The 285,476-nt window shown below is 52.3% G+C and overlaps 4 protein-coding genes across 16 annotated transcripts in view; 2 read left to right on the top strand and 2 right to left on the bottom strand.

The window, feature by feature from the left end:
* Positions 1–66,039: 66,039 nt before the first annotated feature.
* On the bottom strand, positions 66,040–137,956 carry SETD3 (SET domain containing 3, actin N3(tau)-histidine methyltransferase). 3 transcript variants are annotated; one of them, XM_081228159.1, is made up of 14 exons: positions 137,845–137,956; positions 125,180–125,289; positions 122,572–122,664; positions 120,277–120,425; positions 118,220–118,292; positions 117,658–117,914; positions 79,661–79,719; positions 78,678–78,792; positions 73,915–73,989; positions 72,709–72,875; positions 71,746–71,831; positions 68,292–68,452; positions 67,378–67,562; positions 66,040–67,224 (listed from the first exon to the last, which is right to left on the bottom strand). In XM_081228159.1, exons 2-14 carry the CDS (start codon positions 125,280–125,282, stop codon positions 66,957–66,959), a joined length of 1,791 nt encoding a protein of 596 aa, XP_081084285.1. In that variant the 5' UTR covers positions 125,283–125,289; positions 137,845–137,956; the 3' UTR covers positions 66,040–66,956. The 3 variants fall into 3 exon arrangements, with proteins under 3 accessions (XP_081084285.1, XP_081084284.1, XP_081084283.1); XM_081228158.1 differs by having other exon boundaries at positions 66,040–67,562; positions 71,746–71,825; XM_081228157.1 differs by having other exon boundaries at positions 66,040–67,562.
* Positions 137,957–138,283: 327 nt separating this feature from the next.
* Positions 138,284–157,865, top strand: CCNK (cyclin K). 3 transcript variants are annotated; one of them, XM_081228170.1, is made up of 11 exons: positions 138,284–138,620; positions 142,901–143,149; positions 143,627–143,708; positions 145,235–145,366; positions 149,160–149,265; positions 149,766–149,823; positions 150,795–150,964; positions 151,316–151,587; positions 152,296–152,329; positions 155,135–155,206; positions 156,509–157,865. In XM_081228170.1, exons 2-11 carry the CDS (start codon positions 142,953–142,955, stop codon positions 157,132–157,134), a joined length of 1,749 nt encoding a protein of 582 aa, XP_081084296.1. In that variant the 5' UTR covers positions 138,284–138,620; positions 142,901–142,952; the 3' UTR covers positions 157,135–157,865. The 3 variants fall into 3 exon arrangements, with proteins under 3 accessions (XP_081084296.1, XP_081084295.1, XP_081084297.1); XM_081228169.1 differs by having other exon boundaries at positions 138,285–138,556; XM_081228171.1 differs by lacking the exon at positions 138,284–138,620 and adding an exon at positions 138,665–138,798.
* A 435-nt stretch (positions 157,866–158,300) lies between these two features.
* On the bottom strand, positions 158,301–240,602 carry CCDC85C (coiled-coil domain containing 85C). 2 transcript variants are annotated; one of them, XM_081228175.1, is made up of 6 exons: positions 239,664–240,602; positions 179,080–179,153; positions 168,243–168,347; positions 163,391–163,486; positions 162,445–162,543; positions 158,301–161,527 (listed from the first exon to the last, which is right to left on the bottom strand). In XM_081228175.1, exons 1-6 carry the CDS (start codon positions 240,466–240,468, stop codon positions 161,438–161,440), a joined length of 1,269 nt encoding a protein of 422 aa, XP_081084301.1. In that variant the 5' UTR covers positions 240,469–240,602; the 3' UTR covers positions 158,301–161,437. The 2 variants fall into 2 exon arrangements, with proteins under 2 accessions (XP_081084301.1, XP_081084300.1); XM_081228174.1 differs by having other exon boundaries at positions 168,243–168,350.
* Positions 240,603–271,081: 30,479 nt separating this feature from the next.
* HHIPL1 (HHIP like 1) overlaps positions 271,082–285,476 on the top strand; it is a 30,516-nt gene continuing 16,121 nt past the window's right edge. For all 8 annotated transcript variants that reach the window (XR_014015389.1, XR_014015390.1, XR_014015391.1 and 5 more), the window contains exons 1-5: positions 271,082–271,386; positions 278,333–278,979; positions 281,771–281,914; positions 284,475–284,803; positions 285,107–285,233. Coding sequence is in view for 2 of the 8 variants with exons in the window: in XM_081228890.1 (XP_081085016.1) it covers positions 271,105–271,386; positions 278,333–278,979; positions 281,771–281,914; positions 284,475–284,803; positions 285,107–285,233 (1,529 nt within the window). In the remaining 6 variants the exon portion in view is untranslated. The remainder of the gene's footprint in view (positions 271,387–278,332; positions 278,980–281,770; positions 281,915–284,474; positions 284,804–285,106; positions 285,234–285,476) is intronic.

Genomic DNA, 285,476 nt, shown 5'->3' on the forward strand with positions numbered 1-285,476 from the left:
TGAGGACTTCGAAATCATTCAGGGTGTTTACCTGGCAGGTTCAAGGGCCTAGCGCCCCATGATCAGAGTTCCCCATTCTGGCTCCCCGCATGTTAAGACTGGGCCCTGGGGACAAGGCAGTTTTTACAGTGATCTGGAAACACAGTGGCCCTGCTGGGGAGGCACCATGAATGGGGGCTCCGATTTGTCCACCTCAGCTGTGCACCTTCCCCACTCTAAGACTGACACAGAACACAGGCCTGGCCAGACCATAATTTGAGTCCAAGCTCCTCGTGTATTAGTTGTGTGACCCAGGGCAAGTTACCTAACTTCTCTGAGCCTCAGATTCACCATCTGTAAAATAGGGATAATAGTGAAGATGAAATGATGTACATAAAGTCTCTGTACAGCAGAGACTGAATGCTAGCTATTATTATTGTTATTGCTATTATTCAGTCTGGAGGATTAGGGGGCTGGTTCCCGGGAGTCTATTTGCCTGAAGGGCAGAGAAGCCTCCTGGGAATGAACTCCGGCCCTGGAGAGGTGAGTGTGAGCACAGGATGGTGGGTCCCTCTCACTCTCGCCCTGGGAACCTATGGCTGCACCCAAGAGGTGCAGAGCCTTGCCCACACCTGTGGGATGTTGGGGGGACAGTCGGCCTCTGGGGTCCAGCAGTGCAGGTGGCCCAGGCTCTGGCAACCACACAAGGCAGTGTCTTAGGGTCCCCTGGCGGAGTGGGGGCAGAGCCAGAGAGGAGCAGAATGGCAGGCACCTGAGGGAACTCCTGGAAACTTCTAGGAACCTTCCTGGGGGGCTTCACTTCCTGCTACAGCAGGTAGAGCAGAATCACGGAAATACGGTCTGACCCCTAAATCCTAACTCTGTGCTCCCTGATGTTATGGAATGGGAAACATTTGTTTTTCTTTATTAGAGGAGAAAAGGTGAACTGGGAAATTCAATGTGAGCTCCCATGAGGACAATGCAACCACCTCCCACCCTCTGTGTTCCTAAGGCTGTCTCAACGATGCCCTTTCTCCAGACAGACCTACAGAGAACGGTGTCATCTGTTTACCCAACAAGTATTTACTGATTGCCCTGCCCTCGCTGGACCCTGGTGATTCTATGTTGAACAAGGCAGAGCCCCGGCCCTGCCCGCAGGAGCTGACTGTCCGTCAGGGGCCAGCTGCCAGGAACTAAAGGAGCACAGCCTTGGAATCAACCACACAGGCTCGAGTTCAGACGTCAGCTCCGCCACTCCCTGTGCCGTGACTCTGCGTGACCATCTGTGAAATGGGCATGCAAGCCTGACTCCACCAGTTTCCTAGAAGTTCATCAAAAGAAATGTTTTTTTATGAAGTTTTAGGAAAGTAAAACTAAACAACATACCATTTCTAATCCTCATATAGGAAAAACTATGTAATTTTCTTTTTCAATTTTGAACTATTCAGGAGTGCATTCCCCTGGGCAGGGAGAACAGAGACCCCAGATAGAAGCAAGTTATCAAAAATGTTCTGGTTCTCATGTTGAGAGGTGGGTCCTTGGGGTTTATTATTTATATACTTAAAATAAAAACACACTGGGCCAGTCACGAGTATCTGGCATAAACCAAGGACCACAATGATCAGGTCCTGTGTTCCCAAGGTCCTCACAAGGGTTAAAACGAAAGGACATGGTGCCCGTAGGAAGCCTGGCTCATAGGAGACACTTAATAAATGCCTCCTCCCCGTCTTTCTTCCTGGAAGATGACATTTCCCTTGCTTTTAAAAAGCAGCTTTATGCCATTCCAGCAAATTTTAGAAGAAACAAAGAGCACATCTCCCGCGTGAAAAATCAGTCTGTTTCCTCCTTGAAGCAGCTCCGAGAGCCTCTCAGACATCACACAGTCAGGCGACAGGCGTCTGCTGTGACGGCCTGTGCCGGGTCCATCCAGTGCCTTGGAAGTCCGCAGAGAGGCCACCTGTGCCTGGCAGCACAGAGGCATGTGGCACTGTCCACAGGGAACAGCTGCAGCTCCAGGGGTGAGGGTGATAGGAGCTTTGAGCTCACTGTCCCCAAAGCTGCACTGCCAGTCAGGACTCTCCAGGCAGAGCCAATAGGATGTACGTATTTATATAAAGAGATTTATTATAAGGTATTGTTTCTCATGATTATGGAGACAGGCAAGTTGGCTGTCAGCATGCTGGAGATGCAAGGAGAGCTGACGTTTCAGCTGGAATTCACAGGCAGGAAAAACTTGATGTCCCAGCTCAAGAGCAGTCAGGCAGGAAGAGTTCCCTCTTACGCGGGGGAGGGTGAGACTTTTGTTCTATTCAGTCCTTCAACTGATGGAGTGAGGCCCACCCACATTGGGAAGGGCAATCTGCTTTACTTTTACTTTTTTTGCAGTGATCCTTTTTTTTTTTTTTTTTTTTTTTTTGGCGGTACGCGGGCCTCTCACCGCTGTGGCCTCTCCTGTTGCGGAGCACAGGCTCCGGACGCGCAGGCTCAGCGGCCATGGCTCACAGGCCCAGCCGCTCCGCGGCATGTGGGATCCTCCCAGACCGGGGCACGAACCCGTGTCCCCTGCATCGGCAGGCAGACTCTCAACCACTGCGCCACCAGGGAAGCCCCGATCTGTCTTTTTTTTAATTTTTATTTTATACTGGACTATAGTTGATTTACAATGTTGTATTAGTTTCAGGTGTACAGCAAAGTGATTTAGTTATACATATACATATATCGATTCTTTTACAAATTCTTTTCCCATTTAGGTCATTACAGAATATTGAGCAGAGTTCCCTGTGCTATACAGTAGATCCTTGTTGGTTATCTATTTTAGATATAGTAGTGTGTATATGTCAATCCCAAATTCCCAATTTAGCCCTCCCCACCCCACCTTTCCCCTTTGGTAACCATAATTTTTGTTTTCTACATCAGTGTTTTTAAATGTTACCCTCACCCTAAAACATCCTCACAGGAATACTCAGAATCATGTTGACCAAATGTCTTGGGCACCCCATGGCCCAGGCAAATTAACACATTAAACCAGTCAGAGGAGGCCTCAGCACCAGAGAACCTGCTTACTTAGACCCTTAGACCAGGCTTTACCGAACTGCACTTTGGCCTTTTCCTCTAATTTAAGACAATGCAGGAAGCTGCTGGGAAGTTTCCTGGTGAGTTGGCACCTTGCGGATTCGGGCAGCCCCATCACCCCATCTCCTCAGGGTTCACTTTGCCAGACTTAGTGGATAAAAATGCAGCATGCTCAGTTAAATGTGAATTTCAGAACACTTGAAACAATTGTTTTAGTGTAAGTATGTCCCAGGTACTACTTACACAACTTCATCTTATTTTCCTACTATTGTTTTTCCTTTATTCTGATTCCCTTGCTTCCTTCAGGTTTGCGAGATGAACAGAGAGGCTAGGTTTGGGGCCGGGTGCCCTGCCCTGCCCTGTGTTCTGCATGAATCTCCCTCAGAGTGGCCCTACTGTGTGTGCAGGACCCCTGTGTGGCTTCCCACGTCCCCCGTCCTGCCAAAGAACTGTCTCTCTCTCTCTTTGATCACTTGGTGCCAACTCTTGGATCAGAGCACGTTTACTGAGTAATGTCATCTATGTCCACAGCACAGGGCTCATGGCTCCTGTTTCCCAGAGACCTGAGTTGCTCCAAGTCACTCCTCCCAGGGTGTCTGTGTGGCCCCAGAGGTGTCTGAAGATGCTTAAGCCCAGCGTGTGAAGAGCCTGAGACAGAAATGCTTGTACCATGGCCACGCAGCCGGCAAGATGCTTCTGCTTAGGGGACAGACCTACAAACCTCAGACACCTTCAGACAGGCTTGCCGAGCCTGGGTCTGATCACCCATAAGAGTGTCTGCCCTGCGAGGTGGGAGAACCGGTTGCACCCTGTCTTCCACACAAAGTTACTGTGAGATCTTGAACGATCCGCTTCACCCTTCAAGCTCGTTTCCTCATCGCCAGAGTCCTGCTTGTCAATCTAAAGTTTGTTCTTCTACCCAAAATCCTGTGACTCTCTTTATAGACAGAGCACATAAGCTGGCTGGTGTCAAGGTGAGCGGGGTAGAGAGGCTCACCCAGCCTTCAAGCTGCCCCAGAATAAACACTCATCCATTTGTTCAACAAACAGCGAAGGTTTGCTCATTGATAGAGCTTGGAACGTACTCCCCAAATGCTTGAAATGCTCACAAATGCTGACTTCCAGGGTGCCAACTCAGCGGTGAAAATACTGGAAAGAATGGTGTGGTCTTCCAAGATCAGACGTTGGCCAAGGCTGTCTGGCTAACGCTGAAAGGAGCTAGTTGTCTTGACATTGGCTGGAGCCCACATTTTGCCATTTTATGTGCAGTGTTCTTAGAGGGAAAGACCGAAGAAGGAGGGATGGAGGCAGAGATGCAGAGGATCGAAGGCAGAGAGATGGATGGTGATGGAGAACGGTCCGGTCCTCCCCTGTCTCTTCCTGTACAACACAGGACACGAAGTGAATCCTTGCTGGACGGGCAGTGAATGGGTCAACCACCAACTCCTCCACCTGCTGTGAAGCTCAACGTCATCTTGCTGCTGCCGAGTCTTCCTCCCAAATGACAGATTATAATCAGGTTCCCCATAAGAACAGCTTAGAAGATCTTCAGACCCTCCACCGTAGTAATAAAAGTCATTCAAGCCGTAAAGAACCATTAAACTTCAAACTAATAAGTTATCCTACACCCAATATATTAGTCCACGTTGTGTAGATGGGGAAACTGAGGCTCAGAGAGGGAAAGTGACTCGCCAGTATTGCACAGGCAGGAGGGGTGGCTGACAGAGGATCCCCACCCCCACTCTGGTCACTGAACCAACTGAAGAGATCTTAAAGGCACTCTGTGGCCCCATCACAGGACCCCTGCCCCCCAACCCACCAAGACACCAGCTTCAACGTTGCAGAAAGCAATGGCAGCATCTCGGCAGTCAGAAAAGCCCTGTCCACCTGCCCCTGCTTTGGGCCACGTGGGGGCTTTTACATTTGCAGGATGGTGAGCGTCTCCACACCAGTAATTATCGATCCTATGGCTCCAAAAAACAACATCAATTTCAAAGGGACTCTGCCTCCAGTTTTTAGACAGTTGGGTAATGGAGAGATTCTACGCTGAGACCACGCATACATCAAGATGGCTTCGGCGGCGTCTGGAATCCAGGCTGCACATGGAGCCCAGCTAACCGCCCCCCCGCCCCCCCGCCGTCAAGCCCTAACACGCTGCCAGCATTTCCCCAGCTCTCCATGCTTGATAAAGGGACGGCCCAAGAGACAGAAGAGATGAATTCCAGGAATTTGGTCTTTCAACACCCAAGGAGCTGGAGCCTGGGGCAAGAAATTCCGTCCTGCCTCTTCAAGTGGCTTCAGTGCTTCTGGGACAAGACAGCGCAGTGCCTTCTCTTAATCTGTTCTCATTCACTCATCCATCCACTAAGAGGCAGTGAGCACCTACTGTGTGCCGGGCCAGGGGCCACGGGAGCCCCAGAACTGTGTAGCTGTACTTCCCCACCCCACCCCGTGCTCAAGACCCTGTGTCCACTCTCAGGGCACCCATCACCCCATCATGCCCCTGCCTTTGACCTGTCTGAACCCCTCACCAGACCATGACACTCACGGGCAGAGACTAATACAGAATAAGGTCTTTGCTGATGACCAAGTCAAGATGAGGTCATGAGAGTGGACCCTAATCCAATATAACTGTGTTCTTTAAAAAGGGGAAATTCGGACACACACACACACACACACACACACACACACACACACACGCAGGTGAAGCCACTTGAAGATGAAAGCAAAAATTTGAGTGATGGGGCTTCCCTGGTGGCGCAGTGGTTGAGAGTCTGCCTGCCGATGCAGGGGACACGGGTTCGTGCCCTGGTCCGGGTGGATCCCACATGCCACAGAGCAGCTGGGCCCGTGAGCCATGGCTGATGAGCCTGCGCGTCCAGAGCCTGTGCTCCGCAACGGGAGAGGCCACAACAGTGAGAGGCCCGTGTACCGTAAAAAAAAAAAAAATTAGAGTAATGGGTCTACAAGCCAAGGAATGCCAAAGACCACCAGAAGCTCCGGGTGTGGCCCAGAACAGATCCTCCCTCCCAGCCTCAGAAGGGACCAGCCCAGCCGACACCTTGACCTTGGACTCTGGCCTCAGGAACTGTGGGATGATACATTTCTGTTATTTAAGCTGCTCTGTGTGTGGTTCTTTGTTATGGCAGCCTTGGCAAATGATTACAGATTCTGATAGGAATTTGGTGGGAATCAGTGTGGACAGCAGTGAGGCAGGCACTGGCCTCCTGCTTCCCAGGAAGAAGGGTGACCCATCTACACAGCAGACCTCCTCTAACACCTGCCGTGTTTCCTCAGCGGCCCCTGCAAGGCAGACGCTGGAACCGCCCTCTACTTTGAGGTGAGGATACAGGTCAGAAGCTGGCCTGCTGGGGGGGAGGTGGGATCTGAACCCAGGCCCTCTGGCTCCAGAGCCCCCTTCCTAAACAGCTTGCCCCCTGTTTGCCAGGCAGGTGTGTGTCGGTAGCCCCTCTTATCAGCTGTGCTATTTAAGCAAATGACTCACCTCTCTGGGCCTCAGTATCCCCACCTACAAACTTGAGCCACCAACACCTTCCTGGGGAGGTGGAGAGGGAAGGAGCTGGGTGAGGGATGCGCCCAGGACTGAGCCTGCAGAGGTGACCTCCCTAGGGAGTCAATAGGACAAGGACACTGCACCGAGAGTGTTCTCAGACAAGGCTGAGAGTGCTCAGGGCCACCTGAGAGGGACAGAGGGGGGAGCAAACAGGGTGGGGCAGGGTCAGAGCAGCCACCTGCAGAGGTGTGGCCACACCTGGCAGGAGGGCTGCCTTTTTCACAGACACTGCTGCCCACACCCTGAGTCTCATTTCCAGGAGGCCTCTTTGCAAGCCCATGGGAAAGCCCAAGTCTTCCATTCCCTTGCCAGTGCTTGGCCCTGTGCCCTCTGACCTCGAAGTGCTGGGTATTCCTGGTGCCTGGGCCCCTTTGGAGGACTGAAGTGCCCGTTGCCCCTCCCCCGATTCACCCCTGGACTTTGCAGCTGATGGCCATCTCCCTGGCCCTCTGGCATGTCCAGAGACAGCTTGGCGGGGGCGCAGGGGGGGGACAAGCACAGAGGCCCACCTTGGACCACCTCCCCACCCCGCTGCTTCCCACATTGGGGTCACTACCTCTTCCAGCACCTTGCCGTCCCAACCTTAAGCCCCACTGGAAAGGAGCCCACCCCCCAGTGCTTCGGGGTGTCCTTCCAAAATACGCGTCTAGCAGGGTGCGCACCCACGCCACCAGTGACTACCCAAGGCCCTCGGGAGAGAGGCCAGAGCCCCCGCCTGGCTCTCAGTCTCCGTCACCACCGCTGATGGGGACCCGCCAATCACGCGTGAGCGCCTGATGCCCCCAAGCACTCCTAGGACCTCCCCTCCCCCACAGCCTTTGCACCTGCGGTTTCTTCTGCCCAGGACACTCTTCCTGTCCTCCTCCACCTGCGGTAGCCCTGCACTTACTTCATTCATTCAACACCCCTGGATGCTGTGCAGGCTCCCCCAGAGCCCCAGGGGGGCTCCCACCTTCCCACCCACTCTACTCTGCACCCCATGGAGGTCAGCTTGAGTTCCCTAAACTGTGTCAAAGAGCAAATGCCTCTCCTGCTCAAGAACCATCGATGGCTCCCACTGCCTTCTCCCTACCTGAGTCTGCTGCCCACCATCCCGCCACGCCCAAGCATGTCCCAAGCTTGCTCTATGCCCTCCTTGGGGCTGGATGCACATGGGTTTCCATTTCTGTTCCCCTGTGACCTTGGATGTGTCACTTGCTCACTGAACAGCTGTCCCCCGCTGTCAATGGGAAGGTTCAACTATTTGAGTCTCTAAGCTCCCTTATGGCTCTGAGGTCGCGATGCCGACAGAAAAGCACGTTGTGAATGTCCCTTCACAGGGCACCACGCACTCGGGAAAGGGTCTCTCCAACTGCCTGCAGCCAGCAAGTGCTGGTGCTCAGGAGGGGCCTGTGCTCGTGACCCTGCTGTGGGACCTGCAGAAACTGCTAACCTTTGGAGTCTCTGAGAGGATTAAAATAGGAAACCGTCTCTGCCTCCCACACGGGGTAGACAGTTTTCACAGTTCACACACGGCACTTTGGCTCAGAGAACCTCGGCTGCCGTTCCAGCATTTTCAGACGCGACGACCAAGACTTGAAAATGGATAAAAAAGGAAAGGTGAGTGGTGATGCCGGCAGGATGTCTGCTCACCAGCGGCCCCACCTGTCCACCAGAACACGTCCTCTTGGTTCTGAACAGGTCTGAGATGGGACATGCACACACACACACACGGGTGAACATGCACACAAACGTGCTCACAAAGAAATGCATGTAAACACACAAACTCACAAACATCCACAAACCCCCACACAGCCAAACACACACATACACCCTCTCCCACGCACAGGCACATCTACCAACCACACACATGACAGGTGTCCTGGGTGCCTGCACCCATGCGCGTGTACACACCCCCTCCCTCCTCGGAGTCATGTCCATTCCCCCGGACCCCGCCCTCCTGATTCCGGCCCACCTCTAAGCGAATCTATGGGGTGACACACAAAGGCACCAACACACCTACACCCACGCACCTTCTCTGCTACCTAAGATGCACACACAGCACGCAGATGTGGCCACGTGAACATCTCCTCAGGGTGGGCGCTCTGTGGAGAGGACGGGGCTCAGGCTTCAGGGCTCCTCGCTTGCAGGGGCCTTCGAGGGTCTGGCACAAGCGGAGGGTGGGTGGGAATGGGCAGCAGCAGAAGTCAAGGCTGGGCGCCAGGCCAGGGCAAGGCTGTTTGGCAGCCATCCCGTGAGGAGAAGGAGGAATTCAGATGCCCTGCACTCAGGCACAGAGCCGGTCCTGGGCGGGCCCTGGAGGGCACTGACCCCCATCATTCTACCAACGAAGAAACTGAAGCCCAGTGTTGGGAAAGATGCCCCCAGGCTGGCCATCTTTCCACACCCAGTGTCCTCGCCTCTGGGGCCCAGAAGCGGTGGCCCTTCCTCTTAGCTGCCGGCCTGGTGACAGGAAGGACTTCAGGGCGTGACCTCGGTCCACTCGAAACGCCGTTCTCCTGGAAGTGTCCTCTGTTCAGTGGACAAATCTTGATGGAGCCCTCCTCTGCGCCAGGCCCCCAGGGTGTGGAAATGAAAGACGCCTTCTAGAAGCTGGAGGCCTGGGATCAGCCTGAGCGAGGGAGGCCGCCCTGGTAGAGCAGAGCCAGGAGCCGGGGCGGGAGAGGCAGTCAGGAGGGGGACACTGCAGGGGACGGGACAGGAGGGCACACAGGAGCTACAAGTGGTTTGGCAGGGCTGGAGCCCTGAAGGGGTGGAGCGGGTGCTGGCACTTGTCGTCGGCTTGCCTGAGTGCAGGGTGGGCTCCTGGCACGCGCAGCAAGTCTTCTGGAGCTCCTGGCTCCAAGAACCCAGAGGAGGAACTTCCCCCAGTTCCTAGCTAACAGTTTGCTTTCTGGGCAACCTTTACCATCTCCGAGTTACGTGCTCGGAGGAGATTTCAGGGTGTCACGCTGACATTTCAACTCCTCCAAGCTGGTTGTCACCTCTATGTTTTATTTCCATGCAGCATAGAAGAGGGTGGTGTCTGGCCAGCCATGGAGCCCAAGAAGTGGGTCTGGCCTTTTCTTGGGGAACATTTGAAAGGCTCTTGGAAGAACCCTGAATGCATATGGGAGGGGGCTGCCGGGCCCACTGGAAAAACTCCAGAGCAGGAGAGATGAGAGTTCCAGACACCATGGGGACTTGCTGAGCCTCCAATCTAAGGAAAGCACCTCCTGGCGGGCTCCCCCGTGACCAAAGGGTCGAGGTGGACAGGGCTGTAAGTCTGTGAAAGGTGACTGCCTGTCAGAAGCAGTGGACTTAGGGGCCAGCGGGCAGGACCTGAGCTTTGGTCCTGGCCCCCCTCTTTCTAGCTGTGGGATGCTTGTCTGCTTGACAAGGGCTCTGAGCTTCAGTCTCAGTACCTCCAAAACTGGGATAATAATAAATAGCTTCCAGGGGTCCTGTGCTCTGTAAAATGTCCATGTTTTGTAAAGTGGAAAAAACCATCTGTACATGAAGGATGATCATTTTCCTCAATGACAAACAGGATGGAAGGATGGACCTGAATCCCTGTGTCACCACCAGAAGCAGAGCCGCCCACTAAAGGAGTCTGCTTGCCCAGGGCCGATGGAGGCGGGACCACTGCCATCTTCATGAAGCCACTGGATTTGGTGGGGGGCACGTTTGTTAGCACAGCTCAACCCTCACCCTGACTCACACACGCTCCTTTGCTGTTCACCCTCACCGGATGGTGCTTCATCCTCTAAGCATCGTTTCACCTGTAATGTGATTGCCAAGGGACCAGCGGACTAGGCAGCCTGTAGGTCACCTGGGGAAACTGTGAAAGGAGCAGAAACCAGCCTGGAGGGGGCTGTGGGTGGAGCATGAGAAAATGGAGTGAACATAACAATTCTTACAAGAAGTCTTCATTGGTGGGTCATGCAGAGTCAAGGTTTTTTTTAAAAAAGATCTTGAGCTTATTTAAATATTGATGGGAAGGAAGGAACCAGATGTGGGGAGGGGCCAAGGTGAACGTATAGGAGAGGGGTAATTAATTGATTGCATAAGGTCCCTGAGAAGGGGAGGAGATAAGATTTGATGCACAGGTGGAGGAATCAGACTTATGTAGGAGAGTAGACACATCTCAGGGAGCTGCTATGGATATTTAATAATATAAACCATGTCAAGTCCTCAGCAAGGTGGGCTGCACATAGTAAAAACTATTCTGTGTGAAATATATTATTTGAGAATGAGAATAAATGTTCATTTGGATCAAATGCCTTTCAGACGTCTATTGAGATAATCATATATCTTTTCTTATATAACCCATTGATACAACTTCTTATACTAATAGATTTTCCTTAACATTAAACCATTCTTACTTTCCCAGAACAAAGTCTACTGGACTTGGATGAATAATTAACATGCTGTTGAATTTGACTTGTGAAGATTTTATTTAGAATTTCACATCTGCTTTCACAAGTGAGACTGGTCGATCATTTCATTTTGAGGTTACCTTTGATAGATTTTTGGTGACAAGATTATTTTAACTTTGCAAGATCATTTGGGTAAATTTTCATCTTTTTATTGAAATACAGTTTATTTACAGTGTTGTGTTAATTTATTGTCTACAGCAAAATGATCCAGTTTTATATATATATATATATATTCTTTTTTATTCTTTTCCATTATGGTTTATCATAGAATATTGAATATAGTTCCCTGTGCTATATAGTAGGACTTTGTCGTTTACCCATGCTACATATAATACTTTGCATCTGCTAACCCCAAATTCCCACTCCAGCACTCTCACACACACACCCCTTTGGCAACCACAAGTCTGTTCTCTATGTCTGTGAGTCTGTTTCTGTTTCATAAAAGTTCATTTATGTCATATTTTAGATTCCACATATAAATGATATCAATTTTGGTCTTTTCTATGCTTTGGAAAAGTTACTCATCTGTTCCGTAAATATCCTAAACAACTTCCATATAAAACTACCTAGCCCACAACCTTCTTCTGAAAGGATTTTTATAAAACCTTCAATGTCGACTTATCATTATTAACATTTTTGAACTTTTTGATATCTTCTCAAAAATTTTTGTAAGTTGCAGTACTCCAGATAATTGCTTATTTTCACTGAAATATTCATATAATTATGTATATTATTCTTTTTGTAAACCACCCCTCTGAAGTTCCATCCTCTTTGTCCTATTGTTTGTATTTTGTACCTTGTTATTTAATTAAAGTCACCAGATTACTGAAGTTTATTTTTTCAAATTGACTCACATTTATAGGCCAGCTCTGTTTTTTACTGCATTAAGTTTGGATTGACATATATACACTAATATGTATAAAATGGATAACTACTAAGAACCTGCTGTATAAAAAAATAAATAAAATAAAATTTTTAAAAAAAGTTTGGCTTCATCTTTTTTGTTTTATTGGGGTTGCTTTTCCCTCCTTTCCTAATTTATTGAATCGAATGCTTAAATCATACACATTTTAGCTCTCTTTTTGGATAAATAATTCATTTAATAACTATGACTCTGCCTGGGAGAATAGCTTTATTCTTATTAGGTAGAGAGTTCTTATTTTCATTACTTTCAAAATATTCTGTAAATGTATTTTATCCCTCTATGTTCCCATTGTTATTAAAAATACTTTTTAAAAAGAAATCATTATTGATGGTTTAATTTTGTTTTGATCAGAAAATGTGATCTGTGAAGTTTATGTTTTGGGGAACATGGTAAGATTTTTATGACCTAGCATATGCTCGACCTGGTCAATGTCCCACAGATGCTGGAAAATAAAGTGATTTCTTTACTTGTGTGTGATTTTACTTGTGTGTGAAAAGGTAGACACTTTATTGATATTATCATTTGGACAGTCTTTGCCTTTTATTAAAACATTTAACATTTACAGCCTTCTTTCTGTCATCTTATTTTATGCTTTCTGTTTCTTAGTTCCCTTATTATTCTTTGTTTTCTATTTCTTGCTATCTATATAAAGTGATGCTCACATTTACCCCTCCCTGTGGAGAAGGAGGGAGGGATGAGGGAGGAAATGTTTAGGCGTGGTGATTTGCTCACAATCTCAGGTGAGGTGGCGGCTACACTGTTGCACACCTATGCCAAAATGTATGAAATTGTACATCTGAAATATATGCATTGATGTCTGTTATACCTTAATAAAGCTGTTTTTTAAAATGCCTGCCACATTGCTCCAAAAGATCTGAATACTTACCCGAGATCAACCCATGGACCTCAGGCTCCCTCCCCGGCAGTGGTCCAGCTTTGTGCAAACATTACATGTGTATAGATCTTCCTCTTTCTTACAAATGTGAAAAACCCTTCTACCATGGTTTTTTTCATCTGATATATTTTGGTGCAAATTTTTAATGCTATTCGTGGTCTCCTTTAAGATAATCAAAGGCTTATAGGCTTATATCAAGTTTATAGGCTTATATCAAATCAGGCTTATATCAAGAACAAATGTAAGAACACTGTAATACGGCTTGACGGATCACTATGTATTTTTAGTAATTCATCCTGCTTTCCTTCCTTCCTGCCTGTCCCCAAGTCTTTGTTGTTTCAACTGGGGGTTACAGATGCAGCTTTTTAAAAAGAAACATTTTTTTTTAATTTTATAAATCTTTTTTTCATGATTTTTTTTTGCATTCTATTGTGTTGCCCAGTTTACAGCAGCATTTATACATACACTTGTATGTTTAGTTGGTTTCCATGCTTCTTTTTTTTTTTTTAATTTATTTATTTAGTTGCACTGGGCCTTAGTTGTGGCATGTGGGATGTAGTTCCCTGACCAGGGATCAAACCCTGGCCCCCTGCATTGGAAGTGCAGATTCTTAGTCACTGGACCACCAGGGAAGTTCCTGGTTTCCATGTTCTTGCCAGCCCTTTTATGCTACTGGTTTCCATTCTTGAGATCTTCATTTGGACTCATCTGTCAGTTGGCTATCCACCATTGGATAGTTTTTTTTTTGTTTTTTGTTTTTTGTTTTTTGTTTTTGCGTTGGATAGTTTTTTAAGGTAACATGAGCTGTATCTCTCCCAGTCTCTGCCCGTCCAAGAATATTTGCCTGTAGGCTTCGCTCATGAACAGCACTTGGCTGGGGACATAACTTTTGGTCCACAAATTTTTCCCCTCAAAATCCTGAAGAGAGCATTTAGTTTCTTCTAGTGTTTAGTATTCAGAGGAGAGATCTGGAATGAGCCTGTTTGTTCTTTCTTGGTAGGTAACCTGTTTCTTTAATACCTCTCTGCTTAGTAAAGAATACTTGGGAAATGCAAAGAAAAATAACTGATTGTCTATAATCACACCAGACATAGAGAAGATTGTTAATACTTTGCTGTTTGTCTTTTTGATCTTTTTTCCCCTATATCAGATACAGGGAGTTCCCTGGTGGCCTAGTGGTTAGGATTCCGGGCTTCCACTGCTATGGCTCGGGTTTGATCCCTGGTTAGAGAACTGAGCTCCTGCAAGCTGCACAGCACAGCCAATATATATATATACAATCATACATACACACCTGAACTGAGAACAAGACCTACAAATAAAAATGTATCAGAAATGTTTGGTTGAAATTTTTCAGCTCTTTGGAAGAGAATTAGTAAGTGAATCTTCTCTGAATGCCATTTTTATTAACAGAAAATCACTTTCTCCTTGAGCTCATACACTTAATTTTAAACAAATATTTAAAGTCTACCTATGGGGATGGGGGCACATATTAATTACTAACCTGTATGTGCTGATCATATGCCTCACCATCATTACGTGTGGGGGCACCAGCATCCACTCGGGGTTGAAGGTGGAAACCTGGGCACCCCCATCTCCCGTCCCTCACACCCACCACGTCTGACCAGTGGGAAGCCCTGTCCTGCCCAGTCGGCCTCCTTGCTGTCTCCGCCTCTCCTTTCCTGCTGCCCCTGCCCTAGTTGAGGTGGCCCCATCTCTCATAGGGACCATTTTGCTCCCGGCACGCTCACTCCAGGTGTATCACACAAATCCCAGCTCCCTGATACTTCACCGGAGCCCCTGGGTCTTTGCATTTCACATGCTCTTCCATCTTCCAGAATGTTCTTACATTCCATAACCATCTCCTCCCCATCACCTCCTCTCTGGAGTCCTAGTTATCCCCAAAGAGTATTCCTCTGCCATCTCAGTTCAGCATTATCTCTATACTTTGACCAAAGACCACCTCCTCCAGGAAGTCTTCCCTGACTCCCTCTGAACTTCCCAGCACTTTCTCCATCCTACCCAGAAATACTTGTTACTTTGGAAGATGATTTTTAAAGTTGTTTTCATTATACATTCCCATCCAAAACTCGGTGTGTGTGAGCTTTCTGGGACAAAGGTTCTCTGGTAGGAAAAAAAAACATTGAATGAGCTTGGAAATTTTATGGAAAGTCTAGGATAGGTGGTTGCTAAATTGTTCTTCCTCCTCTAAGACAAAATATAACAAAATAGGGCCAGACCTGCTTAACCATTCACAACCCTTTGAGCCTCAAGTTTTCCATCTGGGAAGTGGGGATAGTAATGTTGTCATTGGGAGTACTTGGTAGGAGAAAGAAGAACAGGAGATAATGGGGTTATAATGAATGAAACGGGCTTTGAAAATTACAAACTCTGTCAGTGCTAGATAATAAACCCCTTGTGATCAGCTCCAAGAGTGTCTCCTCTTTGTGTCCCCTCCGTCCCCCATGTCCCTGTTATGGAACACTAAAAATCCCCTCCACCCGGCCTGAGAATTTCCATCATCACCATGTAACCATTTTCCCCTCTTATGGAAAACAGATGGGATTAAAAGATTGTATCTATTGTCTCTTGTTCTTAAGCAAGGTACACAAGGATCTGTGTGTCCCCTTACAGAAGACAGGCTCTATCACTGCCACAGGGAAGGGAACATGTGAGGTCTGCAAATACCCTCAGAGTTCCTCTCTGTTTAGAAATCAAGCTTTCTTGGTGTATCAGTAAGGATCGTGTTCAGCCACATGCGACTGAAGATCCAAAATAACAGCGACTTGAACACAAGAGGAATTTATTTCTCTTTCACACTAAAGAGATCCAGAAGTAGGAAATACAGAACTGATATGAGGGACACAGGGCCATCAAGAACCTTGGTTCTGGGCTTCCCTGGTGGCGCAGTGGTTGAGAGTCCGCCTGCCGATGCAGGGGACGCGGGTTCGTGCCCCGGTCCGGGAAGATCCCACATGCCACGGAGCGGCTGGGCCCGTGAGCCATGGCTGCTGCGCCTGCGTGTCCGGAGCCTGTGCTCCGCAATGAGAGAGGCCACAACAGTGAGAGGCCCGCATACCACAAAAAAAAAAAAAAAAAAAAAAGAACCTTGGTTACGCTGCTCCACCTTCACTAAAGTGTGACCCTCGTGATCTAAACTGGCTGCTAGAGTTCCAGCTATCACATCCATGTTCCAGACAGCAGGACAAAGGAAGGATCAAAGGTGGGCATGCTCCTAACTTTTTAAGATGAATTCCTGGAAGTCCCACAGGACACTACTCTTTGTATTCCGCTTGGCCATAAATTACTCACTTGGCTACAAGGGAAGCTGGGATGGATAGCTATGTGCGAGGTAAAAATCAAAGCACTGAGATGGCCCCGTGGAAGGTTAGCTAGTAGAAGATTCCAGGGACTCCTGAAAGGAGAAAGCATGGTAAGGAACAAGAGATCTTACCAGGTGACTTGGGTTTCTTGGGGGAGGGGAAGGGGTGGGGGGGAGTGCAGAGCTTGTTGCTGGAACACGATCTGATCAGCCACCCTGGCACAAAAAAGAGCATCTGGAAAGCCATACCTGGGAGTCCCAGCCAATCTATGTTGGGACCATCATTCTCTAGTGGCTGTGATGAAGACCCCCAGCCTCAGGGGGGATTGTCTGAGTCAGATTCAGTTGTGACACAAGGACCAAAGCCTTTGCTGAGTCCCTTCCTGGAGTATTTGGATCATCACCAAAGGCGACTTTAGAAAGGGAAGCACGACCTTTCACTCCAAGACCCACAGGGATGATGAGCTCTGAGTCTGATTAATTTGAGTAGTAAAAGAGCTGTGTGTTAATTTTGTATCTCAAGTGCTAAATGAGAAAGACTCAGTTGTACTTGGAAATGTGGAACTTGGTCTCAGTGTTCATGGGACCTGAGCTCCTTTTCTACTGGGGAATCCTCAGGTATAAAAGCAGGAGGGTGGGCTTCCCTGGTGGCGCAGTGGTTGAGAGTCCGCCTGCCGATGCAGGGGAAACGGGTTCGTGTCCCGGACCGGGAAGGTCCCACATGCCGCGGAGCGGCTGGGCCCGTGAGCCATGGCCGCTGAGCCTGCGCGTCCGGAGCCTGTGCTCTGCAACGGGAGGGGCCACAACAGTGAGAGGCCCGCGTACAGCAAAAAAAAAAAAAAGAAAAGCAGGAGGGTGTGATGGGGGAAACTGGGATAGCTTTCGTGTGTGACTCCATTAGCCTCACACTTTTGTCTTAGACAAACAGAGAGCCGGTGCCATAAAGTACGGAGCCCAGAAGGGCACTTACAGGTCACATGCACACACACACACTCACACACACATAGCCTTCCTTCTCAGATGAGGAACAAAGCCAGAGAGGGAAAGATGTGGCCAAGGTGGCCCAGGATGGAATCCGTTGTCAGAAGGTAACCCGAGAGGGAGGTAACCATGAGAAGACTGCCCAAAAGCCACAAATGTGGGGAAATTAACTGACTGCCATTTGACCTGGAAGGTGGCAGAGGTAATTCTTCCCAAAGACAAATAAGCCAGTCCCCAAGGAAGCGGGGCCCATCGAGGGACTCTCTGATGACCATCACACCACGGGGCTTGCTCCAACCCCTGGAGCCCAGTTCAGAATTCAGCAGCAAATGGGAAAATCTGCAGAGATGCAACATGGCCACCCAGCTTCCCAAGCAGAGGGGCGTGACCAAGTGGGACCACATGTGACTACGGGGCAAATCAATCAGTGCTGAAAAAGTGCCAAGTCAGGTGCCCCAAAGTCCTCCATCTCTGCCCTGAGGGGCCAGACAAGCAGCTAGGCATGTGCACTGATGGGAAGAAATGTGAAGATCGAAGCATAATGCTTTGCCAGCTGTCAGACACTAGAGCACCATGCACAGGTGGGCATTTTTCAATTTGTATTTTTAGTTAATTAGATGGAGAATCAAGAGATGCCTGTCTTGCGATCTTGGGTGAGGCCCTTCTTTCTGGCCTCTGTTCCTTGTTGCTCCAGTGAGAGGCTGGTCCACTGCAAGAGCCCAAAAGCTCCTGCACTCGGGTGTCATCTCCTCTGTGAACCAGGTACAGTCTCACCTGAGCCTCAAACACCTGAGGAGGTAGATGGGGCTAGCGCTGGACTCCTACGTGCTCGGACTCCAAAGCCTGCACTGAGCATAGTGCTGGGCTGACGTGGCCCACTCCCCATCTCCAGTCCTGCAAGGGCGGTGGGAGAGGGCGTGCTTGTATTACAGTACTTAGGACTGCCCACTACGCTATTACATTTGTGTTTTATTTGTCTCTAAGTGCCACGTTGATGAGAAAACATCCGTCTTGTGTATCCTGGCTTTAGGTCGTTTAGGTGTCCATCTTGGCTTGCTTGAATTGCAAGCCATTTTAGGTAGATGGAAAGGAGCGAATCCTATGCTATCTGCCCATCTTGACTCCATCACCCTATCCAGGCAGCGTATTTTTTTTTAACCCCTGAGGGCTATCCTCAGGGGTCTTTGGTATAGAGCAAACAAAGACATGGTAAAATACTGTGGAATTTTGCCAGGGTTTCAAACATTGGGAACTGCCCCATGGTATTTGATGGGGTTCTAGGCAATGTTTTGGGTAATGTTTGTGGGGGGTCCCAGAAATCCTGATGGAGTTCCAGGAGGGCTGGTTGGGGACCACCGGTCATTTCACAAGTTCGGGGAGAGATCCCACGGGCTGGGAACTGGGTTGGAAAGCCACGAAGATCAAGTTTAAGAATGTGGTAGATGCAAAGGGCTCGGCATGCCAAGATTCAGAGTTGGCCAAGCCCAGGCCAGAGACCCAAGGGAAGAGCAGAATCAGTCCACGCGAAGGATCTAAGAGGAGGTAGGGCCCGCATGAGAGCCTTTCCAGAAGACAATGAAGAAAGAGGTCCTGCCTTTGGGCTCTAACAGGCCAGGCCAGAGAAGCCAGGTCCCACGTTCCAGGTGGGCACAGTTGGACAGAAGTCCCCAAAGGTGATCAGAGACCACGACAGGGAGTGACATTTAGAAAATGTACGTGGATCTGGATGGTTAAGTTCATAAGAGGGAAAACATGTTTCAGGACACCCCTGAGCCATGAATCCCCTAATACTTTCCCTTTATGCTTATTCTTTCAACTCCCAACCCCACTGTGATTCAGGGACCCACCACTGCCCTCCTCCTGCCTCTTTCTGCCCCAGGACTCAGCCCTGTGCACAGAGGCCTCACGTATCAGGCTGGCTGGCATCACCAAGACCCCCATGACAGTAATCGTGGGACCAGAACATTATTCCATATTCCAAAGTTGAAACTCAGTTGAACCCATGTTTCCAGCCTCACCAACAAGCTAAAAGAGCACATAACTTTTTTTAGGGGACCTCCATCAGGCTGGCTACATCAGCACCCATTAGCAGTTTTATGCATCTTTGGTTAGAAACCCCAGGAGCAAATCAAATATCACCTTAACATTTTATTGTATTTAGTAGACATTTTTTTCCCAAAACATGGGTTTCCTGGTATGGTTGGGGTAGGTTAAGCCAAAAGGAAACGACTGGCCTTTGTCTGTGGCCTAACCCCTTACTGAACCCTCGTTCAAGGTGGGGAAGCTTGGTGAGAGCTCCACCAATATATTCGTTTAATGAACAAACGCGGGGCCCATGTGCCACTGTTTCCTATTCCTACCTTCTAATGAAAGCCCACAGCCCCCCCACAAAGTCTACACACTACACACACGCATACCCACCAGCTCAGGTATTTGGGGGACTCCCTCTGGAGGGTCTTAGGCAGCCTTATGCACAAGAGCAGTAGCTGTGGGACAGTCATGGGGTGGACCCACCTTTCCCCTCTGGTTCCAGCCCTTCCACCACATATCCCCGCCCCCCGCCTGATATCAGCACCCCAGAAAGACACCCACTGCTCCTGCAGGTCGCGCTGCATTTCCTGGGCACCGCTGTCTGCTACTGCCCCCCACGGTCCCCCCCCCATCCCCCGCTGGGACCCTGAAGGCCAGGAGCATGCAAGATTCTCCAGGCTTCTCAGAGAGTTCTGGATGGAGGCAGAAGAAGGACTCTCTCCTGGGGTGAGGCTCGTGGACCCAGGCCTCATCTTCATTGCCTGTTATTCCGATGACTAAAGTCTGGGTGAGGGAAGTTGATATTTTCACTAGGTTACTCACCAACAACGCGCCAGCGGAAATTAACAACGGCCATCTGAGCGGCATCCATTCGTGCACTGAACGGGCATCTTTTGACCAACACCGTGCTAGGTGTTTCAGGTTGGTGAATTAGACTCACAAGGAATCAAACACATCAATAAATAATTCAGAAGAGTACATTATTTTAAAGCAGAGGTTGGCAAACTTTTTCTGCAAATGGCCAGAGAGGAACTATCTGGGGCTTTGTGGGTCATGCGGTCTCTGTCACAACTACTCGACTCTGCTGCTGTGCGCAGCGTGCCAGCAGCCAAAGCGAATGGGTGTGTGTTTCCATAAAACTTTATTTATAAACATAGGCAGCGGGCTGGATTCAGCCCTCAGGCTATGGTTTAGAGTAACGTGAGCTGCTACCATACATTGATTTCTGGTCCGTGGGCAGCTCCCCTCTAAGTTTTGATTCAGACCCTCAGAGTTTGGTGAATACCTGGCCTTCTCCACAGACAGATGACAAGGAAATTACCAGACGTATTTATAAGGCACAGAGGTGCTGATTAAGTCTGGAAAGGACTGAGGTTTTTGTTTGTTTGTTTTTACATCTTTATTGGAGTATATTTGCTTTACAATGGTGTGTTAGTTTCTGCTTTATAACAAAGTGAATCAGTTATACATATACATATATCCCCATATCTCCTCCCTCTTGCGTCTCCCTCCCACCCTCCCTATCCCACCCCTCTAGGTGGTCACAAAGCACCCAGCTGATCTCCCTGGGCTATGCGGCTGCTTCCCACTAGCTCTCTATTTTACGTTTGGCAGTGTATATATGTCCATGCCACTCTCTCATTTTGTCACAGAGGTTTCAAAAGAGTCACCGAAGTCACTCAGCCACCAGAGGGTGAAGAGTGTTCGTTCTTCTCTTAGAACAGGAGGAAGAGGAGTGAAGCGGGGATGCGGCAGAGGGGAGGGCTGGCCCTGAGCAAGGGGGCTCTGCAGGCAATGCTCAAGAGCCCAGGCTTCATCTTTAAGACACCAGAGAACCAGAAGGGGAGCGAGATGATTAGGTGTGGATCACAGGTTATCCCTGTGGTCAGCAGAGGGCGGCTTAGAGAGGAGCATGACGGGAGGCCAGGGAATCAAAGAGCTCTTCAGCAGTGCTGAGGACCAGGAAGCAGAGCGTCTAGATCATCTTAGGAGGCAACTCCACAAAATTCCTGGATGGGGTTGTAGGTGGGCAGGTTTCCTGGTTGGGTGAGTGGGTGGGTGGTAGAGCCTTCGCGGTGATCAGAAAGCCAAGAGGAGCAGATCTGGGGGGAGGGGATGAGATTTGTGGACATGCTGAATTGTCGGTGTCGGGGGATGTCCAGGTGATGAGAATGCTGGGCCCGGCGGGCTGCCGGCCAAGGTCCTGGAAATCATTTCACAAACCGAACCAGCAGGGCGTGAAGCCACCAGCCAACACTTGTGCCGAGGAGCTGTCTGGAGAGAGACGGGCTGGGTGCAGTGCGGGGGACGGGTCACGATTTACACCGGAGAATATTGATTTCAAACAGGTGGAAAATACGAGCCGTCGAGGGTAGACAGGAAAAAGACCTCGACACCCATTCATCAGGGGCTGCGGATCAAGGAGACCAGATGTTGCTGCACAAAATATGCAAAGAATTTCATAATTTATCCCCCAGACAAGAAGAGACTGTTAAGGTCAGGGCAGGCAGCCTAGAGTTGCTGGTCGGCCGGGAACTCTCCGGCAGGGTTGGGGTGGTGAGTGTGACCACGCGTTACCAATGGACGCCAGGTGGTGTCAGACACACACGTTCATAAACACCTGCACTGAGGGCAAAGATGCCTCCACGGACAAGCTGCAACATCTGCATCCAAGTGTCCCAAAGCTGGGCTCCTGGAGGGAGCCTGGATGACCCGGGCATTCTGAATACCCCTCCTCTGGCGCACTTGTGACCTGAAAACCCAGTGTCACTACTGTCCTCCTCTGGGGGCCAGGCCCATCCGTGTTGTTGAGTCCTCACCACCGCCCAGGCTGTAGGGTTCGCTCCTGCCATTTGTGGGGGGAGGTTGGGGGGGGCCCAAGGGGCGGAGAAGGAAGGAATTTGCCCAGTTCCTACTGCTGGAACCAACACAGCACATTTCCACACAAGTTTTGGAGTTAGGACTGAGGATCAAATGAATTCTTTTTCCAAAATGTTTGAAGAATGAATGTCTGGTCAGTTAAAACCCACTTGAACTCCCAAACCCAAGTTCCTTCTTTTAAGCTGAACTGTTTCCCTAGGTACATGTGATGGTGTATAAGAGGCATGTGGGTGTTTTACACATGTAGCATTGCTCGTTATTTCCTTCTGAATAAGATACAAACCAGAGTTATGGCCTCTACCATCAGCCACAGCAAAGTCTCATGTCCTGCAAAAACAAGGCCTCTCAGCTGGTGGGGCCTGGATTCAAACTGAGCCTGTGACGCGCAGGAGGAGACACCAAGGAGTGTGAGCTGAGAATCCCCAGTGGCCCAAATTCTCAGCAACACGTCCGAAGAATCCTACACCAAGACCACGTGGGATTTTCCCTGGGAGTCATGGATGGTTCAACATACACAAATCAATGTGATATACCACATTAATAGAATGAAAGATAAAAATCATGTGATCATCTCAATAGATGAGGAAAAAGCATTTGACAAAAAGCAACATCCTTTCATGATAAAAATCCTCAACAAACTGCGTAGAGAAGAAACATACATACGCATAATAAAGGCCATCAATGACAAGTGCACAGCTAACATCATACTCAACAGTGAAAGTTTGAAAGCTTTTCCCCTAAGATCAGGAATAAGACAAGGGTGCTCACTCTCACCACTACTATTCAACATGGCCCTGGAAGTCCTAGCCAGAGCAATTAGGCAAGAAAAAGAAATAAAATGCATCTAAATCAGAAAGGAAGAAGTAAAATTGTCATTATTTGCAGATGATGTGGTCTTAAATATAGAAAATCCTAAAGACTCCTCAACAACTGTTAGGCTCAAAAAAACTGTTAGAACTAATCTACAAATTCAGTAAAGTTGCAGGATGTAAAATCAACATACAGAAATCAGTTGCATTTCTATACACTAACAAAACATCTGAAAAAGAAAATTTAAAACTCTCCCATTCACTACAGCATCAAAAACAATAAAATACTCAGGAGCAAATTTAACCAGAGACATGAAAGATCTGTACAAAGCTACAAGGCTTTGATGAAAGAAAGTGAAGAAGGCACAAACAAGTGGAAAGATATCCCGGGTGCATGGATTGGAAGAATTTATATTGTTAAAATGTCCATTACTACCCAAAGCCATCTATGGATTCAATGCAATCCCTATCAAAATTCCAACTGGCTCATATTGCTCTTTGAAGGGGACCTCATTAAAAGTCATCAGCCCATCACAGCCCCTCGCCTGTCCTCCAAGTGACACTACTGGTCTACTCAGCCCATCAAGAGCTCTGTGGGGACACGGTCTGAATCACACTGCCCAGGTGAGGAGATGCCGACAGCAGTGGGGTCTGCGCTCGAGCCCCCAAAAGCAACAATGACAAGAGCCTAAGAGCTTGTCGAGGAAAGGGACCTGGGAATGACCATCTATGGGCCAGAAATTCCCCTGGAGGGAAGGGTCACTGCTCTTCCATGGCCACCTCTGGGTCTGGCAGGCATAGGTGGCAGTGGCAGGGGCGAGGGGGCCAGAGGAACAGGAGGATGGAGGGACTCCGAGGAGGAAGGAGGCTCCCAGGGGCCAGGCGTCCGTAGGAAGAGCAGATTCCAGGTGGGGAGATGCAGACCTCTGGGCAGCGGAGGGTCTGGGGGTGGCTGACTCGGGGATTTTCAGGGAGGAGAAGCCCTGGCCAAGTTGTGTGTGGGGCCTGGTCCCCTCCCTTCAGGCTCATCACCTCCTTTGCTGGGTGCCCACGGCCCCTGGGCATCCTCTCCCATAACCCTGACTTCAGGGTACCATGTCATCGCCCATTTTCTGTCTCCCTCCAGGCTGGACCCTCCATGTGTTCCCACCATTACCGAGAAGGAACAGATGGGCTCTTCCAGAAGCTGGAGGGGCAGGGGGTCGGAATGGGGCTACATGGACGAGGAGGCGGAATGAGGTGGGCTTCCTCCTCTGCCCCCGACAGGCCCCCTAAGTCCCAAGCTAGCGGCTGGGCCCCAGTGAGGGAGCCAGCAGACAGCAGCGTCCTGCCTACCGGGAGCAGTGACTCAGCCACCATCTGTTATTTAATGAGAAGATGACAAGCCAATTGGCGTGTTTCCCCTGCTTCTCTTTAATATGGCAAATCGAGAAATGTGACTTTCTTGATCTATATTTTAATGATTCTGACTCGCTCACTCTTACTTCTCTTAATTCAGCAGTAAATAAAGCTGTGATTTGCCCAGGAATCCCTACTGGGGTTTCTTCTGATTTTGCTTCAGGGGTTTGGGTCTTTTGGGGGGAGTAGGAGGGTTTTGCCAGGTTACACCCTTCCTGACTCTGCCACTGGAAGGGGCCGAGTTCAACCCCAGGGTCTGCTCCTTGAATCAGAAAGAAATGGGGCCCAGGAAAGCCCCCCCAACCCAGCCCACTTGAGAGAGGCCAGGCCACCGTAGCGGGTGACAAGCTGGCCTTGCCATGCAGATGAAGTCTGAGGCTGTACTGTCCCAGGTGGGTTCTGCAGCCAACCCAGCACGACCCTGGGTGGGTCCTTCTCCCCTCAAGCCTTGGGTTCTCAGGCTGTAGGAGGGAGGCCCGGCTGATCCCAGAGGTCCTGCGATTCGGCGGTGCAGGTCGGGGTTCTTCCGGACAGATTTCCTGGTGGTTTGGATGAGCAGCACGTTCTTGCTTTCACTGCTCACTCCTTATGTGACCTCAGGCAAGTTCCCCACGTGGGGACTGAGCCTTCCACTCTGGGCTGTGCCCGGGGAAGGGTGGCAGAACCCACACTCCTCTCAGAGCCCAGAGGAACGCATGCAGCCTCCCCTGGGAGAAGGAAGCGCCCGGGGAGGGCAGCTGGGTCCATTAGCAACATGCTCCTCCTGGCTGGCAGGAGGGGGCTCAGGTCTGTGATGGGAGAGGCCCCTCCTCTCCCCAGGCCCCCGCTCTCTTTGATCCCCTAACCTCTCTGGAGTTTTGTAGTAGCTTCAAGCTCAGCAGGCCACCCACCTAGTGAGGACATGGGTTCGGGAGGGTGACAAACCAGGGTTTGGATCTGTTTGTCGGCTGTGTGACCCTGGGCCAGAGACCCCTCTGAGACTCAGTTTCCCTATCTGTTCAGCAGGGCTGAAAAGACCACTCACCACTGGCAGAAATAACATGAAAAGTCAGGGGGGCTAGTGTGTCTAGGGGAGGGACTGCTGAGTTCGCCCCGTTGGTGACAAGTCCGGCCAGAGTGCCCAGGTGCCGTGCCCCTGTGCTCCCAGCAGAAGCCACCAGAGCCCTCCCTGGACGGAGGGCCCTGGGGTGGGGGGCAGGGGCCCGGGGGGCTGAGATCTGGCCACGTGCTGTGCCTCAGTCCAAGAGCCACGCTCACGTGACCATCGGCAGCGGATTGATGAAATTAAGCACAGATGGCTACTTTGTTGTTGTTCTTTGAACTGACAGCTGCTGGTATAAAAATAAATTAAATTAAATTTCACATAAGTCAGACTTTTTTGTATTTTTTTTAAAATGATCTAAGTTTTTTTGTGTGGTTGTCATTAAATTGTTTTCTTTCTTCTTAACATACGGAGGCAGAGAAAACTCCAGGGCGGCAGAAACAAGAATGAGAAGGCGAATGCCCCAGGGCGACCCCCGGATTTGGAGAAAAGTCCCATCCTACCTTCCCACAGCCCCACCTCCCTTTCCCCAAGGTTTTTGAAAGACCACAGAGCTGCAGGGTTAAAAAAAAAAAAAAAAGTCTTGACTCCTTTGTCCCAAGCGGCATGGGCCAGGGGGTCAAATGGTGCGAATTTGAAGCCAGGCTCGGCCACCAGTCCCCGTGCCCTTGAGAAGTCGTTGGGCTGCTCCACGCCCCTGTCCCCACCTGTAAAGGAAGAGAAGTGACAATGCCTCCCCAGGAGGTACCTAAGTGCTCAGAATTCTTGGCTTGTCATCACCTGCATGACCTGGGAAAATAGAGAATCCTCACGCGGAAGGATTATTATGAAGGTTAAATGCAAGAGGAAATATGGAAAGAAGCCCCCAGCAACCCCTGTCCCCCGGCAGCCTCTCAAAACCACCCCCGTGGCTGGCCTCACCCACCCACTCAACCCCTCTCCTGCCTCCCTTCCCCGTACCCTGTGCTCTGGGTCCACGGTGGGCACAGCCGCTCGACACACAGGAGAAGGAGTGGGCGGCCCTCTATCCCCCGGCCCTGGCGTCTCCATCACCCTCCCTACAGCTATGTCCTTGGACAGCCCACCTACTGGCCACAGCCAAGTGGTCCAGCGGGGAGCACCTGGCCCAGGCAGGCCAATCAGAGCCCTTCCCTGAGGTTTTTGTAACGAGAGAGAGAGGTTGATCTTGTATACGGTGGTGAGCTGTGAACCTTTGGAGAAGGTGGTCTGGAGAGAGAGAATGAGGCTAGTCCACAAAGAGAGGTAGAGATGAGAGACGGGGAGAAAACCCCCAGGGCCTTTCATTCCCTGCATTTTCCTGCATCTCTGCTGCATCCTCACCCTTCCCACAATTCAGCTGTTCACCTCGGCTGTGGACTTCTTTCCGCCTAAGCTGGCTCCAGCTTGGTGGCCGTCACTGTAACCAGAATGTCCTATTAGTCCCTCCCAGACCAGTGCAGGAGAAAGTATGCACTACTGACAAGAGCCGTAGGGAGAACCCACAAAGGGTCGTGGGAGGGGTGAGATAGAAAGCGGTGGGCACCCTGGAAGAGAGAGACCAATGCTGACAGGGAGTCTGAAAGCTTTCTGGAAGGAGGTGGTACTAGCAGTGAGATGGGAGAAACAGGGCTGCTCTGGACATGTGGAGAGGCGGAGGGGGCCTTCCACGCAGTGGGAAGTGTGGGCCATGGCACAGAGGTGGGAGAGACAGGCACGTGTTACATACGTGGTCAAACAGTGGGAAAAAACACTAGGGAAGTGAGCAGGGTCAGAACATAAAAGGTCTAAATTCTAAGGGATAAATGTCTGTCTACAGTCGGGAATCGCGAGAACACACATACCCCCCACAGGCTGCCCTTACCTCTCAGGCCCCTGGCAGACACTTCTCATTGATCCAAGCATTCCTCCTTACTGAGCTGGGACATGGCATCCGAATCCTTCTTTTTTTTGGCTGCGCTGGGTCTTCGTTGCTGCACGCGGGCTTTCTCTAGTTGCAGCGAGTGGAGGCTACTCTTCATTGCGGTGCGCAGGCTTCTCATTGTGGTGGTTTCTCTTTGTTGCATAGCACGGGCTCTAGGCACACGGGCTTCAGTAGTTGTGGCGCGCAGGCTCAGTAGTTGTGGCTCACAAGCTTAGTTGCTCTGCGGCATGTGGGATCTTCCCAGACCAGGGCTCGAACCCATGTCCCCTGCATTGGCAGGCGGATTCTTAGCCACTACGCCACCAGGGAAGCCCCAGAATCCTTCTTAAGGATTAATGCTCCGGGCCGATGGGAGGTGGCACGTAGGGTAAAATGTATTTGCCCCCTGTGTTGCCCTCGATGGGGAGGCTACTACTCTGCCTCCAGGGGGTGACTTGGTCCTGTCTGCTGTTAGCAGGGGTAGTGACAAGCCAGTCACTACTGGCTTTGGACAAGACCCTGTCCTTTCTTAGATCTCCAATGGCTGTTCGTCAAACAAGGGAAATGGACAAGACCAGTGGCTTTCGCGTCTGTTTGTTTTAAGCTGTGGAAACCTTTACTCAAATTCCACAGCCTCCCACCACAAGTATCACTAAAAATCATGCTCATCCAGGGAGAGGTGACAGAATGACTTTGGTTACGAACAGCTCCCTGATCTGAGGGCCGAGGTGCCTGAGCCTTCTCCCCCGAGGGTGGGCAGAAAGGAATAAATCAGGACTCCCGGGTTCCCAGGGCAGGAAAGACGGAAGGGCAGTGGAGAAAGGGATGTGGTCCCACGAATAGCCCCAGCCAGCCTGATTCTGATGAGCACCAGGGGCTGTGGGTCCCCTGGACCATGGCCGCCTGTGGGTTGAAGGGCTGAGCCCCAAATGCTGTGGCCCATGCTTGGCCTGGGAAGCGGGGCTCAGGTCCTCTCCCTTGGGCAGCAGTGGCCCTGCATCCTCAGCAGATGGACAGGATGGTTCTGGACAGCCCAGACCACCCCAGGAAGGAGCGTGGCGCTCAGAGCCAGAGACTGTCCAACTGGGCCGAGAAAGAGGACTGGCACCCCATTCAGGACGCCTGAGTATCAGACTCCAGGGACTCGGGGAAAAGGAGAGCGAAGTCCAAGGGCAGGCCTCAGACATCCCATTGATGCCATTTTGTTTCACTAGAAGAATGACACAACGCGGCCACGTTTGCATTGGAGTTGGTGGAGCAGTTCTTACTAGTTTTATGCAAAACAGGAAATAAATTGCTCTTATTAGAGAAGGATGAAAGACCGTTCCTGAATCTCCCTCCTGCCTGCCTGCCTGCCCCCATAAGGTGGTCTCCTGAGACCCAGAGAATTTTTGAGAGCTCTCCCCACACCCATCTGCACACTCCAAATTCCATTTTCAGGGGGCCCTGGAAAGAGCCCTGGATTAGAAGTCAGAAAACCAGGGTTCCTGGTCCCCACTCTGCTGAGTAATGACTAAGTAGCCTTGCAATGGTGACATCTGATAGAACCTTCTGCAAGGTCAAAAATACCCCATACTGCAGTGTCCAGTATGCTAGTCCCTGGCCACTTGTGCTTACTAAGCACATGGAATGTGGCTAACACAACCGAGGAAAGAACATTTTACACTTCACTGCGTTTTAACTTAAATAGCCACATACGGCTACCACATGGGCAACCCAGCTTCAAATTCTGAGCCTCTGTTTTCCAATCTATAAAATGGGCCTATGAATCCCTACCTCTCAGGGGATTTGAGGGATGAAATGCGATAAATGGATAGGAAGGAACTTCATGAACTAAAAACTGGTGAAGAAATGCAAAGGATGCCACTCAGCAGCCCGTGGTTCACTTCTTTCTCCCTAACTAATAATCCCGGTGACGTACTGGGCACTGGGTGTGAGAGTGCAGTGCAGCTTGAAAGAGACTCTGAAGTTCAGTCACCTGCCATGATTGTGCCAAGTGCAACGAGGGATAAGGACAGTCTAGTCCATAAGTGGCGATGATGTGGGTTCGTGTTCCTTGGAGAACAGCCACTTATGATCAGTCCAGATGTCCTAGGTACCCATCTTGGGCCGGGCCTTTTCCCGCCCCAGGACATTAGCCCAACCCCAAAGCTCCCGGATGCGACCACTGGTGTCAACTCCTCAGGCCTCTGCTGCTGCCCAGCATCTGGGTAACTCGATGAAGGACAGGGCTCTCCCATTCTGGTGACAATACATTACTCAGCAGGAACTGTGCCCAAGGGGTCCCCTCCCACAGGGGTCTGAAAAATCAATGCGGTTGTTTTTCTTTTTCTGTCTGTGGGGAAGAGGAGGCAGAGTGTAAAACAGAGTTCTGCTAACTCTCTTGTTTGTTTGTTTGTTTTTGCGGTACGCGGGCCTCTCACTGCTGTGGCCTCTCCCGTTGCGGAGCACAGGCTCCAGACGCGCAGGCTCAGCGGCCATGGCTCACGGGCCCAGCCGCTCCGCAGCACGTGGGATCTTCCCGGACCGGGGCACGAACCCGCGTCCCCTGCATCGGCAGGCGGACTCTCAACCACTGCGCCACCAGGGAAGCCCCCTGCTAACTCTCTTTTGATCCCAGGTTGAGCATGACATTTCCCTTCTCTTGACTTGGTTTCCCAATCTGTAAAAAAACAGAAGTTGGACCCGGTGACCTTTTTGGTAGGTGACAGGTGGGACTTTTTCCAATTCATTAAAAGAAACCTGTATAACAACACCAACAAGAATGCGGATGATAAACAGCTGTAGCAACTACCGTTTGGGGAATGTTTGCTTGTTGCCAGACACTAGGCTAATAGCTTTACACTAATGTTTGCATTCCCATCAGTGAGGTAGGGATGATTACCCAGCTCTTGTAGACGATGAAGCCAAGGCTCAGAGAGGTGAAGCGGCTTTTGCCCAAACTCACAAAGCCCACCAGTGGCAGGGCCAGCATGGCAAGTCCAAGCCACTCGATTGCACAACTCTCCTTTGATTCTCCTTCTCACATCGGGTCAAAGTCCCCATCCTCCCCGCCTCATGGGGATCAGGAGACCCGAGAGCATCTCGTGCCTGGAGCCCAAACATCAGACCCAAAGGCATCATCTGATCCCATCCCCTCAGTCAGAAGGTGGGGGCCCAGAGGAGCCTTGAGGAGGGAAGGGATTGACCTAGGTCCCATGGCCAGGGAGTAGCGGTTCATCAGTTTGAGAGCCAGCACAGGGAGGATGGGACAAAGGGTGTCACTTGCAACCAGCTCCTTGCTGATCTGGACAGGCCAGCCATGTGGAAGGAACCCCTGGAATTCGGACAGACCATCCTAGGAGAAATTTCCACCTTTCTGCTGCTCTAAGCTCCTCGGTTCTCTGAGTCTGTCTCCGCATCTGACAGTGGGGGACCCCTGCTCCCTCCTGATGAGGGACAGTGGATGCACTCAGGGACAGTGGATGCACTCAGGCACAGGGGAGCAGCTCCAGGCACAGCACTGGTACTCAGGGGGTGCTGTAGCCCAAGGACCAAATCCAAGGACTCAGAGGTCCTGGCCAGGAGAGGCCACCATGACGCCAAAAAGTCAGGCCCTTGGGAAAGGACTGGACCTGGACCAGCCCCTCCCTCTGTGGGAGGGAGTTAGTCCTCAAGGCTGAGTCCCCAGCCACACAGCCAGGAGGGCCTGGCAGCTGCCTGTCCCAGTAGCACCAAGAGAAGAGGGTTTCAAGTAAATTAAAAACAAGCATGTGTGTTTCTCCTTTGCCCATCTGTGGCAGTTTCTCGAAGCACTCTTGGAGGGGGGAAGGAACAAGGCGGAAGTAGAATGGCTCTTGGAGAAGCTGGAAAAATTAGCAATTAGGAGGGAAAATTGTAATGAGAAAATGAGCCTTAATAAGGCAAACACAATACTGCAACGGCTTTTTTCTTGCTCTCTCATGAAAACAAGCGGTGACTTCATGTCTGGGTTTCTCTGCTTTCCTGAGGCAGAGCCAACTGGGAAAGAGCCGGAGAAACAAATGTCTCCATTGTCCCTAGACAGTGTCCCTGGCATCCAGGAAAGAGACGGCCTGCTGAACTACGATGAGCAGGAGAGTCTCACCTGCGCCTTTTGTGGAACTCCTGCTCTGCCCTTGGTAACACACACTGCATACACATACTCCATTAGTCAGGATAGGCTAGGACCTGCTGCAGTAACAACCCGAACTCTCAATGACTTAACACACAAAATGTACATCTCAGTCACAATATATATATCTGGAGGGTCCACTCTGCTACACTTTTGCATGGCTGTTCTGGAGGCGGGGGATACAGTGAATCTTTCCAGCTCTCAGTGGCTCTTACAGTCTTCACCTGGAAGTGACGCTCATCACACTCATATTTCATTAGCCCAAGTAAGTCACAAAGTAAGTAAGCCAAAGTAAGGGACTCTCATCGCTTGTACTCATATTTCATTAGCCAAAGTAAGGGACTCTCATCACTTGTACTCGTATTTCATTAGCCAAAGTAAGTCACCCGACTTCAGAGAGGCAGGGACCTGCATTCCTAATGTGTACCCCATGCAGGATCTGGAAAATCTGTGACCAGCCCTAATGACTACCACACATTGTGACTAACCCTCTCCAAGGTAGGTAGACTGTAGCTATTAATGCTACCACCCTCACTTCACAGGTGAGAAGACTGCACCTCCGAGAGCAGACATGACTAGTCCTTTCACTCATTTGAGCATCCATCCAACCTTGATCACTTGCAATTTCATTCGACCACTAAATAAGTCTCGACTTCTGGATAGAATTTCCTACAGTGCTTTCAACATTCAGCCAACATTTCTTGAGAGCGAGCGCTGTGCCTGGCAGTGAGGATACTGGAGTGAATAAAATACACACATGCTCTGCCCTCATGGAGCTCACGTTCTAGGGGGAGACACAGACAAACAAGAAAGCAAGTGAATAAACAAGAAAATGGCATTATAGAGCCTAAGAAGGACAATACTAGAACTGTGAAATGAGCATGCTGAATGAATGAGTACACTCGTGAGTAAATGAATGCTTTCCACCCTTATCCCTCAAGACCCAACTCAAGGGCCAGCCAGGCAGCAGAGAGCAGGGCTTTGGAATCAGAAGCTGAGTTGCAGATTTCAGCGTCATCATTTTCTAGAGATATGATCTTGGGTAAATTACTTAACCCTGCGGTCTTCAGTTTCCCCATCTTTATAAAGACAAGAAAGCTTACCATTGAGGGCTTAGGAAGAGTTTATATAAGCTGTCCAGCACAGTAAATGTGCTCTAATTAGTTTCACCCACAGCACATAGATCAGGCAAACGGAAAGAGACCCTAGAAGTCATTCCCTTGCAAAGAAAACTGTGAGCCCGACACTGGGCTAGGGCTGGGCTCTGCTTCTGCCTGGGCCGGCTTTCCAGCCTGCAAGGGGACACTCATCACTTGGGTTGTTTGGGTTATCCATGGCCCTCAGCTCTGATATCCCTGGGCCTAAGAATTAATATCTTTAAGGGCCAGCAGACAGACACCCTTAATACAGAAACAGCTGCGTCTTTTATAAATATTGACGCGGATCAATATCGCTGGGCCTTGGTATAAATAACTTCAACAGTCTGTCTGTGGACACTGGAATTCACTAGTGGTGACACGACTTAAACCTGTACCCAGCCGGCTGCCACCGCACGGGCCTCTCGTCACCTCCAAAGGCCTGGTCTGGGAAGCTCCTAGTTCTCACCTGGGGGCGTTGGCACCACCTAGGAGCTCGGTTCCAGGGCACTGGCAGCGCTCCCAAGCTGCGAGGGAAGGCAGGGAGCAGCGCCCACGCACCGCGCTGCAGGAACACGCAAACAGAGGGCAGAAGCCGGGTGTGGGCCAGGGCTGAGCATTTATAGCGCCCCCGTGAGAGGCTCTGATGGCTCAAGTTGCCACACTCCTGTATGGGGCGTTCCTATTGGGCAGAGTTCACGCCTGCCACCACCCACCTGAGTTTGTCTTTGGCTCCTCCCCCAAGCCCTGGCCCAATCAGCTACGCAGGCGGGTATCTGGCGCTGTCCTCCAGAGGGCAGGGGCGTGCCTGCTCCAAGAACCCGCAGCCAGGAGAGCTCGGTCACCTCGGCGGTTGCCGCCCCGAGTAGCACAGTCATCTTGGACGAGTCACTTCCTCTCTCATCTGCAGATTGGGTCCAGTGAAGTCCTCTAGTAGCCCTGCTCATATTACCTTACACAGGAACTGGCTCCTGGCCAGTTCCTGCCACATCCGGAAGAGGTCAGTCCAGCTGCCACATGCAGGGGAACTCGAGGACACGAGTGGAAGGGAGAGAAGGGGAAGGCGACCCCTGGAAGGCGGCCTGAAGCCCCCTGCCCTTTATATACACAGCGTGCAGACAGCACCTGCGACACGTAGTCTGGCCCCTCCACAACCATTTCCTCTCCATCTAATTTCTCAAGCACCGGGCCAGCTAGCGAGGCACCGGCACCATTCCTCCTGTGGACGGAAGGCCCCTCTCTGCCAAGGAGTTACAGGCGCAGCGCATTAATGCTCGGAGTGGCTGAGCGTTTCCGGCCCTCCCGTGGCCAAGCCCATCCCTTCCAGCCCAGGAGGACCGGAGCGGGAGAAACAGCTGGCCTCCCTGTGCAGTGTGAGTTAATGGGAGTTGTAATTTCTCCAGTGCCTCTGTCTAGAAATGGGAGTGATGTGCATAATTTATGGAGGTCTGGGTCTGCGCAGCCGGGCTGTGCACCGCTTGCTCACAATTGGACAGATGTGGGAGAAGGGAAAAGTTTCCGGAGGGGGCCTGCCCAGAGCTGCTGCCCTGGCCTGGCTCTTCAGCCCTGTATAGGAATGTGAGTACCTGGGGGCTGGAGAGAAGACCTAGAACTAAGCATTTATCCGAGCCCCAGTTTCCTGGGGCAGGGGGTGAAGGGGGAACCCACCCATTTCATTATTGGTGGTGGCTTTTATAGCGCTGAGTCACAGCCCAGCCGAGGAGGGGGCATTTGAGCAGCCTTGGGAGTCCTCTCATTTGCCTTCCAGCCTGATTCCAAGCTGGGTATTTGTTTCTTTTCCAACCTCCCCCCACCCTGCAACCCCTCTAGAATATCAGCTCTATGAGGGCCGGAGTCTTTGTTTTGTTGACTGCTGTTGACTCAACATCTAGAATAGGGCCTGGTCTGTAGTATGTACTCAAAAAATATTTGTTGAATGACTGAGTGAGCTCAGGATCTCAGCAGGAATCAGGGAGACAGTGTGGTAGATTTGAAAGAGACAGATATGAGTTTGAATCCTAATTCTGTCGCTGATTTGCTGTGTGACCTTGAATAGTGTAAGCCTCTTTTTAAAACTCTGTACCAGGGCTTCCCTGGTGGTGCAGTGGTAGAGAGTCCGCCTGCCGATGCAGGGGACGTGGGTGCGTGCCCCGGTCCGGGAAGATCCCACATGCCGTGGAGCAGCTGGGCCTGTGAGCCATGGCTGCTGAGCCTGTGCGTCCGGAGCCTGTGCTTCCGCTGCAGGAGAGGCCCGCGTACCGCAAAAAAAAAAAAAAAAAAAAAAAAAAAAAAACCTCTGTACCACTGTTTCCTCCTCTGAAAAAATGGGGATAATGGGATTATTCTCTTGGGGCATCTCTTGCCCCTAATGGGGCATCTCTGGCTGGGAAGAGGGGCCAGTCAAGCAACAGGCAGGCTTGGCAGGGCAGTTATGAGGCCCACCACAGAGTCAACACAGCGCTCAGGAATCCATTCCATAGACCAAAGCTTCCCAATTGGAGGAGATTTTTTTTTACCCCAGCGGACATTTGACAATGTCTGGCGACATTTTTGGTTGTCACACTGGAGGAATGCTGGCATCTAATGGATTGAGGCCAGGGATGCCGCTCAGTACCCTACAGTGCACAGGACAGACCCCCCCCCCAAAAGGATTATCCAACCCAAAATGTCAACAGTGCTGAGGTTGAGAAACCCAGGTCTAGACCAATGAGAGCATTCAGAGCCTCAGAGACCCCAGAGTCCCCATCTGTAAAATGGGAGCAGGACAAGGCGATCACAACGTGGGCAGACTTCCACCGAGTCAGAGCCTTCCAAGCCCCCAAACCCACAATGTGCCCAGAGGGAGCCAGGAACAATGGGGGCCCCCCTGGGGGAGGTGTGCTCCCCTGAGTACCTGAGGGAGCAGGGGGCTCCAGGGTCTCTCTCCACCCACATAAATCTGCCCAGGAAGGTGAGAGCAGTGACAGCCCTAATTGAGGCCAAGAAGCTGTGTCGAAAGATCAAAGAACTTTCCAGGATTTCTTCCTTAATTGTATCTTTAAGGGCACCTGCCTTCACCCCTGCCAGGTGCTCCATAGACCACGTTTTCAGAGGCGGGGTCTGCCCCCAAAGGCTCAGCTCCGGAAGGGGCTGGTGAGCTCTGCACAGTGTGACTGGGAGCTCAGATTGCAAAACCACCTCCAAGGTTCCAGAACTGCCCGCCAGGACTCTAGAATTCTGGAACTGGATGCTGTGGCATTTTGACACTAGATCTGCAATCAAGGACTCAAGAGGGCAAAGGCTTAGGAAGACGTGTGCCCTGATTCTGGAAGCATGGGTTCTAGTATTCGACCTCTTGCTTAGGGACCCCATTCACACTGACCTCAGGGGAACCCAAACATCACAGAGAACCAGGGTGTTGGGCTGCACCCCACAGACCTGCAAGGCCTGTACTTGCCCAGCCTCAGGACCAAAGAAAAAGCCCGTCAACAACAGGGACATGAGCGGTTTAACGCATGGGGGATGTTACACATCTGAATCGAGGTCCTGGGGCGACACCCCACCAGGTGTGGCAGACTGCGGGCAGGACGTGGTGGCAGTCTTGGCTCCTGGGCGGAGGAGAAGGTTACCAGTTATAGGGGAAGCTGATGTCAGGTTGGCTCATTGGTTATCAGGGAAACTGTCAGGGCGGCACGCCCCTCACCACCCCTTTGACAAGCTATCCTGGTGGAGATGTTGTGATCTAAAGATTAGAACAGTCACTAGCTGGGGCGGAGGCGAGAACATAGGAAGGGTGGTCCTGTGAGTAGGGTGTAGGGGAAGCAAGCGCTGGTCAAGCAGGGGATGTACAGCGACCAAGAGCCCAGCCAACTTGGGCAGCCTCATCATACACAGGGTTTCCAACCTGATGGTTTGGCATGTTTGTAGTCACGAGGCTGACACGGTGCTGAAACCACAGGGCGTCCTGAGTTCCAGGTTTTCCTGCTGGAGGTCAACTCCCTGCAGGGACTGAGGGAAGAGCGTCTGTGACCCGGAGAAGTCTGCACGGCCCCGGCACACTGGGCCAGCTCCCCCGGCAGTGGATTCTGTGGGGCTCCACCAGCGGGGACGCAGCTGAGCCGGTTCGTCTAGGAGTCTGGTTGGAAAGAGCCCAGGTGCCCAGTAATACATTCCCCCCAAATGGGGACACCCATCAGGTGACAGAGGCAGCCCACACCTCCACCTGGGTCAGGCTGGGACGACAGCCACATGTGTCCCAGCAACAAGGTGCAGGGTGCCTCTCAGAGCCTGGCAGCTTCCCCAGCCCACAGGGGCCTTTTGAGAGACAGCCGCTCGGCCGGCCCCGACAGGCTCAGTGCCTCTGTCCAACAGGCTGAATATTCCATGCGCTTGAATAATGCAGGCCGCCACACCACAGCAAATTAACTGGGGCTGCTAGAAAACTGCAGAGAGAAGGGGTGGTGGGATGGGTCCCGATGTTTTATTCCAGCCCGTGGCTGTTTTGAGCTACAGGAGCTCCTCGCGCAGCTAGGGATGTGGCCTGACACGTGGGGCGGGGGCGGGGACAGAGGCATGGAGGGGCACCGTACCACGCCGAACCTCTGTGGTGTTTGAGGCATCAGTGAGTTGGAAGGAAAAGGGGGGTGGAGCTGGGTTAATCCAGTCTCAGATCCCAGCTCCACGACTTACTAGCCGTGGGCCCCTACCCAAGTCACGTGACCTTGTTGAGCCTCAGTTTCCAAATCTGTGAATGGGAGGTATTGCCTTGGAGCATTAAGTGAGGCTCCATGGGGAAGAGGAAAGTGCAAACTGGAGATTTCAGCGTGCATTAATTCTCCCCACCCTGTACCTCCTCCATCACCACCATCATCACCGTCATCCTCATCCTCATTGTGACAGTCTTCATCCACAAGCCAGAACAGCAGGAGCTGCATTCCTGCCTTGCTTTCCCCATACCCAGTGTGCTGTGGAATTTTCCTGACTGCTTCGGAGAATGTGTTTGGCGAAGAAATTTGGGGGATGGAAAAGAGGACCCAACAAAAGACAGTTAAAATGTCTAACCCCGGAAGGCGACAGAAAGATGAAGACAGGGACCTCCCTGGTGGCGCAGTGGTTAAGAATCCACCTGCCAATGCAGGGGACAGGGGTTCGAGCCCTCGTCTGGGAAGATGCCACATGCCACAGAGCAACTAAGCCCGTGCGTCACAACTACTGAGCCTGCGCTCTAGAGCCCGCGAGCCACAACTTCTGAGCCCGTGTGCCACAACTACTGAAGCCCGTGCACCTAGAGCCCCATGCTCTGCAACAAGAGAAGCCATGGCAATGAGAAGCCCACGCACCGCAACAAAGAGTAGCCCCCGCTCACCGCAACTAGAGAAAGCCCACGCACAGCAACGAAGACCCAACGCAACCAAGATAAGTTAATTAATTAATTAATTATTTTTTAAAATGAAGACAGCCTCTAAACCCTGAAGCCCAGTTCTCTTGTAAAAAGAAAAAAAAATGTTTTTAAAATGCAAAAAAAAAGAGTATGTGTCCCTTATAACAATCCAAACAATAAAAGCATATTTAAAAGCCTAATAGCCTCTCCTACTCCAGTCCAATCCCGTAAGATAACCAATGTTAACAGAATGAATTAATACAAATTAACCTCTGTTTCCATTGTTACTCTATGTATCGGTTCCCTAGGGCTGCCATAACAAAGTACCACAAACTTAGTGGCTTAAACAGCAGAAAATTATTATCTCACAACAATCTAATGTCACTAGAGATTTGGAATCGAGGTATCTGCAGGGCCACGCCCCCTCTAAAGGTGCCAGGGAAGGATTCGTTCCAGTCCTCTCTCTTATCCTCTGGTAATTCCTTGGCTTGTGACAGTGTAACCCCAATCTTCACTTGGTATTCTCCCTGTCTGTGCATGCCTGTGTCCAAATTTCCCCTTTTTATTTTTTTTTAATTTCATTAGACTTTATTTTTTTAGAGCAGTTTTAGGTTCACACCAAAACTGAGCAGAAGGTACAGAGATTTCCCATCTACTCTGTAAATACACATCCTCCTCCACTTTACCATCCCGCAGCAGAATGGGACATTTGTTACCAATTGAACTTACATCGACACATCATTTTTTCTCAAAGTCCACGATTTACATTAAAGTTCACTTTTGGTGTTGTTCCCCCTTTTACTTTATAAGGATTCCAGTCATATTGGATTAGCGGCCCACCCTACTCCAGTATGACATCTTAACTGATTACATCTGCAGCAACCTTATTTCCAAACAAGGTCTCATTCTGAGGTACTCCGAGTTAAGACTTAAATGTATGAATGGCGGGTGGGGGGGTGAGAGGGGGGATGGGGCCGGGGGCAGGGTCACAGTTCGATTCATAACACTCTGCAACTTTCTTTTTTCACTTAAGCACTAATAAAAATCTTTCCAGGTCATTGTTCCAACTTACTCTTTTTTTTTTATTTTAAACTATTTTTTAAGTCTTTATTGAATTTGTTACAATACTGCTTCTGTTTTATGTTTTAGTTTTTTGGCTGTGAGGCATGTGGGATCTTAGCTCCCCGACCAGGGATTGAACCTGCACCCACTGCACTGGAAGGGTGAATTCTTAACCACTGGACCGCCAGGGAAGTCCCCATTCCAACTTATTCTTTAAAAACACACACACACAGAAACACAGCTTTATTGAGACATAATTCACATACCATACAATTGACCCATTTAAGGCATATAATTCAACAGGTTTTAGTATATTCACAGATATGCATAATCATCATCATAGTTAATTTTAGAATATTTTCATCACCTCAAAAGGAAACTCCATACCATTTAGCTATAGTTCACCCCCTTACAATTCACCCCTTTATTCCCCCATCCTTCCCAGCCCTAAGCAATCTACTTTTTGTGTCTACAGATTTTCCTATTCTGGGCAGTTTATATAAATGGAATCATATACTATTAATTGGCTTCTTTTACTTAGCATAATATTTTCAAGGTTCATCCATGTCATAGCAATTGTTAGTACTTCATTCCTTTCTGTGGCCAAATAATATTCCATTGTGTGGACATACCATATTTTGTTATCCATTCAACAGCTGATAGACGTTTGGGTTGTTTCCACCTTTTGGCTATTATGAATAATGATGCAATAAACATCATGTAGGTAAACATCTTTGTGCAAGTTTTTGTATGGACATACATTTTCATTCTTCTTGGCCATATATCTAGGAGTAGCATCACTGGATCATATGGTAACTCTATGTTTAATCATTTAAAGAACTGCCAGACTGTTTTTAAACATGGCTACACCATTTTACATTCCCAACAGCTATGTATGATGGTTCCAATTTCTCTATATCTTCATCACTTGCTATTATCTGACTTTTTAATCTAGCCATCCTAGTGGGTGTGAAATGGTATCTCATTGTAGTGTGATTTGCATTTCCCCAATGATGAATGATGTTGATCATCTTTTCAGCTGCTTATTGGCTATTTGCATATTTTCTTTGGAGAAATGTCTATTCAAGTGATTGGCCCATTTGTAAATTGGATTCTTTGCCTTTTATTTTTGAGTTATATGATATCTTTATATATTCTAGATATAGATCCCTTTCAGATAAATGATTTGAAGATGTTTTCTCCCATTCTGTAGTGGGTTGTCTTTTCACTTTATTGATAATGTTCTTTGAAGCACAAAAATTTTCAATTCTGAGGAAGTCCAATTGAACTGTTCTTTCCTTTGTTGGTCATGCTTTTGGTGTCATATCTAAGAATCCACTGACAAAACTGAGAGCATTAAGATTTACCCTTGTATTTTCTTCTAAGAGTTTTATAAGCTTTGGTTTGGGTTAGTTAGGTTCATTGAGACATTTTGAGTTAATTTTTTTATATGGTGTAAGGTCAACCTTATGCTTTTGCATGTGACTGTCTAGTTGTCCCAGCACCACTCATTGAAAAGACTGTTCTTTCCCCCATTGAATGGTCTTGGCACCATTTTTTGTCTTTTATCTTTTCTGTAAAAAAAAAAAAAAATCAGTTCATCATGGATAAAGAAGATGTGGTACATATGTACAATGGAATACTACTCGGCCATAAAAAAGAATGAAATTTTGCCATTTGCAGCAACATGGATGGACTTGGAGGGCATTATGCTAAGTGAAATAAGTCAAACAGAGAAAGACAAATACTGTATGATATCACTTATATGTGGAATCTAAAAAATACAACTAGTGAATATAACAAAAATGAAGCAGACTCACAATATAGAGAACAAACTAGTGTGTACCAGTGGGGAGAGGGAAGGAGAGAGGGGCAATATAGGGGTGGGGGAGTGGGAGGTACAAATAAGCTACAAGGATATATTGTACAACATGGGGAACATAGCCAATATTTTATAATAACTATAAATGGAGTGTAACCTTTAAAAATTGTGAATCACTGTATTGTACACCTGTATATTACATAATATTGTACTTGTACATCAACTGTACTTTAATAAAAAAATTTTAATCAATTTACCATAGACACAGGGGTTTATCTCTAGATTCTCAGTTCTATTCCACTGATCTATATGTCTATCCTTATGCCCATACCTCACAGTCTTCGTTGCACTTGCTTTGTACTAAGTTTTGAAATCAGAACTGTGAGTCCTCCAACTTTGTTTCTCTTTTTGCACAATTGTTTTAGCCATTCTGGGTCCCTTGCAATTTCATATGAATTTTAGAATCATCTTGGTAATTTCTACAAAGAAATCAACTGGGATTCTGATAAGGATTGCATTTAATCTATAGATAATTTAGAGAGTATAGCCATCTTCACAATACTAAGTCTTACAATCTATGAATATGGGATGTTTTTCCACTTATTTAGACCTTCTTTAAATTCTTCCAACAATGTTTCATAGTTTCAGAGTGTAAGTTTTGTGCTACTTTTGTTAAGTTTATTCCTCGGTATTTTATTCTTTTGATGCTATCATAAATAGACTATTCCTAATATTGTTCAGATATTTCAAAAAATAGTTTTGTTGCCACTGTGAATGTGATGGTTTTTCCATTTCCATTTTTGTTTATTGTTAGTGTAAAGAAAAGCTACTTTGTTGTTGCTTATTTATCTAGTATCCAGCCACCTTAGCCTTTTTTTGTTGTTGAATTGCTTGAATTTTATATATACATAATTTATAACCTGAAAATAAAGACAATTGTATCACTTCTTTTTACATATTTAGATCGTCTTTGTTCATTTTCTAGAACAGTGCATTAGCCAGGACGGTGCTGAATAACAGCGGTGGTAACAGGCATCCTCTCTTAGTCCTAGTTTTAATGACAGTGGCTTTAGAATTTCTGTTTGCTTCTCAGTTTGGGTAAAAGGTCTTTACATGTTTAAGTAGTTTTCTTATATTGCATCTTACTTAGGAGAGTGTAGTAGTTAAAAGTGTGTGTTCTGGAGTCACTGTAGGTCTGAATCATAAGTTACTTACTAGATTTGTAACCTTAAAGAACTGACCCAACCTGTCTGTGTCCTCAGCTATAAAGTGGGGATAATAACAGTTCTGAGTTTATGCGCTTGTTGTAATGATTCATTATTCTTCTGATTTCCAGGACAGGAAATGAGAACTCTGATTTTGGTCTAGATTCTCTTAGTAACTTAACTGTTTTCCTCTGCCTGGAATTTTGAGAGCTTTAAAAAAGTTCCCCCTAGAATTTAGGAATTTCAGCAGACGAATCCTGCCTGAAACTTGGTGTGCCCTTTTGATCTGAAAATGTTTGAGAGTCTATTGAGGGGGCGGGGGAAAAAGGCAGTGACCTCAGACTTCTATACCTGGTCGTGATCATTCATATCATTGATATACGAGTGCCAAATTTTTTAAGATTTTACATTCTAGCCAATGACAGTATCAATTATTGACCACTATTTGGAACACTGGGAACTTTGCTGGTGGGAGTCAAAATTACCAAAGCCACTTTTACATTATGCAATAAAGTTGAAGAAAAGAACACCCCATGACCCAGCAGTTCTACCCCAGGGAATATACCTCAGAGAATTCTGGCCCATGAACACCATGAGACTGGCCTTGTAAAAGCAGCACTGTCATGAGAGCAAAACAAAGCAAAAACAAAAACAAAACTCTGTAAACCACCCAAATTTCATCAGCAGAAGAATGAATCCATACATTGTGGTCTATTCATAGGACAGAATGCTACACAGTGGCGAAAAAGCATAAACTGCTGTGTGCACAGTGTATATAATCTCAGTACCATCATGTGGAGGAAAAAATGCAGAGGGTAGAAAGATACACACAAAATGACTCAATTACATGAAGCTCAAAAACATGCAAAACTAAACAGTGTCATGTTTAGGGCCACATACACATAAAACAATAAAGCACAACAGGAGAATGATAAATGGATAGAAATTAGGGCATGTGATTGCTCTGAGGGAAGGTGGGCAGGGGGTGGGACCTGGGAGAGTGCACAGAGGACCTCGGAGTCGATGTACAGTCTTGTTTCTTAAGCTGGGTGCTGGGCACCCCAGGGTTCCTGTGCAGTTACTCTTTATACCTCATGCATTTTCACAAATGCTCTTTTGTGAGGCCTGCTATTGAACTAAGCAAACATTTCACAGAGAATGTGGTTTAGGAGGAGCTTGGGGCCTGCTGTGAAAGGGAATAGAGACAGGAGAAGGTGGCTGGAGGGACACATGGGGTCAGGGTGGCGGTGTCCCCAGGGTGGGGTTGGTAGGAATGGTCTGCCAGGTACATTGTTTGTATAGAATTTAAAACATAATAAAACTGACTGAAAGTCGGTCTGCTTTTTATTATCACCATGTGCCTGCAATTCTATACAGTGTCAGTGATAAATAACTGTCCCTGAAAAAAAAACCTCCTCCTGGTCTGACTCATAAACAATAGCTGCAGTTACTGTTGAGTTTTAATGATTTTTAAAGTTTTTTTTTTTTTTTTTGCGGTATGCAGGCCTCTCACTGTTGTGGCCTCTTCCGTTGCGGAGCACAGGCTCCGGACGTGCAGGCTCAGCGGCCATGGCTCACAGGCCCAGCCGCTCCGCAGCATGTGGGATCTTCCTGGACTGGGGCACGAACCCACGTCCCCTGCATCAGCAGGCGGACTCTCAACCACTGCGCCACCAGGGAAGCCCTAAAGTATTTTTATGACTTACTTTAATAAACATTGAGAGCTACATGGAAATAAATTCCATCGGCCCTTGAAACATGCAGCTACCCCCAGGCTGGCCAAATGGTATTCTCCTGGTCCCCATCCCCACGGACAGGATACACCCCTAGGCCTACCTGCAGCCCCAGTCTTCCACCTGGCCCTTGCCCTGGGCACCCCTCTGTATGGCACACAGTACACCCAAGCAGACCTTGACATGACCTCATGCTGAGGGGCCTCATGGCCAGCTGCCCTTCCCCTCAACTCAGGCCACTCCGTTCCCCCCAGTTCCTGCCCACACTACTGTGTTCTCCCTGCACTGCCCCATTCCCAGTGCTGCCGGGAAAACCGACCCATCCTGCAAAGCTGACCTTAGAGGCTGTCGTCTCCAGACAGCAGCCAGTGGCTCTTTCCTCTGGATCCCACACCCTACTCCCCAGGCAGGAGTTTTTTGCCTGGCCCTCGGGTCACCCTCACTCCTGGCACCTGGACACCCCCGGCAGGTGCTCAGTGAGCATTTGATGATGGTGAGTGATGCTGGGATCAGTCCTTCTGGGCCAGAATTCTGTATCCCAGGGACGTCCCCACAGACCCTCTGGAGGGGGCCCCGGTGGCCCTGCATGACCCAAGCCACACACTAGGCGCTGGGACCCCAGGGCCAGAGCTAGCCTCGGTGGACCAGAGAGCCCGTTCGTGAGTGTGCACATTCTCTGGGCCATATCACAATGCTAAGAATTAATATTTTTGCTCCATTTTAATCCCCCCAATAGATCCATAAATTCAACGCAATTCCAATCAAAACCTGATCAAGATTTTAATGGGATTTGACAAGCTGATTCTAATAATCAGATGGAAGAGTAAATGTTCAAGAATAGCCAAGATAGCTTGAAAAAAGAAAAAACAGAGGGGAATTTTGCCTGACAAGATGTCAAAGTATATTATAAAGTAATTTTAATAAATATAATACGATATTAGCACATGAATAGATAAATAGATACTTGGAACAAAAATAGAAGATCAAGAAAACAGACCCATGTGTATACTGGAATTTAGTATATGAAGAAAAGTGGCATTTCAAATCAGTGGGGAAAAGGTGGATTAGTCAATAAATATTGGAACAATTTAAAATTAAATTTCCTCTTCATGCCATTAACCAAAATTAATGGAATAAAGATATAATTTTTTAAACCCTGCAAGAATAATAGAAGAAAAACTACATAAAATGTATTTATGAACTTGAGGAACCTTAAACAAGATTTAAAGAAAAGCAAGTTTCATAAATTTCACTAGGAATTTAAAAGTCTGTATGAAGAAAGATAATGTAAAGTTAAAAGAGGAGTGGCAGATAAGGAGAAAATATTTACAACATATATAACAAACTAAGGATTAGTATTCAAAATATACAAAGAATTCCTTTAATAAGGAAATAGGAAAAGGATATGAATGGATAAGATGCAGAACAGAAATTATAAAGGGTTAAGACACATGTTAAAAGATGCTCAACTTATTAGTAAAAAAAGGGAATGCAAATTAATTTGACATTTTTTTCCCATTAGTTTGGCAAATATTTAAATGTGTCAACATCAGGTGCAGGGAGATAGGTCCTCTCATACACTGCTGGTGAGGTTACAAATGGATAAAGTCACTCTGGAGACTAATATGGCAATATCTATTAAAATTTCATATGCAGCCTGCCTGCCTTGTTTTCTTCTTGAATATTCAGACCAAAAGCCATTAGACAAAGCTGGGCAGGGTGGGTGTCCACACCAGAGGAAGGAAGGGTGTAGCAGCCCAGCATGGGTGTCGAGACTGAATGGGTCCAAGAGGGCAAGATTTGCCATGTTGAGGGCCAGTGATGTGGGGACTCAAAGGCCCCACAGGGATGAGAGGGGGTCGGGGCAGGTGAGCACAAGGTATCAGAGCCAAAGCAGGGAGAAAGGTAAGGAGGGTTCCTGTACACAAGGGTGAAGGTGGTGGCAATGGGAGATTGAAAACCTACTGGAGGATTGATCCCATAAGCAATTATTTTGAGGATAATGGGAGCCTGGAGTCTCAGTGTTGGGGAAGGGAGCTACAAACATGGAAGGTAGAAAACTAGGATGGGGCTTCCCTCGTGGCACAGTGGTTGAGAGTCCGCCTGCCGATGCAGGGGAGACGGGTTCGTGCCCCAGTCCGGGAAGATCCCACGTGCCGCGGAGCGGCTGGGTCCGTGAGCCATGGCCGCTGAGCCTGCGCATCCAGAGCCTGTGCTTTGCAACGGGAGAGGCCACAACAGTGAGAGGCCCGCGTACCGCAAAAAAAAAAAAAAAAAAAAAAAAAAACTAGGATGAACTCTGTGGTGCTGGAATGGAATTGGAGGTATGAATTATATAAAGAGATAGAGAAATGTAGAGGTAAATGAGTGTGTACACATGTGTGTGTTTAGCTCTGTCCAGTGAGAGAGCCTGGCAACCGACACCCCCAGTAGTAATGAGCACTCCTCCTGTCCAGATCTTGGCTGCTAACACCACTCTCCACTAAACAGAAACAGGGCATGATCCATTGAGCCGGGGCTGGGGCAGAGAAAGAACAAGATATGTCTGGAAGATCTCGTGACAGGAGGTAAGGAGGTGCTGAAAGAATGTTGAGGACCAGGGCCAGCTTGAAAGGCTAACCCACTGGCCAAATCAGGACCAAGTTCAATATCAAAATAAATAATGGTAAAAAGTATAAATGGGGCTTCCCTGGTGGTGCAGTGGTTGAGAGTCCGCCTGACAATGCAGGGGACGCGGGTTCGTGCCCCGGTCCGGGAGGATCCCACATGCCGCGGAGCGGCTGGGTCTGTGAGCCATGGCCACTGAGCCTGCGCGTCCGGAGCCTGTGCTCCGCAACGGGAGAGACCACAACAGTGAGAGGCCCGCATACCGCAAAAAAAAAAAAGAAAAAAAAAAAAGTATAAATGATAATAATGACGGAAAGGGCTATTTACATATCACACACATACAAATGTAATACTCCTGCACGCACACACTCACACACAGGAGATAATTAATTACTGAGAAAGTAACTCCACAGTTGGTAAATATGGCAGAAACGACCACTATCAAATGAACAAAGTCACCCTAGTTGGCTCTGGGACAAATAGAAATCTTGTCCCACATCCTAGGATGCAGGGAGCAGAACGCGGCCTCGCTTCCGTAGGGTTGCTGAGAAGGTGCGGAACCTGAATCCACATGTGACAAACCCCAGCTGAGGGGCATTCTAGGAAAGAACAGGCCTGGGGTCCTCGGAAGAGTCAAGGTTGGGAAAGTCAAGGACCTCTCCAGATGAAGACAATTAAAGGGGTGAGACAACTAAAGGTGAGGTGTTATCTGGGATCCTTTCACTATAAAAGACGTTCTGGGACCTCTGGTGAAACTTAGATGGGGTCTGAGCATCGGATGGTCGTAATGCATCAGCGTCAATTTCCTGCCTTGGTGGTTGTAAGGTGATTAGGTGGAGAATGTCCTTGTCTGTAGGAAATACGCGCTAAGGTATTTTGCTTTGATTTGTTGCTTTTTTGCAGGAAGTGGGGCTGGTGTTGATAGGGCATTGTGTGGGCACCTTCAAATAGTGTTCAGGAAAAGAAAGTTCTCTACACTACCCTTGCTTTACCTGAGCCTTTGTGGGTGTAGCTGAGGGAAGAGCCTTCACTGCACTATGAGCTCCAGAAGGGGTGACTGGGTCTGTCTCAATCACCAGCGAGGTGCTGGCACGTAGTAGGCACTTTATAGGGGTCTTTAAAGGGGAAGCTTGGGAATCACAAAGCCAACCTGCTTATCGGAGAAGGGCTGCTCCTAGGACTGTGTTCATCTCTTGATTCCTTAAAGAATAGGTTGGCTTTGTGATTTGGGCCAAAATCCTGTAACTCAGCTTCAATTTTCTTATTGGCGAAATGGAAATAGTAATAAAGGAATTGGACTGGACAGTCCGTTGCAGGTATGTGGAGAGAATCTGAGGTCCCAGTGACGGTCAGGCAGTCCGGCACCCCAAACTGGGCCCCTGGACCACACCCTTCCTACCCTTCAGAGCCCTGGTCCATGCTGGCTCTTGTTTCCCAGAGCCCTGTGATCAGCCAGCCCTGGAGCTGGATGCCTGTGAACCAGGATAAATTGGACATGGGCCTGCCTTCAGTCTGGTGGGTGTGGCAGGCACATAAACAACCATGACACAATGGGGCACAGGCCTTGGGGACCCCTGGGGAAGAACAAGAGACTGACAGCCACCCTGGATTTGAAAAGCAAAACCCCCAGCCTCGGCCCATCCATCCAGGTCATCCTGGCGCCTAGCACAGCGCCAGGTGCGTGGGGATGGGCATAAGTGACAAATCATTCCAGCCTCAGTCACAGAGTCTCTGCTCTGTGCAGCCCACATAAAGTATTTGATGTAATCCAGAAAACAGCCACATGAAATAGGTGCCACTACTGCTCCATTTTATAGATGGAGAAGTTGAGGCAGGGGGTTAGCTCACTTGCCCAGGCAGCTATGAAGTGAACAGACGATCCTGTTCTTCCATATCATTTCCCAGCGAACGGGCGCACAGAGCAGCACACGTGCCAGGGAAGTCCTCCCCGGGGTGATGTTGTCCTCCTCGAGGGAGACGGTCCTCGCCGGGCCGCTGGCGGTGCCAGCATCCGTGCACCCAAGAAGGCTCTGATGAACACCTCGGTTATCCCCGGAGGACTTACATTTTTTTTTATTAAAAATGTCACAGGAAGTCCACTCAAACGTTTGAAGCCACTGCTAAGCGTGCACACGTTTCACGTTAATTAAAGCGAAAGATGACAGCCTCCAGGAAAAGGAGTAATTTTCTTCTCTCGGAGAAACGACCTTTCAGGAGAGCTTGTTCTTCAGTTCCGGCTGGTCATTACCAGAAATTACTGAGTATTTTCAATAAAGCTGAGGTGACCAGCTCTGTTTGCAGCGTTCCGCCTCCTGATAAGAGAAGGGGCTTCCTTCCCGGGGGTCCCTCACCCTCGGCCAAGCCTCGAATGATGGATGTCCTTGGCGAACAAAGGATGAACCCTGCTTGGAATGCAGCTCTCTGCCCCCATCGCCTCCCCGGGGGCCCCTGCAGCCCCCAGGGGACAAGTTCTCAGCTGCCCAGCGACGTGACCTCCTGCTCCGTGACCTCCTGTGGTCTTGCCGTCCACCTCATCTCAGTCCCCCAGCCATGGCCACCACCTGACCTTCGTCACCCCTCCACACAGCAGCCCCAGCTTGCCCCCTCCGGCCACCCCCTCCTGCCCTCCAGCGCCCCCCGCTGCACCCTCACTCCGCAGCTCTGGGGCTCAGGAGACCCCGTCCCTTCATCAGCCTCACCTCTCAGGTGCCCACCTGTCTTCTCACCCGACCGTGCGCCTCACCACCTTGTCCCTTTGCCTTCGAACCCCAAAGCGCAGCAGGGGTTTTGCCAAATGGATTAAACTTCATGCTTCATGCCCGCGCCGAAGCAGCCAGCGATGGCCGGAGAAAAGCATGCCTCAGTGCCGGAAGGTGCTCTTGGAAGCCGTGCCTGGCGGCCGGCTCCGCCCCCCCCCCCCCCGCCCGCAGAACTACCTTCCCTCACCTTCTCATCGTTCCCCAGATGCTCACTCCTGCTGCCCGCACCCCTAAAGAGAGTCTGTCTGTCTGGATAATCACTGTCTTCGTCTCCCCTCCCCCAGCTCTCCCAGGTGTGCCCACACGCTGCCTCCCCCATCCACCACGGAGCTTCCAGTGGTCGCTCAACTGGCAGAGGGGCTGCCAGTGTTCCCCATGGCTGACGGCTCTTCCTGGGACGCCCCTCGTCTCTGCCTGCGGGCACTGCAGGGTACACCGGGCCCAAGGCGCCAGCTTCTGGGCCCCAGGATCCCTTACCAGGACTGTACACAGGTGCACATGATACTTTCGGAGAGAGTGAAGGTCCCAGCGGACATTCAGGAAGCTCAAGAGCCCTGTCCCCGCAAAGCCAACCTGGCTGGAACCCCGTGGATGCAGGAGCCTAGGCTGGTCCTCTGGGGCCTGCCTGCTTCCCCACCCACATGAGCCATCAGAGCAGGGGCAGGATGTTCAGCCGTGAGCCCGCGCCATCCATCACCCCACCTCTCCAGGCGGATGCAGCCTGGACCAAGTACCGTTTTGGACCTAAGTCTGCAAAACCAGGACAAAGGCAGTCACCCAGCGGTCTCAGGCCTTTCCCACACCTCCACACGTCTATCTGCGGCTCCACCTCTGGGTGCTGTCATCCATCTCCCTCCAGCTGGCTGGGTCGCCAGCAGGCACCTTGAATGCCATTTGGCAAAAATCAGACTCCTGACCCCCCTCCCCCCAGCTCTGTGTCCTTCTCATCCCAGTAAATGGCTTCCACCCACCCACCCAGTGGCTTGGCTGGAACCAGGTACCAACCCCCACTCCCTGCTTTCCCTCCCAGCCAATTCCTCATCTTGTCACCCCGCTCGACTCGCCCCCCTTGCCCCGGCCATGATGGCTTTTCTGTGCCTTAAACCACACACACACACACACACACACACCCCAGGCTCCTTCCCACCCCAGGGAACTTGCTGTAGCCCCTTGTGGGTCATGCCGCCCAAGAGGCCTTCCCCGACCGCCCAGTAAAGAGCTTTCCCTCCTCAGCCACCTGCCCACCTACCAACCTGCTTTCCTTTCTTGTAGGTACTTGTCAGCCTCTGGAATCATCTTAGCTATGCCCTGGATTCTCCCTCCAGAACGGGAGCCCCCCGAGGGCCCAGGCCCTCTCCTCCCTCCCCTCATGCGGGACCCACATGGTCCAGGAGCCGCGAAAGCTGGGAGCTTAACTTGGCCGGAGACTTAAGTCCTGTATTCCTGTCCCAGCTCATCTCTCTGACCTGCTTTCCTCATCCACAAGATGGACAAACCCCTGCACCCGCCTATCTTGGGGCCACGGTGAAGGTCAGATGGGATTGCAAGTCGCCCCTGGATGAGAGGGTGTGAAGGTTCCCCACGTGAACAGGCCTCACCCGGCTCGCCTCCCGCTGAGCAGTTCCCTGAAAGCCAAGAAGTGCCCAATTGACACCCACATCGTGCTCTATAGGCCTGTTTATTTCTTGAAACATTCGTGTGTCTGTCCCATTGTTGGAGGGGCTTCACCGGTCCCCAAGCTACCTGTGCACACCATTCATTTCAGTCCTGTGGACTCAGACTAATAAATGCTGAGCCTCTTTACTGTGATGGAGACTAAGCTGCTTTTGAATTGCGGATTTCTTTTTGCAAGATAAATAGCTGGTGGAAAAGTAATGCCACATAACAATATAGTCAAGGAAGAGAGTGTTTTAATATAGCTAGATACAGCGTGTGGGTAGTAAAAAATAGCTTAGTTTTTTAAAAATATTTATTTATTTATCTATCTTTGGCTGTGTCGGGCCTTAGTTGCAGCACGTGGGCTTCTCTGTAGTTGTGGCACGCTCGGGCTCAGTTGCCCCACGGAATGTGGGATCCTAATTCCCCAGTCAGAGATCAAACCCGCATCTGCTGCATTGCAAGGTGGATTCTTAACCACTGGACCACCAGGGAAGTCCTGCTTGGTTTGTTTTTAAATAAGGGAAAAGAGAGGTGAAAAGTTTCATCCTTGCAGTAGAACCTCCGGGGCCCACACAGGAAATGCACAGCCCTGGAAGGAATTCTGCAGGCTGGTGACAGCGTGGTCGGAAGAGGCTGGGACCAGAGTCCAAAGGCCGAGTTCAAGTCGCATCTTCCTCTCCCATCAGGTGGGAGGGAATGAGTTTGGCCTCTGAGGCCTCAGTTTTCCTCCTCCAGAAAATGGGGGTAAAAAAATCCACCTTCTTCCTGGGCGTGGAGATTTAGTAACATCCTTCAAGGGCTCAGGGGTGAAGGGATCCTGGCAATTTGGTGGAGAAATAAGACATGCTTTCAAGTCTCAAGGATTCCGGGAGGCAGTGGGAGCACCATTATGTCTTTACACCTCACTGGAAGAAATGAGCGTCCTCAGAGCTGGCACTGGAGTACGTGTGACCGGGGGTTTAGAAATAGGGACGTCTCAACGCTGAATTTGAAGAGCCTTTGACCTTGAGGCGCTCACAGTTTAGTGGTGGAGGTGGCCATAGAAACAAATCATTAAAGTCCTGCTGAGAAGGCCAAGGGGAGGGGCTGCAGGGAGGACCTCCCGCTTTTGCGAGGTGCCGTCCAAGCCATGTCCTGCAGGAAAAGGGTCTCCCTTGCTTCTTGGATATTTCTATTTGAGGTCGGAGGGGCCTCTCCTAAGCTGCCAGAGGCTTTGAGCCGAGGGCAGGCTGCTCAGTGGGCAGCCCCACTTGGCCTCTCCCTGGCTGTACCCTTGGTGGGTCACAGTGCTCTCTGCGCCCAGTTCCTTGTCTGGAAAAAAGGCGGTAATCACAGCCTTTAGTGTCAATGTGGGTGCAAGGGCACAGGCTCTGCAGCCAGCCTGCCCGGGTCCCAGTCACATGTTCATGCATGCACACTCACACACGTACACACACACACACACTCTCATATGCAGGCACACGTGTGCACTAACCTCGCTGGGCCTCAGCTTCCTAGGCTGTCAAGCGAGGTGGCCCTGGAACCTCAGAAGGGACGGCGTTTGGCACATGGGAAGCACACAATGCATGAGCAGCACTTGGTGATCCATCCCATTATTTCTTCCTCCTGTCCCTGCCAGTTACCCTTGGGTGGGGGGGGTCAGTGGGGGGACTCAGGCGGCCTCAGAGGGAGACCATAATCCAGCACCCGTGCAACACCCACGTCCTGGTGATAGTGGGGGGCAGGCTTGGCGCCCCAGGCGAGTGTTCATTTCCACGAGGTGGGGGAGGGCACAGGTGGGCAGCAGGCATGCAGAGCCAGGAAAGGAGGGGTTTGCCAGGCAGATGGTGTCAGGAAGGGCATTCCAGGTTGCTCCAGGCCAGGGGGACGCAGGGCCGGGGCCTTGGAGGAAGCCATCGGTGACGTGGCGAGGTGACCCTCCCTCCCTGGCTGGCTGGAAACGGTGGGCTAGCACCTGGAAAGCCCAGCAGACAGACCAGTGCTCTGTGCATGTGGTCCCCTTCCCCTGGAGATGAACACCAGTATGTGCTGCTACTGGCTGAGCTTAATTGCCCGAAAAACCCTGTCCTGTTTCCTGTGTTTGGGCTACCAGTCTCTCAGCATTTCATTTCAAAAACAAAAAAGCACCACTTGGACCCTTACATGCTGCTACAGATTTGTCTGCAGTTCTTGCTGTACTTTTAAAAAAGAAATTAAAAAAAAATTTTTGACGCTCTCTGCGCAGGCTCGCAGCTGATTTTTCCTGCAGCCCTGAGAATGCAGCGGCCAGCCCTGGGCACAGTCCTTAGAGCTTCCCTTGGGCTCTCTCACTGAGATTCTGTCCATGTGGGCGGGACTGGGACCCTGATGCACGTGAGGAGTGGCAGGGCAGGGTTCAGGCCCAGGCAGTCGTAACCAGAACACAGGGCTTTGTTCTGTATTTTTGAACTAATTTTAGACTTACAGAAAAGCTATCAAAACAGTGCAGAGGGCTTCCCTGGTGGCGCAGTGGTTGAGAGTCCGCCTGCCGATGCAGGGGACACGGGTTTGTGCCCCGGTCTGGGAAGATCCCACATGCCGTGGAGCGGCTGGGCCCGTGAGCCATGGCCGCTGAGCCTGCGCGTCCGGAGCCTGTGCTCCGCAACGGGAGAGGCCACAGCAGTGAGAGGCCTGCGTACCGCAAAAAAAAAAAAAAAAAAAAAAAAAACAGTGCAGAGTTTCCATATAGCCCTCACACAGCTTCCCCTCAAGTTCATGTCTTGCATGACCAGAGAGCAGTGAGCCAGCCCAGGCAATGAACTTCATACACAGCTCCTAACTAAACCTCAGACCTTACTCAGATGTCACCAGGTTTCCCACGAGTGTCCTTTCCCATTCCAGTGTCCCGTCTAAGATCCCACGTCACTTACTTGTCCTGGCTCCCTCATCCCCTCCAACCTGTGACAGTCCCTCAATCTTTCCTTGTCTTTCATGATCCCGGCACTTTTGAAGTGTACCGATCAGTGATTTTGTAGAATGACCCTCAGTTTGGGCTTGTGTGATGTTTTGTCAGGATTGGACCGAGGTTGTGCATTTGGGGCAAGAATCCCACAGAGGTGATTCTGGGTCCTGCTCGGTCCTCATATCAGGGGTTCATGGTGTCCGTGTCTCTTCATTGGTGACGTTGACCTTGATCACTTGTTTAAGGTGGTGTCTGCCAGGCTTCTCCACAGTCAAGTTCCTATCTTTCCTTTCTAATTAATACATGTCTTGAGGGAGGTACTCTGAGACCTTGCAAATTCTGTTTCTTCTCAAACGTTCACCCATTAATTTTAATATCCATCGGTGGATCTTGTCCACAACAATTATTAGTGTGATGTTTGCCAAAAGGTCACTTTCTATTTTCTTCTTTTCTTTGTATTAATAAACAGGAATTTGACTGTAAGGAAGAACTGTCCCTTCTCTCCATTTATTTATTGAATTGATTGTTTATATCAGTATGGACTCGTGGGCAATTGTTGTAATCTATGTATTATAATCCAACACTACCATTATTTATTTTATTGCACAAATTGTTCCAATTTAGCCATTGGGAGCCTCTTCATTTTGACTCCTGAGTTCTCTCAACAAGACCCCATCTTTTTTTATCACCTCCTAACTCCTTGACACCACAAGATGCCCGATACGAGCTCATTTTGTATTTTCCCTGCTCCAGTCCTGAGACCGTTTCTCCCAGGAGTCTTTATTGGAGGATGGTGCTTAGAAACCAAGACAAGGTACTAAGGGTGCTGTTACTGGGGCATCATTGCTTCCAGGCCCACTCAGTGGACACAACTGGGAAACACATGTGCTTTACATGCGCTAAACCACACCCACACACATCCGTGATTCTGGGTCTCCCTGTCTTATACACATTAAAGACCGTGAGCTCATACTGATCACAGGGATTATTTTAGCTTCCCTCTTTTCCTTCTTTGTAACTTCTTTCTCCAACAGGAAGAAACCCAACGCTTATTATCTACAATATAATGATTCTTTGTTCAATTCTCATGGCTGTAGAGGGTAGTTTCAGAATTGCTGACCCGTTCCCCTTCAAGAAATGCACTTACTGACGAGGTTTGTGTGCAGCTCTTGCCCCTGTGCCCTTATAGCAACCAGTCAAGACACTGATTTCCAAAGTTGCTTATATTAGTTCCTTCCCCACACCATTCAGCGTGGTTGTGCTATTCATTTGTAATATGGCTTGGTTCATTTTGGGGGGGTTATTTCATTTGGGGTTTGCTTGGTTTATTCTGGGGGGAATGTGAAGGACAAATGAAGGTCTGGGGAACATTGCAGAGGTCCTGAGTCATAGCTGGACCAAAGGAAAGACTCAGAGCCTGGCCATCCGAGCCCCCTCCCTGCCCTCTGGCCCCATTCCCCACTCCTTTTCACCCACTCCATGTAACTCACCTCTTTAGTATCTGTTTTTCTTCCTGTATCTATTTTACACAAATGAGTGTATTTCCCTAGACCTCCTTTTCCACATGAAGGATGCCACGCCTCAGAAACTCTCTCGGGCTTTGCTTTCGTCACTTCACCGCGTGTCCTAGAAACCACTCCATGTCAGTTCACGGAGATCTTCCTCCTCCACTGTGTGGAGGTTCCAGAGTTGATTCAACCCCTCTCGTGTCTATGAACTTTTGAGCAGTTTCCAGTATTTTGCGATAACAACCAACATTGTAGTGCACAACCTTGTGTGTGTCTATTTTTGTATGTTGCAGGTGTGTCTTCAAGACAGATTCCTAGAAGTGGGATTGCTGCGCTGACAAGTAAGTGCGTATGTAATTCTGCTTGGTTTTGCCAAGTTTCCCTTCAAAGGTGTTGTACTAATTTGCAGGAGTGCAAATGCAAAAGTGCATGAGAGGACCTGTTCTCTCACAGGCTCACCTACAGAATAAGTGGCCGTGTTTTAATTTTTTTTAGTCCCATAGGGGGAAAATGGTACGTCAGTGTTGCTTTAAATTGCATTTCTCCATGATGAATGAATTTGGACACTTTCTGTGTGCTCGAGGACTTTGTGTGTGAATTGTCTGTTCATGTCTTTTTTCCCATTTTTCTCTCAATTTTTAAAACTTCTTTATATAATAGAAATATTAGTCCTTTGGTAAATGTTGTAAATATCTTCTTCCAGTTTACTGGGAGGGAACATCTTTTGACTTTGTTTATGGTGGGCTTTTTAATGCAGTTTTTTTAAATTGTGGGAAATTTCCTACACTGTTGGTGGGAATGTAAATTGATACAGCCACTATGGAGAACGGTATGGAGGTTCCTTAAAAAACTAAAAATAGAACTACCATAGGATCCAGCAATCCCACTCCTGGGCATAATTCGAAAAGATACATGCAGCACTATTTACAATAGCCAGGACATGGAAACAACCTAAATGTCCATCAACAGAGGAATGGATAAAGAAGATGTGGTACCTATATACAATAGAATACTACTTAGCCATAAAAAAGAACGAAATAATGCCATTTGCAGCAACATGGATGGACCTAGAGATTATCATGCTAAGTGAAGTAAGTCGTACAGAGAAAGACAAATATCATATGACATCACTCATATGTGGAATCTAATTTTTAAAAAAAATGATACAAATGAACTTATTTACAAAACAGAAACAGACTTACAGATATCGAAAACAAATTTATGGGGACCAAAGGAGACACGTTGTGGGGAGGGATAAATCAGGAGCTTGGGATTAACACACACACACTACCGTATATAAGATAAATAACCAACAAGGACCTACTGTACAGCACAGGGAACTCTATTCAATATTCTGTGATAACTTATATGAGAAAAGAATCTGGAAAAGAATGAATATATGTATCTATATATAACTGAATCACTTTGCTGTATACCTGAAACTAACACAACTTTGTAACTCAACTATAATCCAATAAAATTTTTTAAAACAATTATATAGTCAAATCCATCCATCTTGTGTTGCCACTGGGTTTTGAGGGAAAGTTAGAGAGTCTTTACCTGCCCCTGAGTGCAGTCCTTTAAAGTGGGGAGGGGGGCTGATGGGGGTGGGCAAGGGCAGGAGCAGGTAGGGGAAGGTGGAAGGGTCTGCTGGAAATAGAAGACAGGCCAGTTTACTGTGGAGCTTGAAAGGATTACAGAGGGACTCACTTACACAGGTGGCTCCCCAAACACTTCAGATTCTGGTAGATCTGCCAAAATTGAGCTGACCACCCATGCTTCATGAAGACATAGATTTATTCCACAGTGAGGTACAAGGTCAGGGTCCCGTGCCCACCCCGAGCATACATGGAGGGAGGGCGGGGAAGGGGACCATCTGGGCTTGTAGATTCAGTGCTGGCATTTTACCACGCTCTTTCACTGCTGACCCATTGTCCAGGTGGAGAAACTGGAGTTCGGTTAAATAACCCCGTCAAGTGGTGGAAGGGCTGGACTGAGTCCACAGGTGGAAGCCCACAGGTGGAAGTGTGAGTCCACAGGGCTCACACTTGTCACTGAAGCCTTCTGGCTTTGCAGAGGTGGAGAGGGGGCTTTTTGCTCCCCCAGGAGACCTGCTCCCAATCCCCAGAGCAGTTTTTGCTTAATGGCATCTCCAGCCCACAGGCTATGGCCCAAGCAGTCCTGGGCTCGCCTCTCCCCAACAGGCACCTCCCTCAGATCTGCTTTCCTCCTGGACCTCCTGGCTGGACCCCTTCACCTTCCCTGGGGTTCACTGCTGCAGACACTTGAGCAGCTCCCTACTCCAGCCTGGTCCCCCCAGTGCACTGTGTAGGGCCCCACAGGGATCCCCCCAAAATTCAGAAGGCCCCTCCCTAGGGAGAAAAGCCCCGTTTCTTTTGCTTGGCGTGGGGGTGCAGGATGCTCTGTGACCGGCCTTCAGCCTTCCAAGGGGTCTCCTCCTCCACTTCAGCCCCACCCCTGGCTCCAGCCCGCCAGCGTCAGAACAGCCAGGCATCATCAGCTGCCTTCCTGTCCACTGGGGAAAGTGCTGCTGTCTGCTGGGGCCAGGCTCCCACACCACCTCCCTGGAGGCCACCCCTGTGTCGCTCTGATGTACCCAGACCAGCCCTGATTCCTTCCAGTCTGAGGGTCTGCCCACCCACCCTGTAGGTATTGGGCAAATCGTAGATACAATAAAATCTCTGGAGAAGTCTGTTGTGGAAAAGGAAGAGGAGACATGGGGTAGAAAGAATGCGGTGGAACAGGCACGACAGGAGGGAGCAGGATGCGGGGCGGACAGGTGGGCAAGAGGATGAGCCCCGAGGGGGGCATCCTACAGCCTGTGGGGCAGGTGACTCGCGAGTGGAGGAGGTCAACAGGGAAAAAATGCAGGCCAGAGTCACCTTCCCTACAGTTTCCTGGCAAAGACACGACAGCCTATTTTAACCAAGCCCCACGAAGGGCCCAGAGCATCAGGTGTGCTCGGATTTAATGCAGGTTTGCAGCCTGCAGGGGTATTTCGGGATTGGCAGACGCTGCTCCGTTCGCCTGCTTTTTCTTTCCGTTGGTGTCCCCGCGCAGGTGGCACTCCCTGCGCAGCACGCGTCCCCGAGGACAGGCTGCTACCAGTTCTGTAAAGCGAGTGGTGTCTTTGCCTCCCGACCACAATTCTTTGGGAGAGTGATCTATCCTTCTTAAGAGTATGCGATCACCCTGTGAGTTCCTATCCGTCCATCTGTCCACTGTGCCCACAGGCATAACGTTGTGGAATTGCTGGGAATAAAGCATTATAGTGATAGTCACCATTCTAACAATTTCCCAAATTATATTTTGTCGAAGACTATTTTTTGCTGTTTACAGTTTCCAGCCCTCTTGCTGAGCCAACTGCCTTGGACTTCCTTTCTCTTGGGCCTCTTCTGGGCACCTACACTGTGCAAGGAGCCGCGGGCACGGAGAGCTGTAAACGGGGCCTCGCGTATCAATTGCAAAGTGAAATCCCATGGGCGAGGGCGCTACAATGTGCCGTGGACGTGCAGGGCCTCAGCCACAGTTTAAGGATGGAGAAGCTGGATGGCGGGGAGACGTCCAGGGCCAGAGGGCACCCGCAGACAAGGCAGGGTCCTGGATCCGTGCACATCGTTGGTATTTGCTGGATAAACAGATGTAATTGTGGGTCTTACATATTCCTTAACGTTGAGCACATCTGTACTGAGAAGCGTTTATTTATACAACACAACAGGAGCACCAACAAACCCCAAATACACATAATGCGAAAAAAAATCCACCTCTCGGATCAAGTTCTTGGCTCGGTCTGCGAATGTACCTGCTAGAACTTGGCTTGGGTTCCCCCGGCGGCTTCCTGGAGGGCGGTTCGTCCCAGCTGGCACTGCCACCAGGGGGCGCAAACGGAGCAGGGGAAAGGAGATTGCCCAGGTAGGAGCTCCTATAAAGCCTGCGGGGAGGTGGGACCCAGGGCCAGAGGGAGGGGTGTGGGTTCGGTTTGGATGAGGGTGATAAGGGAGGTTTGGCTTGTCTCGTTTTGGTGGCAGAGGAGGTCCTGGTGGACTTTCTCTGCTGTTTCCCATGCCATGAAGAGATGATAGAATTCCCCTCCTCGTGGACCCCGATCTGGGAGGGCTGCCCGCGGTGGTGGTGCAGGGACTGGGCTGGCAGGCTCCCCATTACTCAGCTTCACCCTTGGCCTCTGGTCCCTGGTGGCTGAACTGCCTTGATTGCTCTGATTGCCCGTCTGCCTGTGGGTCGTTTCAGGGATGCAACCTGGAGGGTGACACCTTCGTTCCTAACTCATGTTGCACCTCATTGCGAGTTTGCAGAAAGCACTTATTTTTAAATGTGCAGATCCTGTAGTGGAAGCCTGAAGTCTACATAATTGAATGACTAGAATCCTGAGATGATTTAACAAGCGCATATACTCATATTATCCTACTAACTGCACACATTATTGGGGCTTAATTTTTCTATTTCCTCAGCTTGTAATCTACTTTCCTCCCCATCACATACACAGCAATTCTATTCTTCCAGTAACAGCTGTTTTATAATCATCACCCTGACAGCAGAACTACATCCTTGTATTCATTTAATAACTGTTTATCCTCTATCTTCCCATTTTCAAAAAGGAGTAACTTGAGTGCTCCAGAAATTGGAAAAAAAATTGAAATTTGACCTTTATTAACTGGGTTAATTGTCAAAATCTCTGCTTGTAAAAAAAAATTAATGACTAAAAAGTGTAACTTTTAGAGTTTCAAAGATTAGGTTAATGTCCAAGGAAATATAAACTCTGACCTTTTTGACACATGTCATAAGTAACATCTATCCTAATAAATTGCTACCTGTGAGCAATTATAACATTTTTCCTGTATCCAGTCATGCAATTTAATTGCTGCTGGAAATTCTGGCTTCCTTAGAGATAGCCTGCAGAATTATTTGATGCCTACAGGCGTCATTTTATATTTGTTTCAGGGGAGAGTATTTGTTCGTTTGGATTTCTAGACACTGAAATGTCGTGGACAGAGAGCCTAGCTGCTTTGGCCAAAAGCAACGTGGGCGGTAAACTTATCACAGGAATGACAGGGAAACAGGCGACAAGCTTCTATGCCCAGATGTGGTGTGTCACTGAGGCTGGATCCTCTCCTATTTTTTTTTTTTTGCGGTACGTGGGCCTCTCACTGTTGTGGCCTCTCCCATTGCGGAGCAGAGGCTCCGGACACGCAGGCTCAGCGGCCATGGCTCACGGGCCCAGCCGCTCCGCGGCATGTGGGATCTTCCCAGACCGGGGCACGAACCCGTGTCCCCTGCATCGGCAGGCGGACTCTCAACCACTGCGCCACCAGGGAAGCCCCTCATTTCCTTTTTAATTGTCTGTTTGAGATAGACTGCAGTAGGTGTGGCCTAGTCAAACCCCACGGGATTAACAGGTGTTGTTTTTTTGTTTTTTTTTTTTAATGTCATCATTCTGGGATGGGTGTTTGCGGACTAGTTTGGGGAAACGGGGCTAATCCCCACCATTCACGCTCTCACGTACCAGTCTCATAACGGGTTTCTGTTTCAGCAAAGGAAGCAGGGATTTCACGGTCATTTATCTGGAGTCACCCCAGAGCTATGATGCTGGGGTTCCCCTCTTATCATTCCACCCTCATTTGGAAGATCCCAGAATGTTAGGAAATCTGGAAATGTAGTATCTGTAAACATGAAGAAGATTCTAGTTCCCTGAGGCATGTGTTCAAAGCACTTAAGTTGTGAAAAGAAATCAGACTTAAATTCTGTATTATTTGGTAATAGAAATGAACCTTTTGGGGAGGGGGGGATATGGAATAAAAACTAGTCTAAGAGAGAATTACAGGTAATCTACCATTCTGTAGACTGTGGAATTAAAAGCCCTGGACAGTCTCTTTTCTGTTAGGGATAGAAAAAAAGGAATGTGCCTCAAGATGTAGTTTGGGTGTAACTTCCCTGGGAGGCCCCCTGCAGCCTCCAGACATGGGCTGGGTGCCAGGCCTGCTGCTCCTGGGGCTCCTTGTGGGCGAGTGGCTGGGGGCACACTGTTTGCACCTCCAGCACTGATCAGATACTCCAACAACTGTTGGGTGAATCTACGGGGGTCACTGAATCAAAGCTTATTAAGGAAGAGGAAGTGGGATGAGAGCCTGTGGCCACCCGTGTCTCCCTTTCCCGGCAGCTCAACACGGCACCTGGACCTGTGTTTTGTCATCTGGAAAACAGGGCTTCTGCCACCTGCCCCTGCCCCCGGGGTGCCGTGCGCGATAGCAGCACACCAAGGCTGTTTGGACCCCTGTGGGGAAGAACCCACACCCTGAAGGTCTGAAGTCCTTGCCGTCTGAGCCTCCAAGAAGTCTGACCTGGAAAACTGCTGGGTCCCGTGGGGGCCCTTGCTCACCCTTGCTCGACCGCCGGTCCACTCATGTCGCAGGGCTGAGGACCTGGGAGAAGAGACAGCCGCTCCTGTCACCGCAAAGGATGAGCGGAAGGCCAAGTGCTACCTGGCTCCTGGCACTCTGAGAGCTCTACCCAGTTAACTTACGCGGAATGGCCCGGCCCGTTCCCTGAAACACTCGGTAGCTTTTGCTAATGGCGCCGGCGCATGAGTCACCAGCTCCCAGAGCATCTCAACAGGCAGCAAACACGCACACCACGAGCACCCTCAGCACCCAAGTCTGGCAAAAATAACCCTGTAAAGGCTCTTCTGTAAAACACCACCTTTGTACAGCTGCTGGTAGAGCTGGTGGTGTCAGTGTGTCTGTTATAGCACCTGCTTCCTAAGGGGGGGAGGACGGATGTGAGGGGGGAGGGGGGTTATTCCCGCGCCCTTGGTTTGATCCAGCCAGGGCAGAAGAGCGGGATTTTAATGTCAGCCTGAAGCTTCTCCGCAGGAGCGTATAAATCACAGCCGCCGAGGTGGAGGTCTCCCACTGCTGGGGGTGCTCCACCAGTGAGGAAACCTTTTCAGAGCGCGCACTCGGTGCCAGGTCCCGCACGAGGCACCAGGAAATGAAAGATGAGCCACAGAGGCACCAGCTCTCACATCGCACCGGCTGGGTGAAGTCTGCCCTCAGCCATGCCGAGCACCTTCTCCGTTGCCTGAAGCTGAAGAATACGAGTTTTGAGAAAATCTTATGTGCACACGTATACATATACACACACACAGTTGTGTAAATGTATACATATAAAATATATGTATGGACACACACACAGGTATGCCTGAGTCGTACGAGGGCGTTAGGAGAATGAATAAACCTAGGAGTTGGCACTGAAATGAGTGTGACAATCTGGGCTAACTTTCCTAACCCCCCAGTCAGGCTAAGGCGTCCATGAACACAGGTTTCTCTGCCGTTTTATCTCGTTTCTACAGGAAATACCAATGGTCTTTTCAAGCAGCTGGCCATTGCTACATTTTTCCATCTAAAGAAGTTCATTCATTACAAGGTAGCTGAAACTCTGCAGGAGCTCTCCTTGGGGTCCCTGGGCACCAGCCAGTTCAGGAGCCTCCTGCAGGATTCCTCAGGGGGACCTCAACTTCCTACCCCCCACCTCCAGCCTGGCACTGCCCTGTCCCCACTCCACTGCTCACAGACGAACCCCTGAAAGCCCAGGTGCCACTTCCTCCAGCGCTTCTTTTCCCGAGTTCCAGAGTGCACAGACCACCCCATCTCCAGAAGCGTGGCATGCTCTGCCCAGGGTTACGGTTATTTGTTCAAACAGTTGCCTCACCACCTGCGGGGGCAGCAAGGGCTTCTTAGGAATCTGAATTACACAGAACCTGACATTACACCAGGAACACAACTGTTGCTCAGTCCAGGTCTATCTCAGGGGACAGATGCCAGCAGCCTGCCTGCAGAGCAGGGATGATTTTGCTGCCCCCCAGCCCCCCCACCCAGTCCCACTAACACTTCCTGCCTCCCAGGAGTGGCTCAGACTTGGAAAAGAGTAATGACTCACATTTACTGAACGCTTAACACGCGGCAGACACTGTGCCAGAAGCTTTTATACCCGTTACCTCATCTGGTACTCCCAGACCCTCTAGAGGTAGGAGGCACAAGACGCACTAAAGGTGGGTACAAACACATCCAAGGACTGTCCCCAGGTCCCAGGAGAGAAGCGGGGCTGGGTCAGGACCCCAGAGCCATGTGGCCTGGGACTTGCACTCTCAGCCACCATGGAGAGCCTCCCCATCCTCTGCATAAAGATAAATAAAATCAAAGTGCCCCAGACACTTAGAATACCCTCTTCCCATGGCCGGCGGTCTGTTCACGTCCATGTCCACGTCCAGGGCAGCCTGCATTGTTAGGAAGCGCCCCTCCCTCTGCGGGGATCTGCCTCCCAGCCCACTGGCCCTGGCTGTGCCTTCTGCAGAGACAGAGTGAGTCCCCTCCCTCCTTCCCGTGACAGTTCTTCAAATACCCAGGGCCAGCACTGCAGCTTCATTTAAATAACAAATTCGCCAGTGCATCTAAATACAATTTGTTACTCAAATTCAATTTACACACAGAATTTTAGGAATACACTATATAAGGTGCTGCGAATTAAAATAGTAGGGTGACCCCTAATGAGGTTATTGGATTCTACTGTATACTTACCTGAAATTGACATTTAAATAAAAGTGAGCCAGATTCTTGGGTCAGGTTATCGCTACATCCTATTAATAAACATGTTCATTTTGCCAGGTCGGTAATAATGTGAACATGGCACGGTATATCACATAAAAAGCTTCTCACCGTAGCCATGGTTACAGCCAACACTCCAAGATCTGGGCTTCCTGAAACTCACCCCCAAGACCAACCACCACTAACCATGATTCCCCATTTTCTTTACAGCCAGTGCTATTTTAGTTCTGAACTCAAGTTGTAGGCACTTTCTTTGGGTTTTGTTTTGTTTTGTTTTTTAATTCTTTCACTCCAACATGTACGCTTTAACCATCAAAAACATAGTGATGATTTACAGAAAACGAATTCCCTCATTTTTAAGTGAAAGTTTAATTTAGCATAACCCTGCATATTGGGAACCTGGGTATATTATAGCTTTAATGTCTTACCTCACCTCTCCAAAAAATTAAATACATCTTCTAGTGAGCCTATTCTAGAAACTATTGGGGGAAATCACCCATCAACTGCCAGACTGAGTGGAAAAACGGGGTGATTTTTCTAGGCTCGTGATATCTAATTGCTAACTGTTTACACAAATAACACAGAGCTAACGAAACAGAAGCAGAAGCTGGCATTTTTCCAATGACTAGCCTGAGCAGCCTCTTATCCAAAAGCATTAAGAAGAAAGTAAACTTTAAAATGATTTGAGAGAAAGGTCTATTTTCATGACAGATGGCAGTGAGGGTTCTTCAATGCCAATTTAATCACTTTTCCTCAGTTTTCAAATGCTTCAGTTGTGACTCCAAGTGTCTGTGCAGCAGCGCTGCATCCCTCATGGGCGCAGAGGGCTGATGACATGCATTGTGGTCTCGCTGACCCGCTGGAGTCCTGCAAAGGTTTCTATCCGACCTAGGAAATCATGTTGTTCAACACGCTCTGTCTTCCAACATCGAAAGTGTTCTATGAGCACCCTTTTTGTCACAGTCTCCTTGATTGGAGCGTAACCTATAAAATCGTTTTTTGGTCCAATAACCTTAACAAAGAGACCCTGTGGATGGGGAATTCATGAACAGAACAGTGTCCGAATTTTTAAGCAGGGACCACTGATAATTTAGTACCATTCCCTCACCTCCCAAGTAAATAAGGGAACTGAGGCCCGAGCGTGGGGTCCCCGCACCCTCCAGTGGTGCCGTGAGGACCAGGGCTTGTCCTGACCCCCGTCCAGCTCCACCTGAACTCGAATCTTCTCCAGGGAGTATTTTGAAAACTATTCTATCTCATGAAGCTACTTTACATCTGAACTGTGTTTGTGTGTGTGTGCATATGTGTGTGTGTGTGTGTGTGTGTGTGTATGTATGTATATATATATATTTTTTTTCCCCAAAGGACATATATTTAACATGAGACTTGAAAGCTGTCATCCAATGAGAAAGTCATCTACAGACAAATCAGTCATGAGCATTCTTCATCTCTTCTGGGGCTCCTGTTCCAGAGAGAAAACTCCTTGAGTACCACCGTGCTTCTGCCTTTTGGAAATTAGTACGTAGGTTTCCCAGACTACTTCATATCTTTGGTCAAGTATCTCAGGTACAGGGCTGACAGGAGAGCTGATGTCACTGGCATCCTCTTCTGAGGCAGTTCGGACTGTGTTCACATTAACAACATAGGAAGTTACAGGCACCGACCTAACATAAAGATGAAACCTGTCTCTAGCGTCCAAGGCAGCAGGTACACGTGACATGCGGAGCCCTGGGAGGTGGGGTGTCCTTGGTAGAGAATAAAGCAAGTTATCGGCAGAGCTGTGTCTTCTCCAAGGAGAAACACCGAGAGCACCTTGAAGACTACCTGTGTGCAGCGATGTTTACCGAGACGGTCGGGGGAATAATTCACATAGCCTTCTCCAAAATAAGCGATGTACTTAATAGTTAGGACATCACAGATGATGTGAACATTTGTAGTTAAGGAAGACTGGCAATCCGTAACCTGAAGGCTGGTGGCTTTCTGGGGATGGATCCCACCTCACCCCCAGGACACCACCCCGAGCCTCTACTTCCCCTGAAAGTAAGAACTCCTCTTCCTGTGTTCCTGGTGTCACCGGCCCTCCCTGAGCACCCCCTGCAGGCTAGGGAGGGGCTGAGCAAGCGCCTCTCATCCATCTCTAAGTCCCCAGCGGGGAGCAACACACAGCACGGGTCAGGTTCGAAACCTGCCCCGTGACTAAGCAGGATGGTTTGCATAAAAGCTCGATTCAAGGGGCCTGTCGCACTCCAAAGAAAAGGAATAGACAAAAATATTAATTACGTTTTCCTTTTAATAAGGCTTTTTACTCAAAAGTGTAGCTTTGAAAATCTCTAGCTTGTTGTGACAACCAGAGAAGCCAGGAGCGGCCTTGCCTTGAACATGGTGCCCTCGCAAGCTCTCTGGCACCAGGGCTGGAGGGCAAATGCACCACTTTACAATCAGAGCCAACATTTAAAATTAGGAGGAGGATGCATGTCCTACTTGGATTCAAGGAGAAAGGACAAGTTCTCAATACAGTAAAACAAAACACAAAAAGTAAACAAATCTTTAGAAATCACTAGATATCTGTGTGTGTGTCTGTGTGTGTGTGTCTGTGTGTGTTTATATAATTAGGATTATCATCAACATTTAAAACTATTAAAAATAAGGTTGCCACCTTACCTTTTCTTTTGGTACTGGGGTGTTATTTTTTTTAGGAAAAAAATTTTTTTTTTTTGCCCAGCCTCTCAAGTTTCCTAACCTCAAGCCTGTTTTCCGCTGTGCAGCCAAATGCCCCACCTTCGCACTGCACCCACAGAGCACCGCCGTCAAGCACCGCTGGCAGGAGGCAGGGCAGGCTTTGATTCTGGTGGTCAAGATGACAGGCCCACAAAAGCACAGCTGACAGAGGAACTGAATTCTTCCCCAGGAAGAAAATACATTTGCCCGCAATGGGGCTGCAAAATCTTCCGAGGCACCTTTTCCCCTCTGTGCTCTGCTTGATAACTTGTTTGTTTGGCCAAGAAGCAAGATGGCAATCTTAATCTGAAAGGGAAGCTAGATTTTTTAAATAACTTAAAAAAATCATTTTTATAGAAAGCAGCAAACACATATTTTCCTCTCTGCAGGAAGAAAACCGTGAACAAGGAAACACAGCGATGTGAACGGGGCCGTTCATACACTTCTGCTAAACTGGGTCCCCCGACAGACTCAGCGCTGCTTTCCAACTTCCTCGGCGCTGTCGGAAGAAGATTCTTGGGCGTCTCCGGTCGCTCTTTTACTTCCCTCTTGATTTAAACTTTCCTTCTCTGACCTGGTCCCGTTGGGTATAGAGTTTTCGCCGTTGACCAGCCCGTGCTCTGCAGCCTTTGCCCTGCGGACAGCCTCAGTGAGGGTCAAGGCCTGCTGTGCGCCGGCCTCCCCGTCCGGGTCCCTGAGGCCCAGGGGCGGCCGCGAGTCCGCCACGCCCTCCAGCAGCCTCGGGTTACTCTCCTGGTACTTGGGGAGCGGGGCGCGCCCCTCCAGCAGCCCCGGGTTACTCTCCTCGTAGTTGGGGAGCGGGGCGCGCCCCTCCAGCAGCCCCGGGTTACTCTCCTGGTACTTGGGGAGCGGGGCGCGCCCCTCCAGCAGCCCCGGGTTACTCTCCTCGTACTTGGGGAGCGGGACGCGCCCCTCCAGCTGCCTGCGGCAGTGCTCTCGGCTCGTGGCCGCGCTCCTGACGGCTCTTTCCAAAATCTCTTTCTCACCTAAGCGCAACTTGATGGCCATCGTGGCACGAACGGAGAGGGCATGGTGTTTCAAGAAGGACTCATCTTCCTGGAAAAGGAAACAGAGCAGAATTAACTACAGCAAGTCTAAACCATCTAAAACGATAGCGCCAGAAGGCAGATCAGTTGCTGCCGGGGAGCTGCCGGGGACGAAAGCATGAGAGAAATTGGGGGCGGGGGGCGGGGCGTGGTGGTGACAGAAGGTTCTGGAACTTGACTGTGGAGGTGGCTACAGGACTGCACGCTTAAACCCAAGCGTACACTTCAGAAGTGTGGATTTTACTCTGTGTAAATTATACCTAAGTAAATGATTATAGAACAAAAAAGAAGAGCCTAAATCAAATGGTGCACGGACACTACACTGACAGAAGTTCACTTATGTCTAAAACCCTTCCGTCTTGAGCCCTGATGGAGCCCAGGGCTCGGCACTTGGCTGAAGGATGGCTGAATGACAGGTACTTGAAGTCAGTGACCCAAGAGTCAACTCTGAAAGCATGGATGAAGACTTGTGTTTGTCTGTATCATATGAATTAGAAATTACGGAAAAATGTTAAATAATGTAAAAAATTTATATTCTAATCAACACTGCCTCAGTGTGACTCTTTTGGTAGGGGTGAACATGCAAAATAGAAAAATATTAATAAGTTTAATGAAAAATGTCAAATACACAATGATTTTGCTAAAGCATGACAGTAATTTACATTTAAGAAAGAATCTCTTATTAAACATCTTTTAAAACATGACAAAGCACAAATCCTCTCTTAATCAACAGAATTACCTCAATGGTTGTTTTATATGTTTTTAAAAGAAGTGAGGCTCGATCTTCAAGAAATGTCCACAGTTTGACCTCATTGTCCCAGCTAACAGGATACTCAGAGTTCCCCAAGGTGAAGATTCTGTCAATGGCATTATCTCCCAGCAAATGTTCTTTCAATTCTTCTACAAGAACACAAATAGCCATCTGTTAAGGGAAACAGCACTACTTCTCATTTTAACCAGCAGCCCACCTCACAAAACATCTTTCCCAACAACGCCATCTTCCTGTGGTGAAGAGTTCTCCCTGATCAATCAGCCAGGCCATGGCTAGACTCTTCAGAGCAGAGCCAGAGCTGTTTCAGGGAGAAAAGAGGGGAGGTCTTCCTGATTTGGAATCCAGATCAAGCCTCGCTGGGCCAACCCTCCACCTTTTTCATTGTTTTTAAGAGGAATCCCGAGAGCCTTTAGACGGTATCAGAAGATACTTCTTAAAGACCATCTGTAGTGACACATGCCTTATTTTGACAACACCCTTCTTGCAAACTCTGAGCCCAGTCACAGCAACTGGGTCAAAAAGACATGTAGGTGAGCAATGTAAACAGTGAAAACAGACAACAGCACAACAACCCAGTGATCCTTCTAGACTGAAATCTGATGGACGCTAATTCCAGTAGTTGACCTGACAAAGCTATTTGTCTCGTCTTACAACAAGTAAACCACAAACTGAAACCCAAAAATGGACTAGAAAAATCTTAGTTTATGAAATACGTGTCTATATCCCTCACTTGTCAGGAATTTCAAAAGGAGTTACAAATAAACACAAGTGCACATCTCAACTACCTTCAAATATATGTAAGAAGAGGAAAGAATTCAGCAACTGCTCTGAGCATTTTACCTCCTGGCACATTATCTTCAAAAGACCAAAACATGCCGATCCTATTCACGCTCAAGAAATACAACCGTGCTTCTTATGTAATTATGAGACAGTATCTCTTTCAGAGCACAATGCCCTACAGCTGTCACTATTTACAATTCAAATGGAAGAACTTCTGCTGCCAGCAAACCAAACTTTTATTAGTATTAGTGAGAGTGATTCAAAGAATGCATCAATTGTCTTGACAAGACAAATTGTCTATGACTAAAGAGAAACTAAAGAGTCTCAACGGACCTAAGATGATTCAAAAGCAGGTTACTGTTTTGTTTTTTTTTAAGAAAATAGAAGTTAATCTAATATTCAGAAAAGAAATTTCTTAAGTTGCATTTGTTAGCAAAAGGTCATGATGAAATTCAGGATTTTTAGATTTTTGGTCCTTCAGTTTATAGTCTTTGCATAAAGCAATGAAGATTTTTTAAATGCTTTCTAAGTGGAAGAAGTTTCTTTTTAGACGCCCCCAATACTAAGGTTACAATTTTTGTTTTCTTCCTCAACCTACCCGAGTTGTACCCTTTAATTAACATTGGGAAGGTGAGGGGCTGAAGCAGAGTCTTCTCTCTGCTGCTCTTAACAGTGATACTGCACTGGCTTCACACGCCTGGAGAAATAAAACCTACGAAAGGCCATCAACCTGCCTGGAACACTCAGGAAACGAACCACAGGCTCCGGGAGCAGGTTTCTTTCCCCTCTCCCCTCTCGCTGACAAACCCTTCCTGGATTTCCTGGATTCCCTGCCCACCGCAAGAGTGTGGTTTGGTGGCCCCCAGCCTGGCCCCTGCAGACCCTGCAGCACTAGAATCTCTTCTGTGGGCTATGGGCCTTGCAAACCCGCAGGAGCCCCGTGGGGGCCTGGGGTACAGGCTCTGAGGCGGCAGAGCTGGGTCCCAAGTCAGGGTCATCGCCGGCCAGCTGAGTGGCCAAGTTACTCTCCTCTTTGCGTGGGAGCTTCTACGTCAGTCAAGTGGGAAGCCCCATCTCCCTCCAGCAAGGCTGATGAGGATGAACAAAGCCTGCACCACACTCAGCATCGTGCCTGGCACGGAGAGGGGGCTCCCAAATTATAGGGATTAGCATCGTCGTCATCTCTCATCAGGATATGAACTGTGACGTTCAACCTTGTAACCCTATATTACACGCAAGAAAAGCCCACGGTTAACCCTTAACTCGTGTTCACTGAATTGAACTGAGGAACCAGTGCCAAAGCACAAAATCACCAAAGGCTCCCACCTGAGTGACCGGGAGTCTAGAGCCGTGTGGCTGCGAGCGAGGGACAAGGACCGCCTAACACCGCTCTGGGCTCTGCAGTTGGTTGTCTGTGTTTCAGGACTCAGTTTCTTCTACTTCTAATGTCAAGCCAGGACCTGGGCGGCACCTCTCTGGCTGCAGACGTGGAGGGAGGGAGCCAGACAGCAGAGCCCAGCAGACTCCCTCCACGGCCGTCATTTCCGCTCCGGCCCCGGCTGCCCTTGCTCTAGCACTCGGACAGCTTCCTTCAGAAGAACACTTGTCTGTCTCTTCAATCAGGTGGCACGCACTCACTGTCCCTCATTCCCACCCAATCCGCTGTGCACAGGATCCAGGGTAGTTTACAACAACAGCAAACTCACACACAATTAAAAATGGAACCTCACAACCAGGGGATTTGGAGGAGTATATTTTCAGATGAAAAGTGAAAACATAACCGCAACAGATCACATTTCAGTGCCAGAGATCCCAAATGGCTTGTCTTAAGGAAACATAAAAGTAATGCTCAATGCATATATTTAACTCTTTTTGTGCCTGAAATAAGAGGCTGTAGACAGGAATATTTTGCAGTTTAAACAGGTTCTGTTTGCAGTGTTATTTACTCCAACTGGATGCCTGGCACTGAAAGGCCGGCTGGCGATTTCGGATTCACACTACAGAGCTGGTTAACAAATGAAGTCCTCTGGCCCACGTGGGTCATGGCCAACCACCCGACCTCAGTGTCGAATGACCATTCACCGTGAGTACAGTTAGGCTCTGTCGTCCTGGGTAATAGGCACATCAAAAACTCCCATCTACAAATGTCGAATTTTGATATAGGTAGACAATCCAAGATGTATTAAGTTTTCTTCCAATGCAGTAGAGAATTATTTGTTTATTACAAGCGTATACTGACAACACACTGAGGATTTAATAAAATACTTCCAGGATAAAACAGATCAATTTCTTCTTTCTCCAATATTACCTCTTCCCCCCAAAGTGCTTTAATTTTGTGTGTGTGTGTGTGTGTGTGTGTGGTACGCAGGCCTCTCACTGTTGTGGCCTCTCCCGTTGCGGACGCACAGGCTCAGCGGCCATGGCTCACGGGCCCAGCCACTCTGTGGCATGTGGGATCTTCCCGGACCGGGGCACGAACCCATGTCCCCTGCATCGGCAGGCGGACTCTCAACCACTGCGCCACCGGGGAAGACCACAATTTTCAGCAATTTTATCTTTAATCTGAGTCCCTCTGCCTCACACTTCATGAATTAAAAAAAAAGAAAAAAACTCAACATTTTTTTTTTCTGAAATGGTTTACCTTCGGTCATGCAGAAGACTCGGAGAAAAGCCAGAAGTTGGGCAGAGATGGGTGGCTCCGTAAAATGCAATGCAAAGACACTGGAGCTGACGAGAGGAAGAAGAGAGATCAGCCCCTGCTGCAGTGGCCTCCTCGCCCCACAGTGAAATCTCTGAATCTGAACTCCATGTGGTCCTCAGGGAGCCTGGGTCAGCATGAGGGACCCCACCTCCTCACCAGAACTCTAAAAACAGAATTTTCAGCCCTGGTGAAATGCAGAAGGCCTGGGCTGGCCGAGGAGGATGGCGGTAACCATCACTGCCAGCACTTCTTAGTCTAATAGCCTTCATCTCGGGTGCATACAACACATCAGGAGAATTAAGCATACCCATGGTTCCTAAAAAAGGTTAACAATAATTTATGTTGAGTTCACATTTTAATCATTAATCAAATATTGACAAGTTCAATAAAAAAAGGTCTAGATAATCCATTTTCATTAAGAATGGTTCTCTCCATTCCCCGGAGAACTAATAAATCATAATTCTTGTCCTTATCATTTTGCACCTCAAATGCCAGAAAATCTTAAGATTTGATTTAACCAGAAATTCTTGAAATCACTGAGTATCATGACTTCATTACAGAAACTAATGGTGGCAAAGAATTTAATGAAACCAATTGATCCAGGTCATTAACCTTTTCAAGGTGAAAGGCATTAATGACATGGAGGCACTTATTTAACTGAATGAGGATTTCAGGCCCCATCCCCTGGAACTGGCTGTGGACGCTTCCAACGACAATTATGTTGATCTGAAAACGCTGGTAAATCACCATGCATCTCAACGGTCTAAATTTGCAGTATAATAGGGATAAAGGGATTAAGACAAACTACAGTAGAGAAGTTTTATTAACACACCAGTTAAACACCGTGAGAATGGAAATATTTCAAGTACGACAGTAAAGAGCTGATAGGTTTTTTCTACGTACGTTGGGATGCCAGCGCGAGCCAGGACCTCGGCCTTCATGGCGTACAGCCTGTCACTTTTACTCACTCCAAGCTTTATTTTCACTCTGTCGTGTGAATTATTGTCAAAGAAAAAACCACTGTGGATCACAAACTCTGCATTTGACCGAGTGCCATAAAAAATGTAAATCTGAGATGCAGTAAAGAAAAAATAAAGGGATATAAAAGAAACTTAACATCCATTCTCAGTACAGAGCAGGGCAAAGGATCAGTTCTCATATATTTAATGCGACTTCACACTAAGGAGACAAACAGTTCTGAGGTGACCCTGCTCTGAATATCATGTGCCGCCAGGCGGGGACCGGCGGGCTGAGGAGAGCACACGCTGACCTGGCACCCAGAGGAGCCGGACCTCGTCGTCCCAGCCTTTCTCATACCCCCTCACACTCCCAGGAACAGTGAGACTGCTGCTTTACGACTGCACTTTAAAATTCACCGTGGTCTTTTCTACCTCTCCTTTAACTACAAGAGCGTCTCCTGGAACCAGGGTTTAAGGCAGTGTCTGTCAGAAATCCACTTCTAGATGCTGCGGCAATTCTGCACACAGCAGGAGGGTTTATGAACTGTCTCCGGGCGCTTTGTTAGGCTAGTGTTTTTCACTTTGTCCCAGCTCGAACGTCAGTGGTCTGTGTCAGTTCTGTCTTTTCGTGTTCCCTGCTTGGTCGCAGGACTGCCAGGCAGAGTGCAGGTGTCCATTCGTTCACATGTTCAAACTTACTGAAAGGCTCAACCCCACCCCAAATATTACTTAAAACTTCACAGATTAAAGTACAAGAAGACAGCTCTTGTGGTTCCTGATTCCCTTATGGTTTTGCCGCTTAAATAAACTGCCTCCTTTTAAAGAAGGTTCTAATCAACAGAAAAAGATTCGAAAACAATGCAGTTTATACAATCGAAACATCTGTTCTACTGTCGTAACACCGATCTATTTTCAGTTGACGGTGTTACACACAGTAGGTGGGCTGTGCAAATAACTGCGTTCACATCTTTCTCCCCGGTGGACCCAAAGGTCCCATTCAAAGCACAGCATGTTTATTTCGGCTTTGGGTCTCAATATGTATTCCGGAAAACAAGCCTTAAACACAAATCTCAAAATTTTCTGCCCAAGTTAAATACTTTCTAAAAACGATCAACACAGTTTGAGGTGAGGGACTCCGCGCGGAACCCACCTGCTCTCCGGCCCGGAAGTCCTGCAGGGCTACACACTCACAGCGGTCGTCCTCCAGGTTGTAGCCGGTGGTGATCTGTACACGGGAGGAAGGATGACAGGACAGCGTCTAAGTGCTCTCGCTCAGGAGGGCCTCTTTTCGGCAATTAGAGGATAAAAGACACGCAAAGCTACTTAAAGGGGTGCATTCTGCTTGCTTCATCAAACTGAGCAAAGAACTGCTTGGTTATTTTCATTAATTCTACTCACACCAGAAATCCTTATGGAAGACCCGGTACCTGCAGTGAAGGACATACTCTTCAGAAAATGTATTGTACAGGTTATCCCTTGCTGGCCTCAACCAAACATAATCATTCATTACAAAGTTACAGGCTTTGAGCTCATCCCCGCCCCCCCCATCTCCACCCACCCACCTACCCACAGGACCTGCACTCCCGCAAGGAGGGAAGCGGGATCTCTAGAGAACTCGAACTGACTTGCAAACAGCATCTTTAGTATTTGGCCATTAAGAACACAAGGCGGGTTCCCCACTGGATAAAGAGTCATGGAGAAAGAAAAGCTCTGTTTCCGAATTATGTACGTATTTTACTCCGGAACTAGAGAAATTAAAACTCTCAGGTAAGCCAAGGAAAAATGAAACAACTTAGTTGTACCCTATTCACTCTCCTTATGCTGAAAGCTATACTGTGAGAGTTTCTAAACCCCCAAATCCACTAACCACACTGCAAATCCGCATCTCTTCCTAATCTCTCCTGTCAAGGGGTGTGGGAGGGGGGCAGGCGATGTCGTGGTCTCGGCACTGCAAAATTCTCTGGGCCTCAACTGGTCAGCATTTTACCTTCCGAGTCACCCTTTGCATTTTGTTTGTCCTGCCGTCCCCTGGCTCTTCTCACCCAGCTCATCACGTGCAAGACCCTTCCAACTGGTCTCAAATTCCAGGACTGTCCCTCCCGCATCCCGTGTGGCATACGTGTTTGACCTCCTGTTTAAAACTTTTCAGTGGTTCTCCACTTTGCCTTGCGGAAAACATCCAAATTTTTGAGCAGGCCAATTTACAAGGAGGCCCACACCTCCCTGCGGTCTCTGGACACGCCACTCGCCTGCCACTCCGGGCGCTGTCCCCGCTCCCTCGTGCCTGCAACCACTTTCAGCTCCTGCTTTGCCTGAGCCCTGGCTTCTCTGGAGATGCCCCCCTTCATCCCACCCTCCCAAGCCTCTCCCACCCAACATTAGGGTATTTATATCTGCGTACCCACCACCAGCCAGACCTGCAGCCTAGCCCTTTCCACCTTGGCGCCTGGAGCTTAGCTCACCGGGCCCAACACCTGACTCTGCCCTTGCCCTTGAGAATATTTGCTTGATGCAGGGAAAAGAATAAGCTCTCCAATTTATTTTAAAAGCTCCTTCTCAGAAGTCTGTTCCTCAGAGCAGCCCCCCAATCTCTTAGATTGTCTGTAAATGCTCATTAATTACTTCAATCTCCTCACTTTATCCTGGAGAATCAAAATTCAAGACGGCTACAAGTGCTACTTTGCTATTCAAGGTATCAACAGCTCAAAAGATTACTTTTGAGTCCAGGGAATGGCATTTGGGGGATGGAAGGGCAGATAACACTCCGCTTTAAACCCAGTACCCCCAGAACCAAGACCAATGAGAAATATGAAAGCAACGAGGGCTAACTGAAGGCAGGTGTTCTGGCTCATTTTCACTCACAGAACAGCTTAAACACTTGATAAAAAAAATCAGCTCCATGAAGTTCCTGCCCAACATCAAAATCACTTTTCTGACCCCCAAACATGACCTTGATGATAAGGTACAGAGTGGGGACTGCCCATGATCCCCCCAGCCCTAGAAGGCTGGCATTCCATGGTGCAGGCAGTACCCGGGGGCCTGACAGGAGCACGCACAGGCAGAAGGAAGTCAGGGGAAGCAGGAGGGAAGGGGGAGGGCCAGCAGTCCACAAGGGGAGCACGCAGAAACACAGGAGACAGACGGTGGAGGACAGGAAGGGAGGCCCGTGGGCGGGGAGGCGTGGCCATCCTATGCGCGGTGCTCAGGATGGCCCGGCCTGGGGAAGCTGCAGGAACAGTCAGCACAGAGGCCCTCGGTGGGCATGTAGGGCCCAGACAGACTGGGGTGTAGCGGGGACAGGCTGAGCAGGGGGTCCCGTCTGCTACTGTAAACACCTGGGCTTTCACCTTGAGACTGGAAGCCTCATGCACATCTAAATGTTTCAGATCTTCAACACTCAAACAGAAAGGCCTCGAAAAAGAGCCCCCTGCAATTCTGCTTGAATCTTCCAAAACCCTTTCATCCTGGTTGGTAGAGTCACGTATCCAAATACAAGGGCTGATCGTTCCAACACGCTTTACCTGTTGGAACTAACACAGCGGCCGAAGCCCACTTACAGGTATCCTTCTCTGTATAAGCTGAACAACCTCGCAAAAGGGAAAGCAGATATGTCCCCGTTAGTTCTGAACAACCCACGCAGAATTTAGACACGTTATGCCTCACAGTCCAACACGCCGCCTTATAAACTTGCCTACGTTTGTTTCTCGGAGTGGCTAGGAAATAGGTCACGTTCGCTGGAGTCTCCAGCCCGGCCTAGGTATTCATCCAGCCTCTTACTTTCTCGTGCTTTTCCTCGCTGCTGCTGGTTTGGAATCACTGTCACAGGCTTGATTCCTCCATTTCTACCCCCGTAACCAGGTTTGGGGACGCTGTTAGAAGCACGCAGCGTTGCTGGGTTACAAATTTCTATCAGCTCCCTCAGTGGTAGTCAGATCAGACAGACGACTGTCAGGACAGACACACACACAAAAGAAATCTACTGTCTGAAACGCTGAGCCTTCCTTTCAAGTACCTTATTTTAAAAGAGATTAACTGTTAATATGTATGACATACAACTTCATAGTGCTAAAAGAGATTCTGAAATCCTACCAGACAAAATTTCCCATCAGGTGTTATTTTGACGATGGGAAACCGTCCAACAAAGGTGTAGTAGAGTTAAGTGTGCGGAGAAGATAACCGCTGTAAGAAAAAGCACTAACATCTTGTATAAACCTTCTCAAGGTTAGCAATGTTTCTGCCAGGACTGTAGTGGCTGGGACTTGATGAACAGTATTAGAAAAGAGACAGCATTAGTAGTTGTCTTCAATTCGTTATTTTTATTTTGAGATAAAAACTTTTTTTTTTTTTACTTTTAGGGGGGAAAAGAGTGAGTAGTTTACATGAAAACCACACAAAACCAGTGTGTATGTGAGTATGTGAAGGTGCAAATGCACAGCAAAAGAATGGGAGAGACGTGCAGAAAGCCAGTAACCAGCTAACCAGGAAGCGTTGAGTGGACCAGCCACGGGGCTGCCGGGGCCCGGGACTGGTAGGGGACCTCCGAGTTTCACTGCAGAGGCTTCTGTTTTCTTTAATTGGTTTTCTTTGTTTACAGTAAAGTATGTACTTGTTAAATTTTAGAAAGAAAAAAATAAACCCCAATGATCAATCAAGTTTGGGAACCAATGACCTAATCCAAAAGAAGAAAAAGAAAAATGTCATTGTCAAATATTAAAAGCTATTTGAAAAATTTTTAAACTTCAATGTTATAATCATTTAAAATAGCTCTGAAAGAAAACAAAAAGAACAAAATATAAAAGTGTATTCATTAATGAAAATAAATGATAAAATATGCTAATACTCCTCAAAATGGCTAGTTAAATTAAGCATATCTAAATTAAGGCAAAAATATAATTATAAAAGTATAGTTATTCTTTCTCTCCAATTTAAGAGTGTGCTTGTGGCTAGACCTTCCCCGGTTAGCACTAGGGTTCCTCTCTTAAGTGTCTGGCACACGTGGCATGTGTTCTGGCCATTTTGTGGAATTAGATGTGAAATACTCATCTATAGCACCAGTCTATTTATAATACTGCTAATAATAACAAAGAAAGCTGACACTGAGAAAAGATGAACAAAAACTAACCAAACCAGTATACGATTATAATATTTAAAAATTCAAAACGTTCTGAAGTTGATCATATTTCCAACTAGTAATATCAGGAAATCTTTCTCAGCACAGAGAGCACAGAAACCTGCTCTGAGGCTCAGAACCTGAAGAATGCTGAGAGACAGAGGCAGCCTCCTCTATGCGTCAGGATTAACAATCCTCACAGCATCTCCCTGTTTTCCCAACGTCTGATGATGCCAACTGACTCCTGCATCCAAGGCCAAGAGCCAAACGCCGAAGTGCACCTCCTCCCACCCCACGGCCAGGGACACCAGGACTGGCTCCTGAACAAAAGCAGGTTAATCAACGGGGCCAAAGATGTGTCCGCATAGCAGGTGAAGGGAGAGCGGGCAGGAAAGAATCAGAGAAACTTAAGTAACTGATAATACAGTCAGCAAAGAGAGAAAACAAGCAACACAAAAGGAAAACCCAGAAGGAGAAAGGACTTTTTTTCAATAAATTGGTATTTTATAAAGAATAAGAAAAAAGAAACTTTCATTTAAGTCTGTCGTCCAATAAGATAAGAAAATGTATGTCTAGGCTGGAATCGTGGCTTAGCAAAGAAATGCAGTTCATTGTGGCTTCTGAAAGTGATATAAGACTCACGTTTTCAGGATTAAGTAAACACAGCGAGAAAAAAACGCCAGCCTCTACTCATGGGGGGCGAGGTTTGGCGTTGTTTGCTCCTCTTGGAGGGGGCAGTAGGGGACAGTGACTTGTAGGCAGAACTTCGCCGATTAATGAACACGACCCGAGGAGGTCCTTACCAGGCCGTTGGTGTGATTGCACATGTCCCACAGAGGAATCAGCGCCAGGGTCACCCGGGAACCATCCTCCGTGGGAATCTGGTTTTGTCGAGTCATAACGGAAGAGACCGCCCACCTGTTAACAATCAGAAAAGAGGCGAATTACGGCCGGCCCATCTGAAAGCCCACGGCAGTCACAACGCAACCAAAACTGAGGTGTGCCTGACCTCTCACGAATTTTCAAAACCCTTTCCTAAGTCGCAAAGGTGATGTTCATCATCATTTAAAATTAAGTCTAGGGTAAAGAGAAGAGGAGGGGGGATATGGAAGGAAAAGGGAGCCAGGGGAAATCTAGGAGTGAGAGATTAAGGGAGGAGGTTCCCGGGAGAAAGAGGCCTGGAAGGAGGGCCTAGAACAGAGCCAGCCAGGCCTCAGCGGGTCCCGGTCCGCGTTGCTGCGGAGAGACCCCACCCCGCTTTTACCCAAACGCTGACTCTGTACCTATTTTGAGCCTCAGTGAAAAGCAAACACTGTAACTCCTTTCTGATTGGAAATCCTCTAAGAACTCCACAAAATGTGGACTGCTATTTTTTTTTTACTATGTTGTGCACTGCATTAAATCTTTTTGTTAAAAAAAAGTCCCTACTTTAAAGCGCTAAAACAGTCTGTTTCAAAGAAAAAAAATCCTCACCCCACGCTAATGTTAATCTTGAGCATCACTTGGCTACATCAACTAAGCCCCAGCAGTACAGGTTAATGGCAATTTCCACAGGGCTATTAAAACGCTGCTCCCTGCCCCGGGGTCCAGTGTAACTTCCGGAGAGACAATCTCTTTTTTAAGGCTTTAAATGGTCATGCAAGTCACTTCTTACCCAAGCCCTTCGCACTTCTGAGATCCCAATTTCACTCAGAAACCACCCTCCAACACATGCCTCGCACATACGTACACCACACCCCACACACACCCCAACACACACACACACACACACACCCCTCACACCAACCTGTAGTCCTCATAAGTGAAAGAATCCTTCAAGGGCAGTTTGTGGGCATGAGGATGGGTCTGGGAATTAGAAGTTTTAGAAAGCAGAGGTGAAAAGAGAAAAAGGGAAAACAGAAATCAGTCAGCAAAATTTCATTATTTAGCTGCCTAACAGATCCTAACAAGAGCCAAATGAAGCAGGAGGCATCCAGCCGCGCTACTGAGGGATCATCGTGCTATTATGCTCTCATACATCACTGTCAACTTAATTTGTTGTGCCCAGCAGCCGCCATAAATCTGCTGCTTCATATTTCGATACCAGGACCCACAGACACGGCACAGAAATAAAATTTAAGGTGGACTGAGTTTACAAAAGGTAGGCACACCCACACCATGAGTCTCTCTACACGGAAACCCGGAGTCTCCATGTCAGGTGTCTGTCCCGGACCCCCTCTGCATGTCTTGACATTATGTGCTGTACAGCCCTCATGAATCGTCCAAGTCTCTTCTTATATCAATAAAAGGAACAATTAAAGGCACTCTAATAAATTGAAACTTCTTTCATTTATCTCTGACTTAAAATCATTTGGAAGGAAATCAACTTTTTAGTGCAAATGAATCATACAACACGGCAGATGCAGCTCAAATACAGAAAATCAAGAAAAACACAGTTCTGTGAAATTATGAATTAAATTTTACAAACAAATGTAATAAAGATAAAATCGAGGTCGGCATATGTAAATTTCACTCCTTTTCTTTTTTGTCTCTGGACAAAAGAACATTTGATAAAAATAACCAAAACTTCACACTTTAGAGAAAATTGTACACATCTCACATCCTCTCTCTCCACAATACTCCCCCCACCTTGGGTCTTTCGAGCACTTAAAAAACTGTGTCTCAACTAAGAAATTCAAAGCTGTAACAGTATAATTTTAATCTTCGGTTTCCATTACAGACTGATAGACAGATCGCAGTAAGTGATCAAATGAACAAATGGTTATTTCTGAGATACCAGTGCGATTCGGCTGCACTGTCTCTGCAGCACTGTAAATGCACGGAGCCCCGTGTAGTGTGCAGTTTTTACTTTTGACGCATTACCACCACAAGTGCGTGGTAATTTATCATCGCTCACTGCACTGTACTAGCTGGCACCGTATGCAGGACAGTAGGGGATGAGGTAAAAGTGGCTCGAACCGTAAATCAATTAGAAAACAAAAGCTTGTGCTCGGCACGCAATTTTAGGCAAATTATATATTACAAAAGGCTGCCAATTGGGTGCTAGCTCCCAGGTGCCTGCTTCTCCCCTCTGATCCTAAACCCGGTTTTAACCCTTTGGAAGAAAAGTCAACATATGGAAATACAGTCACATAATATGTAAATGTTCTGACAATAAAAATGAAATTAAAGAAGATATAATTTAGGTCAAAATATAAAATAACCTATCGCTCAGGGGCATTCTCTAGCTGCATTATTCTAGCTGGGAAGATTAGAAAAAACTATCTCTGGTTTAAAAAAAAAAACCCAATACCATGGTCAAGCAAAGCAAAGATTCAAGGAGAAGCTTCTTATTGCCTCTTCTTTGTAATGAATGAAATGCAAGCCTGTGTTCTAAGAGTCCTAAAGAAGCTTTCCATTTAATTATGGAACTTGACCATAAGGGTGCTCAGGTTTTTCCTCATAAAAGTACAAATTCCGCAGATAAGAAGTGCCCCTCCACCCAAAACTAATTTGATGATAAGTACCATAGAAATTTTTCAGAACTTTAAAGAAAAGAAATTCCATTGCTAAAATTTCCTTTCACTTATAATAAAATGAAGCTTCACATAGTCTGACCTACTGGGAATGTTGCACATCCCATCTCTTCTCAAACTCTAGGAGGTGGGAAAGCATTGTTGCTTTTGTTATTTTAAAATGTTTTAAATTCATTTAAACTGTGGAATGCCCTGTGGTATTTTGAAAGCTGGTAAATTCCAATGCTAACCCCCCTGAGTATTAAAAATTCGACCCCTCCCCCTCAAAAAGTTTGACTTACTGAATAGGAGAAGAGATGACAATTTTCAAAATTAGAATGTCAAAACGACTTGTGGAAGAATGTTCCAAACACTCAAAGATCTTTAAATAGCTTTGGACTCTGCGAAGAAAACTCTTCAAACAAGGGCAGCCTCCCCAAGGACCAAAAAGATGGAAAATTAACTCTCCAGAATGTCTCCCTTCCTATTATTTATATACATTTCTTACCAAAAATACAAGTTTATGTTCACAGGCCTGATGAAGTCATAAAGAAAATGCAAGGGAAAAAAAATACACGAATGCTTTCTTCAGGTTAATTTTGAAGATTATTTTGGCTATAGAGTTATGTAATATTTGCAGAATCTGTTAGAAATAGTTGTTCTTATCTGCTTGAAAAATAAGGTGTGCCCACTGTACGTAATTCTGGTTTTAAAAAAAAGTTATTCTACCACAGACACATGCACTTAACAGTTATACTGAAGTGGAATTTGAGGCTATAGATAAAGGCAAGTATCTTCCATTTCAGCATGGCCCTCACTGCTGTGACACCAGCGCCACCTACTGGCCTCATGGTGGAATCGGTTACAGCTGCAGAGTTCTTGAATTATTTCCCAGGGCAAGGCCCCCAGAGCAACTTATCCTAAGCCAAAACTGGGTTTTTTATCCAGAATGGCTACTGGCTCAGCTTTACTCAAGAGAAATTTGGTTTCTAAAAAAAAAAAACAAAACAAGATACCAACCTACCTCTTTAAATTATTATGTAATAGTTTTACAAGGCCCTTGAAACATTCAAATATTGAAGTGATTTTCACATGAAAAGCATTTAACTTTAAAAATAAGTATTTTCACATACCCTGAAAAAATAAACAAGAATAAGAAATATGTCTATTCCAAACACTATTTAAGCTCTGGACAGAATTTTTTTTTTTTAACACATCAAGCCTTAAGGTTTAAAAATACATTTTCCAAAAATTATAATATTAACCTGAAGTTACTTGAAAGCTCCTAAAAATGTTCTTAGATGAAAGTCATTAAGTTCACACTTTATGGGGAGGATAACTGAACACTCCTCACTTTATAGAGCAAAATCTTGTAAGGGTTTTGTTTATCTCCAATAGAAGACATTCCTAACCTGTACTTTAAAAATAAAACTGTAAATGAAAGCAGAAAACTTACTCATTGTGGCTAATTAGTTTTAGTTGAGATAGCTGTTTCCAAGATCTAGCTACACATGGGATGAGTGAGGGTCTGTCTGGCAGCAGAGAAAGACGACAGTGATGGGGTCTCTCAGGTACCAGGGCCCAAAAGGAGCAGGCCATAGGGTCCACCAAGCATTAACTTCCTCCCCACTCCCCACCCACCCCATAAACACAGGTTTAGAAACAAGCCCAGATTTTTTAAGTGATCGATATTTTCACTTTCTTGTGCATTATAAATATTCGAAGTTGGAGATATGAACAGTTCCTGTAGCTCATAATCAGACTTGAAGCCCTACAGAGCTTACTTTTAAAAGAGGATTCTTGTTTCCTTAAGTCAAGCCTGGCAACCCAGGGAAGCTCTCTCCGATTCCCTCTTCTATCACAGGAGGTGTTCCAGATGAGACACAGTAATATTGTACCTAGTACAAAATAATCACTCTGTTTGGGGAAGATTAATATCTAAAATCGTTTGTTTGGCTTCAATAAAAAGAAGTAATATTGCTAAATATGTAAGTATGACATTTTGAAGAATTTACCATATTGCATGGGTCTGGTAGCTATGCTTAAGGAAATTAAAAACCACCACAGTCAGCATATTTGATCCTTATTAAAGTTCTGTCTTGAACTATCACTCACATAAAACAAAAATAAACCAAGAAGAAATTTAAATAAAACCTATGGATTTACAAGAGTTTGAAAAAATGAACAATATTCTGGCTTTTAAAAATTGATTTAGCATGCAGCTTCTCTTTATAGTCCCTTGATAAAAATGAAATCTCCCTAACAAACACTTAATAAAACCTGTCAATATCTCGGGAAAGAAAAATGACACAAATGCATTAAGTATTAAATACCCTTGGAAAAAGTCACATATTCCATGAATTTTTGATGTACTATCTTGACATTAATGTAAAACCTTGATATTTATAATTGACAGATATTTAATAAAGTATAAAGAAGATGACTGCTGTGTAGCATGCAAATTTTTCGGGTTGATCAGAAATGAAAGATACAGACATGTACTTAAACTAAATAAACAGTTAATATGTGCTACACGAATCAGCTGCAGTCTTATTTTAAGCTCACACAACAAATCTTGGTGGAGAAGCAAAATAAGCAGAATTCATTATTATGTGAATTCCTAATTCAGAAACATCTAGTATGTGAAACAGCTTTGAAACAGCTCTGCACAGGAACAAAATACATTTGAGTTAAAGTTGTTTCTTGTTTTTAACATTTAACAGTAAACATTTCAAAAAATAAAATAAAGACAAGCACTTTCATAAATATATGGAGAGGTATTTCCCAAAACAATTCTTTAAAAAAAACACATTTAACCTAAAAGATTCAAAACCCTCTAAGGAAATTAAACAAAAAAAGATTAAAACACACAAATGGCCTCTAGGACACAAACACTTCTCAAAATCAGATCCTTACTTTTCTAAAGAATACTCATTTCTAACCTTGACCAGTTTTTATACGGAAACTGAGTTGAATACATTTAATAATCACCTTCAATGAGGCATTTAAATATATTAAAAGGAAAGTAGCTCAGTTCATAAAAATGACTCCTAAATACTGTATTTTAAAGAATTTATAACCTGCTGTAATATATAATCAATTGTTAACTTGAAAAATATGTATGGTAGTTCAGTGACCTATTAATGGCTCTACAGTATCAGGAATGACAAACCATAATTTAGAAGTTGTACTTATTTTGTTCCGATAAAAAAACATAGTAGCAGGCAATTTGAACTTCCTAACTAAAACATGTCAAAGATTGTATCTGGCACATGTATGAAAAGGCAGGGGGCAGGCGAGGGGCCGAAGGAAAATCTACACTTAGAACACTGAGGTTCCCCCTCCCGCTCCAAAAATAGGCTAACTAGCAGCAGCATGTCAGGCAGCAACTTCTAGTCGGTCCTCAACCCTCCTGCTCGTATTTCGTTTTCTAACTGGATATAACACAGTTTAACTGAATGACAAATTGCAAAATATCTTTTGAATCTAGAACTTAGTTTTGATGACCATAAATCAGAATCAAAGCACGGTTCACGCGTTTGGCTCTTGAGGGAAAAAAATCAATTTTAAAGACTTTTATTTTTAAACACAGATTACACCCAACTCTTCAGGGAATTTTTCATCATAAAGTTCTTTGAATTCACTCAATATGATCAAATAAATACATCAATACACATTAAATTTAAACTGTCTGCTTTTCCCTTATACTTGTATTTAATTTTTATAGCAAATAGGTATTACCTTATAATACAAAAATTTTAATTAAGTAAATGAGATTAGTAGAGAAATATCAATGCTGTTCAACAAATTTATAAAATTACTTTAGGATGGAAGAATTGGTTTTTTCATTGGAACACTGAAATCTATAATCTACATCCAGTTTAGATTAAATTGAAATCTACTGAAACACTGAAAAAGATATGCCTGTTTAAAAACTTTATTGGTTACCATTTGTATTCCCTGAAGAGGGGCAATCAGCCACGAATCAAGTTTAGTCATAATCGATCTACATTTTTGACTGTCAATCATCTGTTCACTCAACAAATATTCATTGACTCAGAAAAAAGCTGAAGAGGTTAGGACTAGAAATTCAACAAATACTGCATTTACTGACTATCTTGGATGCTCTGCAAGGTGCTGTGCAACAGGAGGACACAGTCACCATCCTCAGGGGGGTCCTGCCTGGCAGCAGATAAGTGACTTTAAAAAGAAAGGTGGGCTTCCCTGGTGGCGCAGTGGTTGAGGGTCCGCCTGCCGATGCAGGGGACACGGGTTGGGTTCGTGCCCCGGTCCAGGAAGATCCCACATGCCGCGGAGCGGCTGGGCCCGTGAGCCATGGCTGCTGAGCCTGCGCGTCCGGAGCCTGTGCTCCGCAACGGGAGAGGCCACAGCAGTGACAGGCCCGCGTACCGCAAAAAAAAAAAAAAAAAGAAAGGTGATGCCAGAGTTTACAGCCCAGACCCTCCTTCTCCAACCACCAGGTTTCTCTGCTCTGTGTCCTCCCAGCCCCGGGCCCTTCTTTCCCACCGTGCGCGCGCGCGTGTGTGCACGTGCGTGCGTGTGCGTGTGTACACGCACACAGGCACATTCAGTGCACGTTTCTCTGCCCGAGGAGGTGAGCGGGGCAGGGACCACGTCCTTTTGGACCACTAGGGAACCCCCAGTGCCTCGCACGATGCCTCATTCAGAGAAACGCTCTCCTCCACAGTGAGAGGGAAACGCTCCCCCTGCCCTCTGCCCTGGGCAGCAGCGAAGGGAGAGCCGGGACCTGGGGGCTAGGAGATTTCCTCTCAGTGGACCCGTCATGGCCAAAGGGACAGGTGGGACAGAGGAGCGGCGACTCCGAAGGTGGCGAGATGCCGCGCCAGGGCGAGCAGGCGATATGGCGGTGACCAGACCCCGCCCCGGGGTCACGTGCTTGCCACGCTCCTCCCCTGCAGCACGGCACACAGGCACTGCCCACGGGCTTCCCGAGAAACAGATCTGGGCTTCCCCTTCTTCTGTCTGCCCTCTCATGAATAGGGTATTTTCCCACCATCTAGGGTCAAAGAATCTTCTCTCTTTTTTCCCCCCAAATCTATCTTCAAGCACATCTGAGAAAGCTCTACTCTAAGAATCCAATAAGGGGCAAAATGGACCAAGCCCAGCAGTTCCCTGTCCCAAATGTCCCTCCACCGTGACACTCCAACTCACCCCAACAGCGGTGCACCTTAACAGAGACAGCCTCATCCTCCCTGGTCACCTCAGATCACCTGACCCCGAGCCTCCGTCTCCTCATCTGAAAAGGGGGTCAGAGAGCAGCCTCTATCTTTTCTCTAAGCTCTTAAATCTTTTGTTTCTTGGCCTTTGACACTCCCCCACCCCAAATATCTCAATCTGCTGATTAACTTGAGGACTCCAAACCATGATCGAATCTCTCTTCTGGTCTGCAAAAAGATAACAACTCCAGCAAGCGAGCAACTCCTCAACTTATCACCAAAGAAACTAGAAATAAACAGAATGGTAAAAAGCAGTTTTCATTTTTAGAAGGATGCATTTGCATCAGAAAAGCAGGCTAGAATTATTTATCATCAGCTTCATAGAATTTTATTTTTCATTTCGGCTACTTTAGATTTCAACAGTTCAGGAGAGAGACTTTGGACTCTGGTTAAATTAATCAAGCTAGCATGATTAGGGGCACCAGTCATTCATAAGAGGAGAGGATTCTGACCACCATCATGAAGCCCATCTCCTTGATAGGGAGACTGACATTCAGAGATGCATACAAACCTTGTCCCAGAAAACGAATTACCATGGCTTGGTACACAGGAAAGCTCTCTGTATCTCTAGGAGACAGAGACACAGAGACAGAGACAGAGAGAGACTGAGAAACTGAGAGGGAAGGAGGAAGGGAGGGATTAACAGTCACCATTTACTAAGCAGTCTGCGCAAGGAACTCTTGCGAACTTTACGTGTATTACATAATTTAATCATCCTGCTTCCTGTGAAATAGGCACTATTAGTAGACCCATTCTGTTGCTGCAAAAACTGAGGGACAGAGAAATTAACAGCATATCCAAGGTTATTACCCAGTTAATAAATGATGGGGCTGGGATAATAACCAGGCAAAAGTTTTCTGGAGCTTATTGAAAGGCAAAGGATAATTAGTTGTCCCGCTTTTATAAATTAAGGTTAAGTTCTGATATGGTAAACACGTTTTTTTCCTGTTGAAATTCTAGGAAAATGCTTGGTAAATATTGCTCTCATTTAAAATTCAGCACAGAGATATTTTAAAGGACATTACAAAGCTTAGAGGCAGGCAACATTACCAAAACTAAGAATGTTTATGTCTGTTATTTCCAAACCACCAGAAAGGATCCATATTTAGTTAAAGTCACTATCTCTAGTCATAAAATCTCAGACCCAGGTGGTAACTTAGAGATCATCTAGCCCAATTCCCCTGTTATTCTGGACATGAAGAACCCTGGTCCCAGAAAACACTTATGTACCAAATACATGTAGATAGGTACACTCTTTTCCTTTAATACATTTTAAAACATAGAGGTCATATTTGGAATTCACTTTCTGGTATTTTCTTTACTAGAATTATGCCACATTGGTGTCCCAACAACTTCCAATATTACATTATCTGGAACGCCTATCATTTTCATGATAACGCTGAACAGCCTCTAAGACACCCCACAGCTTTATCAATCATTAAACCAGTATTACCTCCAAGGGCTTACACGGGTACCATCTCTTTGGCTACTTGCAACTCTCCTAGTTGTCAAGTGGTTAGAGAAATGAACTTCGGCGCCTTAAATGTCCTGCCTTTAAGCCTAAAGGAAGTTGAAGTCACGAGTAGCTTGTAAGCCGATGAACCCAGGGGTGCACCACGGAACCTGAAAACCCGCATATTTCAGACTTGGGGTTCTGATAAAGATGGGCCAAATTCTGACGTAATACATCAATCCCAAGGACTCAGGAGGGTTCCCACAACTGAGCAAGCCTCTGAAACCCTCACAGGCTCAGGCACATCATATGGATCCACACATCACATATGCTACTTGGTCACCAGCTGCTATGAGTTTACTTTGGTAAATCCAAAGGATAACAAAATCCAGGGTAAAGGTCCCTGCTGCACACAGCCAGCTGCTGGTCACAAGGGAGGTGGGTAAGAGCGGGTGGCTGAGACCACAGCACCAAGGTTCAGTGCGTCTTCGCGACCCCCGCAGGTGCCGGGGTCCACAGGGACGTGTACGCGCCCAGTGGTGAGGGCGCTGGTGCCCCCGCCATCGCAGACTACTCCTGTACCTTCCTTTTCTGTATTCCTGATGCTTAAACTGTGCTAAAAGGTACCAAAGAGAAAATCCCCAACACTACTTCTCTGGGTCCCCGTCAGGAGAGCACAACTACAAATATTCCAACCAAGGAGGAGAGGTACAGAGGCCACTGAACAAGAGGTAACCACACTTCTCTTGCTCCATGGCTGGGTACACAGGAAGGCTCTCTGCATCTCCAGGAGAGAGACAGACAGAAAGACAGAGAGAGACAGAGGGAGGGAGGGAGGTATGAACAATATAAAGTCACTGATAAAGAGCTATTGCTCAGAAAAGTGTAGAAAACCTTTTTTGTACCCCCTGAAAAGGGAACTTTCAAACCTATCACCCTGAGATTTGATAAATAAAAAAATGTTTTAACATTTTTGGTAAAAATGCCCCCATTAAAACTACAATGAGCTGAATTACAGGGCTATAATTTATTAGAGGCACAACAGAATGTTATTACAGTAAGTCAAGACAACTCACTTGACTAACCAAATGTAATTTAAAATGTCCCTGCCTTTGGGTAAAGTAGCTGAGAGCTTGCTTTCTGATTAAGCAAAATTATTTTATATTCAGCTTCAGTTGATAAAAAAATTTCCCTCTCTCCTTTTGAGTCCAGAAAAGGTACCATAACTCTTTCGAGCATTGTTCTACCAAAAGATAAAAATTTAAAAACCAGGCTATTTCCCTACTGGCATCAAAATTTCTTAGGGAAAAGAAGTCATAAAAAAAATTCTTCTGTAAAGTTAGAGTCTACCTTGAAACAGAACCAGGTATAAAATCAAGAAGAGGAAAAGGGCCGATCAAATCGTGCAGGACTGTACCAGGCTCTGCCCAGCTTCCATCTCTGCAGACAAGCCCAAGTGAGAGCCCAGCAGGACAAGCGAGACAATGCAAGTCTACTTCTTTTTCCACAAAAAATATGCTTTGCCTTATATTTCCTTAATTAGATGCTTTACTGATCAATAGTTATGAGATGGATTTCACTCTCGTTTTTATCAGAGAAAATACTGTCTCACTTTCTAAGAATAGTACCATTTTGTTGGAGCAGTCAATATCTGGATACAAATTTTCAGTGAAAGAACAGTTTAATCAGTGCATAGCTTTTAAGCATTACCTATAAAACAGGCAATTATCAAATTGTTCACCTGGAACCGAAAACAAGAAATCCAATATATTAACTTAAGTCACCTTTCGATATAAGATGACTTTTGATTACAGTCATAGATGAGAGAAGATTTTAGAACTGGGTTTTGAAAACCAGGTCTAACTCCTAACCCAGAGTCCCAAAAGTTGGGGAGCACTTCTATTCGGGGGGGGGCAGGAATGGCAGTGAGAGAAGCCCGGGGAAGAGCGAGCTTGAAGGGTCAGCAGGAACGTCAGGGAGGTCGAGGAGACAGGGCAGTGGGACAGCCACGGGATCGGACAACTGGTGGCCCAGGGACCCATCAGGGGGCATGTCACTGGTGAGGCAGTGGGAGGGCCTAGACCACAGGGGCTCGAAGAACTCTCAAGCATGGAATATTCTTGGTACATGCTGTGGTTAAAGACAGAAGGGGACAGGACGTTATCTCAAAGGCACAGGGATGTTCTGTAAACCCAAGGGCTAAAGCCGGGCAGGAAGGAAAGGATGAGAAAGATGGGGATGGAGAGACGGCGCCCAGAGCAATGTCACAGAGCTCTGGGCATGGGCCACTGGGCTCACCTTAGCTGCTGGCCAGGACTCCTTCTCAGAGGGACTGAGGGAAGCAAAGACACAAAGAAACTGAGATGGAGACAACAAGAAATAGAAGAAATTCCTGTCATCTGGTCAGAGTTTTCTCTTGGTAAACTGGGAACGGGCGAGCCTGGGGGGCAGCTCAGGGCTGCAGAGACTCTGAAACAACACCCGGGGGATGAGACAGTCAGCGAGGTGTGATAAGGCATCTCTCCGGCCAGGCTACAGTCTGACCCGGCTCGGAGTTAACTGTCACCTGGACACTCCTGCCGATGCTCTGGGGCCCGGGAGCAGAGGCTGAGACGGGATGGTGCAGAGGCTGCGGGTCTGCTATAAAGGGCAGCACAGCCACCTGCTTCATGACAGACACGAGAGAAGAGAGTTTAGATTTAGTCTCAAGCTACTCAGGCTGGGGAAGGCGGTACACAGAGAACCTCTTTCTAAACACTTAATGAATCTGCTGCAAAAAGAAAAAAAACCTGTTTTCCCATCTGCACTTCCAGACACATATAATAAAGTGACATTTTCCAACATAGGTTTTTCTAGATCATTAGCTTTGTCAATTAAGACTCTATCCTCGGCAAAATGGCCATTGTTTTTTCTAGTCATCTTCTAATTTCTAAAAAAAAAAAAAAGTTGCAAAACCTGGAAGTAATCTTATATATCCCCGAAAAAAACGTGATGTGGAAAAGTTTCCCCCAATTTTCACAACTATAATTTGATATTACTTTCCAGATCAGAAAGATTTACCTCCCTTCCACTGATTCACTATGCCAACCCTAAGATGGTTTGATATCCCTCTTCCTTCAAACCTTCAGATGCCCTCCAGTGACCTCTGCGTTTCTAACACAGAAGTCTGCAAAATACCAGCCGGTGCTTGACCTTACACCATATTAAACTGCTCTTGAGTTGATCCACTCATTCATTCACTCATTTACCCACTCCCTTAGATTCAACAAATATTACAGAGTGCCCGCTCTCGAGTGAAATGCTGTGCCAGGGAATGGGGAACGAGTAAGCACGACAGCTCTGGCCCCTGCCCTCCTCCCAGAGCTTCCTGTCTGCCGGGTGGCGGGTACTAGACACAGTCATGGTCGGGATGAGAGTGGCTGAGGGGAAGAGTGCAGAGCAGGGGGAAGTGATCCAGCCCGGCAGGCGGCGGGTGGCAGGTGGATCCAGGGAGGGAGAAGGGACGGGCAGAGGGAGCCCTGGGCTCTCCCTCTGAACCCGTCAAACGCAAGGAGCTGATAAACACAGATGGGCTCCAGTTTGCTGTTCCTGCTGTGGGTCAGGCCCCGTGGGGGACGATGAGTAAGACGGGTTCAGAGTAATGACACCATTGCAGGGCATCCAGGAGGGCAAAACATGACGTGTTACACCAGAACACATGCCGTGTGCTGGAATCACAGAGAAGGGGCCGCAGACGTTGTTGGCAACAGAGAGGTCAGGCAGCGACTCAGGGAGGAGGGGCCACGTGAGTCAGGTCTCCAGGTGGGGAGGGAGGAAGTGCCCCAGACCGTACCAGGAACATCGGTGCAGGAGGAGGAGGGGCTGAGGCGTGCTGGGTGGAAAAGCTCGTGTAGGGAAGCAGCAGGGAAAGGCTGGTGGGCACGCGAGGGCCCTGCAGGGGAGGGCGCAGTGCACAGGGCAGCAGCTCTGGAGGGGCCCTATTGGCCAAGCTGCCTCACGCGTAAAGGGAAGACAGGGCCCACCCCCTAGGTTTGCTGGCACTTGAGAGGCATCAGTAAGTTAGTAGCCCTGCAGAGGAAGGGACTTAAATTCAGGAGACAATGGTAAATTAATGGAAATGATGAAGAAGGTCTTCTTTAGGGAAAGTAATGTACCAAAGGATGGATCAAAACAGAGAGCAGAGGAAGTGGAGAGTGTGGGGAGGGGGCTGGTGAACCTGATAAAAACATTGGGTCTAAGGTGGCAAAGCCTCGGCCAACCACCAGTGAGAACTGAGTCCCCAAGGAGCAGAATCCTGCCACCAGTCAGGAGATGGTGTGCAGACGCTGGTCCTGCCCCAGTCGAGCCCTCAGATGAGAGCACACACTGACTGCAGCCTGTGAAACACACTGGAACACAGGATCCGGTGAGGCTATGCCTGGATTCCTGGATTCCCATACCACCCATGAGAGAATAAGGGTGCATCGTTTTAAGCCTCTAAAAAACAGACAACTATGGGCCTGGGAGTACTTCTCAAGAAACTTCACACAAGCACATACATACCTTATCGGTCAGGATGGGCTAGGAGCTGCTGTAGTAACAAGTGTCTTCAGTAAATGTTAGCACCTTTCTGCCTTTTAGGAAAGGGGAAATGAACATATTTACTGGAAAAAAAGGAAGAAGATGCACAGGATGGGGAGTAAGTGACAGAACAAAGACACGTGGGCATTATGTTACCAAGAGCACAGCTAAAAGGGTTGGCCTGGACAAGGAGAGAAAGGTGAAGAAAAAAGAGGATGGTGACGGTAGAGGGAAATTCTGAGAAGGAGACAAGCCACAGAAACTAAAGGTGGACAAAACACCTCAATTCTCTTCCTATTGGAGGCAGGAGATTGTGCTTAGAATGAGGGGCATTTGGTCTGCTTTACGATCATCATTAGTGTGGGGATACAGTTTCTTGTCCCCTTTGCCCCACTTGTGCTCAGCACTCACTCAGTCACCTGAAAACTAATACTTTATTTCAATCCTAAATTTACAGCTTTTGGAGACATCCCAGTTCTTTGAAACATATGCTATGTACTCTGAACAAAGACACTGGCTAGTTAAGATGTGATAAACAGTTGCTTTTACACTGGCAGTCTCACAGAGGATCAAATCCAATATAGAAACCCATCTGAGTCTCTTTAATTTCCAAAGTTACTTATGAAAATCAGGCAACGTGAAGGCCTCCATAAGGCCCACCTCATAAGCTTATGGATTTATTTTGGTCTCTTCAATTCCATACACCTGTTTTTATTCTGTAAAACAGATGAAAACTGTGATGCATAAAGGGAATTGTAAGACATTCTGGACAGGCTCCAACAGCAAGCTCTTTGCTCTTCCAAAGTCCTACAGTCCAGGACACTGCTGTCTGGGTGCACTGCATCCAGGCCTCAGTCCAGACCTACGGACACCAAGAGTGGAGCTCAGGAAGTGCCATTTTTAACAAGTTTGCAGGTCTTATCCTCACTTGAGTTGAATCTAGGAACTGGGTATATTGCCAGCTGCCACCAAGGAGGAGGTAGTGAAGATCTTTGCTATCTGATTAAACCCCTCCCCATGCCTTGCAGGTACATATGCACACACAGATGAATGGTGGCAAAATGCAGTCTGGGAGAAGCTAAATTTCACACTAGGGTTTCTGGCCCCATCTTTGTCCGGATCTGCCCACTTGAGGTTCCGGGTCATTGAAACTCTGCCAAATAGAATATATAAAACTTTAATTTTCCTCCTCAAGCTATTGTATTTTCTAATATTTTCTACTGTACATAGGTATGGTTTCCAATTTTAAAATAATTTCACTTAAAAAAAAAGAAAAAAGTCAAAAAGGCCGCTGACAGCAAGGCCAACGACTCAGCCATATTACTTTTTCCTCTAAAGGTCTCCAACTCCAGCCATATTACTTAGTTTCTCAGGATCTCTAACACAGTTTTGGACCTGACCTGCAAATAACTGATAATTAAAATTTATTCAACATATATTTATCATGTGCCAAACATCAGGCTAGGAGCTGTGGAAACAAAATTGAAGAAAGTCTGTTCTCAGCCCTTCAGGGGCTCAAAATGGCCCCATTAAATAGAAATTAGTGAAATTAAGCAGGCGACTCATTAATGAACAATTAAACTTCTCAATCTGCTGAGCAGTGAAGATGCAGGTAAATTCAGTGCCGCTGGCTCACGTATCACTGTCCTCCCCGCGATAGAACCTCCGTGCCCATCACCCCACCTAACTTCCTAGTGCTGAGGACCACAGTCTCTATGTCAGGAACTCATCAGCCTGCTTCCAGAGGACTGGCCACTGTGTGCAGAAAAGGGTCTGACTGAGGCAGGTGCTCAATGTCGTTATCACCCAAATCAACTCTACAGTAACAATAAAATAATAAGTAACATTTATCGAGTACCTACTGTGTGCCACGCACATAAAATGTCCTAGGCATTTTATAGTATTAACCAATTTAAACCTCGCAGGAACCCTGTGAGATAGGTACCACCATCACCCCCATTTCACAGATAAAGAAACTAGGCCCCAGAAGAAACGTGCCCCACGTCACCCAGCTAGGAAGTGGAGGAGTTTCCAAATCCATTCATCTAACTTCAGGTGCTGCCTCTATATAAATATAACACATAACATGGTAAGAAATTAAAAAAAAAGATTGGGTGGGCCCACAAAGTGGGCACCCCGCATTTCTGTGAAGATTTGTACTTCACAAAATGCTCTTACGCTTCTCATTCAATCCTCCAGGACCAACATGCGGCAGTGACTGGCGCCTCCAGTGCCAGATGTGGAAACTGAGGCTCGGTGACCTGCCATCTCTAGGCTATTTGGAGGCAGGGCGGTGACTCAAACCAGCTGTTGATTCCAAATCAGCGCCTTCTGGCACAACCATTCACACAAATGCAGAAAAAGGGGAACTCGTGTTGCCCTAAAATAGCAACATGTATTTTTACGGATTTTAAAGCAAGATCTAAGCATCTAACCCTAGAACCACTGATCCCCTTGCCAGGGTCAGTTTCGACAGCTGAACAATTACCATCCCACAACGTATGCTGAACAAGGTGATATTTTCTCCATCTGACCACTCAGAAGCCGTAAATTCTTATATAAAATTAGATTTTAATATAAGAATACTCTGAATGTACCGGACATGACCATTAAACACAGGGAAAATTTCTCGTAACAACGCTTCGGCCCTTGCCATCCTCTTGAAGAACAGCTGTCCACGTGGTTTAAGGCACCACTTCTGAAAGGTATTCTCTCCTTCTCCTACCGATCCTAAAACATCACAACCTATTTTACTAGGATTTGAATACTTAAGTGGTCAGGTTTGTGGAAGACCTGACAAGTAGACATACAACTGAACTACAATGGAAAAACTACCAAATTCCCTCCTCTCTGGCAAATGTCTAATCATGACACTTATATGCAAAGAACCAGATTACAGTCTAATTAAAACAGCACACTTCCGAGTCAATATATTTTATGAATTGCATCTTTCGTGTGGGCATTTTCATTATGGTTGTAACCTGAAAGTTAAAAGACCACAAGAACAAAAACTCTAAATCAAGTCCTTAATAAGCAAGTTGGAAGGGGAAAAAAATCTTCAGTTTCTGCACATGCCAGGCCATTTACTTCATGCTTCAAACATTGCCTTTAGACCAGCAAACACTGAAACTTTAGCTCTAGATGTTTAAATGCTCCATATAAAGCTCCTGATAATTAATGTACTGAGTTTTGTTTTAAATAAAAGGCTAGGGGCACAGATGTGGAAGAATCAAGATTTTTCTCAATTTCTTCTCATTCCATATGCATGAATTAAAGAGAGACGGCTCATAGACTTAAATGTGAAAGGTGAAGCAGTAGAACTTCCAGAAGCAAACGTACAAGAACATCTTCACAATCCTGTGCTAGACCAAGCTTTCCCCACCTCAGCACTCCTGACATTTCGGGCCAGATGATTCTTTGTTGTGGGGAATGTCCCGGGCGTTGCAGGCTTGGCGGCATCCCTGGCCCAGTTGTGAGAGCCAAAAATGTCTCTGTCCTCCTAGGGGCAGACCGCTCTTGGTTGAGAGCCCCTGGGTTAGGCAAAGAATTCGTTAAAAGGACACAAAAAACCACCATCTTTAAAAAATAAGACTGATAGATCGGACTTCATTAAAATTAAGAACTTCTACTCATCAAATGATACATTAAGAAAGCAACTAGGCAAGCCACACACTGGGAGGAGATAGTCAAAACATGTCTTATAAAGGGCACGTAATCAGAGGAAAACGCCAAATCACAAACAGGCAACAGGGCAGGGCGGGTGGGGGGAAGCTACTGCTTAACATTTACAGAGTCTCTGTTTAAGGTGACGAAAAGGTTTTGACGGAGGTCATGGTTGCACAACACGATGGATGTAATTGACACACTGAATTGTACGCTTCAAAGTGGTCAAAATGGCAAATTTTATGTTACATATATCGTGCCTCAGTTTAAAAACTTAGTAACATAATATACTACTCTCCCCCAAAATACACACTGGACTTCAAAGATTTACTGCAAAAAAGGTGAAATATATCATAAATCACTTTATACTGACTGTATTTTGAAAGGATAATCTTTTGGCTATATTGGGTTAAATAAAGTATATTATTATAATTTTGTTTTAAATGAGTAAAAGATTCCAACAGGCACTGCCCTGAAGGAGATACCCAAGTAATTAATAAGCAGGTGAAAACACGCTCAGCACCGTTAGTCGCTGGGGAATGGAAGTCGGGACTACATGCATGCCCACAGGACGGCCCTGCAGCCCAGGCTGGGAGGGAGCTGAGCAACCAGAACGTTCGAGCACTTCTCCCGCCACCAAATGGGTTTAGTCGCTCAAAAAATGGTTCATCGACGTCTACTGAGGTTGGGTGGTCACATATATGACCACCCAATACCCCAGTAAGTCTTCTTCCAAGAACACCCAGAAGAAAGGAATGCATAGGTCCACAAGAAGACATATACAGGATTACTTACAGCAGCTTCGTTTACAACAGCCAAAAAGTGGGAACCACCAAAATGTCCATCCATAAGAGAATGGATAAATGTGGTACATTCACACACCGGAAAACTATGCAGCAACAATAAGGGAATAAACTGCCGCTACACCCAGCAACCTGGATGGATCTCACAGACATTACACTGAGCAAAGGAAGGCAGGTGCAAGCGAGTGCACGCTGTGCAACCCTAATGACAAGAAGCTCGTGAGCAGGCAAGACTGACCCATGGTGACAGAATTGGAATAGTGGGTCACCTCTGGAAAAGGGTGGGTGGACACAGCCTGGGAAAGGAGACTGGGGAGCTTCCTGGGATGGTAAAAATGTTCCATATCTTGATTTTGATGTAGTTACTTAGTATAAAGACTAATCTATACTTAATGCATGGGTGCTTTAGTGTATAAATTAAATCTCCATTTAAAAAGTCAACAGAACATTTCCCAAACTGTTCATCTTTGCCACAGAAGGTACTACCACAGAGAGCTACTAGATGGCCCTACCTCTTTTTTCTATCATATATTTATTCCATTGATATTGACCATTCTAAATAACTGACGTCGCAAAGGCCTATTTGTTATATATGGTATAATCCATCAATAGATACATACTATTTTTACCTTTTTCCATTACTTGCCATGTACAACGTGTGGAGAGACTGAAGATAAATCTTATTATAAAAAAGTTTATAATGTTTGATGTTTGGAAGCGATTACTGACCTTTACTGCCTTTAAAGTGTAGCTATATTTTATTGTGATAACTCAAATCACTTGTATCTTTCCTGCCTCTAAAGCTCTCTTAGCAGCTTTTCCCTAGAATTTTGGTAACTGACCCTATACCAACAAGCAAGAGCCTTCTATTGCCATAAACTGTTATTTGCCTGCTTTACTGCCATTTAGCTTTCCCCCACTAGACTGAGGAGAGAGCAGGGCTGAGTTCTGCACCCACAGGGCCGTGACTGTAGCAGCCACACCGTGGTTCTCTGAACTGGGAGGAACCCTGGCTGGCCAGCCAGCTCACGTCACACCTCATCCACGATTTGCCTCTTCAGGACCCCCGAAGGGCAGGGACGGGTAGCTTCTTTTTTAAGAACAGTGAGAGAGAGGCATGGACATATATACGCTACCAAACGTAAGGTAGATAGCTAGTGGGAAGCAGCCGCATGGCACAGGGAGATCAGCTCAGTGCTTTGTGACCGCCTGGAGGGGTGGGATAGGGAGGGTGGGAGGGAGGGAGACGCAAGAGGGAAGAGATATGGGGACATATGTATATGTATAACTGATTCACTTTGTTACAAAGCAGAAACTAATAAAAAAAAAGAATAAAAAAAACATGCATTTGTAAAATGCTCTATTACCTAAAAACAGCTTCCCTTCACTTCTCACCTGCCCCACCCTCCTGTAGGGGACACAGGGCAGGTTTCCCTTTCTTAATAAGTGAGGCTGAGAGAGTGTGAGTGACTGGTCCACGGTCACAAAATGAGCTACTCTCAGAGAACAGGGCTCCAGGGCTCTGAGGTCCAGTCACCAGTCCTCCTGCTATGCCCACTGCCTTCCCAGTGATTCCTGCTCAGTCGTATCCTTCTAGTGCGGCCAAGAGCTTTGTGAATCGAGACAGGCTTAGCCTACATAGGGAGTCTCCTTGGTTCTTCACCACCCAGAAATTTGACCAGCACGCCTCCTAGGTCTTTTCACCATCCTGACAAAAGTGCTAGGCAGGACAGGCCCAGGGAGAGAGCCTGACGCCACCTGCCATCTCTCCGGCCACACTGAGAGTCACTCTCTGTTCCTCTGCTAAGGCACCAGGATGAGTGTCTTGCTGAAATTAAGCACCTCCTTTAAATCAAAAAGAAAAACAGTAGGTGAAGCTGGCTTGGAAAGATTTTTTCGTAATGCAGGTTTGATCCAGTCCATGGCTATGTTCTTATGTGCTTTTCATTCCTAGAGCAGCCTGTCCAGGAAGCTAGTGCTACCCACACACTCGAAAGAAAATCCAGAATTGCGTCCAAAAGTGTTGACACCGTGGGTCGGTCACCACCTACTCTCGGCCTCACCCGAGAGTTGTATTTCTTACCCAGTAACTGGTTACCAAGCCCTCGCTGCGTGCCAGCACTCACTGGGCTGGGTGCCCGATCCACGCAGGCCAACCCCTGCCTCTGTGGTGCTTCCGCTTTAGCAGGACTCGTGAGTACATGTCCACCGCTTAAAGCGTTGTAACTGCTTATGCTGAAATACAAACCAGATTAGTTACTGAGCCGTGGGCAGCCCATAAATGCTTACAGAGTGAGCGACCAGCTCCCTTGGTTACAGGGTGAAGTCAGCATGATACTGGAGATCCGGAAGGTACAGCAGACTCAGGGAGGAATCTAAGTTCTTTTGTACCAGTAACTGGGTATGAGTTCAAGTCCTGGAACAGACAGACCAGCAAATAGGCCTCTGTTTTGTCAAACGGGAATGACAGCCAGACCCGGGAGGGTGGTTGTGAGGACTCAGTGTGCTTAATGAGTATCTGGGCACCAAATGAAGCGCTACTGCAGCGCTCGTCCTGCTTCCCCGCCCCCGTGCAGCCTGTCTCTCCACCCTCACTTCCTCTGCCCCGTGCACACCACGCCCCAGCTGCACTGAGTGGCCAGCCTGTGCCCTTTGCCCACTCCCCCCCAGTAAACCCCGGACCTTCCTCAGGGTCAGTTACCTCACCCGCCTCTGAGGAGCCTCTCCTGACTCCCCAGTCTCTCTGCTCTCCCCTTGCCTCTGGGCTAGCGCCCCCTACCCCTCGCTCTTCTCTCACGGGACGAGATTTGGTTTTCCGCTAGACGGAGAGCTCCTGGAGGCCAGAAACCACGTCTGCAGCCCCAGCACCTACCAGTGCTCCGCACACATCAGTGGTGCTGGGTGACAGGGGCGGACTGCCAGAGAGAAAAGGCCTAGGCGCAGCGGGACTTCTACGTGATTCTGCGACGTGCGGGGGGGTGTGTGTGACGCGGACAGAAGTGACCCCTGCCAGCAGACCTTTCTCGGTTTGGGAATAATACTCCGAGGTCCCCCATACACCCTGGTCCAACGCTTCACCCCCTCGAGGAAGCTCCACTTCACATCTACATTAGCAGTAACGGAAACACTGCCCTTGTCACGCCGCCGCCCACGTTCAGGTGACGAAATGCCAGCATTGAGACCCAGCGGCTGTCTCTAGGAGGTCCCTCTGCTTAGCGTACTGACCTGTTAACAGGAAGCTGCTGTCCTTCTGCTTCTAGAAACCACAGCCACTAGACTGAGGAGGAGACCACACAAGAGCAAGGACCTCCAAGCTGATGGTAGCAGTTCTGATGTAAACGCCACCAAATAAAGACTGGCTTATTAATTTTAAATGATTTCACAGCATTTAAGGAAAAAACATGAGGCTGACACAAAGATTTCAGAACTCATTAGAGACAGTCTTGAAATCACTGATATATTTAAATTGAACGCTGCTCGTCTGACAGCTTTTCGTTCAGACGCGCTATTGTGCGTCTGTCACTATGGTTAAGGTTGGTTGAGCACTTCCATTAAAACCTTCACCTTCATGAGCTTATAATTTCACAATAAAGATTTGCTCCAGGCTTGACTTTTGAATACAAAAGATTTCTGCTTGAAATATCTATTCCAAAGTACAAAATAAACCTGTCTGGACTGAAAACTCAGATACAAAGATTACTTTCGGTGTCTTGCATTCAAACAAGTTAGAATAAGCTAGAAATTTAGGATCAGAAGTTTCCTTTCTAAACCATAAAGGTTAGAAATAGAGAAAGGCTGGTAAAGTCAGCTTAGGAATAAGGGGGGACTAGTAAACTTAAAACCAGTTTATTCCAGAAACCTCAAGGTCATCCTAAACTAACTCTCTCCCAAACTCCTCTCATCCAGTTTGTCAGCAGATACGGCCAATCCAACCTTCAAATACTTCTCAAATTCCTCAGGCTAACTGGTCTTCTGGCCTCCCTGCCATGAGGTTATCTTAAAGCAAGCAAACAAACCCAGGCCAACCTGATCACTCTGCTGCCCAGGGCTCCCTGTGACATGCAGGGCAGAAACCCGAAAGCCTGCTGAAGGCCCTCGTGCCCCCTCCCACCCTCCCTCCTTCATGCACCCTCCATCCCAGCTCCTGGGAACGGGCTTTTCTGTTTCATCCTCCTGCCTTTCACATCCAGTGCTGGAACTTTCCTTTTTGACATCACAGAAGTGTGCTCAAATCCAGCTTCTGGTTAATTATATTAACAGAATGCTACGTTTTAAAACTACATTTTACTCCCTGATAGCTCAGCTGTGAGACAGGGTGGGAGGTAATTGTGGCAACTTGAGGCTCAGAGAGTTTGAGGCACTTGGGCAGGTGTCATAAAATACAACTACTGAGGCCACAGCCATTTTCACCCCACAATGGCCTGAGCCACAGAAGCTATAGGAATCCCAGGGAGAGGCAGGGACTCAACTTCTGGGAGTTGGTCCCTGCTGCAAACCCCGAAATGACCTCCCTCAAATCCAGCGGCTGCGGCCTCTGCTTGGCCTCAGCTGTGTCCCCTCCTCGGAATGTGTCCTGCCGCCCCCCAACTCCACACCTTTGCTGACAGTAGTTCCCTCCACCAGACAATTTTGCCTTTCGAGCCCCAACTCAGGGACCACCTGACTGCCCCCCAGGAGTGCAGACGGCAGTCACTGCCTCAGTTTCCCATTTTCGCTCTTCAACGTCTCCTGCCAATTGTTTTCCTCCCATCTCTACTATAAATTTCTACAAGGCAAGGACTCAGATTACTTCTCTATCTCTTTAGAGCACCTACCACTGACCTGGAGGAGAAGCCAGCATTCAGCACAACACCATTATTATTAGAAGATATTTTAAATAGGTAGTTATTTGACTTAAAATTTTTAACGAATACTATTATAATTTGTTCCTGATGAGGCTGAATGTAAATAAAAATAAACACAGTATCCATATGTTTTCAATTACTAATAATTAGAACTCACTTTTTCTTGTACGCCAAAGGAATAAAATTGATTTGTGAAATGAAAACATTACCCAAATTGTAACACATGACAAAGCTCAAGGACTAAAGAACACAGGTGGGCCTAAAAGTAACAGCTCCCCAAAAATATAATTCAAGCTTCAACTGTCAATAACGGTAGGGCATTTTGCTACAGTCATATGTGAGGTGGAGATACTGAGTGATTTCCAGGAGGAAACAGCTGGGGAGAGGGTCAGAAGGAATGCATACAGCCTCGGGTAGCCACACAACAACACGCCGAGGAGAAGCAGTGCACTGCAGCAATGTAAGCAGTGGCCGTCAGGCCCGGCACAGGCAGGAAGCCCTGGCTGGAGCAGAATCAGCAGAGGGAACGTGGCAGTGGAGGAGTTCTGGTGGGAAGTGAAGAAAAACGGCCCAGAGCACGTCTGCAGAAGACTCTGAACCTGAGCATAAGAGCCCGGTCGTGAACACCGGGTAGGAATGAAGGCACAACAGAAGCCGACAGTGCTGTGAGGTACATTTCACGTCACCTCATCTTTTGGAAAATATAGACAGTATTTTATTTATTTTTATTTTTATTTATTTTTTTGTGGTATGCGGGCCTCTCACTGCTGTGGCCTCTCCCGTTGTGGAGCACAGGCTTCAGACGCGCAGGCTCAGCGGCCATGGCTCACGGGCCCAGCCGCTCCAGGGCATGTGGGATCTTCCCGGACCGGGGCACGAACCTGCATCCCCTGCATCAGCAGGCGGACTCGCAACCACTGCACCACCAGGGAAGCCCAACAGTATTTTATTTTTTACAGAGAAAAATACAGTAGCCCAAGAGAGTATAAACCAGTTTTATGGACAGCTACTAGATTAAGTCTGCTAAAAGCAGAGGATCTGATAAATCCTCCCCTCACGGTAAGTTTCACATCTGGGAAGACAGAGGAAGAAAGGCCAGGGCCACCGAGCTTTGGGCAGAGTGATGCTCTGTTAGACTTGCGACAGCCCTCGCTTACATGGCTCCTCTGATGTCCCATCAGGTCTAGGGACATCAGAGGACCTTTGTACAAACTGGAAGAAGCTGCCTGCCTGTAAGGATAAAGCTTTGAGGGGACACAGCTTAGGGAGCGGAGGACGGGTTGGACTTCGGCCATTCACCTCCCACGAGGCCCTGGCCACGCGAGACTCACTTGGAGGGCCGGCAGGCAACCGGCTCCCCACTGAACAAGCTCTGCCCGAGCTCTGTGTGCCAGGCACTATGCCGGCAACAGTGCCACGGTGGCGCCTGGAGAGCAGGGTCACTCCAGAGGAGGACACAGATAATGTCAATACACAAATTTTAAAAAAGCATGCTAACTGTGATGGTGAATTTCATCTGTCAACTTGGCTGGGCCACATGCCCAAATATCTGGTGAAACATTATTCTGGATGTGTCTGTGAAGCTGTTCCTGGATGAGCTTAACATTTAAATTGGTGGACTCTGAGTAAAGCAGATTGCCCTCCCTAATTCATTTCCTCCTCATCTAGTCAACTGAAGGCCTGAACAGAACAAAAGCCTGACCTCCCCCAAGCAAGAAGGAAGTCTGCAGCGGAAGGCCTTTGGACTTGAACTAAAACATCAGCTCTTTCCTGGGTCTCCAGCCTGCTGGCCTGGCCTGTAAATTTTGGATTTGCCAGCCTCCATAATCACGTGAGCCAATTCCTTAAAATAAATCTCCTTCTATACACATAGACACATCTGTTGGTTCTGTTTCTCAGAACAGTCCTGACTAACACACTAACGTAGTGGATAAGGCAGATCTACTTCAGGGTAAGGGAAAGCCTCACTCAAACTGCAACATTTTAGCTGAAACCAGAAGCCTGAGAAGGAGGCAGCGTGCACAGAACTGGGGGAAGCCCCTGCAGAAAGGGAGCAGATGGGGCCAGAGAGGCTGGGCAAGACCGGCGAACTGATCACAGCCGGGGGGAGCGGCTGCAGTGACGGGGAGGAAGGGTACCCAAGGATTCACCTCGAGTGGGAGGAGGGGCCATCTCAGCAGCCCTGCCCTTTGAGTTTTTCCAAGTGTAACGGTAAACCAGCAGCATGATATAATTTATGTTACAAAAAGATCTCTCTAGTTCTGCACACAGACCCAGACAGGAGGGTTAAGACTGGAGAGACCCTCTGGAAGGCAGGACAGTGGCCTGGACAGGGTGTCCATCATCACTGGAAGGAAAATGAATTCCAAAGTAAGAGAAACGACAGTAAGAAAGCCACTGGCCATTTGAAACAAGTCAGAATTCCTCCAGACCAAAAATGAAACAAACAAACAAAAATAACGGACTTGAATATTGAAAAAAACTTGTACATGTGACCATAGTCATTGCTGGTGATCTCCTACAAACCACAAAAAATTAGAAAGCTATCTGAACGCAGAAAACAGGCAAACATCCCCATAGAACAGAAGGGAATTAAGCTAGGGAACCCAGAAGAGAAGTCTGCTCCTGACCCCCTGCAGGTTCCAGAAGAGCCACAAAACAGATGATTGAGTGACAGGTGGCCTGAGTTCTGGGACTCTCAGGGGGGCAGGGAGGATTGCAGCCTGGAGAGAGCACAGGCTCTGGGGTCTGAGCCAAACCTGAGACCCAGCCTGGCTACTACCCACCCGTGAGGCCCGGCAGGTCTGCTCTTCAGAAGGAAAGAGGAATCACACCTCTCACTGGGTGTTGACAGGAGGAAACGAACTAAGGCACAGTGTCTGACCAGTTTTATTCAATGCTATTTGCTGCTGTTTCGGCTACTGGCTGGTGGCTTTATTCACCCAACAAACCGCGATTGAGCCCTTGCTATGTGTTAGGCACCTTCCAGCTGAGGATAAAACACAGTCCCTGCCCGCAGTGTGCGGACATTCTGGTTGGGAAGACGGTCAAATGAATGAAGAAATACACATATGCTGTCAGATACTAATGTGCTTTGAGGAAAAAATAGGCCAAAGGCGAGGTCAGAGAGCAGCGGGGGCCCGTCTCTGAGATCACCTTCTCCAACCACCACTGCTCCCATTTAAAAATGACAAAAACCAAAAGAAGTCCTCCTCAACTTCTCAGCTGAAAGGACTCTTCCTTCTCTTTCAATCTATGCCCTCAAATATCACTTTTTACTGAATTAATTTTACAGGCCCAGCAAGCAAGCTTCTGACTAACTTTGTAAACCGTCGATTCTAAGCAGGTGCACCTTGCAGAGAGGTGTTTGCTGAACGAATGCCTCAGCCGGGGGTGGGGGTGGGAGACGGGGAGGGAAGGAGTCGTGGCGTAAGACGAAATCTACTCTTTTGCTCTCAAGTCAGGAAACGACTCAGACGAACGTTCCAGGGAGGCATGTTTTGCCTCCATACAAGGACTGGTCCTCTAAGTAGTCCTCACGCTGGGAGGGGCTGCCTTGTCAGATCGGGCCCTGAGCAGGGACCGTGCTCTAGCAGAGGCCAGAGGACGGCCCTGGAAAGGGTGTGGCCGACCCGCTGAGTCTGCAGGGCTGGCACCTGTATGCTGAGCCCCGCAGAGATGCCTCTTCTTCACTCCCACACAGCCTGGCTGGCGGGCACCCATGTCTCCTTTCTACAGATAACGGAACTCAGACTCCAACTTAACCTGACCAGATTTACCTAGTGGGTGACGAGCTCAGACTCGGAGGAACTATTCTTTCTTGAACAGGACACCGACTCCTCCGAAAACTGGCAAGCTGGGTGCAGAATGGATGGCTAGGCAGAGTCGGAAGAAGCTGCTATTAATAAGACTATTTAAAAATTATTATATCGCATGGGCAACTTTTTAGATAATCTGCCCAGCAGAAGCACGCTGCTAAAATGAGTTTCCATAACGGTAAAAGATGTGATCCACCTGATCTAACCCACCAGGGCTAGAATGAAGCACTGAATACACAAATCAGAGCGCCTCTGCAAATGCAGGAAGCACACAGCCCGATGAATACCAACAGTAAAGCCCCACCTACGCTCGGGCTCTCAATTCCAAGGAAGTCAGGAGGAGTGGACTGCGGTTGTGTCTAACCCACAGCACCTTATGGAATAAGGGCAGCAGAACACAGGCGCCTTTGTTCCCTGTCTGTGAACGCTCACTAACCTACCGATTCTGTTAAAGCGATCGTCCTCACCATCTCACTCCATGCAGGTCTACACATTCCCTCAAGTTCACTGGAGGGTGAGCTCAATCCATTCTTCCGCTTGGTACTAAAATGCAGAGGGGATGGACAGTCCCAGCCGTGCCTCCACATCCAGCTGCCGAGAGGTCCCGGCCCAACCCGAGTAAAAAGGATGAATTAATAATATAATCCCTGATGTTATGGAGGTTCCTCTACTGCCTCTAATTCCTTTTCATGCTTCTACTGTAAATGCTTTTCTCCCTGAGAGAAGGTGAGAAGGATATGCAGAGTGGCCATGGGATGGCTGCAGCCTAAGCCAGAATTTCTTAGGTCATAAGCAATTATGAAAGCAGTACAACTCTGCAGGGAAGGAACAGAATTTGCGTGTCAACGTCACCCAGCGTGAGTGGTTGCCAACGTGTCTGCTTACTCAGGAGAGTGTTCTCGTAAGGGCGCTTGTCAGAGGTCTCAAAAAATAGAAGCAGGCTCTTGTCTTATCACACACACTCAAAACAACACAAAACAAAAATAAAACTAAAATTCCTATCCCAGAGAACAGGGAATGTAGTCACCAGATACAGACCTTAGGGGGCTGGGGAAAAAAAAAGCAGGTTTCAAGAAAAAACAATTTTGAAGCTTTTGTTTTTAAACTTGTATTTTCGAAAAAGTTCTACTGATCAGACTTGTGGGAAAGACCCAGGACTGGTAAAGCGGGGGCTAGAAGGGGAGAGAAGGAATTGTAAAGAGGATGGGTCTGTGGAGACGAGGGAAGCGGGAAAAACAGCCTCTAGGGTCGGGAGGATCTGGGCTTCAATCCTGACTCGCCACTCAGCCCATTTCCTCACCTGTAAAACGGGGTGATGCCCCCAAAGACTTGGGCCCTAGGACTGGAAGTTTCTGCTGAATCTAGTTTGGTTAATTCTGCCTCGGATTCTCATGGGAAGGCAGTAGTTCCTGGAATAAAAGGCAAGAAAGCTCTCACAGTGCTGGACACATAGCCGGCATTGCCATGAATGATTACCCTTGTAATGGCTTTGCTGGACTTCCGTTCCCAACTCTGATCGGCAAAGTTGGAAGCTTTTCTCAAGGGGCCCAGGTGACAAGCCGAGTAAGGGGAGGAAGGCTGTCGTTCACAGGAGGACAGCCAGACAGAAGGGCTAGCGGGCCAGCCAAGGGCAGGAGACAGGAGCGCCCTAGCAACCACAGCAGCCCGGAGATCTGGGAATCTTACCTGGAAAACTCCTACAGGAGGACACAGAGCGTGGGCTGCCCGGCCTCCTCACTTGTCCAGACACCACAAAACGGTGACCTTTCTTAATAACTGCCAAGAGGGAATATGCGCCACCGACTGGACGCAGGTATGGCTTCCCCCATTTAGAACCAGGAATACAGAGAAAAAGCATTTCGTTTCCTGAGTCCCTCAAAGGCTGCTGAAACAAAAACTGGAAAAAACAAAGAACACTAGATTCCCAGCAGATGAAGTCTATATCTATTTGAATTGCTATAATATTATACAAAACAAGCAAACAGTTAAAACCACAAATTAGATGTTTTTAAATGTCATATCTGCAGCCTGTATTTATAAAAATGGTGAAAATTAGATACACGTTTAGAATGAATAATCTACAAAGTCAGAAAGCTTAAATAAGGACATGATAAGGACAACACTCACACACATTGAACACAAATTAGTAAAACGCACAAGGTCAGCTCTCGGGAAGAAGCAAGGACACGGGTCAGTGCGTCTCAGCAAGACAGCCAGAGGCTCTACAAGGATCACAAAGTTGCTGGAAACTCTCCAGAGAACACACAAGCCTGAGGTGATTTTCCTAAGTTCCAGTGTTTCCAATTTTTTATAACATTAAAAGTCAAGTTGGTAAGGATAAAAAAAAGAAAGAAAGAGAGAGAGAGAGAGAGACAGGACCACCAGCTTCATCCCAGCGTGGGGGAAAGGCAGCAGCCTACGGCTTCCTCTGCGTGTGACCCTCTCCCACCTCTGCATAGAGTGAGACTGAGGCTGGACGGGGGTCCCTCCAGGAGCTGGAAGGAACCCCAGCAGGTGCCCTGTGCAGGCCCAGGGGATGGCACAGCTTTCTGCAAAATAAGAGCCCAAGAGAGATTTTTTTTTTTTTTTTTTTTTTTTTTTTTTTTTTGTGGTACGCGGGCCTCTCACTGCTGTGGCCTCTCCCGTTGCGGAGCACAGGCTCCGGACATGCAGGCTCAGCGGCCATGGCTCACGGGCCCAGCCACTCCGCGGCATGTGGGATCTTCCCGGACCGGGGTACGAACCCGTGTCCCCTGCATCGGCAGGCGGACTCTCAACCACTGCGCCACCAGGGAAGTCCCCCAAGAGAGATTTTGAACAAGACTGCTCTGCCTTTAAAACTAGACCACTTCTGGGGCTTCCCTGGTGGCACAGTGGTTAGGAATCTGCCTATCAATTCAGGGGACACAGGTTCGAACCCTGGTCCGGGAAGAGCCCAAGTGCCGTGGAACTACTAAGCCCGTGTGCCACAACTCCTGAGCCTGCACTCTAGAGCCCACGAGCCACAACTTCTGAGCCCGTGCACCACAACTACTGGAGCCCGCGCGCCTAGAGCCCGTGCTCCGCAACAAGAGAAGCCCCTGCAATGAGAAGGCCACACACCACAACGAAGAGTAGCCCCCGCTCGCCGCAACTAGAGAAAGCCCACGTGCAGCAACGAAGACCCGACGCAGCCAAAATTAAAATAAATAAAAATAAATAAATTTATTTTTAAAAAAACCACTAGACCACTTCTTTGCCCCAAAAGTAAGACCAGAGAGAGCCGTAGAGAAAGACTGTGACCTGCCGAGCCCGGTCTGGGAGGGCTCGGGTCCGGCCGGCCTGCTCTGACCTGGGCCTGGGAGCCCCACATCTCCCACTGCACCTCTGCAAAGGGAGGATGGACACTGCCTCCCTCACAGGGTGACTGTCAGGACTAAAGCCCTGAGGAGAGAGCCCTGGGAGGGTCACACCGATGGGGCAGCTCTGTCCCCACGAAGCATCTTCTGTTAGTGACCACGGGTCCATACAACAAGCTCAGGAGCCACTCCCACCTCCCGGTCCGGCCAGTGCTCCAGGGCACCCAGCACAGAACACGACTCACAGGATGGGAAGAGGCCCCTCGGACTTCGGGCACAGCTTGGAATCAGAGGGCTTCATTCTCTCCCCATCACATCCTGCATCTCCAGCCAGTGTCCTCACCACAGAACCCACGTTTACCTCAATACCCCCAGCCACTGAAGAGCCTTCTCTCATGCCCACCCTCGCCTCTGACTCACCTCCTCGGTGTCCCATACCCCCAACCCTGCGTCAGGAGTCGTGACATTGTCAGGAATTTGGCTGAGAACAAGAGCGTCACATACGGAACACACGTGCCTCCGGAAGGGAACTTACGTGGGAACGAGGGCAGGAGCAGGGTATCCAGGAGGTGGTGCCCACAGCCAGGCTCTCAACTTTGTACTACGTTTACAACTTTTTCCTAAGTCGAAAAAATTATTTCAAAATACAAAGTGCAAAAACACCTCTCTGTATCCCCAGGGACATCAGTCCCGGTCCCCAGGTGCGGTGCCTCATGCTTGAGATCCTCAATAAACAGTAGCTGAGTGAACAATCAGGAGGATACAGAGGGCTAAAAACAAAAAGAAAGGGTGGTGAATCCAAGGTCAGGAGGAGAAGGTGGGTTGGTTTATCTGGAAGGAAGACCCTGACACAGGTTTCTAGGCGGAGGGGAAGGGCCAACGGAGGGAGAAGCCAGCTACGGAGAGCCCCGCCAAGCTCCCCACGGCCTCAGGGATGATGTGGAGTAAACCTGCACATAAACCGGGGGTGCCCGCCACCACCTCAGCCGCCAGCGGAAGTCAAGTTCCATGAACGCATGTGCACATCCTCCCTTGCGGGGCTCTTGGGTACGCGCACCCACACGTGTCTAGGACAGCATTTGATGCCCACGTACATTGCCTGCATGTGTCAAGACGCTGGATCTTTAAAGTATGCTGAGGCCCAGGGGCTTTACTCAAATCTGATGTTCATTCCTGTAGGCCTCATGCATGATCAGATTTTCTCTATGAGCTTCAGGAAAACAGAGGTAAATCTATCTCCAACAAAAATTCACATCTGTGCTCTTCTCCTGTGGCTCCGTCAGGGACAAGGAGAACAGCGAGAAATGGGACAGCAACTGACGTTCAGCCACAACTGCCACGGGATGCCGAGAACCAAAAGTGGCACCTTCCTTGGCCTCTGGGCAGGCCCTGTTCGCAGCACGCTGTGATTCTGGCTGCGCGGGTCTCCTGCCACCACGGGCCTGGCCAGGTGGGAGAAGCTGCCTGTCCGGGAGGACGGCCAACTTAACACAGCCTCCCCCCGTCCTGCAGCATCAGGCAGGAAAGGCGGAAGCCTTGAAGTAAAATTCACAGCACTTAACACACACAGGCGTTTCTCCATCAGCCCTTCCCCTGTACCTCTCAGATTCGATCAGCGCAGAAAGAGGAGATCCAAGTAAGGTGGGATAAATCACTTAAACGAAGAGATCAGTGGGAAAATAGTAATTTTATAGATATGCCTCTACGCTGTTCAACTGTGTACACTTGAATTTACTTAAAAGAGCATCACATTCAAGTTCAACAGCACAGGAAAATGTGCTCATCCCAAGAGGGCTCTTAACCTTGGGACAGCTGGTGCTCCACACCGCAGTGCCCAGCCCACTACATGGGATTATCAACTAGACAAACAGCTCACTCACAGGATCTGCTCATTTCTTTCTCATTGACACGGGTGAGAAATATTTGGACTATCATTCATCTACGTTAAGTCAAGGTATGACTTTCTTCATTTTCTCACAATCACACCACTTCAAAGTTGGGTTTAAGCCAAATCCTACTTTTTTTCCCACTGATTTCTATCACAAAACTAGTCATATATTTCCATGCAAAAGTCCCAACTTGGAGCTGAACTTTGGAACGTCCTGGTCTGACAGGGGTACTTCTATAGGTTAAAGCTCTGCAGCCGTTTTCAAGGCCAAGTTCTGCCTCTACTATTAACCCGCTCTTCTTCCCTCGCGTCCCCCTTCACAAACTGACAGGAAGAGATTCTACCACCACTCAGGTTCTCAATCCCCACGAGCCTTTTCCAGCATTTGGCTGAGCCACAATATCTAAATTCAGCTTCCTGAGTTTGGGTGCTGACATTTCTCAACCATGAAGCTGCAGTAGAATGTTTCACCAGCAGGTGTGAGATCTTAACTGCAGGTACGCACAAAAAACTCCGAGTTTGAGGCTTCTGGTTACATACTATCATCTGTTAGATACCTAAAGGACACACTGTATACTGCACATCTCAAGAAGAATACAATGCAGATACAATGTAAAAACCTTAAAGAACCGTGAAGCCCAAGCGCTACTTTACAGAAGAGGACGAGCGGAGGCCTGGAAAGACTTTTAAACCAACTCTGTGAAGCAAACTAGAGACAGAAAGTAACCTGAACTACCAAGCGGCCGCACTCAAAAGCCTTTGACCGAGAAAATATGCTGGGAGGAAATTATTTTCCTAGTTCTTAGGCAACAACAAGCAGAGAGAGAGAGAGAGAAAGAGAGAGAGAGAGAGAGAGAGAGAGAGAGAGAGAGAGAGAGAGAGAGAGAGGTTTCTCTAAACATTCAGAATTCAATGCAGAGAAATTTACCTAGAGGCATTTATAATTCCTAGAAGTTACTATTAGCGCCAGTTTTCTTTTAGAATAAACATCCTAAAGGCTGAAGCAAGATGACTATGAACAAGTCTCTGTGCTCCTCTCCCAGGGACTTGGGATCGCCACCACACGGGGACCAGCCGTGCTTGCGTCACACTGCTGGTGCCCCCGGGAGACAGTGGCCAGGCCAGGGCTGGCAGACCTTCAGGCCAGCGGCCAACTCAGGAGAAAAAGAATGAGTTTCAGCTCAGACCAGAGTTTGGTCTGCATCCCCAGAAAAAAGACTTTAAATTGGAAGTCATAACAAAAAACTGCAAATCAGGTTCTGGAATTTGAGCCCCCAAATGGTATGCCAGGGTTTGTGATTATAGCACACATACACATGTCTCTGGGAAGAGGGCTCCCAAGATGCTGAAAAAAGGTTAACAGCTACAATGCAAAAAAAAAGAAAGAAAAAAGAAAAAATCAAGCTGAGGGCAGGTCGCTGTACTGAAAATGTTAAACGTGACCTGCTATAATCCTACTCACCCTCCCCTGAGGGATAACGCATTGCTGAAGTGATCTGTCTACTAAAAGGGAGAAAAAGCCCAACATCCAAGCCTGGAAAAGCGTAAGAGTTTGGTACTGAAGTGAGAAAACATGATACATAAAGTAACAGCAGCACCGTGTTAACATTCATGTTTATTCTCAATTGTTTTTGAAGACTTCTATAAGCAGTGGGCACGTCCTGAAACTAGAAAAACAGCTAGGCTCAAAATATTATTTTTAAAAAGATAACTCTTGCTTAAATCTGTTTTTCTTTGTCATGAATTCGTATGCAAAAACCTTCTCCTCCATAACCTAGACCTCCTGGTTGTCTCAGCAGTACGTCTCATTCTGGGCTGCCTTGAGGTCCTATTCCAACAGGCACAGAAATCAAATCATTGACTAAGAAATTTTCTGCCAAAGCTCATTCTGATGTATTTTCAATTTGCAATCATCTCTTCTGCTGCCTATTTTTACTAACGTTAAGTGACTGTCACATTTTCTTGTACTGAAAAAGAACCACCCTTAGACTGGCCACATTGTGGGGCTCACGGCATTTACTCCACATAAAGCCATGCTTCTCCCGCTGGAATGTGGGTTCCAGGGATGCACAGCGGCAGGCAGGGTCATGGGAGAAACTGGGCTGTTTTCCTGCAGTGCCAGTCTGACCTGATAGTAAGTCATTTCACACGATTGTTAAACCACAGCAAACAAACACTTGCACGAATTTTTAATATTTAAAAACATGAGATAAAAAACCAATGATAGTAACAACAAAAGCATGAGATATCAAAGCAATCTGAGTTTGTGAAGAGTCACTTGGGTCTAGGCCCTAGTCTTGCAGGAATACTCTTCATTATCCGTGGCCAATAGGAGTTTTTAGTAGGAAAGTTAAGAAATACTACCATAAGGTACTGCAGGGACAGGGGAGATGCAACTTAAAACAATAAACACAAAACAACCAAACGGCATGGCCTGAAGGATCAAAACACAAAACAGTAACAGAAATGGAGCATTTCTATGACAAGTACTGCTGTACTGAGGGCCTCAGGTAGATCAACTCATTTCGTCCACTCTGCAACCCTGGGAGCCAGGTGCTGTATTATCTCATTTTGCAGAAAAGGAAACAGAAGCACAGAGACCTGGCAAAAATGATGCTGTGGGGGGCTTCCCTGGTGGCGCAGTGGTTGAGGATCTGCCTGCCAATGCAGGGGACACAGGTACGAGCCCTGGTCTGGGAAGATCCCACATGCCGCAGAGCAACTGGGCCCGTGAGCCACAACTACGGAGCCTGCGCTCCGCAACAAGACAGGCAGCAACAGTGAGAGGCCCGCGCACCGGGATGAAGAGTGGCCCCCCTCGCCACAACTAGAGAAAGCCCTCGCACAGAAACGAAGACCCAACACAGTCAAAAATAATTAATTAATTTTAAAAAATAAGGTATGATTTAAAAAAAAAAAAAATGATGCTGTGGGGATTTGAACCCTGGCAGGCCAGCTCCAGAGCCCACCCTCTCCACTACCATGCCGCCCTGGCTCGGGTGGCTTCAACCGTGACCTCCTTGGTGTTTCCTCATGCCACAGGCACTGCAGCCCGGCGCTGTGCTGGGGGCTGTGATGAACAGCCCAACTTGGGCTGACAGCAGTTACACTGAGAAATGGGTCTCCCACCTAACAGAGCAGGAGACAAACACAGGGGGGTAGGGTAAAGCAACAAGTGCCAAGCTATATTTAACTTAATAATAAATACATGTATTAGGATTTCAACTCAGGTTTGTTTTGACTACAAAGCTCAGGCTCTTTCTGTGCAGCCTCTCTGTCTCTTGGGCAGATTATCCCACTGCTGCTTCGACCCTTCCTGAAACCACCCTCAGTCAGGGCTGCCCCGTTTGGGGCACAAGGTCCTTCCCCTCCCATCGGTTAAATGCCCCCTTCCCGACTGAACGCTCACCAGCTTATGTGGAGAAATGACGACAGTCCACCACAGAAAGTTCATTTTCAAAACGCAATTTCAAGGATCTCGACTCAACTCCTTGGTCCAAGTCTGTGTTTGTAAAGAGTAATCTGCATTTTACACTTAGATTTTTTTCAATCTTTGTTCCCCTGTACTTATATCCTTAACAAGTCAAACATCTCCAAACCTAGTCTTCTATTTGTAAGTGTTTAAAAAGAAGTGATGTTTGTTAAATGACAGCAAGCGGAAAAGCACTTTAAAAGATATTCTCCTAGCTACTACAGCAGGCAGCTAAAGCCGGGGGGGTCTGGAACGGGCCCATGAAGACTTTCTGACATATGGGGACAGTGACCAGCAACCAGTGTCAGTCAGGCCCATTGATGGTGACTTTTGGAATCACACAGGTGTTTGAGGTGCTCTGTCCGCTCTATATAAATACAAAGCAGGGTTCCTCGGCCTCAGCACTATTGACATGTTGGGCTGGACAGTTCCTTGTTTGGGGGCTGCCCTGCACATCATGAGGAGTTCAGCAGCAACCCCAGCCTGGATGCCAGTGGCATCCCCCCTCCCCAAACCTAACAATCAAAACTGTCTCCAACTGTTACCAAATGCTCTCTCAAGGGCAAATACCCTCTCAACCGCCCAGCTGAGATGCACTGATGTAACACAGGAGAAGCTATTACGTGGTCACAGACACACCTTGCTTTCTCTTCGGTTTGATGCTTTTGACAGTCAAGAAAAGTACAGTTTGACTGCATCTTTAAATCATTTTTAAAATTTATGAGTCTGCATAATTTTTTTTCTTTTTACCTTTTGATCCCCTCCACCCATTTTTAAAATCACGACCATTATTTTCAAATACTCAAGATTGGCTTAATTATGCAAAAAAGCCAACATTTGATTGTCTGATAATTCCACATTTGGATATACCTTGTTTCACATGTATTAATCAAAGTTTTCAATAAAAAGGAAGAATAGGGCTTCCCTGGTGGTGCAGTGGCTGAGAATCCGCCTGCCGATGCAGGGGACACAGGTTCGTGCCCCGGTCCGGGAAGATCCCACATGCTGCGGACCAGCTAGGCCCGTGAGCTATGGCCACTGAGCCTGCGCGTCTGGAGCCTGTGCTCCGCAACGGGAGAGGCCACAGCAGTGAGAGGCCCGCCTACCACAAAAAATAAATAAATAAATAAAAGGAAGAACAAAGAAATAAAGGAATACTAAAAAGGAATAATGGATAGATTCATTAATGCTTTAAGACTGTGGTTGTTTTTTTAAAAAGGATATTTGGATTCATTATAAGTTATCCAAATTGTTCTTGTTAGTCATGTGAGAATTTTATTACTCTTAGAAAAACTTCTGAATTAAAGTTTATTTTTAAAATGTTCTCTAGTTCCTGAGATGTTCACAATAGTACTATTTACTACACAGACTGTGGTATAATTCAATCACCTAAACATCATCTAAAGGGGTTTATTTCAGAGGGTTATTAAGAGACCTGGCATGAGACGGTTCCATCAAAATGAACAGAGTATTTTAGTGGCTCACGGTCATTTAAAATCTCATTGAACCTTGAAGCAAAACTGCACTACTTTGTTAATACTGAAATAAACAGACCGATGAGTGTAATGAAAATCCAAAGACCACGCCAAGCCAGCTGTCAGGAGACTCGGCATTGTTCCAGAACCCTCGACTTGACCACAGAGGCAGTTCCTCTCAGGGTAGGCCACCAGCCTTCGCCATGTCACAGCCCCGATTTTAGAAACACATTTGTGAAAAGAGCTGGTTTCCAGTTTGTTGCCTAACAATAGGAAATGACAAAGGCTTAGACCTGCTAGGGTCAGCTTCACTTTTACTAGTCATTGAAGAAACACAATTAAGAACTAGGAATAGGGCTTCCTTGGTGGCGCAGTGGTTGAGAGTCCGCCTGCCGATGCAGGGGACACAGGTTCGTGCCCCGGTCCGGGAAGATCCCACATGCCGCGGAGCGACTGGGCCCGTGAGCCGTGGCCGCTGAGCCTGTGCGTCCGGAGCCTGTGCTCCGCAATGGGAGAGGCCACAACAGTGAGAGGCCCACGTACCACAAAAAAAAAAAAAAAAAAGAGAGAACTAGGAATAAAAGCACAACCCCTTCAGGTCACGAAGAGCCACGTCACGCTTTAGACTGCAGGATTGTAGGTGCAAACTAACCGAATAATCAGAGTTTTGGCCTGGCTCCATCAACATTTTTCAAATCAAGCACACTCAAAATAAATGCTATATACATATTATATGATAATTCTTAAAGGCTTCCTGAAGTTTAAAGTTTAGAAAAGCAGCGATTTCTACTTGAAGACAAGAGTCATAGTTTTCTATGTATCTTAAGTATTTCATACAGGGGAGGATATACTTTTGAGTGTAGCATTCTTGTGCAGTAAGCATGCTGTAAGGTTAAATGATGAACACAAAAACATTATTTCCTGTAGCAATGAAAACATAGCAGAGACAGACCAGCTAAGGAACAACCAAATCAAGCCTAATCCAGGTTATCGAATTTGGACCCAAAGAAAAGGGAAAGGGAGCAGCTCACTTTCCCACTTGCCACCTATTAGGTACAGCAGCCCAGGAGCTGTACCAGGGCATATGAGAAAGGGGCGAGTCAGGAGGCAGAGACACTCGCCCTTTCTTAGCTCCCAAGGGAACCCTGACACTGGCCCTCAGCTGTCCGAATGCTGTTCAACTGGAAAGGAAAGAGAACGCTGGCTGAACCGCCAAAACACAGCAAGGAGCAATCAGGTATAATTCAAATGTTCATGACCTTATAGAGATTTCCATGTGACACGTCTACGTAGAACTAATTAAAATTAATATAATACACAGTACACTTTGCAAAACGTAAAGAAATCAATTGTCAATATTTTACTACTAATATACGTATGAAGAACCCACAAATGGACTTTCATTTTCTTGGAAAATTTAGACATGGGGCATATCTTTTTGTACTAGATAGACTGTAGAGCTTCTAAAAGTCCGTGGTTGTCTTTCGTTTTCAGAAAATGTAATGACTTTCACAACTTAGGAGCAACCGCTGCTTGTTTTAACACTGGGCACTGAGGAAGTCAGATGTATTCCAACCACATTTCTGTAAAAACAGAAACAATGCACTCGATGCCTTTTACCTTAAAAAGCAAAATGTTTAGGTGGAACATTTAAGCAATCAATTTCCCTCCTTCCCTACCCTGTGACACATCCTTTACACAGCTCCCAGCTGCTCACCTGGATGACCTTGTAGAAGTAGGCGTACTGCCGCGCTGTGTTCTTATACTGGCTGAAGACGTCGTGTATGGCCTGTGTGGACTGAAGGTAACGGACCTCTTCCTCTTCGAAGTAGAGAGGGGTGTCGTATTCGCTGGGGAGGGTCTGAATGTAGGGCTGCCAGAAAGAGTTAGGGTCGGCTCGCTCACACAGCAGGTGAAAGGCCAGTGTGATGTTTCCCATGGCTTGAAGAATTCGGTCTTGAGAATACAAGGGCCCTGAATTAACCCAGAAGGCAACAGCATCAGTTCCACACGCTGCTTTAAAAAGTGTTCATTCGAAATATACATGAAAGTGACAGGAATATCCTGACAGTCATGTAACAGTTAAGGTAAGGGGCCCTCTTCTTTTGACATTCTCCTACTATGTCAGATTACAAGTGTGGAACACACTTCGTGTGGATTTGGGGAAATATTTCACTAGTTGGGAAAACGACCATATATAGTCCCTAGCGCCACAAAATGAAATTTTATATATTTTTATCATTTTTGCTGTGCCTTGAACAAACAGAAATTATTCTCACCCAGCACTGAATTTTTAGCAGATTCAACAGTCATTAGTAATTTTCGTGGAACCCATAAAAATAATTCTTCTGCCTAGGAGGAAAAAAATAATAGTAGAATCACCAAGACATGTTACAATCGTCAATCCAGCTACATCTATGGTCAGAAATCCAATCACAATGAAATACAGCTTAAGGTTGCCTATAAGCATTTTATTTCTAATTATCAAATACACTTTTAAATGTAAACATTTATGTTACAGTTAAAGGAGTAGAAGCATCGTTTCGAATCCTGTTTCCAAAGAAAAACTATATACACTGGGGAAAAAAAAATCAAAAAAGCAATTCGAAGCAAATATAACAATCTGGGAATAGAGCACAAGGGTGTTTATTTATTCTTTGCTGTACTTAAGTTCTAAAAACAAAACAAAAAAAGTTCTACCTCCAACAAAAACCCTAACCTGCCAGTGTGAATTGCTATTGAGTTTCTGAAGCTAGAGTAACATTCCTTCCTCCACATGCTTGACCTTAAAGCACACGGATACCAGCAAAAGCACGAGCCGGTAAGACATACTTTGGTTACTAATTTTTTCCCAAGGCATTATCTCACTACTTTGGCAACATGAGATGCTTCTTTTCAGGAAGTCCTGTACGTGTGTCTATACTGCCTGAAGCATGCACATCAACACAGTACCTTGAGCGTGGTGATGGTGTCACGGGTATATGCATATGTCCCAGCTCATCAAAACATATACGTTAAATATGTGTGATTTTGTATATCAATTATGCCTCGATAAAGCTTAAAAAAACATGCACATAGTGAAGACGGACCACCGCTAAGATATTCCGGGCAGCATCCATACTAATGATGCTTCTCATCAGAGATGAGAAGAACGTGTGACAGCTGGTTTACTCTTGCCTTTTACCAAGGTCTACTATCTGTTTTTATGTGTGTCTCGTCCCTGACTATATCAGCCTCATGAAGAAAGAGATCCTGGTGTTTTTGGAAGCATGGTATAATAACAAGCAAGGTACTATTCACACACTAGATATTTAACAGGTATCTAATAAACCAGTGTATGGCTTATCAAGGTATCATTGAAAAGTAAGCTACGACTTGACCAGAGAATGCTGCTGCAAGTTTGAAGGGACCCAGATAAATAACATCCATTTCCTCCACCCAAGTTCTGAACCAACTGAGAGAGACACAAGAATACAACAGATGGTGACACAAAATATCACCTACGGAATCCCAGAATTAGACAGACTCCCCACCTAGTTACAGGCAGGACTGGAGCCCCGACAGGACTCCCCACGTGTGGCCTGCCCTGTGAAACTCCCAGGGTGGAGAGAGCAGGGGAGAGAACACATATGGCAACCAGCTCCCACGGAGAAAAAGGCCAAGCCCAGATCCTTCTTCCAGAACCGTCAGATCGTCACACCTCCTCTCTAGGAGCGGCATGAGTGAGGGCCAGAGAGAGGCCTAGAGCCCCGCCGGGGGCTGCTGCTCCCTTCATCTGGAGGGAAGGACCGAGAGTGGAGAGGAGCATCTGTCCCTCAGCACGTGGGTATTTCTCTTCTTCTTTCCCCTCCCCTCTGCTGCTGCCGTCTCCGGAAGTGGTACGTCCAGCCACTCAGTTACCCACTCGAGAAAACCGGTCCGCATCTCGACACGGCCCATCCTCCACCCCACCCCACATCCAGTCCATCACAGGGCCCTGTGTGCTCTCCCTCCAAACCACCCAAGCCCACATCCTCCTCTTCACTCAAATCTCAGAAGCCCGTGAGGCATGTTCTCTGGTCTCCTAACAGAGGTTCAGAGATGTGACCTGACTTGCCCCACTCACTGGCTGATAGCACAGTTCCAAGGAGGACGACCTGGGAGGGGCTGTCTAGAGCCCTGGGCTGAGGCCCCTCAGGACCACGGGGCCAGCCGGGAGACTGCGGGGCAGGGAGAGGGAGCGGGGCTGCACGATGCCGACACGTCCACAGCGTGCTCTCAGGGCAGCCCGAGACGCCTGTCTCCAGGTACTGGGCCCTCCATGCCACACCACCCAGACGCTCACCTACAAACTCACCTTGATATCTCTTGTTGCTCTCAAACCGAAGCCTTCTTCTTTGAAGTTCACCATTTCAAAACCCTCAACAGAGGCTCCATTTTCAGAGGCCCATTTCATTAGATCAGGAAAGTAATCTTCTCTTTTTCCATCAAAAGTAACAGACAGACCTGTATCAATCCGTGTTTTAGAAAACAAGAGCTCCTTTTAGAACATGTATCAGTCATGCTGCTCTCAGAAAACAAAAAACAGGCCACTGGAACGAACTACCTAGAAACAGTAATAGGACTCCGATCTTGAAAAAAAAAAAAAAATCAAAACTGACCACCAGACGTCACAGTACATATACCTTAACTAGCGACAGGAAAGGTGAGTCAAAATCCTGAACGCTCTGCTGGTTACAGAGCAATAGCTGCTGGTCCCAGGTGATATGAATATTGGCGGTCAGGTTCTGGTAGGTGCAATAACAGGGATGGGGAAAGCCTTCATGACCACTGCAGGTTTCTAGAGCAACCTGCCATTTCTCAGGTGCACACTTTCTTTAACAAAACTCCCACGAAAACAAAAATCAGTAGCTCACATACACGCACAAGGAGACGTCTGTAAGGAGGAGCCCTAGACCCTGATTCCAAGAGCACAAAACTGGAGCGCTCTGAATTTCGTCCAGCAACTTAAATGAGCAGCATCTATATGTATCACTGTAAGTGAAACACAAAACTTAACACTGTTTTTCTGAAAGTCCAGTGGTATGATGCCATTTACGTGAATTGTTAAAACACCAATTACTACCATCTATTTGTATGGGGTTATACATGAAGCAGAAACACATTCACTGTAAAGACAACCCCCCCCAGGGGGAGGGGAGGGGAGAGAGTGGGATGGAAGTGTGGGGCTTCAGCTGTGCCTGAAATGCCTAATTTCTTCAAAACAAATATAAGAACCAATCAAAGCACGGAGGGAGGGGAAGAGATCGGACAAGTAGGTGAGAAGGAAGGAAAGAAGAACTTGGACAGACAAGACTCTGGCATGTATCCAATCGAGATAGTAGCTGCTTAGGTGTTATTTTTGGCACTTTTCAGCACGTTTGAAATATCAAAAAAGATGAAAAGCCATGCATAGGAAAAATCATTATTTTTTTGAGGAATAAAGGGAGAGGAACAGGAACTTCGACCACATGAGGTGCTGGGCACAGAACCCAGCCCAGGGCCTGTGGCCATGTCCCCAAGATACAATTCATGGTTAACTAGATCTGTGAAGCAGGACTGCCTGGCCTGGGGCCGTGCCAGGCTAGGTCTGCAAAGGTACCTGCTAAATGGAGAAAACAGATTTTGTTAGGGATACTCTAAAACAGAATTAACTCTTCCCTTACTGAGAACTAGTGAATGCTCTAACTTCAGTGCCAGTTATAGTAAACGGTCTCTTCTCAGCACAGAAACTCAGGATATAAAAAAACTTTTCAGCAACCAATTTGGTGAGCCAGGATTAGCACAATCTACCATTTAATGCAAATTAACACATTATAAAAGAACCCGTCCCCATTGAGGGTTTGAGACTATCTAACCTAAAGACTGCATGTTTGCAGATGTGCACGGGAGAACGGTAAAACTACTCCCTAAGAGGGCAAATACAAAACAAACTGTCTTTCTGAACGCAGGCTCCTTATTATGTTTTCTCCTTCTACCTTCCGTGTGGCCTGCATACAAATCTACTTTTTGTGCTTTACAGCACAAAAACAATAGGTATATTGAATACGCTTTTCCGAATTGACACTTGGCCCCATTGCCAGCCTGACTGAGAATCATTAAGATGCCTACTGAATACACCCTGGAAAAACACAGCTTGAGAAATATAACTACATCTCTTATTAAATCAAGACATATTTGAGTTCATTGTAAATCTTGACAAGACATTAACCAATCCGTATATATTTGTGTGTTGACCACACAACACCATGCACTGACCTCAAACCCTAAAGGAAACACAGGATGCAAAAACGAATTTAAATAAGTATTTCATAAGATAAAAATAAATGAAAGTTATACCATCTTAGTCCCCAGATAGAAAAACTGTCCCCACTGAAGCTCAACATTTTTACCCCTTCCAAAGCAGCAACGGCACCTCAAAAATGGGGAAAATCCTGATGGATTCCCAATGCAGTTTCCCTCCCAATATCTAGGAACCCTTCTACAACCACCATCCAGACAGGCACGGAGGCCTGAGGGTTGATGCCGAGACCTTCATTCTCAAAGCCTCTCTGCTTATGCCAGGTTTCCACAGGATGTTATTAAAATGTGATGATCATCTGAGGAAATTTACCTTTTTGTTTCTTTCGTATTTTCTCAACTAGAGACCGGATCTGCACATACTCTTCCCATTCTTTTCCTGGGCCAGGGGCAGGACTACTGCATTCTGTAACACAAAAACCATGGCACCCAAACATTTCTTTCAGCTTAACCTGTTAGTCTTCAGAAGAAAAAGGATCTGGGTTTTGTTGTTGCTGTTGGTTTATTTTTAAAGGACAAAAGATATATAACCGTGATGACAGAGGTGAGAAGTATAAACCAGGTATACTTTTTTTTTAATTAATTAATTTATTTATTTATATTTATTTTTTGGCTGCGTTGGGTCTTCGTTGCTGCGCGCGGGCTTTCTCTAGTCGCGGTGAGCGGGGGCTACTCTTCGTCGCTGCGCGCGGGCTTCTCATTGCGGTGGCTTCTCCTGTTGCGGAGCACGGGCTCTAGGCACGCAGGCTTCAGTAGTTGAAGCATGCAGGCTCAGTAGTTGTGGCTCACGGGCTTAGCTGCTCCGCGGCATGTGGGATCTTCCCGGACCAGGGCTCGGACCTGTGTCCCCTGCATCGGCAGGCGGATTCTTCACGACTGTGCCACCAGGGAAGCCCATAAACCAGGTGTACTTTTTAAAGCACGTAAACCCTCTGAAACCACCCAAGCCACATATTACACTGTGACCACAGGACACAGGTGTGAGCACCTAACTTGCATCTACCTCATTCTTGCTGCTCTGATCAATTTTCCTCAGAATACTCATAACAGGAGAATCTAAAAAGCTAAGCTAAAATGCAAAACATTTCCCTGAAAACTCTTGTGGATGGTGAAAAGAAGGTATATTAAGAGTCAACATTTTTTTCTAGTTAAACTCCATAACAATGGCTCCCTAAGGGAACCAGTTAAATTGGACATAAGGACAATTAGTCAACAAACATTTCACATCCTTGTGTAAGGCTCTATAATAAGCACTCTGGGGGCGTTACAAAAAGAGATGGCACAGTTGCCGCTAAAAAAGAAGCAAAGATTCTGTCGGGCCAAAACCGAAAGACCTACCGCCAAGACTGGAGCCATGGCGGTGGAAGGCTGCACCCTGGGCACCCGGCCTGTCAGCAGCCCTGACCTTTTAAGACAGTAAGTATCAGTTTAAAGAGAGAGACCCCGACCACATTCCTGATAAACCTCCTGGCCCCCTTTGTTCCCCAAAGAGAAGACTAGATGTGGTAAATAATCAACAGGGGTTGGGGGGGTAGGAACTGGGAGACGGGGACTGACACATACACACCACTGATACCATGTATCAAATAGACCACTAATGAGAACCTGCTGTATAGCTCAGGGAACTCTACTCAATGCTCTGTGGCGACCTAAATGGGAAGGAAATCCGAAAAGAGGGGATATATGTATAGGTATAGCTGATTCATTTTGTTGTACAGTAGAAACTAACACAACATTGTAAAGCAGCTATGCTCCAATAAAAATTAATTAAAAATTAATAATAATGAACAATAACTAGTTATGCACTGACTCATAACTTAGGTTAACCAGTCTGACTTCACTCTTCCATCAACAAACACTGACTGAGGCCCCAGAATACAGGAGCCTGTCCTCTAGCAGGAGAGACAGGTGGGGAGGGGCAGGCACAGCCGTGCTCTGTGGGAGCCCACACTCACCTTCTGGGGGGTACCCCACAGGGGAGGACGGCAGCACTCGGGGGGGGGGGCCTGACCCTGACTTGGTTGCTGCCTGCCTGCCTGCCTGTGTCGGGGAAAGAAAAGCTAAATTTTTATTGGGGGGTTAGCCTGTCACACCATCTAAACATAAGGGGCCACGAAAACGAGACAAACGTAGTGAGTTAATCGAGTGACCGCGGCTAAATCTGAAACAGACAGAGCACCGACTTAAATTCACAATTTAAAACAAGAAGTTCCCAGTTTACACTAACTTGCTAAAGCAAGTGTCGGCACTTAACAGATATTTAACTTCCTAGAACCAAGAACGGATAACCTCCATATGTGACACTGGAAAACTATTACGAATCCCTGAAAGTAAAGGGGCGGGAGCCCAGTCCCCACGGTTTGCTCTCTGAGCGGCACGCTGCGCTCACCTCTGGCTTCACGGCCCAATGACCTTCAACCTCCACGTGCCACAGCTCCCATGGGGCTCGAGGCACTCTATTTACTGATGCAAACGCTGCGACTCAGCAGGGTTAAGGAACTGGTCCAAGGCCACACTGTTAAAAAGCAGTGGGGAAAAAAAAAAGAAAAAAAAAGCAGTGGAGTTTGGCCTGGCCCACCGGTGCAGGCGGCTGGCTGGTGGTTACGCTGTAGCAGCTCTTCATTCATTCGTCCTGTCGTCCAAGCCTCCTTAACCAGAGTTACAGTTAGTACCGTACCTGTTAGGTAAAAGTTACCTGCTGGAACCTGTTGGTACCGTACCTCCATTTTTACAGGCAGGGAAGCTGCAGGCTGGGGAAGATCTGTAACGTGCCAGGTCCCATGGCTAAACAAGCTGGGGCCTGAACACAAGCTTGTTTCACCGCCTGCTCCCCAGACCAGGGACCCCCACGCGGTGCAGGGGTGTGAGGAGAGAGACACACGTGTCCCACACAGAGGCGGGAAGGCCGAGCCGAGACTTACTCTGCAACAGCTCACTGGTTAGGTTCAAGGTTTCCTTCGGGGACACGCTTGCTGTAGCACCAGTGCCTGATTTCTGCGTTTTTACTCGACTCTTCTTACCCATTTTCTGACTACGGAGAAGAAAAAGAAAAAACAAAGAGAAAAGCATTACATTTCCAAAGAACAAAACTGAGTAATAAAACGTGGCACAGCAGCAGCTCAGCCTTGAGACATGAAGATCTTACCTCAAAGGTGCCATATCCTGAAGTTTCCTTCCAGAAAAAGCAACGTGTAACAAATACTAGTATTTGGAGGCCCTCAAATGTGAAAAAAAGAACCTGCTTTGTTGTCTCTGGAAGAAAAGCTCGTTCCTTTCCACCTACAAAAACTATAGTAGAAGCAAGTTTTACTCTAGAACTTTTTTCAAATTACATAGACTTCACTGTATATCCTAGGATTCTGTGATACTACATAGATAGAAGTTACATCTACATTCATGTATCACAAATTATCACATGGCCACAAAAGCCTATATAGTCTCTCCTCCCTCTGCTTTAAAAGAATAATTTCCCATAAAGAGTAACTATATCATAAGCAACAGATGAGACTCTCTAGACAAATGCTGAAGACATTTGAGAGATCAAAGAAACTTCAGAGAGCTAATTCAATTCCTTCATCTTGTTTCAAGGAAAATCCTTGCCCAGGGTTTCACAGGAAGCCGATGGCAGACCCTACCCTCGAAAGAGGTCTCCACTGCCTCCCAGTCTGGCACTTCAACCACCCTGGAGCCCTCAACGGTCTAACACATAAGAAAGAAATGGCCAGGATATGCCACAAGCAGACGAGACAGTGGGACAGGGGATGCACCGATGGACACTGGGCAGAGATGTCGGTAACATCTGTCTGAAAACATTTTATAGCAGTGAGTCAGGAGATGTGTCTTGAAGAAAGAAAGGGACTGGGATGTATGAAGAAAGGGTGGGCAACTCAAAGGCAAGGCAGGGGGCACAGCACCCCAGGTGGAGAGGCCTCTGTGGGGAGCGGTAGGACAGAGGACCCCCAGCTGCAGGAGGGCTGCAGCTGCTGCCCGAGGACGTTGATCTGAGCATTCCTCCTAAGACAGAAGCGCTTGAGGATGACAACCCAGGAAGACGGAGAGAGATCCCCCCAGAGAAGCGACTGGAGCCATCCACACACTAATGAATACCACACACCACGTTGACGCTCCACGGACCCCTTGCCAACAAGCTACAATTAATCTCAAGGGAGAACCAAAAGGCAAACTCTGACCTACTTGTTTTTTACAAAGAGAAATGACTATTGTGGTGTGGAGAGCTGTGATGGGACCAAAGGTTGAAAACGCATATCCTCCCACAGCCTAGCTGATCACTGATTCCACTGCAATGACTCCATGCAAATACAGGCCATGCTAAGACAACAGAAAATAGCACTCTATTAAAGGGCTATCTTATGTAGCTTCTCTGATGCATCTGATGCATGAAGTATACTTTGTAACTTATGTATCTAAAAAGCCACAAGAGTGGAACACATAGTGCCAGGCACCCTGGAACAAAAGTGAACAGGTAACAATACCTAAAACTTCGGCAGCGAAGAGAATTAGTTATTTTGAGATCAAAAGCAGAAGGAAAAAAAAAAAAAAGTGTGGGGTGGGGGGAGCAGGCGGGGGAATGGTTTAAGCACCTTTCCTTAAGCTCAAGGACTGAAGGAGAAGGAAGCTCCCGGGTTTACTCGCTCATGGCTGAGAGCCCTGGACAGAGCACCTGCCGCTCTTCTCGGCACCAGGCCCTCTCCACATCTACCAACGGCATCTCTGCGGAGGACCACTGAACTTGACCTGAAAACAACTAAGACTACCAGTAAGCCTGGACAGTAGGGCTTTAATCACACTTCCAAATATAAGAACTGTGAAGCCCGCCGTCAGAGATGGGCTGGCCGGCCTCTCCCTGCCAGCGGGACCTTCTGTGTGTTAGGCGCCAAACAACTCAAAAACATCACTCAGATAGGAACTCCAAGACCCTTCCCTCCTCTTAGCAGGCTTGGGGCACAGTGAACCCAAGGCAGCCGCGCCCCCGCTACGCCAGCGCCCCCAGCGCGAGGACCCGAGGGCTACAAGAGGCTTCTTCCCTCTGCCTGCAGCCCCTTTCCCCTCCCCACCCCACATCTTCCCTCAGGAAACCCTCCAACTCCCATGACTCTCTGGCATCTAGATACCTGTCCTGAGATAACAATCGTTAATTAAAGCAGCAGCCGTAGTGACCCTGTGTGCAGTCCGTAACCTCTGCCATGCACTGGGCTAAGATCATCTCTTCATTCGATCTTCCAGGACACTCTATCAGTAGGTATTAGCCTCAGCTTTTAGATGACATTCTAAAAAAGGTGAAGTCCTCCATCTTTGTCCAAGGTTAGAGGTGCACTTAGAACTCAGGTCTGCCTGACTCTAAAGCCTGTGCTCGGCCACTGCCCCACTGCTTCTGTGACATGCAGAGCAAAAGCACAGGGCTCCACAGGGAGCAGGAGGGCGGACACGTCTTCCAGACCCGACACCGACAACATCCGGCCAAGTGGTAACCCCCCTGAGTATCTCTGGCCACCTGCTCGTCTTGAATTCACCTCTTGCTTGGACTGTAAGTGTCCTGCGTTCTCCCTGCCCAAGGCCACCCCTGCCACTTAAATCTGCCCCCACCGAGTAACAGGTACCGATACACAACACAGGTGAAACTTCAAAACACATCAGGAAATTAGCACCCGGGAGAGCAGCTGTCCTTGAACTTCATACACATGAAATTAGACAACATGTAGGCTTCTTTCGCTCCACGCAAGGTCTTTCCAGGGCTCTAAGGTGACCCCTAACCTCCCCAGCACAGCCCTCAGGGCCCTTCACTGCTTCACCCCATTTTACTTGCCAGGCTTTATTCTTCCCATCACCCCTTACACAACACAGCTCTAGGATCTGCTCTTGTTCTCCCCTTTTTCTGAAATAAAGCTACCCCTGTCTCCTCCTGGCAAAATTTTTCACATACTCAGTCAAAATGTCCCCCATGGCCTTGAGGAAATTCCAGGCTCCTCCACGCAGCCCTCACTTCCATGCAAATCAGTAAGAACGGGTCAAGTTCAAGGTGATTAACAGATGCTAAAGGCTTGGCTTACCTCGAGATCAGTCTTTTGGAATTCTCTTTGGACTGTTTCCCTCCCACCGGGACATAAGCCCTAAAGAGAGAAAGCAGCTTGCCCAGGTTAGACAGTAAGAATCTTCCAGTAGGCATTAACTCGCTTCTCAATTAAGGAGGGGTAGGGAGATGGCTGTCCTTCTCCCCAGGGGATGTACCTCCCTGGGGTACAGGACCCTAGGTCCAGACCCACTCTTAATCTGTTCTACCCAGAAACCGGGTTGACAGTGACCTCACCCAGGAAAGCCTCCAGTCACCTGGACCCACTGTCCCGGAGCTCCTAATTACTCAGCCCCCGGCGCACTGAATCAGAGGCAGGTCCTCAAGCCTTAAGTGTGTACTTGAAGAACTAACGTTTCTGGAGGGCGGGGGTTCTCTGTACCCAGTTCTATGGCCCAGCAGCCGTTTTTCTGAACTTTACAGACGTCAATGTCTATAAGATTCATTTGCCTCTGGATTCGATATGGTTTGGCACCAATTCTTCTCGCATTTGTGTGGCACCCCCCCTAAAAGTACCTCAAAGGTGGCAGCCCCGCATTTACTTCTTTTCAACCCACAAAGCCTCAGGCCCTCCTGCCACCCTCTGACAGCTCCCTCAGCCCCTCGGCGCCATGCCATCCTCTGAGCCACACGCTCCCTCTTCTCTGCGGCCTACGTGCCTTCAGCCCTTGGTGAAGGTGTCTTGAGTCTTGACTCAAACCCCAGCTCACCGACGGCCCCCTCCCCACTCCACACCCTGCAGAGCTCAGCCCTGGAGCCTCCACGGCCTCACGCGCTGTAGCTGACATCATTTATGTGCCTACTTCACCCACTGGTGTGGGTTTCTGTCTTGTGGCAGAAAAAACCCAAAGCTTCCATTCTTAAATTATCTGTAGGGTCTAGGATGGTGCCACGGACACAGTTGAGGGTCAAATATTTGTTGAATGAAGGAAAATCTTATTTGAATTTACTAGTGTTACTTACGGGTAAGATTTATTTCCCATCACGATAGTGAGATTATACAGCAAGGAACCACTGTGATACGTTCTCCCACCAGTGACAGAACAGCAGCCAAAATGAGACATTCACTTAACACTTAACTACTCCTTCTAAGAACTAGGAGGACTCTTAAACGTCAAAACATAAATGTACACATATAAAATTCACATTTAAAAAAGTTTCCTTTGGGAAACCGTAGTTAGTTGTTAGAAAAGCTTTAAGATATTAAAGTTCATAAAAGAATCTCTCCAATAAACACAAACTAATTTTTCAAAGTGTTTTTGGTCTCTTAGAAAACAACCAAGCAGGAATAAGTCCGTTTCCAATAGAAATGGAAGAGCTGCTACTCAAGCACAACTTCAAGCTCCAGGGGCACTTGTGACTGGGGGCACGAGCATCTGTAACGGCTCTCTGCACTGGCCGGACACGTTCCCGCCACAGCCTGCAGAGGCCAGTGGTGACCACTGGCATGGCAGGGGGCTCAGGCGTGGCTATGACTTGGCCAAGAGCCCAGAGCCAACAAGCAGCGGACCTACGGCTTCAACCTGAAACCCTGTGTTACATCCAGCACATTCGCAACTAAACAAGGTCTCCTGCATCCACGTGCCAGGACCACACCGGCCGCTGCAGAAGATGACCACAGCCAGATGAGGGACAGCCAGCCCTGCGGGCCTCAAGGATGAGGAGGTGAGGACCCTGGACTCAGCCTGGATAACTCCTAAAATGTGCGGGCAAAGTAACCAGAGAGGGGTAAGGAATAAAGTACAGGTAAAGAAGAAGGACTAGATGTTACGATTCAGTCTGAGAAAGTGTTAGAATCCAGGCTGAGTGGTTTCCTAAACTCAACCCCCTTCTGCCTTTTTTAGCTAACAAAGATTTCCCCAACTTCATGGATTTAAAATAACTACCTACCCTGTTCATTTATGATTCAAAAACTTGTTACATACAATGAATAATTTTCATTGTGAGTTCAGCTGAATCCGGGGCTAGATTCCAAGTTTCAACAAATGAAAGAGCCAAATAGGCGTCTTGAATATTCTTAGTGATCTCCGTGGAAAAACACTACCTATTAGTTTAATTCATCAACTTCCTACAAAGACCAAATATTTATCTTCAACATTTATTTCAAATATGTATATTAGAAAAATACAAAGATGTGCTAAATTAGATACGTGTATGCACACACAAAGTTAAATTCCAAATTTTAGCCAAAGGTACAATGCTAAATGAAAGATTTTTTTCCCCCCAAAGTTTACATCGAAAGCAGGTATAATTTCCAAATTCTTAATGAATTATCTGGGGGAAACAAATATACAGTAAAAAAAAAGGACTTAAACAATACTTAAGACAAAAGAAAATAATATGCAGAAAAGCAATAGGATTGACAGGCAAAAGGATTCTACAGTAAACAATTACAGTGACAGTCCTTCAAAGGAAGGGGCATCTATAAAAAGAAACAGCAAGCTAAGAGTTCCACACATATCTACATTGCTTCACCATGAAGCTATTTTAAAAATCTACAAAATCCTCAAAATCTGGCTCTTTATAACACCATAAACTATTCAGCAAGTCCATCAACAATCTCCCCACCTAAGAGATACAACAAACTTTAGGAAACAGTAAAATAGATGGCATATTCAATTATTATTTAAATTGCTGACTAATAGGCAAGTGTCATCTGTAATCAACAACCACTTCTGACCAGTGAAGTGATTCTTTCATACACAATCTGCCTAGGTGACGAGAAATAAGAACACAGTGCATTTAAGGAACTTGGCTGATGGGGTGGTGGGCGTGATGAGGGGGATACTTAACCCATTTTTACAAAGCATACTTCACACCTACTGAACAGACTGAGATGGAATTCAGCTGTGTGGGTATTTTTCTCCTTTCCCCCCAAAATTCTAAACGGAATGAGTGTATATTTGCGATATTCTTGAGTTGCTTTCAACTAAATACAACTAGAATAAACATTTTTTATTATACTTATTTGGCAATTTACCCAGAAAACCTTAGCTCAAACCCAGCATCTGTTTTTCAATGTATGCTCCATCTTCCCAACTTTACAGCTGGTTTGACTAAGGGAGAGAATGGTCCTAGGGCTTCCTCCCACCTCAGGCTCCCAGCTGTAAATGGACCTGAAGGGAGAGTGAAGCCTGCCTAATTTTTGGAGGGAGAAAAGAATCTCACTAAAATACTTCGCAGGCCATTAGGATCAGATGACTACATTCTGAATTAAATACACAAACTACAGGATGATGGCCTAGGAAAATGAAAGCACTCCCAAATTGAAAAGCATTTAACTGTGCTAAGGTCTCTCTCCTACAAAAACTGATGAAGCATACATGGTCCTTGCGTTGGTACCATGTTAACTGAAATACTGGAAACCCCTCTCTTTGCACAGTAGCAGGATCTAGTAACAGGGTCAAGCCTTACTAACTTATACAGGTTCAAGCGGCTAACTAGCACCCATCATTCCAATCTCTATCAAAGGAGACGCTGATGTGTCACAGCTCAAAAGTACCAAGAAGTCAGGGCAAGCAGACAGGCAAGATGATGGAATTAGTTTCAACTCAGTAGCTACATACATACCAAGATGAATGTAGACCTATAAGCTGCATGTAATTAAAATTTCAATCTTTATACAGAACAATCTGGGCTGTCATATATACATATATAGATACATACGTAGATAGATATAGATATATACAAACTTGAGATTTAAACTTGCTTTCTACAATGTTTTTGCTATATTTCCACTAATACACATGATAATTTTAGAGACGCTTAAACCATCTTCGATTGACTTTTCAATACGTAATAGTCTTAGTTTTAAACTGCTATTGAATTAAGTTGTCAATACACTTAAAATGAGCCTCCTATTTAAAGGAAGTTGCCAAACAAACTCTTCATAAAGCGAAGAATCATTCAGTATCATGAATAACCATTTCCTATTATAGCTTTCTAAAAGAAAAGAGAAAAATGTTAAGGGTGAAGGAACAGCTAGCTATAATCTGTCAAGAAATTACTTTCAAACCACCCACATTCCTCCCATAAGGATTCTAGATTCTAGAATTGTGGAACATCGGGTTTGGAAGAGACCTCTGGGGCTATCTATGTTAACCCTCAAGCCTGAACATCTTTAAAATAAAGATATCTAATGTTATGTAGCAGGTATGGTTATCAAAGTGCTTTGCTCTCCACTGCCAAATTCAACCCAAGGAGATGAGGCCCCAACTTACGGTGGTTCACGTTAGGATATTTCAACTTTAATACAGATAGTGCAAGCGCATACACACTCAGTAGAAACCCTGAATTTTTTGTTTTGTTTTGTTTTGTTTGCGGTACGTGGGCCTCTCACTGCTGTGGCCTCTCCCGCTGCGGAGCACAGGCTCCGGACGCACAGGCCCAGCGGTCACGGCTCACGGGCCCAGCCGCTCCGCGGCATGTGGGATCTTCCCGGACCGGGGCACGAACCCGTGTCCCCTGCATCGGCAGGCGGACTCTCCACCACTGCGCCACCAGGGAAGCCCGAAACTTTGAATTTTTATCTTTTCCCAGGCTAGTGATATGCAGTGCGATACCCTCTGGTGACGCTGGGCAGTGGTGGCAAGCCTCAGCTCCCCGCCGGTTACACGGAGCATGAGGGTAAACAACGAACACCCTTACAACCCTTCTGAACAGACAGCCATTCTGTTTTTCACTTTCAGTACAGTGTTCAAAAAATAACATGAGATATTCAGCACTTTATTATACAACAGGCTTTGTGTTAGATGGTTTTGCGCAAGTGTAGGCAAATGAAGTGTTCTGAGTGCTTTTAAGGTCGGCTAGGCCAAGCTGTGATGTCTGGTACACTAGGTATGTTAAACGCATTTTCGACAAGGATATTTTCAACATGCTATCAGGATGCAACCCCATCATCACTCGAGGAAGGTCGGTATAGCTAACCCTGCCTTACTTTTCTACCAGCCAAGTGAATGAGTCAATTCATGCTTGCATTCAGTGCACATTGTTTGAGTATCTAATATGAAATGCAGGGGTAAGTGAGACGTGGTCCCACAGTCTTGAGGATAAGGTGGTAACCGACTACACCCTTTGTTACGTAAACTGACCTTCAGCCAGATACATGTGCTGCATTAAACGACTGAGTTTTGGAACCTAAATGCAAATTATTCACGCTGTCACGTTGTTTGTTTCTGGGCTGTTGAACCTGTGTGTGCCCTGGGGCAGGCCCCCCACATGACCGTCTTCATCATAACTGCATCACCAGACATTTCCTGTATCAGGAACTGAGGTAAGCATTTTACACACTAGACAAAGAAAGATATTATGCCCACTTTACAGATGAGAAAGCCGAAGTTTAGTGAGGTTAATAAATTTATGCAGCATGACAGACAGTTGGTAGCAGAGCCTCATCAGCACAGCTCGACGTCAAACGTCACTGATGCCCAACAGTATTTCATGGATTCGGTGCAAAACCAGCCCCCTTAGAGAGGCTCTGAAGGTTCATCATCTCTGCAATTCAAAATAACAGTATTCCTTTGCAGTTGTAAAACATACCATGTAAAGCTTTTACCCCTTTGGCCTTTTAAAACTATAGAGTCATTACGCTGGCCTCGTCCAAAAACAAAGGAGTGGCCTCAGCTTAAATTTGGGACATGAACAAAACTTCCAAATTTTATGATAAAGGCAACTTTCATGAGTATTTTTCAACACTAACCCTTACTTTCTCTTAACAGTGCTTAAAAGAAAACTATTGATACTGAAGAGTCAGGCCTATTTTCTGAGATTGAAACCTTTAAACCACTTGGTCATAGAATTTTTAGACCTTGTTATGTTCTAATGAACTGTATCGTAAACAAAGTGGAAAGTGAAATTCAGGATGGTAGATAGGTAATAAGGCTAAAATACTGAATACTTATTAAGAGTTCTATGTAGACACCTGCTTATCTAATTCTCTAGACAACTTTTTAGTCCTTCTAAAAAACAGTGACAGCACTTTTTCCTGCCCTGTCCCTCTGCCCACCGTCCCTCTGAACCCCCATTACTCAGCCTACGCATGTAAGAGGTTAAAATGTTACTCTGGCTTGGTAATCAGTATCACTCAGCTCCCTTTCAGAATCTTAACTTCAGAGCTGGACTTGTCTTCCATTGCCAGTCAAGAGTGTTTGGACTTATCTCGATTATTAATTAACTTCTACTTGGAAAGGACTTGAATAAGAAAAAAATTTTCAAAGCCTTAACTTTGGTATTTGAATTTTATAACCATTTGGAATCATTTTTCTTCCATTCAAATATATTTCAGTTGAAAATTATCCAATAGCTGTGTTGTACCTCTGGTTTTACGATCTGTTTACTCCTAAACCTAGAAGAAACTCCCAAATGGAAATGGAGTCTACACAGCTAATCTCTGGCTTGAGTTACTGAATGAGTTTAACAACAAAAAGGATTCTATTCTGTTAATCAACTTTTTCCCCATAAGACTATTAAAATGACTTAGAAAAAAAAAAACAAGTCTCAACTCCTTTGTAATAAAATAAATGTGTATTAATACTTTGTTAGAAATTTATTTTTACTTTGAGAATAAATATTATGTAAATTATACTTGCAGATCAAAATATTTAACAATCTCCAATTTTATGAGTAGGAAAATGAGATGACATAAGGAAATCCAAAGTACAGAAGTCAATTTTGCCAAGTAAGGTACACTTGTATATGCAACAAAAGTGAAAACCAGAAAAGTTTAAAAGCCAAGGAATCCTTAATCTGACACCCTTAAGTGCTTAAATATGACTCAGAATGAACTGATATCCAAGATAAACGCTTCTTCAACTGTAGCAAGAAAAACAGGATGCACAGCAAATCAAAATATTCTTTCTGATAAATTAATGGGCCCCAATATAATTACTGTTCATTGAGAAAACAAATTAACTGGCCACAAGCAACTTCCAAAGTACCATAAGAATAAAGATATATTCACTCTTCACTATTCTGTTTAAAATGTTTAATGCCATAGTAATAAATGACTCCATTTCCTTTGTGCGGGAACAAAATCTAGGTCCCACTCCGAGGACTGAGGTACAGGACGAGAAAACACACTTGAAACTCTTCCTCCCTACTCCTCACAGAAGCCAGAGAAGACAAACCAGTTTCTAAAGATAAAAAAAACCTCCCAGTGATAGATATTCATCAAACTATACCAAAAAAGATACAGTATTATTAGTTACGTTTCTAAAAGCTACTGCAGATTAGTGATAAGAAAAAAGGAGACTGTAATTCAAACATTTTGAGAGACTTGGAAAGCTTCAAACTAAACTGACATCTAGTAAAAAGAAAGAGAAACCCTGCGCCAGGAGGTAAGGTTTCCATTCATATTTTTACTAAAATTCCACGCGCCACACAGTAGGTACCTGGTTCCCATTGAATTCAATGATTATCTGCTAAATATTTACTGCGAGCAGCCTCCAGGGTACTGCAGACACCCTCCTCCACCTGTCATCTCCTTTGCCATTCTCTCCTGCATCATGAGAGCGGCAAGTTTTGAGGAAACGGTTGTGATCAGTTATCAGAGCTCTCAGAACAAAACAGTTTCCCAGGGGTTGAATTTTAGAATGGAAAACTATTTCAGTGCAACCTTCACAGCTCTCTCAGTTTCCAGTGGCTTCTAAAGCAAAGGTTTAATCGTCACTGAAAACGGGGCCTAAACGTTCAGCAAGTGTTACTTTCTTCCTGACAATCTTATTGCACTCCTATCGACAGAACTGAACAGAAACTTTCATTTCTACAGCACACACAGACATAAATGTTTTAATCTGCGAGTCCAACACCATTCCTATTCCAGGGATCACTGGAGAAGAGATGAGAAGCAGCAACCATTTTACTCGTTCAGACCAGAGTTTCATTTCAGACATTAACTTACAACTTTGAATATATATAAAAGAGGGCAGACAGGAAGGGTTAAGCAGAAGGAAAACCCAGGCCGTTGGAGCCCAATAACAAGCTGTTGTGCGGCTCTCTGAGAACTCGGCTTTTCAAATTGCTTTCCTAGGCCCGAGAAAAACTCCTTAAAATGCTGGAACTTTTCCAAACTATCAATCACAGCAGCCCCAGCAACTAATGTGTTAAGATGAGACTGCATACATAGTAGACTCTGTATGGATACAATATACCATGGTTCAAGTAAGTCTTGCCAAATTTTAAGGGTACAGAGGAAAGCTGCGTTTATTTTGCTATATTCTTAAGTTAAATTCATTCATTTAAAATGGTAAGGAAAACCTTTCCAAAATTATTTCTGGTTCCTTCAGTTTTGAAATAGCAGTAGGGTCATTTTGGAGAAGAAAATCGGGGAGGAAGAGGTTATCATCTACACACGGCAAAATTCAAACTTCTCAGTGGCCAGTTCTGCCAGTTCTGCCGAACGCACACGGCTGTTGTAACCACACCACAATCAAGCTCTGTGCAGATCCATCACTAAAGGGTTAACTCTTCGGAGGCTCTTAAAAGCAAAATTCACCTGTCAACATACTTTAAAAAGGACTTTTTCTTTGGAAACATCACCTCCTTCGTTTGGAAATGCAAAACGTCACCTCCCTCATTTAGGATCCCAAGTGATCCTACACCAGTCGACACACGGCAGGGGTAAGCACCCCTCCCCCCCGCAGCAAGGGGCGCCCAACGCTAATCGGCTCCTCCCCCGCCCACCCCCCACCCCACCCCACCCCCGAGTAGACACTAGGGATAGAGGATACACAGTTGCATCGCCAGGCTGGAGCCACGAGGAGGAAGAGTTTGATGCTGGAATGACAAACTCCAAAGCACTGAATTCTTCTCCCTAGTAGGGCACGGAGCGTGGGGAAGATGGCCAGGGCGCGTGGGAAGAAACATGACCTATTTTCAACGACTGTTTTTATAACTGCAAAGTGAGGGAGAGAAGCAGGGGCTAGTCCCCGAGCACCCCCGAGGGGACCTGAGGTTTGGAGAGAGGAACATGAAAGCCACACCGTCCTCGCCTAAGCAGCAGAGTGACGACGGGAGGGAGAGAGGGAGGGAGAGAGGAAGGAAACGGGTGCGCGAGCCGGCCCCACGCAGAGCCGAGCCGACAAGAGCGAGAGGGACCGACCCCGGCCCCACCCGGTGGGTGCCGAGGGGCCGGGCGCTTCCTGCACCTGCTGCCACCTCTCGGCGGGCAGAGCGGGGAACGGAGCTACGGCCGCCGGGAAGGGACGCTAGGCAGCGGTGAGCGCGCCCCCGCCCCAGGAGGGCCGGAGGGCAGAGGCCATGCGGCGCCCTCCGACCTCGCCTGGCCCCCGGCACCCAGCCCTGCCCGCCGGGCCCCAGGGCGCACACCGACCCCTGCACCCTGGGCCCAGAGCGGCCGGCGGGGCGCGGGCCGGACCACGGCCGAGGGGCGCCGGCCGGGGTTGGGGGCAGCTTCGCAGCACTCCGGGCGGTATTGGGGGGGTTGCGACGCGAGTCTGCCCCGCAGGCCACGCGCGCGGAGGGGCCGCCGCCGGCACTCACCTGCCCGCTTGCCCCTTCGCGCAGCGGCGGCGGTGCCACACTCCGCCGGGACCCACAGTCCACCTCAACCAAGCCCCAGGCGGCAGCGGCGGCGGCTGCGGCCGGACAGGAGGGGGCGGGACCGCTGCCTGAGACGGCCCCGCCGTCGCGGCCCAACCCGGTTCCGCCCGCCCCCGAGCCGCCGCCGCCGCCGCCCATTGGCTCGCGGTTCAGTCGCATGGGCGCGGCACCGCCCCACCGCCCCCCGACCGTTCCGCTCGGGTTCCTGCCCAGCCATTGGGCCGGCGGGCTCCGGGGCCAGAGCGGCGTGCTCGGCCCCCGCCAGGTTCCGGGCCATAATTGGCTGGGCTGAGCCCATACCCGGGCGTTAATTGGAGGACCGGCACCCCGGGCCCCGCCTCTCGCGCCCAAGTTCCGTTAGCAGGTTCGGTTGCTTCCGAATTCCCTCTCTCCGACGGGATGGGCCCTCTGATGGGCTCCTCCTCCCTCACGCAGTGACCGCTGACCCGCGGGGAGGGGCCAGGAGAAGACTGGCGGCTCGTTCCACATTTGAGAGCTCTACTTTCTTCTCATTGGTTGACAGGCGTCCCTCCGGTCGCTTATTTCCAGTCCCGGACGCAGCGCGATGACGTAGCTTCCCCGACATTCCACGTCCAAGATGGCCGCAGTCAACAAGGAGAGACGTTGCTAAGGGGCTTGCCTCAGGCGAGGGGTGAGTGACCGACGGACCGCGGGCAGCGCCACTCAAGTCCCGCGTACCTGGAGGTCGGATTAGGGTATGGCCACCTGCCTCCATCCGCTGGCGGAGTCTCTCTTTCCGGATTCCGCCTCCCTCCGCTACCCCCCGGGTGCAGATCGAAGTTAGCGGGCGACGGCGGGGCCGCGAGACGCGTTCCGGGAGAGGCTCTGAGGCGCAGGAGCGGGTCAGGGAGGCCGGCGCGGACGGTAGAGCAGGTAGCGACGCTCCAAGTGAGGGGCGGTTAGGGTTCGGGGACTTTCTGGAAGGTGGGGAGAAAGGGCAGGGGTCTTATGCGCGCGCACGCTCAGCGGTACAACCGAAGACTACCCACGTCTTTCCGGTTATTTCGCAGTGTGTCGGTCCCTACCTTGGTAACGCCTGAGACTTTGGGTATCGTTCCACATCTGGGGTACTCTGACTTCGGAATCTGAAGACCCGTGTAACAAGGGTGGGACTAGGAATGAGGAAAAGGCACTTCCGCGGTTAGTTTCGTTCTTGCCGACACATCGCGCTTACCGAGCCTGTCCTGGGTTGTTTGGTTTGTTACCAGCGGAATTGTTCTTTAGAAGGTTGAGGCGTAAGGCAAGAGGATATCTAAAAGCTCTCAGACTATTCCCCGCACTAAGCATGGTCGGTAGCACTCCCGAAATTTGGCTTGCCAGTCAAACGGAGCTTTCGCTAAATCTTCTGACGTTAGGAATGGCTTCTCACAGCATTTAGTTGAAGGTGGCCATTTTTATGTTTTTAAGGTAAACTTGATAATGCTTGTGTATCGTTAAAGATACCTAGCACACTGCCTTGCAATTCTGGCGCTGGTTAAGGTTAGTATGAATGATGTTGCTAGAATGAAAACTCCAGGAAGGAGCTTTATATCCTCAGCACCTAGAGCACTGCCTGACAGATAGTAAGCTCTCTTCATTGCTGAATGAATGGATGGATGATGGTAATAGTTGCGGTATTGATAGACATTTGGTTAAGATTCTTAGTGTTCTTAGATGCCTGCCTGTTAAATAATCTTGACTATGAATGTAATAGTTATCCAGGCTTGCTTTGTTTCTTCAGAGTGACTACCGTTGGTGTCTAATTTTAGTTTTGTTTTGGTTTTTTTTTTTTTACTTTTGTCTCATTTTGATTATCTTGTGATGCTTTGTTGAGAAATATTAGTTGATTCTTGCATAAAGCATGTTAAACATTTGTTCCATTTTGAAAACGCAGTTTACACCAACAAACAATAAAGAAACATTTTAATTGCTAATGAGATCGTTAAATCTTAAATGCCATTTCTAACATTGAACGTCATAAAGAAAAACAATGGTCATAGTTTTGGCTTACAAAATAAATTGTTCGTTTCAGGAGATTATATTTGAAAGCAATGAGAGTTTGCTAAGTATCTAGAAGGAAAAATATTTTGTTGTCTCTAAAACTAGGTCAAGACAAAATCAAGAAGGATTAAGTTCAAAGTAATTGAGGAGATTATAAAGAATATCTAATTGGATTACATCTAATTCTATTTTCAGGGTCAAATAAATGATGTACCAAAATACATGCAGATAAGATTGTGAAATTATTGTTCATACGTTTTGAGGAATCTTAAAAGTGCAGTTAATGATAGAAGACTGGAGTCTGATAAATGTGTCGGTTTTTGCAGAGAGCAGTTAGGTGGCTTTGGATGCTAGAGCTTATTAGTAATCTGTTTTAGAGTCTTGTTGGGACAACAAAAAGAGAGCTTCTAAGTACTTGGGAAAGAGGGCTCATACCCTCAAACCAGCAGAGCTTCAATTTAAAAAACCCAGGTGACACAAATCATGTTTTCTTTTGTTATAAGTTTACTAGACTGGTGGTGGGTGGGGGGTTGCTAGACATGAGTCCATTTAGGTTTCCTGAGGACACCGAACATAATCCCTCTTCCTATCCTAATAGACACAAGAGAGAAGTACACTGGGTAAGGTCCGGTTAGATGGATATATGTCCATTCAAATTACCAAACCCCAAATGTTGGTTAATGGGTTGATGTCAACCTGAAGAGAGATCTTTAGAGATAAGTTGCAGGGCTCTGGCCTTGCCCTTACTCTGGTTAGCACTTTTTTTTTTTTATTACCAACTTTAAATATATGAGGCATGCTTCTCAAATTAATAAATGCGCTCAAAACCTGTAGTGATAGTTAGCCAGTATGTTAGATGACACTCAGGATTCAAGAGTTCTCAAAGGCTGAAATTATAGACCAAAACTAACAAGATGTAAATTTGCCAGGAATTATTAAATTTATCAAAACTTAGTTGTGGGGCTTCCCTGGTGGCGCAGTGGTTGAGAGTCCGCCTGCCGATGCAGGGGACGCGGGTTCGTGACCCGGTCCGGGAAGATCCCACATGCCGCGGAGCGGCTGGGCCCGTGAGCCATGGCCACTGAGCCTGCGCGTCCGGAGCCTGTGCTCCGCAACGGGAGAGGCCACAACAGTGACAGGCCCGCGTACCGCAAAAAAAGAAAAAAAAAAAAAGTTTGGGTTTCCCTGATGGCGCAGTGGTTGAGAGTCCGCCTGCCGATGCAGGGGACGCGGGTTCGTGCCCCGGTCCGGGAAGATCCCACATGCCGCAGAGCGGCTGGGCCCGTGAGCCATGGCTGCTGAGCCTGCGCGTCTGGAGCCTATGCTCTGCAACGGGAGAGGCCACAACAGTGAGAGGCCCGCATACCGCAAAAAAAAAAAAAAAAAAAAGAATAGATATTTCTACTTTGTATTTCCTCGCTTTTCTTATTTAGATACTAACATAGCATGTATGCTTTCCTGCACCTTGCTGATCCTGGAAATTTCTCTATACAAGTACTTAAAGATCTTTCTCAGTCTTTTTTAATAGCTACATGGTACACATTTGTGTTAATGTACCATATTATTCAACCAGTGCCCTAATGGTCTTTCACGTTGTTTACAGTTTTTGCTGTTATAAACAATACTTTGAATGATCTTGTGCACCTGTTGTTTCATATTTGTGATCTTATTGTCAGAGTAAATACTTAGAATTGGAATTGCTAAATCAAGGAGCAAATGTGTATGTAATTTTGTTAGATTTTGCCGAATTCCCCTCTGTGAGAGTGGTTCCACTTTGTACTCCCACCAGCGACATAGGAGATTACCTGCTTCTCCCTGGCCTTGCCCACAGAGTATATTGTCAAACTTTTGGACTTTTTGCCAATCTGATAGGTGAGAAAACATATCTAGTATGACCTCTAACTCCCAGCTACCTTCATATTTACTGAGCATCTGACTGGGAACTCTTCATACACACTGAGGCTTTAGTTAACCGGTCTCCCCCAGGCCCCACCCGTTGCCCAGTTCAGTCACACAGAGTGTAGATTAGTTCAAGAAGATGACTCTTCTCCAGGTAGTACTTAATTCCTCCTGTTGGAGGGGACGTTTCTCTTTAGAGCTCCCAGGTGCAAGGAGGAGAGCGGTCAGCCCTCCATGTCACCTTTCCCCCCAGCAATGAGGCGGCACACAGGAGACGTTAGGCTTCCAGAGTAGCTGTTTTCTTGACGAACCAGACCAACCTGGTGCTAGCTACCTCTGTTAGAACCCTTTTGCCGCCCTGTATGAAAATGTCTATTCTCTGATCCAGTTTACAAACAATTTCCATATTATAACGGCCTCTAGGTGAGAGTCCTTATTTTTTGTTTTCTTTTCTCAGCATACAGCTTTTAGAGAATCTCTTCATTCTGAATGAAAGAGAAGAGGATGAGAGAGCAAGAAAAATTTAAAGGAACTCCTTCCTTCCCTTGTGGACCACCTCCCTCCATCCTTTCTCCCCAGATCACTACACCCACACCCGATGTACATTGCTCAGTTCAGTGGCTTGTGCAGATATGAATTCATCCAGTCTGGTGGCTTTTCTAAGTGAAAGGACCTAAATGAAATCAAGTAAACTAAAAAAGGGAAAAATTTGACTGGATGCTGGATGGAAGAAATGGATAATTTTGGAGCATAAATCTTTTGGTGGGGGTTAGGACCGACCTGGGTTTTACTGAAGAACAGAATCTAGACCAGCATAAGGGAGCTGGGCCTAGTGAAAAAAGGCAGAAGGAAATGAGACAGGAAAGCTCCTCCTTTTAAGCGATGAAGTTTGGGATTTATCATACTGTGGGTCACTTAAATGTGAAATTTGTGTTTGGAAGTGAGCCTGGGCTTCTAACTACCAATCAGTAGTGCTTCTTCTATTGAAAAATTTTTATCAAGTACAAATCTGTGATCGTAGACTGTTTATAATGATTGGGCTTATTTAACGTGAGGTATCCCTTTCCAACATTCCTGCTTCTTCTCTTTCTTTTAGGATTCTAACATTTTCAGAAAGTCTGTTGGAAAGAACAAGTCTACTTCAATAAATGAAGGAGAATAAAGAAAATTCAAGCCCTTCAGTAACCTCAGCAAACCTGGACCACACAAAACCATGTTGGTACTGGGATAAAAAAGACTTGGCTCATACACCCTCTCAACTAGAAGGACTCGATCCAGCCACCGAGGCCCGCTACCGCCGAGAAGGGGCTCGGTTCATCTTTGATGTGGGCACACGTTTGGGACTGTATCCTGATTCTGGGATCTATGATAGACAGACTCCCCACCACCACCACAAATTAAATTAAATGCTATAGACAAAAGACCAAGTAACATCCCTGACTAAAGCAGCTCTTAATTAGCTTTCTTATTTAAACGTTACTTCAGATTTGCTTGGCTCTGCAGGGATTTTCTATTTCCTTTTTATCGTTTAAATGTGTAGAATTAGCCTTTGAGCAGGCGGCCACCAGGATGGAAAATAGCACCCAGTGACCTCAGTTGAAGTATTTCTAAAGGATAGTGAAGCCCTGCCTTATTAAAGCATAGACTTCAGCTTGTACCAGAATTCCGACGCCCGGAGATTCCCATTCACCTGCTTTGCCACTGATAGTGTTTGCTTTCCCAGTGCTGTTGTTGTTATTGTTTGCCTTTATTGTTTTTTCCACATTTAACTAAGACGTAAACTGTAAAAATTCTTGGCCAAAGCCCTTAACCAGAACAACAGACACTATGATACCCTGGCAACTGGAATAATTTATTTTCATCGCTTCTATATGTTTCATTCCTTCAAGCAATTCCCAAGATATGTAAGTGTTTGAATTTTATTATAATTTTCTATCACATGTTATTATTTCCACACAGTTCAGTGGACAGATTGTAGTCTCCCTTTTTATTTTATTTTCCAGGAAGTATTTATTTTTGTATGGTACATATTATATATAAACAAAATCATATATAAACAAAAACAGTCTAAACTTTGTTTTTTCCCAATTAACTGTATTAAAGTATTTTTAAGTTTTTTATCTAGTCCAGTGTGAACCATAATCATATTGTACTTAGTGTGAAAATTTGCTTCCTTGTTACTTTTCCCAAGATAAAATTGGCCTTACAGTTGAGACCCAACAAAGGCCAAGACGGCATAGTAGTTCTTTACGCCATATCCGTTATTCTTCAGTTACTCCTTAAGACATGGACTGTCGTATGCTCTGTGGCAGAGTCTGCCTCAAGTAGCTTTCAGTCCAGGGTAGATGGTATGACAGGTACAGAACACACTGTAGAGAGTGAGGCCATAGGAGAGGTGCAGAAGGAAGGCTGTAGCATTCAAGGGAGAGATTCACTACATCATAGAGGGATCGAGGAAAGTGCTGGGGAGGAGGGGCCAGCACTGAGTGAAGCCTTGACTGTAAGTAGGACTTACCCGTGCTGAGACGGGACAGAGCAGCAGTCCTACAGAACGCGGCGTGAGCCAAGGCCTGGCGGAGGCGTGCACGGCAGCCAGGAGGCCTGGCGGCAGGAGGGGCACGGTGGGACCCTGGGCGGTGAGGTAGACTGAACCAGACCATAGCAGGCCTTGCATGCCGGACTAGGGAACTGTGGCTTCAGTAGGTAAACTGAGGTGATGGAAGGGTTTCATGAAGAAGAAGAATTAGATGTAACAGGAAGTTAGTCTGCTGGGGGTCTTCCTTTTGCTAAGATTTTACTTAGTTTTGTACACATCTCCCTCATTAATTTGTGATGTTCTAGGGGAAGGGGACCGTGCCAGGATCCGCTTTGTACCCCGGCACAGGACCTCACTGATGTCTAACTTGGTCAGGATTCTGTGAAGGGAGGGGCATGTAGGAGAGACTGGAGCGAGCGGGCAAAGAAAAGCTGAAGGTGGAGCAGTGAGAAGATCGCAGTGGCGTAGGAACTGGACCAGGAGCCGGGCAGCGTGAGGAAGGAAACAGAAGGTGCGGGCAGTGGTACAGAGGCGAATCCCAGAGGACATGCGTTCGGGTGCACCAGTCAGGGAGTCAGTGTCTTTAAGATCGCAATGGGAAAAGAAGAGTGTGTTTCTGTGACTTTTTTCCCTTTCCGGTGGCTACTTTGTTTACATGGCATTTTATTCAGAAAACTACATTTAAAATAATTTGTGAAGCCAAATGGGGGGGCGGGTGGAGTATTTGTATGTGACATTTCCTTCAAGATTTTAGAGTGTCCGAGTGTTTGCAAATGAGAAAGAAGCTGGTAGGAGAGTGAGGGAGCCCAGTTTGTTGTGAAGGGCCAAAATGCGTTTTCTGTTTCTGTGTGAGCTTTGATAACAGGATCTCAGAAGCTTTTGTCTTCCTTTTAGGTGACAGGAGCTTGTTGTCTCTTTCTGGCTGGGAAAGTAGAAGAAACACCAAAAAAATGTAAAGATATCATCAAAACAGCTCGTAGTTTATTAAATGATGTACAATTTGGCCAATTTGGAGATGACCCAAAGGTAAGAGTCATAACTTCCTGCCTTCGGGCCTTGATTCCTCACAACAGCATTATGATAGAGTTCCTTGTGTTGACAATGGCTGTGGCCCTGTATCTGCCAGTCCCCTGTGTCCCTAAGAGGACTTATGCAGAAGGTATTCTTCCTTGCTTCTGTGAGAAAGGAGGGGAGATAACGTAGCCTGCACTTAGGTAGCATCTGTTAACGTGCCATGCTGGGTTGTGAGCCCGTTAGGGGCAGTAACACATAGAACGTGTGTGAGCAAAGTGCTCTCATGGCCCCTAGCACTCCTAGGCCCAGAAGCAGTCTGGCTTCTTGGGTTCATCTCCAGCTGGCTTCTGGGAAGACAGAATGTACAGATGCTGGATGTACAAGTGTGTCTACGTGTGCTGTGTGTCTTTTGCTTCCCAAGAGTGGTGGAAGGTGTTAACATTTGCAGACACCCAGATTGATATACTATCCATCCTGTCCCTTCCCCACAGCCCCTGCTAATGTCAAGAAATGGTGGTCAAATAATTGTGTACGTGATTTTATCATGTTCTAAAAAGACCACTTTCGGGTCGGTGGCAGCTTTCCTCCTCCGCTGTTCTTGTCAGGGTCCCCCATTGTAACCATTATGGCGCTTGCGAATTAGCCTTCATAATGTTTTCACGGCTCATAATTGGATAGATTTTAACCAGATAATCACACAGAGAACATTCCTCTTCTCAACTGTAGATCTGTGAGAGCTAAGACCCTGTCTCTTTTGCCTGATACCTAGTGCAGTGGCTGGATAGAGTAGGCATTCAACAGGTACTTGTTGAATAAATGACAAACTAAGGATGTGGGGAGAAACTCGGAATCACAGTCAAAGCAGAACTAAGCCAGACGAAGCCGTTCAGCACGTCCACGGCCGTTTTTCCTGGTCAGCTGTACGGCGCCGCCCCCCCGCCCAGCAGAATCTGCGTGCGTGTCTACAACATGTGCGCCTTCCAGGACGTAACAGGCCCAGAATGCTTTTGCACATAGTGTGGTTGTGGTTTGTGAGTGCTGTCAGTGTGGATAACTCTGTCCCTTGAACTTATTTATAAACCCATTCACCTGTTTATAAAAATGTGAACCTATGAGGAATTCATACTAACAGTGGTCAAAAATGTACTTTTATAAAAGTAACGTAGCATCAGATAGTGTTTCCAATACCCGTGGGTTTTTGATTTTCACCCAGCGGGGAGACAGTTGTAGGAATGTGTTGTGCTTTAGTCAGGCCTTGGTCACAGGGGCAGAGGGACCTTGTGGCTGATGAGCTGTGGTTACCCAGAAGGAGTCACAAAGATCTGGAAGCGCCGCAGGGCACGGGCGCGTGGCAGCAGCTGGCGTGTTCTGTCCAGGGCGCCTTTGGAGGAGTCCCCTTCTGCTTTCAGCCTTTACCCACTGTACCAACACATCAGGAAACCGAGATCCCGGCCAGGCACAGTGAGGCAAAAGTTCTGCAGCTCCAGGGCCCAGAAGTCAGGAAGAGGGCAACAGCCATGCTAATCAGGCTTTTAAGCCAGGCCAGCCTGACTCAGGTGGGCAGAGGGGCTTTGCAGCCTGCCCTCCTCTCTCTCATGTGCAGTCTCCCCAGGCATGACTGGATGTCGGGGCCAAAGGAAGGAACCTGGATCTGGAGCGGTGAGGACATTGTGGAAGACATTTTCCTCGCCGGAGAGGAGAGGAGGGAAGTTTGGGGGGAGGCGGCAATATAAGCAATTAGAAAAAATACGGTCCTGAATCATGTGCAGCTTTTTTTGTCTTACTTAGCTTTGCCCTAACTCTGTGGTTTCTCCCTGTTACATTAATTTCTCATGTGTTCAACAAATATTTGTTCCAGGCTCTGCATTAGGCACTAGACATTAACAGGTGGCAAAGCAGGCCTGGCTTTTGCTCTCATGGATTTTACAGTTGAGTGGTGGGACAGATTTTAATCAAATATTCAGATAGCCAGCTATCTGATTATGATAATAATCATAATCAGTGATAAGTGATAAATGCTATAAAAGTTATTGAAAGGTGCGGTGAGGGCATTCGATCTGGGAACCTAGACAGGTGCTCCAGACAGGAAGTATGGGGCTGAGGGAAAGTTCCCTGAGGAATCATGTTGGCACACAGACCTATAATTATTCCATTAATTGAGTATTTGAAACACAAAGGGAGGCCAGGCCTTGGGCTGTCTCGTAGTACTATATGGGCTACAGTCTGGACACTTGGTAAAAGATTGTTTCTAAATTTAAGGGATATGTTGAAACTTCTGGGAAACAGGTGGTGACAAAAAGGGGGTGGGGGGACAGCGTTAGTGGGATTTTTTTTGATACTGTGTGAAAACCTTAAGATTTTTAAAAGCTTTCCTGAGAGAACACTTGGGAAACAAGGGTAGAAAGACACTCACCTTGCCCTGTCGTTTGGAGTGACACTCATGGTAGAATCATCTCCACATTCTGTGAAGTGTGATGCCATCCTTTAATCTGAAAGCCAGTTATCTACATGGCTTCTCTGCCCAGAGTTAACGGGTTTACGCAGCTGTTAATGATGAGATTGTCAGTCTCTCCAAGGCCCTTTCTTCTTCGACTCAAACAGGTGATTGGGATTGTTCTTGCCACACAGAGCATCTTAATTGTATTTTACAATCAAGTAAAATTGTAAGTGCTCGGACAGGCTCTACAGAGGTTGAATTCAAGAAGTTGTTTACGGACATTAGTTAGAAAGTATAATAAAAGAAGAGATTCCATTTACAGTAGCAGCAGTAAAATAATATACCCAGGAATAAACCTTATAATAAATTTGTGGAAACCGTGTTGGGGCGGGGAGGCTTTAAAACTACTGAAGGACTGAAAAGAAGATTTTCATAAATAAATTTTTGATAGGAAGATTCACTGTAGTTTAAAATGCCCATTTCCCTAAATTATCCTGCAAATTCAGTGAGTTCCCAATCAGAACATCAGTAGCTTTCATTTTTCCTAGAATGATACTAAATAAAATGATATTAAGATGCAGGTGGTGGGGGGAACATGGCTAAAACAAGAAAGGTTTTTAAAAGAGGAATAATCATTGAACTGACCCTTCCAAATGTTAAATCTCTGATCCTGGTACAGAAGTAGACAAACAGAGCAGTGAACAGAAAAGATTGCGTGTGTGTGCACACGTGTGTGTGTGTGTGTGTATAGACAGTTCAGGATGTGGCTTAATAAAAGAGAAAATGATAATTTACTCAGTAAATGACATTGGGATACCTTGTTTCAGGTAGATGAAAGATTAAAACACAAAAATGATGTTCCTCCATTCTCTCTCCCTCTCTCTCTCTCACACACACACACACACACACACACACACACACACACACAATTCACTGTCCAGGTTTGCATGAAGCTGCCACTGTCATAATCTTTCTTGCTTAAAATTTTCAATGTAAATGCCTGGAAGACTGCATTTTTTTTAATGGAGGTCTGGAAGGAAACTAAAGTATCTATAAAGTAAAGGTCTATTTTGTAAAGGGGGCTCATCTGTATGGAAAGTAATAACATTTCTAAGAATGTTTACTTTGTTTCAAGTAGGTTTTAAAAATTAACTCTGATTGTTTTGTCTTCCTACTTTTAGTTCTTTTCAGAATTTATCATTGTCTCTGAGCATGTTAAAGGCCTGAGTGGGAGAGAGGGGAAAAGGAATGAAAAATAGTTGCTAAAATATAGCTTGAAGAGAGAATAAAAGGAAATGTCACTTTTTTAATGCTGTTTCAGACCTGTGATTGAAATTACTGTCTCAACATTTGTTATTTCATTTTTAGGAAGAAGTAATGGTTCTGGAGAGAATCTTACTACAGACCATAAAGTTTGATTTACAGGTGGAACATCCATACCAATTCCTACTCAAGTATGCGAAACAACTCAAAGGTAAGAAAAAACAGTTAAGAGAACTTTTGCATTCTGAAATCAGATCTTTATAATAATTTGATGACACTCAGATGACGCTTCTCAAAAGAGGACAGCAGAAAGTTCAGTGTGTGAAGTACCTAGGCCATAGCTTGCCAGACAATTCAGTATTATAGCTGTTAACGCTGTTTCCTTTTATGTATAAACAGATTCTGTCATCCAGTTGCCAAGTGATATGAGGCAGGAAAATGAGTAAGGATTTTTTAAATAGCCTAATAAAATCAGCCTTGGAGCCAGGTTTCCCATAAATGGTGGTTCAGTGTAGGTCATGCAGAAAGCGAACAGAGGTGGGACGTGGGCCCGCTCATTTGTCCTTGTTTCCCAGGCAGAAGCTCTTTGCTGTGTATTGGGGGTGGTGCTAAGCACACAGTAGGCTTTAAATAAGTACTCGTTGCTTCTCATGCATTCTTTTTTTTTTTTTCCTTTCTATTACTAATTTGCCTTTTCTTCCCCGTTTCTAGGTGATAAAAACAAAATTCAAAAGTTGGTTCAAATGGCTTGGACATTCGTAAACGACAGGTACATGGGTTCAAATGTTGGTTTAATTATGGTGTTTTAAAATAGGTAGGGACTTTATGTGTCATCTAATCCAAACCTCTTATTTTGTAGTGAGGAAACTGACTTGCCCCAGCTTAAGGAGCCAGATAATGGCAGGCTTGGGGTCAAAGTCCAGGTCATCTGCTTCCCGGCAGAGGGGATACCCTGCCACATCACGGTGGTATAGGATGCTGAAATCTTATCACCGGTTTGAAACATAAGTCCAAAACAATACACCAGAGAATTTTGACAAGTATATACTTAAATCCATTTCGTTTTGCAAATTGCAAACTATATATTTGCAACTTTATACTTCCTTGTAATGGTTGTAGAGCCTTGATGTTCTTGGAGCTGAGAGATCTAAGGAGGTGCTGGATGGGGAACAGAATGCCCGCGAGTGGAGCTGCCATCATGTAAGGAGATGGTTCAGTGCTAGGGTTCCAGCCGTTTGAAGAACTTAAGCATTTTCATTTGTATTTCATGACATAGCAATTTTTTTTTTTTTTTTTTTGCGGTACGTGGGCCTCTCACTGTTGTGGCCTCTCCCGTTGCGGAGCACAGGCTCCGGATGCGCAGGCTCAGCGGCCATGGCTCAAGGGCCCAGCCGCTCCGCGGCATGTGGGATCTTCCCGGACCGGGGCACAAACCCGCGTCCCCTGCGTTGGCAGGCGGACTCTCAACCACTGCGCCACCAGGGAAGCCCGACATAGCAATTTTTGAATGTGCTGGAATTCTGATTTTTTAAGGAACAAATTAGTAGCTATAGTTAAAGTAACTTATCTCAGTACGTTTAGAAGACGAAAAACTTGCTTCTTTGTAATACTTTATTTGATCATGTGTAGGGAATAATAAGCAAACTGACATTTAGATATGGCATCTAATCTCCATGCATTGGGTTAATCATAAACGTTTGCTCATCCAAGTCAAGTCACCTCTTTTTCTTGTTGAACTAGTCTCTGCACGACCTTGTCACTACAGTGGGAACCAGAGATCATAGCAGTGGCAGTGATGTATCTTGCGGGACGTTTGTGCAAATTTGAAATACAGGAATGGACCTCCAAACCCATGTACCGGAGATGGTGGGAGCAGTTTGTGCAAGACGTCCCTGTGGATGTTTTGGAAGGTACGGGGCGTGCTGAGCTTTCTGCAGGTTGTTCCAGATTTAGATCATTCTTCCCTGTGAGGAAGAATGAGTCCCGAGAATGGATTCTCCCAAACAGGTACATGCAAACTATTCTTTAATTAAATTCTCTAATGTAATGTTCATTCTATCCAAACACTTAGTTTTGGTGAACTAAAAATGCACACCAGTGCTGTGCACACCAGGGATTGGTGAATTACAAATATGACAGCCACATATTGGCCCTTGTAGGGGAATCGCACCTGCAAGGGAAATGGGAGTATGTTTTTTTCTAGGTAGAATTTTATTTAAAATATCAATTTGTGGCAAATGTAATTGTTTCCTATCATTTAGACATCTGCCACCAAATCCTGGATCTTTACTCACAAGGAAAACAACAGATGCCTCATCACACGCCCCATCAGCTGCAGCAGCCTCCATCTCTCCAGCCCACACCGCAAGCGCCACAAGTGCCACAGTCACAGCCGTCTCAAGGCTCCGAGCCGCCCCAGCCCCCGCAGAAGGACTCGCAGCAGCCAGCCCAGCCGCAGCCACCGCCACCGGCCCAGCAGCCCAAGAAACCATCCCCGCAGCCTAGTCCCCCCCGGCAGGTGAAGCGCGCCGTGGTGAGTGCGCCAGGTTGGCACTGGTTGTGGCCGGCTTCCCGTGGCGATACCCCACCTGTGTGTGTTCCCCTTTCTGAGGCAGCGCACGGAACACCAAAAGCGGGGAGTGACACGATCCACCTCCCCGTCTGCCTGCCTGGCCACGGGCAGCCTGACAGCTGGCGTGGTCAGAGGACAGGTACCTCTTGGAGCCAGGACGGCTCTGTCTTCCTCCAGCCGCTGCTGCCTGTGTCAGGGCCCCAAAACGTGCCCGGGTGTAGTTTCCACATCTGCACACTGACTGCCGGAATAGGTGTCTCCCGTCTTTAAACGACACGGGGGTATTTGTAAAAGTTTCTCTGCATGGTAGCAGACCCTCCAGTGGAGGAAGCCGTACGTTGTGACACAGACCCCAAGGAAGCCCCGCGGGATAGGGGCAGTCAGCAAGCCACCCTCACCACGGATAAGACAGCTCGATGGAGGGTGCAAAGCTTAGTGCTCAGAACTCACTAGTCAGAAAAGTTAGTAATTCTGCCTGCTGTCTGATTTGAAAGGGGAAGAGGAAGGAGGCAGAAATGATCTGTTAGGTTTGCTCTGCAAGTTCAAGCCAAAATTAATTTTGTCTGAGTCCACGTTCTGGCTATGATTCTGTTCAGTGCCTGAATAATCACTTTTTCCTCACGGCATCTAGGGTCTTGGTTAACAGTTGTGCATTTTCTTTTGTAACAGGTTGTTTCTCCCAAAGAAGAGAACAAAGCAGCAGGTAATTTTATGTTCTTGTGTTTCGTTTTTTAGTTTTATATGTTGTTTATCAAGACTTTAAATTCTTAGTCAAAAATTCTTTCCTTTCAGATTTAGATTGGCCTTAAAATTTAACGTTAGAGCCCATCAAAAACTTTACGCTAGCTGTGTTGTCTTCTCTGTGTATTCCCTGACTGTATATTTTTGGATTGTACTTTAACAGTATCAATACAGAAAAAAAAAAAAATTAGTGACAATAAAAATGTGCTTGGTAACATAAGTCATCCCTTGGTATCCACGGGGAATTGGCTCTAGGACCCGCCTTGGATGCCAGAACTCTCAGATGCTTGGGTTTCATAGTCCGCCCTCCCTGTCCACGGATGCGAAGGGCCGACTGTGTATCAAAATATAATTAGGAAAGTAGGCGAACTGCTGCAGCAACATTTATTTTTGGAGGTTAGTTAAGCCCACCACAGTCGACAGAGTGAAGGGCCCCGGGCAGCCCCAGACTGAGCAGCAAGCAGCCGAGCGATGGGTAGAAAGGATGGGAGCCGCAGTAGGCGTGCTGCCCTGCTGCTTACGGGGGGCACACTTCTTTTAAACACGTTTTTTTCCCCATATTTGTGGAGCCCAGAGTTGATTAACTTGTTTCTATATTGGAAACTAACAAAGTGTGAGCAAAACCTGAAAGATCACAGAGGAGAAAACCAGAAGTGTTTTGTCTCCAGGTCAGCCCGTAGTACTGAACCCTGTGCTGGCACAGACCATGTTTACTCATTTCTGTTTCTCTGTCACTTAGTTCCAGGGTAGGAACCCAGTGAATTATTTATTGAACTATCGTGCGATCTTCAAGTTACAGTAAAGCTCCTTTTTCTCAGGATCTTTGGGGGAATGATGAGTTCATTACAGGGGAGATTGTTTTAGCTCCAGATGGGCAAACAGTAAGTGCGAGACACAGAAGAGGGGGCTGCACTCCGTGCCGCGTGGATGTCGGGTCAGCTGAGCTGGCGCTGTGTCTGCAAGAGGCAGAGACGAGCCCGGGTGGCCTTGGAGGGGGACTTGCCTTGAGCAACGAGGACTGACAGGGTGGAGCCTTCAGGCAAAGGAGCGGAGTGAACAGTGGGGTGGAGAATTTGGGAGACAACAGAGAGGGGAGTCTTCCTGGACTGTGAAGGGTGGAAAAGGAGTAGCTTTTGCTAGGACTGAAAATGTGCCAGCAGCAGGTGATAGCGCCCCCTGGTGGAGGATGGGTTCTGCACAGGCAGGGGAGCCACTGGAGGCGTTTGCGCAGGAGAATGGCACGGTCTGAGTTCATTAGAGAGAGAGTTCCCCTGGCAGCAGTAACGGCACAGAGGGTAGGGAGTGGGCAGGAGCCTGCGAGCCCGGCGTGAGACCTGGTGTTGGGGGTGCCTTGGGGCCTGGAAGCAGGACCCCACTGTGCTCTGGGTTGCAGGGGGCTGGTGAGCACTTGACAGGTGGCCTACTCCAAAAACACCACATGCCCTCAGCGCAGAAGACACACCGATCTCTAAGAGTTAGAGAAAAGAACATTAAAAATGTCATTAATAAAATTCTACATTGATTCCACATTAAGACGATAAAATTCTTGATACCAGTTTGAATCAAAGACCGTATTAAAATTAATTTCACCTCTTTGTACTTTACACCGTGGCTACTAGAAGATGTAAAATTGCCTGTGTGGCTCTTCTTATATTTCTGTCGGACAGCACTGATCTAGATGACCTCAGCTCAGCCGTCTGTGGGAGGGGCTGGAGGGGGGCGCCTGCGTGAGAGGCGTGGGCTGCTCGGTCTCGGGACAGGGCCCAGGAGCCTGCTCCGCGGTTTGGGAGGAGAGATGGAAGGCAGAGGCAGAGATCTCCAGCTCCTTTGCCTAGAGAGGCGGGATTTGGTCTCTGAGGAAGAGAATAGAGAGAGGGATGTCCCTGGACCTTGAATTCAGCCTGTATCTGGGACACAGGAAGCCAAGAACGTTGAGCAGTGCCAGAGCAGAGCAGCGTACGAGCCAGAATAAAGTGAGTTTCAGGAAGAAAGAACCAAACCATACAAGCGAGAAGATGGCATTCTTTTTTGATTGTGTGCGCACACTCTCTACTGTCACAGATGGAAGATGCTGGATGTGGCGTAGCCTGTCTTGGCGACTTAGGATTGTCATTGAGGATGCTGGTTACATGCAGCCGCTCAACCCTGAAGGGTGGGCTCCGTCCTCTGCCCCAAGCGGTCCCAACTACCTTGCTTTTCTGTCCGTTCACCAGCCTCCAGGTCTCTACTGACGCCAGTTCAGGGGTGCTGCTATAACTAGGAGTAAACATTTGTGAGAGAGAAAACAAACTTAAGGGTGCCTAGACAAGAGTTAAAAGGGGCCGGCTTCTCCTGGGAGCACTTGGGGGCTTTCTCGGTGCTCTGTGTGTTAGTGAGGACGCCGACGGGCACCACTTGGTAACTGAGATGCAGTCTGCTGCTCTCGTGTCATTGGAGGGCTCGTCCTGAGTGGTCAGGAGGAAGTCGGGCAGAGGTGGACGGTGGGCTGGCAGACTGTAAGCAGCGAGAGGGTTTTTACTTTCGGAGGAGGCGAGAGGCGCGGGGTGGCAGGAGCTGGAGGGGGGATGTATTTGTTTCATTTGTTTTGTTCTTTTAAAAGGGTGGTTTAGCTGGTGCCTTCCTCAGCTTCCCTTAAAGCCTTGGTCATATCAGCCTTTTCCCCCAGAAAATTCCTTAACAGTGCATTTTTCTTTTTCTCCTCTCTCGCTCTCTCTGACATACTTATTCTATTTGAAGAGTAGCTTTTTAATCTACTTTTTCTTTTCAGAACCACCACCACCTAAAATTGCCAAAATTGAGCCCCCTCACCCTCCATTGCCTCCAGCCCATCCACCTCCAGGTAAGTGCTGCCTGCAGGCAGCTGGGAGGGGCAGCTTTTCTCTCTGCCTTTTTGAAGGGCACACTTGGGAAATCCTGGGGAGGATTTATGGAAGAATTTCAGAAATTTAGAGAGACGTTAATGACCCAGGATTTTTTTAAAAATTGTTTTTTACAACCAGATAGCTTGAGGATGTGAATTCTAAGTATACCTGAATATTCTCTGACCTCTCGCATCCAGAAATGGTGGAGGATAAATGACTTTAGAATCAGTTTTAGGAAAACAAAGCCCTGCCAACTTAGAAACATTGTCGAGATCCGGGCAGATCGCTGTCGACCTTAGACTCCAGGCTCTCGCATCCACTTCCCGTCGGCAGTGTCTTCTGGGTACCCTTTGGAGAGTAAGCAGGTGTTCATGGAGTCATGGGGAGAATAGAGTGAAAAGGCCTTCACAGGCACACAGTGAACTGGGACGCTTCCTCAGCGTCATTAAAAATAGAGGAGAAAAGTTGTAAAGAACTTTCATTCTTCAGCTGTGGTGACACTTTGGAAGGTGAACTGTACAACTAGAGAAGGCAGGAGTTAGGGTGTGTGTGCCAGAAGGTGGGAGATACTCCAGCGACTTCTGAGCCTCTGGGGGCTTCAGCTCTTCCGGCCAGTAGCTGGCCGCCAGGGAGCCTGGGCGGGGAGCGGTGCCCCCGCCACCCAGGGCACGGGCCGGAATGCCGCTCGTGTGGGCCGTTGGGATGTCAGAGGCTGGCCCGGCGTGTGTTTAACTCCACGTCACTCATGTGACCACCTCTCAGGCGTCCTGCCAAATGCCAGTGCCGCCCACAGACGGTGCTGCGTCCTGGCCCTGGCCCTGGGCTCGCAGCCTCTGGAGGCAAGACGGGCAGAAAGAAGGGACCCCGTGTACTTTTGTACTAGAAAGAGGGCTGGGGGTCTGGGCGGAAGGGGCTCCGTGCGCGCCTGGCACCGCCCGTGCCTGGTGTGCTGGGGAGCGGGGAGGGAACACCCAGAGTGGCTGGAGGCGAGGTGCAGGGCCTGCGTGACGGCACACGAGCCGCTGGCCGCTGGCGTCGGGACACGGGCGCGGGCCGTGCTGTCTGGCCACAAAGGTGACAGCTGCTTGCCGCTCCTCTGGAAGACGGCCTGCGGTGCTGTGACAGGGCCAGGAACCCCCGGGGTGGCCGTGAGCTGTGGGGGTGGGGGGCTTCCCTGCCCTGAGGGAGTTGGTGGACCGCCCCCTCTACACGCACAGCCCCCAGGGGCGCCCTGCCGGGAGCTGTCCCAGAACTGGCAGTGGCCTGTCTCCCCTCTGCAGACCGGAAGCCACCCCTCGCAGCCGCCTTGGGCGAGGCTGAGCCGCCAGGCCCCGTGGAAGCCGGCGACCTCCCCAAAGTCCAGATCCCCCCTCCGGCCCACCCGGCCCCCGTGCACCAGCCTCCGCCGCTGCCGCACCGGCCCCCGCCCCCTCCGCCCTCCAGCTACATCACCGGCATGTCTACCAGCAGCTCCTACATGTCCGGAGAGGGCTACCAGAGCCTCCAGTCCATGATGAAGACCGAGGGCCCCTCCTACGGGGCTCTGCCCCCCGCCTACGGCCCGCCGGCTCACCTGCCCTATCACCCCCACGTCTACCCCCCGAACCCGCCCCCACCGCCCGTGCCACCGCCGCCAGCCTCCTTCCCGCCGCCCGCCATCCCTCCCCCCGCCCCTGGCTACCCGCCCCCCCCGCCCACCTACAACCCCAATTTCCCGCCACCGCCCCCCCGCATGCCGCCCACCCACGCGGTGCCCCCTCACCCTCCTCCAGGCCTGGGCCTGCCGCCTGCTAGCTACCCGCCTCCAGCTGTGCCCCCTGGAGGGCAGCCGCCTGTGCCCCCGCCCATCCCGCCACCTGGCATGCCCCCAGTCGGGGGGCTGGGGCGGGCAGCCTGGATGAGGTAACCTGGTGCCCTTTCTTTGTTTTTTAAAGAAAAGTTTTTCTAATTAACTTGAAAAGTAGTTTAAGTGGGTAAGCCGCAGGGTACCTTGTGTAATGCTAGACAGTTGCAGTATGGGAAGAAATGGACCGGACCCCCGAGATGAAATTGGGGTGGTCCTCCACACCTGGGGAGTGGGGACAGCAGCTCTCAGTGGAGCCCAGGCAGAGCCGGTTGTGACCCGACTGTGCGTTTGGTCTCAACCGGCGTCGTCCACGAGTCCTGCGCTGAGTTACTTTACACTAGTGAGAATGTTAACCAGCCATATTGGCTCAATAAATAGCTTCAATAAGGAGTGAATTTCCTTCTAGAAATCAGTGCCTATTTTTCCTGGAAACTCCATTTTAAATAGTCCGGTTCCATCTGAAGTCAAGCTGTTGTCATTGCTGTCATTCCATGATGTTCTCTCCCATGACACCTGTAAGTCAATTGAACCACTTTTTTGATTTAGAGATACTTAATCCTTTGCGTTTAAGTTATTTTGAAGGGGTTGACTTGCTGGATGGCTCTAGTCTTTTTCCTCCAGGAAGAAGGGGAGAAATGTACTTGGAAGTAATGTATGTTTACATCAATTTGCAAATTCCTGTACATAGAGAGATATTTTTTAAGTGTGAATGTAACAACATACTGTGAATTCCATCTTGGTTACAAATGAGACTCCTTCAGTCAGTTACCCAAATAAAATCAGTTCTGAAATGACGCCTTTGTTTGTTACGGGCACGAGGTGGGGCTCCAAGCCTTAGCAGCCCCTGGGTTTGCAGCCCAGCAGATCTTCTCCTTCTTGACCCTGGGGGCCAAGCAGCAGGCAGTGGAGGAACGCTGCCCAGGAGAGGCCTGGCCACCGGCCAGACCCAAGCCCCTCCCCGGGCAGTACCCACATGGGGCAGCCTCCCACATCCAGCGCCTACATGGGCTTTCTTGGGAGGAAGCAGTTGAGTTTCAAGCTGGTTTGGAACTGTCAGTGTCCCTCCATAGACAGGTTCCTGGGTTAGACCAGGGTTTGGATTTGAAATGCTTTGCATTTCTGGCCTAGGACTAGATAGAGGCCATGGAGCAGCAGTCAGCGGCCCCCGCCATCCACCCTGAGGGGCCCCATCACCCAAAACAAATGAGCACTGCGTACCCACCACGGAGGCTTGCAAAGAGCCTTTATTTATCTAGCGCAAAGTATACACTATCACAATCTTCTCTGTTACTCCTTTTACTAAAATAGTTCAAATCAATGTTTTTACCACACTATCAAAAAGTTCTAATTTTTTTTCTCTCCCCAAATCAAAGTGGTTCAATAGAAGGTAGAAACGGGTACAGGAGTCCAGGGCTCCCAGCTCTGCCCAGAGCCGGGGAGGGGGCGGCCCCAGTACTCGGGCGGTCACATCCGACAGAAGGTAGATAGAGCGCGGCTGCCGGCCTGGGGACAGGGGCCAGGCGGACCGCCCATTCCCAGAGAGCAGCACAAGTACTTCCCCCACGTTATGAAAAATATACACCTCTACCGCTCTGCAGTCATGCATTTCCTTTGTTTCTTAAAAAAAAAAAAAAAAGTCAGTAGTATGTATTGTTTCCTCTCAAGTTTTCAAGAAAAAAAGAAAGGTCACTTTTTTCTCTTTAAACAACACTGATGTGTGGCTAATAACTTTTGGATAAAAATGTGCTCAGTGGATTCCGACTCCAGGATGGGCTTGGCCACCTGGGATGAGGCTGGAAGGGTGACATCCATCACAGTGGGAAAGGAAGCCACAGCACAGGTGTCACACGGGGCTTCAGGCGCTAGAATCAGAGTGTTTATGAAAGGACACCAGGTCCAGCAACACCCCACCACGAGCTCTCAGAGCTGAGGCGCCAGGCGGGAGGGTCGCCGGTGTCACCCTCTGCACGCTCCCTGCTCGTGGCAGAGCGGGGGACTCACCCCGAGCTGGCCCCCGGGACCCTCCTCCCAGCCGTGGGCTCCCGCTGCAGCTGGGCCCCGGGCCGGCGTGGGGCGCGCAGAGGCACTGCAGGCTTTTCGACAGCGTATGTTAAAAGAGATGCCGTCACAGGTATGGTTCTGTCCTCAGAAGCCACTCCCGTGCAGTGCTGGCTCGGGGACACAGGCAGGGGCAGGAGGGAGACGTCGGCACCGGCTGGTGCTGCCTCCATGGCGGGCGGGAGGCTGCTTCTGGAGGGAACGCCTGACCCACTCCCCGGACGCCACCGCAGCACTAGGGGACAGGGTCACCTCCCTCTGGCAGGGAAAGGTCCCTTGGAGGCTGTTCTTCCCTGGGTCAGTTTGCAGGAGACCTGCAGTCACCAGGACACCTGACTTATTGCTTATTTTCAGTGGTGGCCAAGCCAGCCTGACCCAGACGTGACACACGGGTTCTCAGATGTGGCTCCCACCCAAGAGACCCAGACCCCCTCGAGCAGCTCCGTGGTTCTTCGGACTCCAAGACCCGGGAGGGGGCCTCTGCCCTCCAGCTGACTGCCCACCCGGGCAGGAGTCACCCAGAACATGACCAAGAATGTTCACCCAGCTCCAAGTGCACACCCCTAGTGACAGGGAACTCACCACGTGACCTAGGGACCAGCTCCTTCCAGAGAGCCCACAGCTTCCTGTAACACCCAGGGCAAGAGGACCGTGCCCGACGCCGCCACCAGCACCCGTTCAGCACTCCTCGGGCACAGTGAGGGCCGCGGGCCTTTCCCGAGTGTCGACCCAAGGGTGCCGATGGCAGACAGGCGGTGGGGACGGCTCAGAGTCCCCGCTGGGGAGAGGGACGGGGCAGCCTCGTCCGTCCCCTCACCTGGTCCCCATCCCTCGCGTGAGCCTCGGACGAGGCCTGTCCAATGCCAAGCCAGCCTCTCGGGCTCTTTGCTCGCCCACACACAGAGCTCTAATGACCGCTGGAGTCCAGCGATGGGGGAGGAACTGCAGACGGTGGGTGGACGGGGGCTGGTTACAACAGCAGCCCGTCCCCGCCCTCCAGGCTCTGGGATCTCGTTTGTGATACGCCACTGATCACTTACCCCCTCGGGGCCTCACTGCCCTCGCGCACAAACTTTAAAATTTACATGTCTCGCTTTACAGTTTATACACGATCCTTTTACACTGAAGGTCTTATTTGATCCCCAGAGCCCTGCAAGGAGGGCCTTAGGCTGCCCACTCTGCAGGGGAGGACGCTGAGGCTCAGGAAGGGAGGTGAGCATCCACCGAGAGGAGGCAGCAAGGCAGCGGAACTCAGCTGGGGCCTCCGCCCCTCCCAGCCCACCCACCAGCCGCCTCTCCAGCAGGACCCTGTGGCTGGCGTGCTGCGAGTGAGGACACAGGCTGACTAGAGCCGATGGCCTCGAACCTCTGAGCCCTCCTTTCCCGACCAGGGGCCCAGAGAGGCTGAGCGGCTTGCTGAGGGTCACACAGGAAAATGAAAACCAGAGCCAAGCAGGGCTCCTCCCAAGGAGGGCAGAACTCCTTCACCTATGGCCACGCGACTCTGTCCACAGTGATCCAAGAGGGGACCAAGCTCTGGGGGCAACCGTTCCTGAGCAGAGGCCCGGCCACAGCCCAGTGCCACCCATGCAGAGAGAGAGGCCCAGCCCAGAGACTCCACACAGCCCATGATGCGAAGCACAGAAATGGAGGCGCCTCGGGCCCAGGGCAGGAGGGACCCAAAAGGATAGGGCACAGCCTAGGACAGGGTGAGGGGACACTGCAGAGTGTGTGGCCAGGGGTAGGGGCGTGAACTCTAAAAACAAGCAGAGCCGGCAGCGGGGAGGCTGGGCCCTGGGGCCAGAGGAAGGGCCGCGGGTGAGTTTCCTCCTCCACGACTCTGGGGACCCAGTACTTATGGAGCCAGTTTTCAGGCCACAGCAGGCAGGTCAGAAGTGGTGCCCCGTGCATCAGTCCAGCTGCCAGCGGCCTCTGTCCAGCACAGGTGGTAGCCGGGGATGGAGGTCTTGATGAGGTGCCCCTCCACCAAGGCTGGGCACAGCCTGGCACGGTTCCTGGGCCGGACATCTCTGAGCAGCCTCAGCCTCTCGCCAATGGAGCCCAGAGCCCGGGCCCCAGAGCAGGAACGAGGCTGTCCAGGCCGCTCTGCTGCGGGGAATAGTCTTCCCGGTTTGCTGGTGTGTGAGAGGTGGGAAATGGAGTCGCACCCCCGGCAGCCAGGCCACAGCAGGCAGCGTCCTATGTACAATTCACCACGGAAAAAGAAGATAGTGGCTCGGCGCGAGGGCCTGCCCACGTCTGGGGACCCCAGGCAGGGCCAGTCCACGTCCACGGAGGAACGGCCCTACAAAGGCCCTTTGAACTGGTTTCCAGACAGGTGCTGCCGGATGGAGGGCTTGGAGCTGGCGGCATCTCCCAGTTTTCTCCAGACCACCTGTGGGGAGGGGCGAGCTGTGAGTGGAGGGCCCGTCCCACGCCTGCCCAGGGGCCTGTGCGCACAGACTGCCCCATTGCTCTTCAGAATCACCTGCGTCCCGAGAGCCATGGGGCCTGGAGGGGACACGGAGGCCACGTGAGGCCCAGAGACCCTCAGAGTACGTCTTTGCACGTCCACCCTTCACAACCACACCTCCCACCCCGAGCAGGTCACATCTGGGGGCAGACTTGGCCTCGCAGCTGTCCAGTGGGGCCTACAGACCCAGGAGGCGGCAGAGGACGGGGACTCGGGACACCCCACCCCAAGCGAGGCCCAGGTGCAGCCCCGTGATCCACCTTCCCTGCTGGCTCCCTCAAGAGTCCAAGGAGACCATGCGTATTGGCCAGGCGGGTCGGGGGATGACGTCTGCCTCCCCAAAGACCCAGAGAAGCCCAGCTTCCACAAGCCAAGGCAGCTAGCTCCAGGGTGGAGGGTCCTGCAGAATGGGAGCGTTCCACCTGCAGCCCCGTGAGCAGCACCTGTGCGCTGGCAGCCAGCAGGGGCACCAGCATGCTGGGAGGCGGGGAGCCAGACAGACATCAGGGGACAGGGGCCAAGGGTCAGGATAAATGGGGCGAGCAAGACCAGAGGTCAGGGACCCTGTTCTTGGGGAGGGAAGAGGGGAAGGAAAGAAGGAGGGGAAAGGAGAGAGAGGGAGGGGAGGAAAAGGAAAGGGGGAGGGGAGGGGAGGGGAGGGGAAGAGGGAAGGGAGGCGGCAGGGGGGAGGAAGTCAAGCGGACAAAGAGAGGCCAGGGCTCCCGAAGCCCCAGCACCTGCTCCCAGCCCCCCAGGTCACCGGCCCCTCCTGGGGGAGTATTGGCCGCACAGGGCCCGCCCCCCCAGGTCACCCCCGGCCCGGGCCCCAGGAGGCTCACGTTGCACATCTCTCGGACGATGGCCTTCTCCTTCTCACTCAGGTCCTCCTCGCAGCTGTCCTGGAGCTGCCGGTCCAGGTTCTCATGTACCTCTAGGACCTGCAGGGGACAGGGCCCAGGGTCAGGGGCAGAAGCCACCAGGCAGGCCTCAGGCAGGTCGCCCTGAGCCCCGGCTGCCAACGGGAGCCGTGGGGTCCCGGGCCAGAGGGGTGGTGTGCGGGGAACAGGGGCACGGAGAGGCCTTAGGGCCAGGTCGTCCTTGCCCGCTTTGCGTCCTCTCCCCGCAGGACAGCGACACCGAGGACGCCGCACGAGGGAGGCAGCCACCCCGTGTCAGCACCGGGGGCAGAGCTGAAGACAGGTCACGCGGGAGCAGGGAGGACAGGTGGGGTCACGTGGCGGGACTCTCTCCGACCCCGGGCCCCCACTTGGGCCTCAGGGCGGCCCGGCTCACGCACGTCAGGGGTGTGTCCCGGCCACCGCCCGCACAGGCGCGAGTGTGCCGTGTCTGTGCAGCCGTGCCGGGCCTTACACCCGGGGGACTGTGCGCTGCGTCCACGGCGCGCATACACGTGAAGGGACGGGGATGCCGTGGTGGGAGATGCACCGCAGGGCGCACCCTGAGGCCCTGAGCACGGCGCAGGAGGAGAGTGGGCCTGGGAGCCCTGAGCCTCGTCCCCCAACCCCCATCCCAGACCCTGGAGAGTGCCAGCCCTCCCCCCACCTCCCCCAGGCCTCAGCTTCCCTGGCCGCTACCCAGCACCGCGGAATCGCCCCACCACGGTGCTCCAGGCAGCCACGGCCACCCAGAGACCAAAGTCCCTGCCCTGCCGCTCAGCTGCCCCCAGGCTCAGAGAGGGCAAATGTGGGGCCCGAGGTCACAGGCTCCTGAAGTGCAGCAGGGGTCTAGAGGCCCCCGAGGGAGCTGCAGGGCCTGGGTCCTCACCTTCATGGCGTGTACGACAGCCTCGGGCTTCTGTCCAGCAGAGCTGTAGCCGCCCGAGGTGGGCAGGCACAGCTCGGGCACCGTGCAGGCCGGGCCCTGTGGGAAGGAAGTGCGTATCAGCTCGCCCTGGCTGGCTCCCAGGTGGCAGCCACAGGTGTGCCAGCAGCTGGGAGAGGGCACTGCGTCTGCGGGGCCAGGGCCCAGGCGGGAGGAAACGGGGGTGGAGGTGACGGGGGAGAGGAGGCTGGACGTGAGGCGGGGGGCAGCATCGGGACTCCGCACACACACCCCGCAAGCTCCTCTAAACAGCCCGCAGGGAAGGTCTGCTGTCTGTTGTGCTGGTCACCTGGGACGATGCAAAGGACCTGGGCTCCAGCCCCAGGCGGCCTGCCTCCTAAGGCCCCCCTCCCTCCCCGGCCTCCACCCCCCAGGGCATTCCTGGGGCTTCCAGCCCTGACCCTCCCAGCTCTGTCGGGCCACCCAGGAACAGTGCCACCTCATCCTGCCAGCACCCTAATTGGCAACCATGTGCCCACCACCCACATCAGCCTGGGGGGCCGGGAGACAGGCCGGGAGAGGAAGGGATCCACTCCCTGGCCCTCTGCCCGCCCGTGTCTGTCTGCCCGGCTTCTCGCCAGCTGGCCAGCTCCTTCTGGCCAGGTGTCCATGGGGCAGAAGGCAGGGCTTTGGGCTGGGGCTGCAGTGGGGACCCCGGCCCCAGAGCAAGGTCAAGAAGGGATCAGGGCCGCACAGAAGGAGCCCACACACAAGGAGACCGATGGAACCGCGGGGCGGCAGGAGCCGGGAGGTCAGAAGACGCTGGGAGGGGACCTGAGGGGAACCAGCAGATGCTGGAAGGCAGAGCTTAAACCCCAAGAACACCCCAGGGAGTGCGTGAGGGGGAGGAGACCCTGGCGTCCTTGGGCATCCTTCCTGTCTCTGAGTCTTGGTTTCCTTCTCTGTCGCTGGCCCCCGATGACCCCTCCAGGGACCAGGCCAACTCAGTAAGCTCGGCTGATGAGGCCATCGCCCTGGGACCCCGCCCAGCCAGGCCACGCTGTGCGGGGACCCTCGGGGCCTGGAATCTTCCACCACCAGCAGCCACCCCTCTGCCTTCTCCCCACCTGCCCGCGTGGCCCGGACCTGCTCCCAGGGCCTCGCAGGCTCACCCTGCTCTTGGCTCCAGGCAGAGGCCAGACCCCACAGCCTTAATGCCGGCAGAGCTGGGCTTGGGCAGGGTTCTCCAGGCAGGCCCGACCCACTCTGCACCTCGGTTTCCTTGTCTGCACGACAGCTAGGGTCCCTATGTCCCAGGGTGTAAGGAGAGCCTGGGATGCTGTTTCCCTAACTCTGGCCCAGGCTGCCCGGTCTCCGGTTCCCGGCCGGGTGTGTCATGCGGGGGAACCAAAGCGGCTTCTGGGAGACAGGTGGGGGGCGGGTCACACACACATAGATGTGCACCCTGAGGCAGAAGGCTGCCCTCCCCACTAAAGGCCAGCAGGGGGCGACCGCGCACAAGTACAGCCCAGGAAGGCGCCCGGCCCTGGGCTCCTCTGGCTTCAGGTCCTGTCTGCGCCTGGGGCTCCCCGGCCACCCGCACTGTAAGGGGGCCGATTCTGAAGCAAAGGCCAGGAGTGGCCGGGATAGGCTGTGCAATCCAACCCTTTCCTGGGCCACCCCACCGAGCAGACGGCAGGCGCTAATGAGAGCATAGCCGCGGCATAGCCGCATCCTGCGACTGAAGCCACCACCAGACAGCGGTCAGGACTGCGACCTTTAGAGCATTTCCCAAACCCAGCTCACCCCTGCAGGCCTGCCATGGCGGGAGGACCACAGCCTGGAAAGCCCAGTGATGCCTCCTCCCCCCGACTTCCTAAGAGCCCACTCAGAGCAGAGCAGCCCACGGAGTGCCGATGGCAACCCTCTGCGCAGACGCTGTCTTTCTATGCTCCCACTTTACAGATGAGGAAGGGGAGGCTGGGCCACAGAGCTAGTAAACCAGGGGGCCGAGCCTCCAACCCCGGTCTGTGGGACTCCAGCGCTGGAGCCAGAAGCGGGGAGATGCCCCCAGGAGCACTGAACACAGGCGTCCACTCAAGTGCCTGTGCAGGGGTGTTCAGAGAAGCACGAGTCACAACAGGCAGAAAATGGAAACAAACCAATGCACAGCAACTGATGAACGCTACACAAAATGTGGGCTACCCACACAACTGCTGGACATAAAATTCTGTCCAAATTTATGTGGACAATAAAATTTAACAATAAAAAGCAATGAAGGTCTGACATGCTACAATGTGCATGAATCTCAGAAACGTGGTGCTACGTGAAAGAAGCCAGTCACAAAGAATGGCATATTTTATGATTCCGGTTTATATGAAATATCCAGAAAAGGCAAACGTGGAGAGGCAGAAAGTAGATTCGTGGTTGCCAAGGGGCTGGGGGCGGGGCGCTGCGGGGAGGGATTGCTAAGGAGCACGGGGTTTCTTTCCAGGGTGATGGAAATGTCCTGCTGTGATGACTGCACAAATCTGTGAAGGTTCTAAAATCCACTGCAATGGACACTTAAAAATAGTCAACTGACCAAAAAAGAGTAGGGAAACCAGTTTCCCGAGGGAGCTGTCAAAAGCCTCCTCCTCTGAGACCCTGATGGGTACAAACTCCGTTGCTCGCTCCACTGACAGGCAGTGGGTGGGAGAAGTGGGTAGGGATGGGGTCGGGGAGAAGTGGGTAGGGATGGGGTCGGGGAGGGTGGGGACATCCAGCTGGGCAGGGAGGAGGTGTCCCCACCCCACAGGGTCACCTGCTTCACCCCGGGATTCTCTGACATGTGGACATGCAGGTAGCCTTCCAGAAGATGTGCCCACACCTAGCTGTGGAAGAGACGAGGCCCCCGGCAGCATCAGAGCACAGGGGGTCCCCCCCCACACACCTCCTCTCCCTGTGGACCCACGGGCCCAGCAAGGGCTCAGCGCCCTATAAACACCCCAAGAGGCCTGGCCTCTGAGCTTCCACCTCAGCTCCGGCCGCTCTACTACCTCCTCCGCGGCCTTTGTGGCTGCCCCTCCCACAAGACACCATCACCCTCTCCGTCTGCCCCGGGAACCTGCCCGCAGCCTCGTGCTGCACGCTGGCCCCTGGCCTCCAAGCCCAGCTTGGCCTGGTGCTGGCACGCACTAGCCGTGTGATCCTGGCAAACCGTCCCGTCCCACCCCACCCCACCCCGGTGGGCTTCAGCTTCCTTCCCTCCAAAGAGGGTGACAACCCATGGCATGCAGGCAGCCTAAAGAAGGCACAGGGAGCCCCTCCCTAAGGCCTCCTCCAGGAAGCCTTCCGGAAGACTCATGCCCTCCCCTAGCATTAAGCAGCACTGTCGAGGCCTCAGGGGCTCAGCCTAGGGGAGTGAGCTCCCTCTGCTCCCATCTGCACGTCCTAGGAGCCAGCCAGGCTTGCACAGCACTTTACAGTTTGCAGCTCACCAAGAAGCCTTCAGTGAGTGCCCAGTACCGTTAGCTGTTAGGATTCCCACAGTCAATCAGAATGAACAGAGGGCAGAGGGTATGAAGGGCTGGGGGAGCCACTCCTGTGGCGGCAACGCTGGGCTTTTCAGAGCCCTTCCTCGTGGAGCCTCATTCAGCCACGGGGCTCCTGGATAAATATTTGGATTATCTGTCATCAGCAGGCTTTGCTGCCTGCACAGCGTCAGCAGCTACATTCCTGCAGAAGGTGCGAGGGCCTCAGAAGAGAAACAGCAGAGCTCTCGGCCAGCAGCCAGTGGCGGCATCAGCCTGCTCCTGCCAGCGCAGAGGCCCAGGGAGGAACCCTGGGGCTGCCCTTGCCGGCCGGCATGGAAGGGAGACAGCGGGGCTGGGACCCTGGGGGAGAGTCCAGGCCCACCTTGCAAGTGACCTCAGGCCAGCTCGGTTTCTCATCTGTTCCGTGGGGACTTCTCATCAAGTCCCTGCCTTGCTGCAGGGCTTCTGTGTGTGGAGAGCGCCCAGCACGGCCCTGCATGTAGCAGATGCTCAATAAACGTCTACAGAGCTCATGCGAACGCGTGCTTCTTGGGAGGTGGTTTTTGCACATTCACAGATTTGTGCAGTCATCCAACAACATTTTCATCACCTCCTCCCGCCTCCTGCCAGCCCCTGGCAACCACTAATGTACTTTCTGCTTCTGTAGAGCTGCGTATTCTGAATACAAGAATACATCCCTCAGTCACAGAGGGATGACGGCACATTCACCCGCAGGGAGCGGTCCTGAGCCGGGATGCACATCCAGGGGGCGGGCCGCACGCTGCCCTCCCTGTCCCACCCAGAGCAGGTCAGAGCCCAGGCGAGAAGCCAGGATCACCTTGGAGGCGCCCTGGTGATAACAGAAGCCCACGGTCATAAACTTGAGCTCCTCCTCCACCTCCGTTACAAAGTCTGGGGTAGTCGCCCTCACGTACACACAGGGCAGCCACTCCCTGCTGTGTCCGAGAGACGGCGTCTGGGCCTCGTGGCCTCTGCCCCAGCCTGCACTGCCAGCAACGGTATCCCAAGTTGGGCCTCCACCTCTCACCACCACGCCGAGCCCTTACAAGGTTCTAAGGGTCGAGGGTGGAGGGTCAAGGGTCAGGAGCCCAGGCGCGGTCCTGGGAGGGCGGAGGCATGAGGAAGGCCACTCCGGACCTGAGCCCAAGCCTTACCCTGGAAGCAGCTCGGGCAGAAGCTGAGGATCCCAATCCCAGCTCAGCCGTGGACCATCCTCGTGCCCTGGGCAGGTCACCAGCCGGTCTGAGCCTCACCCCTCCACTTCCGGAGGTGGGCGGTCCACATGGGAACAGTGGGGCTCTTGGGGGAGGGACACTTACATTCTGCAGGGCATCCTGGTAGGAGGGTGGCAGGTTGGAGAGCTGGGACTCCGAGTGGTACGGGGAGAAGCCCTTCCGCAGCGTCCGGAACTCTCCGGAGCCTGCCTGCTGCGTGAGAGAGAAGGGGAGAGGGGTTAGACGTGAGGGGCGAGGGGCTGGGCTGAGGGGGCCGAGAATGCTCCCGTCAGGTCTTCGGGCCGCTGGACGAGACACGCCCGCCCGGTCCAGGCGGGGCTCCCTCCGCTCTGCTCCTCCCACCTGCCTGGAGGCCCGGCCTGTGCGTCCTCCCTCCGCCCCCCCCCCCCAGTTTATCTGTCCTCACTGCCACTGTCATCAGTAGCCATCGACATCAAGCGTCATCAAGCGACATCAAGAGTCAGAGCCATGAGGCCAGAGGCTTTGTTTCGCTCCCTGCTGTGTATTTTACAAACGTTTGTTGAATGGCTGAATAAACAGGCGAGTGAATGGGGGCGTGGCTCGCCCCGCCCCGCCCACCTCGTTCCTCCGCTCCAGCATCCTGCACTCGGTCCCCGAATGGCCTGGGGAACGGCCTCTGCAGCCCCTGGGGCCCACGTCCTCCGGGAAATCCTCCCGCCTCCACGGGGCTGGGGCTGCCCAAGGGGTGAGCCTGCACAGCGCTCTGACACGCTGCCCGTGAGCCTCCGCCGTCAGAAAGAAGCTCGTGAGTGCGAGCCCCGGGCCTCACCCTCTGTATCCACAGGTACCAGCGCAGCCGGGCTCACGGCTAATGGATGCTCAGGGCACGCTCGGAAGGAGAGGGGAAGCAGGAGTGAATGAATGAATCAGTGAATGAATGAATGAATGAACAAGCACGTATTTGGCCTCAGGTGGTTCCCCTCAGGGCAAAGCAGAGGCCCCCAGAAGCTGGGGCTGGACCCAGAGTGGGGGAGGACCCAGCGGTCACGCTCAATCCTGCGGAGGTCCCCTGGTCCCGCTGAGCAGAAACCCTGGCCTCTGGACCCTCTGCATCACTACAACCCTGGGTGGCGCTTCTGACCCCAACACCCTCTTCTACTTCAAAGGAACTGCGGAAACACTTCTGGGCAGATAAAATGCAGCGGAACGTCCCATAAATCAGCAGCAGGCCGTTGAGTTGCCCAAACAAACCCTTGGAGGGGAAGAGGCCAGGGCTGGGGGAGCAAGACGGGGCGGGCAGCAGCCACTCCTGGGGGCCCCCCCTCCTCTTCAGCACTTCCCTGCTCTGCCCGGGGGCCCCCGCACACACCCAGCTTCCCCCACCCCCGCCGGCCGCTGGACCCAGGCCCCCATTTCTCACGGGACCTCCAGCCTCATCAACTCCCTGGGTTCTGCCTTCCCGCCCCCATCAGACCCAGGTCAGACGCCCTAGGTCTCAAGGGCTTGGGCACACACAGCAGTGCCCTGTAAGTATCTGTAGGGCAGGAGTGGAGGCGGCCCGGGGGAACAGGAGAAAGGCAGTCACTCCCCCTCATTACCCCACTCCCATCCCATCCCCACCCCAGGCTCCCGCCCACTCCAGGAGAGCAGAGATCAGCCGCCTAGCTAAGAACTGTTCCCGTGGCCTAGGGAGGACCGGAGTGTGGCCAAGGTCACCAAGGGACACAGAGGGGAGAGAAGTGGGGTCCCCTGAGTTGCAGCAGGGTCTTACCAGGGGACCTCAGTCACAGTCCTCTATCTTAAAATGGGACTGTCACACACCGACCAAGTCCTGTTTGGGTTAACCTGAGGCGTTAGAGCCCGAGGCATACTGACCCTCCCTGGCCCAGCCAGGGGTCTATCTGAGCCGAGCCTCTGCCACCGGGCACCAACAAGAAAGAGACGCCGCCCCTCACCCAGCACTCATTCACCCTCCCCTGGGGATCCCCCCTGCCTCCCTGGGGGTCTCACCCCCAGCTCCATTTATAGGCAAAAATCCCAAAACCAATTATTTTCCTGGCCAGGTCTCTGTGACAGTTACAAAATCTTCTCCAGGGGAAAAGCGCATTCTCAACTCCACACGCTGAATGTCCACCCCTGGGGCCGCAGGCCTCTCACTGGGGCCCCGACACAGCAGGCACATCCCCACCTGCCTGGCATTGGAGCCACTGCTCTCTCCCGTCGGGCCCTGGGACCAGGACGGCGGGTGCTGCCCTGTCCTTACCCGCACCCCGTCTAGATTCTGCTCTGGGCTGAGTCTCCCCTCCTCCACAGCGTCTCTGATCCCGGACCAAATGGGTTCAGAAGCCGCCCACGTGCTGCTACTGAAAACACAGGTCTGTGTGTCTCCTCCCTCCCTGCAGATAATTCCCTGGGGAGCAGGTGTGTGTGCAAGAGGGTGGGGAGTTTTTACTTAGCAGCATGCAATGCCCACCCCTGCCTTCGGCGATGTGTCCGTAACTGCGAGCCCACAGCACTTTATGAGCAAAAAGCCACAAAGCCGGCGGGGAGGACGCTGGGGCAATGCAGCTAATGACGCATCGACGTGAAGAAACATGATTGCACTTAAACCCCAATTAAAATTCCTGCCATTTGCCTCTTGGTGCCCTGGAAGATGAAATCCCCGGGGTTTCACCACTGAGGTGGAGCGAAGCTGAAGTGGCCTTCTGGGGCGGCGGGGCGGGCAGGACACGGGGCGCACCACTGCTCCCCAGGAGAGGGCTGCCCTGCCCCGCCAGGCCCCCTAACGGGGTCCCTCGGGACACAGGGAAGCGGATCTGACACACAGAGCAGGAGCTGGAACAGGGTTGCCCGGATCCTTAAAAGGGAAGGAAACGATCCAGCACTGCAGCTACAGCAACGGCCGCTTCCACTCCGCCCTGTCCCCCACGAAAAAGCAGCAACAAGAGTTCTGGACCAGCGGGGAGAGACCCAGGAGGCTGCAGAGCCTCCCATCCCACTGTTAAGGGCACCCGGGGCCTCTGTCCAGGGCCATCACTGCAACGCTATCCAGCTCAGAGCGGGTCGCAGCGGGTGGTGTGAACTCGGGCCACCCCAGCCTCTCCGGGCCTCTGTGGGGCTGCAAGGAGGCCCCCGGCAACAGGAGCACCCAGTCATCGCCTACCCAGGGACTCCTGCTTGCACAGCCGGGGGCTCCCCTGAGGCCACCTGCAGATCCTCCTGGGGAACGCCGTCAAAGGACGTGCTGAACAGAAACGGGCCAAGGGCAGAACTCAGAGAAGACAAGGCCAGGCGCCCACCTCCCCGCCCCTCCACTCAGGGCTCCTCACTGCGGGGCCGCTTTCTGGGCTCGCTCAGAGGCAGCTACTCACCCTGCCTTCCTGGTCCCAAAGGGCTCTCAGCCCCTCAGGTGGGCCATAGGCTACCACAGGACATGGTCCTACTGTGTGCACCCAGGCAGGGAGGCAGTGCCTGACAGGTGAAGCAAGGCCTGCCACTGCGGAGATGGAAGGTGAGCACCGACACGGGGGTGCCTGGGCGTTCCCACCTGGCAATCTGTCCGCAGGTGACCGCTCAGGTCCCCAGACCCAGGGCCCATGGGCCGATGTGTATGCAGTGACCAGGGGCAGGACCCCATCAGTGGGAGCCATCCCTCAGCCTGCCAGCCCTCGTGGTACAGGGAGGTGTCGGTGTCTCCATCATGGGGATGGAGTGACACCAAGTGACACCAGCCCCGCTTTCCGAAACCCTAACACAGGGCAGTAACGCCTACCTCCCGGGGGTGGCAAGGCTGTAGCGCTCGGAGAGGGTGGGAGCCCAGCACTGGGCGCTGGTGGGTTCTTCACACCTCCAGGCATCCCTGGAGACCTCACCCGAGGACCTGGGCCAGCTGGGAGCCAGCACTAACTCCTGTGGCCTTGGCAAGCCCTCACCCTACCAGGCACTGCAGGTTCTCCTGCAAAGTGCAGATCTCGACCTGCCCCCTGACCTCACAATCTGGGCAGATCCGGTGAGAGGTGGGTAAGGAGGGGCCTGGGTGGAGCATCACGAGAGGCTACCGTCTCATAACTCTTTTGCTGTTATTTTGTAAAGCTGGGCAGTAACGCCGGCTCAGAGAGAGGGCGGATCCCACGATGAATCTAAAGGCAGGACCAGGGCACCCTGGGTGGTGGTCAGCTCCCAGGAAGAGACGGGAGGGCGCTGCGGGGGGCACCCAGCGCAGACAGGGCATCACACAGCACTCCAAACGGCCCCCACCCCACACAGCACTCCAAACAGCCCCCACCCCACACAGCACTGCAAACAAGCCCTGCCGGGCAGCTCTACCTGAAGCCAGCTTCTCGGGCGGCCATAGGGGCGGGGCAGCTGGGAGGGAAGAGAGCAAGTGTCACCCAGCAATGCCAACCACGACCCTCACCTCTGCCCTCCCTCCCCTGGACACCCATTAGCCCAAAGCCGCCAGGACCCCGGCTGGGCTGGAGTAGGGAGGCCAAGGGCCGAGGTCGGGGTCCCCAAGGCGCCTCACAGGAGCCCCGCGTTTTTAGAAACTCCAGATTGCACAAACACTGACAGCGCGCCTGCCACACGCCAGGCACTGGGGCCCCTTCACAGCCCTCCCCGAGGCTCACACCGGAACACGGCTGCCCTTCTGAGAGGCACCCCGAGATCCCAGCCAGCGGGGCGAGGCCAGGTATCTGCCTGTCCTCAGGGCGAAGGTGGCCTGCAAGGTCTCTCACGAGAACATACGGGTCCCACTCACCAGATTTACCTGCTTTTTTTCCCCTTTAATTTTACGAGAACTCATTATCAGGCTGTGAATCAAAGGGGCTGCGGCGTGGCCAGGGATCCAGTGGGTTCTTCGGATTAGTGCTCAGACGAGGCAGCGTGGCGTCCACGTGTGGTTAACGCGTGGCTGATGTTTCTCACCCGCAGCTGGCACTGCCCCCTACTCCCATGCAACTTCAGGTCCTAAACCATTTTTCAAACCCAGATGTGTGTACCGCCCAGAACCATGTGGCCTGTAACTGACGGGTACCGCGTTGACCAGGTCTCAACCGCAGTGACCGTCATCCCCTCACGGGTCCCCTGGCGGGACCATTACTTGCTCCGATGAGGTGAGTGAGGGGCAGGCCATGTAACCTCCGTGGAGGCAGGTGGGAGACTCTGCAGGGTACAGGTGTCACAAAATCCAAATCCCATCGCAACTGAGTGGATCTGAGCAACTCGCCAACTTCCAGGTCTCTGTTTGCCTGCATGTCAGTTGGGGTCCAGAAGGACACCCAGCTGCTGGATGGCCCACAGGCGAGGTCACAGTGGCTGACCCATGACCCTTATTGCCAGCCAGCCCCGGCCCTCAGTGCCTTCCGTGATTTGCCCTTTAATCCTGGGGCAGACACCGTTAGTGTCCCCATTTTACAGTTGGGAAACCTGAGGCACAGAGAGGTTAACCCACTGGCCCAATGCCACCCAGCTGGCAAGTGGCACTTTGGGGGTTGGAACCAGGCCCTCTGGCTCTGGGGTTGGCCTCTTACCATGCTGACCACCTGGCGTCTGGCTCACCTGGTGGACACTGGTTAAGCCTCGGGCGTAGGGGACAGAGGTAGAATTCCTAGTCTCTCTTCCCGCCCACGTTGCTACACTGACCATCTGCTTGGATGACGGGAAGAGGGCGTTTCCTCCCTGTGGCTGCGGAAGAGCCTGCACTGGTTCTACGGTTCTGCTATGAAGCAGATGAAGCCCTCCGGAGACCACATCACTCATGACAGAAGGGGCGGGGACATGACAGCCAACCCCGGACACCAAACGAAGGCGAAGCAGGGATGGCCCAGAGCCTGTCAACAAAGCAGCACGTCACAGAAGATGCCAGCGAGCAGAACTGCTACCACAGACATACCGTGAGGCCAGCATCTCCACAGGGCTTGGGCAAGGGGACCAACCAACCAAAACAACCCTCCCTGGGGATGCAGGAAACAGTCCTGAGGTATCAGCAATGGGCTCAGATAGTAGCAGACTGTTCCTCAGTCCCAAGGCCTGGATGGTTCAAAACTCAGACAAAAGGCAAAAAGGAGCAGTCCATCAGGGACCAAGCCCGGCTGAATGGGCGTGGTCTGCCAGACCTTGAAAAATCCCAGGCTCCCAAGACCAGGAAAAGGAGAGAAGCGTGAGCACTGCCTGGGCACCCCCAGGTTCCAGTCAGTGCTGCAGCAGGCATCACCATCAGCCCTGTCTTACAGGTGAGCAAACCAGGCACCGGGACATAAGGTGTCTTACCTAAAGCCACACAGCAGAGATTATCTGAATCCAGACTCCTCTGGGGCTCAAACCCACTTTCTTATACCGTCAGGCCAACAACACCATTGCTACAGGTTGAATTGTGTCCCAGTCAAATTCATATGCTGACCTGTTGACCCCACGCTCCCCAGAACTGTGAGACAATACATTCAATACATTTCAGTTGCTTAAGCCCCTTCTCCACGCACCCCCGTCTGCCAAAGTGCGTGGTTCTTTGTTACGGCAGCTCTAGCAAACTAATACAGTCACCTGTCCCAGGAAATCCTCCTCCACCCAGGCCTCAGTTTCCCCATCCATGCTTGGTGTAAATCCTGGGGTCACTTCCAACCTGAGTGTACAGTGACCCTGTGTGGCGTGGCAGGATGGGAAGAGCGGGCACAGGGGCCAGGCGGAGGGGGGCCGGCTGGGACCAGTCACAGCCACGGGCCTGGACCACCGCCTCCTCTCCCCCAGATGGCCGCCCACTCTTGCCCAACCTGCTTCTTGCTCTTTTGTGAAGCTGGCTTCTGGGCACATGCGGAGCCTTCATTGATCAGCCCAGCAGGGAACTGAATGGAGGGAACCACAGAGCGGACGCCCCCGCGTCAATGACAGCCGTCTCCAGCCCAGCCCGGCTAGGCACAGAATCCACGGGATAAATCATATCACATACGGGGCTCCAGATGAATCATTGCAGAGGAAGCAGCTGTGTTGATGAAATTTTAAAGCCGACATGAGAAAGAAAATATGAACTGCAATACAGTAATTTAGCCTGTGAACACTCTGGCACATTTTTAATTAAAGCTGTTCTGGAATTAAATAGAGGCCGTGGAGGGAGAGGGTGGGCAGTGGGGAACAGGAATCCACAGAGGCTCTCTGCCCTCCCACCCAAACCCCAAAGCCACGTCACCCGAAGACAGTTAAAAGAATAACATTGCTCTCCCCTGCTTTTCGCCAAAGGCAGATTTTCCACTTTGCACAGAGCTGGAGGTTTCTGTGCAATTTGATTTCACTGAAAAGATATAGGTGCCAGAATCATAAAATCTCACAAGCTAGAGCCCATGAGACTGTGGCCAGAATCCCACCCATGGCAGCAATCTTCTTCTTCAATATTCCCAAACATGGCCATCCACCCCCCCCATCCATCCATCCATCCACACTTGATTACCTCCAAAGATGGTACACTCACTACCTTATGAAGCCACTCTCCCTGGTTAAGCAGACCTTCCTTATTCTGGGCAAGAACCAGCCTCCCCTCCTGGCCTGGGAGACCAGGTGGGTGCAGCCAGGGTTTCCCAAGATGCATCCACCAAGTCCAGCTGGGCACTGAGACCCAGCAGCCCAGTTCTTGAGTACCTAACAGTCCAGCAGGGGTCGGGGCCAGGCTTCACAAGGAGGATCCCAATACCCCATCAGCAAGAGAGGGCAGCCTATGGGGCTGAGAGAGCCCAGAGCAAGTGCCAGGCCACCTGGGTGTGGCTGGGGAAGGCTATTGGCAGGAGGCCAGGAGGAAGGAGGCTAAGGAAACCCCATCTTCCCTGGACCCCATCAAAATAAGACCAGTGGTCTACTTGTGGGCTGAGCCCTGCCCACGGAGTTCTCCCCACCTCCACTGTCCTCCACAGCCCTCCCGTATACGTGGGCCTGCTGGCCAGGACAAGGAGGCAGCACAAGAGTGTCCCCCGGGGCTAGGCCTCTGCCTGGACACCACTGTACCCCCGGGCCATGCACACAGCAGGTGATCAGTTACACATGGAGTGAGTGAGCGAGTGCCCATTTTACAGGTAAGCAAACAGAGGCCAGGGGAGAGGAAGTGGCTCAAGGGTCCTCATAAAGCTGATGCCACCTGAGCCAGCCTAGGAACCCAGAGGCGGGCAAGGTATCAACTGCTGCCAGGAAGCCCTGAGCAGGCCAGAAGCGGCCCTTCTCTCACTGTTTCTCACATCTCCTGCGTGGCTCAGAACAGCAACGCCCTCCTCCAGGGCACCCACCCACCCTCAAGGCCAAGCCCTGGTGGCAGCAGGGGGCAGGGGCAACAGGAGCCCCACCCATGACCCTGGAGATGCCCTGCCCACACCCTGGCCCCTGGGTGCTTCTGCATACTGTAGGTTGAGGGTCAGCCCTCGGCTGAAGCAAGGGGACCCGGGCAGGTGGGTATGCAGTGCACTGGGGGGCCAAGGCCCCAGCACCACACGGCTGCCCCCTTCTCGGGATGCTGGGCATGGCCCTGACGCCGCTCACTGCGAGACCCTGGGCAAGACCCCCACTCGCCAGCAGAGTCCTCGTGAGAAAGAGACGAGGACAGGACCCAGGCGCCCCACCCCCATGACACACACAAGCACCCCCGGCTACTGCCAGAGCCGCTCAGCCTCACGAGGCTTCACTGGGGGAGAAAGAGACGTCTACTCAAGAAACAAGAAACTTGGAACCCTGGCACACTGGATGGTCTCTGAGTTCCCAGCACTTCTCCTGTACTAGTGCGGAGCCGGGCCAAAGCAGGTTCTTGTCCCTAAAGCCCAATCTGCCTGAAGCCAGCACACCTGGGCCCAGGCGAGAGGCCGCGCCCCCATCTGACGGCTGTGTGTTTCCGGAGAGCCCGGCGTGGGTACAGGTCGGGGACAGAACCCCACTGCTGCTGCCTCCAGGACAAGGACAAGGTCCCCAGTCTGACCCCTGGGAGCAGGTCAGAGCAGGCTTGGCGGGGAGGGACCAGGCAGAGACACCCCCTGCCCAGGTGGTGGCCGCACCCCTGATGCTCCAGACACAGGGCCCCGTCAACCTCCACCTCTGCACTTGTGGGCACGGGGCAAGTGGACACAGCTATGGGGGGACCCCTTATGAGGCCAGGGGGTTCCCAGAGGGAGGAGGAAGAGGAAGGACTGCCACTCCGCAGCCTGAGCGTGTGCAGGTTTTGCACAAGTCCATGGTCAAGTCTGCCATGTGGAACTGGGTGCATATTCACGGTGGGACAACGTGGCCTAGGAGAGCAGGGGCCACAGGGGCACTCCTGTCCTTGTCCTTGGAAACAGGACCACAAGCCATGCCCTGGCTGGACCGCAGAACAGCACTGCAAATGGCATCCCAAATTTGGGCTCCAAGCTCTCAACCTGCTTCTCCCCAGAAACAGTGACACAAAGAACAGCTGGACTGGGGCAGGCTCACAAGGCTGCTGAGCCCCCTGGTCGGAGGCTTCCACTGCCAAAGCGAGGTCCTGGCCTTCCTCCTGCTGTACGGTGGCTGAAGTGAGTGACTTGCTCCCCTGCTCACTGGATGGGAACCAGCTCCAGGGCAAAGGCCCCCAAGTCCTGAGGCTGCCCCCATCACCTCTGCCTACAGCTCCTGCAGCCCGCCCCACACACACCCCTTAGCAACCAGGACAAGCCCACGTGGAGTGTTCAGGTCTAAGGAGCCCTAGCCCACAGCCAGGCGAGGCCCCAGCCCTCCCTGCCCTTGCCAGCCCCGAGGAGCCAGCATATCTTGTAGCCAGGCCATTCCAGCACCTTAACAAATGACACATTTTGTTTGAAAACAAGCCTTGCAATTCAGTGCCTGGCTATGCGCCTGACACAGTGCGCTGGCCATGGGATGTGGGGGAGCAAAGACCCAAACGTGAGCCACATACTCTGCAGGGTCCTGCCGAGCCAGGGGGAGCTTCCAGCAGCCCCTGCGAGGGCGAGAGGTGGGATGGCAGTTGTCGGGCTGCACTTGGGGCTGTGAGCATCCCAGCCGCCGCCCAGCGGGCAGAGAGGGTGTCTGAGCAGGGCAGTGGCGCCAAGCCCACTGGTCGCCTAGCAACGAGGCCAGGCAGCTGAGCCCTCCCTGGGGCTGGTTCCCAGAGAAACACTCTGGGCATCCTGGCCGGCCACTTATGGGCCAGCAGATGTGGCAGGGGAGAGGGATGCTGAGATGAAGTCAGGGATGAGTACAAGGGAGAAAGAGGCTGGAGGGTCAGCCGAGCCAGCTGGCTCCAGACACCCCGACCGACCGGGCTGATCACAGCCTCCCATCACCACCCTGCCAACAGCAGGAAGGGCCCCTCGTCCTGGCAGCCATGCCCTCTCCACGCTCCAGCCGCACTCACCAAGGGCACAGACGCCTTCCCCCCACCTCTCATCCGGCACCACCTCCTCCCCGCACTGACCCCATCACCCATCTCTAACCCGCCATCCCGGTGCTGGGGACAGGCCCGGGGCAGGCCGGGGACGAGGCCTGGCCTCATCTGTCTGTGGACTCAGGCCAGGCAGGAGGGAGGAGGGCAACCCCAGCCCAGAGAGGAACTGGCACGGCAGGGGCAGGGAAGTTTCCATGTGGGTCTGCGTGGGGACGGGCCAGCCCGCCTCTTGGGCCTTGATGCGCCCATCCAAAGGGCAAAGCAGTCCATTTCCTCAGCACTTGTGTGTGTGTTCTGTGCCATCTCTGAGACAGACCCAAAACCAGCCCCCAAGGAGCTCGCAGACCACGGGGTGGGACAGACAGGGAAAGGCTGTGATGGAGGGAAGGCAGGTGGCCGTCCTCGGCCGGGTGTCCCAGGAGGTGACTCCGGGCAGGAGTCGGGGGCAGGTGGAAGGTTAGGGGTGGGAAGGGGGAAGGGAGCCCCAGGCGTGCTGGGGTGAGGGTCAGGCCCCGAGTGGTGGGTAGCAGCAGGGCCTGCGCTGGCCCTCAGGGTGGGGTTGGCCCACAGCCAGCCTACCTGTGCCAGGAGCTTGTCACCCTCCAGCAGCTTCACCTTGGTCTCCAGCTGCCTGATGTACGTGGACGAGGGATCTGTAACGACACAAAGGGGGCACGTCACCCGTCAGCAAACTGTATCCAACAGGAGGGCCCACCCTCCCCTGGGCCCCCTCCGGTGGGCCTCTGAGCCCAGGTTTCCCTGACCTGCAGAAAGGGGATGATGGGACCCTCACCAGCTTGTCCTGGGCTGATTCCTTCAGCTTCCACGATGCTTTAGGTCCAAAATGAGTTCTCACAAACGCTCCCCTGGTGGGACCCTCACCCAGGGGCAGCCCACCCCACAGCCCAGGGTCCAGGGAGGCCCTCCCCTGCTCAGGGGGGAAACTGAGGCCCCGAGCATGCCAAGTCAGCATCTGGGCTTCCTCCACTCCATCCTGCCCGACACACAGAACTTCTACAAGCGATTTGTTCGGGGGGCTGCATAGTGCAGATAACCCACCACCCCTCCTGCAGTCAGGGGCCAGTGAGATACCTCCAACCACACGCCCCCAGTTCCTGAACGCGGAGGGGGTGAAATCCACCTTCCCTCACCACGCTGACCCCGCTGCACACTCACATCAGAAGTGGGAGAGGGACTGCCCCGGTGGCGTGGCGGTTAAGAATCCGCCTGCCAGTGCAGGGGACACGGGTTCGAGCCCTGGTCCGGGAAGATCCCACATGCCGCGGAGCAACAAAGCCCGTGGGCCACAACTGCTGAGCCTGAGCTCTAGAGCCCGCGAGCCACAACTACTGAGCCCACGTGCCACAACTACTGAAGCCCGCGCGCCTAGTGCCCATGCTCCGCAACAAGAGAAGCCTCCGCTCGCCGCAACTAGAGAAAGCCCACGCGCAGCAACGAAGACCCGACGCAGCCAAAATATAAGCTAACTAATGAAGTAATTAATTTTTTAAAAACACCTTAAAGCATCCTGTCTCTATTTAAAAAAAAAAAAGAAGAAGCGAGAGAAATTCCGCCACCCTGGCTACCCACAGCCCTGGCCCTACCTCTCCATTGGGCTGGAAATCAGCTCAGAGGAGAAAACTAATGACTAACGCACTCCAGGCCAGGACAAGGGAGCCTGCCTGGGTGGAGGCCAAGGGTGACCTGGGGCAGAGAGGGCAAGGGGAGGGAGGCAGAACACGGGACAGGGAAGGTTAACACAGGGTCGGGTAGGCAAGGGGACCGAAGGGTCACAGCCGGTGCCCGTGCCGAGGGAAGAAAGGTAGGTCTGAGCGCCTCTGTGACAGCATGGGGTACCTCCCCCAGGAGGTCTGCCGCCACCTGCTAAGGGACGGCTATGCGCCTCTCACCTGCACGAGCGCCCGGCCAGAGGCCACCCAGCCCAGACGCCAGCCTGGACCCTGCCCACCCCTGGGCCAGTGTGCTGTTCCCACCGGCCCCGACCCCCAGCAGGACCCAGGGTCTTCCCGGATCTCACCAGCGGCCCCTCATCTCAGAAGGCACCAGACCTTAGACCAAAGCCAGCTCCCTAATGCCCCACACCACTGCCCCACCCCGGAGGGGCTTTTAACCTTCCCAGGTGGGCAAAGGGGGCTGAGGTGCAGCCAGAGGACAAGCTGGACCGTCATGCAACCACGCCAGCAGTCAGCACGACTGCGGACGAGCCCTGGGCCCTTAGCGTCCTGGTGTATGACATGGATGCCATGCCCCTCCCCGACAGAGCCTGCCGGCAGAGGAGGAGTCCACGGGCGCCCTGTGAGGATGGGGCGGCCAGTGGCCCCCTCCCCAGGGCCCCAAGCCCCCTGCGCCGGAGCCTGGCCCGGGCTTCATGAGCTTTTCCGTCCATCAGCAGCGCTAACCTCCTGCCTCTGACGCACCCCCAGTTACAGGAGGTGCCCGTGTGCCCCGTGACCTGCCTGCTGTGGGTCACTCTGTTCCCCAAGCATACCCTCAGGAGCCTTGTCTCCCCAGCCCTGGACCAGGCCCAGGAGCCCTCAGCCCCGCCCTGGGCAGGAATGGGGGGCGGCCCAACCCGCCCCAATTACATAACTAACTCCTCCCCCTGCTCCCTGCCAGTCACCTCTCGGGAATGCGGAGCCTTCTAGAGAGGAAGAAGGTCACTGGCCAGCCCAGTCCCCCTCACTCCCAGGGAGACCCTGGTAACACAGGGCAGCTCTGCAAGGAGCCCTGCGGTGTGACCTGCGAGAGGTGCGATGGCTTCTTTATGCACACGTGGGGCAGTGGTGGGGCAGGGCGGGGGGACTGGACCCCGGGCAGTGACTGCAGAGGCTTCCCTGTGCCCAGGGCCCGGGCAGGGGACCCTCAGCAGTGACTACAGTTCACACCCCATGCTGGCCCCCAGCCTTTACCCGTCAATCAGCCCAAACTGACCAGCAATTCCTACATCGTGTCCGCACCCGCCCTCACGAACAGGCCTGACAGGAAGGGCCTCAGTGTTATAGGGGTGCTGGGCCCTCTGAGCAGGGGGACGGAGATGGGGTGCAGCCTGGCCTCCCCAATCCTCTGTGTCCTCCACCTGCTGCCGGCAGGAGGGTTCCCTGGAACACCACCCGGGAAACAGTGGATAAGGTTAAGACCCTCCCAGCTCCCTCAACCTTACACGTTAAAACCACCACTGACCCCTATGTGGTCCCCCTCTGGGTGGGGTCGGTGGGGGAGGGAAGGTCCCCCCCATCCACCCCCTGTGTGACACACGGCAGCCCCTGCACCTGGCCCCTCCTTGAAGGCTCGCAGGGGCCAAAAGGCATCGTCCCCGTTTTCCAGACGAGGAGGCCACAAGGAACAGTGTCCCTACTTGCTGGCACGTGAGCAGGGAGGCCCAGGGCCCAGACTTCCAGACCCTCTCCCCACCACCCAGGCCCACCCCCATAGGTCAGTGCTCAGGACCCCAGGTGTCCCGCCGCTCTGAGAGGGGCTAACAGCACCGTGCCGCTGCGAGAAGCCGGCAGAGGTCCCTAATGAGACGTGGCTCTTGGTCAAGCATCTCCCCTGGATGCGCCACTACTGCCCAACCCTCGGGCACAGCCACAAGCCAGCCCCCCCTGCTCACCGCAGCCCCACCTGGGGGTGTGCTGCCAGGCACAGCCCTGAAGTCAGGAGAAGGACCAGCCACCTGGTCCTGGTGTGACCAACGACCTGAGTCAGGTCACTAGCTCTCACGCTGCCCTGGACGGTCACAGAGCCACCCTGAAGGCGGGCACACCGCCCGCCCATGGTCTCCTGGCCATGGGGGCGAGTTTGTGTCCCTCTGCCATTCCGATGGGCTGAGCCAGGAGCTCCCAGCCCTTCCCTTCTCTGTCAGGCTGCCGCTGGAGCCACGGCCTGGGTGGGAGTCAGCAGACGTGCCGACCAGCTTAGCGCCTGCGCCGGGCAGCAGGCGGGCCGGGCACACCGCCGCTCCACAGCCTCACGCCCACCTCCCAGGATGGCAGTCGGGAAGAAGCGGCGACAGAGCCAGCGCCGCGAGAAGAGACAGGCGATCGCTCATCCCACAAACCACGGGCCGCGTCCGTGGCCCCAGAGCAAGGAACCGCTCCGCTCAGCCCATCTGTCTGGGTTCACCCCAAACCCCAAGAGGCTGCAGAGGATGAACTACACTTCAGACATCAAGGTTTGTTGGGTTTTTCTTTTGAATTCCAAAAGAACAATGTGAGAAACTTAAAATGTCTTTAATCACCCAGTGCTCCCAGTGGAACGTATCCTAAGGAATTAATTCCAATCATGAAGAATGCAGACAGTGTTACAGTGACCAAAACTGGACACAACTATTTGTCCAACAGCAGCAGAGAGTTTATACCCTTGTCGTCAGCAGATGACGTTTAGGAGAGTTTCTCTCAACGGTAAGAAAAACACTTAAATGCCAGGGAAAAGAACTGGACACAAAACTACTCGTAGAATTGCTGTTATGTTTAAAAATATCGATGTATTGAAACAGAAATCCAGGAACGAGGCACACAGAGATACTGACCGTGGAGGAGTTGCTCACGAGGAGACGCATGACTGTTTATTTATTCACACTGTTTCTTGTTAATTTTCAAATAATCTCCCTTTAGAATAGGGAGAAATCTTCCTTTATAAAAAAGGAGAAGGGACTAAACGATTGGACCTTCACATGGCAGAGTCCCCTGTTAAGGTCAAGGGAAACAGAAGGGTGGCCCAGAGGACGGCGTGGAAAGTGGGCCCCATCGGCCACCCTCTGCCCACTGCCCCCAGCTCTGCTCTGGGGGCCTTTTCCGAGGCCCAGGCCCAGCCTCAGCCCCGAGCCTGCCTGATCCTGCAGAGTTTAACAGGCTATGAGGCCGCCTCCTCAAAGACCCAGATAAGCCTCCCCGGCCACACGGGACCCCATCCCCACTGCCCCTACCCCCAGCTTCCCAAGCCAGGCTCTGCATGCTGCCAGGAGCCAGGGAGCCAGACATCTGGTCACCTGGGGGTCAGAGCAGGTGCCCTGCCGTGGGGAAGAGTGAGAGCTAGGTAGACCCTCAAGTCGGGGTTGGTGGCTGGGGGGAGAGCAGGAGGGCAGGGGACGCCAGGAAGGGCCCGGCTCCCCGGGAGGATGACCCTTCCCAGCAGCCTGGGGCAACTCACAATCCCACGGGGCGCCTCCATGCCCCGGCCTCTGAGGGAAGTGCCATTTCCTGGCGGGGGGGGAGGGGGGGGCGTGGGAATGAGAGAGGTGACTACGAAAAGGACCCCGAGCCAGGCTGGCCAAGGTACCCCCTGGACATTCCCTGACCCTCCCAGGGCCCACTGGTCCAATTCTGGGGGACTCACGATCCACCTTCCATCTGGAGGGACAGGGAGAGCTCCCCGCACCATTCTCGCCCCCAGGAGCCTGAACATCAGCCCTCCCTACGCCCCTCCTCACAGGTCCTTGTTCCCAGGGGCGTGGAGGACCAGTGCAGCCCGTGGGTGGGTGAGAGTCCTGGAGCCAAGGGTCTGCAAGCCCCTCCCCACTGGCACTGATGGGCTCCACCGAGGAGTCCTGTGCCAGGTGCTGGCATTGACCATCAGGGCACTCTGCCCTCCCGGAAGCTGCCAGCTCACATCTCCCCCCACCCAGCCTGGCCCCCTGCCTGCCTAGGCAATGTCACCCCAGCCTCACCATCGGTCCAAACTGCAAGAATTTGGGGGCCAGAGGCCACGTCCAATCACCCCGTCACCCCCTCCCCACCTAGCTCATCGCTAAAGCACGTAGTAGGCCCTTGGAGAAAACCTGAAGACCTAACAGGAATCCGTCCTACCGGCTGGGTCGAATAGGTTTCCCCAAAAGAGCTGACTCTTAATCCTATGAGCTCCCCCCAGCAGCAACTGCAATGACAGTAAGAAGCGCTCAGCCTGTGACAGTGACCTGGCACCCCCAAGGCCCCAGAGGGTACAGCATGCCAGTGGCCAAGGGCAACTGTCCCTCAGACCTTAGCCCACGGCATTTACCCTGTTGTCTTGTGACAACCTCACCGGGAACTTTCATCTTAATTTGGGCGAGACAAGGATTCGCATACAAGCGGGTTACGTGGGAGGTGACCCCAGGAAGCCCAGGTGAGGGCGTGGAGAGGCGAGGCGGGGAATGGGGGCTGAGGAGAAGGGTGTGAACCCGCTGGGGGTCTCACCGTTACTCGCCTGCCCAAGGGCTCCCTGGTGGGAGGCTCTCCTGGCAGGAAAGCGGTATTCATGCCCCAGGAGTGCCCACCTGGAGAGGGGACAGGGCAAGCTCCCAGGCAGAGCTGCAGGCGCCCACAGGTGAAGCGGGCGGTGGGCACGGAAGCGGTAAGTGCCACGGGGATCTGGGCAGGGCGCCAACAGTATCTGCCACAGCTTGGGAAAAAGTACGACTTTCCCTCTCTGCAAAGGAGGAAGTGGATGCAGGCTGGGGGCAGGGGGCTGGGGGGTGGCACCGTGACACACAGCCACATGCGGGGCCTGATTCTCCAGCTGCTGCCTCTTCCAGGGCCCCCACCAGCCCTGCCTCCCTTCTAGCCCCCTCTCCCTGAGCGGGGTCCCTATAAGGTCTCGGGGACAGGTAGGCTTTGCGGCAGGTCATCAGCAGGAGACTCAGCAACGCCACACCTTGGGCCCCTGCTCACACCCAGTAGCTCTGCCGTGAGATGGCTGGCATGTCCATGACGCAGCCCGGCTGATTCAATTCCCTTCTCCTTCCGCTTCATTAAGAGGGGTCTACTGTGGCACTGGGGCCGGTGGCTCCACCAAGGTGGAAGGGCCTCATTAAACAGAAGCACCCTCATCATTCCAGGCTTCCCTCCCTCTCTGCCCCAGAGGATGAGAGCAGCTCCTGAGAGCGTCTGCCTTCCCGTGAGTCGGTTCCTGGGCTTCTCTCCTTTCTCCCCCGCCCCAGGACTGGCCCCCAAGGGGGTAGGTGAGTGCCGCACACCCCTGCAGGCCGTGGCAATCAAAACCAAGTAGGGCAGGCCCAACCTGCACCATGGCGCCTCAGTCTCCACCCTTGCCTCCCACCTGCCCGGGATGTGGTGGAGCTGTCACCCCTCACAGGTAACCTCAGACACTTCACCCCTATGGGGAGGTATCCCCATCCCCCCACAGGCACAGAAACAAGGATGCAGCAATGCACCAAGTCACACAGGCAGGGCCACCAGGAGAACCACCCCCAGGGAGCTCTGACCAGCTCCGGGCACCAGGGACAGTGCTATGGTCTGGATGTCGGTGTACCCCAAAATCCACATGTTGAAACCTAATGCCCAATGTGATGGTGTCAGGAGGCGGGGCCTTTGGGAGGTGATTCGGTCACGAGGGTGGAGCCCTTGTGAGTGAGATTAGTGCGCTAACCAAAGAGACCCTCACAGAGCTCTCTTGCCTCCTCCGCCAAACGAAGACACAGCAGGGAGACAACCGTCTATGAACCCGGAAGTGGCCCTCTCCAGACACTCAGTCTGCCAGCACCTTGACCTTGGGCTTCCAGCCTCCAGACCAGAGAGAGAAATTCCTGTTGTTTATAAGCCACCCAGTCTGTGGTGTTCTGTTATAGCAGCTCGAACAGAGTAAGACAGACACAGAGCAAGGCGAGGTCATTCCAGCAAGAAGCAGCAGTAACCACACACACTTAATGAGCACCAACAGTGTGCCTTACTTACAGGCAATCGTCTTCATCGTCTCTTACTGTGAGCAGGTGACCGACCCCTGTTTACAGATGAAGAAACTGAGGCTCCGGGAAGTGAAGTAACAGCTGCAGACCAGGCAGGGACGGAGCCACCTGCTCTCCCCAGGCAGCCTTCCCTACCTCGGGCTCAGTGCAGCCCTGGGCTCACGGCAAGGGCCACACTTTCTGCAGTACCCAGTCCTGCTGGGAGACAGGCCGGTACTCAGCCCCAGAGCGGCCGCTGCCCTCCCACCCCGCCCACAGACCAGGCTCGGCAGGTCTTGGGCTGATGTTCCTGCTGCCCTCACCTCTGACGAATGAGCATCCCCATCAAGGCCCGGGACACTGATCCAGCAGAGCCTGGGAACGGTCCTGTCTTCTTAAAGGACTTGGAGGATGTTCCAACCCCAGGCCCACCTACTCCCCAGACCCTGAACAATCCCAAAGGTCCCCAAAGGACTGAATTCTTGCAGAGCAGCGGGTCCCCAAATCCAGGACTAGAAAGGCAAGTTACCTGTTTCACGACAGTCCAGGCTACCCGGGGGCTGTGAGCTCCCCATCACTAGTGAAAAGCAAGCAGAAGCTCAATACTGGACGGGAGCCCCTGGAACACTGAAGTTCCCCCACGTAGCTGGGAGGAGGGAAGCTGTTCACCGACCCCAGCGCCAATGTACTCACTCTACTACCCTCTAGATCCCCCAGGGACCCTGCCAGGTGGGCGGCAGAAAGCCTATCATACAGAGGACAAAAAGAACGCTCAGCGAGTGAATGGGTCCACCCAACGTCACAGAGCCAGGCACCGGCAGGACCAGCAATCACGCGTGCTTGTGTAAGGGCATATGGTCCCCTACTGCGAGGGTCTCTCAGCCTAATGCAGGAGCTGCAGGAATAACCACGTTTGTGGAAGGGGAAAGGGTGGAGTGAAGAGGCTCAGCCCAGGGATGAGGGGGGCCGAGAGCAAGGATGCGCTGATGGGGAGAAATCAGGGACTCCTTCCTGAAGGAGGTGGCATCTGAGCTGAGCACTTAAGAGCAAGCAGGACTCTGACAGGCAGACAAGGCAGGATGGGGATGGGGAGGATGGAAGGCGAGTCCCAGCTGAGGGCGCATCTGCCTCCTGGCATACATCGCGGCCCCAGGAGGTGCGGGCTGAATGTGAGACAGATATTATTTATGGATGAAGGTGAAAAGGCTGAGGAGGTATATCAGAGGAACATCAGGTTCCTGCGAGGATACCTCTTGGGAGTGGCAGCACTGAGCGGGGAGGGTGCCCCTGCCCCTCCCTCTTCCAGGCGGGCCTGCCCACCTAAGCTGCCCACCAGCAGGTCTGCACGGTGGGCAGGCCAAGGCAGCCGGCTGCAAACTCTGAGATGACTACCAGAGCCTCGGGCGTGAATAAGAGTTCCCCAGTCCACACAGGACATGGAGAAGGGATGCTTCTTTCCCATTCGCACACGGAAATGTTACTGAGCACCTATTATGTGCCAGCAGACGCCACGCAAAACCCCAGCCCTCCCAGCACGCCCCCATAATCCTCACACCGAGCTATCCCTGTTTACTGCAGAGGAGCCTGAGACTCAGAGAGGTTAAGGAGCAAGTCCAAAGTCACACAGTGAAAACACTGCAGGGCTGGGATTTGAACCCAGGTTTGTCCAGAGCCAAGGTTCCTTCCACCCTGCCTCAAAGCTTCCCCAGCAGCCCTGGGGGTCCCATACAATCACCCTGGGCCTCTCAGAACATCATCACCATGGTGGCTGGTGCTGCTCATTCCAAGCCTTGACTCTGCCAGGGAGACACAGCAATTTTCATCCATTCTCCAGACAAGGAAACCAAGGTTCAGGAGGGGCCCAGTAACCGGTCCAGTCACAGAGTCATAAAAGCAGGCCTGAAAGTCAAGACGTGCGCATGCGTGCGTGTGTGTCTGCGTGTGTCTCCATCCCCTAACCCAGTGCTCCTCCAGGCCACCCACCGAGGCAGAGAAGGTCAAGGCTTGGGAAGACTCATGGTTCCCCTCCCCTCCCTGAGCAAAACTTCTCTTCGTGGGGCAGTTCTGGAGACTCTCAGCCTCTAAGACTGGGCCCAGGCTCCAGGGAGCTCCACCCTGGACGGTGTTCTCCTGGCTCTCTTGCCTCTGGGACCCCCACCCCAGGGCATCTGCAAGCCCCAAGACTCTGGGCCTCACAGGGTCACGAGTGTCCGAAAGGCTGGCCCCCAGCCCCTCCCAAGCTCCCCGCTCCATGCCCTGATCCGTGGGATCCTGGAAACCTCAAATCCCACATCCCCAACTCAAGTGGACAGCCGTGACCCCACCCTCTCCATCCTGAGCCTGCAGAGGCAAGCAAACTAATGGGCACAGAGAGAAACGAACAACTGCATTGATGAGAACTGGCATCTGCCCACGCTGGCCGCTCGGCCTCTCGTGACCAAGCGCACAGCTGTCTCCTGGCTGCCACCTGCCCCTCCGTGTGCCACACACACAGACCAGGACCCCACGGATCGGGGCTCTGTCCACCCGGGGCCACCCGGCATTTAATTCAACCTGCGCTGAAATCTCGAGGGAGCGGCCAAGCAGGAGGCCGAGTCCAACCCGGCTCATTTAGAATACACCCCGGTTTGGGGCTTCCCTGGTGGCGCAGTGGTTGAGAGTCCGCCTGCCAATAAAGGGGACACGGGTTCGTGCCCCAGTCCAGGAAGATCCCACATGCCGCGGAGCGGCTGGGCCCGTGAGCCATGGCCGCTGAGCCTGCGCGTCCGGAGCTTGTGCTCCGCAACGGGGGAGGCCACAGTAGTGAGAAGCCCGTGTACCACAAAAAAACACACACAAAAATAGAATACACCCCGGTGTGGATCCGCCTGAAGCCACTGGTGCCCTCAAGCTGAAAACTCAAACTTAGTTATCCATCTACCACTTGGGAAGCCCGACCATCCCAAATTGAAACTGTGTCATTATTTCAAAACCAGGGGAAAACAGGAAAAAAAAAGAATTCCTTTCCTGTGCCTTCAGTTTTCAGGCCCAGAAGTTAACCTATGTGCTTAGGTGACAGTTCAGGTGTCAGCACTGTTCATGTCCCCTCCCCCCACAACCTGATTTCACTCTGAATGATTGGGAATTATTGATAGAGGCTGAACAGACCACCTAGAGGCCCCAGCACGGCCACCTAGCCACACAGAAGGCGAGTCACACCTGGCCTGGGTCTCCCTGGGGACATTTTAACATTTGATCTCTTCTCCCCTGGAACCAATTAAACTGGACTCCAGCGAAGGGGCCTGGATGTCCATGTACATTTTAAACGTCCTCCGGGTAATTCTAACGTGCACACAGGGCTGGGGACCCCTGATCTATGCTGAGCAGTGACTGTTCAAATTGTCCCCCTCTCAGGCTCCTTTTCCGAGGGACCCCACGCCTCCTGGCCCTGACTACTCACTGGGGCTCAACCCCTGCAAACACAGCTGTACCACAGGGGCTCCGAAGAGGCCAGGACATACGGGACGGATGTCTGAAGGTGGTGAGGAAAGGGGGTAGGCAGGTAAACATTCACGGAGCCCCTGAATGTATGTGCCAAGCCCCTTGGTAGCCAGAAGTGGAGACCTTGCTGGTTTCAGGGGGAAAGGGAGTTTGCTTTCATTGTTAGACATCATGCAGGTCTCTACCAAGCATGAAAAGCTGGTGGGCCCAGAATGGGGCCAACTGTCCAGCAGAGGAGGCAGGAGGGTGGGGCAGGACAGCAGGGCACACTCCAGCCGCCTGCAGAGGCGTGAGGTGCGGGGAGCTGTGGCAGGTGGAGCAGGCCCAGCACACAGAAACTCTGGTTGCATCATCGGACACAGCGGAGCGGCTGGAAGTCCAGCCGGAGATCTGACACCTCAGCAGAAACCCCGCCCTGTGAGTGAGCAGCAGAGCTGGGGCTCAAAGCATAGGAAGCAAGAGAAAGAGGGGGCTCCAGCAGTTAGCTCTGGTGGCAGCACCATGTCTGGACGGTGCTTTGCTGATTCAGTAAAAACAAGAATAAGTCATCACAAGAAAGGTGGAGGGATCCCTGGGGTGGTGAGGGCCCCCAGAAGCTCTGCACCCCGGGCACGCATGCCCTGCAGCATTCTGTGCCGGTGGGGGAAGGCCGAAGTGTTTCATGAAAGGGACTGCGGCGGGTGCGGAGAGTGAAAATTCAATCCCAACCTCACACCACACACAGAAAGCAGTTCCAAGAAGGATAGAGAGTTCTATGTGGAAAAATGCCTCTAAAAACTTGGGCTTGTTTGATACAAAGCGGGTGACAACTTATGCTACAGGCAAGAAGCCAGTCACAAAACACCACATATTGTATGACTCCATTTATATGAAATGTCCAGAGTAGGCAAATTCGCAGAGGCAGAAAATAGATTAGTGGCTGCCAAGGGCTGAGAGGGAGGAAGCACAGGGAGTAACTGCGGATGAGTAAAGACTCTCTTTCTGGGGTGACAAAAATGACCTGGAATTAGACAGTGATGGTTGGGTAACTCTGTGAATGTAGTAAAAAGCACTGAATTGTATACTTTCATATATATATTAACTGTGTGAATTTTGTCTCAGTACAGCTGTTGTTAAAAAAGAACAACTCCAGGACTTCCCTGGCGGTCCAGTGGTTAAGACTTCGCCTTCCAATGCAGGGGGTGCGGGTTCGATCCCTGGTCGGGGAGCTAAGATCCCACATGCCTCGCGGCCAAAAAACCAAAATATAAAACAGAAGCAATATTGTAACAAATTCAATAAAAAGAGCAACTCCAAAAAGGGAGGGAGGGAGGGAGGGAGGAAAAACAAGAAAAAGAAGAAGAAAAACAAAAAAGAAATTAAAAAATAAAAAGAGCAATTCCAGCTTTCAAGTAGGAAAGGATTTCTTAATCAAGAAGCAAAAAGAACAAACCATAAAGGGAAGGCCTGTCATACTCAACTGTGTGAACATTAATAAGCCTGCCCAACAGCAGACCACAGATCTGTGAGCGCAGTCAGAAGACCAGCCTCCTGCAAACCAGGACAATGAGACAATTTCAGCCATTTGACCGACAGAAAGTGAACAGTGGTCACTCGTGTCATGGCAAGAGCGTAAGACCCAGGAACCAGGACACGGGGCGCCCTGGCACCGCAGACCAGACGGCCGCCCGGCATGGCTTCCCGCCACTGAAGATGCACCTGCCTTCAAGGACCCCCGGCGGTCCAGGCGTGCAGAAACAGGTACAAGGATGTGTCCCAGCACTGGCTAAAGTAGCGAAAAAAATGGAGACCACCTCAAAGTCCTCCCTGGGAGACCAGATGAATTGTGGTTTAACCAAACAATGAAATACGATGCAGAACTGGAAACGAATGAATTGGAATGACAGGTACCATCAACAAGGATATATCTCAAAAGCACGATGGGGGGAGGGGCGGGGAGGCGGAACTGAGGGACACATATAAATGTGACATCATTTATAAAGTCCCAAAACCTGCAAAGCATCATCGTACCTTGCTTATGGACGTACAACCTGTAAGAGAAATAACATCTGTGCAGGAGAATGGTTAAGTACCGAATTCCTGGCGAGGCTCTCTCGGGAGGTGGGGGTGGGGAGGTGACACACAAGATGCCTCAACTCTACCTGCAACACTTTATTTCTCAAAAGGATCTGATGCTAAAATGCTTTATTGTTGGCAATCTGATAAAGGTGAGCAGTGCAATAAACAGTCTCATTATTCTCCAAGCTTGTTTCTTTTTATATATTTCTTAACAATAATAGTAATAATAACATTTTTTAAGTAAAAGGAAGAAAGTTGGGGCAGCGCAACAGACGCTCCAGAAAAGATACTGGAAGCTTTGGATGTTGGAACACCCACTCCCTTGGTCCCAATTCCCGGGCTGCCTTTGGAAAACCTCACAACATCCCTGGCAACGAGCCTCGTCTGGTGCCGCCCCCCACCCCTTGGGAGCAGTCAAATGGCAGCAGGTCAAGAGCCTATGGGGAGGAAGGTCCACAGGGATGGGAGGCTGACAGCAGTGGGAAACCACCCTCCCGCAGACAGTTAGGGCACAAGAGCGGGTTCCCTCTCTGCGCCAACTGCTCTGTGACCTTGAACAAGCTCTTTCCCTTCCCCAGGCCCAGAGAGAGGCGGGCAGGAGGCCCAGGTGACCCAGAGGGTCAGAGGGCAGGACAGAGATGCGACTCAGAGCCCCTACAAGGCAGCATCCCTGCAAATAGGCAGGGCAGCAAGGACCCGGCCGTCAAATGACACAGACTCGGCACGAGGACGGCAAACGGCCCTTCCCACGTCACCGAAACCCCATGGCAGGTGACTGCTGACCAAAAGATCATGGACAAGACTGAGCTCCAGGGTGCATCCCCCAAGGTCCTGGGGAGGGCGCATCCTTCCAGCCGGTGAAGGACCACCTCCTTTTGTGGCCAGGGCGTGTCGCAAGAGGAGAAAACTGGTGAAAGGCTGCAGCTCCGGCAGCACCCTCGGGCCTCAGTCTCCCCAAATGACATCACAATAAAGATATCAGCCTGCGCTTATGAACTGTACTTGGCAGACTACCGTCCACCCAAAGATGCCCACGCTCAACCCCTGGAATCTATGAATATGTGACCTCACGCGGCCAAAGAGACTTTGCAGATGCGATTAAGGTTATGGCTGTCGAGAGGGGGGATTAGCCTGGATGATCCAGGTGGACCCAATTTAACCTCATGACTGTGTAAAAACGGAGAGCCTTTCCTGGCTGTGGTCAGAAGGAGAGGTGACTGAGGAATGGTCAGAGAAACGTCCTGTTGCTGGCTCTGAAGACAGGAACGGGGCCATGAGCCAAGGAATGCGGGTGGCGTCTAGAAGCTGGAAAAGGCAGGAGGAGGATTCCCCCTCAGGTCTCCAGAAACAGTGCAGCTGACACCTTGATTTTAGCATTTCTGACCTCCAGAGCTCTAAGATAATACATTTGTGTTGTTCAAGCCACCACGGTTGTAATCTGTGACAGGAGCCGTAGGAATCTAACAGAGGAACGAAAAGCTGTGGCTGTGCGACTGCAGGTGACTTGCCGAGCCACTCTGAACCTCGGGTTCATTTAAACATGAGATTTAAAACACCTATTTTGGGGCTTCCCTGGTGGTGCAGTGGTTGGGAGTCCGCCTGCCGATGCAGGGGACACAGGTTCGTGCCCCGGTCCGGGAAGATCCCACATGCCGTGGAGTGGCTGGGCCCGTGAGCCATGGCTGCTGAGCCTGCACGTCCGGAGCCTGTGCTCCGCAACGGGAGAGGCCACAACAGTGAGAGGCCCACGTACCAAAAAAAAAAACCAATACCACCAATTTTGGAAGGCTGCTGTGAGGACTAAGAAAGGTAGCAGCTCTAAAAGCCCCTGGCATCGTGCCTGGCACTTCCTTAGTAGATGCTCAATAAAAACCAGCCCCAACCTCTCCACTGCCCACACTCCAGTGGCATGACTTTGATGGGAAAGAACAGCGAGCTGAGGCTTCCACGCTGCCAGCTGAGGGCACACCAGCACCAGGTCACCATGGAGACGGCAGAATCAGGCCACACTCACCTCCACCGCAGGACTGCCCACCTAGGGCCTGGCCCACCCGAGCCCCCTGCATTGCCTCCCTTTCAAATCTAGCAAAGGCTGGTGCATTACCACAAACTTTTAAAAGTGGGGTATGAATCCAATTTAGGAATGTCACACTCGGAGGTTATCTGAAGCAAAGGTGGTATTGTTTGTTCATAAGGCAAATGCCCCCTTCTCTATTTTAAGTTGAGATTTTTGTAGAGCATGGAGTACAGGCACCGCTGAGCTGGCTGCGATGGGGAAACAAACTGAGGCTGGTTCCATACACCACAGGGAAGACCTCCCCACCGTAAACAGAGTCCTGGGGCGGGTGAGGGTCCTGCGTGCCTGGACCACTGGGGCTGGACAGACCCTAGTGACTGACAGCCAGCGCCCAGCCCTGTGTTCATGGATGCACAGCAGGCAGCCTAGAGGGAGGGAGGGAAAGAGCGAGCAGGTGAGTCCAGGCTCAGCCTCCCACCTCCCAGCAAATTGCCCCCCACCCCAGCTCAAAGCCCCCTAGGAAACAGGTCTCAAAGAGACAGTCCGAGCCAAATCCAGGCAGAAAGGTGGGTCCAGAAAAGAGGAAAGAAACGTGGCAAGACGAGAAATGGCCCAAGCCGGCACTAACCGGGCCCCAGGCCCCCATGGCAATGAGAAGCCCAGGCTGAGGGAGACCAGGGAGGACGTCCGTGGTCACAGGTCGCCTGGAGGTCTGACGCGAATGCTGCAATGATGGGACAAACCCCGAAGCTGGGGGTCCAGGTGTGAGACGCAGGGAGAGGTAGGACAAAGCTCTCCCAGACCAGAGGAGCCTGCGCCCAGATGGCTCCCACGCCGGGAGAACGGAGGGGTCTCCTCCGGGATCCAGGGCGGATGGACAGGACCCAGGCTGCTGCCTGGGGGTGCCGTGAGCTTGCTGTGTGACCCAACCGCTCTGAGAAAGCTCACAGACCTGCGTGTCCACCCCAGGTCCTCATGGGGGCCTTCTCGAGGCTGGCTCCAGGGAGGTATGGCCCAGCAAAGCTGGCAGTGAGGAGACGGGCACCGCCCCAATCCCTGCCACACAGCAGAGAGGGCCTGGGCATGGGGTCAGCAGGTCCGGGCCGGCTGCATTGGCTGGACAGGGGCACCCCCGTCCAAGCCTCAGTGTGCCCTGGGAACCAAGAAGACAGAGCAGGTTCCCCGAGCCTCCCAAAAGGAAGGGCCTGCTCCCTGCACACCACCCTTCCAGAGAAGGGCCACGGCATTGCAGGTGTTGGTGCCGACGGGGGGCTCTGGGTGTTTGGGGTTCACGCGTCCCCCCAGGTGCACTCCGGTCCTGCCATCGCTTATCGGCTCAGCTCTCTGAATGGCCCTGCGGCCCGGGCTGCCTTTCACCCAGTAAACTGAGTTGAAATTACCCTTTGGACCCACAGCTTTCTGCACGAGGGAGAGGGTGCACAAGCTTCCAGGACTCAAAGGTCACCTGCTCACCTTGGGCAGGGCTTGGAAAACCCTCCACTTCCCACCGTGACCTCAGTTGGCGGCTCACGACAGGACGGGCAGGCCCGGAGCACAACACCCTACTCGCCGCGCACCTGGTCACCCCAGGCCGCTCAGGACGTACCGGGGGTGTGGTCCTCCACGGGAGGGGGACCTGCCCCGCGACCTCACGTTAGCGACTCGACGTCTCTGAGCCCCTGCATCCTCATCATGGGAGGAATGATGCTCCTGCTCACTGGGCTGCGGGGGTGCGGGGGTGGAGACAATCTTCTCACAGATCCTTCCAGAGCCTCCACAAGCACAAGTTCAGAGTTCCCATCCCCGTGTGGCACTCGAGCAATTGACTTCCCTAGGGCCTTGGCCTCGCCACCTGCAGAGGCAGGCCTGCTTCTCAGGGTGGCCCGCCGGGCTGCTCTGTGACTGCGCGCAGAGCCCCTGCAGACAGACCCTCCTCTCACCACCCCTGACTGCTGGAGTCATCCTGCTCCACGCGCTGCACGGATCTGCCCCACGGCTTTCCCGCCTAAACGCCCCCTCCCCCCACGCCCTCACTCCCTCACCCTCAGCCGAAGGTGACTGTGACCGTACCCACACAGCAGCTCCTCCATGGTGCCTCTGGCCAAGCCTCGGCTGCCGGGGAGACCCCCAGTCCCTGCCCGAGCTGGCAGGTGAGGCACTCCCCCGGGATGCACTGGGTCCTGGGCTGCAGGGTGCTTCTTACTGGAGTGTGCCCGCCCCTCACGCCCCTTTGCAAGTTCTTGCAGGGCTGTGTCACACACCAAGACAGCACCCGGAGAAGGCTGGCAAGCCTCACGTTCCTGTACGCTACACAGAGCAGGAGACATCAGCCCTCTCCCTGGCATCGAACACCCAGCCCGGGCTCTGAGAGGGGACGGTGAGGCTCGGCACTGTAAAGGGCAGGCGGGCAGCAGCAGTGAGGGGAGTAGGTTCTATGCACCAGGGGCCGGGCCCTGCCATCACTTGCTGTGTGACCCTGGGCAGGTCCCCTCCCTTCTCTGGGCCCCAGAACACCTCTCTGCACAATGAGGGAGTTGGAAGCCTCCAAGGGCCCTTCTGGCCTGGTGAGCACAGGTGGGCACATGTGGGCGTGGTGGGCACACTGGGTACGGGCCACCACTGCAGCACTACGCCAGCCCATGCAGCTGTGTTTCTTTAAGAAAGATATGAACACTAACAGACCCAAAGGTCAGGAGAGCTGGTGCCAGGATGAGGTCAGTGTTTGGTTACTAACGAGAATAAACAGACCTCAGTCCCGCAGCAGAAGGGCCCTGCTGGAGAAGCGCCATGGGGAAGTGAGGTGGAAGGGCCAAGGACCCTCCCTCTGCGTCATCACACCCACAGACGACAGGTGACAGCTGGCCACCAGGAGCTGCCCCACAGCCAACTCCCAGTCTCAGCAGGGGGACAGCACAAGGCCTGGAAGGGGACCCCAAAGGGAGCAAAAGGGCCTTCAAGGTCAGCCCAACCTCTCTTGCTACATCAGGGTAACGAGGGACCCCGAGGTACTCATCAACTTCCCTGAGGTCACAGGCCATCCTGGCCCCCAGGCCTTACAGTGGACACATGTCAAATCCCAACTCTCTTCTCCTCCCCGGCATCTAGCCAGCTGTTTGTCCCAGGCAAGGTGACAATGACGATGACACTGAGAGCCAGGGATTACAATCATGTTGGATAAAAGAAGAATCCACACTGATACAAAACACGTCCACACACACAGCCCGATGAAGGAGAAGGGGAAGGGCCCTCACAGCAGAATTCCAGCTGCTGGGTGCAGACGGACAGAGAAGTTAGAAAGTCACCATTACCACCTCCAGAGCGGTGCCAGTGGACGCAAGCCTTGTGAGCGCCCGGTGAGGATCAGACACCTGTGTGACCTCAAAGTGCCTCCCACAGGTTACTTATTAATTACAAAGTTATATGTACTAACCTCACAGTGGGGAGACCTCCTGACCCAACGGATGGAAGTTTGCTCCCAAGACGGGCCGCACCAGGTACCTCCTGGCAGGACAGGCCGACAGCACAGCATCCCCTCGGGGCCGTTCCTGCCCCAAACACACAGCCTGCATCCAACCCTGAGCCAAACGCAGGGCTGGTCTGTGGTCTTCAAAACGCAGATGACATGTCAAAGGCGGATGGAGGAGGCTTTCCGAATGAAGGGAGGCTAAAGGGAGTGTGTGATCCTGCGCTGGATCCCCGATCAGAGAGCAACTGCTCTAAAGCACCGTGCTGGGACGCGCAGCGTGACAGCTTCAATCTCCCGACACTGTCACCACCTAAGTGAAAGTCCTCGATCCTAGGAAACGCACACCGGGGTGTTGAGGCTGAAGGGGTGTGTTAACCCCAACTTCTCTCAAATGGTTCAGGGGAAGAACAGCCCACCTACAGAGAAGGAATGACCAAGTGATGAGGCAGCCCTAGGAAACGAACACACTCTCTCCTAGGGACGTATAAGGGCAAGAATGGGACATGATGCCAAGCAACTCGCAGCCACACACGTCACCTCCAGCACGAGCCATGAGCCACCCCGGGCGTCACCCTGCCGTGCTGCCCAGAGCGTTGTCCACGGAGGGACCTTGGAGTCCCTGCCACAGCCCCCAAACTGACAGCCCTCCTTCCCGGCAGAGGCCAAGCGCTGACCTAAAGCACTGCGTGCAGGAAACGTAGCTGCCAACACGTCAGGAAACAACCTATGCTTTCCAGAAACAGAGCGCCAGTCACGTAAATTCTGGTTAACCCACTTGAAGGGGTGTTGTATAGACACTAACAAGGTTTACGAAGACCAAGAGGAAATGCGCATCTGATGCAATGTTGAGTGAAAAAAGCCAGATTCCACACTAAACACACAGCGAGATAACCAGCAGCCAAAACACGCCTGCACCGGGGGTGGAGTGGGGGGTGGAAATAAAACACTGTCATCATAGTGGGAGATCTTCAGAGCAGGGTCGGGGGGGACTGGGCTAAACGTGTTTCGATTTTCTTTCTACTTTTCCAAATCTTCCTGTTTCTCTAATAAATAGGTATCCCCTTAGAAATAAAATCAATCAAATCTGTGCCTGGCCCTCATTCCCCGCCCTGCACAGCCACGGAATTCCTCTCCTTGTCGGAACTGGCTCACACCAGCTGCCTCCCCGGTCAGACGTGCCCTGGACACAAGGGATGAGACCCAGGAGCTCTCGGGCCAGAGCTGCCTCTGAGTGGCTGCCACCCAAGGCTGCCCACTTGTCCCGGCCAACAGAGGGGTCTTCGGACCAGCACAGGGGCAGGCGGGAGGCTCTGGACTGGGAGATCCTGGGATGAAGCCTCTGAGTCTCAGTTTCCCATCCGGGAAACAGTGATGATCACACACGTGGTGAGATCACTGGAAGGCAGCCATGCTGGCAAAATCGCCTTGAATAAAAGCACAGGGGCAGGCAGGGGAATGACAAAGCCCTCATGGAGCAATTCTAGGGCACTCCACTGCAGCAGGCCAGGCGCCGGACAGGCCCTCAGCACTCCCCATCTTGACTCTCAGAGCAGCCCCACGAGGCCACGGCACCAGGCTCACTTTGGAGAGGCAGGGAGGGGGCTCGGTAATGTCCAGTGGGTCCTGCCCTTTCCCCGCGGACATTCCCATGCCACTGAGTAAGGGTGCAAAGGAGACACTCCCTCTCAGAGGGCCCTGGAGGGAGTCAGCTATTCAAAGCATGCCCCTCCGCCCAGGTGGGTCCACGGCCTGGCGAGAGGTCACACATGCAAGAAAACTCCCAGCTTAGAGAGTCCCTGTGCTGGTCGCACACCCCCAAGGGTGCAGTTTGGTTAATTAACAGCCACTGCCCAGCTCTGCCCTGACGCCGGAGCCCACGGGAGCCTGAGAAATCCCTTCTGCAGGGAACCAAGATCCAGAGAGGGGTCCAGCCTCTCAGGGAGTCACAGAGCCAGGATGAGAAGCCAGGGCCCGCCCACTGTCCCCCGCAGCGTTGGGGGGATTCCAGCTGCACCGGGGGACTGGCTGCAGCCACAGGCCAGCGCCCTCGGTCCAGCCACGACAATTCACTCACGTGCAGGCACCATGAGCTGGCACTGCCCCTGGAGGGCACCATGTGGGGGCATCAATGGCCTCTCTGCGCCGGGCCAGGTGGAGCCCTGGCCTGCCACCCCTCACTGTGTGGTCCCAGCCTGTACGGTGGGCTGGACCAGAACATCTCTGACGTGGTTCTCTGCTTCTCACGAGTTCCTGCTACCCCGAGGCCCAAACGCAGCCTGGGCCGGAGCCCATCCCACCGCAGGAGAGAAGCCCCAGGCGGCACCGGCCCTTCTCCCGGGCTCCGAGGGGAGCGAGGAGAAGAAGCAGCAAGGCTTATTTCACGCCCCCTGCCTGGTGCCGGGCAACCTCCCGGGTCTTCAGGACCATCTTCAGTCCCCAGGCTCCAAAATTCAGGGATTACACAGGCGGCGGGGTGGTGGAGGGGTGGGGACAGGCAGCAGCAGGTCCTCGGGGAACCACAGCGCAGACAGGCCCTGCCCGTGTCCACCCCATGCCAGGCTCTCCCTCCCGGGCCTACAGGTACCTCACCTCTGCCCACAAGAAGTAGGACCCCAGCCTGCGGCCCTGTGGGGAGGGGTGCTCACGGGGCAGCCTTGGGAGGCTGTGCCCGTCTGGAGCGATGTCCCCCACAGCTCCAGGGTCCCTCAGGAAGCAAGAGCACCCGAGGGTGGCCTTCCCATGGCTGCCCCTGCTGCAACAGGCAACACTAAGCCTAGACGTGTCTGGATGTGAGCGCTGGGACCGCCTGAGCCTGGGCGAGCTCCTCTGGCAACCAAACCTCACTGGCATCATTCCATTTACCCAGCTTGAAAAGACACTCGCGCCCTGGGGGAGACATGCCGGGGGGCCGCTGGGGCCTCCCAGAGCGGCAGGGTCACAGGGCCAGAGGAAGAGGGGCTTCGAACCACAGAGCTGTGCCCCGATGGGCAGACCCAGGCCAAGATGATGCTCAGTGGGTGCCCCCCACCGTGCCAGGCCCTGGAGGCAGACTCTGAGGACGAGGGTTTGCCCTGGGAGCTCGCAGCAGCAAAGGGGAGGGGGCCCGAGTGAGGTACCCGCAGACAGGGCAGCACACGCCCTCCGAGGGCCAGGCTGCGCCAGGGCCGCCTCTGCCTGGGGGCCCGGCTCGGCCCAGCCACATTCCACCCACGAGCTCCCAGCACCGTGCCCGCATGCACTGTGGCCTAGGACACTTCAGTGGGAGGACGGACCAAGGATGGGGGGCCAGGAGGGAGGGCAGGAGGAAGGGGACTTCACATCCGGCCCCGCCTTGTGACTTGGGCCCCTGAGTTGCCACTCTCCCGGCTGTGAAAGAAGCACCTTTGCTGCAGAGCCGGTAAGATTCAATTCAACTCAATTCCGCAGGACAGAGGACGTGGGGAGCCTAGCACCGGACCTGACCGCCCCCAGCGATGTGTACGTCCCCTCCTTCCCCTCCCCGGCCACACACGTGATGACCTCGGTGCAGAGCTGCCCACTGGGCCTCTTGCTTCCTTCAATGCCATCCTCCCTCAGAAATGTCCGGAGGGCAGCCAGCCAAGGGTCAGCCCCACGGAGGTGCCTATGTGTTTCGCCATGGCCCACGTCTTTGGGGGAAGGCCACCCTCCCATAAAACAAAAGCACAGTCTGGGGCAGAAGACAATGACATCCCCCAGCGGGCTGGCCCGCTGGCCCCCTGGGCTTGTGCAGCCCCCGGCAGGCAGCAGATGTTCAGAGGAACAGACGATCCAGCCAGCCGGGGCCGATGTCCCTCCCCGGCCGGAAGTCCTGCTCCCCATTTTGCCTCTGCTGCCCATGACCTTGCACCCCTCTGGCAAGCCTACTGCTCACTCAGGTCTCAAGGGCAGTGGCCACCCCCACCCAGTGCCACACAGAGCTGGAGCTCACTGCCTCTCAATCCTTAGAGGAGAGCTAACATGCCCCTAGGTGCCTGGCACCCGATACAGAGATGGGGACTGTCACCACATCGTACGGGAACTGAAACAGCCTCCAAGGGGGCAGCCTGACACCAGCCAGAGGGCACCAGAGCTGGGGTCTGAATCAGGGCTGCCTCACAGGGGCGGGGTGATGTCCAGCGCCCACCCCGGGTCAGCCTGGCCTCACAAGCGGAAGAGAGGTTTATCCGGGACAGCGCACCGCCTGGCCCGAGTGACACGTGCTCCCCGAGGGCTGTGCTGGAGACCAGACACTGCGAAGGAGCCACCTACTTCTCCTTCCCCTGCACACCTCACACTCACACACGTGAGCTCGCACGTGTGCACGTACGCACCCCCCCACACGTACACACATTCACACGGGGTGCACCCACACACGTGCCCCACCTTTCTCCAGCGTCTCGACACTGAGGAAAAAGTATTGAGCTGGGAAGCAGTCAAGGGGTCATTTATTTTAATTATTAAAACAGCAGCCACTTACTCTCGAGCCATCTATAATGCCACTTAATTACCCAGTACATAAAACTGCCTTTGCATCTTAGCAGAGCAATAAATCAGCTCAGAACCAGAGTTGTTTAAAGCATTCTAGCCGAAGATTCGGGGGGGGGACGGTGAGAAATCACCCCTCGGCGCCCCAGGAAGTGATAAACCAGGTCTCTGCTCTGAAGCCGCGGCCACGGCAGGAACAAACGGGCCGGCCCCCACCGGCGGGGTGTGGGCTGGGACGCTGGCGCCCTCCCTCCCGCTCCACTGTCCACTGCTCGGCTGGCCCCTGCCCTGCCATGCTCCATCCTTTGTGTGGTCCACAATAGCCCTGCCAGATGGCATGGCGTGGCCAGCGGCCCCTTCAAGCCAATCGCTCATCCTGTCAGGACCCAGCAGGGGCTGTGGGCAGGACACTCGGGAACTGGCCCAAGCCACGCCTCGCTCGCCCCTGCCCTGACCGCCTCCTGGTCCCTGGCCCTCAGGCACAGGCGGCTTAGGGCACAGCTGGGCCATCAAGAGGACCTCAGGCAGGTGTATTGCCACCAGGGAAGTAGGCAGAACCACGTGGTGACTCTGTATCTGCAAGACACCGGGACGGAATGGGGAGGGCGACAGAGCAGGCAGGGAGACGCCAGGCACCACACTCCCCCAGTGCTGGCAGAAGGCACGGAGCAGTGCTTCCCAGCAGGCAGGCATAAATCATCCCCTCCCATGGGCTGCCCTGGCCTCCATGTGCCAGCAGCCCCAGCGTGCTTCTCCAAGGGAAAGGGGTCCTGTGAATGGCACACGAGGGGGCAGGTGGGCTGTGCAACTCCTGGGCACACGCCAGACTGGGCTGGCCGAGTCCCGCCTTCCCTCTGAGGATGGCTCCCAGGGCGCACGGGGCAGGGGGTGGGGGGATGGCAGGCACCAGTCCTAGGCAGTGGACCCCTGGGCTGTCTCCAACCTCAACCATCACAAGCACCGCTGCCATGAGGGCCTGGGCGTGCCCCATCTGCACGCGTGCTGTCTGCTGTAGGATAAATTCCGGGCAGTGGGATTGCTGGGCCAAAGGGGACATGCCTCTGCAATTTTCTAAGTCACCAAACTGCCCTCCACAGGGGCTGGCCCCATTCACACTCCCATTAGCGTGCATGACAGCCTCCGCCTCCCATTCGCACGTATGAGAAAAGTTTTCTGTCTGTCCTTTGCTCTTGGAAGAGAAGGAGTTGGCCGGCTGGAGGCCTTTTAAGCTCCGCATGCCGCCTGCTCACTGCTTTCTGGTCCTCTCACCCGGGAAAGTGCCTCCTCTGGCCGGTGTTGGCCCCCCTTGCCCCGCTGCACCCCTGGCTGGCGTGGCTGGAAAAGGGGAGCAGGACCCGGCTCACCCCGGGACACACACCCCTGCAGCTGGGCAGATGTGTGTATCCCGGCGTCAAGTTCAGCAGGCACAGGTCACCACTTTTCTGAGGCCCCCCTCCCCCACAGAGCCTTCTAGAATTGCCCCGCTGGGGTCGCGTGTTCTCCGGCTACCTGCACCAGAGCTTCAAGCCCTCTCTGATTCTTGTCTCACTGCATCACCCTTTCCCCGAATCAGCCTCCACCATCTGACTGCGAGCTCCCTGAGGGCAGGGCCTCGGCCAACCTGTGTGTGCGTCTCTCAGGTCATGTGTGTGCATCTCCCTGGACGGTGCCTGGCATGGATCCTGACGGTGGGAAGTGGCCGGTTAAAGCTGTCAGGAAGCTGAGGCAGGGGAGCTGGCTGGTGGCTCATCCAGGCTCATCTCCCGATACCAGGGACAAGGTCTAGCCTGTCAAGCCCCCTCGGGGACGCTCCACATTAAACTGTCTTTACAGAAAGATGGGCATGTGGCCAATCTGAGACCTTCTGGACAGACTGCATGCGTTTACAGGGCGACTGGATGGAGGGTGGGGAGTAGGTGGGGGCGGATGCAGAGAAAACAGTCTGTGAGGAACGTGTGCTTGTCCCCGGAATGCTCTGGAACTGCCAGGAATATGGGCGGGAGCAGCGGCCACCGGGGACAACCAGCCCCGAAGAAGAAGGGAAACGGACCCTCCCCAGGTGGCCTCAGGCCTCTGAGCACGCAGCCAAGCGGCTGCTCTGGGAGCTTAGTCACGGGCCACTGATCGCACTGTCCCCCAGCTGGGTTTACCAATGACAGCCAGCGCAGGCTAAAGCACAGCCGCTTGGGGACCCTGGTCCCCATGCACCGCGTTAACTCCTGCCACCCCTCCTCCCCGCCAGTCCGCAGTCCTCTCACAGCTACTGGGCTGAGAGGTTGTGTAGTCACAGGACCTGACAGGTCAGATACAACGTCAGCAAGGGAGAGCTGACCCGTGACACTCAGCTGATGGGGGTCTCCCTGCATCCCGCACCCAAGACATGGGGGTGGGCCTGGGTGGGCAGGGATAAGGGGGGCTGCAGAGGGGGACGGGGGTCCTAAGACAGAGGCGCACTACTCCCCACCCCGGGCCTCGCTCGGGGATGCAGCACCTGTAGCTCCCGCCCTTGACGGCTCACCATCTTGGGGCAGGCGGCAGACGTGCCCACTGATTACATGAAGCTGGGATGTCCATCCTGTGGAGGTTTATTTACAGACACGAAACTCGTCTGCCCCACCACTTCGTTTGAGCCTCACAACAGCCTCATGGACCAGCTTGCATTAACTTCTCCCACCTAACCAACAAAGAAACTGAGGCTCAGAGAGAGTCCACCACTGACCAAGTGTACTCCACAGATGAGGGCGCAGGATGTGTGCCCAGATCGTCTGCCTGCAGGCCCAGACACAGCTCCGTGCCCCACCAAGAGCATCTCACATGGCACAGACACCTGCCTGCCAGCCGAGGCAAACAAGACTGCAAAAGGGGGAGGGGGCCACACAACAAGCCTGCACAACACAGCAGAGCGCAGCTTTACCACACCGCTCCGTCCCACTGAAAGCCCGGGAGTTAAAGCCCGGGGGCGGACACAAGAAAACCCCAGCCCCAGAGGCCAGCTACCGGGCCAAGGTCCCTGGACATGGAGACAGAGGGGCCTGGAGAGGAGAAGGAAACTGAAGGAGGGAGGGTGGCTGAGTCCCACTACAGGGCTGGGCCGGGACTCCCTCGGCGTTCCCCAGACCTGCGGGGGAGCGGGCAGTGGATGGTTTTGAAAAGTCAGCCGGGAAGGGCCACGCCAGGCGCCACGGGCCTCCGGGAGCCCCGGGAAGAGGCGTGAGCAGCAATGAGTCCCTCCCACACCTGCCAACAGTGCAATGCCTCCGCTCCTGTCCAGGACATTTGGACGTGCTGTCCCCTTCCTTGCAGTGGTCCTCTCCTCCACTGCGACCACAGCCCGGGACTCAGGCTCTCAGAGGATCTCCCAGGACGTGGAGCATGCACGTGGCGGGGGGGAGAGCCGACCCCCGGCGGGGGGCGCCGGGCCGGGCACCCCTCTGGCACACAATGCCCTGCACTGTGCTGAGAGGGACGAACTTCAGTCCCCCCCGTAGAAGCCGGGCCACCTAGGACCCTCTACCAGAGATGATCCAAAACCTGAGCGGCACAAACCTGAGACCAGCACAGGAGGCCTAAAAATCAGACCGGTAACAAGCTCCATGTGCACTGACCCAGGGGCAGTGTGCCCCCATGATTTATGTAGTCCTGGGAGAGAGGGTGGTACGTGCCCAGGCTGGGAGTGGGCAGGCTGCCACCTCCTCCTGCCGTGTGATGGACGGGGGAGCCCAGCAGGATGCCAGCGGCACCCCCATGCCCCCTCCCTCGCCAGCCCCTGCTGCTTCATAACCACTGTCTGCTGTTCTATTAACAGAACTGGACCCGAGCAGAACAGACACTGGAACAGCCACAAACACAAACAGGCCTCCAGCAGAGCAGGGGGACCCCAAAGAAGAGGCATCATGATGCAGGAGGGGCATGCTGGCGGCCCCCCACCCCAAGGCAAGGGAAGGCAGCTGTGGGCCGCAACAGGGCAACTTTATAGAGGGTCCCCGGAGATCGGAACGGGCGCGGCAAGGGACCCCGCATCCTCCCGGCTTAAACTGGGTGCTACTGCAAGAGGAAGCTGGTCTCTTCCTGAGCACCGACTGCGGGGAAGGCTCACTCACAGCCGTCACGGCCACTGCCAAAGTCTGCTCAGCACTTGCTACGTGCCAGGCACTCCGCCAAACACATCACACGAATTACTCAGGCCTACGAGGGATGCACCATCATCGCCCTATTTTCCAGATGGGGAAACTGAGGCTCCGGGGGGTGGTGTCAGGGGCCCACGTCACCCAGAATGGTAGCTGGTGGATCTGAGACCTTGAGTCCAGGGCTGACCCTCTCAGAGCTGGGCTCTTCATCCCTAACCTACGGTCTCCTGCCTCCCTGCTCCCCGCCCCCGCCCGCCGTCAGCCATCCAGGGAGGGGAGGCGTCCTGTTCACCCCCTCCTGGAGAGTGAGCGAGGTGCCCAGGCCCTACAGCTCCCCGCCTGACCCTGGGAACCCTGCAGCCGTTTACAGCAGGGGAGATTCTCAGTGTCAGGGTCTGGGCAGGCGCCCGCCTCCTGCCAGGTGTCTGCTGCCCTGAAAAGGCCTCAAGCACGTCCGCCACCCGCCCCATGCCCAGCGACCCCCTTAGACCGGAGTCCAGCACGGTCCACCACCCCACGTGTCCCTCCCGGCTGGGCACCTGCCTTCTGCAAGTGGCAGTGGGCTCTCGGCCACTTCACTGTCCCTCACCCTCCGCCGAAAGGAAGGGGTTCAGTGGCTCTGATCCCCAAAGCGGCAGCGGCTGAGGAGGCTGGAACTTCTGCGCAACCCGCCACGGTCAGGGTGCTGCTACACCCAGACGCCACGAGGTGGGGCAAGGCCCGCAGATCCCAAACCCCCTTGCCCTCCCCAAGTCACGTGGAGAGCTGCCCCAAGTCCCCGAGCTGCCAGCTCAGCCCGTGTCTGGGCCTCCACTGGGGCCCCTCCTCTGAGGAACAGGGAAGGCAGGCCCCCAGCCCCAGTCTGGCTGACACAAGGATGAAATGGCAGGAGCAGTCCCAGGAGCCCCTGGAAAAGCCGCCCTGACGCAGGCACCAGGACACGGCATGTTGACCAATGACACAGGACAGCACACTTTTTGTAAAGGGCTCCACGAGAGCCTTGTTCTCACGGCAGAAGGGACCCCCGGCCCGGGACACCCTCAGGGGCCAGTGTCTGTGACCTTTCCCTGCTACCCATGAATTTGCTCCGACTCTGGCCTCACTGACCAGGGCTAGCCCTCAAGGGGCCACTGGCCCAGACTGGCCAGAGTCAGGACACTGGGCCAGCCCGTGCCCTCCTGCCTCTGCCTAAGGAAGACCAGGGTCCCAGAGTTCCAGCATCTATAGTCCTGCCTCTGCTACTTTGGTGCCCATCTTCTGCTGGGAGTGGACGGCCAGCCTTGTGTACTTGGGAGCATCCACAGCTGTTCAACAGAGCGGCAGTGGGAAAGACCTCTTTGCTGTGTAACCCAGGCCTCCAGACCCAAGGTGGGGGGCTGCTAGCCAGGTGTGTGCATTTCCGAGGGCCTGGGGAGGAGGATGATCCCGGGGCCCCTGGGGCCCCTCCAACCTTCTCCAACCTCCTCTGCCCTTCCTCGCCCTGGAACCTCTGTCCCAGGCATCTCGAGGCACATCCCACCTCCCTAGCTGCCTTGCAGGGTGCAGGCGAGCCCCAGGGGCCTCCTCTGTGGACCCCTGGACACACGCCTACACTCAGAAGACAGCGCCCTCCTGATGGGCTGGCATGTGAGCAGACATGAGGGCACCACTCAAGGAGAGAAGTCGCCGCCGGACCCTGTGCCAACACGGACGGGGCCGCAGACCAGCTGACGAGGGTGCAGCGTCCTCAGGGAGGAGGAAGCTGGGCCTTTCTGGGGCCGGGGGACAGGGCCGGGCCACACATCCCACAGCTGTAAGGATTACTGCGAGTTGTGTGATTACTAGTGGTTTGGCCAAAAGCCAGACACAGGCTCAGAGAAAAGGGCAGATAAAACATGACTTCAGTCAGGCTGTCAACAAAGGAGAGGATTACCTTGTTAGAGACAGAACTGGAAACGATGTGAGGGTGGGAGCATTCCCATCCGGCTTCTCCAGGGTCCCCAGCCCTGCTCCACCTTGAACGTGGTCCTGAAAGGCAGGCAGGGCACTCTATCCTGGGGAGGCTGGTGCCTGGTACAGCGGCAGGAACATGGGCCGCAGAAACAGCCCCCTCAGTGGGCTGACCGAGGGTCCCAGGGATCGCGAGGGGGTGGCTGCTACAGGGAGAAAGGGGGCAGAGAGGGATGGTCAGATCCCAAGCCTCGGCCTGACAGGCCAGCCCCTGCCCCCAAACCCAGCCACGCAACAGCCAACTTTGTCAAAAGACCCACGCGTCCTCATGCCTTATCCACAGAGGAAGAGCCAAATTCTAACTCCCAAGTGCGGTCCCACGGCAAGGAAGCTAAGCTCAGGAACCAGGAAGCTGGAAACCACGCGACACAGGGCTCCGGTTTCTGAAGCACTGATGCCCCCAGCAAACAGGCCACTGACCAGCGGGGTGTTTGTTCAGCTGCACCAGGCGGGGCTCCGAAACAGTGCGTGTGGCTGGGGGGCCGTACACCACCACTGCCTGGGGCCCTTGGAAGTTACGGGGGTGGGGGGCCCCTGGTGCCAAGGCAAAACCCGCAGCTGCAAAAGTCAACGTCTCCTATCCAGAGAGGCCCTAAGAAGACAAGAGACAGGGACCCAGCCGCCTGAGGCTACAAAGCCAGGACACTCCAGAAGCAACACGTGAAAACCAGGAGCATCCGACCTCACACTGGGATCCCCCGCCAGCCCAGGGGTTCTCGTTAGAGCCTGAGACCTTCATTCCGACCTCACGCCTCTGAGGTACCACACAGGAGGGCTGCACGTGGTGCCTGCACACAAAGGTGCGGACCATCACTATTAAAGTTACTGTCCCAGACGCGGGCTCATTTAGGACATTTGCTGCCGCTGAGCTGGTTGGAAAGATCCTGAGCTAAGGGCCAGCCTCCACCGGGCAGCTTACAATGAGAGCAGGAGGGGACCTGTGCAAGTGAGAATGGCTCCAAAGAAGGAATCCTTGGTGTGGGGCTGGAAATATGCTTTCCCGAAACCAAATCACCCTCCGCAGGGAGTGACATCCACGTGTGGACATCACGGCCTCGCTCCTTTACACACCTGAGCACCTTACACACCTCATCCCATCCAGCGTTCACCACACCCTGCAGTAAGGAAGGTTCTAACAGTCCCCCACTAGACCCATGAGGAAAGAGGCACAGAGAGGTTAAGCGGCCAGCCCAAAGCCACACAGCAGCCAACACTGGGGTTTTCTGTGACCCCTCAAAGGGGCCCTGGACAGAGAGCTTCCTCCCACCGGGCTCAGGATGGTCAGGAATGTGGGGGTGGCCTGCGTGCCTGGCCCCTTACTGTACACAGACCCTGTGACGTGGGTCCCTTATCAACCCCACTCTACAGATGAGGAACCACCACAGGGACCAGAAGTGGCCCAGGCAGAGGCTTCTAAGGTGGTGACAGGCCAGCAGGGGACAGTCAGAGGGGAGCATGGGGCTACAACCTGACAGGCCAGACAGGAGAAATGAAAACGCGTCCCTGGACCCCAAGATATGCCCTGCGGGCCCCTGGGAACGAGGGGTCCTCCTGGAGCCAAGTGCACCTTATCCAGGTGTTGACCTCCTTGGCCACTGACCTCAGAAAACACAAACCTTACGGGTATGTGTGGCTTCAGAGAGAAGCAGAAAGACTCAGGCCCTGATACAAATTGAAGAGCAAAAGCAAAAATGGAGAGGGTGGCACATGCTGGGGCTGGCACTGGGGCTGGCCGCAGTCTGGGGGGGTCCCTGGTGACGGAAACAGGACTCCTTCCCTCCCACCTCCCCAGCTCCAAGTGGCAAGGCCAGCCTTAGGGTCTCCACCACCGCCCACTCACTGTCCCCCCAGCCCCGCCATCCCCACCTCTGCCAGGGGCTCACTCTCTCCAACGAACCACCCCAGCGAGAGGGCAACGCACAGGGAGGACGGAGTCACAGGAAGCCCAGCCTCGGGGCCACCAGGCCTTCCCATCTCGCCGAGGTCTGCCAGCCGGGGCTACCACAGCAGCAACAGTAACAGCCAACAATTTAATTAAAAACACCCAGCTCTGACTGCTAGGAGGACCAAGTGCCCGTTGTACATGCGTGCTGCTGAGCTGCTCCCCAGCCCCACGTGACAGGTGAGCAGCAGATCAGAGAAGCGAAGGGTGGGCCCAAGGCCAAGGTTCCAGGGCGTCCCTGGGCGGGACGCTAGGGACGCGAGCCGGCCGGGTCCTCCACCACCAGGAAGGTCAAACTTGGTCCATGGATGCTACAGTGCTCCGTACCACCTCGGACTCCTTTCTTCCCCTCTGTCTGCAGCAAGATTTAGGATGCTAGGAACTCCTTGGAGAAAAAGGTGGGTGGGAACCTGAATCACAGGCACAGGGTAATTTGTGGCCTGTCCACAAATTAAAAAAAAAATTAAATTTAATTTTTTTTAATTTAAAAAAGGAATATGTGCCAGGTGTTAGATTTACTTCTCTTTATTATTTAATTTATTTATTTTTATAAATCTATTTATTTTTATAAATTTATTTTATTTATTTATCTTTGGCTGCTTTGGGTCTTCGTTGCCGCGCACAGGCTTTCTCTAGTTGTGGCGAGCGGGGGCTACTCTTCGTTGCAGTACGCAGGCTTCTCATTGCGGTGGCTTCTCTTGTTGCAGAGCACAGGCTCTAGGTATGCATGGGCTTCAGTAGTTGTGGCGCACAGGTTCAGTAGTTGTGGCTCGCGGGCTCTAGAGCGCAGGCTCACTAGTTGTGGCTTGCGGGCTCTAGAGCGCAGGCTCACTAATTGTGGCACATGGGCTTAGTTGCTCCACGGCATGTGGGATCTTCCTGGACCGGGGCTCGAATCCGAGTCCCCTGCATCGGCAGGTGGATTCTAAACCACTGCGCCACCAGGGAAGCCCCCCAAAATGAATTGTTTTTAAAAAATGAATTACTTTTCTCTAAGAAATAATACATAAGTTCCAACGCCAGCATGTTGGGGTGTCACCTCCTCCCCCTAGGCTGAAAGCTGTGCACAGGGCCTTTGTCTCCAGGTCACCGGTGGCAGGGGTCCTCCAATGCAGGCACCCACACCCCACTCCGGGCCCATCCTCCACCGGGAAACCAGAACACCTCGAGAAGTGTGAGATGAGAAGGTGTCATCTCTGCCCAACTTAGATAAAATCCCAACTCCAACAGTGCCGCCCACTCTGCCCCCTCGGCTACCAGACTCCAGCCACAGTGGCCTCCGTGCTGTCCTGAACAGCACCGGGCTCATCCCCACCCACCTCCACATCCTCCCCGGGCTGGAAGCCCTCCAGGGACAGCCGCTGCTCATCCAAGCCCCAGTCCAGGCGGCCCTCCTCCCAGACGCAACCCTTGCCACCATCTCTGGTCCACTCCCAGCACCCACCAGTACACAAAACCCTCCTGTCCATTGATCTGTTGGCTAGTTTGTCTCCCCAGTGAGACCTCTATTTTTCTCCTGGAAATATCCCAAGAGCGTGGAAACGGGGCCCCGACGTGAAATAGGTGCTCGATGAACAGTTGACAGCACACGCCCCGAGCACCGCAGAGGGTGAAGGACATCGGGACCACTCCGACCAGCCTCCGGGACCTCTGAGCTCCACCTTCCCTGTGTATAAGACGGGATGATGGAAACCTCATAGCGCCACGGTGACCACGGGACACGACGGCACGTGCCTGGTGCCGAAGGGGACAAGTAAGGCCGCCACGGTTTCTGGGGGCGCTCAGCAACCAGGCAGAGATGGCCACCACGCACGTAATGTCTCCTGGAGCCCCCAGCGTCCCTGCTGGCCCCCTGCTGCCACTGCTCACCACGCCCCGCAGCTGGGCCGACCACCCAGAGGGAACGCCAGCCCCCTGGGTGCTCCCGGCAGAGGAAGGAGCCGTGGGTGGCCAAGACTCTAATGGGAGCCCCCGGGGAGCTGGCTCTGCCTGGCGCGGGGGTTGTTATGGTCTGAATGTCTGTGCGCCTCCAGAATTCACACAGAAACCCTAATCCCCAAAAGTGATGCTGCTGGAGGCGGGGCCTTTGGGCGGCGCTTAAGCCATGAAGGTGGCGCCCCATGAATGGGATGAGTGCCTTACCATGGGCTCCAGTCCAGAGAGCTCCCTTGCCCCTGCCACCCTGTGAGGGCACATCGAGAAGGTGTCAGCTGTGAACCAGGAACCCGACCACGCTGGCACCTCGATCTTGGACGTCCAACCTCCAGAAGTGTAAGCAGTAACTTCTGTTTCCATAACCGCCCCCAGGCAGTGGTATTCTGTTACAGCAGCCCGCACGGACTAGGAAGGGGTGCTGCTCCACCACCCCCCGCAGCCTGCACTGCCTGACTGCTCAGGGGAGGTTTGTTTTAACATCACTGAAGGTCATCTGGTCTCACTAAGAAGCACAGGACCCCCTGCTGTCACCAAATTGCAGGCACTGGCTGAGGCCACAGGCTTCACAGTCGTCACCACCCTCCCCCACTCTGGGCCTTGATGTCCCCTTAGAGGAGCGGGCTGAACAGGGCCTTGCTTGGTCAGTGATGAGGTCCCCACAGCCCAGCTGCTCTGGCTCGAACGGCAGCGCGTAGCCAGGAGGCTGGACTCCCGCCCGGGTCGGGGCCCTGGGCAGCAGCATTCGGCCCTGGCTCCAAGCTCCTGTCTCCAAAGAGCCCAGGTAGCACCGTGGCCCCCATGACACACGGTCCCCTGTCCTCCACAATCGCTGGCAGGTGTGTGCTGCTGGGGTTGGGGGGAGGAGGGGTGTCCGCCTTCCAGAAGGACTTGGTTTTTACAACCGCTGTCACCAAATGCGCCCTCACCACGACCCCACCGAGACCCTCAATGCCCTCTGCACCTGCCCCGTGGAAGGGTGGCGGGGCAGGCGAAGACAGACGAGGCTGGGTCAGGCCCAGGCAGCTGCTGGGTGACCCTGAGCAGGTCCCTCCCCATCTCTGAGCCTCAGATTGCTGGGCGTGTTAACACGTGCCCCCCAACCTGCAGAAAGCCTCTGGTCTCCACAGCCCATACACAAATGGGGGACTGTCCAGGGAAGTCTCCAGATCCTGCCTTGCTGGAACCCCGCTGCTTGCTATCCTGGGATGTGAAGGACAGACGGGGACGGCTGAATTCAGGAGCTGCCGTCTGGGACCCGGGATCTCGGCCGGACATCTTTGCCCGTGGAGGGCACGTTCACCTGCCAGCTTTGTGTAGGGGTTAAATTCTGCGACACCGGCTCTTGCCTCTGGACTCCCACCACCTCGCAGCCGAGGACCGGGGTGGGGGGGTGGGGGGGAGCAGGCAGCTCAATGAAGAACCGAAAATTGCTCTGGGGGTTTTCTGTGTGTTCACAGTAGAAGCAGTTAGATCTCAGCATAAATCTTTCCTGGATCAGGGAGGCAGAGATGCTGGCTGAGCAGTATCCCAACCGCAGCTGGCTCTCCCCCCAGCCAGGGCCTGGCACACGCAGAGCATACTCCCTCCCCCCGCTAGGCTGAGGCACAGAGAACCCAACAAGTTCAATCCAGATCTGGGGGAGTGCGGGCGGGGGAGGGGATAAAGATGAAGGGGACCTGGGAGGCAGGAGGGCCTGGAATTTAGGGAATGTAGGGAGATAAGGGTAGAAAAGAAGAGAGGCAATCAGGGCGAAAGGCACATCTGCTGGGGTTCCGAGCACTGACCGGGGGCTTCGTCAAAGTGAAACAATTCTGGGACTTCCCTGGCGGCCCAGTGGTTAAGACTCCGCAGTTCCAGTGCAGGGGGTGTGAGTTGGATCCTTGGGAGCTAAGATCCCGCATGCCACGCAGCGCAGCCAAAAAACAAAAAGTGAAATGATTCTGTTGGTCCTCACACTTGCCCTGAGTGGTACACCAGCCGGGCAGGCTGGGGTCTGCCTGCGGCCGCGCCACTCACAGCTCCGTGACCTGGGCACATTCCTCAACATGTTCCCACAAGTGCAGAGGGACCAAAGAAGGACCCGCCACAGGGCATTCTGGAGGTTGACGAGGCCATGGATCAGGTCCTCACCCAGGGATGGGCTGTGGAAGCTGCTCAGTGGGACGCTGGCCACCCCGCGGGGCATCCCATTTTTATGCCCGGAGTCCCTGAGAAGCGAGTGACTGCCAAGGTCACCAAGCAAATGGCTTCGACCAGCAACAGGGAGGAAAGGCTTCCTGGAGGTGGGGACTGCAGCCAGAGGGCAGCCTTTAGGATCTCATCCGGAATGGGGCTCAGTCCCGGCCTCTGCGGGGACGGCCTGTGCTTCCTCCTTCCTGTTGAACTGGCACCACCCCCAGGATCCGGCCGAGTTCCGTGACACGGGAGCCACGGGGTGGGGCCCGCTTCCTAACCCTGGGCCAGCGCGGGGGATCAGGACGCTCTGCAGGCATTAACGTGACCGAACCAGGGGACTGGCAAGGACCTCGGGAGACGCAGGGGCCCCATGGCTCACACGCACGGTGCTGAGCCCCCTCTGCCACCTGGGCCCGTGGCACACCGCGCACCCTGCAGGGCTCGGAGGACACCAGCACCCAGTAATCGCTCCGTGAGCCTGGTCCCCTTCTGTCGGTAATGGGCCTTGCAGGGCTGCCATGAGGACCCAGCAAGAAACGGAGGAAGCTCTCTGGAGCACAAAGCTCTACAAAAACCCACGCTGACCACACCGGAGGAGATGATTCACAAACGTTTACACGAAGTGGCAGACCTCCACACCCTCACGTGCTTCAGACCAGCTCCAAGCCGTGCTCCGTGCAGGGAACACTCGTGCCCCAGGCCCTAGAGCAGAGGTTAACCTACTCCAGGCTTTGCAGTCCTGCCCTGAGTCACAGCGACAGTCACAGGCCATCAGAGAGAAAACAAAACCAATGGGAAAGGCAGCTTCCCACCCCGGGACACCTAGGACAGCAGGTCGGCATGCCCCCCACAGGCTGACCCTCACAGATGGCCCGTGTTTCACGGCTGCTGGCCGGAGGGACAGGGTGGAAGTCAGGAACCCAGATCACCTCCCAGGCCACATCAGACACCTGGGGGCCGGCGATGCCCTCCATTCCCTCCCAGAACTCAAGTCGCAACAGGAAACCCTAGGGAAAACCAGGGTGTGCGTCCTGCGCCCACCCCACAAATCTCCCCTGTCCATGAAGTTCTAATGGGCGTGGCTAGACTGACAGTCACATCTCCCCCCATCCCCTAAGAGAAACCACCGTCCCACAAAGGGGGCCAAGGGCACATCCAAGGGGTTGACAGATCACCAAATCAAGCAGTGACATGGGGCCGGGATTTCTAGATGCCTTAGTAAAATAAAAATTTGAGTGTGGCTGCTCACCTTCCCCACTGACCACATCTAAAACCCAGGGCCAGAGGCCTCGAGACAGCGAGCGTGATCCTCAGGGTCCCTGCAAATGGGGGGAGCCGGCCAGACAGTGCATGGCGTCCGTTCCAGTTCCGACACACGGGACCAGGCTGGTCTGGGAGAAGGGGCTCCCGGGAGGCTCACCCCCACCTCTGCCTGGTCACGCACCGTCCCCAGGACAGAACGGCACCGTCCACTCACACGCCACGAACCTCACCTGTGGCACCTACCTCTCTGGCACGGCAGCCTCACCTCCGAGAACATGTGAGATCCAGGGAGTAATCAGCAAGGAGCTGAGGCCCACATCCACACAGGGATGCCGGGAGCATGCAGGGTGCACACGGCTACAAAGCTCGCCTGCAGCTCCCCCAGGGCCCACGTCCACCCTGAGCCCTTTCCCACCAGACCTGCTGAGAACAGGCTTCCTGATGAGGGACGCTTGGACAGCAGCAAACATTTGCAAGGCCTCGTTCAGGTTTACAGCCCTCTTACCCCACAACACCCTGGGGACTCGGGGGGCGGGGGGAGAGGGACAGACTCTCAGTCGCTCAGCAGGAAATCAGGGCTCAGAGAGGTAAGAACACAGGCCCAAGGTAACACAGCAAGTCAGCAACTCCTTCCACACCGCCCTGCCCACCCCACCACCCTGGATGCCCCTGTCAGAGCCCCTGCCCACACCCACGGATGAGCTGTCCCACCGGGCCCGGGCTGCCTGGGCTCACAGGGGTGCCACCATATGCCCCAGGGGCCCCCACTCCTGATCAGCTCTGCAGCCGGCTAGAGGCCTCAGCGTCACAGCAGACACCGGCAGGGGATGCGGCTGCACCTGCGGCCAAGCTGGCCCGGTTCCAGCCCCTCCTGGCCTGTCTCCTCTCGGGTTTCCAGTCTGCATCTCGCTCTCACACTCAGGGTGCTTAATAAACATATATTGGATGAACAAAGGCACCTCTACCACTGAGAGCCTGCTCTGTGCTGGGTGCGGGCCCCCGACCTGCAAGGAACCACCTGAGTGTCCCTGAGCCCACTTAACAGCCACGGAGACTAAGTCCAGGTGAGGTGGGCAACTTGCCCAGCGAGTGGGCAGCGAGTCACACTGGACCCCCCAGCCCGGCACGCCCCCAGGGCGGTTCCTCCTCCACTGGCCTGCAGGTTCCAGGGTGTGCCACCGGCACGCCATGGGGACACCACGGCGAGGACGCTGCCTATGGTGGGTGCTCAGCCCCTCCACTTCTCCGTCCCATTGGTCCAGCGTCTCCCGGGCACCATCTCCCAGGGGCACCTCAGGGCTCAGGGCCACCCGGGTCTGCCAGGTGTCTGCTGCATGAGCAGGCAGCTCCCTCTGAGCTCCGGGCCTCGGTTTCCTCACCTGCACTGAGGCTTCAGATGCAGCGAAGAGGAAGGGCTGGTGTTCCCACGGGGGCATGGCTCAGCAAACGCCCACCCTCCCACGCATTCAACAGGACTTGTGGATGGAGGGAGGGTGCCGGTGGGTGTGTAAACACCAACAGGGATACAGACAGCACCCGCTGTCACCTAGAACCTTCCGTGGGTGCAGTCATACCACCTGGCAGATCATTTAATCCTCACCCCAGGAAAAAGCTTGCAGAAGTCAGCTCTATTCTGGGGAGGGGCTGGGGGAGGCAGCATGGGTGCTAAAAGCAATGAAATTGCCCTCTCTCCCAATTACACGTGATAAACTCAGCACCGCACCGAAGGCCCAGCAGTTGTGAGCATTTAAATAAAGGTGACTTGAAAGCAAGAAATAGAAGCCGCGGGGAGGGATACTTTCAGGCTATTGAACGTGACCAAGGGGAGCGGGGACAGGCCGTGTGGGCAGGCTGGAGGCTCACACGTTCACACACACTCATACAGACACACTCACACTCAGGCAGACACAAACATGTAGACACACACAGACACACACACATTCTCACTCACACTCAGACACTCACATAGACACACACTCTCTCACATGCACGCACACTCACACCCCTTCCACCCCGGCCGCCCCGCGTCTTCCCCAAGCCAACCCCCGAGGCTCCCCTTCAAATCCAGGGCCCCTCTCCTGGCTCCTGCCCAACGCCAGGCACTGGGCCCAGGGCAGCTCAGGGGGGGCCCTGTTCCCAGGACCTGGTCAAGGGGACGCTGAGAGAGGCCACGCTTCCTCGGCTTCCTGGGTCATCGCTGCAGCTGAGTTAATCCAAGAAGCTGGTGGCTGACTCCACAGTCAGGAGACTCGGGGCTCAGGGGCAGGCAGGGGGCACCCCGAACCCCAGCCTCCTGCCAGCTCGCCCCACAGGACCCCTCAGGACCCCCAGGCACCCATGATGGGCCCCGGGCGCTCCAGATGCCCCTGGCAGCCGGGGGACCAGTGACTGACTCAGCCCATCCTCCTCCGAGCCTTGCCAAACCCCAGCCCCAAAGAGTCCACGCAAGAAACACAGATGGATGGGGCACAGCCCAGAAGGCAAGGAGCAGGTCCAGGATTGCTGAGGGCAGGCGGGGTGCCCTCGTGACCCAGGAGGGCATGGGACGGCGGCCGGCTGCCTGGTGACTCTCAGGGCCCTGCCCACCCCCACCTGCTGAGAGGCCGCGAGGGCAGGGCCGCTGGGGGAGGGGCTCCCACACCACCTCCTGCCCGCTGCCACCTCTCGTGATCCTCACTGTCCTCATCTTACCAACAAGGACGCCAAGGCACAGAGGGTGTCAGGCTGTCCGTCCACAGATGGCCTGAGACACCCCTGCCCACCCCCATCTGGCTGCGTCCCCCAGCTCTGGGCGTCAGCCTGGGGTTGGGACATGGAGTGACCCCAGCAGCAAACCACACACACCCCGGAGCGAGTCACCAGGAGCGAGTCACCAGGGCGAGGCTGGCCGCTTCATCCAAGCCTCACATTCCTGGGCCGCTGCTAGAGGGCAGACGCCTTCCAGGAACTCGGTCACCGAGGTGGATGGAGCCACCGGGACAGGAAGCAGGCGGCCTGGCCACCGGGGCCCCCGATGAAGCAGGGGACGGGCAGCTCGGTGTGGCACTCGGCGTCGGGCAGGGGAGGCACCAGGCGCCCACGGGGCGCTCCCCACGCGGGCAGTGGGTGCCAGACCAACGACGGTTCAGACGTGGGGCCGTCCTGGGAATTCACAGCAGAGGCTGATGCAGAAATAGGCGCAGGCAGCCCCGGCAGAGTGAGACATGACTCAGAGAGACCCACGCTGAGCCCTGCGGGGGAAAGGGTGGCTGGAACTGTGAAAAGAGGGGGCGGCATTTCAGCCACAGCTTGCAGACCAGCAGGATTTTCCAAATGGAAATGGAGGGGAGGGGAGGGGAGGGGAGGGGAAGGGGGTTGGAGGTGGAGGAGACACAGGGCAACGGCAGGGGGGTATGGAAATGCCTGGATAGCATTCGGGAACCGCTACTGGCCTGGAGTCACGGAAGCTTCTGGAAGAGATGGGAGGGGGCGTGGAAAAGGAGTCAGGGTCAGATCACAGAGAGCCTCCAGCCGTGCTCCCAGGAGCCTGGGCTTGATGTTGAGGCTGAGGGTCCCTTGGGTGAGGCGCAAGGTGGGGGCTGTATTTCCGGAAGAACAGTCTGTAAGGGCAGAGAGGGGGCTGGAGGTGCAGACCCTGGAGGCAGGGAGGCCGCCTGGGAGGCTGGCTCCAGGAAACTGGAGCAGAGGTGGGCCTGGCGGGTGAAGTCCCAGCACCAGCAGCGACAGAGAGGGGCAGGAGCGCCCCACACCTGGACATCACAGACCCACACTCAGGGTGGCACCAGTTCACCATAAACCACATGCTCGGCGGGGCAGCAAAGACCTGGGCAAGGTGGGAGTAGGCCACGGACCACGCCACGCCAAGCCGGGCAGACCCACTGTGTGTCTGGACCTCCTGCAAAGCACACGGGCCCCAAAGTTAAACTCCAAGCTCTACAGCACTCAGTGTGGTGTCTCAGGCCTGGCGCCTGACTCCCCTGCTTCGGGGCGAGCCCCCTGATGGGCAGCAATCCAGTGACCCGCCTGATGGTAGGCCTGCCCTGGCCTGGGGCATCCACTGACCCTGCCCAACAACTGCCTTTTGTTTTGAGGTCCCATTGTCCTCAATTCTCTCGCCTGCCTGCGCCAGGGCCAAAGGAGGATTTCCAGAGGGATGTCTCCATGGGCTTGTGGAGCAACATCCTGTCGGCGGGCCCTGCCGCTCCTGGCGTTGCCTGGAAAGGCCACAAAGCGGGTGGGGGCCAACGACCCTTCGGAACCGGCCCCGGACGCCAGTGGCTACTCTAACCCAAGCGATCGTTGGGCTGCAAGGTCGTACGCAGGTGGTGGGACCGCCCAGGCTCGTGGGGCCGTGGGGGGCAGAGCCAGCCCTCCTCCTCCACACCATCCACCCTGCTGCCACGCTCGGCCCTCCCGCGTGACCTCCTCCAGTCTGGGGACCCAGGGGGGCCCTGGGAGGGGCCTGTGTTCCCCCAAAGCTGCCCCACCTCACAAGGAAGGGGTGCCAGGCCTGCCCCGCGGACCACCCTGGGGCGGACGGGATGCTGACATGACCAAAGAAGCCAAGAGGCAGCACGGTGCCCCTTTGGAAGGTTCCGGCAGGGATGCCCACAAGATGGGACGAGCAGAGGGCCACTCAAACTGGCATGTAAGAACTGCCAGTGATGCTCTGATCATATACTCTCAACACAACCCGTAAATCAACTATACTTCAATAAAATTTAAAAAAAAAAAAAGGATACTCTCAATATGCTCCCGGGGGAAAAAAAGGGATTACAAACTGTAATACAACATGGCAAAAGTTGCTTTTTAAAATGCATGTCTTAGATTAGATCCTGAACAGAGGAAGAACGTTAGGGAAAAGCTAAGGAAATGTGGAGTGTGGGCTCCGCTCGGTGTATCAATATCAGCTCGTGAATTGTAACGGAGGCACCAACACCAGCGGAGGAAGTGAGCAACAAGGGAACTGGGCGCAGGGTTCGTGGGAGCTCTGCCGTCTTCTCAATGATTCTGTAAATCGATAAACAGTTCTAAACAGCAACATTTCTTTTTAGAAGTGTGTATGACAACTCTACACGTGTGGCAAGAGCTCATAAAACTCTCCACACACACAGGAGTGAGAGCACAGAGAGGCAGGCGCTGTTGGAGGGAGGGTCTGAGGTCTGGTCACTGTGTGGTGCCGACGTCACTGTCCTGGTTGCAATAATGCCCCGTTCTCCAAACGTACGTACGGACACCAAGGGGGGGAAAGCTGCGGAAGGGGTGTGTGTGTGTGTGATGAATTGGGGGATGGGGATTGACATATATACACTAATATGTATAAAATGGATAACTAATAAGAACCTGCTGTATAAAAAATAAATAAAATTAAATTTTTTTTAAAAGTGATAATGCCCCGTTCTCACGAGGATGTCACTGCTGGGGGGAAGGGCACACGAGAGCCGTCTACGCTACAATTGCAACTTCTTATGAGTCTATAATTATTTCAAAATAAAAAGTTAACAGAGTTTGTTTTCTAGGTCTGTGAGTTTACTTCTGTTTTGTATTTAAGTTCATTTGTATCATCCTTTTTAGGTTCCACCTATAATTGATATCATATGCTATTTGTCTTTTTCTGTCTGACTTACTTCACTTAGTGTGATCATCTCTAGTTCCATCCACGTTACTGCAAATGGCATTATTTGCAGACTCACAGACATAGAAAACAAACTCATGGTTACCAAAGGGGAAAGGGGGTGGAGGGGATAAATTAGGAATTCGGGATTAACAGATACACACTACTGTATATAAAATAGATAAACAACAAGGACCTACTGTACAGCACAGGGAACCATATTCAATACCATGTTAAAAAAAAAAATTCACAGAAGGTGTACACAGACTTCCCTTTTCCACCCGGCATTTCCTCCTTTAGGAAAGGAGGAAAATGTTGATTTCTGTTCTCTGCAGAGGGCAGGATTGTAGGCAATTTTCAAATTTCCATGCTGAACCTTCCAGTACCTCCCAAGCCTCCCATTATAAGCACACAATAAGCAAAGGATTATTTAGGGGTGGACAATACTCTGTATCTCCTCCAGGATAAACCACGGGGGGTCAGAGTCTGCAGCCTGAAAGGACCAGGTGAGACAGGACCAGGTGAGACGACAACTGTAGGGGTGTCCCCAACCCCAGCCGGACACGACATCTGTCCGGAACGAAGTCCGGAGCTCCTCACGCACTCCCACCCACAGAGTCCAGACAAAGAAGGGGCTGTCTCGCTCCCCATCCCCAGTGGGGTTCACACATCAGCAGACATTCTAGCCCCCTGGGAACTCCTGTCAGGGGACCCCAGGATAAATTAGGAAGGCTGAGCTCAGGCTTGCAAGAGAGGGCTGTGTGTCCCCAGACTGGGGCATGTGATGCACTGGGAGATATCTATAACGTGCGTCATGCTGCAAAAGGGGCTTTGGAGCCAAGAGGTTCCAGAAAAAGCGTTCTACCGATGCGCAAGGTTCAAGTCCACTAACTGCCCCACTGCCCACAGAGAGGAGAAAAATTGCACTCAGACCTAGAATGTTCCTGACTGTCTCCTTAACTCACCCATTTCAATGGCCAGTCCTCCCACGGGAAGTGAGAAAATGTACCGATTACTGACAGTACCACCGCTGGCCACATCGCACTGGTACACAGAGGCCGTCTGGGTGCTGGGACCCAAGGTGATTAGTTTTCTAAATTGTCTATAATAAACAGGCAATTGTGTTAGGAGAAGAAAATGCATCCATGGGAACGATGCGGCTTGTGCACGGAGAGGCACAAGGCAATGGTTAGGGATGCGGGCCCCAGAGCCAGGCACTGCTCTGTGCCTTTCTCCCCGGGACCTGGGCAGCTTAACCTCTCTGGGCCTCCGCTTCCTCTTCCTGTCCAACGGGGAAAACAGAGGTGCCTGCGCTTTGTGAGGGTTAAAGGAGCGGATACGTAGACAGCACCGAGCACCCACGAGTTCTTACTGTTCCTACTACTGGTACTATTGCTGTTGCTATGTAAGCATCTTGGTCCGTCCTCAAGAGCCCTAAGATGAACTGGATGGGGTCACTCCATCTAACAGAGGCGGAAAGGTGAGGCACACAGCTTTGTGTGGCGTGCCTGGGTTTACACAGGTGGACCCATGACCAGAGCTCAGGACCCTCCATCTGGACCCTATCAGGTGGCACCTGGTGCCAGCCAGGTAACAATCACAGCCTCAGCTGGGACCCGCTGGGTGAGTTGGCCTTGGCCTAGCACAGCAGTGGGGTGTGTGAGATGCCAGAGCCCCTCTTCCCTGGACCTCAGGCGGGAGGCTGAGAGGTGGCCACGTTCAGGGCACAGGGACAGGGGCCAGGCCAGCCACCCGGGGAACTCCTTCCTCCTCCCTGCAGGGAGGACCGTCCCATTCTGGGCAGGTCTTTCTTTCCTGATGGGCCCTGCCTGCCTTGGGCGGTGCTCAGACCAAATGGTAATGATGACCCAACGTGACTCTAAGGCCCAGATACGGGGAGGGCTGGGGGACCTCAGGGGCCCCTTACAGATGAGACCCACAGAGGGGGTCCAGGACAGGCTGAGGCCAGAACCAGGCCCCGACCCTGCTCCAGGGCTCCCAACACACACACACAGACACAGACACACACACACACACACACACACACACACACACCCCACCCCCCCACCCCCACCCCCAGAGACACACCAGACCCTAAGTGTCTCCCGAGCAGGGGCCAGCAGCCTGCGGGGAGGGACGCAGTGGTGAGCAGGCACCAGGGGCCGGGCCCCATCCACCATTACCACCCCTCACAGCCGGAGGCACTCTGCTTGAGACAGCACAGCACGGAGCTGAGAAGACCACCAACATCCCCACTCGGCCCCCGGGAGACAGGCAGGAAACTAAGGCACAGGGACGGGGCGGTGGTGTCTGTGAAATCCCAGGGGCCTGCGGACTGCGTGTCCTCATCTGTGCTATGGGGCCGCGCCAGCTCCCCCACCCCGGCCCACGTCCGGGCCCCAGCAGCCCCGAGGACTCCTCCTGAAGGCCCTTCATGATAAATGCACGCAGTTTTAGGAAGCAAGCTCTGTAATGAGGCATCATTTCCGGATGCCAACTCACAACTCTCTGGCTCACAAGCATCTCCTTGTCGGAGCCTCTCGGGACGTGGACAGGAATCGTGCTGTGCCAGCAAGGCAGCCCCCGGCCCTGCCCCCAGCCCCACGGGCCCTTCCACCACCCCTGCCGCTGCCGGTCCAGGTCCCCAAATCCTACCAGGCGGCCTCAGGGCTGGCGCGCCACAGCTAAGTCCTGGAGCCACAGGCAAACCTCCGGAGCTCGCGAGGGTGGCTCCCTGCCTTCCTGACCCAGGGCTCTGCTTGCTCCCGTGGGGAGGGTAGGAGGGATGGTCCCAGTAGGACAGGTACAGGCAGAGCAGGGGCCCAGATCCCGGCCAGGCCACCTCACCTTCCCCCCAGCAGGGCAGCCTCCCACTGGGACCCCCCCTTCCCCACAAATTCCCCTCCCGGGCCTGTGGGACACCTCACGCACCCCGAGTATTAAAAGGATAAACCCTAAGGACAGCTGTAGGACACGAGGGCACGTTATCCGAGGCAGCCACCTGCTTCGGGGGAGGCCCAGTGCCCGGCGGTTCAGAGCAGGACCCCCTGGGCTCTGACAGACGCCACTGCCATGGGTCACTCCCCCTTCCAAGACCTTCTCCCCGCCTCGTCCTCTAGGAATCGTGACCAAAAACAGCCTCGGTGCCTGAAGTAAATGGTCAGAACTAAGTCTCGTTCAAGACCTCTGAGGGAGGTGGTGTATGTTGGTTTTCTGATGTGTTCGGAAGAAAAAAAATTGAGAATGGCGTATGTGGATTTATTCCACCCCCCTGTGAAGGGGCCCTTCGAGATCCCTAACCCAAGGGTCTGCTTCACTGGTGACAAAGTGGAGCCCGAGGATTGGGAGGGGGAGGGGAGGATGGGGGAGGGGCCTCAACAAGGTCAGACTGTCACTCACCGCTCCCCTGCCTGAGGGGCTCCCCGGCCCAACTGGACCAGCAGAGGGCCCGGCGTGGTCGACACCCGAGGGCACCACGCCGTGGGGAGGTGGTCACGGCAGAGCAGGTGCACCTGAGGATTCCCTGCCCCTCCCCACCTCCCTGTCCCTGCGATGGGCTGACCCCTCCTCCCGCAGGCTCATTCCCAGGTGCGGGAACAGGACACAGCAGCAGGCAGTCACTCACGCCTGGAGGCCCACACCACGGACAGCCTCAGAAATGTCTGCCACGCGAGTACCAAAGCCACGCCACCCTCCCCGTCCTCGTGGGGAACACAGAGAACCCAGCCCAGCGTCCCTTCCATCTCCCCTCGGCCCCCCTTACCCGAAGCCCCCCGCACACCCCCTGAGGCCTCCTAGACCCCATTCTCCCCTTGTGACGATCCTTTCCTCTTCGTCCAGGCACTAATCAGCGAACCACGGAAGGGCCAGTGGGGATGACACCGGGAGACGTGGCCTCTCGGCTGGATGCAGGACTCCCCCCTCCCCCCAAAGCTGCCCTGCCCCATTGGCATCCAGGAGGCTGAAAACACCAGCTTGCACATGAGTGAATGAGCACACTTCAGAGTCAAAGTCATAGGCTGGGCGCTGGCCCGGCAGTCCAAACCCGCCTTCTCCTCGCCCCCAGGCCTCCCCCTCTGCCCGGGGCCCTAAGCCTGCCATTTTCATTAAGGCAAATGAGGCACTACTGCACATATTTTCAGCTGGAGAAAAGGGAGCCCACAGACCTATTCAAAAGTCACCAGAGGTGTGGTCTGTAGGAGGAGAGAGGAAGGATCAAGGTTGCAATTCAAAAGAAGGAAATTAGAAGACTTTCCCATTTTCATTCTGCTCCTGCTGGCAATGGCTGCTGTGCCCACAGCCGCAGGGAGTTGGCATGTGTGCCTCTGGGGCGGGGCTTGGAAAGCGAAGCCTCGGTGGGTGCGGTGGAGGAGGGCAGCAAGCGATCCCTCCTGGCCACTGCTTTCTGATTTTGGGTCAGATCAGTCCCCCACCTGGGCAAGCACTTGGAACGTGAGGGACTGAGGTTAGAAACTGGGCCACCGTGGACGCTGAAAGCCCCAGCGTGGCAGGAATGTCACACAGAAAAGAAGACCCAATGGCACTGGTTCGGCTGCATGGGGAGAAGGGGCCAGGCCGGGAACAGCCACCAGGGCAAGGCTGATACCCAGGGAGGACCTTGCATCTAGAACTTTCTCAAGTTCCTCCAGGGTCTCTGAGCCCCCATGGACCTGGTCCAACTGCCTCATCTCCCAGCTGGGTAAACTGAGGCCCAGGGAAAACGAGGCAGAAAGGAAGCAACACTCAGAGAAAAGTCCAGGAAGCAGAGACGTACGTGGAAACACCTACCCAACTCTAAACCCTCACATGAATACAGACAACTTCAGGAAAGAGGAACAAGAGGTGTGACTTCTGAGAACAGAGGATGGGGTGGGCGTGAGCCAGAGCTCAACATGCACACCCGCCAGACCACAGGCTCAAACCAAGAATGCCTTTAGATTTCACTCTCTGACTCCTGCATGGAGCCTCCTGGCGAGGTGCGTGCATGAAGCTCATTCATTTTTACTTTTTAAAGGCTTCAAGGGGAAGCAACCTAAATGTCCACTGACAGAGGAATGGATAAAGATGCAGTATATATACACAATGGAATATTACTCAGCCATAAAAAAGAATGAAATAATGCCATTTGCAGCAGCATGGATGGACCTAGAGATCGTCATACTAAGTGAAGTAAGCCAGACGGAGAAAGAAAATTATCATATGATATCACTTATATGTGGAATCTAAAAAAAATGATACAAATGAACTTATTTACAAAACAGAAATAGACTCACAGACTTAGTAAACAAACTTACGGTTACCAAAGAGGAAGGGAGAGGAGGGATAAACTAGGAGTTTGGAATTGAAATATACACACTACTGTATATAAAATAGGTAACCAACAAGGACCTACTGTTTAGCACAGGAAACTATACTCAATATCTTGTAATAACCTACAACGGAAGAGAATGTAAAAAAAAGTATATTTTTATATATAAGTACAACTGAATCACTTTGCTGTACACCTAAAACTAACACAACACTAACTAAATCAACTATATTTCAGTAAAAATTTTAAAAAAGAAACTGAACAAAAATTTTAAAATATATATATATATATATATAAATAAATAAATTTTAAAAAAAAATTTTTTAAGGCTTCAGGGAGGGATTTCACTACCCCTCCCACTGTGGTTCTGAATCTTTCCTGGGAACAGACCACTCTCCACCTCTGAGAACCTGCATAAGTACACAGTCATGTTGGGGGCCCAGGGCTCCCCGAAGCCTGTCATGCCCAGATTAAGGAGAGACCACTGAGCGTGTGTCCACTGAAGTCAGCACAGAGCAGGACACAGCTGACCTTGAAGCAGCAGGGACTGCAGAGGGACCAGAGGAGGCTGAGCTGACCCGGGTGTCTCCGTCCCATCACAACCCGCCAAATAAATCCCCAGGCCAGGAGGTTCCAGTGACCCCACCTGTGCCGCATTTTTGGAGGGCAAGGGGGCAGACTCAGGGGGCCGGCCACCACCCCGACCTCCCCACCCCCCGCCACTTTCCCGCTCATGAGTTTGGGTTGCACCACAAACAAGGGGTCTTTTCATCCAGCATTACCCACAGTGTTTCAGCCCCACACGCTTGGGAGCGGATCACATTGCCCACAACCAGGCCAGCTCACGGGAACGAGGCCTTAACTCGGGGGACAGGGATTAAGGACTCTGCAGGGAGAGAGGCAAGATGAAAACAGCACCGTGCTGGGGACCACCCTCCAGGGCGGGGACCCCGGAGGGAGGGCAGGGAGCATCTCTGGGGCCTCCTGGCCACGCTCAGGAGCTGCTGCGGGTCAGCAGGAGTTCCCACATGTGGGGCGCGGGGCTGAAGGGGCTGGCAGGGGGGCGTGGAGCAGGGCTCACAGGAAACCCTCGGCCCCAGGCCAGGAAATGCCCTCAGGAGAGGAGCGACAGCAGGAGGAACGGGGCCCAGTGGCTGCACGGGGTGCTGGGGACCTCCAGGGAGCTGACACCAAGGATCGCCCCCTCCCGCCAGCCCACCACCGTCAACTGCATCTCCAGAGTAAGATGCCTCAGAATGGGACTCTCCGCAGACCCTCCTGGCCCCCCAGGTCAGGGAAGCCCGAATATTAGCCCCTCTTCCCAGGGCCAAGCCAGTGCCTCATCAGGCCTTCCAAGCGGGGAGGGGGCACTGGTTGCCCTGATGCTCCCACACACACAGACACCCAACAGTGGGCTCAAGGGCACGGGAAGGGCAGTAAGCAGTGGGGTCGAGGCCAGGGCCAGAGCACCAGGTGCGGTGCGTAATGGCTTCACCCGCCAGGGACCGGCTGGCGTAATGACCCGCAGCTGGACCCAGGCAGCTCCGTTAACCCCGAGGTGGCGAGAATGCCTGCTGCCCGTCACAGCCACGCATGGAGGGCCGGAGGGGGACCGTGCTCAGAGCTGGGGACCGGCCGGAGCAGGTCTGCAACCTCCTCTACACACAGAGGGGAGGGACGAGAGAGAGGGGAGGGCCTGTGTCCATCCCCCTGCAACCTACCCCACCTCACCCCACCGTCTGAAAAGCCATTTTCTTTGTTTTCGGATCCCGCAGGCCTCCTGGCCTCATTTCGAGGATAAGGAGCTGGTGGCTGGGAGTGGGGGACTGGGCTCTACGGGGGAGACCTCTGCAGCCTCCTGGAGCCCTGTGGCCTCTTGGGCTTGGGTGTCCTACACATACACGTGAACCCACACACAAGGCCACCAGCGGGAGTGGCAACCATGGCTTCAGGGCAAACGGCAAGAGCCTGGCTTGAGGCTCGTGCAGACGCGGAGTGCACGAGGGCTGCTGGTCACACATCCTGTGACTGTCCATCTCTAAGGGCAGACCTAAGCCTCAAGGGAAGGGCGGGATCTCAGTGGGTGCAGGAGGTAGGAAAGGGCAATTCCTGCCAGCAGAAGCCCTAAGGGCCTGCTGTGCACCGGCAAGGCAAGCGGACCCTGGGACCGTGCGTGGAGCCTGGCAGGACGGGGCAGAGTCCCTGACACCACGCTCACACACAGAGCTTCCTTCTGTGCACGAGTGCAGTGCACGGCGCAGCAAGGAGTTGTCCCGATCAGCGCTGCCGACAGAACCCTCTGGAAGGACGGAGATGTTCCTTTTCTGCAATGACAAGGTGCAAAGCACTGGCAAGGGGGCTGAGCACAGCTCAGAAACTGAAACGCTCATGTTACTCAGTCCTAATTAAATTGAGTTGAAACAGCCTCATGTGACTAGTGGGCAGCTCAGGGCTAGAGCCAGGAAACCCTGAAGTGGGGTCGCCACCCGTTAGGCAGAGGGGACAGGAGTGTAGGTGAGACGAAGGAGCCCAAACTCAGAGGGCACAGAGTCAACAGGATGGTGACCAGGATGACACTGGACCGCTGGGTCTCCAGGTCAAGAGCGAAAGGTAGAGAAAGACTGGGGGCTTAGCCCGGGAGTGATGCTTCCCAGTACGGGCAGGAGACAGCTAGAGAAAGCCAGAAGCTGCTGCCAGGGAGGTCGGCGGTGACCAGCCACACTGCCCTGTTCTAGAAGACAAGCCCAGAGTGGGCATCAAACACCACCAAGAGGTCAGGATGAGAACAGGCCACTGGACCAAGCTGGAGCTGCCTTTCCCCGGGGTCCAGGACTGCCAGGGGCCAAGAAGCTGCGGGTGGGTAGGTGGGCTGGGCCTCTGGTGCTCCTCGGAATATTGGGTGGGGAAGGAAGGGAGCCGGGGGCAGGAAAACAGAAAGGAGAGGATTTTGTTTATTGCTTTGGACTAGGAAACATGAGCCTGTTTTCAGGGGAAGGAGCCCGGAGAGACCCGGGAACAAGAGGAGGGAGACAATGGTGGGGGGAGGTCCCACGGGAAGGGCTGGGAAAGGCGAGGAGAGCCGGGAGCCCTACCCGCCGGGGCAGAGGGTGCTGAGAGAGGGAGAAACCTGCTGCTTAATTTTCTGTCCCGTATATAAGAGCGGTGTGTGCACGTTCCAGAAAACACAGAAAAAAAGGAGAAAGGGCACGGCGGGAGCCTCCCATTGTCCCATCAGCTCCGAGAGATGTGAAGCAGCCGGGAAATCGAGCCTTCTGAGAGCCCTGGCACAGGCAGCGTGGCCGGAACCCGCCACAAAGGGCCACTCCCAGAGCGGGCTCATTAGGGAGAGGGGCCGGTGCGGCGCGCTCCGTGACGGGCGGGCGCATTCAGGGCCGCCGGACAATCGGGCCCTTGTGGGGGGGGTGGGAGGGTGGCTCCCGGAGCCTCTGATTCCAAGACAAGAGCGTGCCTCCTTCTAGCCTTACAACCCGGGAGCCGACGGAAAGACAGATTTGGGAAGACAAAGAGATGCTTCCCCTGACAGTGGATGGGCTATTTTTGGAAATGGGTCGGCTCTCCTCGCAAGCTGCCGTCTGGGTGCCACTGGCCCAGCCTGCCTCTGCTCCCTTGACCGCAGCCTTAAAAGGCCCCCACCCTGTCTGGGGCGGCCTAGCACCCCACAACAGGGGTGGCAAAGGCGGCGCCTCCGTGCCGATGCCTGGCAGTCTATTCTAGCTCCCAGGGCGGGGAGCTGGGGGAGCAAACCGGGCAGTGTCCAGAGCTGGGGTAGGTGCTCAGGAAATGCAAGGCCAGGCTCAAACCCAGCTTTCCACTGCTGTCTGGCAGCCCCGCCGGGCGAACCAAAGCCAGCTCCCGGGGCATCCACACGGCGAATGTCAGCAAGGCAGTGTACAAACGGGCCTGTTTCACCCTCACGGCTAACGTGAGCTGACACCAGCCTCCCCACCCTGCGGGCCAGGCTCCGTGATGCCCCAGTGTGGGGCCACGTCCTTCCCTCCGGCTCACCTGCTGATGGGCCATCTCCAGCTTGGGCAGCCCTGCGGGCCCAGCAGCTTCTCTCCCAGAGCTTCCCACAGTGGCTCTGCAGTCGGCAGAACCCCCAGGAACTTCTACAACCACGGGAGGCTCCAGGACCAACTGGGGCCCATCTCTGAGGGCTGGTCCAGGCACTGGCACTTTTTAAAGTTACCTGAGGTGATATCTAATATGCAGCCGAGGTTGGGAACCACTGATAAAAGCAAACGTGTACATAGCAAAGGAAACCATAAACAAGACAAAAAGACAACCCTCAGAATGGGAGAAAATATTTGCAAACAAATCAACAGACAAAGGATTAATCTCCAAAATATATGAACAGCTCATGCAGCTCAATATTAAAAAAACAAACAACCCAATCCAAAATTGGGCTGAAGATCTAAACAGACATTTCTCCAAAGAAGACATACAGATGGCCAACAAACACATGAAAGGATGCTCAACATCACTAATTATCAGAGAAATGCAAATCAAAACTACAACGAGGGCTTCCCTGGTGGCGCAGTGGTTGAGAGTCCGCCTGCTGATGCAGGGGACATGGGTTCGTGCCCCCATCCGGGAAGATCCCACATGCCTCAGAGCGGCTGAGCCCGTGAGCCATGGCCGCTAAGCCTGTGCTCCGCAACGGGAGAGGCCACAACAGTGAGAGGCCCGTGTACCGCAAAAAAAAAAAAAAATAAAAATAAAAATAATAAAACTACAACGAGGTATCACCTCACACCGGTTCGAACGGGCATCATCAGAAATCCTACAAACAACAAACGCTGGAGAGGGTGTGGAGGAAAGAGAACCCTCGTGCACTGTTGGTGGGAATGTAAATTGATACAGCCACTATGGAGAACAGTATGGAGGTTCCTTAGAAAACTAAAAATAGAATTACCATATGACCCAGCAATCCCACTACTGGGCATATACCCAGAGAAAACCATAATTCGAAAAGACACATGCACCCCAATATTCACTGCAGCACTATTTACAATAGCCAGGTCATGGATGCAACCTAAATGCCCATCAACAGATGAATGGATAAAGAAGATGTGGTACATATATACAATGGAATATTACCCAGCCATAAAAAGGAGTGAAATTGGGTCATTTGTAGAGATGTGGATGGACCTAGAGACTGTCATACAGAGTGAAGTAAGTCAGAAAGAGAAAAACAAATATCATATATTAATGCATATATGTGGAACCTAGAAAATGGTACAGATGAACCGGTTTGCAAAGCAGAAATAGAGATGCAGACATAGAGAACCAACGTATGGACACCAAGGGTGGGGGAAAGCCGGGGGGGGGGGTGGGGGATGAACTGGGAGATTGGGATTGACATATATACACTAATATATATAAAACAGATAACTAATTAAACAAATAACAATAAAAATAAACCAAAAACAACAAGCAAAAAAAAGCAAACGTATTTTTTAGTAACTGTTAAAAGAAAACAGGGAAGTTGGGGAGAGGAGGGACAGCGGGGTGTACAAGTTATCATCCTGGGAGTGGGGGGCAGGTTTGTTTGTTTGTTTTGAAGTAGCTGAAGACCATTTGGTGCCAAATGGAACAAATGCAAAAAAGAAAGGCAAGTGGCCAAGGCGGCTTGATCACTGTCGGGTTTAAAACAAGAGGGAGACCTCGTCCAGTGCCTCCGGGCTGCCCGACATTTACTGAGCACCCACCATGTGCCAGGAAGACTGGACCCCGCCCTGGGGAAGGTTAGGGTCTTGGGGAGAAATAGGACAGCAAATGGCAAAAGTCCAGAGCAGGTGGCCTCGTCCCAGGCAACCCCACACCAGGGAACCAGAGCCAGGCATTCTCCTCTAGCACCAAACCTGCTACCCAGTCCTGCAGGAGGCGATCGGATGGCAGAGGCAGGTAATTCCACCGGGGCACTCACCGCAGCCCCTCACGAGGACAGGCTGGCCAGCCAGGGGTCTCGGTCTAAGCCAGTGCTGGACAGAGCAGTGCCTGTGTGTCATGGCAACCACAGCACCGCCACCACCCAGACCTGCCCCAAGCTGAGGACCAGCCACCAGGCAAGAGACCTAACCACAAAGGTAACGACAAGAGGCAGGATGGGCAGGGCAGGTGGCCCTTTCCTTGTGGCTCTGCCAGTTGTAGAGGATGCTAGGGTCTCTGGGACCCTGGGCGGGGCCCATCCAAGCTTCCCATTTTACAGATGGGCAAACAAGGGGCTTGCATTAGGTCAGGTCACGAGTGGGCTCAAGCTGCTCGTTCTGTGTCATCTAACCCACACAGAACAGCCCTGGACGGCACAGCCGTGTCCCCAAAGCCCCAGATGTGGTGACCATATCAGCTGATGGGGCCACCCGTGTATGTATTAAGTGGGGCACAGGGAAAAGGGAGGGGATGGTCCATGTAAAAGTACCGGTTTCTGAGTGCACCCCTCACACGTAACTATGGAAAAACTCACAGAGAAGGTCACAGCTGGAACCACTCACAGCTAGAAAAGCGCAGCCCAGGGACTTCGGGGGGCCGGGGGGTGGGGGATGCAGGTACAGTGGGAGGAGTGCCACAGACCCCACCTGCCCAGCATCGCCCAGTCACCCGTCAGCCCTCGGAGCCAGATGTGCCTGCTCCCCAGCTCTTCCTCCCGCCACGCCTGGCCTCTCCCCTGCTCTCCCCTGCTTGTACTGACCGGCTCCACCTCCCAGGCCCATCTCAGCTCCCAGCTTCAGCCACCCCCTCTGCTGAGCTCCCGGCCCACCTAAAGGGGTTGAGAGCCAAACTAGGGCACTTCCGAGAGTGAAAGGGGATTGATGAACAGTCAGACGGGGACGAGGGGGGCACAGGTGGGCGCAGGCTCCAGCATCACGCTGGACGGCCCCCTCCCCACCCCACATGATCGGATGTGACTTGCCTCACTGCCCTGAGGCTTTTCCTCAGCAGAAATGGGGACCCCAGTGCATCTCAGCACCGCTGTGGCCAAGCCTGGGGCGGTTCCCCCTTCCCTTCCAAGTCTCCTCTGAGCGCCTTTAGGGCTCCGGGCAGTTTGCGCCAGGGTTTCCGGCTTTCCCAGGCTTGGCATTTCCTCCACTCTAAGATACTATCAGTCACAGATGCCCAATTTTCCAGAGTAAGGGAGGGGAAACCTGTGCAGTAAACACACACACTGATTCTAAGATGCACCCTGCACTGCAACAGAGGAGGGGAAAGCCCATCTTTGAATTCAGGAAATAACAAATGACGAAGGCTTCTGGCCAATGGGGAAGCAGGAAGGAGGAAAGGGAAACAGACCCTCACCTACATCCCAGGGCTCCCGGCTTCTGCTTTGGTTAAGTGATGCTCCGCACCTCTGTTTAAACATCATACACAGGGTGATCCCAAGAACACTTACAAACGAATCGATAAAACTCCTGATCTTTCTGCCCTGCTCCCCAGAGAGCAGAGACCAACAGTGACTCCTTCAAGAGCAGGCAGGCACTCATCACCAGGGGACTGACCCAGCTCCAGACCTGCCCTATTACACTCCACCCACCTGCCCCCACCGGCCTGTGGCAGCAGAGGACAGCAAGAGGGGAACGTGTGACAATGACCAGCTCTGGGTGCCTGGGAAGAGGGGCACCATTCCTCCCTGTTCATGATCAAAGGAGCGTCACGTCCCTTTAGCAGACAAGTTTGTTCCTCTGTCGCCAGGCTTTGGGGAAGCCACTGGGGTCCCCTCATTGCCTCCCCAGCTCTGAGGAAATCCCAGAGCACTCCCTGCCTGGATCCCGGGCACCCAGGTTGCAGTGTGGGCAGAGCAACCGTGGGTGTAACTGTTCTGTGGGCAGGTACAGTGAGGCTGCAGAGAGAGAGAGTTTGTCGCCCACGGGTGCTACTCTACGCGAGCCCCCCAGCGGCTCAGGACTGACCCCTGACCCCACAGGTCAGAGTCACAAGGAGGCAGACGGGGGTTGGGGGCAGGGCTTTGGGGCAGACCTGCCTGATCTGAGAACCTCAGAGAAGGTTCTCTCCCATGACCACGGTCACAGCCATGGCCACCTTGGAGGCCCCAAGCTTCCTGCCCCTCTGTCCCCAGCCCAGCCGCCACCACGACGGACCCCAGGTTAATGCTCCGGAACCGCCGCTCCCCAAGCCCGGCTACATGAATCACCGCGGGTGGCACTCAAAACTCAGACTGAGTAACCACTCAATAAACGTCTGCTCCTGTCTTCCCTCCTGCTTGAAGGGTGAATTCTCTCAGCCACCCAGCCCTGCCTGCCCACCTCCCTGACTATTCTCTACTCGCTGTTCTGTACTCACACAACCAGATGCCCAGCTCTCTGGGTGTCCCATTACAGTGGGTTCAGGAATGCCCTGTGCTTGCATGCCTCCCCTGACAGGGAGCTCCCCACCTCCAGATGCAACCTAGTCCACCTGGACCGCTCTTGTCTGTGAAGGCTGAAATCCGAATCGCTGGAACTTTGGGGGTCCACCCTGGGGGGCTACACACAGCACTGACCCCGCTGGGCTGACAGCCCTCCCCGCCCAGCAGCAGCTCTCCAGCCCCAAAGCTTTTCCTCCCCCGGCTCAATGTTCTGGTTCTTTCTGTGCCCATGAGGAGGCTTCCAGGCCCCAGGCCTCCCCCACGCGTCATGAGAACACCTCATAGGCCCTGGGCTCTCGGCACCCATGGTCCAGATCCACCTGCAGACCTGCTGCTGCTGCTGGAATGCCACCCCCCTTCCGTTCAACTAGACAACAACTCACTTGGCTCTGACACGGGGTGGGCACAAGGGCCCCCCTCACGAGCATGTGTCAGGGGGTCCCCCATCCCCACCCCGAGGAGGCAAGTCTGCAGGGCCCAGGTGACAGTGGAGGTCACTGAACCCATCCTTTAAGGCTCAGTTCTAGGACCAGAGTAGTATCCTCCTCGAGACACAGGTGAGGCTTCGAGGTGCAGTAAGCTGCCACCTCACACACGCTGCAGTTTACACACATCACCACACTCCCTCCTCCCTCAACCCAAAGGCGGGCAACAGCTTCCCACTTCGCAGATGAGAAAACAGAGGTCCACAGGGGTCCTGCAACTTGAGCAAGGTCGTAGCCTTCCAATTCCTTGTGCTGATGACAAGCACAAACACGGCACAGAAAATCCCCATGGGTGCAAAACACAGATGACAAGCAGCAGCAGATTTCCTTGCTAATCGCGCTGCTCCGGGAACGATACGAAACCAAGTTTGTGTCCTAACAACTCAGAGGCCAGGCCATGGGTAAGGGGTCTGCTGGGGCCACAACAGCAGAGGGAAACCGGCCTGGCAGGGAAGCGAGGAAATGAAACATATAAGTGAGGAGGGACTCCGTGCGCAGAAGCCTGCGCTTTCCCCATCCCACTGATCTCCAGAACCGTGAACCAGTGAACGTCATGCCAGGAAGCAGGACAGCATGACTGAGCCTCTGGGTCTGGACTGAGAACAGGTGCCACACCTTTGCTACACAGGTCCAGCCCCTGGAGCTCCCACCCCATCCTGCCTGGGTCCATCTACAGGGGGGGCCCTGCCCAGGACCAAGCTCCGGACAGCCTTCCACTGTTGGTGGGGGTCTCCCATGGGAGTCTCAGGCTGTCCCGGTCCAGAGGGGCAGCAGGCACAGGGCGGCAGGCCCAGACTGACACTGGAGGCCAAGACTGATTCCCCAGACTGATCCCAGGCCCCCCAGCCAGCCCACGGGACTGGGAGCAAGTCACCATACTGCTCCATGCCTCAGTTTCCCCACCTGCGATAATGGGACCATTTGGGAGCTCTGAACAGGATGGAGCTGGGACTGGGACACCCTCTGTGGTCAACTGTGAAGTGCCGGGCACACCCTGGTCCCACCCTGGGTTACAGGCCAGTGAGCTCCAGCCCCCTTTGGTATGTGGCCCTGGGGGCTCGGTACCCCAAGGCCAGTGATGGATGGTCAGAGTCAGGATGCGGAGGGAGGGGGAAAAGCTTATTCAACCTGCCCCATTGTCCTTACTGACCTTTGCCCCCAGGCCTGACTGGGTTTAGGAAAAGCTGCCTTATTAGCATCCTGCCCAGGAGCTGCTGAGCTGGGAGGCCCCTCATAAAAGACCCATTCAGGGCCAGAGGCCCAGACCACCCTCGCTCCATCCACCCTTTAAACCAACAAAAAACACAAGCAGGAGGACAAACCCATCTTATTTTGAGAAGCTCAAATTTTTAATCCAAACTTTTAAAAGTAAACAGGGCCCACACAAAGGCTGCTGGAGGCCCCGGTGTCTGTAGGTTAGCTAAAGGGGAGTGGACCCCATGGTGTGATGGGGGGACTGGGACAGATGTGAATGGGGACGTGGGGGGAAGGGAGAAAGAAGGTGGGACACCCAGGATGGGGATGGGGAGGGGAGAATTGTTGGAAATACTTTTGTTTGAAAATTGCATCAGGTCAAAGTGGCAAAGCTGACCTTCTGATGTTTGGGGTTCGCCTGCCTCAGTTTGCCCCACCGGATTAAAGTAAAGAGCATCCCAGTCCAGACTTTAGTCAGCCCAGCCCAGACCTCTATCAAAACAAGATAAAACAAACCAACCAAGAGAAAGGCCTATTTGCATCCCCATTCACAGGCCCACCAGGCCCAGCCCCAGCCGGGGACGGCCTGGAATACCGATGGGCCACCACCCACCGCAGCTGCTTAGGGCCCTTCTGGCATCCAGAAGGGCTGCAGGTACCCTGCAGCTTCCAAGAGAGGACTACAGGGCCACTGCTCCCCAGCACATCCGCAGGTGCCACCAGACACCGGCTCAGTCGCAAACATTCAAGCGAGCGGGTCTGTCTAAACAGCAAACACAGTTTCAAAGAGAACACCGATGTCTATCTGGCAAACCCCCAACAGGTCCCCCTCTTTCTCATGAGGAGACTTGGAAGAAGTAGGCACGGCAAGGATTCTGACAACTGTCGAGGCCCACTGTGTGTAGGGATAAAGGGGGCACTTCGGGTTTTGCCCCACTCTACAGAAGAAGAGCAGAAAGGGGCTCAGGGCAGTTAAGTAACTGGCCAAAGAGAAGAGGGAAGAGTGTAGATTTGAACACGAGACAGTCTGAGCCCTCTGGGTAACAGGGTTATCAGCCATCTGCTCAGTGGTCACCGATAAGGAAGTGACACTTCCCAGGACAGGAGAAGGAGGGCAAACGTGGGTCAGGAACCAAGAATAGGGAGTCAGCAGTGTCTGCGGATGAATATTATCGGCCACAATGACAGCAGGCTGCCGGAGACGCAAGCCAGCCCACAGCCTGGGCAGTAGAGGACCCCCGGGGCACCACCCAGGCAACTGGGACTGAGACATTTGAATCTCAGTTGCTTTCCCAGGAAACGCTCAGAACCTCTCTGAGCCTCCACTTGCTTGGCTGTACAATGGGGATAAGGGCCCGAGGCACAAGCCTGGTATCTGACTCCTTTCGCCACCACCCAGACTGAGGCCTGTCACCTGCCTCATCTCTGACTCGCTCTCCGCTCAAAACTACAGGTCCAAGTACAGAAAAGTGGTTTCTAAGAGATGGGCCTCTCCTTGTTTCCAGACATCCTACTCACATTGTTGGGAGAACAACTCAAGGCCACGCCTGACTTTATGAGACAAAACTAAACGACAGCGATCCCACTTATAACTGAAATTCATGATAATAATGCCGAATGTTTATGCCACCCAACACAAAGCTTTGCCACCACAAAATCTGTGGCAGTCCTGTTCCGAGTGGGCATGGGACTGGTGGCAGCATGGATTCTGCAGGAAACCCTACAGCTCCACCGGTCCCGCCCTCCCCCAGTGGGGTGGGGACCTCGGGTAGAGTCCAGTCCTCCACTCCTGCTCTGTTCACGGAGGCAGCAAAACCCTGAGCCAGACGGGGTCCGCGTCGCCTTGTCCAAAACATGACAGAACTTCTCAGCAAATGCGCTCTGACACTGCGGCGCGTCAGTGCCCTGCTGAGAATCGCCCTGGCCAAGTGTCATTGATGACACAGCTGAAAACCAGAAACATTTCATTTCCTAGCCACAGGCAGGACTGCAGCAATCCCCCGCCTCATACCGCAGTCGCGCAAACCGAGGCCCAGAAATCTGACCCTCCCAAGGCCCCCAAGAAGCCGAGGCCGGAGAGGCTGGGCCTGGGACTCCCCACTGCCCAGATGGTGCAACCTTAACGTATTAAACCGCCTAACGCTGAGCTACTCCCACTGGCCTTAAGGAGACTGCTGGTGGGAGGTGGGGTGGATACAGAGTTACCGAGAGAAACCCAAGTTGTAGCCTTAGATTGCTAATCAGTAACAAAATATCCCTCTAAACCCAGTCCTGCCCTGAACTCACAGGCTGGGAAGGTAAACGAAGGAAAAACGGTGCTGGGCTATCACCCCACCTCCCCGGGTCCAGTTCCCACCCCAGCCCCCACCCCCGCAAGGCACCTGCAGAGGCCACTTGGCCACCAAACCAAAGAGAGAGCGCCCTGTCCCCACCCCACCCCACCTCCTGGCTGTCACTCTGGGGAAGAACAGTCACTTAAAGCCTAGATACACTTTCTCTGAACTAGGAAAGCCTTTAAAGAGAACCAGAAAGGGCTGTTTAATCTCCACCTTCAGGCAAATAGTTCAGGCAGCAGCAACTGCCACCAGAGGTAGGAGTCAAGCCACTAAAAAATGTGGAAGGACAGGGAGGTGGGAGAGGAGACAGGCAGCAGGAAGAAGCACTGATCAGAAGGCTGGGGATGGGGGCCGGCTGCTCCGCTCCTACAGAGCCCTCTGCCTTGGGCCCGACAGTCACACAGGCGTGGAAGACAGTAGCTGAGCTTTCCTGAGGCCAAAGGTCCTCCCACCCACACCCTGGCCGCCGCAGACTGTGGCACTTCCTGTAAGGTGACCAACAGTTTACAAACCCTTCAGAGGCTTTTATCTCCACCTCAAATCCAGGAGGTAGGGATTATCGGTTCCATTCTACAGATAAGGAAACCGAGGCCTGCAGACAAAAAGCCAGGATTCATTCCAAGCCCGTATTCCTCTGGAAAGTTTTAGAGCCTGGGTTGAGAAAGGTCCCGGAGCCCCGAGAAAGGCAGCACTAACAGCAGCCGAGGAAGGCTCTTAGCCCCGGGTACTCTGGCCCACCTGCCTCTGATCCTTCCCAGCGGGCAGGCAGCAGGGAGAAGGTCAGGTGGAATTCCAGCCCCAGCACACAGGTGAACACTGCTTAGGTTTGGGGCTGCCTGTTGCTCCAGATAAGAGAGGGAATTTCACTTTCCCTCAGAGGGCCTTTCTTTCTTTCTTTTCCATTAAAAACTTCCCGCTCCCGGACAACGGTTTCCAGGCAGGGATGCGGTGCCTCCGGCTAGCCCTACAGTGCCAGACTCTGATACGGATAAACTCCGCAGGAGAGAAACTTTTCTGGGGTCTGGCGGTCCCGGGCCCGCTGCGTATTCAGAGGGGCAGAGACACGCCTCCATCACTTAACCAGAAAATCACCACCCAAAGCCCCACTGCGGGTGGGCTCGGGATCTCTCTGGATGCCAGCTGGAGGAGGGGTCTGGAGCGGCGGCCGCCCGCGGGGTAAGGGACTCTGGGCCCGAGACCCGCGCCGCCCGGCAGGTGACGTCCTTACCGTGCAGGCCGTTGGGGATGCTTCGGTGGTGCGGTGGCGCCGACAGGTCGTCCAGGGACCTGCGAGTTGCGACAGCCTTGCCGTCCGGGGCCTTGTGCGGCCCGGGGGGCAGCAGCGGGGGCGGGACGTGGTGGTGGTGGTCGGGGCTGCCGCCGCTGCCGGCGCTCGACGTGCTGCTGCCGTCGCCCACGTCGCGGGTCCCCGCTCCGGCCGCGCCGCCCGCCAGCGGCCCGCTCAGGCTGGCCTGGCTGTCGATGGAGCTACGGGAGCCGGCGCCGCCACCGCCGCCGCCGCCGCCGCCGCCGCCCGCGCCCCCCGCCAGCGCCGCGCGCTCCTCATCCAGCAGCACCACCAGCTCCTTGAGCTCCAGGTTCTCACGCAGTAGGGCCTCCTGGCGCGCCTCGAGCTCGCGCAGCTTCTGCTGCGAGCGGGCCACCTCGTGCCACACGGCGCCGGCCGCGTGGCGCCCGAAGCGCTGCCACTCGCGCGCCAGCTTGCGCCCCTTCTGCCGGTCGTCGTCAAGGAAGCAGCAGAGCTCGCGCAGCTCCTGGTTGTCGTCCTGCAGCCGCTGGTTCACGTCCTTGAGGCCGCGGATCTCCAGCAGGTGCTGCTGCAGCCGCCGGTTCACGTCGCGCATCAGGCCGCCGTGCTCCAGCATGAGGCCCACCTTCTCGCCCTCGGCGCGCCGCAGCCGCCTCGCCAGCTCCTCCTTGCTCCAGCGCAGCAGCTCCTCGTCCGGCACCTGGCTCAGCTCCTCCGACGACGCCGCCGCCGCCGCCGCCGCTGCCGCCGGGGGCTTCGCCATGGCGGGGCCGTCACCGCGGCATCGCCCGCGCCCTCGCCCGGCCGGCGCTCCCCTTGCCGGGGCTGCGCTGGGCCGGTCCGCCCGCGGGCGGGGGGCGACCAGGGGCGGGTGCGGCCTGCCCCGCGCCGCCTCGCGCGCCCTCACGCAGCGCCCTCCCGGGCCGCCCGGGAACCCGCGTGTCTCGAGGCTCGGCGAGCTGGGACCGCTGCTGCGTCGGCGGCTGCAGTGCCGGGCGCTCTCCGGGCTTAGGCGAAGCAAGCGGAGGCCCGCCCCCGGCCCAGCTCCGGAGCCCCAGCCGCCCCGCCCACTCCGGGCGGGGAGGGGCGGGGCGCCGCGGCCCGGCCCCGCCTCCGGGAAAGGGAGCGGGCGCGGCACGGCCGGCCCCCACGTCCCCCTGCGCCGTGCGCCCGCCCGCCCGGGGCCCTGCCACAGGCGCGGTCGAGCCATGGTCCCGCCCCCACACCCGTCCGATTGGGCCTCTCCGGGGGTGTGCGGGAGGGGCGGGGCGCAAGCGGGGGACGCGGCGGAGATGGTACAGTCCACTGGCGGTTCAAGTTTCTGCGCCGGGAGGACGCGGCCTCGGCCAATCCCAGGGCTACAGGGTGCTTTTAAAATGCAGGTACGGCTGCAAGGAGGGGGAAGGTGGGAAAGGTAGGGCAGGGCTTCCCTTAAAGGAGACGCGCGGAAATGGTCGCCCAGCCCCTTCCTGGGCCCGCGTGCCCCGCCCGGCCTCCCCCGCCCCAAATAAACAAATACCCAAGATCCGAAGGACAGCGTCCAGCTTAGTCTGAGATACGACGGACAATAGGACTCTGACACGGGGGTCGCTCTCCCCGGCGGCAGAGCGGCTCTTTGTCCCCTTCCCTGCCCCCGGCTCCTCCGCCCCCGTTTCCACCCCCGTCCCCTGCCGGAGCGCGCCGAGGTTGCGGCGTTTCCATTCCAGCCCCGGGTTGCGCACCGGGAAGGCCACGGCCTTGTCAACCGTCCCGGAGCACGGTCCGTACCCTCTTCCTTGCCAGGAGGGTGCGAGGGCGCCGGGGACACGCACCGTTCCCCCGCCAACCCGACCGCTCGTCCCGGAATTCGGGAGAGAATCTGTGATTCACGACGTGGTAGACCACTGGGGAAGGTGGAGGATGGTCTCCCACTGGGGTCTTATCTGTGGGGGCGCCGAGTCGGCGGCGAAAAGCCTTCCCCACCGCAGCCTGGCCCGGCACCCGGGTCTTCCCACTGCTGTGTGAGTCCGTCTCGTTTATCCTCGCGTCCCTGAAGTGCATTTACTGCGCGTCTGCTGCCAGCCGGCCAGAGGTGGGCGTCCCTCCCCCGGGACCCGCAACGAGATAAAATCCGCGCACTCGACCGTGAGCGCCAAGGCCTGGCGCGCGCGCCCGCGCAACAGCTGATGTCCCCATTTACAGCTGCTCAACCATTCATTGGAAAACTGTGTACAGCCCCTACTGTAAGCCAGGCCTCTTCTAGACCACTGGGGGACTCTGTAGGGGACAACGGCGGAGGCCACTGCCCTCTGGGGGGGAGGGGACTTTGCACCCTGCGGGGAGGAGGGGAGAGAAGATAATAAACAAACTAGATAGCTATGAGTCTGTAAGAAGTGCTGTGCAGGGGATTAAGACAAGCTGCTGTCGCAGAAAGTGATTATCAGTTACTTTAGATCCCGTGGTCAGGGAGGACCTCTGAGGAGGTGCGTCTAAGCTGATATCTGAGTGACACGAAGGACAAAGATAAGGGGGAAGGGCACTCCAGGTGAAGGGAACAGCTAGTGCGGAGGCCCTAGGGTTGGCCTGTTAGTGGCCTATTCAAAGAAGGCCAGTGGGGCTGGGAGGGGGCTCGGAAGAAGAGTGAGAGATGAGGTCAGAGGGGCCGGATCATCCATGATTCTAAGGCAGCTAGGAAAGCAGTGGGGGCTTAGCAGGATGCAATATGACCTGATTTCCTTTTAAGAGACTCACTCTGGCCCATGTGTGGAGAAGGGATGGGGGTGGGGGGGGGTTGCAGAGAGGTCCAGATTCAGGACCTCATTCCCCACCCTTCTCCCCCTCTCTCCATATAGATGTTCAGGGAGAGGATGTGCCAGGCAGAGCAGAGCTTTGAGGGTCAAGCCCCAGGGTAGCTGAGGTTCCCCCAGGCAGGTGAGCCTGCGGGCGGTCACCCTCCCCACTGGGGCACTGTGCTTCGAGGACCCAGCCCAGGGCATCTGAGTTTGAGTTTGAGGAGAGAAAGGGTTCCAGCTCCCGCTTGGGAAGGGTACAGGTCTTTCTTACCCCAAAAGGCCAACCAGATTAAATAGCTCACTGGAGGCTCTCCCCAGAACAAAGCTGGGAGAGTGAGGGGTGAGCATAGCACACATGGGCTCACTAGGGAAGTTGCTGAGTTGGTTAACCCTGCTTGTGGGAACCGCCACCCCAACTTTGTGTGTGACCCCAGGTGGCTCCCATGGCCTGCATCTCTGCCCTCTGATCCTGCAGAGCTGGCAGCTTCAGCTGAACTCTCCAAGAGAAAAAAAAAAAAAGCCTCCATCTAGACGGGGCTTGCTTGCATCATCTACAGACTGTGGGACCATGGGTCCCCCTCACCAAGACTCAGGAGAGCATCCCTAACAGCCCCCCCCGCCCCGTGCAGCAAAGACAAGGTTCTAGAGATGAGGCTACTGGGTGGGTGGTCCCAGGGACAGTCTTTGCTCTCCGCACCGTGGCTGGACAGGCTGGGGCAGAGCAGGATAGACGGCAGGAGACTGAGAGGGTCCAGAGCTCAAAAAGGGTCCTGAAGCAAGGGGAACCATCTAAGCCAGAGCCCCCTCCCTAAGGGAGCCTCCAGCAAGAGGTGCCAAGCCCCCTCGAGCACTCACCATCCAACAGACCCTGTACCCTGAGCCAGGATCTGAAATGTCAAGTGTCTTTGCTTTTTTAGCTCTGCTTTGTTATGAAATCAGTAAAACCAAATCATGGACCTCTAATACAGTAATTCTCTAGATGCCCAATAAAAGTAGTTGTGGGTCTTTTAAAAAATAAAGATGGACCACCACTCCCCAATTTCTTTTCTTCTGAATCTCCAGGGCTGTGTGTGTCCATTTAAAGCCACACAAATGTTTTTGAGAGCCAGTACACTAATACATAGTAGACAAAATAGTTCCCGATCGCAGTGTCTGTGAACCTGGGAAATGGTGAGAGCACACTGGCAGTAAGCAAACTGTCTCCTCACTGGGAGGGGAAGGGGCTTTCTTATCTCCTCTGTGGCTGGGGCCCTGAACAGAGACCTCAGAGCAGCCATTATTTGCTGTTTGCTGAGTGAATGTGTGACCCTTCAGTAAGTGACCAATTGAGTCTGAGCCCCTCATTTTGAAGATGAGGAAACTGAGCCGCAGAAGGGAAATGACTTGCCCAAGGTCACTTTCATTCACTGATTTCCTGAACACACAAACATAATTGGTTAAGTATTTATGCATAAATGCATATGTGTATGTGCAATCACATATGCATTGTACACGCGTTGTCATAAGTACCACAGAAGAGTGGGGCAAAACACATCATTGTGGGAACATCCGAAGGCCCTGGGAGCAGCTTCCTGGAGGAGGTGACCCCCCAGTGAATCTTGCAGAGTGAGTAGGAGTTTATCAGACTGTAGATGGGGAAGGTTAGGGTTGGGATAATCCAGGTGGAGGGAAGAGCAAAGCCAAGGCCTAGAGGTGAGCAGTGGTGAGGGGGGCGTGTAGACACAACCATGCCTTATTGCCGGAACATACAGGAGAGGCAGAGAACAGCGGGGAATAGTCACAGGGGGAGCGTGGCCCCCTCCCTGGGGCTCTGATAGTAAACAGCAGCAACAACAGCAATAATAATAACTACCACCTCCTACCACTTACCCAGCACCCAGTGGGTGCCAGGGATTCTAAACCAGCCCTCACGTGATGATCAGAATGGTGGTGTCATTAGCTCTTCAGGATTTAATGTGGATTCCTGTTGGCTGGGTTGTTTGTCTCCACGAAGCTCAGACCACTGTGTGTGAACTTATGGGCAGTGTTCAGAGGCTGGTGGATGCTCAAGGACTCTGGTGTGGCCAGTGGAGGTTTGTGTGGTGGCTGACTATTTCTGCAAGTCAGCAAGGCAGGGGCAGCTGGCCAGGTCTGGGGCTGGGCTCTGGGGTTTCTTCCCTGCACCCCACCTCAGGGAGGATCCTGAACAGGGGAAGTCACCATGCACAGTTGAGGGGCTATGATGAAAAATCAGGGCTCATGGAAAAGCAACTGTAATTATTATAAATAAAGGATAGTGTTGGTTGAGCACTTTTTTTTTTTTTTGCCACGTGACTTGTGGGATCTCAGTTCCCCGACCAGGGATTGAACCCCAGGGCCACAGCAGTGAAAGCCCAGAATCCTAACCACTAGGCCACCAGGGAACTCGCAGCTGAGCACTTTTTATGTATCTACCCAGCACTGTGCTAAGGCTTTACAAGGATTGTCTCATTGAGCTCTCGCTGCAGTCCTGTGAGTTAGGAGCCTCTATCCCCATTTTACAAACGGGCAAACTGAGGCTCATAGGTTAAGTCACTTGTCCAAAGTCACACAGCAAGCAAGTGAATGAGCTGGGATTCAAACCCACGACCATCTCAGCCCAAGAGTGCACCTTACCCCATAGACTACAGCCTCCTGTACTGCAACTGCTCTGTGACATCCCTTTCACTGTGACTCTGGTTCTACAATGTGGAGGCCTACGCTGTGCCCAGACCATGTCCATCACCCAGCTTCCTCCTACTTCAGCCTTCCACATTGTCACCAAGCCAGAGAGACTCCCCAAGCCTCTGGATGGACCACTGGGAAGAGCTTTCCAGCTCTTCCTGCTGACAGATCAATCACTGCATGTTGTCAGCTCCATCTCACAGCTCCTCTCTCACCAACTTGCTGGTGACCCTAGGCCAGTTCCTTAACCTCTCTGAGCCACAGTTTTCTCATACGAGCCTTCCTCCACAAGGGCCAGTGTCAAGCAGCTAGCAGGGCTCTTGCCCAGCTCCGAAGAGATGTGCGTGCCTCCCTTCCCTGTGTGTTCTCCCCACCCTTTGGATCAGGACAGTCTTCCCATAATGTACATTGAAATTGCACCCATTTTCCAGATGCAAACCCTGAGGTACATTGAAACAAGGGCTGTCCAGGAAGCCTAGTGCTTGCCCCTGGCAAACGGGGCTACAAAGGATGCCGGCCATGGCCCTGGGCTGCCACCAACTTCCTTTTGGGGTGGGCGCAGCATGGAATATGGGATTTAGTGATGAAGTGTCTCAACTCCCACATTTTTAGGTGGGGAAACTGCACTGATGCTGGGGCCACCAGTAGGCAAGTTTGTGGGGATGTCGACCCCCTGGAGGGCAGCACTGGGTGGTCTGGGAGGAGGGTGGGCTCATTCACTCACGCCATTACCCATTGGTCAGGCCCTGTTCCGGGGATCAGGAAGTCAGTGATGCATAGGATGGTTGCCTGGAACTGCTGATGTCACAGGCAAAAGCCTCAAGGTTAACCTGAGGGCAGTGGGAACCACAGAAGAGTACAGAGCAAAGAGAAAACTGGCAGACTTTTGTCTGATAGCAGGTGACAGGAGGTGTGAGGGGAAGAATGGATCAGAGAGGGTCCGCGGAGGCCGGGAGACAGGCAGGAGGCTGCAAAGCCAGGCTGGCCAGAGGCCAGGGCAGAGGTGGGGGAAAGGTGCCTTTAGGGACCAATGGTGGGGAGGGGCAGGTATCAGCATCTGCATCCCTCCCTGTCTCTCCCTTCCCAGCTGGAGCCACTGAAATACCCTCCTCCCCTTTCAACTGCTGACATCCACTCAGACCATTGCCCCGAGGAGCAGGGCAGGGAGGGATGCTCAATCACAGGGAAACTGAATCAGGGGAGCTCTTTGCAGGACCAGCTCCCACCTCAGTGCACTTAAAGGCACTATATTTATTATGAACGATTTCCTATCACAACAAACTGCAGAGCAGCAGGTGCCTGGAACCCGACTGCCCGGCTTAAGGAATCACCGCTTTCGCCGGCCCCTGGAGCCCCTCCTGCTCACCTGGCCAGCCCACCTGAGCCCAGGGTAAGCACGATCCTGACTGCTGCGTTGCTTATTCCCGTGCTTTCACAATATTGTATTTCTCCCTTCTGATATACTGCTTAATTTTGCATGCTTTTGAACTTTATTTGAATGGTATTATACTCCCCGTGTTCTCTGGCAACAAGCTTTTAAGTCATGTATTATTATGTTGATATATGTAACTGTGGTTCATTTATTTGTGCGGCTGGCTGTATAAAGAGGTTTCTCAGCCTCAGCATGTTGACAATTTGGACTGGAGAAGTCTTTATTGTCGGGGTGGGCAGGGGCCGTCCCTGCGGAATGTTTACCAGCATCTCTGGCCTTCACCAGTTAGATGGAAGTGACACCCCTGCCCCTATTGTTGTGAAAACCAAAATTGTCTCCAATCTTAAAAGATGATACAAATGAACTTACTTACAAAATAGAAACAGACTCACAGACTTAGAAAATGAAGTTATGGTTACCGAAGAGGAAAGGTGGGAGTGGGGGGAGGGATAAATTAGGCATTTGGGATTAAGAGATACATATGTTATATATAAAATAGATAATCAACAAGGACCTACCGCAGAGCACAGGGAACTATACTCAATATTCTGTAATGACCTAAATGGGAAAAGAATCTGAAAAAGAATGGATATATGTATATGTATAACTGAACCTCTTTGCTGTACACCTGAAACTAACACAACATTGTAAATCAACTATACCCCAATATAAAATAAAAATTAATAAACAAAACCAAAAATGTCACCAGACCTTGCCAAATGGCCCCTGGGGGCAAAATCTCCCCAGCTGAGAACTCTGCCATCTAATTTCCATTGCATGAATACATTACCTTTACTTTTCTCCTGTTTCTAGCTTTTTTGCTGTAACCAGCAATGCTGCCATGGACATCCCTGTACATGGGTCCTGATGCCCACAAGCCACAAGCTTCTCTGGGGTCTGTACCCTCATGGCTCTCAGAGCACAGGAGAAACCCAGGTCAAATTTTATATTCGAGGCACCCAGTATATTAAGGGAGAAAAAAAATAAGAAACAGTATAGCAGCCTTGCCTACCATGACTTCTTTGAAATGTTTGTTTTATCAAATTGACGCTTTCACGCATGCACAAATACAATGCTACAAGACTTATGCTACTTGTCAGGTACGCAGGGTTTACTCCGGGTGATAAGTTCCAGACCCCAGACACATGGTCTTTGAGGCCAGCTGTGTATCTCTGTGACTGCCGGCATCACTGTGCTGGGAAGCGTGAAGCCCAGGCGGGCGGGCCCACCTGTGGTGGGTGTTTTTCATCTGCCTCCCTGCAGCTGCACTGTCCTTGAGGACAAAGCCCCCTCTTCTCCAGGGCCCTCAGAGGCCTGGTCCCCGTGGTGTTCCATGGGTGTCTGCAGCTGCGCCCTCTGCATGAGACAACCCCGGGCCACGCCCATCCAGCCCCTACAGCCTCCAGATGCCTTGCACCCCAGGCCTTGGCGGCTGCCCTTGGCCCAGTATCTACAGCCAGCAACGCTGCCCCTCCCGGCCCTGCCCTCTGCAGACACCGGAGACCAGCCTCCTCCAGTGCCTGAATATTTCATGCCCTGATGGTGGAACGAAGTCGGTGAAGACCTTAATTGTTAATGTGGCTGCTGCCGACTGCAGGACCAGCCTTCCCCGCCCTCTCTGTCTGCCCCTCCTGTTTGATATAGCAACAGCAGTAACAGTAATTCCTCCTGTGACCTGCTCTGGGCGAGGCTGGGCTGAAGTCAAGTTGTCCCCCCAGCCCCCAGTTGAGCCCACAGCTGGGCAGAGAAGCTGTGACATGAATAACTTTAAAACTGGACCATCAGGTTCACCTTTTTGTTCATCGCTGCTCCCTGGTGCCCTCCCAGCAGAGAGCCTGGGGACTCAGTGAGTGCTTGTGGAATAAATGAATGCTACAGGAGGAAGCTGGGTTAAGTAGAAAAGCCCTGGAGTTAGAATCTGTGTCTCTGACTTGATATTTCCCAGCAGGGTAGCCCTGGGGAGTCCTGCCCCTCTCTGAACCTCTGGATCATACCTGGAAATGGAATCATTCCAAGCCTCCTCCTGGGGTAGAAAGATACTCAAATGCACCAGGAAAGGTAGGCCCGAACCACAAGCCACACAATGAGGCAGGTGGGGTGCTGGTCTGCTAGGGGTAGTCCTGGGAATGCCCCAGAGCCCAGCCTGAGACTCTGAGACCCTAAGAGAAGAGTTGAGCCTTCTTTCCAGAGCAGGCTCAGCACCCCCAAGACCCAATACCAGGACAGAGCTTTGCAACAAAGAATCACATCTTAGCATCCCAAGCACTCAGAGCCCCTGTAAACAAGTCAGTGTCCTAAGGAGGCAGCTAGTCGGACTAACTCTGAACAAGGCCAGTGGGTCAGCGCAGTAGTTCTCAGCTCTGGGCACTGGTTAGAATCGCCTTAAAGCTGGTAAAATGTAGACTCTCAGACCCCACCCCAGATCCATTCCATCAGAATATCTGGAGGATGGGAGTCCATCAGGCAGGGCTGAGAAGCACTGGGTTAGATGAAGCTCTTGTTCATTGGCAGCAGGCTGACCTAGGAGCCATTTTCTACAGTATCTCCAAAAACTAGAAGACTATGGAACAATGCATTCGAGATTCTGAAGGAAAATTATTTCAGTATCCGGTCAATTAAGTACAAGGGTAGAGTATGACATGTTCAGATTAAAAAAATAAAAATTACCTCTCAGACATTCTTCCTCTAAACTTAGGAATTAAATAAAGAAACGAGACGACCCAAATTCAGGAAATGGGGAATCCCAAAGTGATGGTATAGGGAAGTGGGACAGGGAGGGCTTCAGGGCCAGAAGCAGTCAGTGCAGATTGGAACAGGGAGGGAGGGCACCAGGAGGATCTGGCCAAGAAAGAGAACACAAGTCGTGGAGTCCCTGGGGCCTTGGTTGTCTTGAGAGGAACATTAGAGCTCTGTCAGAGAGTCTGGTGGTGAAATAGTGACAAGCACAAAGAAAACCAAGCAAGTCAAAACAAGGAGGCAACTAATCACCAGGGAAACCCAGAAGTCCTACAAGGAAGGAAATACAGTCATAGGACATGTCGTGGGTCTGTTGGCCATAGTGTTTAAATAGTATAATATGTAAACAACGTTGATTTAACCAAAAAATTGCGATACAGTTATCCTAGGAGGGTAGGGGAAGGGGTGGCATGTGTGAGGGTGGACGCATGAGTAGACTAAACCTTCCTGGTCCCTAAGAGAAAGGCAGTGGTACTACCTAAACTGGAGAGTCAAGAGCAGTGTAAGTGTGTTGTTTTCAAATGTGGAGAAAAGTCACAGAAGAATCGGAAGTAGTTGCTTCTGGGAAGCAGGAATCAGGGGTGGAGCCATGAGGCAAGGGAGTGTTTTTTGTTTTTTGTTTTCTTTTAAGTTTTATAACTGTATTTGATTTTTGAAACTCTGTGCACGTGTTTTGTTTTTTTTTGTTTTTATTTTTGGCTGTGTTGGTTCTTCGTTGCGGTGCGCGGGCTTCTGATCCCGGTGGCTTCTCTCGTTGTGGAGCACGGGCTCTAGGCACATGGGCTTCAGGAGTTGTGGCACACAGGCTCAGTAGTTGTGGCTCACGGGCTTAGCTGCTTCACGTCATGTGGGATCTTCCCAGACCAGGGCTTGAACCCGTGTCCCCTGCATTGGCAGGCGGATTCTTAACCACTGCGCCACCAGGGAAGCACCTGTGCACGTGTTTTTAAATTAATACATTTTTAAAAAGCTTGGCATTGGACTTCTCATTAGAAACCCTGGATGCTAGAAGATCACAGAGCAATCGGTTGCCTTAAAAGTCTGAGGGAAAAGGATTTCCTGCCTGGATTCTATGCCCACAGAGAGCATCAGTCAAGTATGAGACAGAATATAAACATTTTCAGAAATGCAAGGTCGCCAAAAAAAGGGAAAAAATGAACTGCTGTGCACCTCTCAGGAAGCTTTCGAAGCACATGCTCCTCTAGATGCTGAGAGTAGACCAGGGCACAGGAGGGCTCCCCAGGAGGGCAGGTCCTTTCCTGGGGGGAGCAGGGGGAGGGGCAGGCCCAGGCCCCAGAGCAGGGGGTGGATGGCTCAGCCTGGAAGAGCCCAGGCCCGGAGGGGCTAGATAAGATATCCAAATGCCTGGGCGTTTGACCATCCTACCACTAGGTTAGAGTGGAGCAGATAGAAAAAGTAAGAAGAGACACATAAAGACCTTACAACTGGGCTTCCGTGGTGGCGCAGTGGTTGAGAGTCCGCCTGCCGATGCAGGGGATATGGGTTCGTGCCCCGGTCTGGGAAGATCCCACATGCCGCGGAGCGGCTGGGCCCGTGAGCCATGGGCCATGGCCACTGAGCCTGCGCGTCCGGAGCCTGTGCTCCGCAATGGGAGAGGCCACTACAGTGAGAGGCCCGCGTACCGCAAAAAAAAAAAAAAAAAAAAAAGACCTTACAAGTTTTTTTGTTGTTTGTGTGTTTTGGCTGCACCACACGGCTTGCGGGATCTTAGTTCCCCAACCAGGGATGGAACCCCTGCCCCCCTGCAGTGGAAGCGAGGAGTCCTAAACCCTGGACCATCAGGGAATTCCCAAGTTTGGTTTTTTTTTTAAAGCGCATTAACGCCAGGACAGAAACAAACAAAGCTCCACCATAAAAGGAACCACTAGGTACTTTCTTTTTTTTTTTTAATAAATTTATTTATTTTTGGCTGTGTTGGGTCCTCGTTGCTGCGCGTGGGCTTTCTCTAGTTGCAGCGAGTGGGGGCTACTCTTTGTTGCGGTGCGCGGGCTTCTCATTGCAGTGGCTTCTCTTGTTGCAGAGCACGGGCTCTAGGAGTGAGGGCTTCAGTAGTTGTGACATGTGGGCTCAGTAGCCGTGGCTCGTGGGCTCTAGAGCACAGGCTCAGTAGTTGTGGCACACAGGCTTAGTTGCTCCGCGGCATGTGGGATCTTCCCGGACCAGGGCTCGAACCCGTGTCCCCTGCATTGGCAGGCGGATTCTTAACCACTGTGCCACCAGGGAAGCCCTACTAGGTACTTTCACGGGTAACATTTACAGAATAATAATAAAACCCTGGACCACTGGTCAACTAAGAATTGGGTAGACCCTTTGAGGGGATGCTGAGGGAGTGGGAGCTGAAGCCTCACCTGTCACAACAGGAAGGAATTCTAGAAAAGTCTAGAATTGAAAAATCAAGAAGTAGCCACGGGAGCATCTTACTGAGAAACGTGGAGACCAAAACCAGAAGGAACAACTAAACGTGGAAACAGGTTGTTCGGGAGAGTGGGGAAGAGGAGGAAGGGCCAGGGAAATATTTCATTTCCTTCTGAACCTTTTCATGTTATTTGATTTTTTTTAACCTAAGTTCACACATTGTTTTGTTTGCAATATAAAAATAATTAATCTAATAATAATAAAACCTGCATCCGGGCCGGGGCGTGTTAAACAAGAGAGGAGGACCAGCAAGGACCTACTGTCTAGCGCACAGGGAGCTCTGCTCAATATTATGCAACAACCTAAATGGGAAAAGAATTTGAAAAAGAATAGATACATGTACATGTATAACTGAATCACTTTCCTGTACACCTGAAACTAACACAGCACTGTTAATCAGCTATACTCCGATATAAAGTGAAAAGTTAAAGAAAGAAAAAAAACGAGAGGAGGACCAGCGATGCTCCCTGACAGAAGCCCCCAGACCTGACCCTCATCAGCTGCAGCCTAGGCCCCACAGCCTCGCCCGTTGGCGGCCCGCCCAGCCTAATCCGCCCCGACATTCCTCACGGCCGTTTCCAGTTTACAAAGCATTCTCTGGGCAGCTTCCTCCTCCCATCCTCCCGGCAAGCCTGCGAGGCGAGCAGGAATTATTACGCCCCTTCGTGCCCACAGAAGCTGAGGTTTGGTGTGTATCTGGGGGTCCGTAACAGGTCCCTGCCATGGCAGGTGCACCTGCTACAAAGGCCGGTGGAAGACCCATTGAAGAGCCAGGGAGAGGCAGCCTCGCTGGAATCTCAGGGCCGGAGTCACCCCTCCTGGCCTGGAGGCGCTCAGCAGGGAGGCTGCAAACTCTTCACTCGACTCTACAGTTTATCTTTCCTAATATGTAGTCACACACGCCACCCCCAGTGTCCGATAGAAGGAGCATTTCGCCCAGCAGGTGGGGGGTGTCCTGTCGAGGGGGTACCACCAGCTGCCAAAGAGGAAGGGCTGGCGTCAGCTGGGACTGCACTTAGATGCGGCGTCCTGGGGGCTGTGAGAGAGCCGGGCAGGGCAGTGGGCAGGCACCTCCACGCAGAAGGTGCAGCCAACGGGGGCAGGGGTGGCTCCCGGGGTCTCCATGCTCCTGAGATGGGCTCCGAGTCATGCTCATTGCTGACGAGTTTGCTGTTGTCCAGTCTATCTAGGTTTGTAGCGCCAAACTCTTAAGGTTCAAAAGGGCCCCTCAGGGGACTTCCCCGGTGGTCCCGTGGTTAAGACTCCACGTTTCCATTGCGGGGGGCCTGGTTCCATCCCTGGTCGGGGAACTAAGATCCCTCATGGCGCATGGCACGGCAAAAAAGAAAAACCAAAAACCAAACAAAAACAAAAATGCCCCTTGAGCAAACGCAATGGCTCAGGACCACCAACCTGGTCCTGCCCCTCCAGTGAACACACGGAGATACCGAGAGTTGGTGGGAAGAAAGAGACTCATCCATCCAAGGAGTGGGGCACCCTCACCCTCCCTGGACTCTGCACCTAGATCCTCCTGGTTGCCTGGAGAGGCACACCCAGCCCGGCTTTACAATTGCTTCTATAGCCTCATGCCTTTTAAACCCACTCGGGGGACTTCCCTGGTGGCCCAGTGGTTAAGACTCCGTCTTCCATTCAGGGGGCACTGGTTCGATCCCTGGTTGGGGAACTAATATCCTGCAGGCTGCACGGTGTGGCCAAAATTTTTTAAAAATAAAAAAATATTAAAAATAAACCCACTAGGACCCGAAGCTCCGGACCTGCAATGTGCGACCACCTCCCTAATGTCCCCTTAGCCTTGTTCCCTCAGCTGAAAAGCTAACAGCCCCAGGCCTTTGCCTGGCCTTTCCTTCGCTCTGGAAGATTCTTGGGAACTCAGCCCACCTGCTTCCCTCAGGAGCCTCCCTCCACGGGGCCCCTCCCAATGCTTGGACCAGGTTGGGTACAGAGCAGGGGCTCAGAAACCCCCAGGAACACCCCTGGCTCTTGGGGGCCCAGGTAGGAAAGGAATGGGAAGGGTGGCGGCATTCCCCCTTCTGGAGCCTGACACACCCTGGTGCGCAGGGCTGGCCGTGCTCTCACGAGAGCCTCCCTCCTCCCCTCCGCTGACTGGAACCGAGCCCGACCGGGCAGTGGGGAGCAGGGAGAAGACCCTGCAGAAACATCACACCAGCCTTCCCACACCCCTCGGCACTGGATGTCCTCGAACCAGCCTGTGTGGCCTGGGTGCAATGCACAGCTGTAAATGCCCCTGGTGGTGATAGGACGGGGGGTTGGGGAGAGGAAGGGGGACACAGAGCCTGTATAAGTGGCGACAGCAGCTCACAGAGCCCCGTATCCCAATGGGGCCATCGTGTCCCTAATCTCACTGACCCTCCCAGCATCCCACGGGCAGACCCGGTGCTAGGCCCATTTCACAGATGCAAAAACTAAGACTTGCCAAGGTTTAAATAAATGCATTGCTGAAGTTGCAATTGTAGCTGTGAGCAGGGTTTCCCACACCTGCCTGGTGATAAGAATCACGTGGGACACTTGTCACCCAGACCCCTTCCCTGGAGATTCTGATCCACCGCCTCGGGGTAAAGCCTGGAGTTGACCTGTTTGATGGGGCCAGGCTGGGGATGGGGCCATCAGGAATCGCAGGGTGACTGAGCCAGGACCTCCAAGCACCACTCCCCAATTCACCCAGTTTCACAACTGGGTGTGATATTTAAGCAGCAGAGGTGCTTGGCTGCTCCCCCACTGCTGGACACGAGGTTTCTTTCCGGGGCTGAACTATTATAAATAACTCCCGTGGGGACATGTTTGTGCACAGCTTGGTTTTCCTGTCGGATGATTTCCTTGGGATGGGTTCCCAGAAGTGGGATTCCTGAGCGGAAGGATGGATGTTTTCCCGCTCCTATCCACACCCCTGATCTAGTCTAGCGCCGGGATGAGGATCCGGCCTTTCTCTGGCTTCAAGGAGGGGCAGCCGGCAAGTCCCCCTTGGCACTTCCGGAGGAAAATGACAGATCTGGCCCTTTCCTGTAAGAGCTAATTACCGGCTTGACGCATTCACGGCTGTCAGAGGAACGAAGGCCCAGGTGACTCAATGCCATCTTTCTGGGGCCCGCCTGGATTGGTCCACCAGCAGGTGATGGATTTTCTCCGTGGAGGTCACAGGAAGTGAGATAACCATCCCTCACCTCCCTGGGGAGGCAGATCTGTCAGCAGCTTTGGGAGGGGCCAGAAAGAAGGCCTGGAAGCCACTGGGCTGATCAGTCCTTGTCTTTTCAGACAGCGAAGGGCTTCTGGCCCCTGGCCCCTCTGGCCTGCCTGAGGTGGGGGCCACGCCTCCAGGGCCCACCTATGGGACACTCTGGCCCACCCCTATGGGAACGCCTCTAATAGGAGCAGGGGGAGTCAGCCCTAGGAGGCCAGCCTCTCAGTTCCTACAGAGCCTGGCACTAGTGTGCTCCCTTCTACACCCCCCACTATGAATTCTTTGAAGGCAGGCTGGTGTCTGCTCTGTTTCAGACTCCAGGAAGTGAGCTCTCTGTCCTTGGAGGTGCACAAGCTAAGGCAGCATGGTCCACCTCTCGGAGGCTTAGAGGTTGTACTGGCTGGGTAGAAGGGTCTTCCTGGGCTGAGTGCCCAGCCTATGCCACTGCTTGCCCAGTACTTACTCTGCTCTGGATGTTATACCCACTTTACAGCTGCAGAAACTGAGGCACGGGGGCTAAATTGGCTTGCCTGGTGATCTGAAGATGGCTGACTCATTCAGGACTCATCACTGTTTACTGAGCACCTGCTGTGCGCCAGGTTGCCTTGCTTCCTGAGTCTCCCCTTGACCAGTTTTCCCAGCCATTGTCTGTATTTCGTCACAGGCACAGGTAGCCACCGTCCATCCACTCCCACAGGAAGGGAGTTACTCCTGTCGCCTTGCCCCAGAGCTTCCATTCACCCGGCCGTGGCCCTCTTTGGTCTCAGGGCAGCAGGGATGGTTGTTCCTGGGTGGGACTGGGGGCTTATGTGGGTTAGGCCAACCCCAGCTGTTGTGAGGGGGTAGGGGAGCCTTACAGGCATCGCTGGGGATGCCTTTCCTGGAACCAGGCCGCTGGCTGCCTCCTCTGAAGGACCCTCCCAGGGCCAGGACACCTGATGGCACAGGACAGCCGTCCGGGTCCCACAGACCACAGGAAGTTTATAAAGAACCCTCTGTGGGCAAGCCCAGGAAACAGGTCTGCCCATCTCAGCCACAGGAGATGCCCATTTTAAAGACAATTCTGGGGGGCAAAAGCCTCACCAATACCATGTCAGTCTGTGCATACAACCTTTTGTGCTTCAAGGCAGGTTATTCTGGCTCTCCTTGTTCAATTCCATTCTGTTGGTTTCAGTGCCTTGTTTCACCTGCTGAGGTTCCTGGAAATGCTGTGTTCTCATGGGGCGTTGTCATTTGCACATCTGATAAGCAAGCCTCCTGTGGCTCCATGCAGATCCTGGATGGAAGTGAACAGAGCTGAAGGCAGAGACCTATGGCCCATCTTCAGAGACCCTCTTATATCCGATTGCACTGATTTACACGGTGAACTTTGTCCCTGGGTCACTCTGTCCAGGGAGTCATGACTTCCCTCCTAACTGCTCTGCCCTCCAGCCTACATTTTCCATTCCTCCAAAAGCACAGCATAAAGAGCTTGTCCCCTAGACACACTCTTATCTGTCACACCTCCATGCCTTGGGCCACAGTGTTCCCTTTGTCCCTTTGAAGCCCTGTCCCTCTTCCTCACCTGGCTGACTCCCACGCCAGGACACAGGTCTGTAAAGTCCATCTCCACACCCCCCTCCCAACCCATGAGGCTCCCACAGGGCCCTGGCTTCTCTGGTCGTGGCCCCCATGCACAGTGCTGGCCCTGTCTGCCCAGCCCCCCCACTTACACCCTGGGGTTCCCGGGGTTCCCAAAGCCCAGGCAGGACCCGGCGCCTAAAGAGGAAGCTCTGTACTGTTGAAAGAGCCCAGGCTCGGGGCCAGCTGGGCTTAGGCAAACGGTTGAACCTCTCTGAGCCTCAGTGTCCTTGTTTGTCCCATGAGGACGCTCGCTGGGTCGAGGCTTACTGAGGATCACGGATCACGTGGGCAAAATGCGCAGCGTGGGGCGGGCTCTCTGTGTCCACTGGCTGAATGAGCCAGGTGCCACGGTCCCGGTCATCAAGTTCTCAGCCCGGCTGGGGCTAGAGAAGGGGACAGAGAGCCACGCCTTAAATGAGACTAATGTGCGACGGGAGCCGCCGGGAGGAGCAGTGATTCCAGTGCGAAGCTAGGAAGGCTTCGTGGTAGAGGAGATGCATGTGCTGGGCCTGAAAGCGGGCTCCCCATTTCTGTCGGCAGCAGAGGTGGGGAAGAACATGCTAGCCATCGTGGGTGTGCTGTTTCCTACAGGGCCGCCAGCACTGGCTTTTATCCTTTTAATGACGCATGGCTGTGTGTGTGTGTGTGTGTGTGTGTGTGTGCGCGCGCGTGTGATTTAACAGGGAGGAATGGCGTTGGAGCAGCCTTATTCTGTATTTCTTTGAATGCCTGTTTCCCTTTGAGGCAGGCTCTGAGAACCACGGTTCCCAAAGGTATGTATGAGCCCAGGGAAATCCTTCTCTATCTATTATCTCAAGATTGTGAAATGAGCTCAGCTCGGGAGAATGTGGGTGATTTTTAGAAGTGGTGCTTTTGAGATGATGATAACCCTGCTTGGCAGGGGAGGAGGGCAGGACCCTGGCAGCGCCAGCCTCCCTGGGGCCGCTCGCCAAGAGCCTTTCCTGGCCGCCTCCTGGGCTGACACAGCATGCCGCCGCCCCGAATTCCACCATCCCTCATGTTCCTTCTTAAGACAAGGGCTTCTACTCAAATGTAAATATTTTGTCTGGGAGAGGGAACACTTTGCTTTATGACCGAGGGAAAGGAAGTTGGAAACTAACTTTTATTGAGCACCTACTAAGTGCTTTATTATCCAGGGAAAGGAAGATGGAAACGTACTGTTAACGAGCATCCACTACGTGAGCTGGGCACCCCTGCACTGCCTTCAAGTCTGCGAGGCAGCCTGGCGAGGCGGGGGAGTTACTCGTGCCTGCACGCGAGGGGATGGGATCTCGGAACAAGGGCTTAGCGGAGCCGGAATTTGAGCCCAGAGCTAACTCTCCACCTCGCTCTGTTCTCAACACCCAGCTGTTCCTCTTTCTTCTTGGCACGGGGGCTCCCTGGAGCGTGAGATGAGACAATGCAAGGGTCCTGGGGACTCCCCGACCTGGGTTCCAGGGCAGCCCCGCCCTCCACCAGCTATGTGGCCTAAACAGTCACTTCACCTCTTGGATTTCACCTCACCTGTGGATAGGGTAGCAACAGTGCCTACCCCGAGGGGCTGTTGTGGCGACCGGAGACATGCAAAGCCGGTGACACGGTGACACGGTGTCTGGGCAGAAGGGCTCAGTAAAGGACAAGTCTGGTCTCCTTATCAACTTACACAGGATGAGGCATTTATAGCCCCAGCTCCCGACCTGGGGACACCCTGCCCCTTCTCTGACCCTGGCAGTGGCAGAAGTGGGACCTGGCTTCTCCTCCCCCGTGTCCCCATCCTGGGATCTGAGGAGAGAAGGCTGGTGGCAGCTGGAGCAGCTGGCCTGTAAGCGTGAGTTTCTTCACGGCACTGGTGGCCTCTGTAAGCCACCTGACTCCCTTCTCGCCCCCGTGTTCATGCAACTGTGATCTGTGTCCCTTTTTCTTTCCCCCAGAAGCCTAGTTCACTGCACAGAGGAGGCCAAATTCGGAATCCCTGCTTGAACTACTGGCCTTGGGCCCCTCTCTAAGATCCGAAGCAAGCCCTCGGCCTCCCGTGTGCCTCAGTCACCATATCTCTAAAATGGGCAGCCCAGGGACTTCCCTGGCCGTCCAGTGGTTAAGACTCCATGCTTCCACTGCAGGGGGCACAGGTTCAATGCCTGGTCAGGGAAGTAAGATCCCGCCTGCCTCGCGGCACAGCCGAAAAAATAAAAATAAAAATAAATAAATAAAATGGGCAACCCATCCATTTCAAATCTGCTTAACAGAGAGGAGCCTGGAGAAAAAACTAGTCCCTGACCTAGTGAAACCTGCCCTGAGGATGAAGTGCAGAAGCCACCAGCCAAGGGCGTCTGCTGATGACAGGCAGGTGCTGCAGCCCACGGAACTTGGAATTGTAGGCTCCCTGGGCTGCTGGTGGGTTCAGGCTCTGCCACGTGGCAGCATCTCGGGGCCTCCTTTCCTGTGGCTGCAACTCGGTCCCCACCAGGCTGGCCGGGACTCTGCCCTGGGCAGCCCCACCCCCGGGCAGCCCGTGGGAACTGACACCTCTCCACAACCTCATCCCACTTTGCAGAGGAGGAAACTGAGGTCAGGGAGGCAGAAAGTCTTGCAGCCAAGGTGTGCCAGTCTGCCTGACACAGAGTCTGGTCTCCTGGCCACCACGCCAGAGCTGCTTCCAAGGTTATTACCATCATCACAATAGAATACTCATAATAGTTGTAATTATTATTACTGAGAGCAGTGCCCTCGGCAAGCAGGTCTGTGTGGCTGCGTCCTTGGGACCAGGTGCCTGGCTGGTGTCCAGGGTTTGGCAGAGTCCTGTCCCATCTGGCCCCAGGACTACACTGAAGATGTGAGGCCCCGTCATGCGGCCTGAGTCTACAGGCTGGGTCAACAACATGGGCAGATCCTGGACTCGGGCAGCCACTCACTGCCCATGTGCTCCCGGAAGCATTTGGTGATGGATACAGCAGGGATTCATGGATGGGAACCCTGAAAATTCAACCAGAGGCACTCACTGTTTTCATAAGGCAGAGTCCCCCCCAGACCTACCCCCCAGGCAAGCTAAGTAGCCCTGCTCCAAAAGGCAGTGCATCCTGCTGGGCAAGCGCACGGTCCCTGGGCCCAAATCCCGGCGCTTCTGCTTGTTCCCTGTGTGACCCTGGACAAGTGACTTCAGCTGCTGCTCTGTTTCCCCATCTGCACAACAGAGCAAAGCTCAAGGTCATTGTGAGGACTGCGGGCTGGAAGTGTGCTTGGCCCGCGCTGGTGTCCAATAAACGTTTGCACCATTGTCCCTCCAGGTGGGGTCAGTTGAAAGGGGCTGTCTGCCCTGATGCTGGAGAAGAGGTGGGCTCACCGAGACGGGACTTGATGGTGATAGACCCTGTGGCATGGTGGTCTCCATGTGTGGCTGGGACAGCCCTGTGGCCCCAGGGGGAATCGGCTCTGGCCTGGTGAAGTCAGAGGGCTTGCTGTCCCTGGGGGCCCAGGCCCGTGTGTTTGAGCCCCTCAGGCCCCCTGGTTCCCATGGAGCTGAGAGGCCCCGGTGGAGCCTGCCTAGCAGGTTCCCTGTTTCCCTGCTCCAGCCAGGATTCCAGTTCCATCTTGTTCTGGTCTGTCCTGCATCTGGGACCAAGAGACAGGGGTAGAAACTGCTGAAGACCCATTTCCAGCCTCTGGGACACAGCCCGCCCAGCTGCCCCAGCTCTGGGCTTAGAGACCAAGTCTGCGGCCTCCGAATGGGGAACCCAGCGCCAGCGCCTGTGTCAGCCCAAAGCTGGCCCTGCAGGCTCCCAGCAGGATGGGTGCCTGGCCTGCAGGCTGCCCAGAAGGCTAGCTCACAGATGCAGGGTTGAGGAAACCTGGGGCACCCAGTGGGGAGGCACCAGTACAAGCAAGGAGGAGGAGAGGGTGGATTTGCAGGGTTCCTCCAGCAAATGGACAGCATGAAGGTGACGAGGTCCCACAGGGACCACAGTCCCCAGGGAGTGTTGCTAAGGCGGGCTGGGGTCCCAGCATCCAGGGGCGGCCGAGGGCCCAGGTGCTAAGGGGTTAGGACGGGACGGGGCAGGTGGGCTGTGGCTGTGCATGGGACAACCTCTTCCTCTCTGTCTTTGAATGAAAAAACCCCAAAAGATGTCTTTAAAACTGTTGCTCTTTTCAGGAGAGGTAAGTGGGGTCACAGGTGACCTCTGTTTCTTGCCCTTGCATTCCTGGACAAGGAGGACAGTGACAGGATGGAGGGGGAGGCAGTGCTCCTGGAAATTCAAGATGCTGAATCCCAGCCCAGGTGCCTCCCTCCCGCCAAGGAGCCTCCGGTGTTGTGTTGGTCACCTCGGGACATGGTACGGCCACCAGCAGGACCGGGCTGCTCTATGGGGGCCCCCTGGTGGCCTGAGGAGTTCCTGCAGCCACGCAGGCCAGGGCTGGCTCACTCCCGGACACCCCCTGACATAGGACCATTCTCAGGAAGCTGAACGCGTGCCAGGTGCTTTGCTGGGTGTCACCAGGGAAAGGTCACCTCCCAACAGCCCCATGAGGTAGGGCTTACCCCCACTTTATACATGTGGACACCTGGAGGGGACTGTCCTGAACCATCAGGCTGCCGCCAAAAAACCATGGTCAGAGAAACAAGAGACAGAGCACAAATAAAAATAACATGAGGGCTTCCCTGGTGGCGCAGTGGTTGGGAGTCCGCCCACCAATGCAGGGGACACGGGTTCGTGCCCCGGTCTGGGAAAATCCCACATGCCACGGAGCGGCTGGGCTCGTGAGCCATGGCCACTGAGCCTGTGCATCCGGAGCCTGTGCTCCGCAGCAATGAGGAGCCCGCGTACAGCAAAAAAAAATAATAATAATAAAAATAACATGAACATGTATTTATTTGAAAAATTAAGAGCGAGTGTGCTGGCACACACAGACTCCGGAGGATGGCACAGAACCTGGTATCACCCATGGCTTCCAGAGGGGGACCTGAGGCCTGGGCACAGGTGGGAAGGAGCCCTTTTCACTGGTTTAGTTTTGTGCTTTCTGGTTTTTGAACTCTATAGAAATATTGCCTATACTTAAAAGTACATGAAAAGGGGCTTCCCTGGTGGCGCAGTGGTTAAGAATCCACCTGCCAATGCAGGGGACATGGATTTGAGCCCTGGTCCGGGAAGATCCCACATGCCACGGAGCAACTAAGCCCGTGCGCCACAACTACTGAGGCTGTGCTCTAGACCCCGTGAGCCACAACTACTGAAGCCCGCATGCCACAACTACTGAAGCCTGCACGCCTAGATCCCGTGCTCTGCAACAAGAAAAGTCACCACAATAGGAAGCCCTCGCACCGCAAGGAAGAGTAGCCCCCACTCACCGCAACTAGAGAAAGCCTGCACGCAGCAACGAAAACCCAACCCAGTCAATAAATAAATAAATAAATAAATAAATAAAGTAGATGGAAGATCTAAACATTCATAGACTCACAGATTCAAGGGCAGAAAGGAACTTGGAAGTGATCGGATTTTCCCCCTGCTATAGCAGCACTGACTTGCACGCCTCCAGCAGATGGGAAGCTTGACTCCTTAACGGGTCAGCTCCCAGTCTGGAAAGACCCTCTCTCTATGGACAGAAACATATCTCCCTGGTTTAAACTCCCTCACCTGGGATGACCTTTTGGGTATCAGTAGGATGTTTAGTACTGGCTGAGCACCCCCTGGAGCCATGGGTCCTGGTTTTAGCCTCCAAGAAACTCAGAGTCCAGTTTCTGGAATCCCAGCAACAGGTGGGATTCTGAGGTCATTGTGTACAAGCCCCCAGCCAATACAGGACTCGCCCACCACACACAGGGCAGGCAGCTGTTTGTAACAACAGGGAGAAGGCCCTGCTGCCCAGCTCCCCCATCCACTCACAGTACCCATAAATTCCTCTTGTTGCATCCCCTTCCCCACTTCCTGCTGTCCAGTGTCTACAGAAATGCCCTTGCATTGCCATGTTCTGATCCGGTGCCTCTGATCAGTCTTCAGTATCAACATCCTGGAGCCTCAGTTTCCTCATCTGTAAAATGGGTTGATAATAATGCTCGCCCTAGAAGGTTGCTGTGAGTATCAAGTAAGATGATGGTTGACGCACACTGTGGGGTGAGAGGAGCCAGAGGTGGTGACGGAGGAGATGGGTCTGCCCCACCCAGGCCGCTGCCAGTGAGTGGACAGGATGGAGCCACGGGATTTACATTATTCCAAATCCAAACTATGAATATATATATATATATATATATATATATGAATATATATACATATACACATATTTGAATGTAACTACTGATGAGGGGGAGAGGGGTGGAGAGAGGTTTCCATCTGGGGTCTCAGCTCTATCCATGGCTGGGACTTGGACCCACCTGGGCAAGTCTGGCCGTGTCCAGCCAAGTGATGGGTGGGCCTGACTGGATGGATGAGGAGCCTTCTAGGGGCAGGAGGGCCACACATGAGGGGCTAGGAGCACACTGGGGAAGGCAGCCCACTCCAGGGAAGCCCTATAAGATGCTGCAGCCCACGACCCTGGAGGGGGAGGGTGGGTGACCCAAGCCCAGCACACCTGCACCTATCAAGCCCTCTGTTGCTTCAGCTGAAGCCTCGGGGGAGCATCAGCTGCCAGGCATTGTAGGGACACCTAAGGGAGAATCTGTGCTGTCAGGCAGACCCCCCAAAGTAACTAAGCAGAACTATTTGCAACACATCCCAAGCCGGGGGACCCCAGAGCCATGTCACAACCAATGGAGTGTGGGCCCCTATGGCTTGAGACCTGCAGGATTGGGAGGGATGAGTCAGATCTGGGTCCAGCCAGGGGCTCCCTGAGGCCAGCATTAGGGTGCAGACTGTTCTGGGGTGCCATACAGGCGCTGTGGATGGGTTCTGGGCAGAGGAGGGGCAGATTTAGAAGAGACACCTGGCAAAAGTTCTAAGACAGCTTTAACTTATCCCACTTACCAAGTCCAGGGTCATCAGGTGAGGGAGGCTGTCTTCACGGACTCTTTCCAGGGGCCACTGTCCTTCCAGGAAGCAGAGGGAAGGCAGAGGAGATCAGGTAGCCTCAGCCTTCCTGTCTATAAAATGACAGCCTGGTTTCCAGCTGACATCCGCATGCTAGGATTTTCCCCAGACCTTTGATTTTGAAACAAGTGCCCTGATGTCTTTTGGTTGCCGTTCCTTCCTTCCTTGCACTTCCAGGACACGATTGAACAGCCCACAGTGGGCCAGAGGAGTTAAGGTCTGTCCTAGAGCAAGGCTGCAGCTCCCACTGCTGGGAGCCTGTCAGGACAGGAGCAAAGCTGGCATTTATTTCTCATGGAACCTCGGGATGAGGAAAGGAGGCTTCCCAGAAGGCAGAAGCTCTCACAGTCTGCTCCAGAAAAATCTCCCAGCCCCAGATCCCCAGGGGAAGTGTGCTCAGCACGTGGGAACATCTTCCCCAGGGCTTCTGAGCAGGAGCGTGGGTTAGCCTCTCTCTAGGGCTGGGAGAGGAGGTGCCCGTGCTCTAGAGATGCTGGGGGGCAGGGGCATGATCTACCAGCCTCCCTCTGGGGGCCCTTCCATTTCATTTCCCATCTAAGTCTTATCCACTCCTCCTAGGGCGAGCATGTGATTCGTTTTTACAGATGAGGAAGTGGAGATGTGAGGGTTCTGACTTAGAGACGTATCAAGGCAACAGACTAGAAGAGTGTTAACATGTGTGCTGGGAAAAATAAGAAGCCTTACTTCTGGGTCCTGGTTTTAGCCTCCCTGGCAGTCCAGTGGTTAAGACTGGCATTCCTAATACAGGGGGCATGGGTTCGATCCCTGCCCGGGGAACTAAGATCCCACATGCCGCAGAGTGTGGCCAAAAAAAAGGCCTTACTTTTTTTTTTCTTTTTTTGTGTGGGCCGAGTTGCACGGCACGTGGGATGTTAGTTCCCCACCCAGGGATAGAACCTATGCCCCCTGCAGCGGAAGCGCTGAGTCTTAACCACTGGACCACTGAGGAAGTCCCTATGAAGTCTTATTTGAGCAAATAAATAAACCAGGCTTTGGCTGCAGGACTTCTCAGAGCCTTTAGCATGCAGAGGTACATCCTGAACCTCTAAGAGAGGCTTGGAATGTGGTGTTTCCCAAACTCACCTGACTGTGGCACCCCACACAGCCCAGCCCCTGATAAGAGCGCCCGGGACCCATACCCTACAGAACAGAGCATGGGAAAGATCAGAAGAGAACATTTAAAATCTGAATCCCCCAGAACAGCTGGGCCATCTTCCTGTGGTGCAAATGAGAAAACTGAGGCTCAGGGAGGGATTTCTCCAAGGTCAACTTAGAAACAGAATGCAGATTTGAGCCCAGGACTGTATGGTGTCCAGGCGACTTTCCTCTCAGCCTCCCACCCCTCGGCCTTCAGGTTGGTCCTTGGGCCCCTCCGATTAAAGAAAGGGTTATTTATTCCTTGACGCAGGGAACCTGCTATCCAACGGCTGAGCCCGATCCTGTCGGCGCGGCCACCCTCTCCACACTCCCTTTCTGGCACCGGCTCCTGGGGCCACCTCTGCATCGCGGCTCCGAGTTCAGCCTGGAGTTAACATCCCGCCCCAGCCGCTGGCCTCTCTGCACCCAGGCCACAGGCTGGAGGTGCTGCCCGAGAGGGCCAGGGCCCTGAGAACCAGCCAAGAGCACCCTTTCCTAGGAGAGGGTTGGAGTGTGGCTGGGGCTGGTTCATTAAACTGGAGGCTTCACCAAAGCCACAGGGGTGATAAGCAAGCAGCTGCTGCCCCTCCGCCTGATTTATCAGCGGGATAACAAGACGGGGCTGGGGCGCTGAGGCCACAGAGCTGGTAGCCAGTCAGAGGGAGGAAGCAGGCTGAGGTGACAGAATCTGCTGCCTTCACCCTCAGGGCCTCCGGGAAGCATCCTGACACTGAGCCCTGGGTTCAAATCCTGGCCCCGCCATGTCCTGACCCCATCGTGATTCCTTGTCATCAGCACCCCGTGCCTCAGTGTCTCCATCTGCATGTGGCGGGGACCTCGGTGGCAGCATGGGCTGGTACAGGCAAGAGGGGAGGGAGGTCTTCGAGGGCTGCGAGACATCAACAAGCTTGCCCCTGAGTTCATGCCGCACCCCCAGAGACTCGGAGCAACTGGGGAGACCCGGGGATCCTGCAGGCACAGGGGTGGGGTGGAGGCGGCATGCGGGTCCGTGTGGCCCCCGCTGGCGCCTGAGACCTGGCGGCACACAGCTCATGTGTACAGCCGTGCTGTGTGAGGCCTGCACAGGGTGGCACAGACAAAGGCCCAACACCCACCCCTGCAGGTCTTCAATGAACGCTATTTCTGTCTTCTGGTTTTTTCTTCTTCTTCCAAGTTTAAAATTAAAAATAGATGTTTTGAAAAGAGACCAGCAGACTGGCAGGTGAGCAGGTCTTCGCGGACGGCCTGAGCTGCCTTTTGGTGACTAGCGAGGTAGGCAGAAGGGAGCCCTGATGGTCCGATGTGGTCCTAGGTGGCGGCTCGATGAGCGAGCACCCTGATCCACGTGGACATGTCTCCAACACCGGGGTGAGGGGAAAGAAGCAAGTCACAGGAGGAAAAGTACACAGCACGAGCTCAGTTGTAGCAAGTTTAAGAAGCTGTTAGATGACGTTCTATGTTCTTTGTGGTGCCTGTACGCACCCACCTTCAGGAGAAGCTTCCCTCAGGAGCAGAGGAAAAGGCCATGAGGCTGATGTGAGGCGCAGGGGGCGGGAGCCGACTAGGTCTGTATTGAGTACATACTACGTGCCAGGTACTCTTCTAACAGGCTCACCTACCAGCCCATTTAACAGATGAGTAGACCGAGGCACAGAGCGGTTAATCGGGCCATCCAAAGTCACACAGTTAGTAAGTGGCAGAGGCCACGCTCTGGATTACTAACCCACGTCGCCTCTCACACTGTGGCTCAGTGTTCCTCTTGTTTTGAGAAAAGACTTAAGACGTCTACGGCAGTTGTGGTCAAATATTAACACGGGTAAAGTCTGGTGGTGTGTTCTTGGGTGTTCTTTCTTCTGTGCTGTGTAATTTCCTGTAGGTGTGAAAGTTTACAAAAGCCTCTTCTGGCCCTAGGCCCTTTGCCAGGCCGTGATCCACATCACACAGGTAGTCCAGCTTCCCGGGTGGCTGAGCAATGACCGGCTCACCTCTCCCTCCCCCAACAGTGCTCATGAGATGACGTCTAGCATATTCTCCTGCTGCGGCTGGGTGGCCCCGGGGAGAAAGGATTAGCCAATACCTGGGCTGCCCCAACGAGACAGGGAGGGCAAGTGGCCCCGCTGGGCAGACAGGTTGGCCCATGGCCTTTCCCATCACTCTGGGGAAGAAACTAATGGCTGTGTAATTAGTGGGTGTCTGGTCGGCAGGAGTTGAAGCATGGCCGGCTGCCCACACTGACCCAGTCTGACCAGTATAGGCTTTGGGTGTTCCTCTGGCCTGTGTGTCCTGGTTCTGGCAGCCGACAGTGCCCTCTGGGCTCCTGGAAATGTGGGCAATGCGCCTGGACCCTCAGGCAATCCTCAGGGCCAATGGGCTTCAGTGGCCTGCTGAGTGGCCAGAAGTGGCCTGGTCTCACCTCCACCCTACCTCCACTCAAGAGGTAGGGAAATTGGGACTGAGTTTGAGGCAGGGTCCTGCCTAGGGTCGCAAGGGGAGTCGACAGCAGGATTGGGTGTCCTCTTGTGCCAGGAGGGTCCTGGATGGGCAAGAAGGCAGCCTTTGGGCCCTGAAGCATCTCCGGACAGCACACACGAAGCCAATGTTTGGGGAAGAAAATCCGGTTTCCTTAGCCACAGCCCTGGCTTCCGCCACTGTTTCCATCACACGGGCCTTGAGGGAACATCGGCTCAAAGAACCAGCTTTGTTCCTGCTGCTTAGATAGTGTCCCCCTCCCGCCTACAAATGTCCCTGGCTCCAGATGGCATTTGGTGAAATCGTCCAGGCCATCTAGCCCATGGCCCGCAGCTCTGGCAGGAGCCCAGGCCTCCGAGGCTATGACATTCACTGGTGCTTCTTAGCTTGTCCCCCACTTAGGTAAGACAGGCAGGTTAGACGGGGCTGGAGTTGGGGGGCTGCCTTGGTGGGGTAGCGGACAGGCTCTGGGAAAGCCTTTAATCCTGGAGAGTAGGCCTTTGTTATGGAGACCACTCTGGGAGTATCTCACGAGGGCCACTTTCCTCTCCCCCTGCAAGAGCTGTGAGGGGGGCTTGAGGGCTTCCTAGAGGTAAAATCCCCAAACCATGGCCCCTCCTTTAGACTGTGAAATCCCACCCCCACCCCAGGAGTTCCTCTGCACTGAGCATCCAGCAATTCGTCAACATGAACTTTGAAGCCTGCCGACAGGCTCTGGTTCCAGCAACTTCTGTTGCAGGTGAGCAGGTCACTGCTGGGACTCTGGACTTATTTGTCTCTCCAGATTTGGGGGTGGCGGTTGACCCGCGGACCTCAGTTCTCGAATGGGCCTGGGAAAAGTCACCAGTTTTCAGTTTGTTCAGCCTCTTTCTTGTTGGCAAGACAGGAGTAACAACTTCCAAGCTCCTACACGCCAGAGAGGAACCAGAGACTCTCAAGCACCAGCTTGCTGTGTGATGCAGCCTGTGTTTCCTCGTCTGTCTAGTGGGTCTCAACACAAAGACTCTGTGCCCACATGCTGCCAAGACCTGTCACAACAGCCATGTTGGGGACCCTGGCAAATGTGAGTCCATGGTGGAGGCACCAGTCAGAGTCCAGGCCCTCCAGCCTCCCTCCCCATGACCTCAGGCAGCAGGCCTTCTCTGAGGTCAGACAGCCCAGCACACCAGAAAACAGCCAGGTGGGCACAGGGCCCTCGAGCCTAGTGTCCCATAGCTGCTTAATAAACATTTATTAAATGAACTAATGAACAAATCTCTAGGTTTTCCACCCGGATGGGGATGGGGGCTCAGCGTGACACCATGCTCTGGTCTCAGACTGTGCCTCGGTAACTGACCACGCCAGGTGTGTATGTTGGTGGGGAGGGTGTCTGCCTGGCCATCTCCTGTGGGAATGACATTGGGCATTGATGAGGCTGTCCCCAAAGTTCATGGCTATAGCCCAGGCTCCGTGTCACCCCCTTCTCTCCCATCCCCATACACCCTTTCCAGGGCCCTGTGTTGACGTTATTATTATGGTCTGAATGTTTGTGTCCCTCCAAAATTCATATGTTGAAATTCTACCCCCCAAGACAATGGTATCAGGAAGTGGGGCCTTTGGGAGGTGATTAGGTCACGAGGGTGGAGCCCCCATGAGTGGGATTAGTGCCCTTGTAAAAAGACACGAGCTTACTTCCTATCACTCTTTCTGCCATATGAGAATACAATAAGAAAGCCATCTGCAACGCAGAAGGGAACCATCACCAGAACCCAACTGTGCTGGCACCCTGATCTTAAACTTCCAGCCTCTAGAACTGTGAGAAATAAATTTCTGTTGCTTGCAAGCCACCCAGTCTGTGGTATTTTGTCATAGCAGCCTGAGCAGACTGAGACAGGTATCATCACCCTGTCTGACTCCAGGCTGGGAGGAAGGGGCCATGGCAGAAGCCCTTTTCAGCTCCTGTCTTGGCTCTGCCCTGGCCCAGATCGTGTGCAGGAGGGCCCCTGAGGGCTGCATTTCCCAGGCTTCAGCTCCAGCCTCTGCCTGCTAGGTAGGCCAGTGAAAGGAGCTGGAAGGCCAGAGGAAGGGAGAAGCCAGGGAATTTCTCTCCCTCTGTCTCAGGCAGAATCTCTGAAGGGATCGCCTCCTCCGGCTCCACCAGACAGACCCACTGGGTGTCCAGCTTTGACCAGGTGACCCTCGCCCCTTGGCTTCAGTAGCATTTCCTGCTGTTCCGCCAGTCAGGGACCTGTGGAATCTTCCTGCTGTTGCTAGTCTCAAGGTTGCCTCACTGTCCCCTGTATGGCTTCTTGGTCATCAAATTCTCTGCATTAAATTCCCCTTGTTTTAAATACTTAGAGATGTTTGACCTTCTGGGTACTCTCTGGCTCATACACGGCACCTGTTTGGGCCTAAGCCACAGACCTCAGGGAGCTCACAGTCCTGCAGAATCGAATCCACCCCCAGTCCTGCCATGAGGGGTGGCACAAAGACACAGATCCCCTTCCCCAGGGCAGCCCAAAGAGACCTGCCCAGGCTGGGTTTGTGAGTTGGGGCCATGAAGGCTAAGTAGGAGTTTGCCAGACAGAGAAGATGGAGAAAGGCATTCCTGGGGGGAGCAAGTGCCGAGGTCCACTTGGGAAAGTGCCCAGGGGTGGGGGGCGGTTTGGTGCCATGAGATTCTGGGGAGGGGGGGCTGTGTGTGTGTGTGCGTGCATATAGGGGGTCCTGTCTGAGCAGCAGGAGCCGAGGCTGAGACCTGGCCTGCTCTGTGTGTTGTACACCAGGGTTGCTCAAAGAATGATCCCAGAATTTCTTGAATTAGAGTTTTGTAGGGGGCCGTAACAATCTCTGGGCTTCAGAAGGTCCATTTTTAGGGGGCTGGCTTGCTCCAAAGAGTGTGCAAACCCTTGCCCTGGGCTCCGAGAGGCCTCAGACCTGGTTTAGCAGGGGAAGGACTCTGGTATCTGCTTTGCAGAAAAACCTCTCTGGTTTTGTGGAGTGGTGGCGTTAGGGAGGGAGGAGAGGCCTGGGGCTGCTGGGGAAGCTGGTTCCATAACCCAGGTGCGTGATACAGGGCAGAAGCTGGGGCAGGAGCTGGAGGATGGACTGGATGCCCACCCAGGAGGTATACAGGAGTGGGCGGGGGGTGCCTGCAGTCCCAGGCTGTCAGGGAATCTGCTGACCCAGGCGGGCAGCAAGGGAAGAAGCCTGGGGTGGGGGCCAAGGTTGGATTCTAGAGTCTGCCCCATCCTCTCTCCCCACCCTGGGCCTAGGTTTCACTTTTTGTGAGTCCCAGGGCAACACCACCAGCCCTTTACACGGCTGCACTCCCATTTTTAAGTGATTCTGTGAGCACTCCCAACCGCTGGCTCCATCGTCTTCCTCCCCTGGCCCAGTCACAGGTAGGACCGGGAATCCAGGGGTCCAAGCCTCTGGCCGGGGGGCTCCTGCACGTCCTGCGCTAAAAAGTGCCGGGGGTGGGGGCCAGCTGCGTCCCAGACGGCAACGGGAAACGCAGTCCGCACCCAGGCCCCGGGAGGCTGGGTCCCTGCCATTGTAACTGGAAAGACTCCAGGGCCAGGAGGAAGGGGCTGCCCGAACGGCGGGAACAGAGGTTGCGCCGAGTTCCGAGTTTTGCACCGCGCCCCTCTTCCTTCAGTCCCGCCGGGACGTCGCCGACCAGAGGCGACCTCCTAGCAGGGGAGGTCGCCAAACCCCAGGCCCTGCGGGGCGGGCGCCCCGGGAGGGTGCTGGCGGGGCGAGGGGCGGGCGCTCAGGGCGCGGCCGGCGGCTACTCGTGGGCCGCACTGGGCCGGGGGTGCCCTCCCTCCGCCTCTTCCTCCGCGGGCCGGGCCGGGCCGGGGCGGAGCGGGGCGGCGGCATGGCGGGCCGGCGGGCCGGGGCCGGGACCGGGGTCCGGACGCTGCTGGCGCTGCTGGCGCTGCGGGCGCTCGGCGCCGCGGCGCACCCACAGTGCCTGGACTTCAGGCCGCCCTTCCGGCCGCCGCAGCCGCTGCGCTTCTGCGCGCAGTACTCGGCCTTCGGCTGCTGCGCTCCCGAGCACGACGCGGCGCTGGCCCGGCGCTTCGGGGCCCTGGCGGCGCGCGTGGACGCCGCGATTTGGGCCGAGTGCGCCGGCTACGCGCTTGACCTGCTGTGCCAGGTGAGCGGGCGCGCGGGACGCGCGCCAGGGGCCTAGTTCCCAGATGGGAGGTCGGCTCTGGCAACCCCACTGGGGGAAGATCAAGAGTGGGCGACGGGCTTTGTAACCCGAGCCCCCCACCCCCACCGCAGGAGTAATTGGGCACGGGGCAGGGATTCGGGCATCCTGGGATGGCTCTGGGCTTTGCCATCATTAGCTTTGTGACTTGGGCTTTCTCTGGGCCTCGGTTTCCCCGCCTGATGAGATCATCACTCCCTCAGAGTTTGGGGGCTCTTCTGCCCTGGCACCGCTTAAAGACCCCCAGTGCCGCGGCCCTGGAGAGCCCTGCCCTTGTCGGAGTACCAGGGTGGGAAGCCTTTGTCCCGCTCGGGACTCCCCTGCGCTGCCCCCCGGGGAGATGCGAGCCGCAGACCCCTGCAGAGGGCATGGTCAAAGCGCTGGGCTTGGGTTTGTCGAGGGGTTTGGGGGCACACTGCTCCCAGTGAGGGCCCTTCCCCCAACCTGAAGGAGCTGTCTGACAGCCCCTCAGTACTCCGGGATCCTGACGTGCACTGGTGCTCGATCCTGGGTGACCCCTGGTGCTGAGATGTCCCAGGTGATTCCAGACCATACCTTGGTTTGTGCTGTGCCCTTTCCCTGGGATGGCACTCCCACCCGGCGTAGGCATAGGCGCTCTCATCCTCCAAGACCACCCCAGTGAGATCCCTTTGGTGAAACCCCTCTCCCCCTGTGGGGGCTGAGGCCCTGCTTCTGCTCACACCAGACTGTGCCTTAGCTGTTCGTTTTCCTGCTTCCGGAGTGCCTGAGCAGAAGCCCTGGCCGGCAATGGGTCAAGGCTGAGAAGTCCTAAGGCTGGCCCTGGCCCCGCACCCGGACAGTGAGAGGACCCGTGGGTGGAGGGGTCCTGCCCACACAGCACAGAGTCGTAGCCTTCAGCCGGCAGGGGCAGGCGCTGATGGGAGGAGCGAGAGGGCTGGCTTAGATTCAGACATACTAGGGTTCGATCCTGGCTCTGCCACTTCCTGGCTTTGCAGCCCTGGGCAGGTCATCACGGCACTTCAGTTGCATCATGTTTACAACAGGGGCGATCCTAGCTTCCCCCCTAGGGTTGCCATGAAGACTAAATGACACATACTCAGGGCTCAGTGGACGATTCTGCCTGGGTTTCTCTCGGGCCTCCTTGGTCCCCACTGGCCGCCCAGCCCTGAGCAGGGACTGAGTGGGGCCTACAGGCTGATTCAGGGAACGCCCAGAGTGGCAGGGACTTGCTTGGTGGTCACACAACTCAGTGGTGGCCATGGTGGCACTTGGACCACAATCATTGCCATGTGAATGGGCCATCTGGGTAAGAAATAAGGGGGGGCTGGGGGCAGACAAGGAGGCAGACCCTGGGGAGCTCCAGAATGCAAGGGGGTGGGCAGCTGTCTTTTGGTGGACTCTGCTGAGCACCCACACTGTGCATCTCAGGGGAGCCAGAATGGTCTGGTCAAGGGTCCACCTAGCTCACCTGCCTGGGGACTCCTGGGGACCAGATCTTGTGGTCTTCCCACCCTGGTCACATAGCAGAGTACATGCATCCACTCCACTTCTTTTCATTGAGCATTTACTATGTGCCAGGCTCAGCAGGGCCCAAAGGTGTGCAGGTCTGAGGAGGGAGAAGGGAAGGGTCAGGCCTGCTACCCCGCCCCTGGCAGGAGGCTCCCCTCTCTCCTTGGGAACCTTCCCAGTATGGCCTGGCCTTGAGCAAGCCGTGGTAGAATGGCCACTAGCATCTCACCGCAGGCATCTCTGGGAGTGACCTCATGTCTGGAGCAAGCTTGGAGAGTACACCCAAGGCTGGATCACAGTTTCCCTGGCAGGGCCTCGTGGGAGGGAGGGAAGGAGAATGCTAGATGGGGGGTGGTATTCTCTGCAAGCCAAGGCTGCGTCTGGATTCAGCACCTCCTGATTTCCACGAGGGGAGGTGGCCAAGGTAACATATTTACAAGTTTCAGTCAATGACGGCATTCAGGGATCCACGTCTGCTTGGACTCCAGATGGGGAGAGAGACCATGAAACCATGCCTACGCCCAAAGTCCCCCCCCGAACCTGCCCCTATCTGGCACCCACAACTCCTCTAGATGCCCAGGATGGCTCCTTAGCCAGAGGGCAGTAGTCCTTCCTGGCCCCTTCAGACCCTTTCTTGGGGCTTTGCCCTCGTCCATCTGATGCCTGTGTCATTGGGAGAAGAGACAACTTGTGACACATGGCAGCTCAGGTCCCAGGTTGATGGGAGCCAGTCCACATAACGAACTTCCCGTGTAACTGGCCTCTTTAAGTACTAAAATCATCAAAGCATGGTTTCTGATAGAAGTCTGTGCAAAACATGCTCTGCAGGCTCAGGTACTGGGCAGACATTTCCTCGGAGCCTGTTAGGAGTTGGCCCTATGCTGGGTGCTGGGCCCAGAGGTAGTTGGCCAGTAGCAAGCTCAGTCTCAAAAGTCCCCTTGTTCAATTCAGGAGACAGACACACAGACACTTACCAGAATGGCCAAAAGGCTTCCCAAGGGTGACTGTGGAGCCCTAGTGAGAAAGGCCACACTCACCCTGAAAAGGTCAGGGAAGCCTTCTTGGAAGAGGGAACACTGAGTTGCCTTCTTGGTAGTCCATATTGTCTGAGAATTATTTCAACAAACACATGCATCATTTCAGTTTATTCCTCCCAATAATTCTATGAGGTTGGACTTTTTTCCCCTTTTATAGGTAAAGACATAGGCACAGAGAGGTTAAGGAAATTGCCCAAGGTCACTCAGGGAATGGTAGACTCAGTCTCCAGTGTGCTCTGACTCCAAAACCCCTCTCTTAATCACTTTGCCTGCCTTCTTGAAGCCCCACCGTGTGCTGGGCCCTGGGGTCCCTGCCCTGGATGGTCTCACAGCCTATGGGGTGACACACAGAGATAATTAAGTCCTCGTCAAGCAGACCAGCTGAGCAGTGGGGGGGTGACAGCAGAAGTGGAGAGCTCACGCTGCAAGCGACAGAATTACAGTTTGGTGAATGTTGTGTCTGAGATATGGACAGAGAGCTGTAGGAGCATCCACAAGGGCTGGGGGATCAGGGCCCTGAGAGAATAGAGGTGTAAGGGAAGACTGTTGAGTTGCGCTTTGAGTCATGAATAGGAGTTCGCCAGATGCAGAAGTGGGCGAAGAGGGAACGTCCTATAAGAGAATATTGTGTACAAAGACTCAGTCTTCCTGGGAAACTCCCTGGCGGTCCAGTGATAGGACTCAGCATTTTCACTGCTGAGGGCCCGGGTTCAATCCCTGGTCGGGGAACTCAGATCCCACAAGCTGCATGGCGCAGCCAAAAAAAAAATAGACTTGGTCTTCCTAAAGAGTAGACGGTGGACGTAAGAAGCCTTCGGGGGCTTCCCTGGTGGCGCAGTGGTTGAGAGTCCGCTTGCCGATGCAGGGGACGAGGGTTCGTGCCCCGGTCCGGGAGGATCCCACATGCCGCGGAGCGGCTGGGCCCGTGAGCCATGGCCGCTGAGCCTGTGCGTCCGGAGCCTGTGCTCCGCCACGGGAGAGGCCACAGCAGTGAGAGGCCCGCGTACCGCAAAAAAAAAAAAAAAAAAAAAAAAAGAAGAAGCCTTCGGGACTCAGGACAATGGATCATGAGTGTCAGTGACGGCACATTGGCGACCTCGGGGCAGTAATCTGGGCAGGCTGTCTGCCCCTGTGCTGAAAGGCCCAGACAGCCGAGCAATGTGATACTGGGTTGCTTTTCCGTGGGTTTTCTGCTGCCTTGCCCTCACTGACCACCGTGAGGCTGGTTGCCGACTGAACTCCTTGCAGCAGCGACCGCTGCACCCTCTTGTCACTTCCTGGTCTGGACTACTCAGGCCTGGGCACCAGGCTTGTCTTGTGTGTAAGTAAGAGTGTATGGGTCATGAGTAAGGGTTGGCCGGACCCTGTGCTTTGACGCATGGATGCTGAAATTCCAGCCTGGCTCCCTGGAGGCCCTCCCTGCTCCATCTCTAGTTCTGGGTGGGGTTTTGATGAGTGGAGGGCACTCAGATTGGCTTCCAGAAGTCTGTTTTGCTCCCCACTGTGTCTCTGGAGCCGAGGACAGTGCCTGGCACAGAGTCGGTACCCAGTAAACACTTGTTGAATGAAACTCTGCTGAGTAATCTGAGAAAAGCCCTGGTCCGGGCATCGTGAGGCCTGGGTCTGAGCCTTGGCTTGGCCACTTTTTGGCACCTGGCCTTCTTTAAGCCTCAGATTCTCATCTATACAGTAGAAATCACAATGACCCTACCTCACAATGACTAAATGAGGCGTGTGCGCACACAGACCCTCCCTGGTCCACCCACGGCTGCTGGCTGGACTCACAGGGGGCTCCAGGGGAACCGTGGGAGAGGTGGCGCTGCACAGAGGCCAGGACCTGGCCGTCTGGAACATGTGGAAACGCTCTCCCTGTCTGGGCCTGGGCAGTACTGACCAGACCCACAAGCACGTCACCAAGTGGCCCTCGGCCCCACAGTAGCAGTAGTTGGGCCAGGAGGACAGGCCGTGGTGTGACCAAAAGCCACAATCATGTAAAGGGAGGGTACGGCCCCTGGCCAGGAGCCTGAGAACACAGTCAGGAGGGCAGCCTGCCACCCTCTGCCCCTGAGGGCCTCCTGTTGGAACCCAGCCTGGCCCTGCCTGTGAGCGGGGAGCGTGTGCCTGTCTGCGCCTCCCCTGCTGTGGGAAGAGCATCCCCTGGTGCCTCGGGGGCCCAGGGTTGAGTCAGACCAGGCCTTGGCCTGGTGAGCTCACGCAGGGGGTGGGCGGGGGGGTATCAGACACATAAACAGTTACATATGCTCCGGTCAGAGGCTCGTGCCGAGGGAGTCCCTTAGAGAGCCTGGGGTGCTGAGGCCTCTGCTCTGGGGGGCTCTCAGCTCTCAGCTCTCAGGTGGGGGCACTGGAGCCTGAAGCTCGGAGAGGCCTGGTCACATGTGTTGCCACTGCCTGGGTTCCCAGAAAGCAGAACCTGGGGCAAAGCCCATGGCTCTTTCCCTTATTGGGGTGAGGGGACGCTGTAAGCAGAAGTGGCACAGGGCAGAGGGAGAGCCCAGTCAAGGATGCAGTTGCGAGTCGGCTGCCGCCCAACGTGACCGATGCTTGAATTGGCAAGACTGTGGTTCCAAGAAAGCACCCGAGCTGTGAATCAGGACTGTCCTGGGGGGGGGGCGGGGGGCAAGTCATCTGTCAGCTCCCTCCTCCCAGGGGTCAAAGGCCTGTCACATGAGGCATTAACCCCCCCACATTCCGGATGGGGCCCATGTGGGAGATGAGTGGGGTCCCAAGCGTCTCATCAACGGGGATGCCCTCGGTGGGAGGTGAGGGGTGAGCTACGGCTGTTGGGTTTTGCCCTGTGACGTTAGATCCCAGGACCCGTGAGGTCGAGCAGGTCTGAAGAGGTGCCCGGGGGTGGGGGGGTTCCTGATTCATTTATCTCACGGGACAACAGCTCTGGCAGCAGAGCACAGCCCCAGGGCCCTGCCTGGGAGGGGCTGAGCCCAAGGTGACTAAGAGATGGAGGAAGGTGTCCCGGCGGTCAGGGGGACATGTGGGCATGAGCGTAATCAACGCACTCACACGTGTACATGCACCAGCCTCCCCGGTGCTGGGAGGGTGCGGTCGGCCTGAGACCAAACCCAGATCCTCCATGCTGACCGACGGCGCTGGGTGACACTGGGGGGCCCGCACCTGGGTCTCCCCATCTGTAGCACTCTCACCCGCATGGGCTCTTTTTTTTTTTTTTTTGGCTGCATTGGGTCTTTGTTGCTGCGCGTGGCTTTCTCTAGTTGGGCCGAGCGGGGGCTACTCTTCGTTGCGGTGCGCGGGCTCTAGGCACGCGGGCCTCAGTAGCTGTGGCTCACGGGCTCTAGCGCGCAGGCTCAGTAGTTGTGGCTCACGGGCTTAGTTGCTCCGCGGCATGTGGGATCTTCCCGGACCAGGGCTCGAACCCATGTCTCCTGCATTGGCAGGGGGATTCTTAACCACCGCGCCACCAGGGAAGTCCCCCTTCATGGGCCCTTGTGATGATTAAATGAATAATGAGGGAGGAGACCTTATTCCCTGTTAAGGGCTGGTCTGGGCGGGTCAGTGCTCAGCACAGTCCCTAGGTATTCACTGTGGGCCTCCTATGTGCTAGACATGGTCTCAGCCTCTGGGATACGGCAGTGCCCAAGACAGGCAAAATTCCTGCCCTCATGGAATTTCGGTTCTGAGGAAGACAGACAATAAACATGTAAACACACTGATTTTATAATAATATCAGGGAATGTTAAGATTTTGTTTTTTAAGCCGAGTCAGAGGCCAGGAGGGAATGGGGGTGATGGCTGGGTGGTCAGGGAAGACTTCCTGGAGGTGCCCCTTGAGTAGGGATCTATAAAAAGTGGAGTGAGGGAATTCCCTGGTGGTCCAGTGGTTAAGACTCCGTGCTTCCAATGCAAGAGATGCAGGTTCGATCCCTGGTCGGGGAACTAACATCCTGCGTGCCATATGGTGTGGCCAAAATGTTAATTAATTTAAAAAATTTAAAAAGTGGAGTGAATCATGGAGGTATAGGGCAGAGGCAGCATATTAAAAGAGAAAGTGTATAAAGATGCCTCAGATCCTTTTCTGGCACACGGTAGGTGCTTAAGATTAGCTCCTGAAGCTGATGTTAGTAGAGTAGTAATAGTGTGGCTATTCTAACAGGAGCATCAAGGCGAGAGAGAAGGCATGAAGGTGAGGAGATACAGGTCCTGTGTAGCTGCTGCTGTAGTTGAGACAGTTGGTGGTAATGGACAGATGGCATCCTCCCATTTTACAGATCAGCAGACTGAGGTTCTAGGAGATGGGATGACCTGCCCGAGGTCACCCAGCTGGTAAGACCACCCCAGAGCATCCCTGAGCCATCCCTGTCTGTGCAGGAATGCTCGCCATATGCGGCCCACCTCTACGACGCGGAGGATCCATCCACACCCCTGAGGACCGTGCCCGGGCTCTGCGAGGACTACTGCCTGGACCTGTGGCAGTCGTGCCGGGTCCTCTTCCGCCACCTGTCGCCCGACCGCGAGCTCTGGACGCTGGAGGGCAACCGCGCCAAGTTCTGCCGCTACCTGTCCCTGGACGACACGGACTACTGCTTCCCGCGCCTGCTGGTCAACGAGAACCTCAACTCCAACCTGGGCCGTGTTGTGGCCGACGCCATGGGCTGCCTGCAGCTGTGTCTGGAGGAGGTGGCCAATGGGCTGCGCAACCCCGTGGCCATGGTCCACGCCCGGGACGGCTCCCACCGCTTCTTCGTGGCCGAGCAGCTGGGGCTGGTGTGGGTCTACCTGCCCGACCGCTCGCGGCTGGAGAAGCCCTTCCTGAACATCAGCCGGGCCGTGCTCACCTCGCCCTGGGAGGGTGACGAGCGGGGCTTCCTGGGCCTCGCCTTCCACCCCGGCTTCCGGCACAATGGCAAGCTCTACGTCTACTACTCAGTGGGTGTGGGCTTCCACGAGTGGATACGCATCAGCGAGTTCAGGGTCTCAGCGGAGGACGTGAACGCTGTGGACCACGACTCGGAGAGGTGGTTCCCGGGAGCCCAGGCGGGAGGGCCGGGGCCGCGAGCATGGATGAGCACTGGCGTGACCACATATGGCCAATTGGAGTTGTGCCCCCGCAGGAGTTGTGAAATATTTTGAATGTCACGCTTGGTGAGGGGGCCGAACCCCCTGTTCTGGGGTCGGGGGGTGGGTAGTTGCCAAACAGACATCACCGGGTCATGTCCAACTCCTGGATCAGGTACTTTAGATGGTGCATTTCATTTGGTTCTCATACAGCCCCATTTTACAGATGAGGAAGTGGAGGCTCAGAGAGGTGACGGGACTGTTAGGTCACACAGCTAGGAAGTGTCAGAGCTGGAACTCTGGTCTGTCTGCCTCCCTCCCTCCCAGGCCCAACCCACTGCTCGTACCAGGGCACTATGGCCCCAAGGCCCCAGTCTCACCTGGCCCCCCCTCCTATTTCTCACCTGGACCCTCTGCCACCCGGGCAGATTGCTCTCCTCCCCACCCTCCCCCAACAGGTTTTTCCGTTCCTTGCCTCCAGGCCTCTGCTACTCTCAACACCCAGCCTGCCCTCTGGGTATTAGTTATGCCCCAGCTGTTTTCAAAACAGGTTTGACCTAGCCTGGCAAGGAGGGTATGCCATAATCTGTCTCCAATGGGAAAATAAATCCTGTACCAGGTAACTCAAATAGGCAGAATTTGATACTGGGAATTAGTGCCTCGGGTGTTGGAAATGACGAAGAGCAACCTGGGGAAGAAGGGAGGCAACTCTGAGTTTAACAACCGGAGAGAGCTGCCTCCGTCTCTTGGGCTGTGAGAAGTGGGGTTACTGGAGCCGCTGAGCTGGGGCCACTTGGTGGAAGCTAGAGCCATGGTGGACCTGGGTCGGGGGGAGCTGGAGCCAGGTAGGAGGTACAGGGACTGCCAAGACACTGCCTGAAACGGACAGAGAGAGAGAGAGGGAGAAATACCGCTGCCTCTCCACCGGCTACTCCCCACTCCCCGCCCTCCAGTCTCTGGCCAGTGCCTTCCACTGGCTGAACCTAGCTGGAGGCCACGTAGCGGAGGAGCATGGGAAATGTAGTTTTCAGGAGCTGGCCCCCTGAAGTAGTGGAGCATGTAAGGGGAGGACCAGGACTGATCTGAGGGCAAATAGACAAATAATAGTGCATCATGCATTCAATAAAACTGTAAACTCTTGACAATGAACTTATAAAAAGAAGGAGTTAAATATGCTGGCTAATGTGAGGTCTAAGGTAGATTTTGCCTGTGAGCTTCCTGGCAGCCAGGGCAAAAGGAGAAAACATAATTCTCATGACCTCGTATGAGGCTGCACAACCAGTTCTCCAAGAGAGGCCAAGTTTATCACATGGATCTCACAGAGGGGAGAGAGAGGGACAGAGTGGATGTGTCTTCAATGGTGACTTTTAAAAATTGATTCCTGATGAAGACTGAAGGTGGAACACAAAATAAAAAGGTGAATATATTGCAGAGTTAGGGTTCAGCAAAGGCTCTATGGGGACCTCACAAGTAGTACAAGCCTAGAAATTGACTCTTGCAGGGGCCGAAGTAGTCACAGCTGGCTCAGGGCAGAGCCACAGGAGTGAGTGACCATCCTTGCCTGAGTCAGCTGTCAGTCTCCATTCTCAGGGCTGAGACCCCAATGGGAGATGGATGACCGACAGCCTGAGCTGTCCTCTCCATGGAGGACCTGGAGTTTGGGGTTGTGTATGACTTGCCAAGGTGTGTGTGTTGGCCTCACAATAGAAAGGCTTCTGGTCTTGGCTCGGAAGGTCCAAAGTCCTGGGTTCAAGTTGCTTGACATTTCTGTATCTTGGGTTTCTCATCTGTATTAATAAGGGCTTGGCAAGTCAGTCACCAATCCTGGAAAACCTAAACCAGCCTAAGCATTTCGATCAGAGGGAATTTAGTACAAGGAGTTGGCTAGAAAGGGATTGGGAGGGATGGAGAAGGAAAAGGGGACGGCCAGGTTACCTAAAGATGAGTGTCTGTGAGAAGCTAGAGGAACAAAAGGCAAAAGGGTCTTTGTGCTGCTGAGTTTTGCCCCTCCTGGTACCCAGAGGTCTGGCTGGAAACCCAGGAGTCCATCTTTGCCAGCCAGTGTTGCCCTTCCTGCCACCACTGCTTCTGGAGGCAGCACCAGAAACCAGGGACGTGTGGCCCCTCCCTTCTCCTTGCCTTCCATCCTCCGCTGGCAAGCCCCTCACCGGAAGCCAGCTGGCTGGCAGTATGATAGAAGGTTCCCGCCCTGGCAGGAAAGGAGGTTGCTGAGGAGTGAGTGTGACTGAGCACAACCCACACCATCCAGCCCAGCTCCTTAGAAGCTACAGCACATAATCAATGAGAGAGTGTGTCAGAGGTGCTCGGCTTAAGTGGCTGGCGTGTGGGTAGCTATGGTGATGAAGAAACCAGTTGTGCCAGTGATTGGGTCAACAGTTTCGCTTGATCCTAACAGGGCAGGTGCTAGCTGTGGGGAGAGTGGAAAAAGCGCTAGACCAGAACTAAAAGTCCTGAGTTCTAGTCCCAGCTCTGCTATCTATGGGCTGTGTGACCTTGGGCAAGTTGCTCAACCTCTCTGAGCCTCTCGGTTCTCATTGGCACAATGGCGTGAATTATTCCTCCTGCCCAGCCTGCCAGATCCTTATAAAAATCACCTGCTCTAAAGGATATGAAAAGTCTTTCCAACTATGAAATGGCATCCAGGGGACAGGAGGTTTTATTGCTGTGATCTTGTTTTGTGTTTTGGCTGAGGTTTTTTTTGGGGGGGGCGGGGTGCTTATCTTCTTTTAGGATAATCCTGGAGATCGAAGAACCAGCCTCGAACCATAATGGGGGCCAGCTGCTCTTTGGGGATGATGGGTACCTCTACATCTTTACTGGAGATGGCGGGATGGCTGGAGACCCCTTTGGAAAGTTTGGAAATGCTCAAAACAAGTATGTTCTGATTTGGTTGGCTGGTGGGTTGTTTTACATACTATCCTGGAGGGGGGGTTACTTCCTCAGCCACAAAGTGTAGGGTAGTAGAAAGGGCTTTGGACCCCAGCTCAGTCTGCAGCTAGATAGCTGGGGAACCCAGTCACTTCCTCTCATCAGTTAGAGAAGAAGAAGAAGAATTCCCATGGGGGGAATAATAATAGTCATCATCATCATCTAGTCAAGAAGAATAAAGGTGATCTCGTTGTCATGGGTACCTGAGAGGTGACATCACAGAGCCTCTGGGAAGATCAGATTTTCTCTGAAGTCTTCCCAGCCCCGCTGGAGCCAGAGGAAGGAAAAGGGTGTTTTCCAGACCTAATGGGGAGTGTGGGCTGGTTGGAGCAGTGCTGTATGGATGGGCATGTGGGTTTTCTGCCCCAAGGGTCACCCAAGATGGCCCAGAAATTGAAGCATTGTCTTTCTCTCAGTTCCTCACTTCTGGACTTGAGTAGATGGCCTGCCACCATTCCCCTCCCCCCCCCACACACACACACACGAGTCTCGTGCACATAGATGAGGATAACCAGGACTCTCAGGGCAGCCTCCTCCATTCTCTTAGTCAAAAATCACAAAACCTTCCTCAGCCCAGAAAGTAAAAATAGCGAGTATGAAGTTGATTACAGTAATTAAAGTGCTCCCAATTTGTGACTTGTGCTTTCATATGTGACAGTGTAAGAATCATTGCAGCTTTCTCATGTTTGGGATGTATTTAGACATGCAGTTGAGAAAATAGAAATTAAGGATTTGTGGATAATTGGACAGGACTTAAAATATTACTTTGCTGTTATGAGTTTTGCCCACTTATATATCAAAGCTTGGTGCGTGGTGTATGGGCTCCAGGGAGTAATCTGTAGCTTGGTGCTGAGCAGACGGGAGTATATGAGAGAAACTCACTGGGGCAAAACCTAGAAGTCCACAACAGGGGATTAACTGTGGGGCATCTACTGGGGGAGAGCATTTTATCATCATGAAAGAGAATACTTGTGAGGAGTCTTTAATGATGAGGGAAAAGCTTGGGTGCTGATGCTATGTGAGAATGATGGGGTACACAGTTGCATCACATGGGCGGACCAACCAGTCCTGCCTTGAAAAGCAAGCCAAAGGGAGTGCACCAAAATGCTAACAGCTAGGGGAAAACCACGCAGTAAGTAAGTGCATCAAAAAATCACAGATGAAGAGGGTGTACATCTTTAAGCATGTTGTAAGTTCCATCATGTGTCACTTTTGTTATGCAATGAATGAGACCCAAAAGCTGCTCACCCCCAGTGGCTGCATGGAGGTTAGGGCTGCACCCTGTTCTGCGCGGCTCTGGAGGGCACATCCTGAGGTCTCCTCGCTCCAAGGGCTCCAGAAGCTGATGTTGCATGGTGCCGAGGAGTGGCCTCGCTTCCAGTCCAGAGCTGCCTGAGGGATCTGGCAAGTTGACCCCTCTCAAAACGTGGGTTGCCTCATCTTTGAGATCAGGGTGGTGTGTGTGGAGTGTGGGGTGAATTAAACTGCTTCTGAGGCCTGTTTGGCTCTCTGACATGCTGCGATGGCACTGGGGGTGTATGAGAGAGATGACAAGTACCCCAGCCTCCCGTTTCCTGCTAAGATCCGAGGTGCTCTCTCTCCCCTCTCCCTGCCCTGCCCTGTACTCTTGTATGGGGCACTTGACTTTGATTGCAGGTATTCATTCATTCACTCAGCAAACACTTCATGAGCACCTGCTACACGCCAGTCACTGCGCTAGATGCTGGAAGAAAGCTGTAAATAGGAGTACTTTTTCTGGTATGATTTTCACCCTGTAGCACAGCCCTGTGAGTAGGCAGGGAAGAGAGGGAACAGGAGGACACCAAGGTCTGGGGAGATTAGAAAGTGTGGTAAAGAGCTTGGACTTCTGCAGCCAGGCTGCCGAGGCTGGATCCCAGTCCTATCATTCCCTGGGGGTGTAGCAACTGGGAATGTTTTATGACCTTTCTGAGCTCAGCTGCCCCATCTGTAAAAAGGGGATCACAGGGCTTCCCTGGTGTCGCAGTGGTTGAGAGTCCGCCTGCCGATGCAGGGGACACGGGTTCGTGCCCCAGTCCGGGAAGATCCCACGTGCCGCGGAGCGGCTGGGCCCGTGAGCCATGGCTGCTGAGCCTGCGCGTCCGGAGCCTGTGCTCCGCAACAGGAGAGGCCACAGCAGTGAGAGGCCCGTGTACCGCCAAAAAAAAAAAAAAGAAAAAACAAACAAAAAAAGGGAATCACAATAGCACCCACCTACCTAAAAGATTCGTTGTGAGGATGAAACAAAGCAATAGACGGTATGTATGCCCAATACTTAGGACAGGGCCTGGCACTTGGTAAGCTGCCCGATAAATGTCGAATGAATGAATGAGGTTACCCAGTTGGTAAGCGGCCACACAGCCGAGGCTCTCCTTGCCCCTGGCTTGGCCGTGGGCCCCGGCACCCCCGTCCCCTCACCTGCCCCGCGGTGCCCGAGCCCCTGGCGCGGGGAGACCCCGAGCCGGCTCCTTCTCTCTCCCGCCCGCAGGTCGGCGCTGCTGGGCAAGGTGCTGCGCATCGACGTGAACCGCAACGAGCGCGGCCCCCTCTACCGCATCCCGTCCGACAACCCGTTCGTGGGCGACCCCGCCGCGCGGCCAGAGGTCTACGCCCTCGGGGTGCGCAACATGTGGCGCTGCTCCTTCGACCGCGGCGACCCGGCGTCGGGCGCGGGCCGCGGGCGCCTCTTCTGTGGCGACGTGGGCCAGAACAAGTTCGAGGAGGTGGACCTGGTGGAGCGCGGCCGCAACTACGGCTGGCGCGCCCGCGAGGGCTTCGAGTGCTACGACCGCAAGCTGTGCGCCAACACCTCCCTCGGTGACCGCCCCCCGCGCCCTCGAGGACCTGTCTCCCCGGATCTGCCCCCCACTCCACGGCTGTGCGCCCGCGCCTCCCTCCGTGGCCAACCGCGCCCCCGACCGGGACTCCCTTGCCCGCGCAAACCCATGCCCTCCCCGCGCTTTACAAACTTGAAACACCACCCTTTCTGGTTGACTGTCTGGGGCCCCATCTCGGGCCCTCTCGGGAACCTCCCCCCACCCCCCCGCAAGACTCAGGACCACCCAAGAAGCCTTGTTGGGAACCGGCTGAAGACTCACCCAGCTTCTCCCGCCTCTGCAGATGATGTGCTGCCGATTTTCGCCTACCCGCACAAACTGGGCAAGTCGGTCACTGGGGGCTACGTGTACCGGGGCTGCGAGTACCCGAACCTGAACGGCCTCTACATTTTCGGAGACTTCATGAGCGGGTAAGTGGCCTGACAACAGTTCTGAGGGGGCAGGGACTGCAGAGGTGAAAGGTGGGGGAATGTACAACACCCTTGACAGACCCGGGGCCATCTGGCTCCTGGGAGCCAGGACCTGCCGTTGTGCCAACAGGCCAGAGAGGTCACCCTGCTGGAGACAGGGGAGCTGGGGCTCCAGCTGGGGTCTGCCTGATTCCCATGTTTTATGGCAGTGTTGCCTCCACTCACTGAGCCCCTAGAGGGTGT

This window comes from Mesoplodon bidens (genome assembly GCF_964165515.1).
Source record: "Mesoplodon bidens genome assembly, chromosome: 3".
NCBI classification, from domain to species: domain Eukaryota; kingdom Metazoa; phylum Chordata; class Mammalia; order Artiodactyla; family Ziphiidae; genus Mesoplodon; species Mesoplodon bidens.

Excerpts from the sequence above, each read along its gene's own strand:
- SETD3 (XM_081228157.1), bottom strand. The coding sequence starts at position 125,282 with ATGGGTAAGAAGAGTCGAGTAAAAACGCAGAAATCAGGCACTGGTGCT. Across the intron at positions 122,665-125,179 it reads AACCAGTGAGCTGTTGCAGA|AATGCAGTAGTCCTGCCCCT; the intron begins GTAAGTCTCGGC and ends TTTGTGTTACAG. Across the intron at positions 71,832-72,708 it reads GCTCGCGCTGGCATCCCAAC|CTCCAGTGTCTTTGCATTGC; the intron begins GTACGTAGAAAA and ends TCCTCTCGTCAG.
- CCNK (XM_081228170.1), top strand. The coding sequence starts at position 142,953 with ATGAAGGAGAATAAAGAAAATTCAAGCCCTTCAGTAACCTCAGCAAAC. Across the intron at positions 149,824-150,794 it reads TGGACATTCGTAAACGACAG|TCTCTGCACGACCTTGTCAC; the intron begins GTACATGGGTTC and ends TTGTTGAACTAG. Across the intron at positions 152,330-155,134 it reads AGAAGAGAACAAAGCAGCAG|AACCACCACCACCTAAAATT; the intron begins GTAATTTTATGT and ends TTTTCTTTTCAG.
- CCDC85C (XM_081228174.1), bottom strand. The coding sequence starts at position 240,468 with ATGGCGAAGCCCCCGGCGGCAGCGGCGGCGGCGGCGGCGGCGTCGTCG. Across the intron at positions 179,154-239,663 it reads CATCCCCAACGGCCTGCACG|ATCCCTCGTCCACGTACATC; the intron begins GTAAGGACGTCA and ends GTGTCGTTACAG. Across the intron at positions 161,528-162,444 it reads TCGTCCGAGAGATGTGCAAC|GTGGTCTGGAGAAAACTGGG; the intron begins GTGAGCCTCCTG and ends CCCTCCCCACAG.